Source organism: Tachyglossus aculeatus, chromosome 20 (genome assembly GCF_015852505.1).
Source record: "Tachyglossus aculeatus isolate mTacAcu1 chromosome 20, mTacAcu1.pri, whole genome shotgun sequence".
Taxonomy (NCBI): Eukaryota; Metazoa; Chordata; class Mammalia; order Monotremata; family Tachyglossidae; genus Tachyglossus; species Tachyglossus aculeatus.
Window position 1 is genome coordinate 8111916 of NC_052085.1, and position 244671 is coordinate 8356586.

Below are 244671 nucleotides of genomic sequence, written 5' to 3' on the forward strand. Positions count from 1 at the left end.
AACTGATAAGCAGCATTTCCTTTTATGAGTAATTAAAGGTTATAGTAAAGTGATTCACCTTACAAGATAATCACTTCTGAGTTCCTAAGATGAAGGGCTGAAAGCTAAATTGTTTATCTGAGTGATCAAACTGGATTAATCAGAGTGACCAAATTTACTTTCCATTTCAAAGCGTAGGATGGACTAGTTATCTCCCCTTCCATTAGCTGCCAAAATCAAGGATCCAGAAGCCCAAGGAGGTACTGCCTGATTTACCAACTACCCCTATTTTTTCATTCACCGTTTGCCAGTTAGCAGAGAGGTAACTGGGTGCCGGGAGGAAGAGGAGAGGGAGAGAGTCCAGTGGAAGTAGAATGTACCAGCTGAGTTACCTTAACACTCTCTGCCACCCCTCATCTGGGGTGGGAGTTTGGGGTAAGGTATCAAACAATCAATTTCTATATATAATGAAGGGCATCAATCACATTTATTGAGCAGCTACTGCGTCCTGAGCGCTGTACTAAGCTTTCGGAAAAGTACAACATAACAGAGTTGATAGACACGTTCCCTGCCTACAGAAAACTCAGGTTTTCGAAGGTGAGACCGAAATTAAATAAATAAATGAATCATGGATATATATATATATATATATATATATATATATGTATATTTTATAAATGCTCTGCTTCCTGAGTGCAGAGCACTCTACTCAGCATTTGGAAGAATACAGCAGAAGCAAGTGCTCAAACAGTTGCCAATCTAATGGAGGAATGTACAGTCCTAGGGAAAACTAAGGAGCAGAGGAGGCAGGTGGGGGAAGGAAGATCTTTCCCTACTCAAAGAAGCCCCCAGTGTTCCAGGTTAAGCGAAGAAAGGGTTCAGGTCTGCTCAGGGGTATATTCAGAACCTGAGGAGTCAATCGATCAACCAATCAATCATATTTACTGAGCGCTTGCTGTGTGCAGAGCACTGTACTAAGCACTTGGAAAGTCCCCCTTCCTCCCCTGACCATGAGCAGGCCTAAACCTCTTCATGTCCTTCTTGTTAGGAAGGACCAGGAGCTGGGATGGACTGAAATGAACCCTTCTCTTCCTTGGCTCCCCCAAGAATAACCTCATTCCCTGGAACCCCTCCTGTCTGGACCGTCATTCCCCGGGTCTCTGGCTCAAGCCTCCATCAGAGGCCCAAGCCCAGCATGTATTTTAAGTACATGTTCTACTATGATGTGCATCTTGCTTTATTATGATGCGCATCTAGCTTTATTTCTATTTACTGTGATGACTTGACACCTGTCCACGTGTTTTGTTTTGTTGTCTGTCTCCCCCTTCTAGATTGCAAACCCGTTGTTGGGTAGGGACCGTCTCTATATGTCGCCAACTTGTACTTCCCAAGTGCTTAGTACAGTGCTCTGCACACAGTAAGTGCTCAAGAAATACGATTGAATGAATGAATGGAGAGATCACAGGCCTAGGAGATAGGAGATCGAGGTTCCGGCCCTGGCTTCACCTCTCACCTGCTATGTGACCGTGGACAAGTCGCTTGACTTCTCTGTGTCTTGACTTTCTGGTCTGTAAAATGTGGTATGTAAAATGTGTTCTAAGCCTGGCTCTTCCACTTGTCTGCTGTGTGACCCTGGGTAAATCACTTCACTTCTCTCCACCTTAGATATGTCATCTGAAAAATGGGGATCAAGACTGTGAGCCCCAAGTGGGACAGGGACCGTGTCCAACCTGATTAAACTGTATCTATTCCAGTGCTTAGAACAGTGTCTGGCACATAGTAAGTACTTAGCTAATACCATAAAAAAAAAGGCTCCCTCCATGTTAGGCTGTGAGCCCAATTTAGGGCAGGGACTGTGTCTGATCTACCCCAGTGTTTAGAACAGTATGCGGTAGATAGTATGTGCTTAACAAATGCCATCATTACTAAATGACCTCCTGGGAGAGGTCCCCACATTTCAGATGGAAAAACTCAAAACAAGTAGGCCGGGAGCTTTTTGAAAGCTCTCGTGTGTCGGAACCAAGATCGGAGATCCGAAATTCTCTCCATCTCATACCCAATTCAAATCCATGGTCTTCCCAAAGATTCCAGAGCTGTTCTCATAAATAGGGAACCCCCTCATTCACCACAGAAATTGGCATTTAAGTGCGGTGGGTCAGCAGATCCACGTGCACCACAACCCTAGACATGAGATTCACGATTGGTGGGGAAAAAAAATTCAGCCACAAAGACAAATTTAAGCGAGATCAACGACCCAAAGTTAAAGCCGCCAGGAAAATGAACCAGCTTCTTTCTTATGCCTGTTATCACTCAAGAGAAACCATGAAAGGAGAACGCTGAGAGTTATTTCCTCCTTTCTCCTTACTGTGCGGTTGCTTGGGTTTTAAAGTTCTCGTTTGCCCTTCACGACGTGCTACACCCCTGCCCGCCTCCTGGTTCTTTGCATCCGAGCCCCAGAGGGAACACATCGGGCAGGGACCAGAGAGTCCAAATGGCACTAAGACAACCGTCAGCACAAACATCGACCCCTCCCTGCAGCTTTTCTGCCCCAAAGTCCTCACGACTGGACCGAGGCTCCCTCGTCTTTTCCACCGGGAGACTCCATTTAGGGAGATAAAATTTCCCATGGCACTCGTTGCTGATGGAATCTCAAAGGTAAGATATGCAAGCTCCCTCTCCTGCTATCATTCTCGCTGTTTCCAACGCTCACCAAACTACCGGTTGATGCTTTCAGCGTCTCCAGCCACCTACACACTGCAAAGAGCTCAGCGGCACAGACAACAGCTTAGATAGGCAGTTGAGTGGCAGGCGTGGGGGAACAGAGAGAGGAAAAAAAAAAGAAGAGCTTGCATGTCTTCAACTTAACTTACTTTTAATGAAATGATGCGAGGGAGAAAAAGGGCGTGTGATAAACAGAAACATTGGTTGGGAGGAAAGACACTTCGGTTTAGTCCGTTCCCCAGAGGGAAATCAGCCAGTCCCCAAATTTGGAAAGTTCTCATCTTCTCTATCAATTCTGTTGTACTGTACTATCCCAAATGTTTAGTACAGTGGTCTGCATACAGTGAGCACTCAATAAATACCAGTGATGTGTTGACTGATTCTCTCCACCACCAAGTGCTCTCAGGCTATCTGTATCGCTAGGCTGAAGTAAACCGACCATCTTCCTGACACAAATAGGCTCAGGGTCACCTCCCAAACTCTGTGGCTGAACCCCTCGGCTAAAGTCCGAAACGCTCCGCCACTTTGAGGGGTTAAATCTGGGCCTGTGAACTAGCTGTTCCATTTCCTCATTTCTCCAATCGAGAACTCTCCACAACCGTCCCACTTCCTGTTTTCTCTCCCTTCAAGCGCCACCACAAACACTGATTCCCATCAAAACCTGCCAAAGAGCGAATGGGAAGGAGGGACCGAGAATACACCCAACTCTCAATTACTCCGTTTGAGGGTTCTTCACGCTCTTTACTCCTCCACCTCCAACCAGGTCATTTTGGTTTTCTTTCACCCCTTTGGTAAAAGTGGCTGGCCAAGGGAAGTTGATACTTTTGTCCTTAAGAGGTGGGGTTGGTTTTTATTATTATTATTCTGTTGCCTGCAGATTTCCCTGGCCTGAGTCAGGTGGGTAATAATGAGCCCTTTCACTCGCTGCTTAGCTGTCCAGTGGCTCTAGGGCAGAGCAAATGCCCCGTGGATGATCCCTAGAGTTGTCTAGACCTCAGCCAGAAACTGTAGATCAAAGAGCTGCCCCTGAGCTTCTTATCACCCTCCATGAGGATCTGGGATCCCTCAAAGCCAGGCTGGGCCCTGTGACTCAGAGGACTGAGATAGCAGAGGTGCCAGGCGGGCACTCGGACTGGCTCCGTCCCTCAGGGGCTTTTCCTTTCAGAAAACTGCACTCCACCTGATAGCCAGGATGGTACGGCCTGTATTTTGGTCACTCACCTTTGGGCGAGGCCTTCCCTCCCGGTTTGCGACCTTGCTCTGGTCCATTTCCTTCTGGCCTGATTTCCACTGACTATCCTTGTTTTTCATATGGCCTGGGCACCCTCAGGCTGGGCTCGACTTGCAGGCTGAACTCCCGGCAGTTAAGGCTGCATCCACCCCTCAAGTGGTCTCCCCAGGGGGTTAGACAGCTTCAAATTTCACTTCTCCTATCTGTAAAATAGGAACAGGGGGGGTGCCATACAATTCAAGGACTCAGAGACCCCTCTCCCCACCCCAAGACCTCTTAACAAGTATTAAGGGCCCCCCTCACACCTCTGAGGTGAGAAAAATGGCGCCCTGAGGGAGCCTCCTCTCTTGTTTACCATCTGAAACAGGTTCTGACAATGGGGGAAATGGGGGCTTAAAATGGGGAAGGGATGTGAACCCAGAGGCCAAGAAAACACACTTTGAGAACATTTTTACAAAGGCCAATCTATGGAGGGGAAATGAGGGGACTCTATCACCCCAACATTTGATTTCGGGATGTTTTGTTGAACTGGGCTCTTGAATAATAGGAGTAGTGTTTAATGAGTGCCCCTCCCCATTTTTTTAAAAATGGTACCTGTTAAGTGCTTACTATGTGCCAGGCACTGTTCTAAGCTCGAGTAGATACCACCAAGCTAGCTCTCTTCCTCCCTTCAAAGCCCTACTGAGAGCTCACCTCCTCCAGGAGGCCTTCCCAGACTGAGCCCCCTTTTTCCTCTCCTCCTCCCCATCCCTCCCACCCTACCTCCTTCCCCTCCCCACAGCACCTGTATATATACTTGTACAGATTTCTTACTCTATTTATTTTACTTGTGCATATTTACTATTCTATTTTTGTTAATGATGTGCATATAGCTTTAATTCTATTTGTTCTGACGATTCTGACACCTGTCTAAATGTTTTCTTTTGTCGTCTGTCTCTCCCTTCCAGACCGTGAGCCCGTCGTTGGGTAGGGACTGTCTCTACATGATGCCGACTTGTACTTCCCAAGCGCTTAGTCCAGTGCTCTGCACACAGTAAGGGCTCAATACATACGACAATGAATGAATGAAAGATATTCAGATTGGACACAGTCCCTTTCCCACATGGGGCTCAGAGTGTAAGTCCGAGGGACAAGTCTAATCCCCATTTTACCCATGGAAGGTAAGTGATTTGTCCGAGGCAACACTGCAGACAAGTGGTGGAGCTGAAATTTGAACCCAGGTCCTCTGAATCCCAGGTCTATGCCCTTTTCCACTAGGCCATGCTGCTTCCCTTGGTGCAGTGCACTATACTAGGCCTTTGGAGTGTAGAGAATAAAGAAGAGACAAGTTAATTCCCTGTCCACAAAGAGCTTACACTCTACCAGGGGAGACAAACAAAAAAATATTTTACATCTAAAACGGCCAAAATAAAGTGGGTATATATACAGGAGTGCTAAGGAGAATGTAAATACTAAGAGGCGATCTCTACACTCTGGCCAACAGTCTCCATTAGAGCCAATAATGAAGGATCTCTCATCCACAACATGATAAAGAAGATTTGAATGCAGCTACTGTAAGGCAAACTGTGAAGTATATTAAACTGCACAGGACCAGTGGAAAAATTCACAATAGGTAGGTTTTTTGACTTCAATTATGTAGGTTTTACTGTATTTTGTGAGGAGCCTGAGTGGCCCGCTAGATAGAGCGTGGGCCAGGGGATGAGACGACACAGGTTCTAGTCCTAGTTCTGCTGTGTGACCTTGGACAAGTCACTCTTTCTGGGCCACAGTTTTCTCACCAGTAAACTGGACACAAGATCCCAAGTGCTACTCCAGCACTCAGCACATAGCAAGCAGTTCACAGATACCATAACCGGTACAGATACCTGCCTCAGGATATTATGTGAATCCTGCTTCTCACGTGTTCTGTGATTTCATTTCCTGGGGGAGCATCATGCTCAAACCCTAAGCATATTTTCTGAGCAAACCTTTGAACTAACTCATTCTCCAAACTGCTAAGATGAATTTGTCTTTCCCTGCGGTAGAGTGACACCTACGATTTTCCAGTCACTTAACAGATGTATAATTCCTTTAACATTCCCATTCAGGGCTGGAGTGGTAGACATATTTCATGAGAGAACATTTTTAAACTGAATAGCAATGGTATTTCTTGCCTAAAGGATACCAGGAAAGAGGAACTTAGAAAGCTCTGATTAAAGCTAAGCCTAAATCAAAGTATCCTCACTTCTTCAGAATCACTATTGACTATACGGCCTGATCCCATATTTGCAGAATTCATGATATGTTAAATTTCTTAATTATCAAAGAATAGGCTCCTTCTGAAGAGCTATTTTCATTCCACACATTTTTTTAAATCCCTGAAATGATTGAAATACAGTAGTCTAGAATTCCAATTGAACTTCCATTAATGCTATTCTTCATCCCAAAAATGGTGTGTTTTAAAATTACATGCGGTTTAGGCTTTTATAAAACAATTTGCCTTATTTTTTTCATCCTCTTTCATCTCAATAATGAAAGCATTTCCGATTGTCCCTGAAAAAGAAGTTGCTTCGCTGTACGGAGGAATTTCATCAAGACAAGTAAGCTGAGCCAGCCTCATCCAAACCAGGTTAGCCACGGCCAGAGTCGACATCAGAAGCCCGTGGACGACTTCCAACTCATACGTGGAACTTGCTCCAATTGGACGACGAGTTAACTGGACTTGAGTTCCTCACTGTTGGAGAGCGAATGTACTTTGGAAAGGATGGGGCTTAATTACTGAATATTAAATGCCTCGGGAAATTAAAGGAATGTTTTGCAGCTGACATTTCACCATGGCAATGGGGGGAAGCGGGTGGGGACAGTGTGTCTGAATGAACTAAAAAAGATCTAGGCACTTCTTTTTCTAATGGATTCCACCTTCTGCTCCAAAATTTTTTTCCAAAAGCGAGGAACCGAGCATGAGATTGATGTACTGAGTTCCAGCCCATTTCCATCTCCTTACCATTCTCCCAAAGGAAGCATAAACCCCAATAGGGGAGGCACAAAATGAAGGAGGATGAGCAGAAAAGGAGCCTAGGTAGTTCCCGTGGCAGGAATGTGTCTATTTGTTGTTATAATATACTCTCCCAAGTGTTTAGTACAGTGCTTTGCACAAAGTAAGCACTCAATAAATATGAATGAATGAATGACCCCAGAGAGTTGAGAGTTGGCTGTTAAAACTGAAGCAACGGGACTGAAGTCTGGAAATTATTAGACCTAGTTTTGTTTCCCAACATCCAGCAATCAGTAGTATTTATTTGGGCACCTACTGGGTACAGAGCCTGATATTAAGCACTTGAGAGTACAACTGAATCAGAAGACACAGTCCCTGCCTTCCAGGAGCTTACAATCTATTTGGGGAGACTGACAGAAAATCAATCACAAATAGGAAGAAGAGAATGAAAAGAAGGATATGTGGATGAGTAAGTATAAAAAACTGCTATACATATGTCATCACCGACCCACTTTGAAACTGGGGCAGATCCTAATTGAGGCTAACCTTTCCCATCATTACTAAAACATTTTTTCAACCGTCCACCAAATGTACCATTTGCATGTAATCATCAGGATCGTCTTTGACCTTTCTTTAGATTGTAAGTTTCCTGAGGGTGGGGACCATGTCTCTTACTTTTGAATTCTCCCAAGTGCTCACTCAGTATATTGCTCTGCACAAAAGTGCTCAGTAAATACTATTGTCTGATTACCCTACTAGTAATTTTTCTGCCTGCCTGTCAACCTCTTCAGCAAACCTTCCCCTATTTTATGCCAAAATACTCAGCATTTCTGCCTTTCCACAAGATCTTAATCACTATTATTTCTTTCAGCTGAATGCTCAGTTTGAGGGAGGAGGGGGAAACACGAAACACTTTTATTTATACATCAACATTTCTCATTTCTTGTGGCCGACCTCCTCCCAGCCCATCCAAACCTGTTTACTTCTTACTGTTCTGAAACAGAACGGCCTTGCGTTTCCTTCTCACGTTCTATTTTCCGGACTCTTTTCACTGCCATCACTAGCCCTAAATTTTATTTGAACTTTCCTAAATTTGTTCTCGGCCCCAGTTCCCCAGACAATGCTAATCGTCTTTGTATTTCCCTCCTATTTAAACTTGCAAACATTTCCTTCGGGAAACCCTTCTCCACAAGCTCTTCAACAGGGGCTGCACCCCTGCCTGTTGCCTCTGTGACCATGTGGGAACTTGACTGGCAGGAACTAGGTGCGACCTCTCTTGCCCCTATTTTCTTCTTCCCCTGCAAAAATAATTTGTTCCCTCCCCAAACACTTGTTTTCATTCCCCCCTCTTTATCATCTTCTGAATCTACAATTGGAGAACTTCATCTTTCAATCAATAGCATTTATTGATCTTTTATGGTGGGCAGAGCGCTGCACTAAGCGTTTGGGCGAGTAGAGCATAAAGGAGTTGGTACAAACAATCCCTACAGACTCTTTTGCAGTCTCCCAAGTACTTAATAGTGCTTGGCCCAGAGCGAGCACTCAGTATATAATATTGATTGATTGATTTCATCGATCTCACATGGACATGTTTATCATCGTCCACCAAAGGGTCAGGTCTTTTCCTAACAGTTCACAAAACTTCACCACTACCTCAGCTATCGCAAAACTTTGCCGAGGACGTTTTTTTCCTCTCCTAAATCTCCAAATGGCCCCTGGGTTAAGTGATGTGTTTGGGGCAAGTCCCCCAAGAAAGTTACTTACCATTGCCTAATCCTGGACACACTGGTCAGTCTTTTGAACTCTTTTCTGTAAATTTCTCTTTAGAAAAACCACCGAAATGATACTGACCCACGTTGGGGTCGAGTTGACCTGGTCTGCTATTATTTTCACAAATGGCAAAGGATATTTGCAAAAATGTCATTTAATACAACACAGAGGTACACAGGTTTCACATGGGGGAGAGTAGCTTGTTGTGGCAATACTGAGGTGACTTTCAAGGATCCCATTAATGTTGCAATAATCAGGCCTCAACTGTATGAATTAAAGCAAAAGAAAAATGTAACAGGGTCATTAATATTGAATATTGTTCCTTCAAATATTTATCCCACAGCTAGTGCCTGTACAACTCATTTAACCATATTTATGGTGTTATCCATTCGAGTAGAATAACATTAATGAAGACTCCTACTAGTTAGAAAACTAGGACCAAACCACTGAGCTAAAAGGGATCCTTTTCAGCCTTTGAAAAACAGTGAGGTAATTTCAAATGTCAAAATATGGGTTTCCTTCAGGCCTGAACAAGTGAGAAAAGGACAAGCATTCATAATAATAAAAAATAATAGCGGTATTATCAAGTGCTTGCCACGTGCCAAGCACTGGGCTAGGGGCTGGACTAGATAACAGACAAGCAGCATAGAGTAGCAGATAGAACCCGGTCCTGGGAGTCAGAAGGCCATGGGTTTTAATTCCAGCTCTGCCACTTATCTGCTGAGTGACCTTGGGCAAGTCACTTCACTTTGTGCCTCAGTTACCTCATCTGTAAAATGGGAATTGAGACTGTGAGCCCCAGGTGGGACAGGGACTGTGTCCAACCCAATTTACTGGTATCCACCCCAGCGCTTAGAACAGCGCGTGGCACATAGTAAGTGCTTAATTCCATAATTATTGTTATTATTACAATTAGATCCCACACAGTCCGTTCTACGGGAGCTCTAAAAGTTCACGTTGATTGTTCAAGAGTAGTAACAGCCTTCACTGCCACAGGATGAGCAGACAGACAATGGGAAAGGTGGGTGGCAACTTCGGAAGAAATTTGGGAGGCCTAAGGGTAAAGGAAATCTGTCCCTCCGCTCCGAGGAATGGCTACATAACCAAAGGATGACTGGATTGGACAGTTGAGGGAGGGGAATAATAATAATAATAATAATGATGGCATTTATTAAGTGCTTACTATGTGCAAAGCACTGTTCTAAGTGCTGGGGAGGTTACAAAGTGATCTGGTTGTCCCATGGGGGGCTCACAGTCTTAATCCCCATTTTACAGATGAGGGAACTGAGGCCCAGAGAAGTTAAGTGACTTGCCCAAAGTCACACAGCTGACAATTGGTGGAGCCGGGGTTTGAACACATGACCTCTGACTTCAAAGCCCGCGCTCTTTCCACTGAGCCATGCTGCTTCTCAATATTTCTCCCACTCCTAGAGATGGCACTGCGGCCCCCATAAGCCACTCCCGTGGCCCTCATGCCTGCTGTCTGGGGACCGGATCGAGGGTCAGCGGCAGAGACACACTCAGAGACGTTAATTCAGAGGCTCACTGTGTGCAGGACACTGTTCAAAGCACTTGGGAGAGTGCTTGATCCCCACCCTCGGCAGTTCCGCCATCAGTGTGGCTGGCATTTTACTTCCCCCCCTTTGGGGTGGTGGAAAGAGGAGCAGGACGTAGTGCAGACTCTAAGTAGGTATCTGCTTGAGGGAAGGGATTGGGTCTATTGTACCCTCCCAAATGCCTAGTACAGTGCTCTGTTCACAGTAAGCACTCATTAAGTATTGTTGATTGATTGACTGAATGATTGAGTAGGCTGGGGCAGCACGGGATTGCCTTTGCTCTTTCGTTGTGAGGGAAAGCCATCCCACCCTCAAGAGAAGTGAGAGAAAGGAGCTCATTTTGGTACTCCTCAGCTTGTTTTTAAAAGCGATGTTGACATTAAATTCTCTTCAGCTGTCTCTCTACATTATCATACATTTCAGATAAAAGCACCATGAACTTTCACCTATCAACCATGAAAAACAGCTTATATTTTCAGTCCAGAGCCTGAAGTAAGTCATGCAACAAACCTGAAAGACATCGAATATTTTGTCTTTTTCTTCCATCCTCTTCTTGTGTTGGATTTTTTTTCCTTCATTTGGATTTGGAACTTCTGAGGGGAGGGAAGGGGGGGAAATCTCTGAGTGAAGTAATTTTAGGCAGATCCCTACATTGTCCTAGATTAGTGCTATGGGGAGAAGTCCTGCAGGGGAGGTGGGATCAGGTCTTCTTCCTCTGTAGTGCTCTCAGTCTCAATCCCCTCTGAAACGACGTGAAGGGTCCCAGTTGGCTGACTCCTCCAGCCCCCACCTCCCCTAAAAGTCCTAGCCCTTGTTCCAACCCTCAGTGCTCAAAAATCATGGCCGTTGTTCTGGGGTTCAGGTAAAAAACTTCAGTGATTAATTTTGAGGAGCCCAACGAAATAAAGTAATGGGTTGTTGCCATCATCACTCATGACTCATGCAGTGACTTCTAGCAAGTCCTTTAATCCTTGAGCCTTGGTTTTCCCCCCCTTAAAGCGTTTAATACAATACCCTGTGGGTGTGCAATAAACACCACTACTGCTGCTGCATTAGAAAAGAAGCTAACAGACCACATTAGCGGCCTGTGCCAAATTCCTCCCAAACAGAGATCCTTGCATTTTTGTCTGAGGAAATTTTTTAAATGAAAAAATCTGGCAATGGAAAGAATGACTGACAGAGCCCGCCATCAAGCAGGGCGATTCATATTTTGAAACGAAAGATCTTATGAGGCTGTGAGGGTACACTTACTTCCAATTGTATTGAGTCACTGCTGGAACTATTATTTTCCAGCACTTTTCCCAAGACTTTAGGAAATGTGCCGCTACTTCTGAGGATCAAACGATGTTTGAAACAAGCTGAAAGTGCTCACTAAGCAACAGAATTAGTACAGTCCAAATAGCAGCTGTTCATTCTTCTTTGTAAGAAATATTTTCCCCTCTATCGACATCATCAATATCTTAGTCCAAGGAGATATTTGACAGCTACAATAGATCACTCTGGACTACCTTCAAAACTGCCCTAGTTCCTAGGTGACTCTCCCAGAAAATATTGATTATGTCTGTGGTTGTCTTTGTTTCTTTATGAAAAATAGCTAAAGGAGCCAAGTTATGTACATCTCTAAACGCATACTTTTTTGAGGGGGGACAAACTCAGATCAAGGAAAAAAAGTGCCTCTCCCCAACACTCCCTTAGCAAAGTTAAAACCAATTCCCAGAATAAATTTTCAAGTAGTTCTAAGAGCCACCATGAGACAAAAATCTAAACATAATAGCACTCCTTATAAAACCCCTAAGCTCATCTGATTGACCATTCTTGAAAGTACTTGCTTGACCAAATAGGGTCGTCATACCAAGGGGTTAATGTTGCCAACCCTACCATCTTATTCTGGAAGGTTACTTATCCCACGAACCGTGGCACATAAAATTGTTCCCATAGGTTGGTGAAGGCTGTGAACACCTATAAAGTCTCTGGTTCTGAAAGACTCAAGTTCAACCAGAAGACCTACCCACCACATTTGAAATTTCCCTAACCATCATTGCCTAAACAACTGAGAAAATTCCAATACTCAAATGGCCTTGAATTGCTATTGGCATTCAAGCCTTTCAAAGTTTCTGAACTTTCAGAGTCCTCAGACGGTTAGGAAACGGTAAGTGAAGATGTGAACTGGGGATATGAGGGAGAAGTGGATTCCCTGCACAGTTCACGAACCCACTATTTCCATCATTTCTGAAGATGAGCGACCAACACCATCATCACTACGACAAGATTTCTCCTTTGACTGTCATGGCTCCTTGGACCACAGCTCCTACAGAATAGAATTAGTGCTATCTTTAAATTCTGGGTGGCTGTTCTGCAGTTATTGTGACTCCCAGAGATTTTTTGTCAAGCGCCTCACAACACCAATGACAAAGACACCTTTTACGATCTAATTAAGCACTGAATACCTCACTGGAGCCAGTGTTTCTTTTCTCCTGGATTCGGCCTTTCTTATCATTTCCTCTCCAGATTGAACAAGCATGTTTCAAACCCGAATCATTTCTCAAACGCATCGATCCTGCTCCTGAAGTACAATTTAATGCCTCCTTATATAGTTCCTGAAACACTTGCTGAAACACGGCTTTTGAAAATATGTTTTCCCCTATTGCAAACTCCTTTTAATGGAGAATCTAATGTACCGTGTTCAGGAGCACAATGGCTCATCTGCCTTTTGGACCAGAGATACACTACAATGTTCTATCATTTTGGAATAAAGACCAACAGCAAGAGAGGAACTATTTGAGAGATGGGTTTAACCTTTCTTTTTATTATTACCATTGTAAAATATTAATAAATCTGGCATTTTTTAATGCTTACTATATGCCAAGCATTGTACTACAAGCTGAGTTAGAGAAAATCAAAACAGATACAATTCCTGCCCCTTATTTTATGGGGGTTTGAGGGAAAGAGGACAAAAGTGATGCCTTAGAAAGCCTAGTTTTCTTAGGAGAAAGTTGAAAATTGTTCTACTGTTGCTAAACCTCAAAGTTTAACTCACGGGAAACACAGCCTATTTAAGAGCTGACTGGTTCTCTAAGATGAGGAAGACTCTATATTTAATCGGAAGGTCAGCAGAAGCTCCTTAGAAGTCACAAGTGTACCCTGGAGGGGGAGGGAGGAGAAGTGGTGTCTATGTCCCGAGGTTGGGAACCTGGGATGGTGTTAGGAATTGCAGATCAGCAGAGAATGGGGAAGGGTAGTGCCAGCCTACAGAAACCTGAAGCATTGGTAAGCTGGCAGATAGGCTGCCTGGGCACATAGGAGAACATTTTAGAGTCCCATTTAGGCTCACCTCTCTTGAAGAACAATTAAATGCCACCACTAGAAAGTCCTTCCTCATTAGCATGCAACTGCTTTAACATTTCTTTCCAAAATACAGCAATTTATTTTAACTATCCTTAATCTCATTGACACCATAATGGCTTGACATTACAAAAAGCACACTAAGATCAAAAATTCCTCGAACACTGCAAGAATTTTCCATTTCCGTTCTCGGGTGGGGTCTAATTTAGAGACAAGAGGGAGTGAGTCAGTCAGAGGAGCGGACGATCAGCACAGTCAAAAGCCTGACCGGTGAAAAGGTGGCCTAAAAAGTGGCTTAAAGGCAGTCCATAATAATAATGAAGGCATTTGTTCAGCGCTTACTATGTGCAAAGCACTGTTCTAAGTCCATCTGCCACCACCACTGAATTTACAGCACAGAACCTATCTGCGAGCAGAACAGCGCTCCAGATGTCATCCAAAGGAAGCAAGGAAAGGTATGGAGGTGGTAAGCCTGGCCACCTGTGACTTGGGTGGGGCAGAGAAGAAAGATGGAGAGGATGAGGGGTCGAGGGTGAAGGACAGGCCAGTGGGTCGGTGGGCCTTTGGAGAAGAGTCGCCATTCTACCTAGCCCTCCCAAACCTCAGCGGAAGGGCCACCCAACGTTTCCCATTGCTGACATTGGGAGGACCAGTATATGTGGACATCAATCAATCATATTTATTGAGCACTTACTGTGTGCAGAGCACTAAGCGCTTGGGAAGTACAAGTTGGCAACATACAGAGACGGTCCCTACCCAACAGTGGACTCACAGTCTAGAAGGGGGAGACAGAGAACAAAACATCAATCCATTGCCAGCCGGTAAACATTCACCAGGAACCAAGCTAGAGATCGTCTCCTGTGAGAGCAACTGCTTTCAGAAAATATTCCAAAAAGATCAGCCAATTCCTAGGCCACGATCCTCTCTAGCTATATAGCACCTGTCTCCTAAATCCAATTGCCTTTTTATAAGTAGGCTAAGCCACCATGTCACCTTGTTTTTCATATATACGTGAGGAAGAAGGACGATCGGGCGGTTTAAGCAATCAGTAATTTACTAGGACTTTTTCCTCTGGTATATGCAAGGATATTTTTCAGCTCTCACATTAGATCTTTTATACAATTTAACATCTGTCAGGCAAATCTGGTTCCACAGTTATTCACCACAAATTGCGCCTACGGCGGAAAAAAACACAGAAAAAAGGTTTGGCTTCAAGAATTCCCATCTCTACCATCAGGGTTAAGAGTGCCTCCCATGTTTCTCAATTGAACTGAATGTCATTTTCCTTAAGGATATCTGTTTTTTCATGGAAATAGTTCCGAAACCACTCAATGTGCTCGGCCTTTTGCTTAACACTCAAATAGGGGTTTTTAGACAGCCCACAGGTCACTAGTTCCATGAAGTGGCGAATCGGTCCTTGCTTTGGGAAATCCTCCAGGTATTTATCCAGAAATATATGCTCGTGAAAATCAGCACCGTCGTCATCAAAACCTAGAAGGCGATCCAAAGAGATTATTATGATTTGAAAATAAAATCAAACCCACACCAGAAATACTCCTCCTCCTCCTCCTGATACCTAGAGGATCATCCTCGGTCCCTTTCTCTTCTCTATCTAAACTCGCTTCCTTGAGGAGCTCATCCGCTCCCACGGCTGCAATTGCCACCTCAATGCAGGTGATTTCCAAATCTACCTCGCTAAACCCGACCTCTCAGCTCCTTTGCAATCGGGTACTTCCTCCTGCCTCCTGGACACCTCAACTGCACCTCAAGCTCCGGAAAACCAAACCTGAATTTCTCACTTGTCCTCACAAAGCCCTTCCCACAACCTACATTTCCCTTCACAGTTGACGACACCACTGTCCTCCCTGCCTCTCAATATCTTTGACTGTATACCCTCTTTCAACCCCCAAATCCAGACTGTCACCAAATCCTGTCAGTTCTTCCTCCGTAACATTTCCAGAAGCCGTCTCTTCTTCTAATCGGCCATCTCTTGGGTCCAGGCACTTGTCACATCCCGGCTCGTGCATTGCATCAGCCTCCTCACTGATCTTCCTGCAATCATTTCCCTTCTCCACTCCAAGCGTCACTCTGCAGCCCAGATCGTTTTTCTAAATCACTGTTCTGCACACATCTCCCCACGCTTCAGTAACCTCCAACGGTTGCCCATTCCTCTCTGAGTCAAGCAGAAGCTACTGAGCACTGGCTTTAAGGCACTCAATTACCTATCCACGTTCTCCTCCCGTTACAACTCATCTCACTACTCTTTGTTCCTCTTAAGCTAACCTGCTTACCGTTCCTCACTTTTGACCTCTCTCACTGCTGACCTCTTGCTGGAGCCTTCTCTCCTGCCGGGAAATCCTTCCTCATTCACATCCGGCACAACACTGCTCTCCCCATCTCCACGGTCCTTCTGAAATCACACCTCCTCCACCAGGCCTTCCCCAAATGATTTTTAATCCCTCCACTTTGTATCCCCCAACTTGCAATTCAACACTTCTGAGCCGAGGTCCCTGAAGTCTCAACCCCCACAGCACTTGTGCACGTACCTTTATACTCTAGGTTCCCCTCCTATCTGAAAAGTATTTCCGTGTCTGTTGTCCCACTACATTGTAAGCTCCTCGACGGTACAGATCAGCTCTACCGATTCCATCGTATATTCCCAAGCACCTAGTACAATGCTCTGCACACAGCAGGTGCTCATTAAATACTGATTGACTGCAAAACCTAGACCCTTCCCAGCCCAGTGAATCCCACCCGAGTGGCTCTGCCAGAGCCTGTGAGGGAGGGAGCCAGAATGAAGTACACAAGGCTGAGGTGTCCTGGCAGAGCTTGGTGGCATGCCAGACCCTGCAAAACACCTACATGGGCTGAAGCCAGAGCCGCCGGTTCCGCAAAAACAACTAAACAACCCCAAGCCAGAGACGCTGACTTAGTTTCACCAGAGGGAGTAACTTCATCAAGCTTGCTACTTTCACAGTCTGCAAAGAATAAAGAGAATCTTCCCGCTAATGAATACGCACGGTAGTGGGGAGGCGGGAGCTACAATCCCATTTTCATTCTAATCTATGGGGCCGACATCTGTTCTGCCACTCCACTATAAACATCAAATTTCTATCGCTACAGATTCAGAGGCGGTTTTAAGTGATCAAATGATGGGATTTTTTTTTTCTTCCAAGGAATCTGTGTGTACACTTTTATGGAAGTTGCTGATGACAACTCAGGACAGCGTGACACTGACAACCTTAAAAATCAAACTTAAGGAGCAGAGGAGATAAAGGAAAAATACCTAACAGTGGGAAGTCTTCGGGTCACAATTCAGATTCCGTAAGGTCTGAAATGTGTATGGGTTGCTGGGAAGGGAAGATCCCATTCAAAATCTCCATGGTTTCTTTCCTGTTTTTCCCTCAGTCATTCAAATGCTTGAAGGAGCTGGAAATGAGACACCTCCTTTTCCTAGCCTGCAGTATCAATAATACAAACTGTATATGGATGCCCGGGCACACTTATCTTTCTTGCCTGACAAAAACAGTTGTCTCCCGCCCACCTTCTCAGAGACTAAACATTCTAACCGACTGTATCAACTTTAAGATAAATTTCTGCTAAGCTTGGAAACACACGATTGTTTGGTGAATGTGGGAGTTCTGCGGTTGTCAGGGCGACGTGCCCCTAATTCACCTCCACACCACCGTATTTGGTGGCTACTTGAACCAGGAAATCATCAGTGTTATTGTTAACGTTTCAGAGTTCCAATGTTATTCGGTAATAGAAATGAAAAAGAACAGGCAGCTACTCTGAACCAAGTCCACCATAATGCCAGACCCCATTCGACTGCCACAATTCTCTATTTTTACTAGGGTTTTTTTTAACTAGCCTTTTTTGCTGGCATTAAGTATGTAAAAACATGTACTCTGAAACACAAATCCCACATAACTGGACTAGGTGGGAACCAAGCGGATTCTAGATTACCAGAATGCGTGAAAGGGAACTCATTTCCAGAATAATATTAATGTCTGTCTCCCCCACTAAACTGTAAGTTTGTTGTGGGCAGGGAATGTGTCTATTTATTCTTATATCGCACTCTCCCAAGAGCTCAGGATACTGCTGTGCATACAGTGAGAGCTCAATAAATACAACTGGCTGTCTCACTGCCTATTTGGGAGGAAACAGGAGCCTTCATCCAGCTACTTAAGGGGAGGCCACCCAGAAGAATTTTATGCGACTGTTTATGTGCCTTGTTTTGTTCCTGGGATGAAGAAAACGCAGGCAGGAGAAAATGTCATGGTGGGAGTAACCCTAAGTTAGTTCTCAAGTCCTAGGGAAAACAGGACTTTTTTCTGAGTAGGATATGTGCCCACACTCACACGTGCTCTTACGCAAATACAAAGTTAGCAAAATTGAGCCTGGATTTTAGGTTGTTCAATTCTTCAACGTCTTTTACAGACTCTATCAAGCTCAAGTCAGTTTTGGGGCAAACTTACATTACAGCACAACAATGAGTCAAAAGCTGAGTCCTGAAGTTTTTCTAGGAATACAAATTGCCTGGGACACTTCCAGCCTTCCATTTCCTTTCCACTCTAGTTTTAAAATACGTATGAAATGGTCAAGTTGGAACACTGAGCCTTTTAAGTTTCGGATGCCTCTCAAAGATGTTCCATCGAAAATTTGACCTCCCTTCATTTCCCCCAGACACACACTGCTTTAGGGTCCCATGCGTGAAATTGAATGCCCTGTCATAGTCTCTCACAAGAAAGCCATCACAATGGCAGAGTGGGGGCCTGCACGGCTCTCCCTTTTGTCTAAGGGACTCCATACCAGCGAGACAGGTCAGGTTCCTCCTAGTTCCAGGCAAACTGGATTTTGCTACAACGGCTGTCCGGAGGATTAGAATGGGGAGGTTCTGGCAGCCGGCAAGGGGCTTTACGACTCGTTAACAGGACGAAATCGTGAGGTCACTGTCCGTCTGAAGATTTTCACGTTGCCGAGCCCTACGGAGAACCAGTGAGCTCAAATTGCTACGTTCTGCACGTGGCCTGGGTAATAAAAATAGTAATAACAACTGTGCACTGTGCTAAGCGCTGGGGTGGACACAAGCAAATCAGGTTGGACAAAGCCCCTGTCCCAGGTGGGGCTCACAGTCTTATTATACAGATGAGGTCTCTGAGGCACAGAAGTGAAGTGACTTGTCCAAGGTCACAAAGCAGCTATACGGAGGAACTGGGATTAGAACCCATGACCTTCTGATTCCCAGGCCCGTGCTCAATCCACTACGCCATGCTGCTTCTCTGAGTCACATCACACAATTTTCAGGGGCCGGAGAACTTTCCCCACTCGGTATGTGTTACACGACGACCTTCCTACTGTATGACTTCGTGAAGCAGTCTAGCCAATTAATTCATTTTCCATTTTGGTTAGTAAACCTCAACTATTAGGTGGAATTTGACTACTTTTATCTGAAACCTCATCGGATCCATTTTGGGTGGATGTGTAATAAAAAAAGCTGCCTATTCAAAACCCTTTTGGCCTTCGTTTACATACCAGAGACCTAAACTGAACTGAATTGGAAACTTAACCAGATGTAATCTGGACTCTACTGACAACTGTTGAAGACACAACAGCCTTTCTATGTGTGAAAACTGCAGCTGGGATTGTGGGTCCCACACTGGCTTTTTCAAGCCTCCAAAGGTGAATTTTACCACCGCACGTATCTTCTTCTAGAATGTACGATGGCTATGTTGATTGTCAAACGGTCACTTACCTGCTTCGTTGTTAATGGGAAATTCCCATAATTTTCCCTCTTTTGTCCACTGGATCATCTCCTCAAAACCATTCCGGGGAAGCTGTTCATCTACCGTTGCTAACTGCTTGGCAAATTCCAAGTCCCAAAGAGTGGGGGATGCCACTGTATTGAAAACAAACACTTAAACGTCAGCCTAACCACCAACCATTAAGACTTCTACCAAAAAAATGTTATCCGGTTTGGTTTAATGCTAAATTTTTAGACTCAATGGAAACAATTAGATTGCTTAATTTTCCCAGTTCCAGGCACAGAGAAGTGAAGTGACTTGCCTAAGGTCTCACTGCAGACAAGTGGTGGAGCCCATAACCTTCTGCCACCCAAGCCCGTGAACTATCCACTACACCACGTTCAAAGTCAACTGATGCTCCTGCCACCTTTAAATCTCCTTATGTGGGGAGAAAGGCTTAGTGAGAGTAGCAGCTGTTACTCATTCTTGCTCTTTTCCTCTTCTCTTGTTCCTGTGTGAAAGGTTGTACGGGAGCCATTGCTGAGGTGAGGGTGACCGTACCTTCTCCTTCCGGACGCCCAGCCAGGGCAATCGATCAATCAGTGCTATTTACTGAGTGCTTACTGCGTGCAGATCGCTGTACCAAAATGCTTGGGAGAGTACAAATCAATAGTTGTCAGACATGTTCTCTGCCCACAAGGAGCTCACAGTCTAGAGGGGAAATTGTGTTTGCAACTGACAGAGCAAATGTTGGGAAGGACGTGGAGAAGACAAATGCCCCTTCATCGGTTAATCTACAATCATATTGCTGTCCTTCGAAGTACGACAGTTTAAAAACATTTTCCTTCCATTTTTTTAGATGACTACACCCTGAGGCTTTCATAGCCAAGAATGCAGTTGTTAAAAATTCAATGAATAAAATGCTTTAAAAATCAGCTCTCAAACCTACCATGCCCTGTTTTGAGATAAAATTAGATTTCCTGTCTGAAGAGGCTACAGCCTGACTTCCTGGGTTTATTGTTCTAGGATTCCTCAATCCATCGCAAAGTTGGTAAGTATGAAAACAGACTCCTGAGCCAGGCCGTCTTTCACAACTTTGAAATCGACCTTGCAGACTGGGCTTGCAGTTTTCCTGGTTTGGGGCTTCTCTTTTCTGAAGCTGCAGCAGGGCCAGGTGAGGCACCGCTATAAACAGACCTCAGGACTGGGCAGTCAAATTTAAGGAATGACGTGAGGAGGGCAAGACATCACCCTGTTCCTCTAAGCATCCCAAAGTCCAAGTTAACTTCACTGAAGTCACTGGATTTCTCTGTGCCTCCATTTCCCCAACTGGAAAATGGGGATTCAAGGCCCATCCTCCTCCTCCTCCTCCTCAGACTGTGAGCCACATGTGAAACAGGGACGCGTCCAACCTAATTATCCTGTATCTACCCCAGTGCTTAGTACAGTTCTCGGCGCATATTAAGTGCTTAACAAATGTCATCATTCTTCTTCTTATTAGAACAGTGCTCGGCTGACAAGAGGTGCTCAGTAAATACTATTGATCTGATAATTTGTACTCCCTCTCTTACCTACCCCTGAGTTCGATAAATAACTTCGCAGCAGAACTGGACTGAGATCAGCCAACTGCAAACAACCTAGGCTGGCATCCAAGTTCTGGGGCACTGAGAAGGATGGGCACCTGTCCCTAAGCAACAAAAACACCTGAGATTTTCTACATGAGCCACTCGGCATGGAAATGATCGTGAGGTAACTCACCTGCTTCAGATTCTTCTTTGGGAGTTTCCTCAGGAGTGGGGAAAATATTCAGGCTCTTCCCTTTATATAATCCCTTCCTAAAACCAAGAGGAAATAGAAATATGAGAGTCCTTTCACAATGCTGCTACTTCAAGCTGCTTTCTAGACAGTGTCCTCAAAAAGGGTCCAAGAGTGAGGACTTGAAATACAATTCTGATGACCCAAAAGAACATGGACTAATTCATTAGGTTAAAAACAAAAAACCCACAGTGGCAGTCGAAGCTGAGTTTTTGTTTCAGAATCAACAGGCTCTGCAATTCGATTCTCAACACTTCTAAGCAAAAAGATTAGCATGATTTGCCATTAGTCTTCATTTGATTTATTTCAATTTAAGTATTTAGGAAGGGCAATGGAGCAGAAAGCTATCAAGCCCCCCTAATTCAGCAGCTGTATCATTAACATCTGGAAAACCATTTCTTGCCTTGATTCAATTGCACTAAATGTTGCCTACTGGATTAGAAAGACAATAGCTAAATTAAAATATCCCATCTTATAAAGCAAACAATCTTTCAAGAAATTTAAGATTTCATCTATTTTGCACTGTTTAATTATTACCATTCAAGTACCTCTGCAAATGAACAATGACCAATATGTTAACCAATAAATGGAACTTCCTTGCACTTTTGTGGTTAATTCCTCTTGATCACTGCTTTATATTCCACTGGCTCAAGTCTTTATTTGTGAATGAGAAGGCTTCCTGGAGTTAAAAGTCATTTCTACAGATTAAAAACTAGTCTGGGGATAAGGAAGTTAATTTTTAAACAGCTTCTAATTCTCTCCCTTTCGATCCAAATCTCTTTACATGGGATACAAATTAAATGAGAAAAATGTGAATACTATAATTTTTAATCCGTGGCTTTTAATCACAGAGCCGTTCTTCCTGGCATAATGTACTTTTCCATCGGCTCTGTGGCTCGTTATATCCCATATTCATTGTTGCCAGAGGTCTTTCCTCTTCCATCCTTCACCTTCCCTCATCCTACATATTTCTGAACCCTTCCACTGTTACAAATGAACTCGCTACACCACACTGTACTGATGCAATTACACTGGATCGCTTAATTCAGACTGATTCCACTCAACATTCCTGAGGGGTGTTAATTCTTGTCTTGTCTGCACAACAACAAAAACGTTGAAGACAAGATTAAGTTCCTTTAAATATGCCATTAAATTGAGTTGCCAAAAGCTGCAGTAGCTTTCTCTCAACAGCTGGGGAGAATGAAGCCAATTCAAAATCAGGGACACCAACAAAGTATCAACCATGGAAACAGTGTGAACAGGTGGCTGAATAATGCAAAGTTTCCCAGAAGACGCAGCTGGGATGAAGTTCACAGTCCCTCGGGTCAGAAACCTATGGCCTGATGGTGAAGCCCAGTGAAACGCAATACAGCTAAACGGGGAGGAGAAACAGCAAAATACAGAAACAAAAATTGAGTTACCTTTGCCCACGGGTAGCTGCCATCTCCTTTTGAAGCAAATACCCATGACCTTCGTCAAACTGAATTTGATGATCTGGCCTCATATAATTTCGGGAGCTAGAAGGTTTGGAAATCTTCATGTCGGCAATTATATTACTGGAAGTCAAACAACAAAGACAGCTTACATGAGTAAGGAAAAATCCACTCATGAAAACCAAGCAACAAGTTTACTCACAAGTGAAGACCTGGACTACCAAGTCTGCTTTTTATCTCTAAAGATGGTCTTCAGATGAATTATTCAAATTGGAACCTGCAGCTATCATGAAATTTAGCGCGGTCTCTGGAACCTGGCTGTCATCATCATCATCATCAATCGTATTTATTGAGCATTTGCTGTGTGCAGAGCACTGTACTAGGCGCTTGGGAAGTACAAGTTGGCAACATATAGAGACAGTCCCTACCCAACAGTGGGCTCACAGTCTAAAAGGGGGAGACAGAGAACAAAACCAAACATACTAACAAAATAAAATAAATAGAATAGATATGTACAAGTAAAATAAATAAATAGAGTAACAAATATGTACAAACAGATATACATATAAACAGGTGCTGTGGGGAAGGGAAGGAGGTACATAAGGTACATACGGTACATCCTGTCAATACATAAGGATCTGAATAACGGTAAGATGTTTTCCACATGGTCACACCCCACCCCACCTCGGAAACTGCACCATTGGGTGGATGAGGAAAGGAGAAATTTGGGCACATGGTTCTTCCTTTTCTTCCCACCCACCAGTTTTCTCCTGGGGTTTCTGCACTACCACTGTTCGCTGATGACAGTAGAGAAAGCTAGTGCCCTCTTATCCGTGCCCTCCACTGTACTTACCCCTTTGTGTCCTGGCAGGTGGATTTCCGATTTTCGCCGCGGGCCCTCAGGGCAAAGGTTTCCCAACCTGCTCTCCCTCAATGCCCCACGTGGCTCAATAATTTCCCCGTGGGGTCTAGAACATCACTGTCCCCTCAGCAGCCCTTTGTTCTGGCAGCCCCCTGACCTACCTATCACCCTGCTCTGTCCTCTGCCTGCTCCTCACCACCACCATCAATGGGAATTTGCTGATCACCCCAGGGTGACGAGAAGAAAAGCTTCTAGGCACAAGGGAAAAATGCAAAGGAAAGAGGGATGACCCTTGCTTACAAAGTGTTTACAACCTCAGTGAAGAGAAACCTCACACCCGATAATATTAACACTCCAGATCAGGAATAACCGACTCAGGGTCACAACTGGAGAGTTTCCAGTACACTGCCAGTCTTGACTATGAGCGGGGGAGTCCAGCAGAGGCATATCCATTCCATTTCTAGCTTGGGCAGTGGCTAGGGAGCGGAAGGCAATCCGCTACAAGTCAAAACTCCTCTGTGCTGGGCAGCAGCGACACAGGAGGGAGTCGAGGGCCAAGACTCAAGTTTACTGCGCAGAAGAAGGCAATGGTAAACCCCTTCTGTATTTATACCAAGAAAACTCCACGGATCCACTACCAGAACGATTGCAGATGAAGATGGGGCGTTCTGGGAGTGATGTGTCCATGGCATCGCTATGGGTCGGCGACGTCTCGACAGCATAAGACAAGATCGGGAATACGACTGAAGGAATGAATAAGCTTTCAGCTGCAATGACTACCATCATGGAACTTGAAAAACCATTCAGTCCAGAAAAAATTATTTCCCCCCTCCTTTTTTTATGGTATTGTTAAGTGCTTACTATGTGCCAGGCACTATATGAAGTGCTGGGGGAAAATACTAGTTAATCAGGTTGGACATAGTCCATGTCCTACATGAGGCTCGAAGTCTAATCTCTATTTTACAGATAAGGCAACTGAGGCACAGGGAAGTGTTGTGACTTGCCCTAGGTCACACTGCAGACAGCAATGGAGGTGGGATTAGAACCCAGGTCCTTCTGACTTCCAGGCCTGTGCTTTATCCACTAGGTCATTCTGCTTCTCCAGGCAGAAGTCCCTACTGGATTTCCTCTTCCACTGTCCTCATTCCTGGTCCATTCCTGTCCTCATTCCTTCCGCTTTGCCCCTGGCCCTGAGAAATGCATCCATCACCTTCCTTCATCCTGGACTTGTCCTTACAATTAATAACAAGACCTGGCTCCCTCCTAATGACCATAGTGATAGCTCAGAATCATCAACCCTCTAACCCCTTCATTCCCTGAACCACTGGTTACCAAGACGTGATTTTTCCCATAACACAAGATGTGCTGGACCCTGAACACTGCATTATAGCTGAAATCAACATGGAAACCAAGTTTTTCCCTCTCCGCCTCCAAGTCTCACTTACCTCTGCTGAATCAGAGCAGAACCCTTCTATGATTCAACCTCTCTTACAATGAAGGGAAAACCTTGTCCTTGAAGCCCAAGGTACAGGGTTTTTTTTGTTTTGTTTTGTTTTTACTGAATAAGCATCTATTAAGGATTACAACCTAGGCTGGGCCTAGCCTGAGGTAAATAAAACCAAGATTCAACCCAACCCAAGTCACTGAAAATTAAAACGATTCACAATGTTGGGCAGGTTTCACTCGGTTAATTTAACATTGTGACTTTTTTTTTAAATAACGGACATTTGGGACATTGTGCTACCATGACAAGGGTCCAGAACAGTTTTACAGACCTGGAAGGTTCACATTTGTTTCAAAAAAGAAGGGAACAGAGGCGGGAGAGGCAGGATCGTGGGGTGGGGGCACTCAGAATTATATTTCATTAAATTAAGAAATAGAAGAAAGGCCTTGAACTTAAATTTTACTTGAGAGGTAAGTTTCTTCAAGGGAAACAGATGTTTTTGTTTGTTGTTTTTTTTTCCTATTAAGTTTAAGTCATATAAAAGATCTTGTGATCTGATTCCATTTGCAATGTTAGGAAACATTTTCTAATGAAGTGACTTAATTAAATCAGTGAAATTGACCTAATTGGGCTGAAACGACATTTGTAAACAGCAAAAAGAAAAAAAGGAATCCAACCCCATCCCCGGAACCACGTTTTTACAATGACATCAAAAAGAAAGAGAATTTAGACTTTTGTAAAAACAACCGAAACAGTCATTCTACTCTCCAAAACATGAGATGATGGACTCAAACTCAGAATGCCAGGACCCGGTTGCCACACTCGCAGAGGTTACTAGCTTCAGTCCCCTAAATCCTGGCCTCCGAATCACCTAATGTCCAGTCAGTGAGAGTGTCTTCAGGCATTTCAACTCCATGCAGTTGACCCTTCTTTCTCCGAGACTATCTGGCTCCTCGTACAAACAATCCAAGTTTAGCGCTTCCACAAAATTGCAAACAGCGTGTCAAAAAAGTCACTAAGGTGTGAAAAAGCATTTCTGATGGATTAAGCCCTGAGGAAAATGTGGGGTTATGAGACCTGACAGACACAGAGCCTGTCCCTCCCGGGGCTCAAAAATCTATCTCCTCCCCATTTTCCAGATGTGGAAACTGAAGCCCGAGAGACCAAGGTCAAACAAGTAGGCCGGTGGCAGAACTGGGACTCAAACCTAGGTCTTCTGACTCATAGTCTCGTGCTCTTTCCACTCGGCCACGCTGTACTATGCTTTTAAACACAATAGACTGTGAAGTTGTACCAAAGACATATTAATTGCTGATTTCTCCACTGGGTTTGAACCCCTTAAACAATATTTTTTTTACAGTAGTTCTGTTTCAAAACACAACATTCATGGGGCCAGCGTCAATTTTTGTTTAATACCCAGCTGATGAATAACTTCTTGTCTTGTGATGTCTTAACAAGTGTAAACATTTCCAGACAGCCGTTGCCTTGGCATTCCAAACCACGGCACCACTGAGTTTAGGGAGGATTTTCGATATTTAAAAGGCACTTTTACTACTACTCCACTCTTATCTTTCTTATCCACAGGTTATCTTGTGATGTTGTTTTGCTTGTACCCTACAAAATATTGTTCTGCGGCAAGAAAAAAAAAAATCATTCCTTTCCTTCTTCATGTTAACGTGGGATCTGCTTCTGAACACAACAAACCAAGGTGGAAAAAACGACCACAGTGACATCCATAGGAGAGCTGCCTTATTGCAAAAGAAAAAGTAACTGCTTTGCACAATCAAATTCACAGGTCTTGTTCAAATATAAGCTGTCTGCTCTGTGACCTTGGGCAAGTCACTTAACATCTCCGTGCTCCACTACTTCATCTGCAAAACGGGGATTACAGCTGTGAGCCCCACGGGGGCCATGGACTGGGTTCAACCTACTTAGCCTGTATTGTCCCGTACTCCCAAGCTCTTAATACAGTGCTCTGCACATACTAAGTGCTCAATAAATACCACCTAGCTTGATCGATCTCCCCCAGTGCGTGGTGGAGTACCTGGAACAGTGTAAGTGCTTAAATACTGTTTTAAAAAGAAACTTCATGTCTTGTTTTACAAAACGAGATGTTCTACTAAAATGGGTCTGTTCATTTATTGGGCAGCCTCCACTTTTTAAATCCGAAGAGCGTTCCCTCAAAAGCTGAGCTGCTGAGGACACCCAAATCATCACCGCCACCCAGGAAAAAGGTGAGGAAGCCAACTGGGGTGGCTTTTGGAGTGAGGGCAAAATGGGTAGCCCCCCGCCAGCCCACCACCACCCGGGGGGACTTGAAGGAGGGCAGTGTCCATGGCTATCACGATAGGAATCGCTCTCTCGCTGTCCCTGTGTCTCTTCTCTGCTTGGGGATAAAAAGCACCATGGCAATGTTGGGGAAGGGGTTGGGAGGCCCGGAGAGGCATATAATTGTGCCCAGCTCAGGAAGGGGCGGAGAGGGAACGTCTAGCTTGGGGTGGCCCCTTAGTTTTGGCCACTCTAAGTCCCCCACAACCTCGGTCTTGCCCTCACTGCTCTCGACCACCAGCAAAATCCTGTCCAAAGAGCATTCTGGAACATCCACCAGTCAGCCCAGTCCCCTACTGGGCCTGCAATGGCCTTCGGGCCACAGAGGGACATACTGGACACACTCCAAGCTGATATTCCCTCACTTAATTCCAAAATACCATTTTTCCTTAATCTGTACTAATAAGGCATGACTGTAACATACTGATTGAAATTCAACATTCCTGCTAAACTGCAAGTTCCTTGAGGGCTATGATCATTTCCCTCCACTGTACGCTGTACTCTCCCTAGGGCTTAGTACAGTGCTCTGTACTTGATCTGTGAGCCCCAAAGGGGAGAGTTGACTGTGTCCGACCTAATTACCTTGTATCTACCCCAGCCTTTAGAACAGTGCCTGACACATAGCAAGTGTTTAACAAATATCCTAATCATCATCTGCACACAGTAGGGACTCAAACAGTATCGACTGACTCCTGTGAATTCAGAGACTAGTATTATCTAGCACTGGCATTAATTGAGAGCATTATACACCAGGAAGTTCTTAAACAAGAAAATGTTTTAAGACAGAAATCCAAACTTGCAAATCTATTTGGACACTGAGACACTTGAGCATAACCCAGTCTAAGATCAAACCACTGACCTTATCGAGCTGCTTTCCCCTTGTCTCGCCTGTTCTTTAGACTCTTGCTCGTGCTTCCTCAGTTGCCTGAGTAACTCTGATTTTGTCGTCTGCTTGTCGAAAGGAAGGGAATCAGCAACTGCAGTTGCAGCAACCACTAAATCTGGACTTAGTGGGAGGTCCCTGCAAAGGGGAACACAAAGGAGTGAATACCAAACCATTCATCATCTCTCATTTATTCTTTTCATTTCAAGACCAAGTCACTGATGTCGAAGTAGTAGTAACAGTATGCATTAAGCATTTACTGCGTGCAAAACATTGTACTTGGCACTGGTTAAAAAAAAATACCCAGGGAAGAACTAGATATGGACTCTGGCCCCAGAGGGCTCACATTCTACAATTATGGGGATGGCGGGGATAGGCAACAGATTCCTAAGGCAAAGGTGAAGCAAAAACCCCACAAAAAACACATAAAATGCAATGATAAAAATAATGAAAAAGAATAACTACAAAAAGAGCAATAGGATACTGTGGCTATAGGAGCAGAGATTCAGGCCCCTTAAGGCAAAGCATCTAACAGAGTCCACATGACAGAAAGATAGGTTTTCTTCATTGAAATCTTACTGTAGAGAGTAGCGGAACTCATTTCAAAGGAAAAACTACCAAGGTTTCAGAACATACAAAAAAACTGTTTAGTCGATTGAATTTACCTCTTAAGTGTGGCACCTTCTCTGGCTTTTTTGTACATGCTACTGGCACGCTCCACATTTTGAATCAGTTTCCTGCTTTGTGCACTGGTCAGCTGATTTTTTTCTCTCTGGGATACCACCTTCGAACCTAATTCAACTTTCATGCCTTTTATAATATTTATCAATTTCTCCTTTGGATTCTCCTTTGAGACCTTCTTCAAATTTTCTTGGCTCTCGGAAGCTTTTTCCGTACCGTTGCCCGGAAGAGTGGACGGTTCATCCTTCTTGCTGTAGAACACGCTGTGTGTGCCAAAGTACCTTTGAATTTCATTTTCTGACCTAGGGATAGTATGTTGAGGAGAAAAAAGAAAAAGAGCATGTGTGCTTTACATGATGGCTCACAAGCCTTTCCTGTCCACTGTGCTTAGCATATAAGCGCTGACTACTGCAACTAAATATTTAGCGCTTAGAAGTGCTTTGCACATAGTAAACGCTTAATAAATGCCATCATTATTATTATTGATGGACTGATTTCATTTTCTGACTGACATATTACGTTAAGGGAGGGAAAAAGAAAGTGTGGGTATATACCGTATGAAAGCTCACAAGCCTTTCCTAACCACAGTGCCTAAGCACGCAGTTAAGTGTGAACCACTGCAACTAAATAACACTGACTGATGGACTGATTTGCCATCACTGCTGATGTTTTTATGTAAAACCTGGGCTCCTGGCTTGCTCCTTTCGGATTTTAACTGGGCTGGTTCAGGGATGAATCCCACCACAATCCTCTCCAACAGTCCCATCAGCTGGTGTAGTCTTCAAAATCAATCCTGGCAAAAGGCTTGGAGCCAACATGCCCATCCACCCCAATTCTTGGCTATGTTCACACTTCCAGGATAGACAAAAAGTATCAGGTGGGGGGGGAACCGCGGAGAGAATATGGCCAGTTTTGCCCCTGAATCATTTACCTCAACAGGAAAAACTATTCTTGGTTTTCTATAGGAAAATCTCCCACTTTTAGCATGGATATTCATTCTGCCATAGCTCGTGTTTCTACTACCCGCTTGGGATGGCCGGACTACCGCTATAGAAGTAGGGTACGCTTATCTCGCGGCCCGAGTCTGTCCGGATACCACGGGCCGCGAGGTTGGAAGAGGCGGCTTGTGCATCCGTGTGAGCGTGTGGTGTCGCAGTGGCGGAGGACCACAGCTTGAGCTTTCCTTGACATGAGGTCTTGCAGGGATGCAACTCCTCTGTCAGCGAAAAGAACGTATTACGGCGTTTTAGTGATGCAAAGAACCAACCGTGGGCACTTTGTGGTTGTTTGAATAGGACGGAAAATCTTAATGGGAAGCTGCGTGGTCTAGTGGAAAGAGCACGGGACTAGGGTGGGCAGAGAATACAAGACTAGGCAGGAGATCACGGTTCTAGTCATAACTCTGCCCTTTACCTGCTGTGTGACCTTGAGCAAGTCACTTTGTATTTCCTCTCCATCCCCCCATCTTACCTCCTTCCCTTCCCCACAGCACCTGTATATATGTATATACGCTCGTACATATTTATTACTCTATTTATTTATTTTACTTGTACATATCTATTCTATTTATTTTATTTTGTTAGTATGTTTGGTTTTGTCTCCCCCTTTTAGACTGTGAGCCCACTGTTGGGTAGGGACTGTCTCTATATGTTGCCAATTTGTACTTCCCAAGCGCTTAGTACAGTGCTCTGCACACAGTAAGCGCTCAATAAATACGATTGATGATGATGATATTTCTCTGCCTCAGTTTCCTCATCTATAAATAGGGATTATGTACCCATTTTCCCTCCCCTTCAGGTTGCAGGCTACGACTACCCCTTAGACAGGGGTGGTACCTGATCTGATTGTATCTACATAGCAGAGGGATGGACACATAGTAAGCGCTTAACAAAATTCACAACTACTACCAATATTACCAGTGGGAGATTTGGGGCACAATGCCTGAACTTTCAAATTACGCTATCATTCTATTTACACACATACGCGCACACATACCACATGCATATATGTGGTCTTGGCTGAAGAGAAAAGTGAAATTTGGATTCAATCACTCGGTCGTATTCATTGAGGACTTACTGTGTGCGGACCCCTGTACTAAGTGCTTGGGAGAATACAAGAGTTACTGAACGTGTCCCTGCTCACAAAAAGTTAACAGGTAAAATAAATAGAGTAATAAATCCGTACCAACTTCTATACAGGCGCTGTGGGGAGGGACAGGAAGGATGGGGCTGAATGTGGGAAGGCCTCCTGGAGGAGGTGAGCTCTCAGTATTCATTCAATCGTATTTATTGAGTGCTTACTGTGTGCACAGCACTGTACTAGGCGCTTGGGGAGTCCAAGTTGGCAACATCTAGAGACGGTCCCTACCCAACAGCGGGTTCACTGTCTAGAAGGGGGAGACAGACGACAAAACAACACATATTAACAAAATAAAATAAATAGAATATGTAAATATGTACAGGTAAAATAGAGTAATAAATCTGCACCAACATCCATACAGGCGCTGTGGGGAGGGGAAGGAGGTAGGGTGGGGGGGGTGGGGAGAGGCAGGAGGGGGCTGAGTGTGGGAAGGCCTCCCGGAGGAGGTGAGCTCTCAGTATTCATTCAATCGTATTTATTGAGCGCTTACTGTGTGCAGAGAGCTGTACTAAGCGTTTGGGAAGTCCAAGTTGGCAACATCTAGAGACGGTCCCTACCCAACAGCGGGCTCACAGTCTAGAAGGGGGAGATGGACGACAAAACAACACATATTAACAAAGTAAAATAAATAGAATATGTAAATATGTACAGGTAAAATAAATAGAGTAATAAATTTGTACCAACATCTATACAGGCGCTGTGGGGAGGGGAAGGAGGTAGGGTGGGGACGGGACAGGAAGGATGGGGCTGAATGTGGGAAGGCCTCCTGGAGGAGGTGAGCGCTCAGTTTTCATTCATTCGTATTCATTGAGCGCTTACTGTGTGCAGGGCACTGTACCAGGCGCTTGGGAAATACAAGTTGGCATTCATTCATTCATTCGTATTTATTGACCGCTTACTGTGTGCAGAGCACTGTACTAAGCGCTTGGGAAGTACAAGTTGGCAACAATCATTCATTCATCCAATCGTATTTATTGAGCGCTTATTGTGTGCAGAGCACTATACTAAACGCTTGGGAAGTCCAAGTTGGCAACATTCATTCATTCAATCGTATTTATTGAGCGCTTACTGTATGCAGAGCACTGTACGAAGTCCAAGTTGGCAACATGTAGAGACGGTCCCTACCCAAAGCGGGCTCCCAGTCTAGAAGGGGGAGACGGACAACAAAACAAAGCATATTGACAAGATAAAATAAATGGAATATGTAAATATGTACAGAGTAATAAATCTGTACCAACGTCTATACAGGCGCTGTGGGGAGGGGAAGGAGGGAAGGAGGGGGCTGAGTGTGGGAAGGCCTCCTGGAGGAGGTGAGCTCTCAGTGTTCATTCAATTGTATGTATTGAGCGATTACTGTGTGCAGAGCACTGTACTAGGCGCTTGGGAAGTACAAGTTGGCAATATTCCTTCATTCAATCGTATTTATTGAGCGCTTACTGTGTGCAGAACACTGTACTAAGCGCTTGGGAAGTACAAGTTGGCAACATTCATTCATTCATTCAATCGTATTTGTTGGGCGCTTATTGTGTGCAGAGCACTGTACTAAGCGCTTGGGAAGTCCAAGTTGGCAACATTAATTCATTCAATCGTATTTATTGAGTGTTTACTGTATGCAGAGCACTGTAAGAAGTACAAGCTGGCAACATGTAGAGACGGTCCCTACCCAAAGCGGGCTCCCAGTCTAGAAGGGGGAGACAGGGAACAAAACATATTGACAAAATAAAAGAAATGGAATATGTAAATATGTACAAATAGAGTAATAAATCTGTACCGACGTCTATACAGGCGCTGTGGGGAGGGGAAGGAGGGAGGGTGGGGGGGTGGGGAGAGGCAGGAGGGGGCTGAGTGTGGGAAGGCCTCCTGGAGGAGGTGAGCTCTCAGTGTTCATTCAATTGTATGTATTGAGCGATTACTGTGTGCAGAGCACTGTACTAGGCGCTTGGGAAGTACAAGTTGGCAATATTCCTTCATTCAATCGTATTTATTGAGCGCTTACTGTGTGCAGAACACTGTACTAAGCGCTTGGGAAGTACAAGTTGGCAACATTCATTCATTCATTCAATCGTATTTGTTGGGCGCTTATTGTGTGCAGAGCACTGTACTAAGCGCTTGGGAAGTCCAAGTTGGCAACATTAATTCATTCAATCGTATTTATTGAGTGTTTACTGTATGCAGAGCACTGTACGAAGTACAAGCTGGCAACATGTAGAGACGGTCCCTACCCAAAGCGGGCTCCCAGTCTAGAAGGGGGAGACAGGGAACAAAACAAAGCATATTGACAAAATAAAATCAATCAATCGTATTTATTGAGCGCTTACTATGTGCAGAACACTATACTAAAAGAAATGGAATATGTAAATATGTACAAATAGAGTAATAAATCTGTACCAACGTCTATCCAGGCGCTGTGGGGAGGGGAAGGAGGGGGCTGAGTGTGGGAAGGCCTCCTGGAGGAGGTGAGCTGTCATCATCATCATCATCAATCGTATTTATTGAGCGCTTACTGTGTGCAGAGCACTGTACTAAGCGCTTAGCAACATAGAGAGACAATCCCTACCCCACAGCGGGCTCACAGTCTAAAAGGGGGAGACAGAGAACAAAACAAATCAATCGTATTTATTGAGCGCTTACTATGTGCAGAGCACTGTACTAAAAGAAATGGAATACGTAAATATGTACAAATAGAGTAATAAATCTGTACCAACGTCTATCCAGGCGCTGTGGGGAGGGGAAGGAGGGGGCTGAGTGTGGGAAGGCCTCCTGGAGGAGGTGAGCTGTCATCATCATCATCATCATCAATCGTATTTATTGAGCGCTTACTGTGTGCAGAGCACTGTACTAAGCGCTTGGCAACATAGAGAGACAATCCCTACCCCCACACTGGGCTCACAGTCTAAAAGGGGGAGACAGAGAACAAAACCAAACGTGTTAACAAAATGAAATAAATGGGATATGGACAAGTCAGTTTGGCTTTGAAGGGAGGAAGAGATGGCGGCTATGGGGAGGGCATTTCGGGTCAGAGGAGCAATGGCGTGATGAGGAGGGAGACGAAGCGGTACCTGAGGAGGCCCTGAGGGGCCGAGCGCCCGGCGGCGGCGACGACGACGACGACGAGGCGCAGGCCGCGAGACGCCCCCACGCGGGACAACATGGCCGCCGACCGGAAGTCGCGCGTCCCCCGCCCTAATCCCTCCCCGACGGGCTTCCGGTCGGCGGCCATCTTGCCCTGAGGCGCCCGAGGAGCCGCCTTTGCGCCCCCCTCGGTCCGTCGCCTTATTGCGTCCGCGCCCCGACCGCCCCCGGACACGGGGTTCCGGCCAAATACTGGGGCTCGGGCCCGAGGCCCTCGTCATGACGACGATGACGACATTTATGAAGCGCTTACTATCAATCAATCAATCAATCGTATTTATTGAGCGCTATCTTACCTCCTTCCCTTCCCCACAGCACCTGTATATATGTTTGTACATTTTTTTTTACTCTATTTATTTTATTTGTACATATCTATTCTATTTTACTTTGTTAGTATGTTTGGTTTTGTTCTCTGTCTCCCCCTTTTAGACTGTGAGCCCACTGTTGGGTAGGGACTGTCTCTCTGTGTTGCCAACTTGTACTTCCCAAGCGCTTAGTACAGTGCTCTGCACATAGTAAGCGCTCAATAAATACGATTGATGATGATCATGTGTGCAGAGCACTGTACTAAGCGCTTGGGAAGTCCAAGTTAGTAACTTGGGAAGTCCAAGTTACTCTGTGCCAAGCACTGTTCTAAGCGCTGGGAAGGATACAAGGTGATCAGGTTGGCCCCCGGGGGGCTCACAGTCTTCATCCCCGTTTTACAGGTGAGGGAACTGAGGCACAAAAAAGTTAAGTATGTAGTAAATGCCTAACAAATACGATTCTTTTTATGGTTATTGTTAAATAATAATAATAATGGCATTTATTAAGTGCTTACTATGTACAAAGCACTGTTCTAAGCACTGGGGAAGTTACAAGGTGATCAGGTTGTCCCACGGGGGGCTCACAGTCTTAATCCCCATTTTGCAGATGAGGTAACTGAGGCTCAGAGAAGTTAAGTGACTTAACCCAGGTCACACAGCAGACATGTGGCGGAGCTGGGATTCGAACCCATGACCTCTGTCCTAAGCGCCGGGGTTGATACAAGAGGTTGTCCCACGTGGGGCTCCCAGTCTTCATCCCCATTTGACAGATGAGGGAACTGAGGCCCAGAGAAGTGAAGTGACTGGCCCAAAGTCACCCAGCTGATAAGTGGCGAAGCTGGGATTAGAACCCACGACCTCTGACTCCCAAGCCCACACTCTTTCCACTAAGCCGCACTGCTTCTCTATTTCAGTTTTCACCCTTGAGGGGGCAGAGATTGTCCTCAGCAGTCCATGGACAGGGACTTATTGAGCGCCTTTCCCCGGTCTTGACTAACCCGAAGGACATAGCGACTCTACTGTCCCTCAGTCAGTAGTATTTTTTTTCACTCACTCATTCATTCAATCGTATTTACTGAGCACCTACCGTGTGCAGAGCACTGTACTAAGCGCTTGGGAGGTACAAGTCGGCAACAGATAGAGACGGTCCTTACCCAACAGCGGTCTCACAGTCTAGAAGGGGGAGACAGACGACAAAGCAAAACAAGTTTTTGAACTACTGTGGGCAGAGGACTGTGCTAAGCGCTTGGGAGAGAAGAGTTAGCGGATGAGATCCCTGCAGAAGGGGGCACCTGAATCAGGGTGGTGGTGATGATGGCCACCTCAGGACTTTAGGCCACTTGCCCTAAGGTGGCTCAGGTTGCCAATTTGTACTTCCCAAGCGCTTAGTACAGTGCTCTGCACATAGTAAGCGCTCAATAAATACGATTGATGATGATGATGATGACTTTGGCCCCTTCCTCTCCACTCCAAACCCATCCTGAACCTGATGGGGGTGGCAAAGGATGGCTTCCTGTGTCCCACCCACACCCAAGTTGGCCCTACTAGACGGAAACCCATCCCTTTAGAAACTCTCTATCCTTGGCCAGGCCGTTCAGGAGCCGAAGTTGCCTCTGCTAAAGAAGACTCTTTCTCCTCCTCCTCCTCAACGATGGCAATAACTGTTGGACGCAATACCACCACTGAGGCGTTCCCGGCAACCTAACCTGAAACGGGACCCTTCATTGATCCCCCCGACAGAAGCCCGTGGGATGGTGAGATGGAGCCCAAAAATAGAATAATTGTCCCCCCAGATCCAAACTTCCAGTCACTCCATCAGAGACTCACAGAATAATCTGTGCTTCCACTGAGGACTGGGAACTGCAGGGAATGAGTAGACATCTCTACTCCAAAAACTCCTCCCTCAGACCTGACAATCTGTACAGATTTGTTACTCTATTTATTTTACTTGTACATATTTACTATTTATTTTGTTAATGATATGCATATAGCTTTAGTTCTATTTGTTCTGATGATTTTGACACCTGTCTATGCGTTTCATTTTGTTGCCTGTCTCCCCCTTCTAGACTGCAAGCCCATTGTTGGGTAGGGACTGTCTCTATATGTTGCCGACTTTTACTTCCCAAGCGCTTAGTCCAGTGCTCTGCACACAGTAAGCGCTCAATAAATATGATTGAATGAATCAGGGAACTTGCCTGACCTCCGCCTGCCGTTACAAGGTGGTCTAGCTCCGTCACTAGAAGCACGGCATCCAGTGACGACAACCCAGGTCAGTTGGACATAACTGTGTTCAGTCACTTCCCCTGGAGAAATAAGTTTCTAGGGTGGTGCAGCCCTAAACGGGGTTTCTCTTCCTCTCATGGAGACATTACAAAGTGGGCGAAGAGGCGTGAAGTGTGGTGGGCAGAGTAGCATAGTAGCCTGCGCATTCTTGGACAAAGCTAACATTCGTTCTCCTCTCAGCAGTCACTGGACCTACTACATCTCAGATTTGAGGGAGATCACAGCAGCTCTAACTAATATTGACTTTTAGGTTCACATTCTCCCCCCTGGCTCTCCTGTTCTGTTTGGCTACCTTTCCGTAATTCCCCCGGCACCAATGTTGTCTTATTCTCTCTTCCCGTGATTCCCCGTAACACCTTCTCACTCTCCCTTCCATAATTCCCCCTACACATTCTTACTCTCTCTTCCTAGTATTCTGCACCTGATTTAATAGACTGAAATGATTACAAGAATATATAATCATAAAGAGAACTCTTTTTTAATCTCAGGACTAGCTCTGTTCCCTTAGCACCGTACGTATCTGTCATATTACATAGACGTGCGTACCTTCATATATGCATCGGAGCTATGTTTGCCTAGGAAAAAGCTAAAACTCATTTCCCCCCCAGGCCCCCTGAATCCAAGGGGTTTTTAATGATGCTTACAATTCCAGCCTCCTTTTCAGAGGAAATTTGCAGCAAGTTCTTTGCTCTCTTTTAGTCTGGACCCGGACAAATCCACTTCTCTCAACATGCCCACGTGAAAATTTCTGACCGAGGGATGGCTTGTTCATATTTTTCAGAGAGCCACGGATGTAAGGATGCTTCCTGCGGTTTGTGTGATAAGTAATTTAAGTCTACATAATATTTTGAGCCTAATGAACATCCATCCCTAAGAGGACCTCAATGTTACCTCCCCTGCCGTGTCTTTTTTTCAGCTTCTTGCATTATCCTTCAGACAAGCCTCACTTTATCTTTAGAAAGACAAACATCTTCGTTTTCACTCACTATTCCCTCAAAGAAATATATATGCCACATATATGTTCATAACGGGGAGACAGAAAAAATGATGTGGCCTTTAAAAGATGTTCGGATCTTTGGGGGGTGGATTTGAGGAGATTTGAGGGCTGGATCTCTAGTTGTTTGCCTGGTTGGTCTCAGAAGCAATTGGAAAAAAAAATGTATCATAAAAATTTTTTTAAAATAAGTTAATTCAGTTCATCTGTGCACCCAGCTGGATCTCATTTCCAGCCATCACAAGAGTCAATTTAAAAAAACCTTCCAGCTCCTCCACTGTCATGTTTCCGGTCGGAAGAAGATGGTGACACACTCTGAGGCCAATTAGGCAATAGGCGCCTTCACTGGCATTAAAACAAGGTTGCCAGTTTTTTTGATGGGATTAACTGGGTCTCTAAAATCCGGTTTATACAGATGTTAATAAGTGGAAAGAGCTAAATAAAGAGCAAAGGAAACTTTAGAAATCTGAGGTACTCTTGGCTGAAAAAACTGCCTGGAAATGAGTATGCTGCCTACGCACTGCAGAACCCATTACTTATCCGTCCTAAGGGGAAAAGGGAATGGTAGAGAATAGACCTAAAGATCATTTGGTCCAGTCCCCTGCCTCCTCACGGTTAAATGACAAACCCTCCAGGAGTCAGAATTTAACAGATCTTTTCGTTCAGCTGTCAAGGAATAGAAACTCCACAACATCCCTTTGCAGCCTAAACCAGTCATCCTCAGAGTCAAAGAGTTCATCCTTCTTTCCAACCCCAATCTCCCATGCTTTAATTTCAGCCCGTTTCCTCTTTTCAGGGAACTGGGAAGAACTAATTAGTATCTCCTTAAAAACCCATCATTTGCCTGAAGACAGTTATTAAATCGCCCCTGAGCCGTCCCTTCTCCTAACTAAACAACCCCGTGTCTTTGAAGCTTCCTTCCGAGGATTTATTTTCCATCCCTTTAATCATTTTGGCCGCTCCTTTCCACTGGCCTCAGCTGAACTCCGGGATTGGGCGGCAGGAAGTTCTGGGTCCTTCCCCTGGTCGAGGTACCTACCCGGCTGGAAGGAGCGGGCGATGCGGATGCCCTTCGGGTTTCTGGTGCAGAGTCCGAGGACGTGATGGGCGGAACCCGAGATGCAGAGATGAATGGAGGGGGACCTCTTCCTTTCAGTTTGTAAGGCCTCCTTCACCGGTTTGGCTCACCCCGAGACTGGCACTGCTGCTCTGGGCCTCCTCTACTCTCTTCATCTCAGAGCTCTTTGCATCCCTCTAAAGGTGTGAGGAGCAAAATTTTCCACCAAACGGGGCCTAGAAGTGGGTTTTCACTGTGGCTGGGGAAGTGCCGGCACACTGAGCAACTTTCTTCCGACAGCTGTTTGGACACACAGTGACACGGGGAAGGAGGAAATGGTTAGGTGGGCATACGCAGCGTTGAGACGGATGAGTACTACGTTGCGAGTCTTCTTTAATGCGGCGGGCTTTTATAGGAACGCAACCCCCGAATTAGAGGAGAACTGGGTGTCTACTAATGCTGCTAATAATAACTGTGGCATTTGTTAAGTGCTTACTTTGTGCCGAGCACTGTTCTAAGCACTGGGGTAGATACAGGATAATCCGGTCGGACACCGTCCCTGTTCCACATGGGGTTCACGGTCTAAGTAGGAGGGAGAATGGGTATTGAATCCCCATTTTGCAGATGAGGGAACTGAGGCCCAGAGAAGTGAAGTGACTTGCCCAGGGTCACACAGCACACAGGTGGTGGAGCCAGGATTAGAACTCAGGTCCTCTGCCTCTTAGGCCTGTGTTTTTCCACTAGCCCTCATTGCTTTTCCAACGTAGATTAGAGCAGGTGGATTATGTCCTTGTGTTGGGATAGCAGTATCCTGTTTGCCCACCTGAGGAATAGCGTGTTGACTTTCTTAATAATATGCTGTACGCTGACTCCTTCAACTTGTGGTCCACTAGGACTCCTAGATCTTCTCTTCCGCATCAACCTAGACCATCTTTCTCCTTTCTGTTCACTCCCCAGAAGTACGTACCATCGTGCAAGAGGCCTAATTCAATATCATACCAGTTTTGTAGCATTCTAGGGTATTGGATTTGATTCCTCTCCCCAGATGGTTAGCAATCCTGAAAATTTTGATCCCATCCACACACAAAAAAGGTCTTGGCTGCCTATAGTAATGGAGTCCCCGTCTGTACTAAACACAAACAATAATAATCATTATAGCATTGAATAAGCACTTGCTAGGTAGTGTGTGCCAGGCACTGTGCTAAACAGTGGGGCAGACTCCAGAAAATCAGTTCTGGCACAGTCCTTAACCTAACTGAGACTCACACTCTAAGAGGTTGAGGGAGAAGGTATCTCATTCACAATTTACAGATGAGGAAACTGAGGTCCAGAGAGGTTAAGTTTTTTGCCCAAGGAAACACAGCAGTCCAGTGGCAGAGTTGGGATTCGAACTTGGGCCTCATGCTCCCCATGCCCCTGCTTTTTCCACTAGGCTGTGTAGGGAAGGTTAGGGAAAGGGCTGCATGAATAGTACAGTGCCTGGCACATAGTAAGCGCTTAACAAATATCATTATTACTATTAAACAAAATCCCCAGGAAGTAGGCGAACTGAATAATCCACACCTGGGATAATCAGTCCCAACACAATCGATTTTGACAAGACAACAGAGCAACTGAAAATTTAACTTTTAAGTTGTGTCCCTTGGAAAAAAATGTAAAACGCTTTCCCTCTTTTATCATTTTTAGTTACATCTAGGTGGATGAATAATGTTACTCAGAGCCTTTAGGGAGTAATTCTGTGAAAGGCCAGAGTGTTAAGGATTACTTCATCTTCCAACCCACCTGAAAGTACAAAAAAATATAAACGTAGACCCCTGGACTCTGTCAAAGGGTTTAAGCCGCCACACAGGCAAGGTTTTGCTGGTCATTTGTCGGGGGAGCAGGATCGGAGATGGGTTTCTGAGCCTCAGGCTGGACTTGCTTCTCTACAGGGGAGGTGGCGGGGCTGTGAGAGGGTGTATGATTTGCAGAATCAATCAATCAGTCCTACGTACTGAGCGCTTATTGTGTACAGAGTACTCTACTAAGTGCTTGGGAGGGTACGATGTAACAGTTCCCTGCCCACAACAAGCTTACAGTCTAGAGGAAGGTGGAATGGCGGGGTGGGGTGGCAGGGGGGTTGGGGAAAGTATGCTTCCCACTCCCTGCAAAATCTGCATTGGACCCACTGAGGGCTCAATTCAGCATCATCCATGGTATTTATTGAGTGCTTATTGTGTGCAAAGCACTGTACGCAGCACTTGGCGCGTACACTCCAACATAACATTTACTACTCCCAGGCTCAAATAGGCATCTCGGTATGAGAAGCAGCACGGCGTAGTGGATAGAGCCCAGGCCTGGGAGTTAGAAGGACCTGGGTTCCAATTCTGGCCCAGCCCCATGTCTGCTGTGTGACCTTGGGCGAGTCACTTCACTTCTCTGCTCCCTCATCTGTAAAATGGGGATGGAGACTGTGAGCTCCAAGTGGGACAGGGATTGGGTTCGACCCGATTTGCTTGTATCCACCCCAGCGCTTAGTACAGTGCCTGGCTCACAGCAAGCGCTTAACAAAGACCAAGGTTATTATTATGAAGAGACATCCCTATTTAGGGAGGCGTCGCTATGTCCGACTCACCCCAATTAGACCAGAACCGAAAAGGAACCCTGGTGTCCTGGAAGTAGGAGGGACTGCCATCCTTTGGTCCACACCCACAGGAAGGATCCAGGACTCTCCAACAACAGGGCCGTGTTGGAATGCGAACCCTAATTATATGCAATCGTGCAACTGGTAATGACTGAGGTTACGAAATGTGATATGACGCTAATGGAAAAACAGCCAATGGTTAGCTCTGAATTCCAGAAGCCAGGGGTGGTACTGTGAAATGGCCTCTGGAAATGTGTCAGAGCAGCTCAGCAGGAAACCTCCAGGCAGTGGCAAAAAACTATGGCTGGGCGAGTGCTTGTGGGTAGTGGAGTAATAATAATAATAATAATAATAATAATAATAATGGGATTTATTCAGCACTTATTATGTGCCAACACTGCACTAAGTGATGGGGTAGATAAAGTACAATCAGCTTGGACACACGGGGCTCAGGGAGAGTCTAGGAGGGAGAAAAACCAGGTATTTCAGTCCCCATTTTACAGAAGAGGAAACTGAAGCACAGGGAAGTTAAGTGACTTGCTGAGTGTCACCAAAGCAGATAAGTGGCAGAATGGCCCCCAGTCCCATGCCCATCTATGCCTGTTTCCCCAATTCATGCTGCTTTTCTGGTGGGGGTGGGAGGGAGGAAGGGAGAGAGAGAGAGAGAGACCCTTTCCTTGATTAGCTCCTCATGTTACAGTTCAAAAACCATCTCAGAAGGATATGCAATCCAGAAACATATCACTTTATTTTCAATCAGTGGGCTTTAGTGAGTGCTTACTGTGGGCAGAACACTGTATTAAGCACTTGGGAAAATACAACAGAGTTGGTAAGTGTGATCCCTGCCCACAGCTGCTTACAGTCTACAGTGGGGAGACAGACATTAAAATATATATTAGGGATCTGGGGAATGTTTACGTTAGTGACTATTGAGTAGAATAGCCCTTATTTTCCGTTAGCCGATTCGACCCTAGGACTTTGCAGCACTTGGTAATAAGTGAGCTGTGGGACAACAGTTAAGAAATGGATTTAACCCCATCCAGAAGAAGGTGATGCAAGGTAGATCCATTTCAGCTGGGGCTTGCAAGTGAACTACCGGTGGCCCAGCAGGCTGGCAAGAAAGCATTCTGTTTCAGCTTCCTGTGGGTATATACCAGGCGTGGCCAAGGTATCGCCACGTCCCTTCCAGTCCCCTCATTCCAGCAGTGAATATTTGTGTCGGACAATATTGTGAATTGTCCGACATTGTCCAATATTCACGTGCTTGACCGTGAACATAGAAGGTCTTGTGGGGCCTCCTAGAGGCAGCAAAAAACCCCCAGCATCACGCTGAGCTCCAGTGTATAAACCCATGGTTAGCGTGTCAATAAGCAATCAGTGCTATTTATTGAGCGCTTACCATGTGCCAAGCGCTTAATCTGGTGCTCCGCACATAGGAAGTGTTCAATAAATACCACTGATTGATTAGCAGGGAAAATAAAAGACTTAGGCAGGGCAGCCCTCTTCAGGAGATGTGATTTTAGGAGGGTTTCGAAGATGGAGAGAGAGGTGGACTGTAGAAGAAGAAGAGTGAAGGAGTTCCAGGCCTGAGGGTGAACTGGGCAAAGGGGTCGGTCGTGGGGAACGACAGGATGGAGGTACAGAGCGCAGGTTGGGGTGTAGTAGGGGATCAGTGAGATTAAGGTCGGAGGCAGAGGGAGTGTACAGTGTTCAGCCAGGCAAAACTTCACATATGCAAGGCCTAATCATCAATTCAGATTCCACAAGGGGCTATCACTTAAAGCCTAATGTGAACCCCACGTGGGACAGGGACTGTGACCAACCCGATTAACTCGTGTCTACCGCAGTGCTTAGTACAGCGCCTGGCACAGAGTAAGCACGTAACAGTTGCCACTGAGAAAAAACAGTTAACGATAGTCCAAGTCAACAGTTCATGATATTTTCACATCTGACTTTCTGACGTTTCAACTTTTGGCTTTTAAGACCGAAAAATGAGGAAGCTCCAAATGAAAGCAGTTCAGTCAGTTCTATCCCACACGACAGATGTACTTGTGTAGCTAATCACACCCTACGTGCAATTTCCCTGAAGGTGAGGATAGGCAGGCATCCTATCTGGTGGAATTCCTCCTCTTTGGGGGATTCTTAAACGCTGTCTTGAGAATGTCTTATAAAACAGCAATCTGTTGACTTTTTCGAGAAAAATAAATCAACCTCCTTCCTCTGATCTTAATCAATGGTATTTATTGAGCACCTACTCTGTGCTTGGGACTGACCAGCGTCACATCCGCTACTTAGCACAAAGGTTGCCATCTGTAGTGATGTCTGATGGTTTTGCATTCTGTTTAAGGCAAATGGCTTCTAAGAACAAGCAAAAGAAAAATTGGAACTAGCTTTACTTGTTCATAATCTAAGTCTGAAGCTCCGGCCGGCCAGTAACGCACACAACCACTAGTAACTAATGCTGGCTCTCTCAGTTGATCTCAGATGCGTCATTTGTCTTTTGAGTTTGTCTCCTCATCTGTGAAAGGGTGAGACCACAGGATGGTCCGGCGCTATTGTGCTCAGCTCTTACACATTTTGAAAGAAACTAGGCATTAGTAATATGTTCGTGGGAGACCAAAGGAGAGAGGGAGAGACCTACTGATGAAATTGAATAGATTGCTCCCTGTAATTTGCGGGGAACAGATAATTCACACCCTTGCAAATGGGAGAAAATCAAGCTCAGTAACGGCAGAGGACAGAAAGTCGCCAGGTACTTACGGAATACAATTAGAGCGTGGTGGCCTAGTTTGCTGAAGTACAGAAAAGGCCTCCTGGTGTTTCCATCTCCTTTTAGACTGTGAGCCCACTGTTGGGTAGGGACTGTCTCTATACGTTGCCAACTTGAGAAGCAGCGTGGCTCAGTGGAAAGAGCCCGGGCTTTGGAGTCAGAGGTCATGGGTTCGAATCCCGCCTCCACCACATGTCTGCTGTGTGACCTTGGGCAAGTCACTTCACTTCTCTGAGCCTAAATTACCTCATCTGTAAAATGGGGATTAAGACTGTGAGCCTCACATGGGACAACCTGAATACCTTGTAACCTCCCCAGCGCTTAGAACAGTGCTTTGCACATAGTAAGCGCTTAATAATTGCCATTAAAAAAAAACCTTGTACTTCCCAAGCGCTTAGTACAGTGCTCTGCCCACAGTAAGCTCTCAATAAATACGATTGATTGATTGATTGATTGATCTCACTTTCAGTGAGGAAACAGGGGGTGGGGATTGGGTGGGCGGGGACTAGGGGATCGGGGGCGGGGATTGGGCGGGCCGGGAAGGGGCGTGGCCTGAAGGAGCAGGGGGGCAGCGATTGGGCGGGCCGGGAAGAGGGGCGTGGCCTGGAGGAACAGGGGGCAGGGATTGGGCGGTGAAAGGGGCGGGGTCTGGGGGAACGAGGGGCGTGGCCGGGGTCCGTGAGGGGGCGGGGTCTGGAGGAACGGGGGCAGCGACTGGGCGGGCCGGGAAGAGGGGCGTGGCCTGGAGGAACAGGGACCGGGGATTGGGCGGGCCGGGGAAAGGGGCGTGGCCTGCAGGAACAGGGGCGCGGCCTGGGGCTGTTAGGGGGCGTGGCCTGGAGGAGCAGGGGGCGGTGATTGGGCGGGCCGGGGAAAGGGGCGTGGCCTGGAGGAGCACGGGCCGGGGAAGGGGGCGGGGACTAGAGGATGGGAGGCAGGGATTGGGCGGGCCGGAGAGAGGGGCGGGGCCTGGAGGAACAGGGGGCGTGGTCCGGAGGAACAGGGGACGGGGAAGGGGGCGGGGACTAGAGGGTGGGGGGCAGGAATTGGGCGGGGCAGAGAGAGGGGCGGGGTCTGGAGGGACAGGGGGCGTGGTCTGGAGGGGCCGGGGGCGGGGATTGGGCGGGCCGGTGAAAGGGGCGTGGCCTGGGGGAGCAGGGACGTGGGCTGGGGGCCGGGGGAAAGGGCGGGGTCTGGAGGAACAATCAATCAATCAATCGTATTTATTGAGCGCTTACTGTGTGCAGAGCACTGTACTAAGCGCTTGGGAAGTACAAGTTGGCAACATATAGAGACAGTCCCTACCCAATAGTGGGCTCACAGTCTAGAAGGGGGAGACAGAGAGCAAAACCAAACATACTAACAAAATAAAATAAATTGAATAGATATGTACAAGTAAAATAAATAAATACATAAATAGAGTAATGAATATGTACAAGCATATATACATCAATCAATCAATCGTATTTATTGAGCGCTTACCGTGTGCAGAGCACTGGACTAAGCGCTTGGGAAGTCCAAGTTGGCAACATCTAGAGACAGTCCCTCCCCGACAGTGGGCTCACAGTCTAAAAGGGGGAGACAGAGAACAAAGAGAAGCAGTGTGGCTCAGTGGGAAAGAGCACGGGCTTTGGAGTTAGAGGTCATGGGTTCAAATCCCTGTCCGCCAATTCTCAGCTGTGTGACTTTGGGCAAGTCACTTAACTTCTCAGTGCCTCAGTTACGTCATCTGTCAAATGGGGATGAAGACTGTGAGCCCCCGCGTGGGACAACCTGATCACCTTGTAACCTCTCCAGCGCTTAGAACAGTGCTTTGCACACAGCACCTGTATATATGTTTGTACATATTTATTACTCTATTTGTTTATTTTACTTGTACATAGCTATTCTATTTATTTTATTTTGTTAGTATGTTTGGTTTTGTTCTCCGTCTCCCCCTTTTAGACTGCGAGCCCACTGTTGGGTAGGGACTGTCTCTATATGTTGCCAATTTGTACTTCCCCAGCGCTTAGTACAGTGCTCTGCACACAGTAAGCGCTCAATAAATACGATTGATGATGATGATGATGATGATTGGGCTGGCCGGGGGAGGGGCGTGGCCTGGAGGAACCGGGGGGCGGTGATTGGGCGGGACGGGGAAGGGGCGTGGCCTGGAGGGGCGTGGCCGGGCCAGTGCTGAGCTCGTGCCCGCGCCCGTGCTCGTGCCCGCCGCCCATGTGCGGAGCGGCGGCAGGGTGGCCTTGGGCTCCCCCTAGCGCCCGCTACAGACAGAAGCGGACCAGCGGGGACCTGCCTGCAGGGCAAGTAAGAGCAACAACTGGGCCATTTGCTAAGCGCCTACTACCTACTATGTGCCACCGGGCACTGCACTGAGCGCTGGGGCGGGGCGGGGAGAAGCGAATCAGGGCGGGCACAGCCCCCCCCCCCGTCCCACGTGGGGCTCACAGTCCCCCATCCCCACTTTACAGCCGACTTCACTGAGCCACAGAAGTGAAGTGACTTAACCAAGGTCACACAGCAGACGAGTGGCGGGGCCGGGATTAGAACCCACGACCTCTGACCGCCCCCCCCCCCCCCCCAGGCCCGGCCTTAGCCACTAGGCCACGCTGCCCCCAAGGCCGGCAGGCGCTCACTACAGTGCCCTAAGCGTCCAGTAAATACCACCGCCCTCCAGAACCGTGGAGAAGGCGGGGAAATAATAGGGCCCGCCGTACTTCCAGCGGAGTTGTGGTAGCAGGTGGTTAAGCCGGGAGGCTCAGTGAGTAGTTACTCTATTTATTTTATTTGTACATGTTTATTCTATTTATTTTATTTTGTTAATATATTTTGTTTTGTTCTGTCTCCCCCTTCTAGACTGTGAGCCCGCTGTTGGGTAGGGACCCTCTCTAGATGTTGCCAACTTGGACTTCCCAAGCGCTTAGTCCAGTGCTCTGCACACAGTAAGCGCTCAATAAATACGATTGATTGATTGATTGATTCTGTCTCCCCCTTCTAGACTGTGAGCCCACTGTTGGGTAGGGACCGTCCCTATATGTTGCCAACTTGGACTTCCCAAGCGCTTAGTCCAGTGCTCTGCACACAGTAAGCGCTCAATAAATACGATTGATTGATTGATTGATTCTGTCTCCCCCTTCTAGACTGTGAGCCCACTGTTGGGTAGGGACCGTCCCTATATGTTGCCAACTTGGACTTCCCAAGCGCTTAGTCCAGTGCTCTGCACACAGTAAGCGCTCAATAAATACGATTGAATGAATAATAATAATAATGATAATGGTGGTATTTGTTATGCGCTTACTATGTGCAAAGCACTGTTGAATGACTGGTTTGGGGGCCTTCACTCATTCAATCCTATTTATTGAGCGCTTACTATGTGCAGAGCACTGTACTGAGCACTTGGGCTAAGTACAATTCAGCAACAGAGACCATCCCCGCCCACAATGGGCTCACAGTCCAAAAGGGGGACAAGTTGGACCCCCAGCTTTAGTGACCGCAGGAGTTTTATTTTGATTTGTCGTTGCTTTCGTCTTTATAGTCGTTTAAAGATCGAAGGGTGACCGGAATCGAGTTGTGTGCTGCAGGAGATCAGTAACGACTTAATAGGGCCCAACCCTAAATTACCAGAAATTTATGAAGCTCCGTGGCCTTTGCCAATGGAGTTAGATTCAGCGGAGATAGCCGCAGTGGAGAATGATGAAATTGGTTCTCAATCTGAGAATGAAGTTGAGAAAGCAGCATGGCTTTGTGGAGAGAACAGTTCCCGGGTTCGAATCTTGGCCCTGCCACTTGTCTGCCGTGTGAATTTGGGCGAGTGGTTTAAGTTCCCTTGGCCTCAGTTCTCTCACCTGGAAAATGGAAATTAGATACCTGTTCTCCCTCCTCCGTAGGCTGTGATGCCCAGGTGAGGCAAAGACTGTCCGATCTGATCGTCTTGTAGTAATAATAGTGGTATGTGTTAAGTACTTACTATGTGCCAGGCACTGTACTGAGCGCTGGGGTAGATACAAGCAAATTGGGTTACCGTTTTAGGTAACCTTGTAGATAACCTAGCTTTTTGCAATGCGCTCAGCACAAAGTAAGCACCTTACAGATGCAGTTCTTACAGTTAAGCAGAGCTTTAGCAGAGGAACCGATATTTCTGATTTCTGTCCCTCTCCGTTTCATTTTAAGTAGAGGACAAAAGTGCTACTTTTTTTTTCTCAAAAGTTTTCTTTTATAAATGTACACACCACTAATTGTCGTATTTTTCCTTGTCTTGCACTTTGTAGAAAACTATCCTGACTATTCTTTGCTTTATTTCTTGACAATTAAGTTACTGTAACATTCCTTTGCACTGGAAAATTCTTGATCATTGAATATGGGTTTAATGATTTTAAGTCATTTTGAGGCCTTCTGTCCTGATTCTGATTCACATTTTCATTTAGTCTTTATTTTTTTTTAAATCAAAGCTCTTTATATACATTATTCATTCATCTTGACTTGTGTAATGTTTTTCAGAGCAGCACTTTCTAAAACAGTAGTGAGTCTTGCATTGCATCTGAATTCATGACACAGCTACCTTACCTTCAACTGCTTTTCCCAGAACTCGAAAATCCATCCAAGTAATTAAAATTGGGCGTCTGTTTTTTTTTTTAAACCCTTTCTTTTCTTTCACGAAAGCCCAGGGATGAACAGAAAGGTCATCTTCATCATTATTCTGTGTCGATAAGTCTGTGATTTTATCCATAACTGAGCATCCAGCTCAGGCTATTAATGCTTGCAACTAGCATTGGCTTTGGCAGCTCAGTGCTATTGCCGGCTTTTTAGGTTCTGGTACTTAATCCCCATTTTACAGATGAGGAAGCTGAGGCTTGCCCAAGATCACACAGGAGGCATGTGGCGGGCTCCATGCTCGTGTCCTGGTCCGGATTCAGTGTGGGGGAGGAGAGGATGTGGCCCTAGAAACTTTCACCCCAGTATGACCTTGTGAGCTTTCGGCCAATCTCCTTCTCCGCCACGTCCAGCGCAGAAGCCCGAGGGGAGGGTACGTGGAGACAGGTGGTGGGCCCCTTTAAGGGAACAAATCAAAGAGTGACCGTCACTACCTGTTATGAGCCCAAGTCGCCCCTCTCCCCTACTCTGACCAGCTCCTTCTGCCGCTTGCTAGTCAGCCTTCCGGGGCTCACCGGGTACATCGGCCCTCATCCCAAGCTCGCTCGCAGATCCAGGTCGATCCATCCCTCCGTCTCTCAGATCCAGGTTGGTGCAGCCGTTGGCCATTGGCCCAAGACCAACTGCCGCCGTGAAGGGGAGGTGACCCACGGTGCGGAATCTGGGAGCATTGGCCGTGTCCCCAAGTCGGCCTACTGGGCTTTGGACAGAAGCTCAGAGAGAAAGAAACCCTCTCTCTGCTAGTGGGGAGAGCCAGAGAGAGGTGTCGCCGTGGTGGGTGGGGAATGTGCCTGCTGTGTTGTTATATTGTACTCTCCCAAGCGCTTAGAACGGTGCTCTGCACACGTTAAGTGCTCAAGAAATACGGCTGACTGACAAAGGGGACTGATTGAGGAACCGGGAACAGGCCAAGGTGCCCGCACGAGCGCATGTCTGAGGATTCCTCAGGCATGGAGCTAGATTGGGAGCCGGTGGGGGAGGGAGGCAGGAGATGGAGTTTGTCTCCCTTTACTATCCCCCGCCGACTCGCCACTTTCCGAATCCTCACCTCGGCTCCAGGACCAGATGAACCCAGAACGGACCGTCCGTCTGGCCCTCTTGATTTGGCTGGTAGCCATAGACCCGGAGAAGGCTGAGGCGTCCGTCAAGACTTATCTTTTGTTTGCTTCCAGGGGTCTGCACTGCCGGTTACAAGTTTGATTCAGTAGAGTGCGGTGAGCCAGAGCCAAAACATGAAGAGCAACCCTGCTATCCAAGCCGCCATTGACCTCTCTGCGGGGGCTGCAGGTAATCTCCGAGAATTTCCTATCCCGGCCTTGCTTTCCAGAGATGTTCTGGGGATTAACGGAATAGATGTTTGTAAAGTCCTCTGGCCCATCCAAAGAAGGCGCAGAAGGATGGTTGGGGCCTGGGGAGGAGTGTACCACTCCGCCAACGACTTCCTGCCACAGCAATTTGTTTTGCTGTAATAATAATAATAATAATAATAATAATGGTATTTGTTAAGCGCTTACTATGTGCCAAGCACTGTTCTAAGCACTGGGGTAGATACAAGGTTATCAGGTTATCCCACTTTGGGGGTCACAGTCTTAATCCCCATTTTACAGATGAGGTAACTGAGGCACAGAGAAGTGAAGTGACTTGCCCAGGGTAACTTTGCTATAGAATGGCAAAGAACTGATCCTATTCTGCTTAAGTGGTTTCAGCTCAAGACTCTACCTGGATGACTTTGAGAGGTTGAGATTAGACTGTCCTACTGCCCTCCATCCAGTAATAATAATAATAATGGTGGTATTTCTTAAGCGCTTATTCTGTGCCAGACACCATACTCAACGCCGGGGTGGATGCAAGCAAATCGAGTGGATACAATCCCTGTCCCATGTGGGGCTCATAGTCTCAATCCCCATTTTACAGATGAGGTAACTGAGGCACAGAGAAGTTAAGTGACTTGCCCAGGGTCACTAAGCAGGCAAGTGGCAGAGCCGGGATTAGGACCTATGACCTTCTGATGCCCAGGCCTTTGCTCTATCCAATCCGCCATGCTGCTTCTCTAAAGGAGAACCCCCCAGTGTGGAGCTTTGACTTTTTCACCCTAAAGAGAAGGTGGCTGAAATTAGAATTTTGACATTCCAGTTTTGGAAAACCTGACTCGGGCTGCGGAGCGCTACTGTTTTGAAAGTGGACACTGAGGTGCATTTCTTAAGGTTCGCAACCACTTCCCTGGATCAGAATGAACATTCCGAAGAGAGAGAGTCATCCCCGTGAACATGCCTGCCAACTCCCGTCTTATCCCCAACCCCCATCCCTGCCCTTCCATCATGGGACTCTGCCCGCTGGCTCCCGCCAGCTCCTCGTCTCCTGCCGCGTTCTGCTTCCTCTCACGGTTTTCCGTACCTCAGGGTCGAGCTGCTGCTTCGTAAGAAGTTTGCTTTGTCTTTCTCCTTCCTCCCATTAGCATGAGTAAGTAGGAGTTGAATCCCCAGTGGAGCCCGGCCTTCTCTCTGTCTCCCCCCCCACCCCCCCATACAATCGAGCCACGGGTGTTTGTGATGGCCCCTTTCGCCTGAGCTTTAAGCTTGATGACGGTGGTGATGTCCGTTGACCTCATAGCTCGGGAAACTAAACTCCCTACACGTTGGTTTTATCATCCTCACAACCCCTCTGTTGGAAAGTAACACCCAAGTATTTTCCCCGTGGTACATCCTGGGAAAACGGAGCCAGGCCAAATAAAATCTGCCCGGAAAATAGCCTGCTGTTCCTTGGGACACAACCACTGGGGTTGTCAGGAAAGTAAAACAGAACTCTGGTTTCGTTTGCTTTGCTTTCAGTATCCTTTCACGAGGGAGGGTGGGCTCATCTTCAAAATGGGGTGGGCTAATTGCCGTATACTTCTTATCAGAACGCAGTAAACGCGGTCCAAAACCACACAGTGAACGAGTGGCTGATCCAAGCTCAGAACCCAGACGCCTGACTCTCCGCCCTGTGCTCACTGAACCTCAGAGGGTGCCGCCTCTTGCTGTAACGGGTTCTTTAAACATCATCCCGAAGGACTACATCCCATTGCCTAACAATGGGTTGTATCGGTTTGTACAGAACCCAATATCGCCGGCCTTCCTTAACCTCTTGCATGAAACGACCTGGTTGGCTTTGGTACTTTTTGTTCACACCCTGAGCATTGATTTTTAGAGGCAAGCTTGGGTTTGTTGACCTTGTTACTCCCGTCAGATAATTTGATCAGTTGGGTAACCACACACACCATTTTGTCCCCAGTGTGTCCCCTGGAAGAGTGTGTCCAGAGTCTGGTTTTTCAGCAAGTATTGGGGTTTGCTTTCTTTTTCCTTTTAAGCAGAATTCTGTTTCGGTAGCTTCCCCCCATCCCCAAGTTGGGAATACAGATATAGTGCTCAAGGCTTCAGAAAAAAATCCACATGAGCTTCAGGGCATTCCTGGGCCCGATGTCTTTATCACTTAGAAATCATTATGCCTCAGCATTAGCTTTAAACTCATGATCTTGTCCAAGTTGTAGCTGGAGTTAATTGCTTAGCTTTTCTCTGGTTCTTGATTTGCCTACTAATGTTTTAAAATGCAGCAACCTCTCATATTGAATTTTTCTCTTGAATTCACACCCATCCTCAGCACTTAAGTCAGTATTGATGGTGTATCTGACCAACATAGGCCACTTACTAATCTATTTCATTTCGTATATTTTGCTAGTACCAGTTGTATCCTTGTTCTTCCTCTTGCTTCCACTCCGTAGAGATAATTCTCCTTTAATGTGCATCTTTCACTACACCGTTTGGCTAGAATGCTATTTCTGAATTAGGAAACATTCCTCTTGTCTGGGTAGGACTTGAAACGATGTGGGAAGAAAGTTGTGAGTCGATGACCAGAGCGCGTCAAAGTGCACAGTCTCTAACCCGAGTTTTCCTGAACATAGCGACGGTCAGAGCCCTAATGCTTGGGTCAACAGAGAAATGATCGTAATTTGGGGCTGCCTTTCTCCGCCATTAGTCTGTAATCTCCTCTGGAGGCAGGGAACAAGTCTTTTGCTTTGGTTGGGTTATCCAGTCAGTCAGTCTCTTTCATCCCTGGGGATTTTCATTGCCTGATCTGGGAAGTAGACCGTAGCTTTGTCCTCCGGATCCCAAAGGCAGTAGCTCATTCTGTTTAGATCGGTTGGTTTCTCTGCTGGCGGCTGTAGAGCAGGACTGTGTAGCTTTTCAGGTGCGATCAACTGTAGTCCCGCAGGAGAGAGACAGACAGAGCCAAAGAATGCGGGCAGGAGTTGGACTTGGGTCAGCCAGTGCAGCTATGATTGGGGGGCACAGTTAGGTGCCTGCTTTAACTTGTGTAGAAAATGTTGTTAGCAGTAGATGATTAGCTCCCGAAGACCAACACTGTGGTTTATCCAAACCCCTCGGTTCTCTTCCTTCCGACTTGGGGCCATTAAACTATTCATCGGCGTCTCCACTAAAGAGATGATATGATCCAAATCGGGCATTTTATAGTCCTGGCATTTATTAAATCAATCAATCAGTCAATCGTATTTATTGAGCGCTTATTGTGTGCAGGGCACTGTACTAAGCGCTTGGGAAGTACAAGTTGGCAACATATAGAGACAGTCCCTACCCAACAGTGGGCTCACAGTCTAAAAAGGGGAGACAGAGTACAAAACCAAACATACTAACAAAATAAAATAAATAGAATAGATATGTACAAGTAAAATAAATAAATCGAGTAATAAATATGTACAAACATATATACATATATACAGGTGCTGTGGGGAAGGGAAGGAGGTAAAATGAGGGGATGGAGAGGGGGACAAGGGGGAGATGCTTACTATGTACCAGTTACGCTAGAGAAGCAGCACGGCATAGTGGATAGAGCACGGGCCTGAGAGTCGGCAGGTCTTGGGTTTTAATCCTGGCTCCGCCCCACGTCTGCTGTGTGACCCTGGGCAAGTCACTTCACTTCTCCGGGCCTCAGTTCCCTCATCTGTAAAATGGGGATTGAGACTCTGAGCCCCCTGCGTCCAATCCGATTTGCTTGTATCCACCCCGGTGCTTAGAACGGTGCTTGGCACAGAGTAAATGCTCAACAGATATCGTAATTTTTATAATTATTGTACTAGCGCTGAGGAGGGTGTCGAACGAAAACGTTGGCAGACCCAAGCCCTGCCCAGAAAGAGCGGGATAGTGGTCGTGACGTGTGGCCCTCCCCCGGCTCCGGCGAGAGGTGACGGCGTGTCCCCTGCCCTCCAGGTGGGACCGCGTGCGTGCTGACCGGGCAGCCCTTTGACACCATGAAAGTGAAGATGCAGACGTTCCCCCACCTGTACCGGAGCCTCGTGAACTGCTGCCTGAAGACGTACCAGCAGGTGGGATTCCGGGGCTTCTACAAGGGGACCAGCCCGGCGCTGATCGCCAACATCGCCGAGAACTCGGTCCTCTTCATGTGTTACGGGTTCTGCCAGCAGATTGTCAGGAAGGTTGTCGGGCTGGAGAAGAACACAAAGTTGAGGTGAGTACCTGCCATGGACTCCCACCCCGGTGGTGTTTGCCGGCAGCGGGTGGCAGTTAGCAAAAGTCCCGGAATTGTTCCTGGAGCCCGTGATGCTGACCCTGAGTTCGTCATTTAACCTCTCTGGGCCTCTGTTCCTTCATCTGTGAAATGGGGAGAGGAGCTCTGCTCTCCCTCCCTCTAAGACTGTGAGTCCCCGAGGGACAGAGGCTGTGTCTGATCCGATTATCTTGAATTCACCCCAGCGCTTAGCACATAAGCGCTTAAGGAATACCGTGATTATTCATCTCAAAGAGAGAACCACTGGTGTGTTTAGAAAATGTCTGAATTTTAGCGTATTTCTGGTTTAGAACCAAAGTTGAGGCCCAGCCCACAACAGAGCCGTAGGCTGGCTCTGTGGGAATGGCAGCAGAACGGGAACTGCCTCGGCTGTTGGGCTTTTGCGAGGCCTCAAACCAGCCCCTTAGCCTTCTGCAACCTCCTTTCCTCCCTTTTCTACAAGGAGAATACTAGTGTGGTGAAAAAGAGCTAGTGAGGAGGATTTGGGGAATCTATATATTTGAAAGACTGCTTCACAGACACTGAAGACTAATGTCAGGGCTCTGCTGATGGCCAAAGGCACCAGGTCTTTAGTGCTGCTTTTTGGCCTATGCCGCACTTGGCCGTTCTTCTTGAAACAGTTGGCCAAATACATTCCGTACCCCGGAAATCCGTTTCCCCAGGACGCAGGAATCCATGCGGGAGACTTTGAAGTTGGAAAAGCAACAGTACTTGGGAATGTGGAGAAAGAGAAGTGAATGAGAAGAGGTTGTAACCTAGATCCTTGGATTGAAGTAGATTTCGGATGTCTGCCTTATCTCAGCGATTGTGGACAGAGATCCCAGCGGTTCTGTGTCCAATGGAACTTCTACCCATCCGTCTTTTATACATTATTTTGTTATAAAGAATACTTTAAATTACACTAGAGAAAATAGTAAGTCACAGGCATTTGGGGGGCAGTTAATCTACAAATCATGTTCCTTTGTCCTCCTTTTAATCCCTTAATTGGATACCTCAAAAGTAAACTCTTACTTGTATAATATTTTACTCCCTCAAACTGACCTTCAGACTTCTTCAAGGGTGTTTTCCACAGCTCCACAGTGGAACTATTCTTGTGTGACAGAGGAGGTTGGGAAAGACCTTTTCAATTGGGACAGGGGACTGTTATGTCCTCTTTAGCCAAGGTTGGTTTTGAGTGTGTTTGGTGTTCCTTTTAGTATTTATAGGCTCATACATCCTAGAACTGGTTCTCTTCATAGAACCAGGCAAGACTGCATTTTAATCTTCTGAGATGAACCTGGGTGTTAATTTTATTCTTGAAGCACTGCAGACCAGTAATCTTGTGCTGTGGCTCTAGAAATGCATATGGAGAATTTTCATATACAGTTAACTACTGAACTCTATCTGTGACAACAAAGTAGCTCCTTAATGCCAAACCAAAACCCTTTATGCTACGGTAATAAAATGGGGGCTGGACTCACTCTTTATACAGGAAGATAAAAGCCTTTGTCAGGAAACAAAGTCAGTTGCGAATTTGTGGCGTTTACCTCAGCAATCTGTTCTGATGTGTTTGGAATTCGTTCATTCAGACTCTTTGAGGCACTATACCAAAAGACTCAGTATTTCTCTATAGAACCTTATATTCACTGACCCCCATTACAGTTCAAAACACTTGCCAAGCCCCGACCAGTGACCTTAACCAATCTCTGCCCTGTCAGAGGGCTGCTAGAGGCATGGAGGAAGGCCCTGGTTGGATTTGATAGTAATAGAAAGTAATTCTAGTTTCTGTTGTAGTTATTAGAAAAATAAGCACCTGGAAAATGACATTGTAAATGTCAATGGGAAATCAGAGAGGGAGGAGTACTGAACAGCATGATTTTGCACAATAATAGTTATTATGGTTAAAAACTCACAATGGGCCAAGCACTGTACTGAATGCTGGCGTGGCACGAGATAATCAGATCAGACACAGGCCGTGCCTCATCTGGGCTCACAGACTACGGGGGAAGGAGAACAGGCATTGAATCCCCAGATGAGGAAACTGAGACACAGAGAAGTAATGACTTGCCCAGAGTCACCCAGCAGGGAAATGGCCGAGCCAGGTCCTCTGGCTGCTCTTTCTGCCTAGGTATCCCTCTTAAGCTCTTCTCTAGCTTTGTAACATTCGTAAACCCCATGGTGTCAGGCATGCACAAACAAAAGCAGATATAGACCTCCTATAAAAATTACATGGCAAAAAGCCCAGGTAAGCCCATGTCCTAAGCAAGAGATTCTCCATTTTGGGGCTCATTCTCTCCCAGAGATTGAACCCGCCTGATCTGAGCGAGCCTAAAAGGAAAGATCGGCACAGCTTGGCCAAAATTCTCGCTCTCCTCCAATAGCCCACCACCCATCAGCAGGCCAAAGTCCTCGAGCTGCTGTCTTGAGATTTCTTTCTGTCTGGACCCCCACATGGGCCCTTGAGATTTTTCCGAATACATCCCATCCTGAGCTGGAGAAACGAACACCTCAGTTTTCAGGCCCCAGCTCGCAGTCCACAGCCTAAAAGGAGTTGACTAAGACCTTTTTTTGGCTTGTAGCTACAAAGTGACTTTACCAAAAGCCCCAGGCCAGAAGAACTGTCCAGTAGCTGCACTTGGGTTAAGACATGGGAAAATATTCAGCTAGTCAGAATCTATGCTTCTGATGCGCTTCTAGAGTCACATGTCCTCCCCTGTAATCTGGGTTGTTTATATCCAGCTCTTCGGAAAATCGCCAGAATCACCGAAATGTCATTAAACTTGAACACCCTCATTAGGCCTTACCACTTGCACCAGTGATCACCTCACCTCCTTCAAAACACCCCTGACAGTGGAGAGATCAAGCTCAAGAACCTCCCTGCAGCAACTACAGTAAGGATTCCCCCTCAGTGATGATATTATTAATAGTAATAAAAATAGCAGCTGTGGTATTTGTTAAGTACATAGTAGGTGCCAGTGGTGGGGATGGTAAAATACAGTCATATCCCTGTCCCAGCTGGGGCTCACAGTCCAACGGGGAGGAAGAACATCTGTCTATCCTCATTTTAGCAAAGAAAAAACTGACTCCGCCTGGTATTTCCAGTTGGATTTATGCAATCAAATAGTACAGTGCTCTGCACACAGTAAGCGCTCAATAAATACGATTGATGATCAAATAGCCTTGTCCAGTTCTATTTCATGTTGCCGGGGCAAGCAGACAGGCAGTAAGTGCTACTGAGGGTGATCATCATCATCATCAATCGTATTTATCGAGCGCTTACTATGTGCACAGCACTGTACTAAGCGCTTGGGAAGTACAAATTGGCAACATATAGAGACAGTCCCTACCCAACAGTGGGCTCACAGTCTAAAAGGGGGAGACAGAGAACAAAACCAAACATACTAACAAAATAAAATAAATAGAATAGATATGTACAAGTAAAATAAATAAATAAATAAATAGAGTAATAAATATGTACAAACATTTATACATATATACAGGTGCTGTGGGGAAGGGAAGGAGGTAAGATGTGGGGGATGGACAGGGGCACGAGGGGGAGAGGAAGGAAGGGGCTCAGTCTGGGAAGGCCTCCTGGAGGAGGTGAGCTCTCAGTAGGGCCTTGAAGGGAGGAAGAGAGCTAGCTTGGCGGATGGGCAGAGGGAGGGCATTCCAGGCCAGGGGGATGACGTGGGCCGGGGGTCGATGGCGAGACAGGCGAGAACGAGGTACGGTAAGGAGATTAGTGGCGGAGGAGCGGAGGGTGCGGGCTGGGCTGTAGAAGGAGAGAAGGGAGGTGAGGTAGGAGGGGGCGAGGTGATGGACAGCCTTGAAGCCCAGGGTGAGGAGTTTCTGCCTGATGAGCAGATTGATTGGTAGCCACTGGATGAGAGCAAGTAAAAGGAGGTTGGCCAACATTGTGAGTTGGGCCGTCCGTTTTCTTCTCTCAACAGAGACTCGTAGTAGGCAGTCGGGGAGCTGAATTTCCAATTGGACCGCTGCCCAGAGAGGGTCATCACAGGCTTAAATACCTCTTGGCATTTTTCCCTCCCCCGAGAGCCTCTCTCCAAAGTCACTGAATTGACTGAGATTCCCAGGAGCCAGGCAATGGCTTTGGGGGTTTGTGGACTCGAGACTGTGCGCTTGCAGGAACTGTGTCTGATCATCACAGGCTTAAATACCTCTTGGCATTTTTCCCTCCCCCGAGAGCCTCTCTCCAAGGTCACTGAATTGACTGAGATTCCCAGGAGCCAGGCAATGGCTGTGGGGGTTTGTGGACTCGAAACTGTGCGCTTGCATGAACTGTGTCTGAGCCTGTAGGGCAGTTTAAGACATCTTGCATAATTCCGAGCCTGGTGAGCCCCTGCCAGCTGGAGAGGGGGAGCCTAATGAGCATCAGAGCCATCTGAAAGGTGAATAGGTTGCATTTTGTAAGGTGCCTTTTGCGGGGGGGGGGTTTGTCTCCCAGTTTCTTTGAAAGTCTCAATACACTAAACAGCCTGTAATTATGCTCACTGGTCAAACTCATTCCTTCCCTTCCTCCCCTTTCCCATCCTTCCCACTCCAAGAGTTGCTTTTGAGCCTTGAGAATTTTTTAACTTTGTAAAATGTAGAAGTAGTAATCATGCTATCTCTTCAGCGAACTGTAGAAAGCACTTGGGAGATAGAGACTTAAGTCCTGTTCCCTGCCCACAAGGATCTAACACTCTAGCTGAGGTTGGAGGGCGATAGACAGAAATATTGAATGAGCATATATACTACTACTTAATAATAATAATAATGGCATTTATTAAGCACTTACTATGTGCAAAGCACTGTTCTAAGCGCTGAATCTAACGATACCCCTCTCAGGATCACACCTGGAGACTTTCCAGTATTCCACCAGTCTCGGCTATGGGAGGGAGAGTCAAACAGAGGCATACCCATTCCATTCCTAGCCTGGCTAGCGAGTAGAAGGAAGTCTGCTGCTACAAGTCAAAACTCCCCTGTGCCGGACTGCAGCGGCACGGTGGAGAGTTGACGGCGGAGACTCAAGTTTACGGCGTGGAAGGAGGCAATGGTAAACCACTTCTGTATCTTGACCAAGAAAACTCTATGGATACACTACCGGAACAACTGCGGGTAGAAGTGGGGCTTTCTGGGAGAGATGTGTCCATGGACTCGCTATGGGTCGGAGACGACTCGACAGCGTAAGACGAGTCTTCTAACGATGGTATTTCTTAAGCCCTCACTGTGTGCTAAGGACTGGGAGACGACTCAACAGCGTAAGAGTCTTCTAACGATGGTATTTCTTAAGCCCTAACTATGTGCTAAGGACTGGGGTAGGAACAAGATAATCAGATCAGTCATTGACCGTCCCCGACCCACACGGGAGAGAGCACAGGTGTTTAACCCCCATTTTACCGAGGAGGAGGCCGAGACCCAGAAAAGTTAAGTTGAGAAGCAGTGTGGCCTAATGGAAAGAACATAGGCGTGGGAGTCCGAGGTCCTGGGTCCTCTGTGCCTCAGTTGTCCTCTTCTCCCTCCTACTTAGACTGTGAGCCCCATGAGGGCCGGGGACTAAATTCACCTGTATCTATCCCAGCACGTAGAACAGTGTTTGACACGTAGTAGGCGCTTAAAAAATACCTTAAAAAAAAAAAGTGACCAACCCAGGTCACACAGCAGGCCAGGGGAGGAACCTGGACTAGAAGCAGGGTTTCCTGACTCCCAGTGCTGAGCTTTCCCCACTAGGCCACAGTGCCTTCTTTTTGACACATGTGCTGTGACTGCCCAGTGGGACGTGCACCGGAGAGGAACCCTGAGCCAATTGCCCCCCTCTCAGCCGATGGCAACTGTTCCCCGTGTACCTTCTTGCTGCAGAGTGCAGACGTTCACTCTGGTTTGCCAGAGCATCTCCCGTTACGTTGTGTTGTGTTGCAGCGATCTGCAGAATGCCGCGGCGGGATCTTTCGCCTCTGCGTTTGCGGCCCTGGTTCTCTGTCCCACGGAGCTCGTGAAGTGTCGACTCCAGACCATGTATGAAATGCAAGCATCGGGCAAGATAGTAGAAGGCCAAAAGTAAGTGCAGTTTCTGCAGAGCCCCTGCAGCCTTTCGTTATCTTGGAGCTTTCGGTGCTGAGAACCGGAAACCTCCTTCGTACTGAATCCTTGGTCGCAGAATCATTCTGGAACGGGGTCCTAGGTTGTGGGACTCCCCTGAGTCATTCACTTGGCCTTCCTTCTGAACGGCTGGAGCACTTCCTCCTGCGAATCATCCCTCGGATTTCGCTTCGGATCACCTTAAAGCTCAGCCTCAGAAATTGGCATTCACCTGCCCAGCCGGGGAACTAATAACTAACGAATGCCATTTCCCAGGCTGAGTTGGAGGATTTTCCTGACCTGAAAGGGAGCCTTTTAAAGGGTCAACAAAATGCCGTATTGATAGGGCATGATTAGATTTTTGTGACTTGGCTTGAAATCAGTTTCATTCCTTCTCTCTGGTCCTGCAGCAGTTTGGGCAGAGACCCTTGCCCAAAAATATAAAACCAAACAAAAACCCCTCCTGAGGCCATTTGATTTTGGCGGAGAATATCCTCTCCTCAGGTAACAGCGGCTTTTCAGGAGTAGGGCCACGGAGTCAGAAGAATAGAGTTCTGTTAGCCTCTTCCACTGACTGGAAGAAGGCCTCTTCCAGGCCTTCCCAGATTGAGCCCCCTCCTTCCTCTCCCCCTCGTCCCCCCTCCATCCCCCCATCTTACCTCCTTCCCTTCCCCACAGCACCTGTATATATGTATATATGTAGTACAGTGCTCTGCACATAGTAAGCGCTCAATAAATATGATTGATGATGATGATGATGATATGTTTGTACATATTTATTACTCTATTTATTTATTTATTTTACCTGTACATAGCTATTCTATTTATTTTATTTTGTTAGTATGTTTGGTTTTGTTCTCTGTCTCCCCCTTTTAGACTGTGAGCCCACTGTTGGGTAGGGACTGTCTCTATGTGTTGCTAAATTGTACTTCCCAAGCGCTTAGTACAGTGCTCTGCACACAGTAAGCGCTCAATAAATATGATTGATTGACTGTCAGTTGACCTTAGATGAGTCACTATCTCTCTCCCAAAGTTTCCCTCTCTAAAATGGGAACAAAACTATCTTCATTCGGTCATTTTGGTTGGGAATTAGTTGGGGAGTTGTCGCGGGAGGCGGTGGGAAGGAATGGCGGGCAGAGCCAGAGGCTGGGCTCCCCCCTGGAATTCACTTCTCGTCTTTCACGTGTCCACTCCACCAGCACAGTTTGGTCCGTAGTGAAGAGCATTCTGAGCAAGGATGGGCCCCTGGGCTTCTACCACGGGCTCTCGAGCACTCTGCTCCGAGAAGTTCCAGGCTACTTCTTCTTCTTCGGTGGATATGAGCTGAGCCGGTCGTTTTTTGCATCAGGGAGATCCAAGGAGGAACTAGGTTCGTGTTGGCGCTGCGGGCGGACCAACGGGGAGGTAGAGACCCTCTTGCTAGTGACGTTTACAACCCGACGGAGTCTCCTGTCGCAAAAGACGGACGGGTCTCGGTCTGGTCACGGAGACTTGTCACCCACACCGTTTCCCAACTGTTTCCTTTTCCCAAAGGAAAAGATAAAAAAGAATCAAAAGCCTTTGCTGAAGACCACCTTGGTAGTATTGCGTCGACTTTAAGTCTGGGTCGAAGGGGTTAACTCTCCTTTCTTCGTCCTTCCCTCCAGGCCCTGTCCCGCTGATGTTAAGCGGTGGTGTCGGAGGAAGCTGCCTGTGGCTTGCTGTGTACCCGGTGGACTGCATCAAATCCAGAATCCAAGTCCTATCCATGTCAGGAAAGCAGGCAGGCTTTATGGGAACGTTTGCCAGTGTGGTGAAAAACGAAGGTAGGCCTACCGCGGGGAGAAGCCGGTCTGGAGCGGAGGTTCCCAACCCTTCAGAGCTGGGGCTGAATTAGTGACTGATGGATCGCTTACTGTGTGCAGAGCACAGTACTAAGCGCCTGGGAGAGTACAGTATAACGGAGTCGGTAGACTTGTTCCCTGCCCCACAACGAACTTACGGTCTAGAAGGGGAAGCAGACATTAATGTAAAGAAATTACGGGAAAAGAACAGAAATGCTCATGGGCCCGAGGGGGTGGGGAGCGAATAAAGGGAGCAAATCAGGGCGACACAGAAGATCAGCGCCCACTTGCTCCTAAAGGAACTGGGCCCTCTTGGGTTATTTAGAGGTCTTTCCCGATGAGGATGGTGGTGATACTGCTTTGTTAAATGTTTCTATGGGCTAAGAAATTGCCTCAGAGCAAGAAGTACCCATCCACTATGCAAACCACCACTGGGGAAAGCGACCCTCCCAGAGGAAGGGTGAAATTGATCCAAAGAATAGTGCCTTTATCATTATTATTATTCTCATTACGATGTTGGGCGTAGCCCTCCCTTCCACACCAAACTGATCGTCTAGAAGTAGCCATCGGGCCAGACTGGCTCTGGTGCTGCCTCTCTATCCTGCTCTGAGGGGTCCCTGCTGAATGGGGCCTCCAAACTGGTGGTGATGTCTATTGGGCAATGTGGCTATAACAGCTGGGGCCCCATTTTCTAAGCAGGATTGAGAACTTGTTCAGCACAAATAAACTCTGGACACAGGGTGCAGTGGGCCTAGTGGAAAGAGTCCAGGTCTGGGAGCCACAAGGCCTGGGTTCTAATGCTGGCATTGCCAGGGGCCTGCTGTGTGACCTTGGGCAAGTGACTTAACTCTTCCGGGCCTGTTTCTTCATCTGTAAGGTGGGAATCCATTACCTAGTCTCCCCTCCTCCAAAACCTGGGATCCCCATGTGGTCCTGTGTCTGATCTGATTGTATTATATCGATCTCTTAACTTCTTTAGGCTTCAGTTACCTCATCTGTAAAACAGGGATAAGAGTGTGAACCCCATATGGGACAGGGACTGTGTCTCAACTAATTAACTTGTATCTACCCCAGTGCTTGTCACATAATAAGCACTTTACAAGTACCATAATAATAATTATTATCCTGGGGCTTGGCACATAGTAAATGCTTAACAAATATTCTTATTATAATTAATAATATTGTACTAGTAGCTAGTATGGTCCTGAGGAAATAATGTGCTTTGCTTTCTTCCAACTCTGGATTGAGGAAATCCTGAGAATTAATCATTTGTGCAACTAGTCGGCTAGGCCCCATTTGGGGCGGGGGTCTCCTTGAACATGCTGGGTGACTCTTATTCCCGGGGTCCAGGTATTCTGTGGCAAATACCAACTGGTCTCTGTCTCTATTTTGTAGGGGTAACAGCCTTATATTCTGGACTGAAGCCTACTATGATCCGAGCATTCCCTGCCAATGGGGCCCTGTTCCTGGCCTATGAATACAGCAGGAAGTTGATGATGAGCCAGTTTGAACCATACTGACAACACATCCTTGTAGCAAAGTCTGTTCATTGGAGGCAAGGCTACAGTTCATCTCAGGTTTTAACTGAGGGCATGAGGAAATAATCTGACTTCATGGGTCTCTCTCTGTTGCTCTCTGTTTCTGTTTCCTCAAAAGAACTGACAACTTCAGCATCCACTAAACGCCATTGGTGGAACAGAGAAGAAAAGTCTTACTTGCAGCATGGGGGATGTAAACTCCAGTAGTCTCTTTCTATTTTTTCCCCCACAAATGGCTGCATCCAGAAAAATCTACCCCATCTCCCGTTCTACTCTCTCCGAGGTGGGTGGGACTTGGGGAGTGTTTAATCTCTGAAGTTGTAAATAATTGTTTCCAACAAGCTAACTTCAAACTGCCAGACTCTTTACAAGGGCTGGTAGGTATGAGATCTGGAACGGCTAGTTGTTTTTTGTGAAACCTTCTTCCTTCTCCCATTGTCTTGAGAAGCGCAACTCATCGCTCCTTCAGTCTGCTAGCAGGCTGGGCTTCGGGCCCCAGCCTCACTTCCTCATCTTGTGTTTGTGAGATTCAGAACAAACAGCAAGGTGCTGGCCTAGTGGCTTATCTTGTCTGGAATTCCCAGGATAAGGGGAGCTGGAGTTTATTCAGAAAACCATTTTGTTTTGCAGTAGGCAGCAGTACAGGAGGCTGAATAACCCCCACCACCTACTCCTTCTTTCCCTCCCAGCGACTTGGCTGGGAGGGGCATGGGACCCTGGGTGGAGTTGAGCATGCCCCCTGCCAAAAGCCTTTCCCTTGAGCAGAAGCAGAAGTAACTTCCCTTTCATGCTCCATGGTAGGGAGTGGGGTCAGTAAACAGCCTTCACTTCAGCTTCACATGGGCTGCTTTCAATGTCTTTAATTCTCAAAACCTCCTGAACTGTGGGCCAGAGGACTGGTACAACCTTCTACCTGTGCTCATTGGGCCTCTCTGATGGAGGAAGAGTCACATAGTTCTGGAAAACCACTTACCTTTTCCTTGGATGGTGTCCGGTTCCCCAAACCAGGCTAAGTGATGGGCGAGGTTCGCTTGCAATCACCTGATGGTGAAGTGAGTGGTGCTTGATGGAAAAGCCAGATCCCGGCACCTGCAGCCTGTCCTCTCTTGACGCCTAAGCTATCCTACTGCCCAAGACGGGGGAGACCATTCTGAAACTTTCCAAGTCCTTATTTCCCTGGGCCCTCACTTCTGGGTATTATGCCAAATTTTAATACCAAGGGGCAACTAGCAATTAAGAGAGAAACAGAGGAACGCCACTGCTGAGAGGAGTTTCAGGGCAGAGTTCTAGAATCAGCAACCTCCTTAACCCTTAATAGCCAAAGAGGTAGCATCCCCTCCAGCCCTCCCCATCCATGGCCATAAAATGAGGAGGAAGGAAAAGGAAAATCTAATGCTACTGTTTGATCTGATGATGAAAGGATCCAGAACCAGGCCTAAAGCCTCTGAGAGGGCACAACTCACTTAACTTCCTCTTGAGATGTTCCATAATCCCCGGGGATTTGTCAGGGGGCTTAAGAGGGCCTGACCACTGCCGAATGAAAATGAAAAGGACAAGTAGGGTGGGACCAAGAGAGGGGAGGCAGAGGCTCACCCCGACCCCCTCCGAAAAAAAAAATAAAAATAAATGGAGCCAAGAGGGGACGGCCTCATCCCAACCCCCTGCTCAAATGCCTATTTTAATGGACCTCTGTCAGTCTTACCCAGATGCTTGACAGTACAGTGGAGCCCAAAGACCCACCTCGTCAATATTCTGCCGGCCCCAAGACAACCAAGTCAGAATACATGTCTCTCAGTTCATTTCTTTCCAGTCCAGCTGATGGATGCCCATGCAAAGTTAGAACAACTTTAAATTAAGATTATATTTTAGACAGGAATGGAAGAGACTGTTTAAAAAGGCACACTGGAATTCCTGTCATTAAATTATTTCTCTAATACATGTGTGTGTTTTGTGGTCTCTGTTTTTGAAAGGAATCCCTTACCTCTGTGCCCCTGCAAAATATGTTGATGTAAGATTAGTGCCCCAAACCGGCATTTCAGTATTAACAAGTGTTGTACACCCAATTCCCCTAAAACATGAAGGTTGTGTTTATCCAAAAAGTATATATATATACACACACACACAAAAGTATATATAAACCTAATCAGAAAAAGTAGCATTTTATTATGCCCATCAAGTTGTCATAGTGATACCTTGGTACTGATATAACATTTCTATTTACCCAAAGAACTTTCACATCAATTATCTCATCCTCATATCCCTCTGAGCTAGGGAGAGGCAGAAATCATTAACCCCATTTTACATGAGAAAACAGGCCCAGAGAGGTTAAAGTGACTCCTAAGATCACACAGCAGTTCAGGGGTAGAGCTGTGATTAGAACTCAGATCTGCTACCCATCCCTCACTCTTTCCACTATGCCACCCTGATGCACTGACATGCCCACAAACTCTTTGGATCCAGCATGACACACTGTCAAAAGAAACCGACTCATGTTGTTGACTTTTCCTAATTCTCTAATGTTCTAAACCAGATCACATGGTGAAAACACCCCTTCTAGCTAGAACAGGGTTAAGAAGCTTAAACAGGGCTCTGGCCTCCAAACACTTTCCATTGCATTCAATAACCTGACAAATCTACACACCACAGTTATGAAACTGCTACCAAGAGGATGTTAATGTCACCGTTAATGTCACTGTCCGTCAACTGAAAGGTGGTAAACTTTTGTACTAGAGCGGGATTTGAGTCTGTAACGTTTCCAAATGGGAAAGACCCAAATGATTCCCACCAGGTCATATGGCTCTGCTAATTGCTTGTTAATAATAATGATGGTATTTTTTAAGCGCTTACTATGTGCCGAGCACTGTTCCAGGCGCTGGGTTGTATGACCTTGGGCAAGTCATGACTTCTCTGTGCCTCAGTTTCCTCAACTATAAAATGGGGATTCAAAACCTCTTCTACTAAATCTGTGAGCCCCATGTGGGCCAGGGACTGTGTCTGACCTAATTAGCCTGTACTTACCCCAGTGCTTAGAACAGTGTGTGACCCATAGTAAGTGCTTAACAAATACCATTAAAAGGAAAAAAAAAAACCTTGAGATTGAAGACTTAAAGCCTTGATTGGATTTACCACAGTTGAAGACTTTGCACATTCAGGGAATCCTGACTGAGCTTAAAGACAATGTTTGCCCACTTTTTTTTCCGGCTCAATCAAAATCAGTTTTCATTGCCTAGGGCGTCAGAGAAACCAAACTGACATGAATCAATTTTACACATCAACATGGATTATGTGCACGAAAGGGGAGAAGGGAGGATGGCTTCTGTCCCATCCAGAAGCCTGGTGACAATGAAGATCACATGTCTCTAATCAGAAAGGCAGAAGTGGCAGGAAGCAGCTTGGCCCAGTGGAAAGAGCACAGGCCTGGGAACTGCCATGGGACTGTTGTGTGACCTTAGGCACGTTACTTAACTAATCTGGGCCTCGGTTTCCCCAACTGTAAAATGGGGATTCAATCCTACCCCCTTCATAGATTGTGAGCCTCATGTGGGGCAGGGACTGCGTCCAACCTGAATTAACTCGTATCTACCCCGGCTCTTAGAACAGTGCTTGCTATTTAACAAATGATCAAGGGAAGATTCTTTCCATTTTAACACTGGGCGACCCATTTTGAAACAGCTAAAAGCCAGTCAGACTTCTCTCCTTATCTTTGGCTGTATTTTAAGCAGGCGGAAGAGAGGTTCCTTTAAGTGCTCACTAAATACCATCGATTAGGCAGCCAAAGCCCTCATCTTTATTGATCAAAGTAGGTCAGCTCTGACCCTTCTTTGGCTTTCCTGTCTCCCCCACCCACCCTCCTCAACATCATTTCTGCTCAAACGCTAAGCTCCCTGGCTTGGACTGAGCTGTATTGCTCAGAGGAGGCTTGGACAAGGGCTGTTAGTTCTGGAAGCAGTAGAAAAGGACACTGAGCTTACCTGGCCTGACTTGAGAAGAGACTGCCCCACCGCAGCCCAAAGCCAGCATACTGAACACAAGAAATGTACTTTCACCGAGATATGTAGGAGCTAAAAGTCTGTATTTCTGGTGGGCTGGGCTGCCTGGCCTGAGACCGATTTTTTTCCCCCATGTATGGGAAGATTACGGTCCTAGAAGGGACATTTGGAACCAACCACCGACTAGAATAGCAAAAAACAGCACAGTGTAATAATAATAATAACTGTGGTATTTGTTAAGCATTTACTGTGTGCCAAGCACTGTTCTGAGCGCTAAGCTGGATACAAGCAAATCGGGTTGCACACAGTCCCTGTCCCACTTGGGGCTCACACTCTTAATCCCCATTTTAGAGAGAAGGTAACTGGGGCCCAGAGAAGTGATTTGCCCAAGGTCACACAGCAGACACTTGGTGGAGCCAGGATTAGAACCCAGTCCTATGCTGCCTTTCTAGTGCATGACCTGAGAATGTGCTATGTGCAAAGCACAGCCTGCCCTGCTGACGTATAAAACTCACTGCCAATGTCATCTTCAACTGCAGAAAACAGGGAGTTCACATGGGGCTGGGTATTTTTTTTAATGAATTTTTTTGCCCAAGTTGGCCAAGGGGACAGACTACTTTTAAACACCATCCTAGCAGTGAGGATTTCTTTGTGCAGATAAGAGCAAAGCTTTTGGAACAGAGCACCACTATTTCCATTATGATAACAGTGGTATTGATTAAGCACTTACTACATGCTGAGCACAGGGGGAGATGCAATACCCTCAGCTCCGACACAGTGCTTGTCCTACACAGGGCTCACACACTTTCTGAGGAAGGAGAACAGATAAGAAAACCAAGGCCCTGACTTTTTTAGATACAGTATTTAAGCTGTTACTATGTGCAGGCACTGCACTAAGCACTGGAATATATGCAACATCGCCAGTCCGTGTCCCACGTGGGGCTCTCGGCTTTAATCCCCAATATACAGATGAGGTCACTGAGGCACAGAGAAGTTAAATGACTTACCCAAGGTTACAAAGCAGACCTGTGACTGAGTCAGGTTTAGAACCCAGATCCTCTGACTCCTAGGACTATGCTCTTCCCTCAAGGCCACGCTGTTTCTCCAAGGTCACACAGCAAGCAGGTGCGGAGCCAGAACTACGATCCAGGTCTTCTGATTCCCAGTCCCTTGCTCTTTCTTCAAGGCCACATCTGACCCTGGAAACATGGATATGACCACGTTCCCAGGACTGTGACCTAAGTATGGGCAAGCTGGCTGCAGACTGGGGTGGGAGGGATCCCTACAAGGGCAGCGAAAAATCTTCTGGTGAGGTTTCTGGGAATACTTAAATGCCACACCAAAAAAAATAAAATAAAATAAAAATCACTTTTTCTCCAAGTTGAGTCACTTACATAAATATCTCCCAATTGTTCGTAATTTGCCCACATAATTTCCCAGCCACTGAGAAGAGGCTGCTTGGCACCTGCATATAGGTTTTATGACTAAAGCTCACATCCCTGGTTTGGCCAGTGGTCACTGCATCGACACTCAGCAGAAAGTGCTTTCACTGCTAAGGTTGGGGTAGGGAGGGCTGGTTGGGAGAGGGAGAATAGTAGTAGTAATAATAATAATAATAATAACAATAATAGTAATAGTGTGATGTTTTGGCAAATTCCACTTCCAGGGAAGCAAGTTTGATTTGGAACCCCAACATAGACGGGCTCCACCCCACCACATCCCAAGGGTCTCTGATGCTTTCATCCTCGACAAGATCATATTTACTTGGGGGGGGGGTGGCGAAAAAAGCCCTGATTGCATGACCTCAACTTAAAACTTTTCAGTCCTCCCGGTTCCAACTGCAACATTAACTTCCAGTAGTAAATCCTCACCTAATATTAACTGGCAAAAACAAATTCATTAACAGAAGTGAGACAAACATGGATTATGCAAAAGTGTCCAAACTGATTTTTAGATAGCCTGTTCAGACTTTGTCCTCTGGTCGTATTGCCTAAGAGGGCAACTGTTTGCAAGTGGGTTTTAATAGGCCTGAGCAGGAAGGACAAGTAAGAAGGGCCTTTGAGATGGAGTTGTGAAAATGCATCCAGAGGCAGAAAAGGAGGGAGAAGTCTGTCAGTCACGCTGGGAAAGCCAAGAAAGAAACACTGTTATAGAAAGTCCCCAGCAACAAGTTTTACTAATGATCCTCCTTATCAAAGGATGCTTGATTTGACCTCTGAGCTTGGGAAGGCCATGCCAACTTACTGCAGAGTACACCATCAGTCAAGGGGAAAATATATATATATATATATATATTTGGGCTAGTTCACTTGGGAGTGTTTAATTGAGTTCACGTGCCTGACAGGGGTAACAGACAAGGGCACCAGAAAGAAACAGTGTTCTGTGCAAAGGAGTAGGGTTCTCTGGAGGAGGAGTAATGAAGCTTACGTAGACTTTAGCTATTGGGTTCTGGTTCCTTAAAGAGTAATTCCACTGCAAAGTCTTCTTGGTATATTTTCCACGTTTTGGCCTTATGAGGATTATCCAGCTCGTTTCTTGGCAAATAAAGCCTAAAAAGGACAAAAATAATGCATTAACTTTCAGGCTGAAAGTGGGGAGGCAGGGTAGGAGTGGTGATGGCAATCTGTGGACCTTCTGCTCTGTCACAGGATCACCGGGGCCACAAAGGGAGGATCAGTGGTGGAGAATAATAGAGGGTGGTCAGACTGGCCCCTCTTTCCAACCATACTCACTTGGTGCCACACTAGCTTGACCCTGATCCTGGATACCTTCCTGAGGGACTGTCTTAAATTGTGACCAAGTTTGAGTCCTGAAATAATTTTAAGTGAACCCCCTTCTTGAGGTCAGAATGTTTTAAAAGGCCAGAGATCGGAAGGGGAGTTGATAATAGTAATAGTAGCATTTGTTAGAGAAGCAGTGTGGTCCAGTGGATAGAGCACGGGCCTGCGAGTCAGAAGGACCTGAGTTCCAACCCCATCTCTGCCACTTTTCCGGGCAAGTCACTTCACTTCTCTGTGCCTCAGTTACCTCATATGTAAAATGGGGATCTGTAAAAAGTTTATATGGGGCAGGAACTGCACCCAACTCGATAGGCTTGTATCTACCCCAGCACTTATTACAGTGCCTAGCACACAGTAAGCACTTAGTAAATGCTTAGCAAAAAATAACTGTGGTATTTAGTATGTGCCACACACCGTGCCAAGCACTGTGGTAGATATAACACAGATCAGACGCAACTCATATGAGACTCCCACTCTAAGAGAGAGGGCAAACAGGTATCTAATTGTCATTTTACGGATGAGGAAGCTGAGGCACAGAGAAGTTAAGAGTCTTGCCCAAGGTCACAGAGCAAGCAGGTGGAGGATTGCATATGTGTAGGTCTTAGAGTTCACCGAACAACAACTGCGGTATTTGTTAAGCGCTTACTATGTGTCAAACACTACATAAACCCTGGTATAGATACAAGATAAGCAGGTTGGACAGAGTCCTTGTCCCATGTGGGGTTCACAGTCTAAGCCAGCTTCTGTACACTGTTATTTAGGAGTGAACGGAAGGTGGGAAAATAAGGATACTGTTCTACGGAGCTTTAATATTTTTGTTCACTGAGCTCATCTCCATTGCCTCAGAGTTACCAATAAATGTCAAGATGACCAAGTCACTTCCCCACCCCACCCCAAACTCTGCCACCTCCAGCATACCTCTTGTTTTCCACAAAAGCTGTGTTGAACCAAAAGAAGAATGGGCAGTCATCATAGAACTTGGGAAGCTCCTAAAAAAGAATGATTTGAATGCCGCTTTTAAAAAAGTAAATACAATCAATGCTGTGAATGATTTTGACTTTAGTAAGATTAAAGCTCTCAAACAGACTTTCGATCGGTCTCTTTCATCCTTTGTGACTGTTGCAGGTTAATGCTGAAGAAGCCCAAACACATCAGCTTCCCCACTGGAAGATGCTTATTTCTCACACCAGAATCCTCCGCTCTTAAAGATCAGCAGGACAGTAAATAGTAGCAGTAATTTTTAGATTGGGACTCCCTAGAAGGACAGGGCCCATGTCTAATTTCCACTGTGAACTCTTTCCCAGCACTTTATACAGTCCTCTGCACACAGTAAGTGCATGATAAATCCTCCAAACTCACACGGAGTGGGATGGGAGGAGAGGAAACAGCCAAATGAAGACACCTCATGCCCAGGAGTCTTCCAAGTCGGCTGTAACTCACGCTTGGAGTTTGCACCTATGGATCTATGGGTCACCCCAGTTCCGTAAAGGGTCCGCCTCAGGGGGCTGGGCCTGGCAATAACAATCAAGGGCACTTTGAGTCCTGATCCTGTCTTCCCAGGCAGCCTACATAAACTGTGAGCCCCATGGGTAACAGACTATGTTCGACCTAATTTGTACCTACCCAGCACTAGGAATGGTGCTTGACACACATAATAAGTGCTTAAAAGATATGATAGCAATAACCTGCCATCCATCCACCCTTTGTCCCCACCCCCAAGTAATACTACTAATAATAACGGTACTTTTTGAGTGCCTACTATGTGTCAAGGACTTTTCTAAGCGCTGGGGTAGATACAAGCAAATCAGGGTGGACACAGTCCCTGACCCACGTGGGGCTCACAGTCTTAATCCCCATTTTACAGATGAGGTAGCTGAGGCACAGAGAAGTGAAGTGACTTGCTCAAGGCCACAAAGCAGATAAGTGCCAGAGCCAGGATTAGAACCCATGACCTTCTGATCCCAGGCCTGTGCTCTAGCCACTATGCCATGCTGCTTCTCTCATCGTGCCCTCTCTTCCTTCCCTCTGGAATGGTGGATAAGACTGAAGCACCGCGACTAGCCAAAACGCAGCACCTCACAGGTTATTTCTGGTTGTACTTACTGAACTGGATAGAAATTTTACTTTGACATCCCCACACAGAACCGGGCAGTCTTCCAGACCAATTATGATTGAGTTTGCATCAACATCGTGAAATAGCTGGGAATGACACAGGAAACAGAACCACTTGAAATGATAAGGGCTGGATCAGAAATTCATGAATTTAGCAACAGGGTTAGGGCTGGTTGGGTATACAGTGGGAACAAAGTTAAGGGAGTTTACAGTTTAGCGGGGAAGATGGGTATTAAAATAAATTACAGCCAGGGGAAGCAACAAAGTATACGGATATGTATTGCTGTGGGGGTGTTCTTATTGTTTAAGGGGTGGGGATTTGAGAGCTTAGTTCAGGAAGACTTCCTTGAGGATAAAGGATTCAGCAGGTCTTTGAAGATGGGGAGAGTGCAGGTCTGTGGGATACTGAGAGGGAGGGGCTTTCAGGTAGGAGGGAGGGTATGAGCTAGGAGTTGATTCATTCATTCAATCGTATTTATTGAGCGCTTACTGTGTGCAAAGCACGGTACTAAGTGATGGCACTGAGAAGCTTTCCCTGAGACCTATCAGCATATTTCACACTCAGGAACCTTCCAAACCGTTTTACAAACCGGTAGCAATAGTACTCCTTCCTCTGCCCCACCAAAAAAGACAGGGGATAAAAAAACGTTGACCTAAAATGAATGCATATTTGGTGGGCCATTTAAAAGCCTTATTCCCCAGTTCACTCTGAGGAATTCTGGGGTGGGGACGAGAGGGTGAAGGAATGAAGGGTACTATACAAGCTCTCTAGGCTGAAAAGATATCCTCAGTGAAACCAGTAAGCTTCCCAGAAACACCAGAACGACTAAAACCAACTTCAGCAGCTCCAGGAAACCAGTCGTTGTTTTGATGTTTGCCGGTTGAATCTGCCTCTTGGTCTCAAGACTCACCTTACAGTTTATGGAAGACTGACACTCACAGCGGAAAACAACTTGCTTTCGTAGTAGTATCTGAACTTCCAGATCGCTTCCATTACCCTTTCCCACCCCTGCAAGGAAACAAAGAGTTAAGTTGAAACCTTTCTCAAACCACCACCTTGGCAGGCACCAACCTCTTTGTTGGAAAGAGGAAATAATCCTTACCAACGCAGGCCCCGACTCGATGGAGCGGTGGAGGGGTTCCAGCCCTTCATTTCTCCTCTGCACGGGTCCGTGGTGGTTTTGAGTGGTGCCCATTCCAGCTCTCTGACAAGACTTGCTAGTTTCCAACCAAAGCCCCTCAAATGGTGGCTCTTGGCCTGTCTCTCAAGCCTGGCTGCCCGCAGCCCCTTAATATCTCTGCCCCCTTTTCACCTTCAGCATGAAGAATTCATGCCTGTGCCACTCAATACCATGGAGATATTTGAGGAGTTTTAAAGTGGGGTTTTCTTCACTGGTCAGCTTGAGACTTCTAGCCATCAGCTAGCCATCCTCCTCTTCCAGGCAGCCTCATTGAGACCCTTAGCAAAAAGAAGGTGTCTCCAAGTGAGCAGGGAATGTCTGTTTGTTTTATTGTACTCTCCCAAGCACTGATTTGCACACAATAGGAGCTCAATAAATACGATCTAATGAATCTGAGTCAGATCGTATCTAAATCCCTCCAGCTGTTATTCAAGCCTATTACTTTTCCGACTAGTCTTCAAAAGCCATCCCCAATTTCAGTTGGGGCCCCACTGCAAACAAGTCTGTGGTCCAGCAATCAGGAGAAGGAGAAATTAGTGACACCAAGAGTGAGAAAACAGAGCAGATTGCAAAGGAAACGGCACAATGCCGTGAACGGGCGGTTAAAAGGGCTTTCAGGGAGGAATCTTTTCACCACACCCAACTAAGGGTTAGGTTCATTAACGTTATCTTCAAGCAAACCCCACCCAAGGTCCTTTCCTCAGCAGAAGTGGAAGGCAACTCTGCTTTCCACCAACCAGGCACTATCCCTTAATCTATTTGAAGTTTGTTATGAAATCCTCAATCTCTTTAGCCTTCTCTTCAATCATATAGAGTTTAATCTGAGCCTCTGGTCCCCTTCTTCCACCCCACCCCGAATCTGTAAAATGGGGATAATGGGGATTCCCTATCTTGTGAGGACAAAGTTAATTAGTTGGCAAGAAAACGCTTGGGAAAATGGAAACATGAAAAATTCAAGATATCACTGTTTCTAAACTTCTGGTTTCAAGTTGGTGAGAAGGGATATTTAGAGGTTGCATAAACTCCTCCTCTAGATGGTAAACTCCTTTATTGCACTCTCCCAAAAGCTCAGTATTATGTTCTGCACAGAGTGCTCAATAAATACCATTGATTGATTGAACAGGGGCTTGGAAGTCAAGGGACTTGAGTTCTAAATCCAAGCTCTGCCACTTGCCTGCCATGTGACCTTGGGCAAATTAAGTTCTCTGTGCCTCACTTCCTCTGTAAAATGGGGATTTAATTCCTGTTCTCCCTCCTGTTGAGGCTGAGTCCCTTGTAGTATAGGGACCGTGTCCAACCTGATTATATTGTACCTACCTCAGACCTTGGAACAGTGAAATGCACATAGTAAGTGTTTAATAATACCAAAATTATTATTATTGTTGAGGGTCTCAGACTTTTGAGGAAAAGCACAAGAGAGCGCCCTTTAAATTCTGCACCTCCTCCAGTGCAAAGAAAAAGGAGAATTTGTGATCTCTGATCATACACCCATCTGCCCTTGGCAGAAGTCACTCTCATTGATGGGCATATTAAACATCTGTGCGTGAAAAAGATTTTTAAGTGTCAGGGGTTTCTCAACACTGGAGTCACACACAAGGCACTTACCTTTAATTGAAAAGATTTTGATGGTTTTAATCTTCAGCGGGTTCTTTGCTGGGAGATTCCAGTTGTACTTGTTTTTTATGACTTCAAAATAGCCAACGTATCTATTCTGCAATGCACCGGAAAGGTCAATTTAAGGAAGGCATTAGCAGTTTCTGACTTTTTGGCTCAGGGACTCCACCATTCAACTGGGATAATTGTGTCCAACCCAATTATCTTGTACCAACCCTAGCGCTTAGTGCAGTGCCTAACAAATACCGTAAAATAAAAAGGAACTAAATTTCACCATTCACACACATGCCTCAGACTGGGCATCTTTATACACCCCATCTCAGGTCCTTGTTCTCTCCTATTGGATTCTTCCTTTTTCCATGGTTCAGACCTCCTCCTTGGCCCACTCGCCCATCTTTCCTCCAATTCATTCATATTTATTGAGCACTTTTGTGTGGAGAGCACTGTACTAAGTACTTGGGAAAGTACAATACAACAATAAACAGACATTCCTTGCCACAGGCTTATAGTCTAGATGGGGGCTGGGTGGGTGGAAGGAAGGCAGACATTAAATAAATGATAGATATATACAGAAGTGATATGGGGCTGGGAGGGGGAAAGTACAAAGGAGCAAGTCAGGGTGACGTAGAAGGGAGTGGGAAAAGAGGAAAGTGGGGCTTAGTCAAGAAGGCCTCTTGGAAGAGACGTGCCTTCAATAAAGGCTTTGAAGGAGAGGAGAGTAAGCTCTGGCCCTGAAAACTTCGAAAGGAGTCACTTTTGACCTAACGGGTCTTCAGATCAACTATGGGAAATGCAGCTTTAGGCCACGCAATTTGGGGATGGGATCCATCCAAGGAACAAGCTTGTGCAGAGGTTGGGGGTGGAATTCAATGAAGCATTAATACATTATTTTACTTGCATCTTAAGGGTATTTGTTCTGGTTCTCTGCAAAGGCCCACAGTCCAAAAAAACAACAACAAAATGGAGAACGCAGATGAGCTATGGAAGTTTAAGGAAGCAAATGGGAAGACCCAGCTTTGTTTTCCTTGGCAGATTTGAGGGCTATTATTTTGGCTGCACATCAGCCTGTCTTATAGCACTCTGCAAAGGAAAAGTGGCCAAAGGAAAATGGCAGGGAGGCTCCTCAGGGGAAGAACAATTGGCTTTGAAGTCTCCAAACCTGGAAAGTCTTGGGCAGATTCCCCAAGCCACCAGAGGCTATTTGGAAGGAAACAGGGTCAATGCCTCTAGAGGCCCTAGCCACAGGATAATGAACTCTAAAAGGTGAACTTGAGGAAGAATCTTTCAACAGGCAATTTTTTTTCTGTCCCATGCCACGGAAAAAGAAAGAACATTCACCTGGGAAGGAGTTTCAACTCCCTGATATTTAGAACCACTTTTTTTATCTGTTCGTCTCTCCGCAAAATAGTTCAGGCTTTCCTATAGGAAAAAAAGACAACTCAATCAAGTTGCTGTGGCCAGAACAATTTCTCTGCACAATCTCCTCATAGGGTATTCCCGAACCCTCTTGTGAATGATACCAGTTACCCTTCCCTTCACTGTTCTTTGGAATTAAAACTGTGGCTATCAAAATTCACAATTCAAAAGCTCATGATGTTCGATAAGATGCTCCAAACGATAATAACTGTGATATTTGTTAAGGGCTTACTATGGATCAAGCAGTGTGCTAAGTCCCTGTGTCACCATCTATGGGGGTGGGAGAACAGGTATTGAATCCCCATTTTACAGATACAGAAACTGAGGCACAGAGAAGTAAAGTGACTTGCCCGAGGCAAGAGATGGGCTGGGATTAGAACTCCCAGGGCTCTTTCCACAAGGCAATACTGCTTTTCTTGATTATGACTTCCTCTTTCTCTAGGGCCTTCTTGGGGTCATAACTGGGTTGATTTTAAGACCGCGCTTTCCTCTAGTTTGGTAATGACATTTTCTACTTATTGTAGAGAACTTTGCTCCTTGGGACACTCACCCGCTTTGAGATTTGCTTTCATTAATCGTGCCCCGATCCTTTTGAATGAGCAGCAAGGAGATGAGCTATTATTACCCTGAACTAACAGACAGACCAGCCAATGACTCGAGCCCCAGTGGTATTTACTGAGCACTTCCTATGTGCGGAGCACTGTACTAGATGCTTAGGAAACTACAACAGAGTTGGTAGGCACAGTCCCTGCCCCCCAGGAGCTAATTAAAAGATGTTTTGATGGTAGAAGCCAGCCGGCTAGCCTCCAGATTTCTAATCGATGGTTTTCTACCACTGCCAAGTTCTCTCCTCCATCTCTTGCAATTACGACAGTCCTCGGCAGAGAATTAGTTTGTTTCATACCTTTGCACTTCTAAATTGGTTGCTGGCAATAAGCCAGATACAGATCATCGTTCCAGTCCTACCTGCCAAAGGAGGAAAAAGAAGTTAAGGAAGGAAAGCGTGGCTTGTTGAATGGGATGCTGCCCCAGCACTCTACGGAAGGGATGGTGTCAGAGAAAGTCGCACAGTGCGGCTTCAGTTTTTAAATGGCATTTGTTAAGTGCTATGTGCCAGTCACTGTACTAAGCGCTGGGGTAGATACAAGGTAATCGGGTTAGATCAACCCCATTTTACAGATGAGGTAACAGGCACAGAGAAGTGAAGTGACTTGCCCAAGGACACACGGCAGACAAGTGGAGGAGCCAGGATTAGAACCCAGGTCTTTCTGATTCCCAGGCCCATGATCTATCCACTAGGCCATGCTGCTTCTCATCTCCCACACCCTCAGCTTAACTGCTGGCAGGAAGATGATAGCAAGCAAATTCATATGCATTATAAAAGCGGGAGCGGCAAAGGAAAAGAGTCAGGCCATTTTTCCTTCAAAAGACAGGAAAATGATTTGATTAATTTGGACACTTCAGCTAATCCCGACGAGAGTTTGTCAGAGACACCAGTCAGAAGCAATCTGACATGGCTTTACAGAAAGGTCAGTTTTCACAGCCTTAAGTTTTTACTTTGACTTCAGGGGCATGAGATGGGAATTTTTTTTGTCTTCTACCACTACCTTTAAGCCCACTAGAATGAGCTAGATGTTGCCTTATGCATTCGAGAAATGCAATGGAAGTTTTGGGCTTTTTAAATATTATTTGTTAAGCACTTTCTCTATGCCCAGCACTGTACTAAGCGCTGGGGTAGATACAAGCTAATTAGGTTGGACACAGTCCCTGTCCCACATGGGGCTCACAATCCCCATTTGGCAGATGAGGGAACTGAAACGCAGAGAAGTGACTTGCCCCAAGTCACAAAGCAGACGAGCAGCAGAGGCAGGATTAGAACCCCAGTCCTTCTGATTCCCAGGCCCTTGCTCTATCCACTAGGCTACACTGCTTCTCTCCTGCTCTCAAAAATGGCTACCCCCATGCTCTCAAGAGAAGCAGCGTGGCTTAGTGGGGAAAGCCCAGGCTTGGGAGTCAGAGGTCGTGGGTTCTAATCCCGGCTCTGCCATTTAGCAGTTGGGTGACTTTGGGCAAGTCACTTCTCTGTGCCTCAGTTACCTCATCTGTAAAATGGGGGATTAAGACTCTAAGCCCCACTTGGGACAACCTGATAAACGTGCATCTACCCCAGCGCTTAGACCAGTGCTTGGCACATAGTAAGCGCCTAACAAATACCATCATCATTATTATTAAGAAGCACCAATGGTGGGGGGAGGTGGGGTGGATGAGCTTCCAATATTCAAAAGCTTCTGATGGCGATCGCAGTGGAGTAACGATGAAGACTGAGGTCCTCCCACTCCTGGCTTGCGGTTCAGATGTTTCACAATGGTCCAAAGGCCATCTGGCTCTTACTGCCCGCGAGAGGATGGGTAGTAGGAGGGAGCGAGAAGTCGGTTGGATCACCAGATCACCACTATCTATCTCCCTCTCTCGGGGCTGGGGGGAGCGAGTTGGGCCTCGGGGCTCATGGCCTGTTTGAGCTGAAGTGGTCGAGCCCCACCTCCGCACCCTGCTCTCCAAACAGCGGAGTCGGAAGGAGCCGCTGGCAAAGAGCCGGGGCAAGGCCTAGCCACCTCCCATTTCAACAGACTGGCCGGGATGACGGCGCGTTTGCACTCGCTGCTTACGTGAATGGTGGCGTAGTTAGACATTTGAGGAGGAACCTATAAATATTGTTCCAGAGCTAGAGGAGGAAATGACTTGGAGTTTGTTTTTTGAAAAAAGTCCCTACTCCTCCCCCTACTCCCATAACCCCAGCCACGCCACAGGTACCCCCAAATAGCCTTCGGCCGGTTTGACCGCCAGATAACCCAGACACACGAGAGTGTAATTAAATAACTCATTTCGATGTCCTCGTAGAATCAAGAGGGTCATGAAGGTTTTAATTCACCCAAAGGGCAGTGGAGGGGTTCACATCCAAAGCCACAGTGTCATCATCAGACCTCAGTATAAAATTAAGCTTCATTTTAGATTGTGAGCACCCGAGAGGCAGCGACCATGTCCGATTCCCACTCAAATGCTCTGTTCTGGTGCTTAGCACACAATAAGCTCTTAATACTGTTACTACTACATAGAATGAAAGCATCCTCCCACCAAGATTTTTGACTGCATACACCTGCCCTAAACGTGCATCTTCAACTCAGGAAAGCTTCAAGCCCTAGTGTCAAGGAGTCAGTGGATCTGGGTTTTAATCCTGTTCTGCTACTTGTCTACTGTGTGACTTTGGGCAAGTCACAACTTCTCTGGGCCTCAGTTCCCTCATCTGTAAAATGGGGATTAAGACCGTGAGCCTCACGTGGGATATGAACTGTGTCCAACCTGATTAGCCTGTATCTATCCCAGCGCTTAGTAATAACAATAGCTGTGGTATTTGTTATGCATTTAATATGTGCCAGGCACTGTACTAAGTGCTGAGGTGGTTACAAGTAAATTGGGTTGGACAGTCTATGTCCCAAATGGCGCTCACAGTCTTAATCCCCAGTTTACAGATGAGGGAACTGAGGAAGTGAAGTGACTTACCCAAGGTCTCACAGTAGGCAACTGGCAGGGCTGGGATTTGAACCTAGATCTCCTGACTCACTACTAATTTTTTTTTAATGTATTTGTTAAGTGCTTACTATGTACCAGGCACTGTGCTAAGAGCTGGGGTAGATAGAAGATAATCAAGTTGGATATCGTTCCTGTCCCATACGAGGCTCACAGTTTTAATCTCTATTTTACAGAGGAGGTAACTGAGGTACAGTGAAGTTAACTGACTTGCCCAAGGTCACACAGTGGACAAGTGGTGGAGCCAGGATTAGAATCCAAGTCCTCACTCCCAGGCTCTTGCTCTATCCACTAGGCCATGCCGTTTCTCAAGCAAAAGGGGACACAAAGCTCAAACTATGTGAGACCAACAACACTAGGAGGCTACATTTTCCAGTCGTGGTTCCCACCAACAACGTCGATATGGCCCTTTAGGATTAGAACCCAGGCTGTCTGATTCCAAGCTTCACGCTCCTTCCACTTAGCCACGTTGTATCCCAGTCCCTGCCCCTTGAGTGGGAGAGGGTTTTTCTTCGCCACCCCTTAACATGTTGCTCCGATACCAAGAAAGCCCAGTCCCGAGGCAGAATAGAGGGGAGAAGAGTGCACCTCCTCAATCCTCAGCCAAGAAACCTCTCCGGACGACAACACCAAGCAGAAAAGGTGGCCAAACCCTGATCCAGTGACTCTTCCAGAAAAGTACATGCTTACTACAGGAAGGGGATCGGGAAAGAACAAGAGCTCCCTACCACTGATGCCCAGGAAATGGCAGTCTTCATTTGTGCAGAATAAAATAAATGTGAAGCTTTGCAAGAACCACAACCTCATGACAGGAGGCTTGATAGAGCCAGAAAAACACAGCTCAAAGAAGAGTGTTCTTACCTTTGCCTCCTTTACAGTGGACTACAATAATGTTCTCTTTATCCAGCCGCATCCAGGCACGTACACTGGCCGTGAACTTCAGGATCTCGCTAGTTAAGGATGAATTTTTTTTCTCAGTTTGGCATTAATATCTCTCCCCTCCCCTTATCAGTCATTGGTATTTATTGAGCGCTTATTGTGTGCAGAACACTGAACTAAGCGCTTGGGAGAGGACGATGCAACAGAGTTGATAGACACATTCCCTGCCCATAAAGACCTTGCAGTCTAGAGGGAACTTCCACCTTGACTCACTTTAGAGAGGGGACGTTGTGATCATCAATAAAGATCCTTTCCACTCGGTGATGGAAGTATTTAGGGTCATAGCCTTTTTCACCTATAAAATAAAAGTAAACAATTTCAAACCTGGACAATAATTCAACAAGTAAAGTTTGGGCTTGGTTTTAAATTCCGTTTTTCTACTGAAAAAAAAAAAGTCTCCTAGCAGTTTGCATGTCTTACAGGCTCCGGCTAAGAACTGGGCTTACGACAATTGTGCAGAATTATTTGGAGTGCGGATGAAACAGACTTTCCAAGGGCCACGGAAGCCAGGTAAGCATTTTGTGGGGAGACCACATCCATTTTAGAGAGTTGAGGCTTCCCCCCAAAAGTGTCTAATCAACTTCTAGGGAGTAACCAGGCCCCGGGAGCATCGTCCTCTGGGATATGACGCCACCATCTGAATTTTGGGCTTTTTTCTTCAGAGTTCAAAGAGCTGTGGACATACTAGGATGGACTCTGACCAGTCAAAGTCCCTCTCTAACGCCATGACTCTGTATGCTCCGTAAACAGCCGTTCACTTCAATGTCTGTGGGGCCAAACGGAGACGACTAGGCCAGAATGGGCCCATTGGCTACCACTGCCCCCACTGAAATCCTCAAGAGATAACAGCGACTCCTGCTGCATACCTGACCTTAGGCTGCAACCACTTTAATAATAATAACAATAATAAAAACAATAATAATGATGGTATTTATTAAGTGCTTACTACGTGCAAGGCACTGTTCTAAGCACTGGGGAGGTTACAAGGTGATCAGGTTGTCCCACGGGGGGCTCACAGTCTTAATCCCCATTTTATAGATGAGGTAACTGAGGCCCAGAGAAGTGAACTGACTTGCCCAAAGTCACACAGCTGACAAGTGGCGGAGCCGGGATTTGAACCCATGACCTCTGACTCCAGAACCCGTGCTCTTTAGTAATGGTATTTGTTAAGGGCTCACTATGTCCCAAGCACTATTCTAAGCACTGGGGGAGGATACAAGTTAAATCAGGTTGGACATATGGGCTCCCAGTCTTAATCCCCATTTTACAGATGAGGTAACTGAGGCACAGAGAAGTGACTTGCCCAAGGTCACACAGCAGACATGTGGCGGAGTTGGCTTCAGAACCCAGGCCCTTCTGACCCCCAGGCCCGGGCTCTATCCACTAGGCCACGCAAAAGCGATGTTCGTTAAGAACTTACTACTTGCTGAGCATTAGGCTAAACGTCGGGGAAGATACAGAGATCGGACACAGTCCCTGTCCCACACGGAGCTCGGTCTAAAGGGGAGGGAGAAGGGGTAGCACATCCTCACTGGACAGATGAGGAAACAGAGGCCCAAAGAAGTGAAGGGACTTGCCCAAGGTCACACAGCAGGCAAGTGGCAGAACTGGGACTAGAACCTGAGCCTCCCGACTCTCAGTCCTTTGCTCTTTCCATCAGGTCGTGACCGTATCGGCATGAACCGGATTCAACGCATATACCTACTGCACAAGTTGTAGACTTTATAGTGGTTCCCATGTTTGGTATCCAGAAATCTCACAACTTCCTAGAAAGCAACAACAAAAGACGTTACTGTATGCTTCAGTGCTCTGCACACAGTAAGCGCTCAATAAATACAACTGAAGGAATGAATAAATGAATATTCACTTCCCACTTAAGTTGAAGACCAGAATTTGGGCAGTTACCACAACACCGAGAGGTTCTGAGGGGAATCATCAGCCTTCAGTCCTAGCAAACCCACTAGTAGTCCTGATGGGAAGGTGCATGGTTTGGGGACAAAAGGAAACTCCTTGTTTTTGGAAACCACTTGACCCCTTCATCATCATCAGGGGTATTTATTGAGCACTTACTGCATGCAGAGCACTGTACTAAATTCTTGGGTGAGTACACTGCAACAGAGTTGGGAGGACAGGTTCCCTGCCCTCAGTGAGCTTTAGAGATAGAGGGGGAGACAGATGTTAATAAGTAATTTATATTGTATAATTTATAGTACATTTATATACGGCCCATCATCTCTCCAACATCACCACCAGCAAGTCTCCCCTGCCGGCTGAGCTCTAAGGCTGTGACTTAGTGATGCTGCTGGGTCACCCGTGACAGTCTATTACCAAGCGTGCTTTGAACATAGTAAGTGCTTAATAAATGCCATTAAAAATAAAATAAAAAATAAAAGTACAAAATCCAGAACAGACCCAGAAATGCCTACTGGGTACTCTCTGGGCCTAAGAGTCACCAGTCCCTCTAGCCACCACAATCCCTTTTCACAGAAGAGGATTCTGAGGCGTTTCTACCATCCTGCTTCTATGGCAGGATTCTGGAGAAGAGTGTTTCTTCCATTTCACCTTCATTCCTACAACAGGTTCTATTCCTCCTCTAGAGCCTGAGCTCCCTGTTGGCAGGGAACTGGCCTATCTACTCGGCTACACTGTACTCTCCCAAGCATTTAGTACAGTGTCCTGAACAGAGTAAGCGCTCAATAAATATGATTGAATGAGTGAATGACATGATCATAGGAAGTGGTTTTACCATTAAGTTTTGTCCTTTGTGGGGGTTGAGGTTCTTAGTCCCCTCCTTATGATCATTTCATTCACGCACTGAATCCTATTTATAATAATAATATTAATAATAACAATGGCATTTATTAAGCGCTTACTCTGTGCAAAGCACTGTTCTGAGCACTGTGGAGGTTACAAAGTGATCGGATTGTCCCACGTGGGGCTCACAGTCTTAATCCCCATTTTACAGATGAGAGAACTGAGTCCCAGAGAATAATAATAATAATAGCATTTATTAAGTGCTTACTATGTGCAAAGCACTGTTCTAAGCACTGGGGAGGTTACAAGGTGATCAGGTTGTCCCACGGGGGGCTCACAGTCAACCCCCATTCTACAGATGAGGTAACTGAGGTGCACAGAAGCGAAGTGACTTGCCCAAAGTCACACGCTGACAGTTGGCGGAGCTGGGATTTGAACCCATGACCTCTGACTCCAAAGCCCGGGCTCTTTCCACTGAGCCACGCTGCTTCTATTTAGTGTTTACTGTGTGCAAAGCACTGTACTAAGTGCTTGGCAGAATACAATATAACAAATAGACACATTCCGGCCCATAATGAGTTCACGGTCTAGAGGGGCCTAGTCATTCATTCATTCATTCAATCGTATTTACTGAGCACTTACTATGTGCAGAGCACTGGACTAAGCACTTGGAAAGTACAATACGGCAACACAGTACAATCGTTGCCCACAATGGGCTTACAGACTAGAGGTAGTCAATCATTTTGTGACAGTGATGGCAGTCCCCTCCTCATGAAGGCACAAGATTATTGAGGTGGGGTTTTTTTAAAGAAAGAAAAATGGGGATGGGACCCTATTTGATAAGGAGGAGCTTTCCCTAAACACTGGGCCGTCCCGCCATTAAGGTCAGTCTCAAGTTTTCATCCCCAAGGTTCACTTGAAAGCAAGAACTGCCCCCTTGTGGTTTTCCCTAGAAATGAACACGGGAAAGGCAGAGGTGGATGGGGGGAAAAAATCATAATTGTGGTATTTATAATGGCATTTATTAAGCGCTTACTATGTGCAAAGCACTGTTCTAAGCGCTGGGTATTTGTTAGGTCCTTACTAGGCGCTAAGCTCTTTAATAACAATAATAATAATTTTGATATTTGTTAAGCGCTTACTATCTGCAAAGCACTGTTCTAAGCGCTGGGGTAGATCCAAGGTAATCAGGTTGTCCCGCGAGGGGCTCCCAATCTTCATCCCCATTTGACAGATGAGGGAACTGAGGCCCAGAGAAGTGAAGTGACTTGCCCAAAGTCACACGGCTGACAAGTGGCGGAGCTGGGATTTGAACCCACGGCCTCTGACTCCAAAGCCCGGGCTCTTTCCACTGAGCCACGCTGCTTCTTTACTAGGGTAGATGCAAGATAGTCAAGTAAAACACAGGCTCTGTCAATCACTCAATCAATCAATCGTATTTATTGAGCGCTTACTGTGTGCAAAGCACTGTACTAAGCACTCAGGAAGTACAAGTTGGCGACATATAGAGACAGTCCCTACCCAACAGTGGGCTCACAGTCTAGAAGGGGGAGAAAGACAACAAAACCAAACATATTAACAAAATAAAATAAATAGAATAGATATGTACAAGTAAGAGTAATAAATATGTACAAACATATATACATATATACAGGTGCTGTGGGGAAGGGAAGGAGGTAAGACGACGGGGGGATGGAGAGGGGGATGAGGGGGACAGGAAGGAGGGGGCTCAGTGTGGGAAGGCCTCCTGGAGGAGGTGAGCTCTCAGTAGGGCCGTGAAGGGAGGAAGAGAGCTAGCTTGGTGGATGTGGGGAGGGAGGGCATTCCAAGCCAGGGGAAGGACGTCCTACCTGGGACTAAGGGGAAGGGAACATAGGTATTTAATCCTCATTTTACTGGTAAGGAAACTGAAGCACAGAGAAGTGAGTTGCCTAAGGTCACACAGCAGGCAAGTGGCAGAGCCGGGAGTAGAAGCCAGGGCCCCTGATTACCAGACCTGCGCTCATTCCCGTAGGCCACGCTGCTTCCCTTTCAATAACAAACTGGAAGAAGAATCAAATAAATATAGAGCTGCCAGGGAGCTACAAGAGTGGAAGGACAAGGATAGAGGTCATTAAAAAGCTTTAAGCCAAACCCAGTAATAAAATAAAAATAATGATGGCTAATAATGATGACCTCCTTCCCTTCCCCACAGCACCTGTATATATGTATATATGTTTGTACATATTTATCACTCTAGTTATTTTACTTGTACATATCTATTCTATTTATTTCATTTTGTTAATATGTTTGGTTTTGTTCTCTGTCTCCCCCTTCTAGACTGTGCGCTCACTGTTGGGTAGGGACTGTCTCTATATGTTGCCAACTTGTACTTCACAAGTGCTTAGTACGGTGCTCTGCACACAGTAAGCGCTCAATAAATACGATTGATTGATTTGTTAGGCGCTTACTATGTGTGAAGCACTGTTCTAAGCGCTGGGGGGGGGTTACAAGGTGATCAGGTCTTCCCACATGGGGCTCACGGTCTTAATCCCCATTCTACAGATGAGGTAACTGAGGCCCAGAGAAGTGAAGTAATTTGCCCAAAGTCACACAGTTGACAAGTGGCAGAGCTGGGATTAGAACCCATGACCTCCGACTCCCAAGACTGGGCTCTTTTCACTGAGCCACGCTGCTTCTCAATTCTCTAATTCATTTGAGAAAAAAAAAGGTACAACAGGATGAATGAAATTATGGAAATGGGAAAGAATGCAAACTCTCAGTCCCCCCATCAAGTGAGCACTCAATAAATACTACTGATTGATTGGCCACGGAAGAAAGCAGACCCAGCAAAACAAAATCTATAAGCGTTTATCAAAAATATAATTGGAGATTAATCTCATAGTGGGTCTCAAATTCTTGTTCGTTTTTAGGAATTCAACCTTAATGTCAGATCGATCAACAGAAATAACATCTCCCCCTCTGCACTGTAAGCTTGTTGTGAGCTCGGAATGTATCTGTTACATTGTTAATTGTACTCTTCCAAGTGCTTAGTACCATGCTCTGCACATAGTAAGCACTCAATAAATATGACTAACAATTCTATTTATCAACAGAACTGCAGCTTTATCAACAGTAAATGCAGCACAGGCAGCAGGTATTTTCCTGTGTGTCTCAACCACGATTTAAAGCTGCCATTTAGAGGAGTGAGATGGAAGTAGAATTTCCCCAGTTTATTCCAGTTAAAATGTTTCTACTTTTGAGAAGAATTGGCCATGAATTAAATCAACAACATCTCCTTACCCCAATGGGATTCCTGTAGAAAGACTGCTTTCCTGAAGATGGGAATGACATTGCAATAACACGATCTGGGGGGCAAAAAACACACAAAATGACCAGTACGAATTTAACAACTCCAAAATGATCGGTCAGGTACTAGAATTTACCGAGTGCCTACTATTTTCAGAGAAGAACTGGCAGACATGATCACTGCCCTTCAGGAGCTAATGTTCTAATGGAGAAGAAAGACATTATATGTACATAAGTCCTAAGGGACAGGGCAATGGGTAGCAAGGGGGAAGCACCCAAGTGCTTTGGTGACTGAAAAGTGCTGAACTGCAGTTGATCATTAAAGAAAACCACCTTATTACCTATAAAATTTCAATACCTGTTCCCTCCCCCCTCTGCTTAGATTGTGAGTCCCCAAGGGGACAGGGACTGTGACCTGATTATTTTATATCTACCTCAGGGCTTAGTACGGAAGCCTGGCACGGAATAAGCACTTAAATACCATTATTGTAAATCGGGATTCAGCATCTTTAAAGTGGGATGGTTCTTTCAGGAGGGAGATGTATGTAGGAAAAAGGTGAAGACACAATTACCAGACTGCTCTGCTCAGATTCTCACTACTCACCCACCCTCTTTACCTGGATAGCACCCGACTGGCTGTATCATTTCTAAGATCCACATGTGAAAGAAAGATTTTGGTTTCACAAAAGCTAGCTCACCATTCATCCTTCCAGCCCAGTATCCTGTCTTGACAGTACCACCACAAAATGCTTGCTTGCCATCTTGGACAACCACACAAAACACATTTCTAATTTTTCCCCTTTAATAGACTCATTCAGGGCTTACCCATGAATATATCCAAATCTTTCTGGAACCTGTTGGTATTTATTGAATTCAGGGGCTGCATAATAATGGTATTGAGCACTTACTTTGGGCTAAGGACTGTGCTAAATGCTGAGGTAGATACAGGACAATCATATCAGACACAGTACCTGTCTCACACCATAGGGAAGAAGGTATTTTACTCCTATTTTCTAAATGCTCATCTCCCCATCCGCACTGTGTGAAGTTCCTCTTGTCTTTGTTTTGAACTTTCAAACTTCAAGTTACAGTGAGTGCCTCCCATCAATCATATTTAATTGAGCACAGAGCATTGTACTAAGCACCCGGGAGAGTACAGCTTAACGATCTTGGTAGATACATTGCCTGCCCACGAGTTATGCCCTAATTCTATGGTTGTGGAATCTGATGAACAAGAATTCCATTGTCGGTGTGTCCAATCCCTTCATGATTTTGTAAACCTCAATCACGCTTCCACTTGAAACACTTCCATCTCTGCAGCTCAGACCCTTGATCTTTTCCTCATCTGGAAACTACTTCCTTCCCACTGTGTAGGCAAAGCAGGAGGCTGAAAGTTCTCCTTGCATAGAAAGGCAGGAAAAAATGTGTGGCTGGGGGGAGGTGGGGAGACAAAAGGGAAATAACAGATCCATCCCTAGCTATTATATTCTCGGTGGGCTTCTCCCTTTAGACTGAAAGCTCATTATAGGGAAGCAGTGTGGCCTAGTAGATAGAGCCTGGGCGTCAGGAGGACCTGGGTTCTAATGCTGGCCCTGCCACTTGTCTGCTGTGTGACCATGAGCAAGTCATTTCACTTCTATGTGCCTCAGTTACCTCATCTGTGAAATGGGGACTAAGAATGTGAGCCTGATGAGGGACACGTACCATGTCCAATCTTGTATCTACTCCAGCACTTACTAAAGCGCCTGGCACACACTAAGTGCTTAACGAATACCATACAAAGAAAAGTTATGGGCAGAGAATATATCTTCTAATTCTGTTGCACTGTACTCTCCCAAGCACTTAGTACATTGCTGTGCACCTTGTAAGTGCTCACTGATTAACTGATAGGGGGTGAGAGTAGCTTTCTCGATAGAGTCCATGAGGAAAGCCCTCCTGGTTTCAGCATGCTTTGAAAGAGGAAACTGACTTGGACCGAATAGAAACTTGGGAAGGAAGGAGATAAACACTATTCCTAGCCAAAGGTCAGTTGACAAAGTTAACAAATGCAAGCCCATAAGAACCAATTTCCAGTTGGAAGTTAATTTTTATCATTTTGAACAAACCAGTGATGTAAGTGAGGTCCAGGTCAAATCCATCCATCTGAAAGCGTCTTTTATTTTCAGAAACCTTAAAGTTTAAAATGAAAAAGAGACATGTGGATTAGATCCGCTATTCATCAAAGTGCCTTTCCCCAACTTACCTGTGATAGCAACGAGCTCATCCCTCTCAAACCATCTCTGAGAAATAAGTAGACACCCAGCTTATCATATGCTTACAAAAATATATGGCTTACTCCAGTATTCAAGACAGAACTGCCACTAGAATACACAACTAGACTGTAAATTTATGGCAGGCAGGAAATGTGTCTGTTATATTGTACTCTCTCAAGTGCTCAGTACAGTGCTTTGCACATAATAAGCACTCAATAAATACCATTGATTGCTTGTGAGCAGGGAACATCTCATTATCCTTTTGTATGTTTACAGGTACTTAGTACCTTACAATGCACCCACTAAGTACTTGGGAGAGTACAATATAGAGTTGGTAGACACATTCCCTGTCCACAAGGAGCTTACAGTCCAGAGGGGAAAAAAAAGTTGGTTAGATACCTTAACTCTATGTGTATTGTCAAGGCCAATATCAATCGTATTTTTTGAGCACTTACTGTGCTCAGAGCATTCTTTTAACTGCTTGGGAGAGTACAAAAGAACAGAGTTGGTATACTAGGACCTCTTGCATCCTTCTTTAAGGGGAATGTTAACCTTCCCTCCTTTCCTACAAGAATTTGATGCTCTAATAGCCTTCTCTAGAATGTAAACTTGTTGTGGGCAGGGAATGTGTCTACAAGTCTGTTGTATTGTACTCTCCCAAACACTTCATATAGTGCTCTGCACACAATTTGTGCTTGATAAATACCACTGATGATAATAGGGGAGGGAGACAAAAATATTGCAAATAGGGTAATGAGAATGAATCAGTCGACTGTACAATTGATCATACATAGGTACAAGAGTCCCGAGTTTGTTTACGGTGAGTTTAAACATATATATAAAGGCTAAAGGTGACTAAGGTGTTCACGGGGCTTAGGTTTTTGGAATTAAATTGGGGAAGATTTGTTGGAGGAGCTGGGATTTTAGGAAGGCTTTGAACACAGGGAGAGCTGAGGTCACATACCATCTCAAACTTATTCTTTCCTCGAGAGAGACAGAAATATTTCACATCTACCATCTGAAAAAGTCTTATTAAATTGAGTCACTCTGATATCTCAGGGCTTGTTTTCATTTGCCTGAGAGCCCTATTCTCTGCAGACACAATCTTTTCCTTTCCTTAAGGACATCCCACCTTACTTCCCCAGGTCCCTCTGCATGGAGTTTCTAATTCAAGAACTTTTTTTTTAATGGGGGGTGAGGTTCAGGGGGAAGGATGCTATTGAAACCTGATCTTTAAAACAAAAAACAAAACAAAAAGCAAACAAAAAAATCCAACTGACCTCCCCCCGCCACCGCCTCCACCCAAAAACTGTTTATAAAAATTTGAAAAAGCCATACTCTACAAAGTGAGAGAACTTAGACTCTTCACTTAGTATCAAGGATCCTTTCTTCTATACTCATCTCTCTCATCACGCCCCTCCCCCCAAGACTGTAGTAAGCTCACTGTGGGCAGGGATCGTCTCTATTACTGTATTGTACTTTCCCAAGTGCTTAAAACAGTGCTCTGCACACAGTAAGTGCTCAATAAATACGACAATGAATGAATGAATCTTAGGGTTGCCTGCTCTGTTGTATCCTGACAGCTGCATTCTTTCCTACTGAAAGAGCAGTGAAGGTATAGGGCCATAACACACCTGGATGAACTTTGTTGAACTAGGCAGACTGCCCACAGTTTCTGCCCAACAAAAGCAGAAAATCTTCAGGACAGCTAATCCTCACTGATCCCGAAAGAATACCTTCTGGACTGGAGACCCTCTAAGTGACGTAAGAGCAGGAATTTTGGGGGGCCTTTACCTCCTAGACAACTCTGGAATCTGGCCTGTTTTCCCAGTTCCCACCTCCCCAGTGCTCCCTCGCCCCTCAGTCAACCCCGCCACTCACAATCACCAAGCGGCGCCCACTTACCATCCACCTGGTCACTTTTTCAAGTTGGTTCTTCTGAAGGGCGAGGCGAAAAATTCTGATCAAAATGATAATCCTCAGAGGGCGAAGGAGGATTGCTAACCTAATGAAACAAGACCCAGAAGAGACTAATTTTGCTTCAGAACCAAAGGTGGGAAAGGTGAGGCGGGAAAGGCCTGGGCCAGGCCTTTGCCCCTTCTTTGAAAGTTAGTTATGTCCCCCACGGTATTCCTGGGTACCGGGCTGGGCCGGTGACTCCTGAACAGAATCAGAGGCCCAGGGTAGCAGTGGATCAGTCAGTGGTATTTGTGGAGCATTAACTGTGTTCAGAGCGCTGGGCTAAGTGCTCAGGGGGAGTCCAATACAGTAGTATTGGTAAATATGATGCACAGAGAAGGTGTCTGCTTACCGTTATATTCTACTCTCCCAAGCTCTTAGTACAGCACTCGGCACACAGTAAGCACTCAATACATGACTGAATGAATGAATATAATCCCTATTCTAAAGGAGCTAGGGTCTCCTGCTGTGGGCTAAGAATTAGGAAGGCCCCTCTCACTTGTCTGCCTTTCAAATCTGTTTTACAGGACTAGAAGAACTTTGTTGATCTGAAATCACACTACAACCTTGTGGCTTCCCTTCTTCTCTAAACTGGGGAATATCAGAGTGATCAGAGAGACTTAGCTCTCAGCTCAGCAATTCACTGCTATGAGGAAAACAACTCAGGAGTGAACCCTGCTCATAAGATTTACTATTTCAGTCAGCACTGTCTTCCAATATAAAGAATAGCTGGAGGTTTCCTTGGATTTGCTTTCCCCATCAGAACATATTCCTCAGAGGTTGGTCCATTTTACTGCCTTTTTTAAACAACAACAATTACTGCCTTTTTTAAATAACAACAATTATAATAATAATTGTGGCATTTGTTAAGCATTTACTATGTAATAGGCACTGTACTAAGCGCTGGGGTGGATACAAGCAAATCGCGTTGGACACTGTCCCTGTCCCATGTGGGGCTCATTGTCTCAATCCCTATTTTAAAGATGAGGGAACTGAGGCACAGAGAAGTCAAGTGACTTGCCCAAGATCACATAGCAGACAAGTGGCCGGGCTGGAATTAGAATCCATGACCTTCTTACTTCCAGGCCCGTGCTTTATCCACTAAACTGTGCTGCTTATGGTATTTAAGCACTTACTACGTTCCAGGCACTGTACTAAGCATGGAGTGGGGAGGGAGTGGGTAGATACAAGCTAATCAGATGGGGGACAGTCCATATTCCACATGAAGCTCACAGTCAATCCCCATTTTACAGACGAGGTAACTGAGGGACAGAGAAGTCAAGTGACTCGTCCAAGGTCACAAAGCAGACAAGTGGTGGAGGCAGGGATTAGAACCCAGATCCTTCTGGCTTCCAGGCCCATGCTCTACCCACTAGGCCATGCTGCTTTTACTGCTTACCTGGGGATCTGCTTAACTTCCCCAATGTTAACATAAATGTAAACAATGTCAATCATCAGGGTGCCAACAACAATGAACGCATCCAAAATGTTTAGTTTGAAGGAAAAGTAATTTCGGAATCTGAAATGCAAAGAAAAAAATATTTGGAAATTGGCAGTCCTTAGAAACTCAGGCACTGGTCATTTTCCCACGCTCCAATCTCATAATTAAGTGATTTAAATGAATAGATATTCACAGGCTAAAACTAAAGAAAAAAGAGAAGTTACCAGTGAGTGAAGTTTTCCCAATTTTCTGTATATATAGTAGGCCAAACTTAGTATTCAGTTCATAGAAATTAAAAGTCCAAAAACAACTTTGAACAAATACTAGTTTATTTTTTAAGCCAGGTCAGTGATTAGTTACCCGATAAACTGACTATTGAGAAGTCCCCACTTTAGAATGACTCAGAAACATTACCAAGATAAATACCCATAATCTTAATGCAATCTTACCCTTCTGCAAAGATTCGAAGGAAAACATCAAAAAGGAAAAAAAGAGAGATCACTAGAGTCACGACCGGGTATGCGAAGGGAATCCTTATGCTATTGCTGGTTGTCACGAAGATTACAATCAGCAAAGCAACATCCACAAAGATCAGCGAGACTGCAAATATCCTATAAAAATTAAAATAGTGGTAAGAAAGGCAAAAGTATCAACCTAGGATCTTCAACGAGCACTTTCTGTGGGTAGAGCACCGTACTAAGCGTTTGAGAAAGTTCACTACAGGGAACATATATGATCCCTAATTTCAAGGACCTTACCACCTAACGGGGGAGTTTATGATCTAGAGGACTATGATCTTGGTGTCTGTATTTTCAATAATGGATTTCTATCAATCAAAAGCGGTTATTTAATGCTTACTGTGTGTAGAGTACTGAACTACGTGCTTAGGAAAGTACGATATAACAGAGTTGGTAGACGACGATCCCTACCCTAGAGGAACTTACAATCTACTGGGAGAGATGATCACTAAAATAAGCCTCAGCTAAGGGAAGCCCTGACAACAGGAGGATTCTTGCAAGATGGACCGTTTTTGTCCAAAATACCACATACAGAAACAAGAAATCTCCACCTGGGTCTGAACAATGATCCCTTAGGTAGTTGCTCCAAAGGAGACTTAGGAGGAAGAGCCACAAGAAACTGTGGGTCTGAAACACAATCCAGACAACTAGACCTTTTGAAAAGTAAACTGGGAAGAACAGGCCAGGGTACAAATCTGGTAATGCCTATAAAGTTATCAACCCTAAGTAGAAGAGAATTTGGCAGACTCCCGGAAAGTGGCTAGTTTTGCTTCTGGGAGAGGATTTAGATTCCTATAAGGGCACATGAGACCACAGGACCTCCGTGGGGGCCTATAAGCTACCCTCAACTTCCTGATAGGTAATTCTGTTGTATCAGACTCTTCCAAGTGCTTAGTTACAGTGCTCTATCCGCAGTAAGTGCTTGATAAATATCACTGATTTGATTGATGGTTCAAGTAAAATGGTAATGAAGGCAGGCTGCAGTAACAATGGCCACTCAGGGCTTGGGGAACATACCAAAGTGGCTTACTTTTGCAGAGGCACCAAGTTCCAACTGTTACTAAGACCTACCATCAATATCATTTTACTTTGAATACAGAGCAGGAAGTTGAGGAGAGTTTCCAGGACACACGATGAGATAAGACGGTAGCCATCAGCTGCTTCAAGAAATACAGCTGTGGGTGTGGGCACCTCCTCACCATCACAGTCAAGTGGTGTTGAAAGGGGTTAGTTGGTTGGGCCATAAGGTTTTTACTGTTAGCAATTACCTTTTCAAGTAAACTTTCAACCTATCTTTTATCTTCACACCTAAGTTCCCCAACAAGTGTTCTTTTTCATTATCAATGGTATTTATTGAGCACTTACTATCAGTCAGACAACCCTATCTGAGAGCTTCCTGACTGCAGAGTACTGTACCAAGCAGCTTGGGAGAGTCCAATATAACAGACACATTTCCTGCTCACAACAATCTTACAGTCTAGAGGGGGAGTCTGTACTAAGCACTTGGGAGATTACAGATTTGGTAATTACTTATTACCTAACTTTTTTATAACAATCACATTTATTGAGCATTTACTGTGTGCAGAGCACTGTACTAAGCACTTGGGAGAGTACAATATAACAGAGTTGGTAGACTTGTTCCTAGCCCACAGTGAGCTTACAGTCAGAAAGTTTGACCCAAACAAAATAAAAAAGAGATCATCTTTCATTCACTTAACCAGGGCTCTCTGAGTTCAAGTCTATGATGCAAACCCTCCCAGCTGCAAAGCAAGATGTCTAGTTTCTCCTGAAGTTCTCAGCTCACAACCGGCATCTCTAGTTTTATAAGGGTTTCTGATGGGTGACAGTCAATAGATTATGTATTACAAACCGGGGTTGTTACAAGGGATGAAAGTTGAGAAATGATTTTGTAGTGACCAAATCCTTTTCCATTAAGAGGACCTTGAAATTAATGATCATATCTTACCACATGAATTTATATTTTCACATACCTGTATGGAAAGGACATCACACAAGGTCTAATTCTTCCCTTAAGATTTCTTTGAAAAGAAAAAAAAAAGCTTAATTGCAGATTTCAACATAATTTCTATTGAATTTTTAACCCCCAAAAGGAAGCTCAAAATGCATTTTCTTTAAATAATTTATTAAGCGTGAATGCTAGAATAGCCTCAAAAAACAGGCAATGAAAAGGCCTTGTTGTAGTAAAACTATGTCAAGTACTGGTCAAGAATGCAGACCTGATAGTGGGGCGGTGGTGATGGGGGGGGGGGGAAGAAATCAACCAATCGTATTTATTGAGCACTTACTGACTGCAGAGTATTGTACTAGCACTTGGAAGAGTACACTAAAACAGAGTTGGTAGAAAGTTCTCGGCCACAAGGAGTTTACAGTCTAGAGGGGGAGACAGACATTAAAATAAATTACAGATATGTAGTAAGGGCTCTGGGTCAAATATTAAGTGCTTAAAGGGTACAGATCCAATGGCACAGGTGACACAGAAGGGAGAGGGAGGAGGGGAAAAAAGGGCTTAATTGGAGAAGATGTGATTTTAATAAGGTTTTGAAGGTGGAGGGAATGGTGGTGAATTTTCAGAGAAGTACGAGTCTAATACAGCACAAAAAGTCTGCAAAGTGTAATATAACTATGAAAATTTCCCCTCTTCAGGGTTTATTAAAGTCAGGTATACAGTACAGTAATAGCTCACTAGCTGAACTCTAAAACTTCTTTCTGGTGAGGGGCCTATGGAGACAAAAGGCGTTACTAACATTTATGAGCTGTTCAATAAATTGAGAAGAATGAAAAATGCCACCAAAGAAGGGTCCCTCCACTCTGTTGGGTATGAGATTTAACAATATTTTAATTAAACAGTCTAGACCTAAAGGATGTTACCTAGATTTTATTCAGTTTGCTTTTCTTTTATGTGGCGTCAATTGTTCAATCACAGAAGTAACCATAGACAACATTAGAGCTCAGAGATCACGAAGATTCAATTAAAATATGTTGGACCACAGTGTCTCAATATTAATCCAAGCCTACAAATGAATAGGATATTGACCATCAATCATTTATTGAGCGCTGTGTGCAGAGCACTGTACTAAGTGCTTGGGAGTACACAGTATACCATGAAATCTATTTTTCAAAGATGATAAATCATGGCACCTATAAAAGTCAGATCTTTACCTATATTGCCCCTGAATGAAATAGGAAGTTACAATAATCACCATGCTTCATCAATGCATATTTAGAAATCAATCATTGTGCGAGCACCATGGTTTGTATTAACGGCTCACTGAAATTTCTTGTAACTACACTAGACCACAAAAATCTTATCAAGCTAGCATGGCCTAGTGGAAAAGGCACGGGCCTGGGATTCAGGGGTCCTGGGTTCTAATTCTGGCTTCATCACTTACCTCCTGCGTGAGCTTGGTCAAGTCACCAAACTTCTCTGGGCCTCAATTTCCTCATCTGCAACCTTTTCTCCTTTCCCTTTGTTAGCCTCACAAGAGACAGATACTGATATTTCCTCATCATCCAATGAGGATGTTTATTAAGTCCATTCTTTTTCTACGTGGTAATAATAATAAAAAACCTTGTTAAACACATACTATGAGCCAAGCACTGGGGTATATACAAGATAACCAGTTTGGACACAGGTCCTATACCACATGAGGCTCACAGTTTAAGAGAAAGAGGAGGTATTTAATCACCATTTTATGGATCTAGAAACTGAGGCACAGAGAAGTGACTTGTCCAAGGTCACACAGCAGGAAAATCGCAAAGCTGGAATTAGAGCCCAGGTCTCCGCTATTTCCACTAGGCCAGATTGCTTCCCATGATGAAGGATTGCAAATTTCTGTTACCTCAGCTTTAGGAATTTTTTGCTTTGCATTTTTTTTCATGAAAAAAGAAAAGTCACACATTTGCTACCTCCCTCAGTGAGTTCATTACAGGAAGTCCCCTTGCAAAAACACAAAAAGCCACCAGTGAATTTCATGAAACGTTCAATTGTTGGAAGTGGCCTATTACCAGCAGAGCAGTTCATTTGTGTGTTTTTCTCTGAAATATCACTTATGTTACCCTCGGTCAACAGGGAGGTCAAGTGAAAGAATCAGCGTGCCAACACTAAATGGGGAGATTGAAACCCAAATAGCAGAATCCAGGAGGCCTTCAGGTTAGGAAAGAATTGGTTAAAAATATCAGGGGGTTAAAAAAAAAACACAAATTGATTTGATTTTGACAAACAGACAAGGCAAAGGTTCAAGCTAGTTTTGACTCAGAATACAGACGTTCCGTTAATCAGAAACCCAAAAAAAAGAGTTTGGTTACCCAAACAGAAGAAACTTGCTCCTTCTAGCCAGTTCAGTTTGGTTGGGTAGACAGACCCCTATGTGGGATAACACCTGTGTCCAACCTGATTAACTTGCATACACTTCAGCACTTAGACCAGCGTTTGGCACATAGTAAGAGCTTAACAAATACTAAATTATTATTATTTGTTTACCTAAGCTTTCAATCATCTGAAATACATTTGCTCTAGTTTGATTTATTTTGGATAATCAGCATTCAATTGCCATTGATTCCTTTGTATCCTGGACCTTACTTAAAATAACGATAATAATAGTGATATTGGTAAGGGCTTACAATGTGCCAAACACCGTGCTAAAGATAATCAGATCAGACAGTCTCACTGAGCACTGGGATAGATATAAAATAATCAGGTTGGACTCAATCCCTGTCCCACATGGGGCTCACAGTCTTAATTCCCATTTTACCGATGAAGTAACCGAGGCACAGGGAAGTTAAATGCCTTGCCCAAGGTCACACGGCAGACAAGTGGCAGAGCCCCCGTCTCACATGGGGCTCACAGTCTAATGGTATTAATCCCCAATTTCCAGATGAGGAATCTGAAGCACAGAGAAGCGATTTGCCCAAGGTCATAGAGCAGGCAAGTAGCAAAGTGGCAGCTTTCCATTTCTCCATTCAGAATCTAGGTAATTCTTTCCCTCTTCCACATCTAGGCAGCTTCCCATAATCTTCCACCAACCACTCTCGCAAGAATCCTGGTTCAGGCTCATTCTGAAACGGTTAGGAATTAGGGAAGCAGCATGGCCTAGTGGATAGGACTCAGGCCTGGGAGTCAGAAGGACCTGAGTTCTAATCCTGGCTCTGCCACTTGTCTGCTGTGTGACCTTGAGTAAGTCATTTAACTTCTCTGTGCCTCAGTTACCTCATCTGTAAAATGGGGATTAAAAAATGTGAGCCCCTTGTGAGACAGGGACTGTGTCCAACCTGATTAGCTTCTATCTACCCTAGTGCTTGACACATAATAAGCAGATAAATACCATTATTATTATTAAGTTGAGTCCACCCACTTCCTCAGTTTCCCCCAGCACACTTACTGACACCAGGTGTCCGATTCTTGAGTAACTCCATCATCAATCCTTCCAATGGATGACATTTTCTTCTGAAATCTGCCAATGAATTTCAACATGGAGTCAGGCCTTTACCTCAGGACTTAATGGTCTGGGCTCACACTTGCAGGGCAGAGCGGCTTCAAGGAGGGAACTGCCACCATCAACCCTTCCTTCATACCCGCCCCTTCTCCCAAGGGTCACAACATGCCACAGCTCCAGGTACCCATGTGTAGGCTCAAATCCAGGCATTTAGTGAAAATCACATCGAAGGCATTTTGGAACAAGTTCATGTTTCCAACAACCCTCCAAAATGTCCCAGCTTGTCACAGCAGCCACACTGCCTGGTCTTAAATGGACTCTTTCCTCCACTCAACCGCAATTTGCCTGAGGGAGGCAAATTGCCCTAGTTGTGTTCCCAGAAGTTCCACCCCATGCCTCAGTATTGACTGGCTTAGTGCTCTCAAGTGTGCTCATGTTTGAGAGTGGGGATGCTGAAGGCAGGGGGTGGGGAGGTGGAGGGAGAGAGAGAGAAGGAGGGGGAGAGAGGGTAGGTGGGAGAGAGAGAAGGCGGGAGAGAGAGAAGGTGGGAGAGAGAGAAGGCGGGAGACAGAGAGAAGAGGAGAGAGAGAGAGAAGAGGAGAGAGAGAAGAGGAGAGAGAGAAGAGGAGGGCGAGAGGAGGAGGGCGAGAGGAGGAGGGCGAGAGGAGGAGGGCGAGAGGAGGACTGCGAGAGAAGGAGGGCGAGAGGAGGACGGCGAGAGAAGGAGGGCGAGAGAAGGAGGGCGAGAGAAGGAGGGCGAGAGAAGGGAGAGAAGGAGGGAGAGCAAAGGAGGGAGAGAGAAGGAGGGAGAGCGAGAGAGGAGGAGGGAGAGCGAGAGAGAAGGAGGGAGAGAGAGAGAGAAGGAGGAAGAGAGAGGGAGAAGGAGGGAGAGAGAGAAGGAGGGAGAGAGAGAAGGAGGGAGAGAGAGAAGGAGGGAGAGAGAGAGAAGGAAGGAGAGAGAGAGAAGGAAGGAGAGAGAAGGAGGGAGAGAGAGAAGGAGGGAGAGAGAGAAGGGGGGAGAGAGAGAAGGGGGAGAGAGAGAAGGAGGGAGAGAGAGAAGGAGGGAGAGAGAGAAGGAGGGAGAGAGAGAAGGAGGGAGAGAGAGAAGGAGGGAGAGAGAGAGAGAAGGAGGGAGAGAGAGAAGGAGGGAGAGAGAGAAGGAGGGAGAGAGAAGGAGGGAGAGAGAGAGAGAAGGAGGGAGAGAGAGAGAGAGAAGGATGGAGAGAGAGAGAAGGAGGGAGAGAGAGAGAAGGAGGGAGAGAGAGAGAAGGAGGGAGAGAGAAGGGAGAGAAGGAGGGAGAGAGAGAGAAGGAGGGAGAGAGAGAGAGAAGGAGGGAGAGAGAGAGAGAAGGAGGGAGAGAGAGAGAGAAGGAGGGAGAGAGAGAGAGGGAGGGAGAGAAGGAGGGAGAGAGGAGGGAGAGAGAGAAAGGAGGGGAAAGAGAGAAAGGAGGAAGGGGAGGTAGAGAGAGCAAGCTATTCCCTGCTGTGAACCTGGGCAGGGTGGAGGGCATATACTCCCTCAAAGAGGGTGCAAGCATGGAGGTGGGTGATGTTCTTAAGACCTTTAGACATCCTCACAGCACCACCTCTGGGGTTGATGCCAAAAAAAATGACATCTCTAGCTCAGAACCCTGAGAGGGTTGTACCTTGTACCCAAATAGCCTGGCTTTGGAGCCATCTTGGGCATTCCCCCTCCCCCCCGCCACCTCCCGCACCCCATTCCCATCAGCACCCCAGTCACCAGGTAGAAGTGTCTGTCTTTCCCACTTAGCTCCTTGAGGGAAGGGATTGTTTGTTCCAATTCTACTTTCTTCATAAAGCTTGGAACAGTGTTTCACACACAGTTGGCACTCAACAAGGCCTTGATTTACTGACCCAGGAGAAAGCAGAAGGGGAGATGATAGATCAGAAAGCAGATCAGGAAGAAGTGAAATGGGAAAGCCATAAGAGAGGTTAAGAGGTGGGTGAGGCAACTTTGTGCCTATCTTTCATACACTTCCTTCTCAAGTCTTTCCCTTTCCTGCTTCCCTAAATCTACCCAAAGGGGAACCCCAGTCTGGCAATGGTTCTAAACATAGCCCCAGCAAATTTTTGTTTGAACACCAGTAATCTGTGTTCCTTAAAATTAGGTCAAGAAGAGATCCCATTCTACTTCCTTAAGATCACTGAACAGGAATGGCCTCTTTGTAAAAACTTTCAAAATTCCAAGTCCCACTATGGTCTAATTCATTTAAAGGGTCATCCCAATGTCCACAAGGGCTCAGAGTGTCACATTCCCCCTTCCTCCAAACAAAAAAGTAACTTACTCATGCCAGGTGCCTATTGAAGCTCTAAAATTAACAGAGGACTTGACATCGAAACTGGGTCTCACTTTACTCTGGAAACTGCCAATGAATTTAAAACAGAATCAGATACCTACTATAAGAATTTACTTAAACTCTACTATCTTTAAAAGTATCCAGGAAAATAAGCATTACTCCAAAATTCTAGTACCTTTTCTTAAAAAAAAAAAACTTCAAGTCACTGTTACGGTCAGCTTTCCTGTTCCCATCTCTGCACATTTTACCAATCTGATGCTTGTCTCATCTTCCCGATTCCCACTCCCTTCTCCGACTCTGATCTTTGGGGATTCTAACCTCCTAGTTGAGGATTTCACTTCTCAACTCTGGTGACCACTTCTTTAGCCACCTCAGCCCTTCACCTGCACAGATATCCATTACATCTAATCATCTCAAAATAATGACATTAACCTCAGGAACTCTGACATCACTGTCTGACCTCAACTTTCTGACCCGGCTCACCTCCCGACCAGTGTGACCTAGTGGAAAGACCACAAAACTGGAAGTCAGGAGCCCTGTGTCTAAAACCAGCTCCACTACTTGCCTGGTGTGTGACCTTGGGCAAGTCTCTTACTTATCCATATGGCTCAGTGGAAAGAGCACTGGCTCGGGAGTCAGAGGTCGTGGGTTCTAATCCCGGCTCCACAACTTGTCAGCTGTGTGACTTTGGGCAAGTCACTTAACTTCTCTGTGTCTCAGTTACCTCATCTGTCAAATGGGGATTAAGACTGTGAGCCCCATGTGGGACAAGCTGATTACCTTGTATCCTCCAGCACTTAGAACAGTGCTTGGCACATCGTAAGCGCTTAACAAATGCCATCATCATCATTACCCATCTTTTCTTTTTCCCCTTCCTATCTATAAACTACTTTATGTCTATCTAGCCCCACTAGACTAAATTTCTTGAGGGTGAGGATTGTGTCTACTAACTCTATCGTATTCTCCCAGGTCCCTAGTATAGTGCTCTGCACATAGTAGGTGCTCAGTAAATATTGACTATTAATTATTATTGATCATTGATTAATAATGAGATTTTCGGTGTCTCCCAATCAATCCCTGCCTTATATTCCCTTCCTACATCCCAGACACAGACGACAGAGGTCCCAGATGAAAAAAAAAAAATCAATGGCATTCACTGAGTACTTCCTGCATGCAGAGCACTGTGCTAAGTGTTTGGGAGAGATTAATAGAGTTGGTAGGTAAGATCCTTGCCCTCAAGAAGTTTACAGTCTAGTGGGCACAGTCCGAGGCAGGAAGAAAGGTTACAGCCCAATTTTTAAAATATGTCACTAACAAAGTTTTGGAGGTGATAGCAAATGTTTACCATTGAGAACCAGTGACCTATATTACTTGAAATTACGCAGAGAAGATTTTTTTCTCAACCCTAAATATTCCTGAACGGAGATAGGTAATTTTAGAAAAACTTTCAGAAGTCAGAATCCCATCATCTCTGGGCAGATGCAGATGGTGTCAGGTCAAAGGGGTCTCCCTGATATCTGTCGGAGCTCAGGGCATCTCAATCCCCTTCCTCCAGACAAAAGCAATTGACTCACGCCAGGCACCTAGTGAATCTCTAATCTCTATACAACTTACTTATGCCAGGCAGACAGAGATTGTCTAAAACCAGAAGTAGACCTGATCTTGAGAAAGGACCTCCTTTTACTCTCGGCCCTGTTAACGAATTCAGAACACAAAATCAGATACCAGAGAACTTGTTTCAATTCCATTCAAAAAGCAGCCACAAAAATAAGTACTAATGTATATATCCATAATTTATTATCTAGCTATACGGGTGACAGGTTCAAAGGATACCGATTCTACTCTGACCCTCCTTTCTTTTCCTTGTGTCTTTAGTCATCACGTGAATGTGTGGCAGGACTCCCTTAGAACCAGCATGCTCAGATCAAGACCAGCAGGAAGACTCAATCCCGGTGGGATGAAGCAGGTCACACAGGAGTCAAGCACTGGGAAGTCTCAGAGAGCTGGCCGGGCCTTCAAGCCCTCACAGAGAAAAGGCCCATTGGCACATTTTCTAGAATAAATTCAAGCTCCTTCCCTTCTGGCCTGATTCTCCCCAAACGCAGCCACTAGGTTGACTGTTTGTCCCACTTTCTAACTGGACACCAACCGCTTTGAGGTCTGATGTTTCAGGTTATAATAATAATAATAATAATACTGATGGCATTTATTAAGCACTTACTATGTGCAGAGCACTGTTCTAAGCGCTGGGGAGGTCACAAAGTGATCAGGTTGTCCCACAGGAGGCTCACAGTCTTAATCCCCATTTTGCAGATGAGGCAACTGAGGCACAGAGAAGTTAAGTGACTTGGCCAAAGTCACACAGCTGATAATTGGCGGAGCCGGGATTTGAACCCATGACCTCTGACTCCAAAGCCCGTGCTCTTTCCACTAAGCCACGCTGCTTGCTTTGGCTTTTTTAAAGATTGAAAAGTAATGACAGTCCCTCATCTATGTGAGGTTTTCAAGTGTCACACCATCTCCCCTCTCTCCCCCATCAGCCCCGTGACCACATCGACTTACTCAGTCTTGGTGGTCAACTCCTCTTTGCTCACTGCAATATTCACTACGCGTTCCATTTTCTCCTGGGAGCTGTCAACAGAGACAAAATATGGAATCAGATATTTCCTGCCGGAGAGAGGGAAAGCACGAGTGCTATTTTGCCCTTTCTGGGGGAGGATGTTGATGGGCTTTGTCCTGAGTAGAAGGTAACTGAGGCCTCTGGAAAAAACAGGCTGAATTGTTTATTACTCAGAAACAGGGTTCCCTGCCCATCACCCAAAGCTCTGGCATTCTCTTCCCACTCTGCGAGTCACAAGGTAGTGCAAGTCTCCCTGCTCCTGGCAAGCTCTGAGTCTCTGAACTGTCCCCAAGTGATCTAAGACCCCAGATCATATCTCAGCAGTAGCAGCATTCTTTTATTCATCGTATTTATTGAGTGTTTATTGTATGCAAAGCACTGTACACCAAGCGCTTAGCACTGAACTATGTGCTTGCTGTAGGGAGAAGATAAAGCCTAGATTCATGGGAACCTATTCTTGTTTATAACCACGGAGTTTGAATTCCTTTTCATTTGCATTTGAGGTTGCAAGATGGGAGACAGCCTTAACAAGGTCTTAGGACTAGGCCAAAACCCATAATCTATATTTATCTACTTTTTTAAAATGCTAGAATCAGAAAGGAATGAATGTCTCCTAGATTATTTCTGAATAACAATAATAGGGGTTTTTGTTAAGTGCTTTCTGTAGGACAAGCACTGTACTAAGTGCCGGCGTAGATACAACATAATCAGGTCCCACTTGGGATTCACAGTTCAAGTAGGAGGGAGAAAGTGCATTGAATTCCCATTCTGCAGGAGGGAACTGAGGCCCAGAGAAGTGAAGTGACTTGCTCAAGGTCACACAGCAGACAAGTGGCAGAGCTGAGATTAGAACCAGATCCTCTGACTCCCAAGCCCATGCTCTATTCTCTAAACCAGGCTGCTTCTCCTCCCTTTAAGTCATCAAAAGCAATCGTCTGGGTTGCAATGGGAAGACACGATCTCAGACCTGGACTTGATCCCTGAGGGAGAGCCTCCTTTGCAATCTCTGCCCAAAACAAGGCTGTCAGAGATGAGAGTCAAAGCCCACGGAGACTTAGTGAACCTTTCGAACCTGGAAACACCTCCCACTAAGTCAACAGGGGGGAAATTTGTCCAGCTTTTGCTGTTGTTGCTGCTCAGCAAAAAAAAAATACAAATAAATAAAAAATGCTACTCACCAAGCTAACGAGAGATAAATTGTTTTTAAAAGAAAAAAAGAATTGAGAGAGACAGCAAGGTCGAGTGGAAATGGCACACGGGAGTCAGGAGGCCCAGGCCCCCTTCCCAGCTATGCCACTGGCCTGCTGGGAGACCTCAGTCAAGCCACAACCTCACTGGGCCTCAGCTTCCTCTTCTGTAAAATGGGGATAAGAACCCTGCTCTCTCTCTCTCTTAGGTTATGAGTCACATGTGGGATGGGAACTCCACCTTTCGTGATCATCTTGTGTAGAACCCCAGCGCTTAATACCTTATGTTGGCTCTAGAAGATCAAAATTCTCATTTCCACACATCTAATTGAAACTATGTAAGAAATGGCCAGTATTTGCAGAAGTACCCAAAAAGCATAAGGTCACTTCAGAAGTTAGATTCTTCAAGGGCAGGAATCATGTACGTTTACTCTACTGTACTCTCCCACTGGTGCTTAGTATGGTGTTCTGCACACAGTAAGGGCTCAGTAAATACTACTGACTGATAAGCAGTTTTGGTCCCTCTGCACTGTAAGCCCACTGCAAGCAGGGAACATGTCTACCAACTCTGTTATACTGTAGTTTGCCAAATGCTCAATACAGTGCTCTTCACACAGTAAAGGCTCAATACCACAGATTGATTAATACTGGAAAACACAGGACCAGTAACACAAACTGTACCATTCATTGTACAGTCTCAGATGTTTAGTATCTTAAAAAAAGGCAGAATTATGGCAGGCAGCAATTAATAACTGAGTCCAAATCCTTTCTCACAGCTCAAAGTACAGACAGTTGGAGAAAGGAAGTTTAATGTTTAAACTAAGTTCTGTATGGACCTAAGGAAGTCAAATTCTGATGATAGCTAAACTCAACTTGTGTAACCCATTTTATATAGGTCTAAATCAACTGTGGAATTTTTTTTAAATGGTATTTGTTAAGCATTTACTATGCACCAGGCATTGTACTAGTGTTGGATAGATGCAAGCTCAACAGACTGAACACAGTTCATGTTCCACATGGGGCTCACAGCCTTAATCCTCATTTTATAGATGAGCTAACAGGCACAGAGAAGTTAAATGACTTAGACAAGGTCACACAGCAGACAAGTAGTGGATCTAGGCCCAGGTTCTATTCTGCTCCTCTCAAAGACCATTTCAAAATGGTTTCCTTCATGAAATGTTAATAGTAAGCCACACCTAATAGTGAAGTAGACCAAGAAATCAATCAATCAATCAATCATATTTATTGAGCGCTTACTGTGTGCAGAGCACTGTACTAAGCGTACTAAGTTGTACTCAGTTGTACTAAGAAACTGTTGCGAGGGGCCTAATTATGTTAAAGAACCTGCTCCAGAGACTCATCCTGAAGAACAATTCCACCCCATGATGCCCACCATTTGGAGATTTCAGAAAGGGGCATTTTTAGTCTCAGCCTTTACTAATTTGTGATTGGTTTGGGAGAAGCAGTGTGCCCTAGTGAAAGGATTATGGGCCTGAGAGGCAGAGGACCTGCGTTCTTATCTGCTAAAATGAGGTTTCAACGCCTGTTCTCCCTCCTACTTAGACTGTGAGCCCCATTTGGGACCTGATGGTCTTGTATCTACCTAAGCACTTAGTACAGTGCTTGGTCCATAAGCACTTAAATATCACAAACATAAAGCATAAAAGGGACAGAGAGTCTCAGCAGCCTGATGAGTGTTGAACATTTCTTTCCACCATAGAGTTTAGAGTGGACATTGTACTAGGTACTTTGGAACCCGCACTAAAAATAAAAGAGGTAGCCCCTGCCCTCCTGGAGTTGCCAGGGTAGGGAGTGAGACATGCAAACATACAGCAGGTAAAAGGGTCAGGGCAGCGCTGCCTATAGAAAAAATCGAAGTCATTAAGCAGATACATATATGAGGGTTAAGGTGACTGATGGAATGAGACGTCCATGGAATATAAGAAAGGACGTGGCTATTTGGGAAATTTTGAAGGTGAGGAGGGATGTGGGACTGTGACTGTGAGTCTTTTAAGACTGTGAGCCCACTGTTGGGTAGGGACCGTCTCTATATGTTGCCAACTTGTACTTCCCAAGCGCTTAGTACAGTGCTCTGCACACAGTAAGCGCTCAATAAATACGATTGATGATGATGATGATAATGACACTAAGCCTTCTCCTATTTTCTGTTAAATAGGCTTGAAAGTCCTGCATGATTCGTTATCAACACAAATGGTGATCAACTGTATAACCTTGAGAAGACCATCTTTGTACAGAATCTAAAGTTAAAATATGCTTGTCTGAGGACTATTTTTTCTTTGTTAGAAGCAAATGTTGACTTTTTAAAAAAGTGGCCACATTTATAGCCCATCAATTGCTAGGCTAGAGTTCATTTAAGTGCTTTTTTAAAAGTATATTATATCACACCCTTTTAAAAAGGATAATTTATGAGAACTTGGACCACATATTGCTATAAGTCAATGGACACATATTCCGTGCATCGGCAAAATAATTTAAGTTTAGGGACCTGAAATGTTGGTTTACTTCTTAAATACCTAACATGCCCTTAATTTTTAAAGTACTCTCTCTTGTGGTATTAAAAGCTTTCTATGTCCCAAGTACTGTGCTAGGGGCTGGGGAGAAGGCAAATAAGAAAAAGACAAATATTTGAGACACGTGAGCAAGACGGTTGTTAGAGGTCACTCAGCAAGGCAATAATGAAGCCACAATAAATGGTGGATTTCTATGTTCCTCCCAAATATGTGTTCTGCACTGAAAAAAATTAATCTGATGCTTTCTGTACCAAGTAGGATGGCCACATAAATGCATAGGACAATTTTGGGTACAAAAATCACAATCACACTTCTACATACTATAAAAATTTTTTCAATACAATTAAGCACAAAGTATCAAACCACACTTGCTCATTTTTAAAGAAATGATCTTTTCTAACCTAAGTCGGTCAAAATCGCCATCTCGCTATCATTTTTGAACACTAGCCTTGTCATCTGAAAGACTGTTTTCCTCATTCCAGATCCAATTAAACAAAGAGGAAGGAAAAACCTAAGTCGTCAGATAACATCCTTCACTGAATAGTTAAGAATTCAATTCTTGGGATCTAAAGAGAGGCTAAATAATAATACTGATGACATTTATTAAGCACTTACTATGTACAAAGCACTGTTCTAAGCGCTGGATGGGTTCTGCTTACACTTGGATCTGTGACCTTTGGGCATTTGATATTTGCCCCACCCTCAACCCCACACCGCTTATGTACATATCTTTAAATTATATGTTATAGACTACTTATTTATATTAATGTCAGTCTCCCTCTCTAGACTGCAAGCTCCCAAATGGCAGGGGACATGTCTGCTAACTTTGTTGTATTAAACAGTACATTGCATTCAGTACACGCTCAATACTTTACAAGTACTTACTCAGTATCTTCAGGCTTGTTGGCTGGTTTTTGATATTCCACCACCGACATGTTGTCTTTCTTCCGAGTACCACCTTATCTATAGAGCATTTAAGACACAGATACACAGCACTGCCTAAAACAAGAGGAAAATGGGGAAAAAGCATTCAAGAAATTAGGCAACCATGGGTATCTGGGGACTACTTACTTTATAAACTCATCAAGGCAAGTAAATTTACCCAGTTTTCTACTTTCCCTCAGCATTCTAGCAGATAGCCAAAGTTGTTGAAAGACTTGTCATAGATGTAAGTCTAAACGAGCAAAAAACATTTTAAAGCTTATCCCCTATTTCTTTTAATATCAATGTTCAGAAAGGGACCGGATAAAGAGTTGGTATCCAATTTCACTTGCAAACACAATCCTTAACCATGAAATCCTCAAATTGGAACAAAATTGAATGCACAGGTGCCTGCATTCCTCCAAAATGCAGGGAAGAATACTTGCTCTCTCTTCACTTGGAAGTTAAAAGCAAGAGCTGGCTACTGTCAGGTGAAAAATGCCAATGATGGAGTGAAACAGCTTCAGCTGCATGAAGGTACAAGCCGCCTGCCGCCCTGTTCACAGTTTAGAGCAGTAGAAAATAAAGCCTTTTAAAAGCAACTGGCTGAACTTGAAGCTGGCAGCCAAGTCTGAGCTCTGGAGTGGGTTTCTGGGTGGGCAAGCCCACCCAGGAGCCGCTGGCCTAATTATCTCAAGCCACTGCACGGTCGGATGCAGTACAATGGAAGGAGCCGAGGCTTGTGAACGGGGTGGGCCCGATTGTTCATGCAATTGTATTTATTAAGCGCTTGGCATGTGTAGAACACTGTACTAAGCGCTTGGGAAAGTACAATATACGAATAAAGAGTGACAATCCCTTCCCACAACGAGCTCACAGTCTGGGGTATCTAAAAACAATGATAATAATAATAATAAATTATGGTATTTAAGCATTTACTAAGCACCAAGCACTGTTCTAAGCACTGGGGTAGATACAAGGTAATCAGGTTGTCCCACGTGGAGTTCACAGTCTTAATCCCCATTTTACAGATGAGGTAACTGACGCACAGAGAAGGGAAGTGACTTGCCCAAAGTCACACAGCAGACAAGGGGAAGCAGAGAGGCTCACTGGAAAGAGCCCGGGCTTTGGAGTCAGAGGTCATGGGTTCAAATTCCGGCTCCACCACTTCCCAGCTGTGTGGCTTTGAGCAAGTCACTTCTCTGTACCTCAGTTACCTCATCTGTAAAATGGGGATGAAGACTGTGAGCCCCCCGTGGGACAAGCTGATCACCTTGTAACCTCCCCAGCGCTTAGAACAGTGCTTTGCACATAATAAGCGCTTAATAAATGCCATTAAAAAAAGTGCGGAGGTGGGATTAGAACCCACGACCTCTGACTTCCAAGCCCGTGGTCTTGCCATGCTTCTTCTCTATATAATCTAGAGGCGAAATCTGGACGGAAGGAGCCGGGATTTACCCCACGCCCCCTCCCTCCCCCGACTCCCACCCCCTTTTCAGACCTAGGATGGGGACAGGCAGGCTTGTCAGTGGTTCAGTGGAAAATGCCCGGGCTGGGGAGTCAGAGGACATGGGTTCTAATCCCACCTCCGCACTTGTCTGCTGTGGGACCTTGGGTAAGCCACTGAACTTCTCCGTGCCTCAGCGACCTCATCTGTAAAATAGGGATTAAGACCGTGAGCCCCACGTGGGAAACCCTGAGCCCCACGTGGGAAACCCTGATGACCTGGTAACTACCCCAGGGCTTAGAACAGTGTTTGGCACGTAGTAAGAGCTTAACAAATACCATCATTTTTATTATTTTTCAAGAAAGTTCGGTGCCTGGCTTTACTACATACAGACCTTTCACCTGGTCCCCCTCAACCCTATTCCTGCTCCACACGTACTCTAATCACCCCCTCCCACATACACACACCCACAACCTGCCCTCCCCCCTGCCCCAGGCCTCCCCCTCTCTGTCCCTGCCCTCCTCCCTGGCCCTGGTCTCCCCCTCTCTGTCCCTGCCCTCTCCTCTGCCCCAGGCCTACCCCTCTCTGTCTCTGCCCTCCCCTCTGCCCCTGGCCTGCCCCAGGACTACCCCTATCTGTCCCTGCCCTCCTCCCTGCCCTCTCCTCTGCCCCAGGCCTCCCCGTCTCTGTCTCTGCCCTCTCCTCTGCCCCAGGACTACCCCTCTCTGTCCCTGCCCTCGGCCTCCCCCTCTCTGTCTCTGCCCTCTCCTCTGCCCCCAGGCCTCCCCGTCTCTGTCTCTGCCCTCTCCTCTGCCCCAGGACTACCCCTCTCTGTCCCTGCCCTCTCCTCTGCCCCCAGGCCTCCCCGTCTCTGTCTCTGCCCTCTCCTCTGCCCCAGGACTACCCCTCTCTGTTCCTGCCCTCGGCCTCCCCCTCTCTGTCTCTGCCCTCTCCTCTGCCTCCAGGCCTCCCCCTCTCTGTCCATGCCCTCTCCTCTGCCCCCAGGCCTCCCCCTCTCTGTCCATGCCCTCTCCTCTGCCCCAGACCTCCCCCTCTCTATCCCTGCCCTCTCCTCTGCCCCAGGCCTCCTCCTCTCTGTCCCTGCCCTCTCCTCTGCCCCCAGGCCTCCCCCTCTCTGTCCCTGCCCTCCTCCCTGCCCCTGGCCCTGGCCTCCCCATCTCTGTCCCTGCCCTCCCCTCTGCCCCAGGCCTCCCCCTCTCTGTCCCTGCCCTCTGCCCCCAGGCCTCCCCCTCTCTGTCCCTACCCTCCTCCCTGCCCCTACCCCAGCCCTCCCTCTCATCCTCTCCCTAGTCCAGCCCTCCTGGTTGATGCCCTTGGGCTAATCCCACTCCTGCGTGGCCCCGGGGTTGGTACCTTCAGCGGGGGGCAGCTGCAGCGGTCGGAGGCTGGTGTGGGGACTGAGGCAGGGGGCTGCCGGGGGGACGGAGGCGGGGCCGGCTGGGCCTCGTGACTTGGGTTAAACTTTCCCGGGGGCCCCAGGAGGGGAGGGAGGGCCAGGGGGAGACCCCACCTCCTCCTCCATCCCCCCCATCCCTTCCTCTCCTCTCCCCCCCTTTTTTCCCCTCCCCCTCCCCCGCCCGGGGGGCTTCACCTGGGCTCGGAAGAGGCCGGGCCTGTAACAGAACCCGTGTCCATGGCAACGCCCAGGCCCCACTCCCTCGCCGGACCCCATCCCGGGCCCGGAGGGGTTCAAGTCCCATCCCGAGGGGACCAGGAGGCGACATTCCCAACGGCCGAAACATTATCGCCTCTCTCCCTTTTCATGGTTACCCAGAGGCGGGATTTGGTGAGCGTTTTGAGCCCCAAAACACTTGGATCCCACCGTGGTGTAATAATGATGGCATTTGTTAAGCGCTTCCTAGGTGCCAAGCACTGTTCTAAGCGCTGGGGACATACAAGGTCATCAGGTTGTCCCACGTGGGGCTCACAGTCTCCATCCCCATTTTACAGACGAGGTCACTGAGGCCCAGAGAAGTGAAGTGACTTGCCCAAAGTGGTAATACTATTTATTGGGCGCTTACTCTGCGTCAAACAGTGTTCTAAACTCCGAGGTGTCCACGTGGGACGGGGACTGTGTCTGATGTATTTAACTCGAGTCTACCCCAGCACCTATCACAGGGCTTAAACACTTAGTAAGTACCATCATCATCGTTTCCCTACAAGACCTCTGATTCGGGGTATTGTGCTTAAGAAAATTCCAAGTAATAGCTGACTCCATTTCAACCATGGTTCTACGAACTTGGACCGGAGCATGCTAGCACTAATCAATCGTCTTTATTGAACACTTCTTCCCCTTTCTAGACTGCGAGTTTGTTGTGGGCAGGGATTGTCTCTCATTATTGCTGCATTGTACTTTCCAAGCGCTTAGTACAGTGCTGTGCACACAGTAAGCGCTCAAATACAATTGAATGAATAATAATAATGAATACTGTGTTTAGAGCACTTGAGTACAATATAATAGAGTTGGTAGACTCATTCCCTGCAAGCTTACAGTTTAGAGTGGGGGAAAGATATTAAATAAATTATGAGTAAGAATAATAACAGCGGCATTTGTTATGTGCTTACTATGTGCCAAGCTCTGTTCTAAAGGCTGTGGGAGTACAAGGTAATCGGGTTGTCCCACGTGGGGCTCAAACTTTTAATCCCCATTTTACAGATGAGGTAACTGAGGCTCAGAGAAGTGAAGTAATAATAATAATGGCATTTATTAAGCGCTTACTATGTGTAAAGCACTGTTCTAAGCGCTGGGGATGTTACAAGGTGATCAGGTTGTTCCTCGTGGGGCTCACAGTCTTAATCCCCATTTTTCAGATGAGGTAACAGGCTCAGAGAAGTGAAGTGACTTGCCCAAAGTCACACAGCTGACAAGTGGCAGAGCTGGGTTTAGAACCCACGACCTCTGACTCCCAAGCCCGGGCTATTAGACGAGGGCTGAGGGAAAGGTGATTAAAGGGAGCAAATCCAAGTGTACGGGCGAAATGTGGAACAGACCAGAGGCCTCTTGTTTAGCCCAACTATGGAAAAGTATGTTGACTCGGGAAGAAAGCAAGAAAACAGCAGGCAGGGGAATGGCATTATAAGGAATTGGGATTTAAAGACAGACGAGACCAAAGGAAAGGCTTCTGTATGTGGAAGACTTGTTTGAAGGTGACAGAAGAGCTGGGAGAGACGGAATCAGAAGAAAGGTAAGATTAAGACCCTACCCAAGTGCATAACAGTGGGAGGAAGATAGCCCCTGCAGAGACTTGGCTTGGATGTATTGTTAAACTCTCTGAGGATTAGAGTACTTTAACCTGAGTACAGCTATCAGGGATACTATACTATGGGGCCTGGAACCCTCTCTATTTAAAGTCCTGGGATCGTATGCCCTCCCCTCAGGGGGTAGATGGACACAGCATGGTATGGAGGGAAGGGGAAATTCATGACTTTCTGAAGCAGTAGGGTTTTTTTTTGCCACCCAATGGTTGAAGTGAGCTTAACCACTCAAAAGCACTTACTGAAGTATTATGAACTCAAACGGCAATTTGTCAAACAAGATTGTCAACCCAAAAAGCAACTGAAATTCATGACTTTCTGAAGCAGTAAGGTTTTTTTTTTTGCCACCCAATGGTTGAAGTGAGCTTAACCACTCAAAAGCACTTACTGAAGTATTATGAACTCAAACAGCAATTTGTCAAACAAGATTGTCAGCCCAAAAAGCAACTGACTTAAGTCCTTTGAATTCTGATTACCGAGTTTAAGCAGAGCAAATCGATCAAAAATCGATTAGACTTCCAAAATTATTTTACAAATTTATGGGAGTTGCAATTTGCCATATAGTTTTTTAAAAAATATCTGTCTGTCCTAATGCTTTTCAGGACATTATGGTTATATTGTGTTGCTACAGTTTAATTTGGGTGAATTATGGTAGCTAAATTTTGAAATAGCTCTATTTGTTGGGCAGGGATCATGTCTAGGTACTCTATTATGTTGTTTTCTCCCAAGGGCTTAGAACGGTGCCCTGTGTAAAGGAAGTGCCCAGTAGATATCATCAACTGGTATTTCACTGTCAACTGAAGTAGGAATAGTCATCTCTTTGTGATGTCCAAAATACAGGGCATCATCAGGAAGAGCAAATAGCCTGGCCTTGTTTGGCTACTATGTAAAACCAACTTTTGACCACCCTAGGAATACTGCATTCAGTTCTACCAAAGAATCTTTTAATAATATTGAGACAGTGAAGCAAAATGGTCACAGGAATAGTCTAGAGGGCAGACTAAAAATATTAGGACTCCATCTGGAAAGTCAAAGTCTGAGGCATATTATGATTGAAGTCAACAAAATCATGAAAGGTGTGGACTTGGCCAACATAGAATTGTTCACCAAATTCCACAAGACCGAAAAAAGGAAACACCAATTGAAGTTCAAAAGCTGTAGACTTCACACAGCAAGTGATAAGCATAAGCAATTCGATAGCATAGGAAATTATAGGTGGAAAATAGCAATATGTTCAAGGAGTTAGATTAATTCATGAACGGGAGGGCAATAATCAATTATTGAAAAGTATGTTGGGGATGTTGCATGGTACATTCATAAGTCTTACTTTAGACCATAAAGCTCTTTGTGGGCAGGAACAGTGTCTACCAACTCTAATGTATTGTACTCTCCCAAGGGCTTAGTACAGTGCTCTGCACACAGTAAGTCCTCAATAAATACAACTGACTGATTGCTATATACTACAGGGAGGACAGCCATCCCTTTTTATGTGGAAAACAGGGATGAATGGACCAAATGCTGACATGAATGGAATTTCTTATGGTCCTGTGTTTTCAAATCTCCTGGAACTCAGTTTGGTCTGTTCCAAAATTTATAAATCTAGGTAAGATAAATAGAGTTGTCTTCATCCTTAACTGATAACTAATGCAGTTTCAAATGGAATTTATATTGCAGTCAAATATGAAGTCTTGTTCCCAGAAGAGATTGCTGCAGTGGTGATGGGGGTTGCTCAGCTCTATTGGCATATAGCACCTAAATCTGAAGCTGAAATTGTTTCCAGATCTTTAGTGCATTTACTTCGCAGCAATAGGTGAGTCTGGACTTTTTGTTTTCTCCTTCTCTTCAGAACTGATCATATTTAACAGAGAGGCATCCTTTGTCTTTGTCAGACACTATATGTGAATTTGCATATTTACAAAGAAATCTTTAAAGTCCAACTAATACTCATGAAAGCCTGTACTGATTTCTCCTGATTTATACCAAAAAGCCTGAAAATGTTTTGAAGCCCAGTTCATGATCTACACCCTAACCATTGGCCTACTCCTACTTGGAGTGGCCACTGACAGCCCTCAATAATTCAGGATCCTCCTTTGCCAAATTCCCTCTCTCCCTCTTTATTTCTCTCCACACGCATTAAAAAAAATAATTACTGAGGAAAAATACTAAAAAGAAACCCCCAAAATGGTGTGTACTGCCCTTGAGGAAACAACTAGTGTTTATATTTGTGACCATGCCAGCTGACATTCATAAATCTCTTTTTATTGATAAAGCAACTTGTTAGTAATATCATGGTATTAAGCACTTACCACGTGTCAAGCCCTGGGGCAGGTCAAGAGCATCAAGTTGAACACCCTCTCTGTCCTACACAGGACTCCCATTCTAAGGCAGAGGGAGAACAGGTATAAAAAACCCATTTTCCAGATGAGGAAACAAGCACTGAGATGGTGACTTACCCAAGGTCACAAACAAGCAAGTGGGAGAACAGGGATTAGAACCCAGGTCCTCTGACTCCTGGGCCTTCGCACTTTCCACTATGTCATGCTGCTTCTTATGTTAACTGCTAAATATATTGTTTAGCAATATAAACATATTGTTTATATTGTTAAAGCAACATAAATTCTCTGGTGTAAGTAAAAGCATCATAAGGTACAAACAAGACAGTTCTTTTTGGAAATTCCTAGAACTTATGTGGTTGCCGGACATTTAAAAATAAAAAATACTGGATGTGAAATTGACTGGAGCTATATTAGTACCAGAGAGGGTCAGGGCCCTCCTGTTTTTTTGTCGGAAACCAAGGCGTAGGTAAGGATGATTATTTGGGTGAAACAGTGCAAAAGAGGTAGGTTTGTGGCCTCGAAAACGTCGAACTGTATTTTTTGGTTTACATTTAATTCTTAAAAATAACATGAAAAATTAGACAAATTGCAAAACCTATTAAAATTTCTTTAAGGTGAACTTTTCCTAACAAAACCTTTATATTAGCAGGTTTTTGTTTGGCTCTGGCAACCTACGGGATATGTAAAATTCCATTTAAAAACCTCTATAAAGTCCCCTCATTGTTTAATTCCTTTGTAAAGCTTGCTCTCGGAAGGGAAACTTGGAGAGGGGAGAAAAATGATCCTGGCAGCCGAATGAAGGATGGACTGGAGTAGGGAGAAATGGGAGGCAGAGAAGTCAGTTAGGAGGCTGATGCGGAAGAGGATAAGTGCCTGGATCAGTTTGGTTGCTGTTTGGATGGAGAGGAAGAGGCCAATTTTAGTTCTGTTGTGAAAGGAGAACTGAAAGGGTTTAGTGACAGGTTGAGTGTGTGAGATGAACCCGAGAGATGAGTTGATAATGCCGAAGTTACGGGCCTGGAAGACAGGGAGGATGGTGGTGATGTCATAATAGGAACTGCAGGATTTGTCAAGTTCTAACTATATGCTGTGCACGTGATAGCGGCGTGCTGAGAGTGTGATCATCACGTGATCACACCGTGCCACACACATGATAGGCCCGTGTTGTGTGCATGACCATCAGGCAGGGTGCACCTGACAGCCCCACGCAATAGTCCCGTGCCGCTCACGTGTGATCATGGCATGCTGAGCGCGTGACGATCAGGTGGCAGCCCCCACGTCGTGCCCATGGCCGTGTTGGGGGTAGCCCTGCCCATGAGCACCGGACCCCCCATCCTTCCCGTCTCCCGATCCTGTAACCTCGGCCTCATCCTTCACTTCGCCCTCTCATTCAACCCACATATTCAGTCCATCACCAAATCCTGTCGGTCCCACCCTCACAACACCACTAAATGCCAGCCTTTCCTCTCCATCCAAACCACTGCCATGTTACTATAATCACTCCTCCTCTCCCCCCTTGGTGACTGGATCAGCCTCCCAACCTCCTGTCTCCCCCAACTTCAGTCCATACTTCACTCTGCTGCTCGGATTGTCTTTCTCCAGAGACATTCAGGACATGTTACATTCAGGACATTCAGGACACGGAGAAGCAGTGTGGCACAGAGGAAAGAGCACGGGCTGGGGAGTCAGAGGTCATGGGTTCTAATCCCGGCTCCACCACTTGTCAGCTCGGTGACTTTGGGAAAGTCACTTCACTTCTCTGGGCTTCAGTTCCCTCATCTGGAAAATGGGGATGAAGACTGTGAGCCCCATTTGGGACTACCTGAGCACCTTGTATCCCCACCAGCGCTTAGAACAGTGCTTGGCATATAGTAAGCGCTTAACAAATGCCATCATTATTATTATTATGTTACCCCACTCCTCAAAACTCTCCAGTAGTTACCTATCCACCTCTATAACAAACACAAACTTCTCACCATTGGCCTTAAAGCACTTCATCACCTTGCCCCCTCTTACCTCATCTTGTTTCCTTCTACAACCCAGCCCACACATTTCCCTCCTCTGGTGCTTACTCTGCAGAGCACTGTATTGAGTGCTTCAGAGTACAATGTTGTGAGGATTAATAATACAAAATGCCTGTGCTTCTCAGTTGAAGTTTACTCCCTCCTTTGACTGCAAGCTCACTGTGGACAGAGAATGTGTCTGTTTATTCTTGTATTGTACTTTCCCAAGTGCTTAGTATAATGTGCCGCACACAGTCATCACTCAATAAATACTGAGCAATACTATTGAGCTCTGAACACAGTAAGCGCTCAATAAATACAACTGAATGAATAAATACAATTCAAAGAATTAATTAATTAATGCATCACAGTAATGAAAGTGGGGGGATTCCGTGTATCACCTTATCAATCTGAAAGTGAGCTGACCCAGGCAATGAGACTTATTTGTCATAACGTATGTCAGAAGAGAAAGGCTAAGAAGCTCAGTTTGAAAAACCAGCTTGTAAAAAATTGCCAAGTAGAAGATCAGTGATAATTATATCAATCTATTTGCTGAAAGGAAGGTAAGGCTCTGTGCTGTGGAATTTTAAGGTAAACTGAGAAGCAACATGGCCTGGAAACTAAAGAGTACCAGCCTGGAAGTCAGAGGACCTGAGTTCTAATCTCAAGCTCTGCCACTTGCCTGCTGTGTGACCTCAGGCCCTAGAAATGAAAAAAAAAAATGCTCCTTCCCAAATGCCCAACTTAAAACGCTACAAACAATTTAGTGGTCCATAAAATCTGGGTCCTTATGAGTCAGGAGTCAGAAGAACTCTTGACTATTGGGGAAGCAGTATCAAAATGAGAAAACTTGGAAATTTTCTGGATCCTGTTTGCAGACATTACCACATTCCTAGTTGCTGTGTATTCTACTTCTAGCTAGGAAGAGATGTTTTTCCCTCTGCTTGTTGAGTGTCAGCCATGCATTTTTCTGGGAATAAGAGTAGTTTTAGAAGACACTGTCAAGGGGATTTACTAGATATGAGAAAGCACTGCTGAGAAATATGTATATGTTTTTTAAGATTGGTTTTGGAGGAAAAGAAGGTTGAACTGGAGTTTGTAAATGGAGAGAAGATGTTGGAATGATTTGGCAGCAGGTGGGAGACTTTCACCTTAGCAATGTTGATGTCTCTGTTTCCAATAATAATAATAGTTTTTGTTCAGTGCCTATTAGATGCCAAGCACTTGGAAAGATGCAAAATAATCATATCAAAGTTCCTGACCCACCCTGCCTCTGCTGGACCTCGTAGTCTAAGGCAGGCAAAACAGGTGTTTTATCTGCATTTTACAGAAGAAACAGAGGCACAGAGAGGTTAAATGAGTTGCCTGTGGTCACACAGCAGGCCAGTGGTAGAGGTGAGTTTAAAAGCTAGGTCTCTTGACTGCCCACTGAACACCACTACTACTTCTACTATTAGTAGTATTTTCCCACATCTACTCTGAGGAAAGCTTTGATTTCTTCTCAAGGCGGATGAGCCCAGCCCACAGCTCCCTCGTAACTGGATACCACACCCGGCCTCAGACTTCCTTCAGAAGATTGCTATGGTCTGGCCGGAAGAGGTGGGGACAAATATCTCCATTCCCAATGATTTCCGTTCATTTTTCCAAGGTGGATCTGTTTCCAACAGGAAGGGAGATCAAAGCCGCTGACATTCCTTTAAAGGTACTCCCCCACTCCCAAGCTGGACTTTGGAACTTTCCCCACCTCGAGAGATGAAGCTCTTTCCACGATGGCTTTTTTTATTGAACTAACGTTAATAGACTGACAATAGAAATGAGCTCAGTAGAAAAAACTCCTTCCTTCTGAGTGTTTAAAAAAAATGGCATTAGAAAGAGCCTGTCCTGTGAGTTTCTTCGTCTTTCTCAGGCAGGGTCCAGCAGGACGCCTGATAAGGAAACCTTTCGCCTAACAGTCAGGGCTGAGGGCCGGAAGGGAGTTCAAAGAGTTCCGGAGGCTCTCCCGGCATCGCTCAAAACACCAGCTTCTCCATGCTTAGGGTGCTGGTGGTTTCGTCGTCTTCTTCGTTGGACCCAAAATAACCAGGCAGGTCGAGCATCTTCGGCTGCAACTCAGAGAGACCGAAGGAAGTGTTGTCGTAGAATGCGTAGCCTGGGTGCGAGGTGAAGCCCTGGGGCTTGTCTCTCCTGGCCTCGGAGGGGCTCAGGGGGCTAGGTCGCTGAGAGGTCCCCTTGGGGGCGGTGACGGTGAGGAGGGGCTCTTTCCTCAAGGCACTCCTAGCATTCGGCGAAGGGCCCCTTCTAGTTCTGGGGGGGTCGGCCCACTCTATCTCGGCCGCCAGCCCGGTCGGGCGCTCGCCCATCAGGTTGGGTTTTCTCGCCGGAAGTCCTGCGGGGCGCGATTTGGAGGAAGCGCTGAGGGGCTCACCACCTGGCTCTCCCCCCTGGCCGCCTTCGGGCTTCCCCGGGCCCTGCCGGGGCCCTCGAGACCGGGGCCGGAACCGGCCTTCGACCTGGGGCCCGCAGCCGTAGGCGGGAGCCTGGCGAGGCGTCAGCGTGGACAGGCTCCTCTCCCGGAAAGGCCGGGCCTGTCTGCCCTCGTGGAAGCTGGCCGCCCTTCGGAAGTGGGAGTTGCGTGGGTAGCCCTTTTCCGACCGGCCCCAGCGGCCGCTGGCCGCTTTTGCTTGGGGCCAGCGGAGGAGGGTCTGGCTGCCAGGGGTCACCGGGGGCCGGACCTGAGGCAGGGCCAGATCCAGCCTGGAGACCGGCCTCTCTCCCGAGGGCCCCGTCGGCCGGTCTGGAAACGGCGGCCGGATCCTGAACTTGGTGGCCGCTGCGGCTTCCTCCGGGCCGTCCGGATCCAAGGGGGCCTCTGCCGTGGCCCCGACGGCGGTGTCCGTCAGGGGGCTCTGGGACACATGGTACACCTTGGTGGTCTCCGACAGGCCCTGCTTCTTCATCTCCTTCAGCTGCTGCTGGGCGAGGCGGTAGCTGAACAGCGGGGGGATGATCTTCTGGGCATTGGACTGGAAGCTCTCGCTGCCAGAGGCATCCTCCTCGGAGGCCAACTGGAGGCTCCTCCGGTAGGTCAGGGGGATGCCGAGCTCTCCGGGATTCCCCGGGGGCCCCTCGCCCCCGTCGGAGAAACTCTCCCGCCGCTCTCCCGGCGGACAGATGTCCTCTTCGTCTGAGTTCTTCCGGAAGCCGGGAGAGTGGATGGAGTTGTGGCGGGAGGGGGGGCTGCACTTGGAAGTCCGCCCAAACTTCCTCCACAGGGTAACAAGGACAGTGACGACGATGATGAACAGGCAAAGGGAGATGCCGGTGACCGTCACCATGTTATTAGCCTTCTGGGGGCCTCCAGGCTGGAGGGGTGGCGAGCCAGAAGGTTTCACAGCTGCAACAACAATCAAAAGGCATAATTAGTGTGGTATCTGCTAAGCGCTTACTATGTGCCAAGTGCTGTGATGAATACAACACAATCAGATGCTTGTGAGCAGGGAATACATCTGTCAATTCTTGTTGGGTTTTTTGGAGGTGGGGGGGTGTCAAATGGTATTTGTTAAATGCCTACTAGGTGCCAAGCATTCTAAGTACTGGGGCAGATACAAGCTAATCAGGTTGGACACAGTCTCTGTCTCAAATTGGGCTCACAGTCTTAATCCCCATTTTACAGATGAGGTAACTGAGGCCTTCAAAATACCTTCCAGTTTTGCCTTCTCTGTGAATCACTGGCTTTGGGTCCCCTTTTTATTTCTTGTTACTCCAGGACTGTTGCCTCCACTTAGCTTGATCAGAGTGGTCTTTTCAGATAGCAATGAAATAATCACTGTTCCACTAGATGAAGCCCAGAGGCAGGGGCAATTGGGCTGTCAGCCTCCTATGGAGCAAGATAAACTCACAGAATAGAGCTAGATCACAGAACATTAAATGTCCTCTAAAAAGCCAGCAGGCCAAATGGCAAACTCACCCAATGGGGATGGGGAACACACAGCCAAACCTCCCGACCCACAGAGTCCCTTTATCGGCTGGCAGGTTCTGGGGCGTGGGTTCTGATTTATTGAGACCGAGAACACTGTCCAAAAAACCACTGACTACAATCCCCCTTTACCCGATTTCTAAGTAATAGTTGGACAAAATCGAAACCTGAGAAACAGCATGGGCTAGTGGAAAGAGTATGGGCCTGAGAATCAGAGGACCTGGGTTCTAATCCCAGCTCTGCTCCTTGTCTGCTGTGTGACCTTGGGAAAGTTGTGTCATTTCTCTGTGCCTCAGTTTTCTCATCTGTAAAATGGGGATTAAGTCTGTGAGCCTCATGTGGAACAGGGACTGTGTCCAACCTGATTATCTTGTATATACCCCAGTGCTTAGTGTAGCACCTGGCACACAGTAAGTGCTTAATAAATACCACAGTTACTATTAAAACCCTGAAAGGTGTGAAAAGGGTGAATGCCCAACTGATGGTGACCCCTTCTCTCATTTCTGGGATGAGGGGGCATTTGTAGGTGGGAAACATGTCTACCAACTCTGCTATATTGTACTCTCCCAAGGGCTTAGTACAGTACTCTGCACACAGTAAGCGCTAAATAAACACCATGGCTTGATAACAATCGAAGAAAGAAATATCTCTTCACTGGAGTTCCAGAGAGCAGTCCAGGCTAAAAATGGCAGTGGGTTCAAGAGGAGTGTGGATAAACTGATGGATGAGGGATCAATTGTGAGTCAGAGGAAAAGGACGATCGATATAGAGGGAAAAATTAAGCAAGTTAGATTTTCTTATTGTTGTTGCCCCCTCTAGACTGCAAGCTCTGCGTGGGCAGGCAGTGTGGCTACCAACTCTTGTATTGTACTTGCTCAAGTGCTTAGTTCGGTGCTCTGCACAAGGTAAGAACTCAATAAATACCACTGACTGATTAGGATGGATATCAAGGAGAGCAACTATCACATCTGGGCATCCTGGTCCAATATAGAATCCTGGGCTAGTGGACTGACCGTTCAGTCAATAGCAGGTGTGCAGAGCACTATACTAATCTCTTTGGACAGTACAATAGAGGTAGAAGACACAATCCATAGCCAACCAGGATTTATGTGACCCAGAAATGGCACTGCTTTTATAGTCTTATATGTTCCATCCTTTAGCCACTTACCTGAACTTCAACTATTTCCACCTATTCTTCTTCCTCTGCCTCTAGTTGCGGAGATTTTGGGAGGTTCAGTAATTTCCAACAGCTTAGATGATGGCATTTGCTAAGCGCTTACTATGTGCTAAGCTCTGGGGTAGATCCAAGATAATCTGATCTCTATTTGTAGGTGAAGACTAAGTAGGGCAGAAAGGAGAAGGGACAAACTGAAAAGAATTGGGTTTTCCCCACATCAGGACCCAGTTAAGGTTTAAGGCCAGTGATAGATTGTGAGCCCATTGTTGGATAGGGACCGTCTCTATATGTTGCCGACTTGCACTTCCCAAGCGCTTAGTACAGTGCTCTGCACACAGTAAGCGCTCAATACGATTGAATGAATGTGATATTTACTGCCCAGGCTCGATTGTGCTGGGTTCACATGCAGGGACCAGTCTCTGCTTTAAAGCAGAGTGGTCTAGAAAGAGCACAGGCCTGGGACTCAGTGGACCTGAGTTCTAATACTGGCTTTGGCAAATGACTTAACTTCTCTGGGCCTCAGTTTCCTAATCTGTAAAACGGGGATTCAATGCCTGTTTTCCCTCCCCATTAGACCAGGTGGGGCAGGGACTGTGTCCGACCTGATTATCTTATCTCTACCCCGGTGTTTACTACAGTGCCTTGGCACATAGTAAGCGCCTAACACATACCATCGTTATTATTATCACTGTTATTTAAAGCTGAAGTGGAGATGACACATACTAGAGCACTCTTCTAGGGAACACAGGGACGCTTCCATTGTGATTCCAACGCAGCCTGGCTTAGCCGGGGTGGAAGTGAGGCATATCCTGTGCCGCTCACGGATTCCTTCGCCACACGTCACACTACAAGGGGTCCAGGACTGCCACAGGCTCCAGGTTTCTGTGGAGACACAAGGTCATGGGATGCTAAGTCTGGTTGCTTTTCTCTGAGGGAAGCCATTGAACTGCCTGTAAATGGTAAACTCCTTGTGGGCAGGGATCACATTTGCCAACTCTGTTGTACTGTACTCTCCCAAGTGCTCAGTACAGTGCTCTGCCCATGGTAAGAGCTCGATAAATACTACTGATGGATCTGCCCTATGTCAGGGAGAGAAAATATCCTATCATCCTTTTCCCAAATTGGGAAATGGGAAAGACAATTAAGGAAGACCCTTTAGGAATATTTCCCCTCCATGGAGAAGACTGCAAAACCCCAGTTTTGCAGTAAAATCCCCTTAGACCAAGACAGAAGAATTCCACAGAAAACAATTGCATTTACAAGCTCACCCAGGATGTGGTCTGTAGCTCCTCAAGACACAGAGATGCTGCCCTTACCAGGACCACTCTAATGACAATGAAGGGGCATGAAGACCAAATAACATTGAAAACATTCCCTTCAGAAGCCTTTAGGGTGAATGCATGCACAGACAATAATGCTACCATTAAAAAATGTAGGTTAAATGAATCCTCGAGTTACCCTGGAGCTTGATCCCTTGCAATCACAGGCACTTAGTACAGTGCACTGAGTTTAGTAGATTATCAATAAATGCCATTACCACTACTACTGGAAGATAACATTAGAGAAGCAGTGTGGCTCAGTGGAAAGAGCATGGGCTTTGGAGTCAGAGGTCATGGGTTCAAATCCTGGCTCCACTAATTGTCAGCTGTGTGACTTTGGGCAAATCATTTAACTTCTCTGGGCCAATAGAATTACATTGGCCACTTCAATGGGCTAACAGTGCACAAAGACAGTGGCGATATTTTAGTGATGAATATTATCAACGTTTATTTCTCATCCAGAGGGGGATAAGCACTCTAAGTAAACTAAAAAAAAACCCCACCACCTCTGTTCTTGATAAGTGAATTCTTAAGTGCTCAAAGCACAGACCAAACAGAATCCTCAAGAGCAAACATTAGTTACAAAGTCCTTGTTCCATTCCAAAAGAAAGAAAACAAAAATGCCTAGAAGAGTTACAGTTTGAGTCAGGGTCGTACATATTTACAGACTCAATAACTTTACACGGCACCTTCCAGTGACCCGGTAAAAGGGGCTTCATTAACCATGATATGCCACCTATTTCCAGCCCAGGGCATCAGTTCAACTTCAAACCAAATCAAAAGAAAAACTCACCTCAACCCACTTCCTTTTTCAGCCAATTCTGAAAGTTTTCTCTGGGAGAGGGATGGCTAAAGAACTTCTTCACTAAAATCATGGCTAGACACCAGGTTCTTGCCAGTGCAGGAACAAAGATTTGTTCTCCAGCCAAAGAAACTTAAACCTGAATGAAATGAATTTATGAGGGCAGGGACTTTGTGGTCTATAAAACCTCATTCTTTGCCTCATTCCACTCCCTCTTTCACCTCCTTAAAGCCATCACCTAGCAATTCATTAAGGCTGTGTATCTCCAGCCAAAGCTGGTAGGCTTTCAATGGATTCCGAGTCTCAGAGGATTAATCCAGATTGGGAATTCAGATGTTCTGAGTTCTAATCTAATCTGCCCTAAATACATTCACTTTTCTTCTCTTCAAAAATGGGAAAAAGTACAAGAGTTTCAGAGTGTTGGGAGGAATAACTAATAAGAGTTGGGCATCTTGTTGCCAAATGGAAAGGATCACCTAGATGCTAACAGGTTCAATCAATTTGATTGATTGACTGGTTCTAATTCAAGAGTGTTCTCCCAAGCATGTAATACAGTGCTCTGCACAGAGTACATGCTCACTACATACCATGGATTGATTGAGTTCAAGAACTGGAGAAGCAGTGTGGTCTGGCCAATAGGGGATGGGTCTGAGAGTAAGAAGGACCTGGGTTCTACTCCTGGCTCCTCCACTTGCCTGCTGGGCGACCTTGGGCAAGTTGTTGCTCTTCTCTGGACCTCAGTTACCTCATCTGTAAAATGGGGATTGAGACTGTGAGCCCTACGTGGGACAAAGACTGTGACCAGCGTAATTTGCTTGTATCAACCCAAGTGCTTAGTACAGTGCCTGGCACATAGTAAGCACTAAACAAATACCATAATTTTATTATTATTACCCAGGGCTGCCTGTCTGTGTTTTGTGATTTCAGGCAGCAAAAGCATGAATAAAAATGATACAAAATAGTATTTTCTAGAGTCAGTCGCTGGGGGAATCTCGGCCCAATCCACAGCACTAATAAATGCGGAAAGCGCCCTTCACAAGTTCCCGGCACATAGTAAGGGCTTAACAAATACTGTATTAAAAAATAAAATAAGCAAGCACTCAACACAAACCTATGTTTCTCTGGATCACCATGCATTCCTTCTCCCTGGAAGAAATCGGGCTTTTGTTGGCCAAGTCCAACTCAAAACAGTACGTGTTTTTCCCCACGTCGAACAACGTGCAGTTAAACATGGTTCTGCGGTCCCGCGGCTGCAGGTGGGCTTCCGCTAGCCAGGCGGCTTTCTCCCCAGTCCGCCTGGGAGCCTCCTTGTACACGGCAATCTTCCCCGGGGCCTGAGTACACGGCGGCCGCACAACCACCACCTCCACCGCCGACTCACATGTCAGTTCTGGCACCACCACCAGTTTGTATCCAAATCTGCTCACGAGGTCTATGGGCCCCGACGACGTAATGACCGAGTCGGGGTCTTGCAGTCTCAGTGCCACGGTCACGTAGACGCCCCGATCCCCTGAAGCACAGTCAAACTCCACCCACTGCGCCGGAGACAGGACAATCCGTCTGCTGGCTCTTGTTCCAAATGGCTGGAGGTCTGGGTTGTTTCTTGGTTCAGGGGGGCTACTGGAAAAGGCAACGTCCAGGGAAATGTCAGGTCTGCCCACAGCGAACGGGCACAGAGGCTGATGGGTAAAAACCCCCACCTCTAGGGCATTCTCCCCTGCCCCCGATGTCCTGTTCAAGTCGATGTGAAAGACGGGCCACTCTGCCCTCAGGTGGGCACTACTCTCCCTCCGGGGCACACTGGTGTCATTATCCACGATGTCGGAGGCCATGGCGAACCGATAGTCTCCGGCGTGTCTAAAATGGAAACACTCAAACTCTACAGTGCCCCGGGATTGGTTCATCGGGAGGCGTTTGGTACCGAGCGTCCGGTTGGTGCTGGCCTCTAGCAGCAGGACCGACACATTCCTCACAGTTCCGTTGCCACCATCAGACAGCCGGAAAGTTACCGACACCGTGTCGTTGCTTAAAGCTACATGTCCCGCTTGCCCGAGGAGGAGATGCTCCACTTCGCCGAGAACTGAAAGAAAACGCCAAAGAAGGTGTTACTCGTCCATCTGAGAACTGGCCTTGGGATCTGGAGCTGGTGGGAATCTGGGCTAGGTGATCTCTCCAAAGTTAGGGCGGTTCTGGACCCCACAAGATGGTTGCCCCATTTGCCCCACTTCCTCCAGCTTCTCATCTTTCTCTCCTCCCTCCCAGCCCTTTGACATATTTGTCCCATTGTCCCCTTTCCCACTGGTTCTCACTCCTCATGCCTTCGGCCTCCTCTCTACTCCTAGGCCTTCATTCCAAGTTCACTTTTGAGCTACCTGAGTCTAATTAGCCTTCATCTCAATCAATCAACTGTATTTATTGAGTGCTTACTGTATGCTCAGCACTGTACTAAGCACTTCCTTCCCCACATCCCTACTAGTCTCCTTCTAAAGGCTTTGGGTAACGAGGGGACGCTTCAGGAAACTCAGACACAATTCCTATAATTTTTAGTAATAAGCCTAATCTTGGGTATTTTTGGTTTGTTTTTTAATGGTATTTGTTAAGTGCTTTTATTGTACTTATTGCACTTGAATTAAGCACTGGGGATAATCAGGTTGCGCACAGTTCCTGTCCCATATGTGTCTCACAGTCTTAACCATTACACAGCAGACAGATGGCAGAACAGGATTAGAACCCAGGTCCTCTGACTCCTGGATGTTCCTGTTCCATGTTTTTGGAGATATTGAAGGTGACAGAGTAACTGGCCCCATTCTAGACGTGGCAACCAATATTTGTCTTTCAAACTTCACCCACTCAAGATCACATCATTTTTAATCTGGACCCGCCCCAATGGCTACGACAGGAGAGGTGCAGAAGGATAGCCATACATATCCTCATCTCTCTCAGCTGAACCTTCTCCAAATATTTATTGCAGGAGACAGGATTCAGCAATACAATTATCAACTATCACCCCTTGAGGAATATTTCTGGGTTGGAAGAGTATTATTTGTCAAATAGACAGATAATGGCTTGGCTATTTGGCTGTTGAAATGCACACAAGTATTATTGATGTTGATTTTAAATTCAACATTATCATTTTTGATTCTTGTGTGGTGATGAATATTAGTTAACATTTAGGTTGCAATTGCTTTTGTTGGCCTTTCACAAAACAACCCTATTGTGCCAGCTGGTGATGTTATCTCAATTTTAGAGAGAACAATGAGGTATAGAGAGCTTAAGTGAGCTGCTCAAAAATCACACAGGAAATTAACAGCAGAAGAAGGCTATCAATTAACAGGCCTGAGTTTTGACTGGTTCCTTTAATTCACTGGGGCTCTCTGAAAGAAGAAAACAGCCACATTTTCTATTTTCAGGTCAGTTGTCTCCCAGCCTTTAACATTTAGCAACCACCTAGCCCCATTTTATCCCACAGAACAGTAAAATGGGACCCTGAAATGGGACCTTCAAGCTTTCCAGCAGTGGTGGAAATTCAGCTGGCTAACAATCTCCAAATTTTATTTGAAACATTTGAATCCATCTTCATCCACCTCTCAAAAAAACAAAACAAAAAAAACCAACTCAGTGTCCAAGAGTCAAAGCTACAGATTTCACCAAAAGGAGTCAGAAGGTCCTTTCTCATTTAGGTTAAAAGTTTGTACTAAATGAATTTTTGAGTCAGAGTGTTTTTCACTTGAAACTCATGATGGAATGAATCTTCATTGTTCCTTCTTTTTGACAGAGTAACAATTGAGGGAAATCCTCTCTGTGACTGAAAGGCGAGGCAGACTGTAACTGGAGTTTGGTCTAACAGTCAGAGGTGAGACCGGAATCCTGAGTTTTGCCTCAAGCATATCCTGAGCTACTAGAAGGAGTCGAGGTCTCTACTTTTCTGAGCCTCAATGCTTCATTCTTAAAATCGGAGTGATAATAATTTTCTACCTTCTGAGGCCTGTGAGGAAGATTTCTCTAAAATCAGTAGGACACTGAAATAATCTGAATAGAGTAAGTGGGCTGCAAAGAATAGATGTTACATTGCCTGTCACAACAAAATTGCATGGTAGAGTTCAGTTCATTCTTAAAACAGATTTTGAAAACAGATAAAGAGATCATCCACTGATAGCACTTCCCACATACAATTCACATTGAAAGTATGTTCTCAATTAGCTTTAGGTTTTTGTACAACTCCAGCGCTTAGAAAAGTGCTTTGCACATAGTAAGCACTTAACAAATACCATCATCATTATTATTACTGCTTATTATATAAACAGTACTCACCATAGTCACAGAGCATCACTAACAATAGATTTGAAAAGTCTTTCAACATTTGTTTCATTCTGACGGGCAGAACTCCAACTTGCTGGAATCCTCATGTCCTTTCTCACGCTTAAATCATATGACTTTTTTCAAGAACACTGGAAACGTCACCTGCAGAAATAAGACAAGACCTGTTCAATGTAATTCATAAAACACTGGTCAGGGGATAAAATAAAAAGTCAACTCAAGCTTCATATGGTGTGAACCAAGGAAATACATCTTCTCCAAGTAAATGCAATTTCATCTTATCCTTTTTGTTTATTAAATTAATTTTGCTTTAAAACAGCACCCTGATAGATCTGACTCCAGGAAAAAGCTCCTTTTAAAACATCTAGAACTGCTTTCCTGCTTTGCCCTATAAATGTTCTCTTTTCTCCAAAGAGTGGTGCATCATCTCCATATGGTTGTTACATATCTCTGAGAGGAAGACAGCTAAATCAAATAAATTCATATGGCTTTGCAACTAAATAGGTGCTCCACTGGACTTCTGTTTTAAGGTAATGATTGTCTTTATTGAAAGAATAAATAACTATTATAATATTTGACAAGGTTTTTTGTCAGTTTTCCTCCCCCAAACGGTTCCCTTAACACTAACCTAATACAAATTCACGACTTATTTTACCTGGGGTTATCAGATTTGAAGAGATGCCTGCTAAAGTTGGCACATCAACCAATCAGTCAATCCCACTGTACTAAGCATATGGGAGAATACAATACAACAATATTGACATGTTGATAGAACATCATCATCATCAATCGTATTTATTGAGCGCTTACTGTGGGCAGAGCACTGTACTAAGCGCATGGGAAGTCCAAGTTGGCAACATATAGAGACAGTCCCTACCCAACAGTGGGCTCACAGTCTAAAAGGGGGAGACAGAGAACAAAACCAAACATATTAACAAAATAAAATAAATAGAATAGATATGTACACGTAAAATAAATAAATAGAGTAACAAATATGTACAAACATACATACATATATACAGGTGCTGTGGGGAAGGGAAGGAGGTAAGATGGGGGATAGAGAGGGGGATGAGGGGGAGAGGAAGGAAGGGGCTCAGTCTGGGAAGGCCTCCTGGAGGAGGTGAGCTCTCAGTAGGGCCTTGAAGGCCCTACCCAACAGTGGACTCACAGTCTAAAAGGGCAAATGGCAGCAAACCTTGTGACTCCCAGGCCCGTGCCCTAACCCCATGCAGCAAATGGCATCATTATCAATCATATTTATTGAGCGCTTACTGTGTGCAGAGCACTGTACTAAGCGCTTGGGAAGTACAAGTTGGCAACATATAGAGACAGTCCCTACCCAACAGTGGGCTCACAGTCTAAAAGGGAAAATGGCAGCAAACCTTGTGACTCCCAGGCCCCTGCCCTAACCCTATGCAGCAGACAAACGGCAGCAAACCTTGTGACTCCCAGGCCCGTGCCCTAACCCTATGCAGCAGACAAATGGCATCATTATCAATCATATTTATTGAGTGCTTACTGTGTGCAGAGCACTGTACTAAGCGCTTGGGAAGTACAAGTTGGCAACATAGAGAGACAGTCCCTACCCAACAGTGGGCTCACAGTCTAAACGGGGAAATGGCAGCAAACCTTGTGACTCCCAGGCCCATGCCCTAACCCCATGCAGCAGACAAATGGCATGATTATCAATCATATTTATTGAGGGCTTACTGTGTGCAGACCACTGTACTAAGCCCTTGGGAAGTACAAGTTGGCAACATAGAGAGACAGTCCCTACTCAACAGTGGGCTCACAGTCTAAAAGGGGAAATGGCAGCAACCTTGTGACTCCCAGGCCCATGCCCTAACCCCATGCAGCAGACAAATGGCAGCAAACCTTGTGACTCCCAGGCCCATGCCCTAACCCTATGCAGCAGACAAATGGCATCATTATCAATTGTATTTACTGAGCGCTTACTGTGTGCAGAGCACTGTACTAAGCGCTTGAGAAGTACAAGTTGGCAACATAGAGAGACAGTCCCTACCCAACAGTGGGCTCACAGTCTAAAAGGGGAAATGGCAGCAAACCTTGTGACTCCCAGGCCCGTGCCCTAACCCTATGCAGCAGACAAACGGCAGCAAACCTTGTGACTCCCAGGCCCGTGCCCTAACCCCATGCAGCAGACAAATGGCATCATTATCAATCGTATTTATTGAGCGCTTACTGTGTGCAGAGCACTGTACTAAGCCCTTGGGAAGTACAAGTTGGCAACATAGAGAGACAGTCCCTACCCAACAGTGGGCTCACAGTCTAAAATGGGAAATGGCAGCAAACCTTGTGACTCCCAGGCCCGTGCCCTAACCCCATGCAGCAGACCAATGGCATCATTATCAATTGTATTTACTGAGCGCTTACTGTGTGCAGAGCACTGTACTAAGCGCTTGAGAAGTACAAGTTGGCAACATAGAGAGACAGTCCCTACCCAACAGTGGGCTCACAGTCTAAACGGGGAAATGGCAGCAAACCTTGTGACTCCCAGGCCCGTGCCCTAACCCTATGCAGCAGACGAACGGCAGCAAACCTTGTGACTCCCAGGTCCGTGCCCTAACCCCATGCAGCAGACAAATGGCATCATTATCAATCGTATTTATTGAGCGCTTACTGTGTGCAGAGCATTGTACTAAGCGCTTGGGAAGTACAAGTTGGCAACATAGAGAGACAGTCCCTACCCAACAGTGGGCTCACAGTCTAAAAGGGGAAATGGCAGCAAACCTTGTGACTCCCAGGCCCGTGCCCTAACCCTATGCTGCAGACAAATGGCATCATTATCAATTGTATTTATTGAGCGCTTACTGTGTGCAGAGCACTGTACTAAGCGCTTGGGAAGTACAAGTTGGCAACATATACAGTCGCTACCCAACAGTGGGCTCACAGTCTAAAAGGGGAAATGGCAGCAAACCTTGTGACTCCCAGGCCCATGCCCTAACCCTATGCAGCAGACAAAGGGCAGCAAACCTTGTGACTCCCAGGCCCATTCCCTAACCCCATGCAGCAGACAAATGGCATCATTATCAATCGTATTTATTGAGCGTGTACTGTGTGCAGAGCACTGTACTAAGCGCTTGGGAAGTACAAGTTGGCAACATAGAGAGACAGTCCCTACCCAACAGTGGGCTCACAGTCTAAAAGGGGAAATGGCAGCAAACCTTGTGACTCCCAGGCCCATGCCCTAACCCTATGCAGCTGACAAATGGCATCATTATCAATCGTATTTATTGAGCGCTTACTGTGTGCAGAGCACTGTACTAAGCGCTTGGGAAGTACAGGTTGGCAACATATAGAGACAGTCCCTACCCAACAGTGGGCTCACAGTCTAAAAGGGGAAATGGCAGCAAACCTTGTGACTCCCAGGTCCATGCCCTAACCCCATGCAGCAGACAAATGGCATAATTATCAATCGTATTTATTGAGCGCTTATTGTGTGCAGAGCACTGTACTAAGCGCTTGGGAAGTACAAGTTGGCAACATAGAGAGACAGTCCCGACCCAACAGTGGGCTCACAGTCTAAAAGGGGAAATGGCAGCAAACCTTGTGACTCCCAGGCCCATGCCCTAACCCCATGCAGCAGACAAATGGCAGCAAACCTTGTGACTCCCAGGCCTGTGCCCTAACCCCATGCAGCAGACAAATGGCATCATTATCAATCGTATTTATTGAGTGCTTATTGTGTGCAGAGCACTGTACTAAGCACTTGGGAAGTACAAGTTGGCAACATATAGAGACAGTCCTTACCCAACAATGGGCTCACAATCTACAAGGGGAAATGGCAGCAAACCTTGTGATTCCCAGGCCCATGCCCTAACCCCATGAAGCAGACAAATGGCATGATTATCAATCATATTTATTAAGCGCTTACTGTGTGCAGAGCACTGTACTAAGCACTTGGGAAGTACAAGTTGGCAACATAGAGAGACAGTCCCTACCCAACAGTGGGCTCACAATCTAGAAAGGGAAATGGCAGCAAACCTTGTGACTCCCAGGCCCATGCCCTAACCCTATGCGGCAGACAAATGGCAGCAAACCCTGTGACTCCAAGGCCCGTGCCCTAACCCCATGCAGCAGACAAATGGCATCATTATCTATCGTATTTATTGAGCGCTTACCGTGTGCAGAGCACTGTACTAAGCGCTTGGGAAGTACAAGTTGGCAACATAGAGAGACAGTCCCTACCCAACAGTGGGCTCACAGTCTAAAAGGGGAAATAGCAGCAAACCTTGTGACTCCCAGGCCTGTGCCCTACCCTATGCAGCAAACAAATGGCATCATTATCAATCGTATTTATTGAGCGCTTACTGTGTGCAGAGCACTGTACTATGCGCTTCGGAAGTACAAGTTGGCAACATAGAGAGACAGTCCCTACCCAACAGTGGGCTCACAGTCTAAACGGGGAAATGGCAGCAAACTCTGTGACTCCCAGGCCCGTTCCCTAACCCCATGCAGCAGACAAATGGCATCATTATCAATCGTATTTACTGAGCGCTTACTGTGTGCAGAGCACTGTACTAAGCGCTTGGGAAGTACAAGTTGGCAACATATAGAGACAGTCCCTACCCAACAGTGGGCTCACAGTCTAAACGGGGAAATGGCAGCAAACCTTGTGACTCCCGGGCCCGTGCCCCAACCCCAAGTAGCAGACAAATGGCATCATTATCAATCGTATTTATTGAGCGCTTACTGTGTGCAGAGCACTGTACTAAGTGCTTGGGAAGTACAAGTTGGAAACATAGAGAGACAGTCCCTACCCAACAGTGGGCTCACAGTCTAAACGGGGAAATGGCAGCAAACCTTGTGACTCCCAGGCCCATGCCCTAACCCCATGCAGCAGACAAATGGCAGCAAACCTTGTGACTCCCAGGCCCGTGCCCTAACCCTATGCAGCAGACAAATCGCATCATTATCAATCGTATTTATTGAGCGCTTACTGTGTGCAGAGCACTGTACTAAGCGCTTGGGAAGTAGAAGTTGGCAACATAGAGAGACAGTCCCTACCCAACAGTGGGCTCACAGTCTAAAAGGAGAAATGGCAGCAAACCTTGTGACTCCCAGGCCCGTGCCCTAACCCCATGCAGCAGACAAATGGCATCATTATCAATCGTATTTATTGAGCGCTTACTGTGTGCAGAGCACTGTACTAAGCGCTTGGGAAGTACAAGTTGGCAACATAGAGAGATAGTCCCTACCCAACAGTGGGCTCACAGTCTAGAAAGGGAAATGGCAGCAAACCTTGTGACTCCCAGGCCCATGCCCTAACCCCATGCAGCAGACAAATGGCAGCAAACCTTGTGACTCCCAGGCCCATGCTCTAACCCTATGCAGCAGACAAATGGCATCATTATCAATTGTATTTACTGAGCGCTTACTGTGTGCAGAGCACTGTACTAAGCACTTGGGAAGTACAAGTTGGCAACATAGAGAGACAGTCCCTACCCAACAGTGGGCTCACAGTCTAAAAGGGCAAATGGCAGCAAACGTTGTGACTCCCAGGCCCGTGCCCTAACCCTATGCAGCAGACAAACGGCAGCAAACCTTGTGACTCCCAGGCCCGTTCCCTAACTCCATGCAGCAGACAAATGGCATCATTATCAATCGTATTTATTGAGCACTTACTGTGTGCAGAGCACTGTACTAAGCCCTTGGGAAGTACAAGTTGGCAACATAGAGAGACAGTCCCTACCCAACAGTGGGCTCACAGTCTAAAAGGAGAAATGGCAGCAAACCTTGTGACTCCCAGGCCCGTGCCCTAACCCCATGCAGCAGACAAATGGCATCATTATCAATCGTATTTATTGAGCGCTTACTGTGTGCAGAGCCCTGTACTAAGCGCTTGGGAAGTACAAGTTGGCAACATAGAGAGACAGTCCCTACCCAACAGTGGGCTCACAGTCTAAACGGGGAAATGGCAGCAAACCTTGTGACTCCCAGGCCCGTGCCCTAACCCTATGCAGCAGACAAAGTGCAGCAAACCTTGTGACTCCCAGGCCCGTTCCCTAATCCCATGCAGCAGACAAATGGCATCATTATCAATCGTATTTATTGAGCGCTTACTGTGTGCAGAGCACTGTACTAAGCACTTGGGAAGTACAAGTTGGCAACATAGTGAGACAGTCCCTACCCAACAGTGGGCTCACAGTCTAAACGGGGAAATGGCAGCAAACCTTGTGACTCCCAGGCCCGTGCCCTAACCCCATGCAGCAGACAAATGGCATCATTATTAATCGTATTTATTGAGCACTTACTGTGTGCAGAGCACTGTACTAAGCGCTTGGGAAGTACAAGTTGGCAACATAGAGAGACAGTCCCTACCCAACAGTGGGCTCACAGTCTAAAAGGGGAAATGGCAGCAAACCTTGTGACTCCCAGGCCCATGCCCTATCCCTATGCAGCAGACAAATGGCATCATTATCAATCGTATTTATTGAGCGCTTACTGTGTGCAGAGCACTGTGCTAAGCACTTGGGAAGTACAAGTTGGCAACACAGAGAGACAGTCCCTACCCAACAGTGGGCTCACAGTCTAAAAGGGGAAATGGCAGCAAACCTTGTGACTCCCAGGCCCATGCCCTAACCCTATGCAGCTGACAAATGGCATCATTATCAATCGTATTTATTGAGCGCTTACTGTCGGCAGAGCACTGTACTAAGCGCTTGGCAAGTACAAGTTGGGGACATATAGAGACAGTCCCTACCCAACAGTGGGCTCACAATCTACAAGGGGAAATGGCAGCAAACCTTGTGATTCCCAGGCCCATGCCCTAACCCCATGCAGCAGACAAATGGCATCATTATCAATCGTATTTATTGAGCGCTTACTGTGTGCAGAGCACTGTACTAAGCGCTTGGGAAGTACAAGTTGGCAACATAGAGAGACAGTCCCTACCCAACAGTGGGCTCACAGTCTAAAAGGTGAAATGGCAGCAAACCTTGTGACTCCCAGGCACCTGCCCTAACCCTATGCAGAAGACAAACGGCAGCAAACCTTGTGACTCCCAGGCCCCTGCCCTAACCCTATGCAGAAGACAAACGGCAGCAAACCTTGTGACTCCCAGGCCCGTGCCCTAACCCCATGCAGCAGACAAATGGCATCATTATCAATCATATGTATTGAGCGCTTACTGTGTGCAGAGCACTGTACTAAGCGCTTGGGAAGTACAAGTTGGCAACATAGAGAGACAGTCCCTACCCAACAGTGGGCTCACAGTCTAGAAAGGGAAATGGCAGCAAACTTTGTGACTCCCAGGCCCATGCCCTAACCCTATGCAGCAGACAAATGGCAGCAAACCCTGTGACTCCCAGGCCCGTGCCCTAACCCCATACAGCAGACAAATGGCATCATTATCTATCGTATTTATTGAGCGCTTACTGTGTGCAGAGCATTGTACTAAGCGCTTGGGAAGTACAAGTTCGCAACATAGAGAGACAGTCCCTACCCAACAGTGGGCTCACAGTCTAAAAGGGGAAATAGCAGCAAACCTTGTGACTCCCAGGCCTGTGCCCTAACCCTATGCAGCAGACAAATGGCATCATTATCAATCGTATTTATTGAGCGCTTACTGTGTGCAGAGCACTGTACTATGCGCTTGGGAAGTACAAGTTGGCAACATAGAGAGACAGTCCCTACCCAACAGTGGGCTCACAGTCTAAATGGGGAAATGGCAGCAAACCTTGTGACTCCCAGGCCCGTGCCCTAACCCTATGCAGCAGACAAACGGCAGCAAACCTTGTGACTCCCAGGCCCGTGCCCTAACCCTATGCAGCAGACAAATGGCATCATTATCAATCGTATTTATTGAGCGCTTACTGTGTGCAGAGCACTGTACTAAGCGCTTGGGAAGTACAAGTTGGCAACATAGAGAGACAGTCCCTACCCAACAGTGGGCTCACAGTGTAAACAGGGAAATGGCAGCAAACCTTGTGACTCCCAGGCCCGTGCCCTAACCCCATGCAGCAGACAAATGGCATCATTATCAATCGTATTTATTGAGCGCTTACTGTGTGCAGAGCACTGTACTAAGCACTTGGGAAGTGCAAGTTGGCAACATAGAGAGACAGTCCCTACCCAACAGTGGGCTCACAGTCTAAAAGGGGAAATGGCAGCAAACCTTGTGACTCCCAGGCCCATGCCCTAACCCTATGCAGCAGACAAATGGCATCATTATCAATCGTATTTATTGAGCACTTACTGTGTGCAGAGGACTGTACTAAGCGCTTGGGAAGTACAAGTTGGCAACATAGAGAGACAGTCCCTACCCAACAGTGGGCTCACAGTCTAAAAGGGGAAATGGCAGCAAACCTTGTGACTCCCAGGCCCGTTCCCTAACCCCATGCAGCAGACAAATGGCATCATTATCAATCGTATTTATTGAGCGCTTACTGTGTGCAGAGCACTGTACTAAGCACTTTGGAAGTACAAGTTGGCAACACAGAGAGACAGTCCCTACCCAACAGTGGGCTCACAGTCTAGAAAGGGAAATGGCAGCAAACCTTGTGACTCCCAGGCCCATGCCCTAACCCTATGCGGCAGACAAATGGCAGCAAACCTTGTGACTCCCAGGCCCGTGCCCTAACCCCATGCAGCAGACAAATGGCATCATTATCAATCGTATTTATTGAGCGCTTACTGTGTGCAGAGCACTGTACTAAGCGCTTGGGAAGTACAAGTTGGAAACATAGAGAGACAGTCCCTACCCAACAGTGGGCTCACAGTCTAAAAGGGGAAATGGCAGCAAACCTTGTGACTCCCAGGCCCATGCCCTAACCCTATGCAGCTGACAAATGGCATCATTATCAATCGTATTTATTGAGCGCTTACTGTGTGCAGAGCACTGTACTAAGCGCTTGGGAAGTACAAGTTGGCAACATATAGAGACAGTCCCTACCCAACGGTGGGCTCACAGTCTAAAAGGGGAAATGGCAGCAAACCTTGTGATTCCCAGGCCCATGCCCTAACCCCATGCAGCAGACAAATGGCATCATTATCAATCGTATTTATTGAGCGCTTACTGTGTGCAGAGCACTGTACTAAGCGCTTGGGAAGTACAAGTTGGCAACATAGAGAGACAGTCCCTACCCAACAGTGGGCTCACAGTCTAAAAGGGGAAATGGCAGCAAACCTTGTGACTCCCAGGCCCCTGCCCTAACCCTATGCAGAAGACAAACGGCAGCAAACTTTGTGACTCCCAGGCCCGTGCCCTAACCCTATGCAGCAGACAAATGGCATCATTATCAATCGTATTTATTGAGCGCTTACTGTGTGCAGAGCACTGTACTAAGCGCTTGGGAAGTACAAGTTGGCAACATAGAGAGACAGTCCCTACCCAACCGTGGGCTCACAGTCTAAAAGGGGAAATGGCAGCAAACCTTGTGACTCCCAGGCCCGTGCCCTAACCCTATGCAGCAGACAAACGGCAGCAAACCTTGTGACTCCCAGGCCCCGATAGATTTGTTCCCTGCCCACAGAAAGCTTACAGTCTAGAGGGACATCTAAAAGTTGCTCTAGTAGATGAACTTCAGAAGCTCATTTTTGCAGAGCCTTATCCTTTCAAGGTCTTTTATTTGTATACTGTGCATATATTTTGATTTTTTCCCTTTATTCACACAACATTTTTAACGCTTACATGTATTTTTCATGCTCCCTCCATGCATGGATTGAAATATTCAAAAATTCAACTTTTTAGAAATTTGACAAAAGGATCATCCCAGACTTCTCCTGAATTAAGAAACTGGTACATTAAATGCATCACCATCTCATCTTACTTGATGATTAAATTAAATAGGGAGAGCTATATGGGTGGAGAAGTTGAGGGAATGAAAACATTGTCTTTACTCTAATTCTCCTTTTTATTTTAGTGGGAAAGACCTGGATGATGATGATGACTCTAATAATAATAATAATAATAATAATAATAATAAAATAATAATGCATTTACTAAAGGATTAAGGTTGTTTCAGAAATTGCAGTTACCCATCAAATATTTTCAATAACCAGATCCTCATGCATCTTTGATGTTCGTGCCAATTCAAGTGCCCCTATTAAAAGCAGATATTCCACAAACCAGGAAAGAGGCCACATGGTAAATTCTTGGGCAGCTTTGCTTAAATTGCTTGCTGTTTCTCTCAAGTTGCTTGCTTATTCTCAACAACTTCATTTTTCCTTACAAGAACGCCTAGAACCTGGCTTATTATCTCAGAGTTGGATGGGTGTGCAAGAGAGAAAGAGAGACAAAGAAATACATCAATCAATAGCTTTTATTGGGCACTAACTGTGTGGAGTGCACTCTACCAGGTGTTTAGGTAAGTACAATAGATTTGGCAGACAGGATCTCTGCCTGAGGGAAAAAGAGAAAGGGAGTGATAGAATGTATATAAATGAGGCTTTAAAAAAGAGTATTGCTGAGTTCCTCTTTTAAAACTAAACATTTTTAGAAAGGGAATGAGATACAATATATATATATGAAGGAGGCATTAAAAAAGAACATTGCTAAGAGTTCTCCTTTTAAAACTAATCTTTTTTTACAATATTTTCCTTTCATTATTCCCCTTTACAGCCCCCAGGATGTTAAGGCTTGATTTTAAAAAAAGAAAGTGGGGTACTTAGGGGCTAGAGAGCCATATCTTCAAGCTGCTGGTTTCCTAAAATTAGAGATGGGGCAAGGGTCAGTGGATAGAGCACGGACTTGGGAGTCAAAAGGTCATGAGTTCTAATCCCGCTCTGCCACTAGTCTGCTGTGTTTTAGGCAAGTCACTTCACTTCTCTGTGCCTCAGTGACCTCATCTGTAAAATGGGGATTGAGACTGTTAGCCCCCCCTAGGACGGGGACTGTGTCCAACTCAATTTGCTGGTATCCACCCCAGCTCTTAGCACAGTGCACGGCACATAGTAAGAATTTAACAAATAACCATCATTATTATTATTAAAATTAGGAAAGCCGAGCCCCTCTTCTGCTCAGTTTCCTACAGCAGAAGACACACTATCACAATGAAATCCGGTATATTTTACTTTTGCTGTTCCTTGACTTCAACTCCAATCTCCAATGCGATTTTCTCTTTGATAAGGGAGTGCTTGGATTATTTATGACGCAGTAAGAGTTTAACAAATAACCATCATTATTATTATTAAAATTAGGCAAGCCGAGCCCCTCTTCTGCTCAGTTTCCTACAGCAGAAGACACACTATCACAATGAAATCCGGTATATTTTACTTTTGCTGTTCCTTGACTTCAACTCCAATCTCCAATGCGATTTTCTCTTTGATAAGGGAGTGCTTGGATTATTTATGACGCAGTAAGAGTTTAACAAATAACCATCATTATTATTATTAAAATTAGGCAAGCCGAGCCCCTCTTCTGCTCTGTTTCCTACAGCAGAAGACACACTATCACAATGAAATCCGCTATATTTTACTTTTGCGGTTCCTTGACTTCATCTCCAATCTCCAATGAGATTTTCACTTTGATAAGGGAGTGCTTGGATTATTTATGACGCACCGAGCGGACAATCAATCCCCTAATTTTCGGTGCAAAGACTAATTTAAAGTCCCCCCCAAATAGCCAGGGTCCCAAGGTTGGAGGGCCGTTCTCTCCGGCTGGCGAGCGGAGAGAAAGTGGAGAGGCCCATCGTGGGCAGCGATTGTTTCTATCTGTTGCCGAACTTTGCTTTCCAAGCGCTTAGTCCAGTGCTGTGCACACTGTGAGCGCTCAGTAAGTACGAATGAAGGGATGATGAATGAGGGAAAGCCCGAGTCAGCAAAGGCTCGTCCCTAGGTTGGCTTTAGCCGGGGCTGGGGAATGGGCACAGGGGGCTCGGCGTTTGCAGTTTAAAAGTGAATTTTAATAATCATTCATTCATTCAATCGTATTTATTGAGCAATTACTGTGTGCAGGGCACTATACTAAGCGCTTGGGAAGTACAAGTTGGCAACATATACAGACGGTCCCTACCCAACAACGGGCTCACAGTCTAGAAGGGGGAGACAGACAACAAAACAAAACATGTGGTCAGGTGTCAAGTCATCAGAATAAATAGAAGTAAAGCTAGATGCACATCGACAAAACAGAATAGTAAATATGTTCAAGTAAATTAAGTAGAGTAATAAATCTGTACAAACATATATACAGGTACTGTGGGGAGGGGAAGGAGATAGGGCGGGGGGGATGGGGAGGGGGAGAGGAAAAAGTTACACAGACAAGAGGATTTAGATAGGAATATGAGGATAATAATAATAATGTTGGTAGTTAGTGAGAAGCAGCGTGGCTTAGTGGAAAGATCCCGGGCTTGGGAGTCAGAGGTTGTGGGTTCTAATCCCGACTTTGCCACTTGTCTGCTGGGTGGCTTTGGGCAAGTCGCTTCACTTCTCTGGGCCTCAGTTCCCTCAACTGTAAAATGGGGAGGAAGAGTGTGAGCCCCACGTGGGACAACCCGATCACCTTGTATCTTCCCCAGCGCTTAGAACAGCCTTGGCACTAGAAAGCGTTTAACAAATACCATTATTGTTATTGAGAGCTCACCTCCTCCAGGAGGCCTTCCCAGACTGAGCCCCCTCCTTCCTCTCCCCCTCCTCATCCCCCCCGCCTTACCTCCTTCCCCTCCCCACAGCACCTGTATATAGGTATATACACGTATATATGTACGTATGCACATACATGTACGTATGTAAATATGTACGTATTTATTACTCTATTTTATTTGTACGTATTTATTCTATTTATTTTATTTTGTTAATATGTTTGGTTTTGTTCTCTGTCTCCCCCTAGTAGACTGTGAGCCCGCTGTTGGGTAGGGACCGTCTCTAGATGTTGCCAACTTGTACTTCCCAAGCGTTTAGTACATTGCTCTGCACACAGTAAGCGCTCAATAAATACGATTGAATGAATGAATGAATGAATGGAATTGGACCCAATCCATCGCCCACCTGAGGCTCACAGTCTTAATCTCCATTTTACAGATGAGGAACCGAGGCCCAGAGAAGTGAAGTGACTTGCCCAAAGTCACCCAGCTGACTTCTAGACCGTGGGCCCGCTGTTGGGTAGGGACCGTCTCTATATGTTGCCAACTTGTACTTCCCAAGCGCTTAGCACAGTGCTCTGCACACAGTAAGCGCTCAATAAATACGATTGAATGAATGATTGTTAAGCGCTTACCAGGTGCCAAGCGCCGTTCTAAGCGCAGGGGGAGATCCAAGGTGATTAGGCTGTCTCCCCCGTGGGGCTCACAGTCTTCATCCCCATTTTGGAGATGAAGCCCGGAGAAGTGAAGTGACTGTCCCAAAGTCACCCAGCTGACAGGTGGCGGGATTAGAACCCGCGCCCTCGGACTCCCCAGCCCGGGCGGGACAGAGAGAGAGAGAGAGAGAGAGAGAGAGAGAGAGAGAGAGAGAGAGAGAGAGAGAGAGGAGGGCGTGGGGGCATCGGGCAGGGGGCCGGGGGCGCGGGGCAGGGCTTCTCACCTCTCCGGCCCCGCTGCAGCTCCGGGGGCGCAGCCCTGTCCTCGGTCCGCCGGGCCGTCCGTGTGTGTCCGTGTCCGTGTCCGTGTCCGTGCCCGGGGCGGCCCCCAAGGAGCATCTCCGCCCGGCGGGGCCGGGGCCGGGGCTGGGGCCGGGGCCGGTCCCTCCCTCCGCCCGTCCCTCCGTCCGTCCGTCCGTCCGTCCGCCCGTCGGTCCCGCACGGGCTCGGAGGCGGAGGCTGCGGGGCGGCCCAGCAGTTCGCTCCCTTCTTTTGGCGGCGGGCCATCGCCCCTCCCCTCCTCTTCCTTCCTCTCCTTTTCCCTCCCTCCCTTCTTCCTCCCTTCCCTCTCTTTCCCTCCCTTTCTCTCCTCCCTCCCCTCTCCCCTTCCCCTCCTCTTCTCCCTCTCCTTCCCCTCCCTCTTCTCTCCCTTCCCCGTCTCCCTTCCTCTTCTCTCCCTCCCTTCATCTCCCTCCCCTTCCCTCTCTTTCCCTCCCTCATCTCCCTCATCCCCCTCCCCTTCCCTCTTTCCCTCCCTTGCTCATCTCCCTCCCTTCCCTCTTTTTCTCCCTTCCTCATCTCCCTCCCTTCCCTCTTTCTCTCCCTTGCTCATCTCCCTCCCCTTCCCTTTCTCTCCCTTCCTCATCTCCCTCCCCTTCCCTCTTTCCTTCCCTTCCTCATCTCCCTCCCCTTCCCTCTTTCTCTCCCTTCCTCATCTCCCTCCCCTTCCCTTTCCTTCCCTTCTTCATCTCCCTCCCCTTCCCTTTCCCTCCCTCCCCTTCCCTCTCTTTCCCTCCCTTCATCTCCCTCGCCTTCCCTCTTTCCCTCCCTTCATCTCCCTCCCCTTCCCTCTCCCTCTTTCCCTCATCTCCCTCCCCTTCCCTCTCCCTCTTTCCCTCATCTCCCTCCCCTTCCCTCTCCCTTTCCCTCATCTCCCTCCCCTTCCCTCTCCCTCTTTCCCTCATCTCCCTCCCCTTCCCTCTTTCCCTCCCTTCCTCATCTCCCTCCTTACCTCTTTCCCTCCCTCCCTTCATCTCCCTCCCCTTCCCTTTCTCTCCCTTCATCTCCCTCTCCTTCCCTCCCTTCCTCATCTCCCTCCCTTCCTCATCTCCCTCCCTTCCTCATCTCCCTACCCTTCCCTTGCCTCCTCTCCCCCCCCCCACCCCCCGGGGCTCACCGTCTAAGTAGGAGGGAGATTTTACCATTGAGGAAACTGAGGCACAGAGAAGTGACTTCCTTAAAGTCACCCTGCAGGCCAAAGGCAATCAATACTGGCATTAGAACTCGGGTCCTCTGAGTCTCAGGCCCCTTGCTCTTTCCACTAGGTCACACTGCTTAAGCCAAGTTAGTTGTTAAGGCCCCTGCCCTTTAGTCTGTAAAAATGTTAGTCCATTCCGATACCCAGTTTCCCCAGCGTTCAGCAAAGTGTTCTGCACACAGTAAGTACTCAATAACACCTTTAATTGATTACCTGATTGAAGGGCTTTCCAATCTAGCAGGGGAGTCAGACAAATTTTACAGCTAAAAAAGAAACATGAATAGAGGGTATTTTAATGAAATATGAACTGAAGTGCTGTGGATGGGGGTATCCAAGTGGCAATTGGCGGGTGAGAGAAGGGTATGACTTTGGGAAGAAAAATTAATCAGGGAAAGCCCATCAGTTGCATTGCTGGCCAAGGGCTTGCATATCCACAGCCTCAGCTCGATTACCCCACTAAAAACCTCAGGGCCTGTGATATGTAGCTCTCGAGTATTTTTTTTTTTTTCCTGATCATCAGAGACCTGTGGAGGTGGGGAGTCTGTCCAGCAGCAAAGTGTAGAATGTATATATTTAGGGTACATTTTGGGGCCTATGCAGTTTACAGTTTTATTTTTATTTCAATTAACTTGACAACTGAACAAAACTATTTTTTCTATTTCTGGGCTTCTGTTCGATTTAATCAGTCCTGCTGAAATGCATAGATAAAATTGTCAAAAGTCTCTGCCCATTTTTACTCCCTAGAGAGCTTTATCTCATTGGGTAAATCTCCAGTTTCAGTTTTGTAATTAATTCAGGCTCTCTCTTTTCCATAGGAATTCTTTTTCCATGAGCCAGGGTCTTTTAAGCTTTAAAAAGATTAGTTGCTATTCTGGACTGTATCAAAACATTTCAGAACACTGAAATGGTCAATCTTTCTGGGGAATAAAATTCTGACAAGTATCAAACAACATCCAAAGTCACAAGGACTCAAGATTCGTATTTTATTAATGATGACATTTCTTAAGCGCTTACTGTGTGCAAAGCACTGTTCTAAGCGCTGGGGAGGTTACAAGGTGTTCAGGTTGTCCCACGGAGGGTGAGCTCACAGTCTTAATCCCCATTTTACAGATGAGGTAACTGAGGCCTCATATATATGTATATATAACTGTATATATATTTGTACATATTTATTACTCTATTTATCTATTTTACTTGTACATATCTATTCTATTTATTTTATTTTGTTAGTATGTTTGGTTTTGTTCTCCGTCTCCCCCTTTTAGACTGTGAGCCCACTGTTGGGTAGGGACTGTCTCTATATGTTGCCAACTTGTACTTCCCAAGCGCTTAGTACGGTGCTCTGCACACAGTAAGTGCTCAAATACGATTGATTGATCGAGGCCCAGATAAGTTAAGTGACTTGCCCAAAGTCACACAGCTGACAATTGGCAATTATTTTTATCTCAGCTGTTCACACATCCCAACATGGAGTCCATTACTTAAATTCTATTCATTTTTACAGGCTATTTTACCAAATAGTTTTAATTTTGATGGTGGGCCCTTCATATGCACAAAATGCATCTTTTGCTTCTGTTGTAGTTTCCCCAAGCTCTCAGTACAGTGTGTTGCATTCATCAGCATTTGATAAATCTGACTACTGCTACAATTGTCAATATTCCTTAAAAGCAAAAGATTTTTCCAACAATAGCAATGGTATTATTATCAGGCATCTTGGCATTGGCCTCCATCAATGGAAGCCAAGTGGCAACTTCCTGAAGTGTTCCTTAAGGCGCTGTCACCGCTGTATTAACCTTTGATTCCTCTGGTGTTGGGAGATAAGATGGTGGGACCTAGTACTTTGAGAGATTCCAGAGCATACTTTTGGATTCCAGTTTCTTTGGAAAAAAAACTTTGATCAACTCTGTCTCCCATTAGGTGTGGTTTTTTTTGAAAGGATAACAAAGAAAAAAAATCAATTTCTTTTATTATTTTGTGACAGTAATTTACTAATGTGTACATTATGCTGCCATCATTTAATTTAACCCTTAAAATAAAAACTATTATCTTGACAATAAATGACCAGAGAAGTACCATTATCATAAACCTAAGGAAAAGGGCTCTTGTCTTTATTGCTCCCAAGAGGCAGGTTATGAAGCACTTAACAATAAATAGATCAACAAATGCTCTGAGGCAAGACTTTTTGCACTTAGGGTCTAATGGTTCTAACAAATATATCCTACCAGTTTTAAGTCATGAATAATTCCCTGCAAGAGACAAGCAGGGGCGGAAGGTCACAAATAATGATTACCTGATATATGATGGTCTGGAAATATGTTCACTATCAAATAAAATAAATCAAGAAATCCCAACCCCTAACTACTGTTTTTCAAACCACTGCCGAATCAACTTTCAGACATGATATTTTTGTCTTCTTACCCTCCATTCAACTTTTGGTTATCTCTTTAATAGTATACAGGAGAGAGGTGTTCTCAACAGACTTGGAAAAAAAAATTCCTGAATCCTCTAACTTCTCAAATTTGGAGTGTTTTTCTCTGGGCATGTCTGAACAACCCTTTCAATCCAGTGAAAAAAATCCACTGCAATTCAGAAGTCAGATGAATTTGCTGCAATCTTCAAATTCACTGGTTGAAACAACAACAGTGAATAAACGTATCGAGTGGGTAAAACACCAGCCAAATGAAAGTTCTATTTCCAAGAGAGAATTGTATTTGGCCAGACGATATAACCTGGGACTCCTTCAAAAGAGCCCTTGGGGGAGAAAATAAAGCACCTCATTTTATTCATGATCATCTATCTTGTCCAAAATGGAGTCACATCCCTTATTCCTACAGATATGGCATGTTCCCAGAAATCGCATCTGACATGGATAGATTTTAATCCATTTAAATCACGCTTTCAGCGCCAGCATAATTCAAACTCTACTTTACGTTTTTATTTCACACAAAATTACCTCCCTTTTCACAAAATGGTTGGCCAGGAGTATCAAATTCAACTGTGAAGATTAAATAATCATGTCTCAGACTTACGTGATATTTACTTTGTTTTCTTTGACCTATAGGCCCTTCCCACTTTCATTCCAATAAGCATCCTGAGACACCTTATTTTGGAAGAAATGAGAAGCATTTTACTATATCAGAATGTTCAAAATGGTTGATGTATAGCAAGGAGAAGACTTAAAATTCCCAGTGGGGCCAAAGTTTTGTCTCTCAGCTGACATATTCCCTTTGCATGATAAGATAGAACACACAAAAGCAATTATATGTACAAAATCCTTAGCTCTGTGTCATGAACAAATTTGGATAGAATCGCAAGCCTTCCACTGAGTCATCTCTGCAGAGATGGCCCATCTTTTCAGCAAGAAGCAGCCTGAGGATAAAAACAAAAAGAAAAAAACAGTTGATTAGTGCTTACGGTAAACCAGAAAGACACAAGCACCACAAGAAATAACAACAATAGAAAAATGAATGGTCTTATTTACCTTTCTTTGGCTAAGAGAACAGACATTCCGACAAGCTTGGCAAACTCTTCTGATGTGAGGGATCCCTTTTCTGATACCTATCAGAAAGAAGAAAAATATTTGGATGTACAAGCACGACTGTTAGCATTTGAAAAATAACAGGTAAAAATGAACACTGTTCACCACTAGTGAGTTTACCTAGGTTTTAAAGGTTCAGAAAAATACTTTAAATGAATACCCCAAATAAGTTATATTGCCTTGGAAATGTTATCGTGGTACTGTATTATCCTATCATTACACTGGAGTCAGGAAAACTGGGTTCTAATTACACTCCCTAACTTGCCTGCTTACTAACTTTGCCTGCTTATGTGACCTTGTGCGAGTGCCTCAGTTTGCTCATCTGTAAAATGGGGATTAAATATCTATTCTCCCTCCCCTTGAGGCTGTGAGTCCCATTTGGGAAAGGACTGTGTCCCATCTCCTGATATTGTCTCTATCCTAATGCTCAGTACAGTGCTTGACACACAGTAAGCGCTTAACAAAATACCACCATTATTATCGTAAGCTCCTTGAGGGCGGGGACTTTTACCATTTCTCTCCATTGTACGTTCCCCAATAGTCAGAATAGTGCTCTGCACAGAGTAAGCATTCAATTAAACACTACAGACTGATAACATCAAAAGAAAGATTCCATTCCCAAAAGGAAGAGGGAAAGGTGTCTTTTGAATGACTGTATTTTAGTTTTTTCATTTGGGTTGGGTCTTATTATTCATGCTAGGTGTTGGAAACGAATCCAAATTCTTGAGATTTCCACATCATAATTTTCCTTAGAAGTCACCCAACATGATTTGTTCAAGATTATACCAACTCACCTCCGGGCTTATAAAAGCAGTAGACACAAAGTACGTGTAATTCGTTGGTGAGCAACACTGGCAGGCCAGTTAAGCCATTCTTAACTACACTCTCCTCACTGTGAGAGGCAGGAACCTGGCAGTAACAGCACAAACATAGGAGTGCCAATGCGGACAGAGACAGAAAGTCAATCATGTAAATCAAATTAAAAATTGGATCCCAGGGCTAGGCTTTTTGCTATATTATTCTGTTTTATCTTCCCAATGGGATTATTGGAATAATGTGATGTTTTAGGAGAGGTCTTAAGGAAAGCATACCTTATTCCTCCATAAATAACCTGATGCTAAAAATCACGGATCTGATCAATTGTTCTTTAATGCAAGTAAGCTCAAACGAAAATCCTGTTCCTCAGGTTTTCCAGCTAACGTGCCTAAGTTTTCTCAGCAGACTCATTACTGATGGAAATTAAGTTCACATACTGTCTCTAAAGCTGAGGCAACCATTTCCTCTTCATTGTGGGTCTGAAGCTCGATTACCATGACACCGCTGTCAAAAATCCGGAGCCTGAAAACAAGACCGACAAGGATGGGTCAGCTGGAATCCAGAGCCACAGTGAGAATTCAAATTAAAAGAGCATATCCACGAGGGATGGTTCTGACAAAGAAATGACAGTCATCGTTCACAGAAGACCAAAGCATACCATAACCAGGAATCTCAGGACAAATGTGTAGCCTAAAACAACATTAAAAATTTTTAAAAATCCAGTGCTAACAAGATAATAACGTTAAATACACTGCCGAATCAACACAATTTTTTTTTGGTTGAAAGTCATTAACACTAATCCTTTTTTTCCAGGAAACATGAGTGTTCATTCATTCATTCAATCGTATTTATTGAGCACTTACTGTGTGCAGAGCACTGTACTAAGCGCTTGAGAAGTACAAGTTGGCAACAAATAGAGACGATCCCTACCCAACAACGGGCTCACAGTCTAGAAGACGGAGACAGACAACAAAACAAAATGTGGTCAGGTGTCAAGTCATCAGAATAAATAGAAGTAAAGCTAGATGCACATCATTGACAAAATAAATAGAATAGTAAATATGTACAGGTAGAGTAAATAGAGTAAAAAATTTGTACAAACGTATATGCAGGTGCTGTGGGGAGGGGAAGGAGGTAGGGCGGGGGGGGATAGGAGGGGGAGAGGAAAAAGGGGGCTCAGTCTGGGAAGGTGTTTAGAATCTTAGAGAAATCACACCTAGTATATAGTTCAGGCCTGACTATTAAGCCTACAATTTTTGTTTTTTCTCCTCAAGCATAAGAATCAAAGGGAAGGATGATTTACCAGAACTCGAGTAAAAAACCTGGGAAAGACACATCAGAAAAATATGACCTATACAATATCCTCAGTTTTCCAACCTCATAAATCCTTGCCAAACTTTCCAAGGAAAAGAGGCATTTGCCTGTCGACCGTGGAAAGCCCCGGGGGAGCAGACGGAGTAAATTTGGAAACTGACAGGAAACCCGGGTACGCTGGTCTCGTGGCTTTTCTATGAATTTGCCGAGGGCCCGCTGACACTTTGGGAGCCTCACTCCACCATCACCTCACCCCACCTCTTTCATGAGGAGATTTTGGCCACCCTAACCCTGGCTTTGGTGAAGGTAGCTGATAGGATGGGGAGTAAGAAGGAGGGAGTGTATATTTATGCCCAACACCTACCATTTTGATCACGGAAAGGGATGAGCATTTAACACGGGGGCCTTTAAGGGGCAGGAAAAACACCGACTCCTTCTGGACAGGACTCTGGTTCCCCTCAATGGGATCTGTTCTGGCCTTTAAGAGTTCATTGGGGAAATGCAGAAGCCAGCAAGGAAACCCATTAAGTGACTTTTTCAAGGTCTAAAGGAGGTCAACAGGGAAAGAATAAACAGAACCCACGGCTCTTGACTCCTACTCTGGCCTCAAAACCTCCGAGAGGCCTTCCCTGACCAAGCCCTCATTTCTTCTTCTCCCACTCCCTTCTGCGTCACCCTCACACTTGGAATTTCTCCCTTTGTTCAACCCTCCCTCAGCCCCACACCACTGTAGGTACATTTCTGTAATTTATTTAAATTAATGTCTGTCTCCCCCTCGAGACTGTAAGCTCTTTGTGGACAGGGAACGTGTCTCCCAACTCTGTTATACTTTACTCTTCCAAGGGTTTAGTACAGTGCTCTGGACACAATAAGCCTTCAATAAATACGACCGATTGATAGAAAACCAAAAGCTAGTAAAGTACCCTCCTCAGAATTGGCAAGGAAGCCGCAGGAAGAAACGTGACTCCATAAAAGGGACGGAGGATTTCATGGGTTGCTAGAATACTACCACTCCATCAGATCCTCACCTCAAAACCGGTGTGGCTAGGAAACATGGGGTCCACCCCTGGCTTTCCCAGTGTGGCTGTGAGCAAGTGATTTCACCTCTCTGGTTTACTCATCCACAGACCAGGGACAGTAATACCTGCTCTTCCCTTCCTCACAGAGTTCTTGTGAGGACAAAGAGGGATAAGAGACTTGAAAATAGTTGGATTTTTATGGGAGAAATGAACCATTTGAATTCAATGCACTATCTGTTTTCATAAGACTGACTCCTGCAGGGAACAAAACTGGAGTCCTTGAGGAGGAGGGTTTTCCTCTCTACCAACATACCACACCCCTCTCATAGGCAGGAATGATTCAGGAGACCTGGACATCAAGTGCTGGCATGCCAGAGCTCGGTTTCTCCTCTCTACTCGGTCTTATTACACTCCCATACACACCTCTTTATCCTGTCTTATTATACTTACACACACCTCTTTATCCAGTCTTTTTACACTTCCATACACACCTCTTTACTCAGTCTTACTACACTTAACACACACAACTCTTTACCCAGTCTTATTACATTTTCACACATCCAAACAATCATACACACGCACTGTATCTGTAGAAATCTGCAGAGAAAGTCCTTACCTTAGAGGTAATTTCAGGGCTTCCAACATCTTACAAGCGTTCACTAAATCCTCTGGGGAGAGTAACTGTTTTCAGAAAAGAGCACATTACCCATTTTGCAAATGAATAACTCAGTTCAACTTAATAAACGGACAGGAAGATGATAACAGATATAAGTGGACTTTTGGGGTTCTGGTTGACACACCCAGCCGAATGGGAAGAGGTGACCTGAGAAGGAGTGAAAATCTGAGCATCTGGAGATGCTGTCCAGCTGAATGCACTCCCCCTCACTCAATTCTGCGCTGGCCTCCGGGGTGACCATCCAGTCCACAGAACCCCCAGGAGGGTTAAGGCAGGCCTTAACAAATGCTGGAACCAAAATGAAACTGTTCCCAACTCCTTAGGACAGTCCCAGAACCCCCCAGCCTCCCAGTGAGCTGAGACTGAATCACACAGGATCACTTTGCATTGCAGCAGAACTCCAGGGGAGAAGCAGGGCAGTCTAGTGAATAGGATAGAAGCTGGGGAGTCAGAAGGACCTTGATTCTAATCTCAGCTGTGCCAGTTGCCTGCTGTGTGACCTCGGGCAAGTCGCTTCACTTCCCTGTGCCTCAGTTCCCTCATCTGTAAAATGGGGATTACGACTGAGTCCCATTTGGGACAGGGACTTATCTGACCTAATTAGCTTGTATCTACCCCAGTGCTCAGTACAGCGACTGGCACCTAATAAACACTTCAATGCCATTAAAAAAAAGAAAAAAAAAACCCTTTCAGTCTCACAGACCTATGGGTAGAGAAGTGAGGCATTTATCTGACTCATTCTCTTCTCTATCAGAGTTCCAGAGAGGGCAAGAGAAGGTGTGAGGGGCTGCAGCCAGACCATGACAACTTCCACTTCCCATTAGACATTCTTAGGGGGGCCTGGGGTCAGAGGCTTGAGGGTCAAAAGAATGAAAATATAACTGCTGCTTGATGGCTCTCACTCCTGTGGGTGGGGACAGGGCTTCTGTTAGATTGTAAGCTCCTTGAGGGCAAGGATCACGTCTTCTAACTCTACTGTATTCTTTCAATCGATTAACATAGTGCCTTTGCACAGAATAAGTGCTCAATTAATACTCCTGATTAACTTCAAGTGCTTAGAACAGAACATTTACATATGGGGGGGGGGGGGTGCTCAAAAATCACCATTAAAATTACTCCAGCCTGCTTTGTGATGGGCTGCAGTATTTCAAGGTCTGGATTCTCTTAAAGAATGTCAGAAGAGTAAATCACTTAAACTTCTCCGTGCCTCATTGACCTCATCTGTAAAATGGGGATAAAATGCCTGCTCTCTGAGTTCGAGCCCGATGTGGTTCATCGTCTGTGTCTAATCTCCTTATACTGTATTAACCCCAAGTTTTGGCACAGTGCTCGGCACACAGTAGGAACATAAACACCATAATTACGATGATGATGCGTTCTCTCACCTCCATTCCTCGAGCCCGATTTACCAAACAGTACACCTCTGTAAGTGAAATTATTCCTCCTCGTTCCTAAGTATTAAAGAAGAAAATTCAGTGCCACATATTCAGTACAAAAAATACTTTTTTTTAATCAGAGCTGTGATATTTCAGAAAAAATATGTTTATTGGAAAATGAGAAACCAGTCATATCAAACTCCAAATAAAATCCTCGAAATTATTACTGCAAAGCGTTATACGAAACACTTCTAAGGATCTGATTCATTTTAAAAGTTGCCTTTTTAAGTCTTGGCCAGAGGGTCTAAATAGTATGGAATTACTGTACAACTTCTGTTTTAAATCAGTCTTACCATACTGTTTTCAGGAGAGCATATAACAACAATTAAAGATATGCTGGATACATACGGAAACATCTCATAATGTACACAGGGGAATGTAATCACCCTGCTTGAATCAGGTGATTGAAGAGCTAATTATAATCTTTGAAGAAATATCCAGAACAGAGGCTGCACATGAAAAACTAAGAGAAGATTCTTAGTAATGAAATTCTCATTCAGGCCAGTTAATAATTCTAGATAGAAAGAAAATAGGTGTACTATGTTATTTAAGTTGGCTGCTTTAGAAAAGGGAATCTCTTGTCACGGTTCTTGACTGCTGAATAAATACATTGTTAAAGAAGGTCAATGTGGATATTGTTGGATTTTTGTGGGGTTTTTTTTTTACCTCTAAGGGCACCTGCAGTATTCCAACCAGTTGTTTTGCCAGCTGCATGTGATAGTGGGTGCCTGAACCATATGTTTCCCTGGTAACTGGGTTGGCTATACCCATGCTTAACAGATAGGACTTAAACCTGATGGTCTAAAGAGGAAAGCAGAAGAGAGAAAAAAAATGAATGATCAAAGCACTCACTTCCATTTTAAACCTCTAATTTCTACACCAGTCCCTAATTCCTTTAGGATAATTGGCAAGTCACTTCACTTCTCTGTGCCTCAGTTACCTCATCCGTAAAATGGGGATTAAGACTGTGAGCCCTGTGTGGGACAGGGACTGTGTCCAACCCAATTACCCTGTACCTATCCTAGCGCTTAGTATAGTGCCTGGCATGTAGAAAGTGCTTTAACAAATACTACAATTATTACTATTATTATTATTATTATTAATTGCAGGTCTAATCCACGTGAATTGGGGCAATTAGCCCTGGCCTCAACCCCAAGGCACAGGACAAAAAGGATCTCCCCAGAATGAACAGTTCCCCGTGAAGCCCCGGAAGATGTACAGGAGGCAGTTGAAGGGGAGGACCTATTGACCCAGCAGGCAGTCCGGCCCCTTAGCCTTCTTCCCACCCCAAATTAGGCCTGAGGAGACAGTCCTGTGCTAGGGATTTTGCTCCAGACCCGACACCAAGGAAGGATGAGGAGGGAAGGTCCGTGGTCCAACACTCAGATGCTTGGGAGGTGACTGCACTGTCTCGCTTTTGAAATGGTTTTCTCCATTTCAATAGAGTGGATTTCCAACCGTGCTGAAGATCAGACTAAGATTTTTCTCCTCTCCCTTGCCAATTTCTTCTCTCCCTGTCACATATGCCTTGCCATCCAGAGAGGATAAATACAACAAATATATGGAACTTAAGGCCAAATATTACATAGACCACATGGCATCATAAAAGATGGATTGAAATCTAAAGTCTAGATTTCTGGCACCCTTTTAGCTAAAGACGTGACTCCCTGCCACATTTATGTAAAGCCAATTCTTTCAATTCTCCAGGGAAATGAATTAGCCACTTACAGCTTGCAGTATAGGAAAAAGTTTTACCTAATTGATAACCTTGTTAGACCTAAATTAAGACCCTCATTTTCCCAGTAACTTTCATTCTACCCTAGGTCATTAAATTCTGCATAAATAAGGAAAACTGCTAGACCACAAAAACATTTATTTACTTATACTATGTAGAATGTCAAAGACACCTGAGATTTGGCTTTTAAAACTTAGAAAATGTAAAGGTATCTTACCTCATCTTCTGTGATGTCACCTTGTTTATCTTTAATTTTATTAGCTATTGACTTTGATAATTCCACCATTTCCTTAGCCTAGGAAAAACGCACAGAAAATTTACTGATACAATCTTATAACATTTGTTTAGAAACAAGATAATTGATATGTATTAACATATGCAAGCATATGCAAATTATATACCTTGACCATTAGTTTGCTGAGATCTTCAAAAGCCTGAAATGAGAAATAAACATTTATAAGGAATCTACCAAAAACTGCAATACTTTAAATGGTCAAGTAATGCTTCCCTCAATTTATCTTCTTAAGTACAAATTTGGGAGAATTTAAGTTAAAAAAAAGAATATATTGTTTTCTGCAAAGAAAAGTTAACTATATTTGTAGCTGATGCTATAATTATGAAATCAAATATTAAACTGAAAAAGAATGATTCAAATTTAGAGCAAAATATTAACATACCTGTGAAAGAAAGAGAAAATATAACACCTCTCCTGTCCATGACAGTTCAACTGCATCGAGGGAATAAAACATGGCTATACACATTTCTATAAAATAAACACTAATAGAATATAATGATTTAGTTTTTCCCACACAAAAGAGTTATTGCTGACACTATTTCTTGAGAGGAATACAAGAATCAAATGTACTCAATTCATTGCCAGAACTGTAGAAACACTTATTTAGGCATCACCTTTTTCTCATAAAGAGCAGGTGTGTTTATAAAGATCTTTGGCTTTGGTCTTTGACTACAGGATGGCCAAGTCATCCAGCGGGATTATGCTGGAATTAAAATTTTTTTTAAAAAACCCTAGAATAAAGATATTAATTAGTAAACCTGCTATGGACAGTCCTGTAGGAGTCTTAATTTTTAATTTTATTGGGGCATTTCTTGAACAAGGAAATGATTTTGCAATTTCTATAGTACTACACTTAGGGAAATAGTAAAATGAAATCTCAGTCGGAAAAAAGAGAGATTCTGATCTGATTCAGTCATCTTGTTCTCAATGAAAACAATTCCCAGTACTTAATGTCAAAAATGTAAGTTTTGGTCTGTCAGCTCATATCCATCTCAAATGCACAGGGTGCCTTGAGTTCCCCATCTGTAAAAAGTTTTTGTTGTATGGATAATGCATCGGGTATAACTCTGATAACTGATTCACTAAGGGCAGGCCTGGAAACAAAGCGGAATGTGCACACACCTAACAGGAATTTCCTCAGATAAACAAAAGGCTAAAACACTGGATTCTTATCAGCAACAAACAGCAGTTGCAGGAAACCTATTGTGGGAAAACCAGGGCACCCGCTCTGAAATTAAGTCATTTGTAACATTTAAAGCAGGGGGGAAAACCACCAACCAGAATTTCCTTTGAATACTGCATACAACAAATGCACATACACGCCAACTCTAAGACACTAAACACACCATATGTATTTCCTCTAACCATACAAAAATATACGGAAGTTCATTTTACTTTTAATAAATGATAATTAACAAGACAATCCTTTTTGCTTTATTTTTACTTCTAAATACTCCAAAACTTCACTGGCAAAATATTATCAAAGGTGAGAAAAAAAGTTAACCCACAGGCATATTACACTTGGAAAGCTTCTCAACATGGTTGGTGATTCAATCACTGCAGAGGAACTGGGTGTAGTTTTTTAATTTTCACTTTAGAGATCCTACAGAGAGGTAACTATACGTGTGTACTTGCAAGAAGAGCTGTTTCTAGTCACAGTCCGTGCAGGCATGTACTGAAAAGTTCTGTATTTCACTAGTGCCACATTCTTTCCACTAGCTTAAGGTCAACTAGCGAGGATTAAAGAAACGGAATATGCTGTTGTGGTATCCCGGCAATAATTGCCGTGTGCTGCTATCTGCATTACGTTTGACCTGGCAGGGACTCTTGGCCCTTGGCATTGGTCTGTGAGCCACCCCCACCCCCACAAATACCAATCACCATCCCTAGCGTGACTGAACATGAAGTAGAGCTCTCTATAAAACATGCAGGCACCCAGATACACGCACATCTGCCCCGCCCCCGGCACCAGAATGATGATTCTTTCTATCTTTCCTTTAACCACCTGGACAACTGCAGTTCCCAGTGAAATCCTGGAAGAGGTGACTACTCAAATACTTCTTAAGAGCCAAGAATATTTTAAAAGAAGATGTTCAAGTAGTTTCCTTGACACTGGAACACTTATTGTCCCTCTCTGGGCTAACTTATTTTAATACCATGACTATTATTGTTATTACTCTCCAGAGATTTGCAATTATTAGATTCTCGCTGTAAGCTCCTGTGGGCAGGGATCATGTCTATCGACTCTGAAACACTGTGCTTTCCTGAGTGCTTGGTACAGTGCTCTGTACACAGTAAGCTCTGCCACTTGTCGGCTATGCGACCTTGGGCAAGTCACTTAACCTGAACAAGTCACTTAGAAAGGAAAACAGATACTGAATCGCCTTTTACAGATGAGGGAACTGAGACATAAATAAATTAAGATACTTGCCCAAAGTCACACAGCAGGCAGATGGCGGAGCCGGAATTAGAACTCAGGTCTTTGGACTTCCAGGCCTGTCCTTTCCACTAGGTTGCACTACTTGCTTGTTAACAATGTGCACTTAGTTTTGCCAGAATATGTGTTTTCAGTACGCATTTTGGCTAGAACGTTTGGAGAATGAGGAAATGCTCATTTGACTCTGAATCCGTTCACCTCACGCTTTTGTATCGGAAGAAACTGCATGCGTGTAAGCAGCACTGAGTATGGTAGGGAATAATAATAATGGCATTTGTTAAGCGCTTACTACATGCCAGGCACTGTACTAAATGCTGGGGGGGATACAAGCAAATCGGGTCAGACACTGCCTCTGTGCCACATAGGGCTCAGAGTCTCACATTTTACAGATGAGGTAACAGACACAGAGAAGTGAAGTGACTTGACCAAGGTCACACAGCAGACAAGTGGCAGAATACACCCCTTCCTGCCTACTAGTATCCGTTGTGCTCCTTGCCTCAGCAGGAACACAGTGGGCATTCATTCATTCAATCATATTTATTGAGCACTTACTGTGTGCAGAGCACTCTATCCCTCTATTAAGCTCTTGGAAGAGTACAATATAACAGTAAACAGACACATTCCCTTCCCACAATGAGCTTACAGTCTAGAGGGGGAGACAGACATTAATATAAATAAATAAATTGCAAATATGGACATAAGCGTTGTGGGCCTGGGTGGGGGATGAATAAAGGGGGTAAGTCAGGGTAACGCAGAAGGGAGTGGAGTAGAGGAAAGGAAGGCGTAGTCAGGGAAGGCCTCTTGGAGGAGATGGGCCTTCAATAAGGCTTTGAATGGGGGGGAAAGAGTCATGATCTGTCGAATATGGGCAGGACTGAGGGAGTGGGAGGGAACGCCGCACAAATCACTAGCACTAGAATTCTTTCACACACATTCTTGATCCTAAAATCTCAGGCCCAGGCTCACCTATCATTCTTAATGGAAGACTCCATCCATCCACCGCAACATGAGTTTTCCTAAATGTGGGTTTTGCAAGAGTGCAACACTGCGTTTATGAGAGAACTCGGTGAAATGCATACTCTGTCTTGCCAGAAAGGCCTTTTTTGGAACATTTATTTATAACACCATGCAACTTCAGGGAATACGTATTTGTTCCCATTCAGGTCCTTCTAGAAGAGGGACTGCTCAGGTTAAACTGCTCATTAATACCGAGGCTAGCCTTGTTTGAGAGACTACATGGTCTCCTGAAGCTGATTTGAGTTACCAAATTAGTCCCAGCTCTGCCTAAATGAAGGCATGGATACAGAAGCAGGGAAGCAGCATGGCCTAGTGGATAGAGCCCGGGCCTAGGAGTCAGAAGGACTTGGGTTCTAATCCCAGCTCTGCCCCTTGTCTTTGTGTGACCATGGGCAAGTCACGTAACGTCTCCGTGTCTCCGTTACCTCATTTGTAAAATAGGGATTAATACTGTGAGCCCTGTGGGGACGGGGACTGTGTCCAACCTGATTAACTTGTGAGCCCCACGTGGGACAACCTGATCACCTTGTATCCGCCCCCAAGGGCTTAGTACAGTGCTTCGCACATAGTAAGTGCTTAACAAATGCCATCATTATTATTATTACCACAGCACATAGTATAGTTCCTGGCACCTACATACCATTAAAAAAAAAAAAAAAAGCCAAGTTCTGGCTTCCAGTTTCCTGATTTCCTCTTACTTTCTGCTACTACAACCAGCCTTCACTCTTAGCTCAGCAGAATGAGGCTGGGCCAGAGCTCACTTCCTTCCATGACTGGCTGACTCCCAGTCTCACTTCCCTCTATGACTGGCTGACCTCCACCTGTTTATATGTATATATGTTTGTACATATTTATTATGCTATTTATTTATTTATTTTACTTGTACATATCTATTCTATTTATTTTATTTTGTTAGTATGTTTGGTTTTGTTCTCTGTCTCCCCCTTTTAGACTTGAGCCCACTGTTGGGTAGGGACTGTCTCTATATGTTGCCAACTTGTAATTCCCAAGCGCTTAGTACAGTGCTGTGCACACAGTAAGCGCTCAATAAATATGATTGATTAATTGATTGATTGAAGGCTTACTTCCCTCCACGACTGGTTGACCCCTTGGGGTCATTCATTCATTCAATCATAATTACTGAGCGCTTGCTATGTGCAGAGCACTGCATTAAGTGCTTGGAAAATACAATACAGCAATAAAGAGAGACAATCCCTGCCCACAATGAGCTTTACTGTCTACTTATAGGCCTGAGTGGAGGCTGTTGATTACACCCCAGTCTGCTTACCACAACCCTAATACACTGTTCCTTCACTCTGATGCCTGGGAATGCCCTCAGCTTAATTGGGCAAGTGGTTAATTATGCTCACAGGTGGCCCATCCTGGAGCTTGGTTAGAATCCCTCCCCACTACGCCTCAATCTGGGAAGAGATTTCTTGCCCACAGATGTATTTTTTTAAATCCATCTATCTGCATCTTCAATTACTAGTCCAGCTATTTCATCCAGATGGATTTCATTCATTCAATCATATTTATTGAGCACTTACTGTGTGCAGAGCACTGTACTAAGCGCTTGGGAAGTACAAGTTGGCAACATACAGAGACGGTCCCTACCCAACAACGGGCTCACAGTCTAGATTTGTACTAGTTCTGGCATTATTCTAGTTCTTTCAGTTTTGACTCTCTGTAAATAATATTTTTCTGTCTCCTCCATTAATTGGAAGCTCCCCTGGGGCAGAAAATATGTGCTTTGCTACTGCTGTACTCTCTCTCCCAAGTGCCTAGTTCAGTGCCCAGCAATTAGTAGGTGCTCAATAACTAACACTGATTGGTTGAATAATAAATGCACATGAAGGTCAAATAGAGGGTCAAGGTGGAAATCTAGAAATAGTTACCTCCGAAATGTTTTTGTCAGTCTCTTTTCTCTTTTCCTCCAGTTTCCTCTCAATCCCTACAATGCCTACTGCCCTTATTCTTCCCGGCTGAAAAACAAAAATATAGAATGAAAATAAAAAGAGTTCAGGAAGGAAATTTCACAGCTTTTCACCCAATACACTGTGTTTTCAGTAAGGGAGAAAAGACCCACAAAGAACAAAGTACAATGGGAAGGCTGTAATAAAGCGTACCATTTAACCTAACTTCCTTTCCAAACCCTTGCTTCATCTATTTTTTGCCTCCTTGCACCTTGAAGTCAACAGATAAACTATTCATGATATTCTGAGAACGTAAATTTATCATATACTTTAAGGAACGAGATTAAATCCTCCAATTTATTACTTTTACTGGAACTCTCAGTGGAGAGGTAACATCGGATTTATAAGGGGCTACAGGGTGTATAAGCCCTAATTTAGGCACTTATAAGCAATTGCATGAGCTATTTGAGACTGCACAAACACCCATTTACAAGGATTAATTTGGACCAAACTGCATGAAATCTCTCTGATCATATATCCTTTTTCATTTTCATTTTTAACTCCAAGGACAGTGGAAGAATCAGCCAATGCAACAAGGAGAGCCGGGGCTGGGTGGGGTGGGGGAGGGGGCTGGTTACATCATCTCCATTTATATTGGCTACCAAGTGGGATTTTATTTAAATCTATAAAAAAATTTTCCCAGAGCTATAAAATCCATAGCTGCCAGTGCCAGTCCATTATCACAGCCAACTATAAATCTGCCACAGTCTGAGTCTATTGGAGAAGAAGAAAGGATGCAGCGTTTAGACCATTTATGCTTCTGAGGGGCGTGGCTCATAACCATGTTCTTTATTAGTGAATATAAGGGAAAATAGAAGTTCAGAAATAGCACACGGATTTCAGAAATACCTGTGATCCTCTACTGATTTGGACAGATTGGGCAGTTGGCATGGTCTCCCATCGCTTTTGGGTCATTTCTTCTGATAAACGCCTATAAAACTATAAACATACATGTTAAATAAGTTTGCTTATGCCTCGCTTTCATTCTTTTGTTTTATCCACTAATCCAAATCTAAGACTGATTGATCTGAGACTTAGAAAAATGATCAGAGTTCTAAAATTACAAGTTATAGCATAGACTTCTCACTGACCCTAAACAGAGTTCCTTCCTTGGATCAACCACATAAGATAATGAGCAGTAAAAGGAATTGTCCTGTATCCAAGGTGGTCTCTTCACACCAAGGAGGCTGTTTCAAACAAGCACTCTTCCACTCAGCGGTCACTCAAGCTGGCCTGAAACAAATCTCGTGCCAGCAACAGGAGACAACCATTTTTCAAAAATGAAGTAGAGAAAACTTTTCTAGTTGAAATTTGAGGTCAGAAGAATGCAATTAAAAGCACCCAGTTGACATCTGGCCAGGACTCTGGGATTAGCATTCCTACTGCAAAAAGTAATGTCTTCCTCTCACCTAGACTTCAAATCACATCTTTATGTCCATATTTGAGAAGGTTCACCAACAATCCCTAAACAGACAGTTGTTCTTCAGTTTCAAAAATGATATCACTTGAAGAGAGAGAGAGAGAGAGAGAGAGAGAGAGAGAGAGAGAGAGGGAGAGAATATGTGTATGTGTGTGCGAGTGAGAGCGGCAGGAAAGTGCCCTGGTCTTAAATTCTGGTGTTGCCTCCTGAGCTTCTCCAGTACCAGTTTCTCTCTCGGTGATTTTAGATGGGCTCCATTCAGGGTTTAAATAGTCACTGAAGTACAGCCATGGGCAACCTGGGTAAATTTTATGACCACTGAATATGTATGTTTGCGCTCTAAAAACATTTAATTGTGACCCTCAATTTCCATTAGGTGAAGGATACTGGAAATAAAATATATATATATATATATATATAGTGCTAAACAGACAGTATACCCCTAATACAACTGCTGAGCTGTTGGCTCAGTGAAAAAAGCACGGCTCTGGGAAACAGGAAACCTGGGTTCTAGTCCCGGGGGCCATGTCCTGAAGCTGGCTCACAGGGACAAAAACTGCACGTGCACTTTGCAATGTGTTGCACCTGTCTGCCTCCTCACTTGGTGTCCCGACAGCAACACGATGGTCAGGGAAGAGAGACTGTCGGTAGTGCTAGGCAAGTCACTAGCACTAGAATCAACTCCTCTGCTCGGGTCCCTAATCCTGAAGCCTGAGGCTCATACGCTGTGACTCACAGGAGCCATCATGATCAGGGTAACACGGTGAAACAGTGTGGCCTAATGGATACAGCACAGGCCTAGGAGTCAGAAGGACCTAGGTTCTAGTTCCAGCTCTGTCTGCTCTGTGACCTTGGGCAAGTCACCTAAGTTTTCTGGCCTCAGTTACCTCATCTGTAAAATGGGGATTAAGACTGTGAGCCCCATGTGGGACACGGACCGTGTTCAACCTGAATTGCTTGTATCTACCCCAGCACTTGGAACAGTGTCTAGCACATAGAAAGTGCGTAACAGATCTCATTAAAAAGCTGGCCTCTACAGCAGCTTACCTCAATCTGGCCGTGTTCTCTGAATGAAAGCTTAATGTAGGAGTTCTTGCTACTCTGGAATGGTCCTGGATCTTTGTTGGATGAAGCTGGATGGAGATGAACCACTATTTTGGCGCTAAGAAAAGAACACACATTCATTACTTCATTCTCTACGACAATATCCACTTTTCAGTGAGCTTCAGCTCATGTTACAATTGTGATAAAAGACCGAAAAAAAAATCAAAGACACCCATCACACAGGTTCATTTCGTCAGCTGGGGCAGTATCTGAGGCTAAATCTTACTGCTTTACACAAATAAATATCCTTTAACTTCAAGAAACTACTAAACTACAAGAAATGGATTCTTCTCTCCAAGATGATTTTACTCTTATTTTAATGGTGTTTGTTAAGTACTTACTATGTGCCAGGCATTGTACTGAGCGCTGGGGTAGATACGAGCTAATCAGGTTGGACACTGTACATGTCCTACATGGGGCTTACACTTTTAATCCCCACTAGCAGGTGAGGTAACTGAGGCACAGAGAAGTGAAGTGACTTGCCCATGGTCACAAAGCAGTAAAAGTGGCAGAGCCAGGATCAGAACCCAGGTCTGATTCCCAGGCCCATGTTCTATCCAGGAGGCCACACTCCTCTTAGTCCAGATGCACAATTTTGGGTGTTGGAACTTGATTAAGCCGTTTCCTGCAAAGCCATTCCCAAGGGTGCCTAGTGGCTTAAAACCATGGCCAAAACACGTGACCTTGGCCACATGAAAACAAAATAGCCTCATTAATAGGACATCAACTTATCGCTTCCCCATTAGCCAGATGACATTTATAAGAACTCATCCAAAACTAATGTTTTGCACTGACTTCAATGGGAATGCAACAGTCTACTCCATCAACAACGTGGTTTAGAAAGGTACCAAATATCAAAAACAACATCTGCAATGTTGCAGCCTTAGCAACTAGACTATGCCAATCTTTTCTGTTATTTGAGAAAAAGATACCACTTATTGGCTCTGCTTTACAAATCAAGTGTTCCACCCATTCCTTCCACCATCTCTCCACACCCCAACCATTTCCTCATACGATATGGATGCTGAAACCCAGAATTCAAAATGTTCCCATAAGATAAACTAATATATATATACATACACACACACACACACACACCCAGAGCACATAGACCAGAGTACAAAACCCAGGGTGGTCATGTCATGATGTGGCTTGACAATGTTATGATATCGTATGTGCCCTGGAGTGGGGTGTCTACCAGGGACACTGCTGCTGTTTCAACTTGGATTTGGGGGATACAGAGGGCTTGCTAGGTTCACTGATGGCTCCTGACCACTTCCTCCAGCCCAGGTCAGCATGGTGTGGTCATCCTAGGGCTCCGTCCCCTTCCCCTTCTTCCCTCTCCTGGGGAAAGGCAATGGATCAGACACAATTGGGAGTCTGGTGAATTGAGCCAAAGTCACAGTTGAACCTGTTTTTTGATATGGAATGCTTTGGTTATGTCATTGAAGAAGCAGTTTAGCCCAGGTGGAAAGAGAGTAGGCTGAGAATCAGACCACCAGGGCTCTAATCTTGGCTCTGTCACTTGCCTGTTGTGTGACCTGGGCAAGTTACTTAACTTCTGTTTTCTCCTCTGTAAAATGTAGATGAACTTCCTGTTCTCTCTCCCCCTTTGACTGAGAACTCCCCATGAGGAACTGTCTGATCTGTTTGTAATGTATCTAAACATAGGAAGCGCTTAACAAATACCACGGGCCAGGTACCACCAGGAGTCCAGAACCTGGTTAGTAGAGGCACAGGTGTGTCTTGTTTAGTGCAACTGCAGCTCCAATATACCCGGGCAACTGAAACCTCATTATCACCTGGAGTCGGCTCTTCAATTCTGTGAATTTATCATTATTACTATTTCTGTAAATACCAGTAATATACGTCAAGCTCTTGCTTTGTGCCAAGCGCTGGGACAGATACAAGATAATCAGGCTGCAGCTCCAATATACCTGGGCAACTGAAACCTCATTATCACCTGGAGTCGCCTCTTCAATTCTGTGAATTTATCATTATTACAATTTCTGTTACTACCAGTAATATACGTCAAGCTCTTGCTTTGTGCCAAGCGCTGAGATAGATACAAGATAATCAGGTTGGACACAATTCCTGCCCCACCTGGGGCTCCCAGTATAAAAGGGAGAGAGAACAGATATTCGATTGCCATTTTACAGGTGAACTTCCACTACATTTTTAATGTTGCCTCCCAAGGACCCCAAAAGTTGAGCAGCGGGGAGCTGATTGCAGAAATTCAATTTCCTGGAAGAGCACAGCTTCTGAAGTGGCTTTGGACCCTTTAATGGTCAGATAATTTGAGTTTTTACAGAAACTTTATACTGAAATGAACTTGCCGGGGGGAGGGGGCGTGCGCGTATTGCAAACAGATTGGTAAAATAAATGTTATATGGACTCCGAAATCAAGACTGAGCAAGGCAACCAAGTCAATGGCTAAACCCATCAAAACGGGGATGGTGTTTTTCGAGGAAAGGTAAAATGTAATCCATGATATGAAAAAATTACAAAAAGTAGTAGGCAATGAAAAGAATGAGCACTGTGGACCTGCCAAAAACAGCTATAATGTGGAGCAGATTATTTAGAATAATAGAATAAAAATAGAAAACAGCCTTTGAGGGCCTAACAGAAGCATTGCAGTTTCTCTCACTTTAAGGTAAACAATAAATTAGCTAATAATTTGAGGCTGTAAATAGGTGTTTATGTTACATGATTTGAGGTACAAGGCAGCAGACAGATGGATGCTCTCTGGATGGTGCTCTACTTTTGCTAAGATTTCAGGAAATGGAGATAGAAGCTATAAGTGGGATACAGTTAACCCCTCAAATTTGGACACCACTAATTCTGAATCTGAAGTAATTCAGACTAAAGTTTCCCTGTAATGGAAAAGTTACAGCCGTAATATGGATTAAAACACCATTACTTTACAGCCTCTCCCAAATACTGAGCCATTTCTATTACATCTACATTTTTTTTGTAATTCTGTTGGAATAAAACGGGCCACTCCCTCCGAAGTGCATATTTTGTGTGTCTTTTGAAGATTCCTGTAGAGAAGGCCACTTCTTTTCAACCTAATGAAGACTTGTTGGGAAATAAAATCCATATGAAAAATGCATAAAATTCATCTGCCCAAAGAACCCGTCAGGCCTCCCCCAAAATTGTTTCCACATCTGGATAACTCAAGCCATTTGAATTTATTATTTAAAACATTGTCTATGAATCTCTTTGTATTGGTAGACTGTATTAAATAGAAGAAAATATAAATTAAGAAGTAAATTTTATGATTGACTGCAAATGAATAACCATTTTATTTATAGCTTACTGGTAATGACTAGTTACGTATATTTATGAGAATAATTCCGGGAAACTGCTTGATCCAGTGAAAAAATCATGGGCCCGGAAGTCAGAGGACCTGGGTTCTAATCTCAGCTCTGCCACTTGCTTGTTATGTGACCTTGGGCAAATCACTTAACTCCTTTATACTCGAAGCTTGTTTTGGGCAAGGAACGTTTCTACCAACTCTATTATACTCTCCCAAGTGCTTAGCACAGTGTTCTGTACGCAGTAAGCACCCAATAAATACGACTGGTTGATTCTCTGTGCCTCAGTTCCCTCAAGTGTAAAATGGAGATTCAATACCTGTTCCCCCTCCTATTTGGACTATGAGCCCCATGTGAGACCGGAACCGTGTCCAACCTCTTGAACTTGTGTCTACCCCAGTGCTTAAAACAGTGCTCAACACTGAACAAACTCCAAAATTAATGATAAATAAAATAAATAATTGTTTGATAAATGCCATAATTATTTATTATGTGCTTTTTGAAGGGACCTGAAAGGTCTCCCTTACTTTATAGAAAGGTAGGTTTGCTTTTCGCTGCCTTTTTTCAAAATGCAAAGGCAGTTACATGTGAGGGATACCTGTAATACCACCATCGTACCTTTTTCCAATGCCAGCTGCCTGTTCTTCAATGAATACGATCTGAGAAAGAGGAATAGCAATGCAGCATTCCTGAGAAATAATTGATATTAAAAAAAAAGACATAAGTGAGATTGTTTGGTTGCTTCCTGGTAGTACTACATTGCCATGCATGCAGGAGGTGCTCAAAATATTTGTTGATGGGTATGAATAAGTATTAAAACACATTTTCTTGGTCAATTGGTAATAAGACTATCAAATGCAAATACAAAATTTGATAATGCTTGGTCTCTGAATTGACATCTGCAAGATTTTCATGATGTCTAGAAGTAATACTTCAATGATGATTGGATCAAACCAGCTTTGTTTTTACAGGGTTCAATTGTCATATTAATATTTCTATAAAATGATCTACAGTACACTGCTGTGAAAAAAGATAAGATTCCTGAAAAAAATTAAAAAACAATAAAAAGTAGTGTGAAAATAAACGTGTTTTTTTCTACACTGGCATACCTAATAAAAATATTTATTTCCTAAGAATTTTAGAGGAGAATTAAAATAGTTGTTTTGGGGGTTCAGAATGATCCAAAATAATACCTTCAGGGAAATCCTAGAAATGATCATTACAGTATATTTATTTGCATATATATTTTAAAGCCAGAAACATCTTAATTCCTTAAGAATATTTAATTACTAAATACATACTGACAAACATTAAGAACAACAGTAGGTTATCTGTTTTATGCTTTCAGGCAACAACTCAAAATATTAAAAAAAAACCCACCCCTGCTAATTATTTTTGAAATAAAAACAATGATAAGAAAACATTAACAACAGAAGAAACAACTAGACCCAGATGAAGATGACAAGAAATTGGAAGAACTCAGGTTCCATTTTTGGCTTTTCTACGAGACGATTAAAGTCATTAGAGCGGAAGCTCCATGTGGGACAGAAACCGCGTCCAACCTAATTATCTTGTAACTACCCTAGTGCTTAGTTCAGTGTGTGGCACACAGTAAGCATTTTAACAAATATCATCGTCGTCATAAGACCGTTCAACTTCACCAACCATGAATTAAGCGCTGTTTTGGTGCGGGAATGTGAGAGGAATATACATAAGCTCCCTTCCCAAGGCAGGCTAATACACTGGCCTAACCATCACTCAGTCATCCACTACACTGAAATACCAAGGGGGGATTTTTCTATTTACCCTCCATCTGGACTGGTTTCTGGTTTACTACAGTCCTCTAGACTGTAAGATCGTTGTGGTCAGGGAATGTGTCTGTTACATTGTACTCTCACAAGCCCTTAGTACAGTGCTCTGCACACGGAAAGCGCTCAATAAATATGACTGACAAATAAGTCTCCAGAGCTGGCATTTCTGGGCCCATGGGGCCTGTGGGTTGGACTGGGCATGGGACTTCCTACCACATTCCCAATCCTCTTGAGACTTTCATGGTTTCAAGGCCTTCCTAAACTTCAAGTTTGTCCTCTGGACTGCTGGAATTGAAAGTCCCAGTGGGCCCTGGGAATAACAGCACATGCGTGTGGCATTTATGCCCCCCCTACCCCCCACAACTAAAGTGACCCTCGTTTGGCTCTGGTTCCTTTTGTTCCAACTGAACTCAATTTGGACTTTCCATCTTGGGTTCACCTCCGGCCGAAGATCTGTGGCAGGTACAGACACGAGTTGGCTTCGTTTGCCAGGAAGAGGGGTTGGTTCCAGGGATTTCCTGGCACCTCCTAATAACGTGAATCTTTGGAAGCTCTGGCTTCACCCTCCCTTCTTGGGGAGAGTCTCGGTTTGCTAGGCCTCTAAGCTTACCTAACCTCTGCCCGTGTCCCAACCCCGACAGAGAGAGAATACACCACAATGTGGAAAATTTATAAATGGATCAAGAACTGATTTGATTTAGCCACTGAAAGAAAAAAAAAAAACAAGCTTCAAATAGGGAAAGTATATGTGAAATATGAGAAAGAAATATGTACTTACATGGTTTTTCTGATCTCTCCAAATCAATCGATGAGTACTGAGTAGAAGGGCACCAGCATCAAACTTTACCTAGAGGACAAGAGGACACAATAGTAACCTTTAACGTCCCCAAAACTATCTTTGTTAATTCCACAATGAACCAGATTCTCCCTAGCGCCTAAATCAATCAAATTTATTGAATCCTGACTGCCTGCAGAGCACTGTACTGGGTGTTTGTGAGACTATGTTATAACAGAGTTGGTAGATACGCTCTCTGCCCACATGGAACTTACAGTCTAGAAGGGGTGAGAGATGTTAAGTCTCTCCTTGGCTGCATTTTAAGAACGTATGGAGGTTCATTACTTTCAAGCCTTCATGATACCATTTTCAAACACTTCAGGAGTGGCAGGAGGGTAAGGGGTGGTGGTGATGGGGTGTGTGTGTGGTTTTTTTTCATCAAATTGAGTCTGGTGTGCCAGTGGCTTTTCAAAGACGTTTCCATTATGTAATTACCTAAAGTAATGGAAGCAGCAGGTACTGGAGTGCAGGCCTGAATGTCGGAGAACCTGGGTTCTAATTCCGGCTCCGCCACTTGTCTGCTGTTTGTCCTCGGGCAAGTCACTCTGTTATATGGGGATGAAAGCAGTGAGCCCTATGTGGGACATGCACTGTGTCCAATTGTCTCCACTGATTGTCTTGTATCTAACCCAGTGCTTAGAACAGTGCCTGGCATAGGGTAAGTGGCTAACAAATACCATTAAAAAAAAAGTAAATAGTCCTTTGCTTGACCATGTAAACATGTAAAATATTTGAGTTTCTATCTGCCTCACAGTCAGATCTTCCCAGACACACCATTCCATTAGTCACATTAGTATTCATTAATTTACCTATTGATTTAATATATAATTTATTTATTTAAGCTGTAAGCTCATTGTGGGCAGGTAAGTTATCAACCACCACTTTTGTATTGTACTCTCCCAAGGGTTTGGTAATAAAAACCACTTATCAATTAATCTGTAACTGATTTATGCAGTTTTCTACTTATCTCATTTTCTCCCTGTTAATTCCTCCCAGAAGGCAGGATTGTATCTTTCATTTATCCTAAAAGCTCCTAGAACAGTGCTCTGCTTGCAATAAGTGCTCGATAAACATCGTTGAGGGATAAGAGGATGAGGATGAAGAGGAAAAGAAAGAGATCCTACCATTTCTACTAAGTAGATACCTTAGACTATGGAGAGAGAAACAAGAACCTGCAGCAAAATGAATTCACATAGTATTTTCTAAGAGTTCATTTTCTCTATATTTTATTTTTAAATAGGACTGCCACCAGGCAAAAGTTTTTATAATTCAACCCTGCCAGTCCTGGTTAAAGTTATCACTGATTTAGATTATCCCATTTTCCATAGCCCTTCACAAGAAAAAAAAAATGATGGAAATTGGCAAATCTTGCTATTACTCTGTAACATAGCAGGGGCTTGTGAATAAAGCCAAAGAAAATGGTCACCTTTACCATGACCTCCCAGTGTGAAAAAATAATACTTGCAATTACTGTATCGTACACAACAAGCCGTGCTGCCGTAACTGTTATTTCAGTAAGGTGGACGGGAAGCCGAAAATAATCAGTGCATGTTGGAAACAATGCTGTACAGGACAAAAAATACGGTTTATTATTTAAACCCAATTGGGTGTGGAGGGAGGACAGGGTGTAGTGCTCGAAGGTACGGTGGTCAACAAATAAAATTTTTAAAAATGCAAAGAGCCAACTCAACCAAGCAGTCTACAGTTGCTTAGGTTCCTCTGGCAAAGAATAAAGAATAAACTCAAGGATTGAAAAAACGAAGATTTGGGGGTAGAGGGGCAGAGATAAGAGAAACTCAATCTGCATGAAGAGGGGAAGAAGTGAAGAGGAGGGAGAAGAGAAGAAAGGCAGGAGGGGAGAAAAATAAAAGAGGAGGAGGAAAGAGAGAGAGAGAGCCACAAGAAGCAGTGTAATTTAGTGGACAGAGACTAGGCCTAAGAAATCAGAGGACCTGGCTTCGAATCCCAACTCCACTCTCCTGCTGTGTGACCTTGGGAAAGTCATTTATCTTCTTTATCTCAGTTTCCTCATGTGTAAAATGGGGATTCAAAACCCATTCTCCCTCCTACTTAGACCGTGGGCCTCACGTGGGTTTGGCTGCATCCACCACCCTCCCCATCTTCAAAACCCTAGAAGAAATGATATCTCTTCCCAAGAGGCCTTCCCCAAACCCTCATTTCCCCTGTGCACTTGGCTCTGTACCCCTTAAGCACACGATAGACACTTACCCTTGGCCCCACAGCATTTAGGTACACATCCCTACACTCTCCCATTTCCCCTATCTGTAATTTACTTTAATGTTTGTCTCCCCTTTTAGACTGTAAGCTCCTTGTGGGCAGGGGACGGATCTACCAACTTTATTGTTTTGTACTCTGCCAAGAGTTTAATGAGTGCTTCCATGTTTTGGTATCTCGCCGCCCACCCTTTGCCCACTTCCTGCTTCTGGCCTCGAACTCCCTCCCGCTTCATCTCCTTCAAGAGGCCTTCCCCATTTAAGCCCTCATTTCCTCTTCTCCCACTCCCTTCTGCTTCACCCTGGCCTTTAGATTTGCTCAGAGGGGGGCTGACAGTTTAAGTAGGAAGGAGAACGGGTTCTGAATCCCCATTTTACAGATGAGGAAACAGACAGAGAAGCTGAATGGCTTTCCCAAGGTCACACAGCAGGAAAGTGGAGTTGAGATTCGAAGCCAGGTCCTCTGATTTCTGAGGCCTAGGCTCTGCCCTTTATTCACCACTTCCCTCAGCCCCATAGCACTGATCTACATATCCAAAATGTATTTATTTATATAAATATCTGTTTCTCCCTCTAGACTGTAAGCTCATCGTGGGCAGGGGACGTGTCTACCAACTCCGTAATAGTGTACTCTTCCAAATGTTTAGAACTTCCCTGCACACAGGAAGCGCTCAGTAAATACCACCGCAAATGAATAAATAAATCTGCAAACCGATTGATGGATTATCTCATATTTACCCCAGCATTTGGTACAGCGCTTGGCACTCAGTAAGCGCATTTTACTAGGACGATGCTGATGATGATTAAGGATCGTGGGGGGAGTCAAAGGGGAAGGAGGAAGCAGTGTGGCCTAGTGGATAGAGCCCAGGCTGGGAGTCAGAAGGACCCAAGTTCTACTCCCATCTCCACCTCTTGCCTGCTGTGGGACCTTGGGCAAACCCCTACATTTCCCTGGGCCTCATTTGTAAAATGGGATTTAAGCCTGGGCCCTCATTGTTACAGTGTACTCTCCCAGGCGCTTAGTATGGTGTTCTGCACACAGTAAGTGCTCAATAAAAACGACTGACTCCATCCTATTGTTTGAGCGCTTACTGTCATGTTTAGGGAGGTCTTATGGTGTGCGGAGCACGTACTAAGCGCTTGGGAGGGTCCGATACAACCTCAACACAGCAAGCTTACACGAGCTGACAGCGTGTTTACAGCTGTAGTATACTCTCCCAGGTGCTCAGTACACAGTAAGCGCTCAATTAAAACGACTGAATCCATTGTATTTTTTGAGCTCTTACTATCATTTTTATGGAGGACTAACTGTGCGGAGCATGGTACTAAGCGCGTGGGAGGGTCCAATACAACCCTCAACACAGCGAGCTTACCCGAGCTCACAGCGTGTGTACAGTTTGGCTGTAGTATACTCTCCCAAGGGCTTAGTGCATTCATTCATTCAATCGCATTTATTGAGCACTTCCTTTGTGCGGAGCACTGTACTAAGAGCTTGGGAAGTACAAGTTGGCAACATATAGAGACAGTCCCTACCCAACAGCGGGCTCCCAGTCTAGAAGGGGGAGACAGACAACAAAACAACACATATTAACAAAATAAAATAAACAGAATATGTAAATATGTACAAGTAAAAAAAATAGAGTAATAAATCTGTACCAACATCTATACAGGCGCTGTGGGGAGGGGAAGGAGGGGGCTGAGTGTGGGAATGCCTCCTGGAGGAGGTGAGTTCTCAGTATTCATTCATTCAATCGCATTTATTGAGCACTTCCTTTGTGCGGAGCACTGTACTAAGAGCTTGGGAAGTACAAGTTGGCAACATATAGAGACAGTCCCTACCCAACAGCGGGATTCCAGTCTAGAAGGGGGAGACAGACAACAAAACAACACATATTAACAAAATAAAATAAACAGAATATGTAAATATGTACAAGTAAAATAAATAGAGTAATAAATCTGTACCAACATCTATACAGGCTGTGGGGAGGGGAAGGAGGGGGCTGAGTGTGGGAATGCCTCCTGGAGGAGGTGAGTTCTCAGTATTCATTTATTCAATCGCATTTATTGAGCGCTTACTGTGTGCAGAGCACTGCACTAAGAGCTTGGGAAGTACAAGCTGGCAACATATAGAGACAGTCCCTACCCAACAGCGGGCTCACAGTCTAGAAGGGGGAGGCGGACAACAAGACAGGACTTATTAACAAAATAAAATTCATTCAATCGTATTTATTGAGTGCTTACTGTGTGCACAGCACTGTACTAAGCACTTGGGAAGTGCAAGTTGGCAACACACAGAGCCGGTCCCTACCCAACAGCGGGCTCCCAGTCTAGAAGGGGGAGACAAACAACAAAACAACACATACTAACAAAATAAAATGAATAGAATATGTAAATATGTACAAGTAAAATAAATAGAGTAATAAATCTGTACCAACATCTTCCCAGACTGAACCCCCTCCTTCCTCTCCCCCTCCTCCCCCGCCTTACCTCCTTCCCCTCCCCACAGCACCTGCATAGATGTATATATGTTTGTACGTATTTATTACTCTATTTATTTATTTTATTTGTACACATTTATTCTATTTATTTTATTTTGTTAATATGTTTTGTTTTGTTGTCTGTCTCCCCCTTCTAGACTGTGAGCCCGCTGTTGGGTAGGGACCATCTCTACATGTTGCCGATTTGTACTTCCCAAGCGCTTAATACAGTGCTCTGCACACAGTAAGCGCTCAATAAATACGATTGAATGAAGGAATGAATATTAAAAAATAAAAGAAATAGAATATGTAAATATGTACAAGTAAAATAAATAGAGTAATAAATCTGTACCGACATCTATCCAGGCACTGTGGGGAGGGGAAGGAGGGAGGGCGGGGGGGATGGGGAGAGGCAGGAGGGGGCTGAGTGTGGGAAGGCCTCCTGGAGGAGGTGAGCTCTCAGTATTCATTTATTCAATCGTATTTATTGAGCGCTTACTGTGTGCAGAGCACTGTACTAAGAGCTTGGGAAGTACAAGCTGGCAACATACAGAGATGGTCCCTACCCAACAACGGGCTCACAGTCTAGAACGGGGAGACGGACGACAAAAGAAAACATATTAACAAAATAAAAGAAATAGAATATGTAAATATGTACAAGTAAAATAAATAGGGTAATAAATCTGTACCAACGTCTATACAGGCACTGCGGGGAGGGGAAGGGGGAAGGGCGGGGGGGATGGGGAGAGGAAGGAGGGGGCTGAGTGTGGGAAGGCCTCCTGGAGGAGGTGAGCTCTCAGTGTTCATTCAATCGTATTTATTGAGCGCTTACTGTGCGCAGAGAGCTGTACTAAGCGTTTGGGAAGTCCAAGTCGGCAACATCTAGAGACGGTCCCTACCCAACAGCGGGCTCCCAGTCTAGAAGGGGCAGACGGACGACAAAACGACACATATTAACAAAATAGAAGAAATAGAATATGTAAATATGTGCAACTAAAATAAATGGAGTGATAAATCTGTACCGACGTCTATCCAGGCGCTGTGGGGAGGGGAAGGAGGGAGGGCGGGGGGGAGGGGGAGAGGCAGGAGGGGGCTGAGTGTGGGAAGGCCTCCTGGGGGAGGTGAGCTCTCAGTGTTCATTCAATCGTATTTATTGAGCGCTTACTGTGCGCAGAGCACTGTACTAAGCGCTTGGGAAGTACAAGCTGGCAACATACAGAGACGGTCCCTACCCAACAGCGGGCTCACAGTCTAGAAGGGGGTGACAGACAACAAAACATACTAACAAAATAAAATGAATAGAATGGTAAATATGTGCAAGTAAAATAGAGTAATAAATCTGTACCGACATCTATCCAGGCGGTGTGGGGAGGGGAAGGAGGGAGGGCGAGAGGCAGGAGGGGGCTGAGTGTGGGAAGGCCTCCCGGAGGAGGTGAGCTCCCAGGAGGGCTTTGAAGGGAGGAAGAGGGCTAGTTTGGCGGCTGTGGGGAGGGAGGGAGGGATGGAGGGCCTGTCGGGCCGGCCGTACCTGGTCTTCGCCGTCGTAGAGTCGGACCCCGCGCTGCTGCAGCACCAGGGCCTCGTGAAGCTCCAGGAGCCCGCTGGTCCAGGAGAAGCGGTCCATGGCCCCCGGCAGGCCCAGGCCCGGGCCCTCCTCCGCCGCCGGGACCCGCCCCCCGACCTCTAACCCTCTGCTTACTTCTAGAAGCAGCCCGGCCTTGGGACTCAAGAGGCCCTGGGTTCCAATCCCAGCCCCGCCACTTGTCAGCTGGGTCACTCGGGCCAAGTCACTTCCCTTCTCTGGGCCTCGGTGACCTCATCTGTCAAATGGGGATGAAGATTGTGAGCCCCCCGGGGGACAGCCTCATCACCTTGTATCCTCCCCAGCGCTTAGAACAGTGCTTTGCACAGAGTAAGCGCTAAACAAATACCATCAATCAATATCAATCGTATTTATTGAGCGCTTACTGTGTGCAGAGCACCGTACTAAGCGCTTGGGAAGTACAAATTGGCAACATAGAGAGACGGTCCCTACCCAACAGTGGGTTCACAGTCTAGAAGGGGGAGACAGAGAAAAAAACCAAACCATCATCACCTTGTATCCTCCCCAGCGCTTAGAACTTGTCAGCTGGGTGACTCTGGGCAAGTCACTTCCCTTCTCTGGGCCCCGGTTCCCTCATCTGTCAAGTGAGGATGAAGATTGTGAGCCCCCCGGGGGCCAGCCTCATCACCCTGTATCCCCCCAGCGCTTAGAACAGTGCTTTGCACATAGTTAGAGCTTAACAAATACCATCATCATCACCTTGTATCCTCCCCAGCACTTAGAACTTGTCAGCCGGGTGACTTTGGGCAAGTCACTTCACTTCTCTGGGTCTCAATTCCCTCATCTGTCAAATGGGGATGAAGACTGTGAGCCCCACGTGGGACAATCATCATCATCAATCGTATTTATTGAGCGCTTACTGTGTGCAGAGCACTGTACTAAGCGCTTGGGAAGTACAAGTTGGCAACATATAGAGACAGTCCCTACCCAACAGTGGGCTCACAGTCTAAAAGGGGGAGACAGAGAACAAAACCAAACATACTAACAAAATAAAATAAACAGAATAGACATTTACAAGTAAAATAAATAGAGTAATGAATATGTACAGGTATATATACATACATACAGGTGCTGTGGGGAAGGGAAGGAGGTAAGATGGGGGGATGGAGAGGGGGACAAGGGGGAGAGGAAGGAAGGGGCTCAGTCTGGGAAGGCCTCCTGGAGGAGGTGAGCTCTCAGTAGGGCCTTGAAGGGAAGGCACTTAGAACTTGTCAGCTGGCTGACTTTGGGCAAGTCACTTCACTTCTCCGGGCCTCGGTGACCTCATCTGTCAAATGGGGATGAAGATTGTGAGCCCCCCGGGGGACAGCCTCATCACCTTGTATGGGAACAAGTGCTTTGCACATAGTAAGCGCTTAATAAATACCATTATTATTATTATTATTAAAATGGGGGTGAAGACTGTGAGCCCCCTGTGGAACAAACTGATCACCTTGTATTCCCCTCCAGCGTTTAGAACAGTGCCTCGCACACAGTAAACGCCTAACAAATGCCATCATTATTATTATTATAAAGGTTTAGCAGAACCCACCATCAGGTTGATCAGAGAATTGTGAACTCCCTGCACACCACTGAGCAACTTAAGTTTGAAACACAGACTCTCATTCTCGCGAGATTGGAGGCGAAACCACGCCCACCAGCCTCCGGCCGCCCACCCCATTGGTCCCTTCGTGTCCCCGCGAGATTAGAGGAGAAGCCACGCCCACCAGCCTCCAGCCGCCCACCCCATTGGTCCATTCGTGTCCCCGGCTAGGCTAGAGGCGGAGCCACGCCCACCAGCCTCCGGCCGCCCACCCCATTGGTCCATTCGTGTCCCCCGTATGTATATATGTTTGTACATACTTATTACTCTATTCATTCATTTATTTTACTTGTACATATCTATTCTATTTATTTTATTTTGTTAATGTGCTTGGTTTTGTTCTCTGTCTCCCCCTTCTAGACTTTGAGCCCACTGTTGGGTAGGGACTGTCTCTATATCAATCAATCAATCAATCAATCGTATTTATTGAGCGCTTACTATGTGCAGAGCACTGTACTAAGCGCTTGGGAAGTACAAATTGGCATCACATAGAGACAGTCCCTACCCAACAGTGGGCTGCCAACTTGTGCTTCCCAAGCGCTTAGTACAGTACTCTGCACACAGTACGCGCTCAATAAATACGATCGATTGATTGACTGTCTCTAGATGTTGCCAGCTTGTACTTCCCAAGCTCTTAGTGCAGTGCTCTGCACACACTAAGCGCTCAATAAATACGATCGATTGACTGTCTCTATATGTTGCCAACTTGTACTTCCCAAGCGCTTAGTACAGTGCTCAGCACACAGTAAGCGCTCAATAAATACGATCCATTGACTCTCTGTGTTGCCAACTTGTACTTCCCAAGCGCTTAGTACAGTACTCTGCACACAGTAAGCGCTCAATAAATACGATCGATTGACTGTCTCTATATGTTGCCAACTTGTACTTCCCAAGCGCTTAGTACGGTACTCTGCGCACAGTAAGCGCTCAATAAATATGATCGATTGATTGTCTCTATATGTTGCCAACTTGTTCTTCCCAAGCGCTTAGTAAAATGCTCTGCACGCAGTAAGCGCTCAATAAATACGATTGATTGATTGATTGATTGATAGAAGCGAAGCCACGCCCACCCGTCCGCCGTCCGGCCACCCCATTGGTCCATTCGTGTTCCCTCGAGATTAGAGGAGAGGCCACGCCCACCAGCCTCCGGCCGCCCACCCCATTGGTCCATTCGTGTCCCCGCGAGATTAGAGGAGAAGCCACGCCCACCCGGCGCAGCCCGCCCACCCCATTGGTCCATTCGTGTCCCCGCGACATTGGAGGCGAAGCCACGCCCACCCGTCCGCCGTCCGCCCACCCCATTGGTCCATTCGTGTCCCCGCGACACTGGAGGCGAAGCCACGCCCACCCGTCCGCCGTCCGCCCACCCCATTGGTCCATTCGTGTTGCCGTGGAGCCAATGGGCGGGAGGCTGGCGCCCGCTCGCTTCAAACGGCAGAGCGGGGGATGGTGGGCGTACTGAGCGCCGAGCCGCGGGGGCCATGAGCGTACTGGACGCCCTGCAGCTGCCCGCCAGTCAGAGGGCTCAGCCCTTCTTCAGAGGTGGGTCAGGGGGCGAGGGGGATGTCAACCAGGGACGGGGGGCACGTGTTTCCCTCCAGGTTTGTGCCTCAGTTCAGTTGTATTTATTCATTCATCATCATCATCAATCGTATTTATTGAGCGCTTACTGTGTGCAGAGCACTGTACTAAGCGCTTGGGAAGTACAAGTTGGCACCATATAGAGGCAGTCCCTACCCAACAGTGGGCTCACAGTCTAAAAGAGGGAGACAGAGAACAAAACCAAACATACTAACAAAATAAAATAAATAGAATAGATATGTACAAGTAAAATAAATAAATAAATAGAGTAACAAATGTGTACAAACATATATACAGGTGCTGTGGGGAAGGGAAGGAGGTAAGATGGGGGTGGAGGGGGGAGAGGAAGGAAGGGGCTCAGTGTGGGAAGGCCTCCTGGAGGAGGTGAGCTCTCAGTAGGGCCTTGAAGGGAGGAAGAGAGCGAGCTTGGCGGATGGGCAGAGGGATTGGGGGCATTCCAGGCCCGGGGGAGGACGTGGGCCGGGGGTCGACGGTGGGACAGGCGAGAACGAGGCACGGTGAGGAGATTCGTTCATTCAATCGTATTTACTGATCGCTTACTGTGTGCAGAGCACTGGACTAAGCGCTTGGGAAGTCTAAGTTGGCAACATCTAGAAACGGTCCCTACCCAACAGCGGCCTCACAGTCTAGAAGGGGGAGACAGACAACAAAACATATAAACCACATTTAATAAATAGGATAAATATGTACAAGTAAAATAAAGTAATAAATATGTACAAACATATATACAGGTGATATACATATGTACAGGTGAGCGCTTTATTTATATTTATTGAGCGCTTACTGTGGGCAAAGCACTGTAGCGTGGCTCAGTGGAAAAAGCCCGGGCTTTGGAGTCAGAGATCATGGGTTCAAATCCTGTCTCTGCCAACTGTCAGCTGTGTGACTTTGGGCAAGTCAGTTCACTTCTCTGGGCCTCAGTTCCCTCATCTGTGAAACGGGGATTAAAACTGTGAGCCCCCTGTGGGGCAAATTGATCACCTTGTAACCTTCCCCAGCGCTTAGAACAGTGCTTTGCACATAGTAAGCGCTTAACAAATGCCATCATCATCATCACTGTACTGAGCGCTTGCGGGAATCATTCATTCTATAGTATTCCATTCATTCAATAGCATGTCATTCATTCAGTCGTATTTACTGAGTGCTTACTGTGTATTTCATTCATTCATTCAATCATATTTATTGAGTGCTTACTGTGTGCAGAGCATTGCACTAAGCGCCTGGGAAGTCCAAGTCGGCAACATATTGAGACAGTCCCTACCCAACCATGGGCTCACAGTCTAGAAGGGGGAGACAGGCGACCAAACATGTAGACAGGTGTCAAAGCCGTCAGAATAAATAGAATTATAGCTATATGCATATCATTAATAAAATAGAGTAGGAAATATGTACAAGTAAAATAAATAGGGTAATAAATATGTGCAAATATATACAAGTGCTGTGGGGATGGGGAGGAGGAGAGAAAAAAGGGGGCTCAGTCTGGGAAGGCCTCCTGGAGGAGGTGAGCTCTCAGTAGGGCTTTGAAGGGAGGAAGAGAGCTAGTTTGGTGGATGTGTTTATGGAGCACTTACTGTGTGCTGAGCACTGTACTAAGCGTTTGGGGAAGTACAATACAGCAATAAAAAGAGACTCTCCTTGCACACAACGAGCTCACAGTCTAGTGGGGGGGGGGGGTAGGGGAGAGAGACATTCATTTAATCGTGTTTATTGAGCACTTACTATGTGCAGAGCACTGTACTAAGCGCTTGGGAAAGTACACTGCAGCAATAGAGACAGTCCCTGCCCACAACGAGCTTACAGTCTTGGGTGGGGGGAGACAGACATCAATACAAACAGACGTCAATATAAATAAGTAAAATGACAGATGTAGACATAAGGGCTGCGGGGTGGGGACGGGGAGGAAAAGCAATGGGAGGGAATCAGATGTCAATACAAATAAACAGACATCAATATATTGTTTAGGTAATACTCTTGTGAGCCATCTCCAATGGCTAGTAACGGTAATAATTGTGTCATTTGTTGAGCAGCGGCATTGTGTAGGGGTTAGAGCACTTGGCTTCTGTGTGGCCTTGGACGAGTCACTTCACTTCTCTGGGCCTCAGCTGTCTCATCTGTAAATTGGGGATAAAGACTGTGAGCCGTGCACGGGGCAGGATTTGCGTCCAACTCGATCTGCTTGTATTCACCTTCAAAGCCCATCGGATAGAGTTCGGCCCTGGGTTCTAATCCCAGCTCTGCCACTTGTCTGCTGCGTGACCTTGGGCAAGTCACTTCGCTTCTGGACCTCAGTTACCTCATTCTGTAAAATGGGGTTTCAATGCCTATTCTCCTTGTGAGCCCTGTGTGGGACCTGGACTTTGTCCTACCAGTATCTGTCCCAGCGCTTTGTACAGTGTCTGGCACATAGTGAGTGCTTAACCGATATCATTAAAAAAGTTTCTAGTATCGGTGAATTATCCTGTAATCATGGTTATTATGAGACCCTAACTTTTATCCTACAGTGAGCCTTGACAACCTGACTTCAGAGGTACTGTATTTGATGGAAGTGTCCTATTTTGTTGTCTTTTAGTTGTGCTGAGGTACTTGAGGTAAATATAATTTGTACATGTTTCTTTTTTTCAATTAGAGCAAAGAAAACAAAAAATTGAAGAATATCTATCACGAAGGAAGACCTTCTCTGGCTTAAATAGGCAGGAAAAGCCGATAAAAGTCAGGTGAGGTGAAACATAATTATTTTAATTCAATTGGTTTGTGCAACTAGTTGGACAAAATGTATCTTGAAAAACCGTTATGTTGATAGTATTCCTAATGGATGTTGAGCCCTAAGTATGGATTTTGAGGGTTTTATTTTTTGACTGAGTCGCTGGTGAATCAATAGCGTCACCTTGATCTAGGACTGGATCAGTATCAGCCCTTCAACAGCACCTAAGCACTTGAGTACTCCCAACCCCTGTATAACTTCCTTATGTGTCTTTAAATTCTGTTACTTCCTCTGGTCTATCATGTAATTGAATGCCTGCCCTCCTCCCCGGCACCCCCAAACTGCAAACTCTTTGAGGATCATTCTACTGTGGTCTCCCAAGGACTTAGTACAGTTCTCCGCACAGAAAAGGCACTCAGTAAATACTGTTCATTAATCGAGTAGAGAGATTAATATTCTGATTTGGCATTCATATTGCAGGAGTTATGACTCGCTATAGAGGTTTATCAAAATAAGGTTAACCGTTTTGTGTATTTTTAAGGTTTTTTTTTTTTAAGTCTAAGGTTTCTACAAAGGAATTACGGGAAATGTACAAGTACTGCAACCAGTAACTCCTGGGTAATTCTCTCAGGATGTTCAGTGATACTTGTAGTCTATTTGTGAATCATTCAGTTACTAAATGCATGTCATATATGGAGTACTTAATACGACGCTGAGAAAATTACAGCAGTAATGCTATCTGAGTGCCTACTGAGTGCAGTACAATGTACTGTGTATACCTCCACAAAGACTGAGAAATTAGTGAAAACATAATTCCTGCTGTCAAGGAGTTTATCACCTAAAGTAAGAAAGAGAACACTATTAGCTGGAATGTCAAAATTTTTCAAATTTATCTTTTCAGTTTCACAAAGTAACCTAATATAATTTGATACAGGGGTGTTTTTGTTTTGTTGTTATTTTGCCACCTTGTTCAAACCAAAACATATGAAAATGCGTGTTCTAGCTGAATGGTGTATCCCTAATTCCATATATTTTTATAGGTATCTTAGTTAGATACAGAAAAGCAGCGTGGCCTAGTGGATAGAGCACGGGCCTCGAAGTCGGAAGGAACTGGATTCTAATCCCAGCTCTGCCACTTGTCTGCCGAGTGACTTTAGGCAAGCTAATGAACTTCTCTGTGCCTCAGTTACCTCGTCTATGGACTGTGTCCAACCTAATTAGCTTGTATCCACTCTTGCGCTTAGAACCGTGCCTAGCACAGAGTAAGTGCTTAACAAATACCATTAAAAACAACAACCAAAAAAATACAAGTCTCATTTGAGCAATTTTGCCCAGACAGAAGGTCTAAACAAATGCGCCTCAGCCCGGATATAGTCGTGGTCCGGAAGGTAAGGGACCACAGTCTCTAATCAGCAGGCCCTATTCCGGTTGGCACTTATAATTATGGGAACGGGTGGAATGTGGTCATTAAAGGACAAGGAGTGGGGAAGTTGGAGTGCAGTTTATGAAAAGGCTCAGAACCTGGGAGTCGTTTCTCTATTGAAGGTTTGTCGGTCGTTAATTGGAAGCTGTGCTGCACACTAATTCCTGATCTGCTCCATACCGTATCCAGACAGTGGCGTGTTATTTTGCCGCCTTGTTCAAACCAAAACATGTGAAAATGCGTGTTCTAGCCGAACGGTGTATCCCTAATTCCATATATTTTTAGAGGTATCTTAGTTAGACCTGTATACTTCCTCCAGGGAAACAAAAAAAGTGAAATCCCTTTTCCTCTTTTAAAGCAACAATAATTGGAAGGAAAAAACAAGCGAGGACAAAAACCAAGTGACAACGAAGGCTTTGAAACTTAAAACCAAAATGGTAAGGTGCAAAGTTTGTACCAAAATCTCTCCTTTTATCCACTTTGTTCTTTACCTTGCTCCTATCTTAATCTGGGCCTTTTTTTAATGGAAGTGAGGAAATCTGAGGAACTAATATGTCTCTCAAATTACTCATTTCAGGAAGATAAAGAAAATACTAAGCTGGACAAAAACAGCCAAACCACGGAAAGAAGTGGTGCTCCTTTAAAAGCCACTACTGTTTTGACCAACTCGTCTGTAGCTCTAAGCTCACAAAATATTGGGGATTCCAGTCAGATTGCTCAGGTGTCCCCGACTGAGGAGAACGACCCCAAAGTTCAACGCATGTCCTTTAGCCAGGCCTTTCTGATTAAAAGAAATCGGAAAGAGGAACAGCTGATTGCGGAAAAGCTGAAATCTGATGTTAACTTGCCAAAGAAACCGGTGCTTGGCTCCTATCGCGGCAAGGTGGTTCAATCTAAAATAAATTCCTTTCGAAAGCCGCCGCCAGGCAAGGATGATCATTCTCTGACAGGAGCGACGCCTTCAGCCACTGTTTCTAAACCAGCGGTGAGACCTCCCTCCGTCAGCGGGGGTGTCGTCAAAGGTGGAAGAATCTCAAATGAGGTTATTTCCACTCAATCTGGGAGCACTGCCTCCTTCCAGATCAGATCTCTCGTGAGACCTCCTCTTAGAAGCCACCCTGACCCGATCCCGAAACAAACCGTCCGTAGGGCCTCTGTCCAGGTCACTGACTCCAAAGAGCCTCATAAAAAAGGGCCTCTCCTGTCAAATCCAGTTTCATCTACTGTGAAGAAAGGGCCACCTCCATCCCAGGTGAAACCAACTCTGTCTAATGTCAAGAAGCGGCTGCCACCAGGAAAGCCGGCCCTGACGAATGCCAAGGCCGACTCCTCAGATGGGCTGGAAAAAAAGGAAGCAGCATCTGTTGCATCCGGAGCTCCAGCCCAGCCTGCTCCTTCAACGTTGCGGGCAAAATCGATGGGCATTCGAAGGTCTACTTTCTTGAAAGAATCAGCAGAAGAGAGGAGGTAAAAGTGACTGGGTCTTTTTTTTTTTTTAATGATTTGTTGGATGATGCCATATTCAGTTTTAATAATAATAATGGTATTTGTTAAGCGCTTACTATGTGCAAAGCACTTTTCTAAGCGCTTTTAACAGAGAACCATGTATTGGTATAGGACAAATCTGAAAGCCGTCTTTGAGGCGTATGCATTTTACGACTGGTTTGCAGTGTAAGGTTGCAGTCAAATTAAAAAGTGATCTGTATGGAAAGACAGACCTAAATCCTAAAAACTAAAACACTGTTGTTTGTGCGGTATAAACTGGAATTCTCTAATAACAATAATGATGGTAATCGTAGCATTTAAGCGCTTACTATGTGCCAAGAGTAAACACTTGGCACATAGACCAAGTGCTTACTAATGCTTGCAAGTGCTTTTTCCCTTTGGGAATTCCTGGGGTCTCTTGAAATAGGTTTAATTTTGATACTAGTCTAAAGACCCCGGGCAGGGCAGACCACAGAGCTCTGGGGAGAAGAAGCTGGAGTTCCGGGGAGAAAGCGGGTGGGACATCATGGAAAGCCAGAGGTCAACGAGGCCTCTGCTCCTGGAGCAGCTTTTTCTTAGTCCTTTTGCTGTTCCTCTGGGTCAGTGACATGATGAATTTTAACGTGATCACAAATTCCTGATGGGTAAGCAGGAGTGTTCAGTAACCCATTAAAGATTTTAGATGTTTGACATCATTATTAGTATTAGTATTGTGGCATTTAGTAAGCACAGACTTTGTGCTAAGGGCTGGGGTTGATTTGGGCTCACGATAGCTGATAATCTTGAAATGTACAGCTTGGACGAGCTAGTTTTCTAAGGGCCTAAGGGCCTGCCCTCTGAGCGGGTAATGAACCCTCGGAAATCAGCCCATTGAAGACTTGGCCAAAAGATTAAGGAAAACCAAATTGAGTCCTGGAGCTATTGAGGTAATATTCTTCTAATTGTAGAGCTCGCCTGGCTGAATGGAAAGCTTCCAAGGGAAAAGTGTTAAAAAGACCTCCTATTTCTATGCCGCCGGCTCAATCTGAGCCAAAAGAACAACAGGTGGAGTCATTCTGGACCACCATTGTGGAAGAAGAGGAGCAAAAGTTATTTACTGAAAAAGTTAACAATTCTTTTGCTGAATGCCTGAAGTTAATTAATGAGGTAACAAGATTTTTTTCAATATTTACTGTGTAACACAATCGGTACTACAGTTGATTTAACCTGCCAAGCAACTGGGAGATCATCTTTTGCTTTTGAATATTTTCAGGGGTTCTCACTTTATTTTGGTGGCCCTAAATCTATCTTTTTCCTCACAAAGTTTTACCAGCTTGGAGTTTAGTCAGTCAGTGGTATTTGAGCACTTATTTTGTTCAGAGCACTGTACTCGGTACTTACTCTGTGCAGAACACTGGGGAAAGTACAATACAATGGTTGTCAGACACATTCCCTGCCCAAAAGGAGCATACAGTTCAGAGGGAGAGAATTTAGAGTTAACACAGTCTAAAAGCACTGAGGATGCTTTATAAATTTCCATCTTTAAAATTGGTTTAAAATGTAGCTCATTGTGCCTCTACTAACACTCATAGTTGGTAATTCTTGGAAGGATTCAAGAAATGTTGTAAATTACAAACCACAGGCTGAAAAAACTCTGTCCCACGCAATAATAATTGATAATTATGGTACTTGTTAAGAGCTTGCTATGTGCCAAGCACTGTCCTAAACTCTGGGGTAAATACATACAAGTTAATCAGGTTGGACACGGTCCCTGTCCCACTTAGTCCTCAAAGTCCAAGTAGGAGGGGAAACAGGTACTGGAAACCCCATTTTAAAGATGAGGTAACTGAAGCCCAGAGAAGTGAAGTGACTTGCCCAGAGTCACACAGCAGACCAGTGGCAGAGTGGGATTAGAATCCAGTTCCACTGACTCCAAAGGGGCTTGAATGATCAACTTTTGTGCTCCGCTTTACTCCCTGAAGCAGGGGAAGTGGTTGCTTCCGAAGCTGAAAAAGCCATCAGTGTGATTGGACTTTAAAAAGCCGACCTATTATTCTTGGCACTTGTGCTATGTCATCCAGGAGGCTGTCGTACTCAGTTCTTATTAGAGGACCCAGAGAAGTGAAAAAAAAATGGTATAATAGATTAGACCACCTAAAGAAAAGTTCAACGAGCCAGAGTCATTTAGCCTTGAGAAGAGAAGGCTAAGGAGGGCCTCTGTTTTGTATCTGCTGAACTCCCCTTCTTCCTTCCAAGTGCTCAAAACTGTGCTCTGTGCTCTAATGGTCCATGTGTCTAAACAGACCAGAACGTAAGAAGGTGGAAAGAGAAAATCAAACTTAAATCTGTTAATTTTTTAGCTATTCTGAGAGTAGTTTTGAGAGGGGAGAAAAGGGAATCACCAGGGCCCTTCACTTATGTTCTGCATTGCTTATACCAGTTGTAGTGTAGTATATGGCCGGTTGGAAACAAGTTATGGAGGCAGATTTATCTTACTGCATTTCCCCAACTTCAGGGATGTCCAAGAGAAGAAGTACTCGACATACTGGACAAGGTTATTCAAAATATTCCTGATGCCAGAAAACTGGTCAAGTATTGGGTATGTCTCGCACGACTTGAACCGACCACAAATCCTATTGAAGATATCATTGCCATTTATGAGAAGGCCATGCTGGCAGGGGCTCAGGTGAGAATTGGAATAGATCGAATTATATCACAAAGTCAGGGTCTACAACCAATTCTTCCTTACTGGAGGATAAATTTATTAATCTTTTTTTCTTTTAAAAAATAAAGTAGGTGATGAGCAATTAAGTGACGCAAATATTTGAGCAACGTGTCCTTGGGATGCAACAAAATGTTATGCAGTGGGTCCCAATCTTTAGGATATGAATATTTTTTTTTTTAGTTTATGAAGATCCTGTCTATCCTGATTTGCCTCACTTAATGGCCCTGTTTACCTTGTGTGTGTGTGTGTGTGTGTGTGTGTGTGTGCGCGCGTCTTTGTGTGATTGAGTAATGCAGATTTCTGGTCATCTTTTAAGTGTATCTCTGGAGACAAAGACCAAATCAATTCGTCTTTCCACTCTATGAGAACACTTAAAAGAGTTGTTGTAGCCAATTTAAAAAATGGAGGAATCCAGAGAACATGGGAGTCAGTAATAGAGGGAACATGAGGGAGAAAAAAAAAGACCTATCAAGAAGTGACCATCTTGAAGGTAGCAGTAAATATTAGCTTGAGATTTACCAGACATTAAATGACACAATCTGCTACTCTACACCCAAATCATTTAAATGCCCTTCTATTTCATATGGTTGGAGGTGGCCCTAGGAAACCCATTGATCTGAAAGAATATTTTTATGCGATTGAATGCTTTAGTCATTATTTGGTAGCTGCAATTCTATACGTGCCAGCCCGAATCAAGAAAAAATTCACCCCGTGAGTAGTCCTTGTCTTCGAAATTGAGTTGGTGTGCCTTAGGTTTCAAAATTTGAAATCTCAGCTAGAATAGTGTTTATGTTCACAAGTTGAGCGGCTCAGTTACTGTTTGAAAATTTGATTTTGGGTTGCATTATAAAAAGTAATTATCTTTGTATTAAGCCTATTGAAGAGCTGCGGCACACAGTTATCGACGTTATAAAGAAGAAGAACTTTCCGCAGACTGACGTTGGTAAGCTAGAGCCTTTTGTTTTTCACCTTGAAAAATAACCCTGAGGCTAGTTCTTTATTAAAACTTCCTTCCATTTAGATTTTTAGCAGATTATACCCATGAATAGACACAGATTGGCAAAATCCAAAACCTCACAGTAAAGTCAAGAAGGAATGCATTCACAGTGTGTACAAGTGGTCAAACTCTCTAAACTATAATCTCATTATGGGCAGGGATCCAACTCTATTGTACTTTCCCAAGCGCATAGTACAGTGCTCTGCACATAGTAAGCGCTCAATAAATATCACTGATTGATTGACTGAGGTCTGGGGAAATTCGAGACATTATTTTTCCTAATGGAAACTGGTTATGACCTAGCAAAAACTAGTGTGGGTGTTTGATCTGTTCAGCCACTGTAAGGGGCTTCATTCCAGTTATTGACAACCTGCTAAAGCAATTGATATCCTTTGTTGTCACTCAGAATTCTGGCTGCTGCTTGCAGCCAAAAGCCCGCCTTGGCTACTGCTTGGAATATACTTGACTAAAGTGTTTCTGGATTTTAGGTAGGAGAAGGGCTATGAAGCTGTCAACTTGCGGACAACATAAATGGAATGAGGCCCAGGGCAGAGAAAATGGGTAGAACAGGCTTTGAACCTCAGGTTTTGTTTATGTCCCTGCACTCTCCTGTCTCCCCCTTCTCAATGGGAGTAAGAACCATGTTTTCTTGATGACTTTCCTCTTTTTGAGACTCAAAAAGACTCCTGTGCTGGGGAGCAGGGCATGAGAGAGTCAAAGATGGATGATCAAGTGATTAAATTGTTGATCAAAGATGACAGAGACTCAAGTTTTTACTGCGCAGAAGGCAATGGTAAACCACTTTTAGTATTTTTGACCAAGAACACTCTGTGGACTACAAGCCAGAACAACTATGGGTGAAGATAGAACATTCTGGAAATGTGTCCTTGGAATCGCCATGGGTCGGAAACGACTCGACGACATTTGACAATAACAACAACAACAGCAACCAGATTAGATTGTATCTACCCCAGTACTTAGTATAGTGCCTGGCACATAATAGGCACTTAATAAATATGATTTTTTAAACCTTATTTGGGTGGAGCTAAGTGAATGGATGGAGCATATGCGTTTGAGTCAGTAGCTATGTATTTCAGGAGGCACAGTGAAGAGCTTTGGGCTGATTCTGGGGTTCCTCTTTGTCCTTTTTGGAAATCTGGTCTGCCCTTGTATGACTTTGCCTGGGAATATTTTAATGTTTTAACTTCGGCTTGTGGCATCATCTGTAAACCTGTTCTCTCTAGGGGAGAATATTAGTGCGATTAATACAACTGAAGAAGGAATTAAGGAAGTCGGTGAAGTAGCAAACCAAGGAGACACTGATGCAAATCTGAAGTCGGAGGGGGAAGACTTGAAAATGAAAAATAAGGGTTCCAGAAAGAGAGTGAGCGTGAAATGTGAGGAGCAGCAGGATGATGATACTCGAGAAGATTCCAGTGACGGTTTGAAGACTCCCGAAAAAGCAGCTGACGGAGCTTTCTTAGTTAAATACAATGTGTCAACCACACCATACTTGCAGAGGTAAGACCAGTTAGGAGGTAAATTTAAGGCACTTCCAAAATGCCTCATACAGAAGTGAACTTCCAACATTTATGGGCTTATTCTACAGTTGACAGTTGTTCATTCCCTATCTTTGTGGTTTAGCTCGAAGCTAGTTCTACAATGAGAACTGGTTATTTTGAGAGACGTTAGGAGCTCCATTTTTTTAAGGACTTACTCTGTGCCAGGCACTGTATTAAGCACTGGGTAGATACAAGCTAATTAGGTTGGACACAGTCCATATCCTAATGGTTGTACATATTTGGTTGTACATATCCTATGGTTGTACATATTTATTATGGTTGTACATATTTATTACTCTATTTATTTATTTACTTTACTTGTACATTTCTATCCTATTTATTTTATTTTGTTGGTATGTTTGGTTCTGTTCTCTGTCTCCCCCTTTTAGACTGTGAGCCCACTGTTGGGTAGGGACTGTCTCTATGTGTTGCCAATTTGTACTTCCCAAGCGCTTAGTACAGTGCTCTGCACATAGTAAGCGCTCAATAAATACGATTGATTGATTGATTGATTGATATCCCACATGGGGTTAAGTCTTAATCTCCATTTCACAGATGAGGACTTGAAACTTTAAACTCAGTAAGAGTATCTTTTTGTGATCTTCCCCTGACTTTTTCCAAGTGGAAGGCAATGGATTCAGGAACGAAAAGCAGCAGAAGGGAGGCACATGTTTGAGAATCAGACTGGAAGTAGAATGAAGCCTATATGATGTGGCATAGCATAAAGAAGCAGCGTTGGCCTAGTGGAAAGAGGATGGGCTCGGGACAGATTGGGTGGAATGGCAGGTTGCAGGGGAACCAGAAACTGGCAGGGAAATACAATAGCAACTGGTTAGGAGGGAAAGGGCTCTAGTTGTGGTTGTGGTGGTGGCAGTTCTTCGAGACGATGGGAGCTAGCGTCAGATTTGTGGCTTTGGAGTTGCTGACTGTGAGGGAGACAGCGTTAGTGCTTCCTCAGCACATTCATTCATTCAGTCGTATTTATTGAGCACTTACTGTTGCAGAACACTACTAAGCACTTGGGAAGTACAAGTTGGCAACATATAGAGACGGTCCCTACCCAACAGCGGGCTCGCAGTCTAGAAGATGGAAGGATAATCAATCAATCAATCGTATTTATTGAGCGCTTACTGTGTGCAGAGCACTGTACTAAGCACTTGGGAAGTACAAGTTGGCAACATATAGAGACAGTCCCTACCCAACAGTGGGCTCACAGTCTAGAAGATAATAATAATGGTGCTTATTATGTGCCAAGCACTGTTGTGAGCACTGGGGTAGATACAAGTTAATCAGACTGGATATAGTCCCTTTCCCACACGAGGCTCACAGTCTGAATCCCCATGAGGGAACTGAGGCACGGAGAAGTTAAGTGACTTGCCCAAGGTCACACAGCAGAGGAGTGGCAGAGCCAGGATGAGAAACCAGGTCCTTCTGACTCCTAGGCCGTGCTGTGTCTACTGTGCCGTGCTGGTGCTAAGATTGTGCATGAAATACACCTGGCACGGGGGTAAACGCTAATGTGTGTGTTCCCTTCAAGCGTGAAGAAGAAGATGCAGTTGGAAGAAACGGATTCCGCAGTGAAAGATTTGAAGTTCCTCACCCCCGTGAGGCGGTCTCGCCGTCTTCAGGACAAGACCTGTAAACTACCAACCATGTTAAAGGATCACTACCCGTGCGTTTCTTCTTTGGAACAACTGGCAGAATTGGGAGGTGAAACCAATTGTTTTATATACCGGCAAAATGTCGCGCTGCCCGGAACTGGCACGGAAGCTGAGGAGCCACAGAAAGAATGAAAGTTTGGCAAGGAACATCGTTTTTAAGAAAGAAAAAAAAATCTTGGGAGGTCTGTTGGATATGTATTTTTCAGAAGTATGTAGAATTGGCTTAAGTGCTAATATCTAGACATTTTAGGTATCTGCTTCCAAGTATGAGACTAGGTGATTGCATGGTCACTAAGCAAAACAGCGGCCCTATTATGACTTACAACTCCCCTTTCATTTCAGATGGACGGGGACTTTGTAGTGCCCAAGGTGTGTGGACAGACTGATAGTAGTTTGCTGTTTTGCTCAGTTTTCTTTGCAACAAGTGTTGTGGTGAAATAGTTTAAGCAAGAAGCATCCTCATTCATTAATTTGGGAATGGTTTGCTTGAACAGACAGAATTTCTAAAATGCAAAACTCAAGTTGGGGGGAATGAGGCAGATTAATCAAAAAGGACAGGGCTAAAGCGTATAGCATTTTTAGGACTGGGTTGTTCATAAAGGAGACTTTTCTCCTAGCCTAATCTAGCAGCTTTGAGCAGTAACAAGTTCTTTCAGGTAATAACCTAGGGGATGTTTCAGTATACTTGGAATTTATTTAAAAAAAAAAAAAAAAAATCCTAGCATAACACTACTCTTTATGCTAATTTTAACACTATCGTTTGTACTAGTGAGCCTGTTCCAGCACTTAATATTCCCCAAGTTAATATGCCGAGATTTTAAAAATATAAAATTACATAAAGATATTGTAGTACCGTGTTTTTTTTTTTAAGCAGATGGTCTGTTGTGTTCAGTAAAATCACTTTCTGATTAAAATATTGATGACGCCACAACTTCTCAATTCAAGGAGTTCTATTTTAGCTCAGACCCAACTATCCAGCAGGGTTTTTTTCTGAGCATCCACTTGATTTTGCATAGGTTGATTTCATATCCAGAAAGATTAGTACATTTGGATCTGAAGTCTCTGATGCTGTAGTTTCTTGTGAATTTCCTAGCCGGTTTTGCAAATGGGCTGGGCCCATAATTTGCAGTCAGGGTGGAATGTAGTCAAAAACATTTGAAAGTATTCAATGAATTGTTCAGGTTAGAAGCTATTATTTCTACCAGGTTGACTTTCTGTAGGTACAGTTTTTAATATATTGCCACTAGATGTGCTATCTTTATTTTTTTCATAATTATTATCTTTAGAAAGGCATGTTTTTTCAGGCCCAAAAGAAAGAGGTGTAGGAACCTCATTCTCAAATGGCTTTTCACGTTGGACATGTGTGAATTATCTAGTAGTTTGCCTGATATTGGTAGTGATGATGATGATTATGGAATCTCCCATCGAGAACAACAGTTGAGCCTCGGGCCTGAGAATCCAGGAACCTGTGCCGTGCAATTGATAATCCTGCTAATGGCTTGTGCAGAACCACCTGCTCTATCTTTCTCTCTTCCCTGCCAGTCATGTTTCCACTAGGGCACAGAGCGCAGCAGGATTAATAAGCGACATGCAACAGAAATAACTTCTCAGCCTTCAATTCTTAGTTCAGCAGTAACCTTTTCTGGCCCTGCAGCTTCTATGTGAACTAAGAAGCTGTCCTTCTTCAACTCCCCACTGTATATTTTGGGGAACTGTAAGTAGAACAATTTTAAAATAATGAAATCCCTATAGGCTCTGTACTGCATTTGCTTTAGAAATCTTCACTGGGCTACTTCAGGATCATAAATCCTTTGGGCATACAAGTATTGACTAGTGAAATTGTAGAAAAGAAACACACTATTTGGCAATAGGAAGAAAGTAGAAAATGCTAGTGAGAGAAGCCAGTAAATGCCACCTGGCCCAGTTGAGTTTGGGAGTTTGATTCATCTTAGAGTCTTTTGTAACCATCAGCCCAATTTGGCTGTAAAGCAAGGTGCCCAAATTTCATTTTGAGTCACCAGGGATGGGTTGTCCACTTAGAGGAGGAGCTCTGAGGGAATGAGGGCAAGATGGAGGAGATAAAGAGGGAAACAGGAGGAGGAAATGGATTTGATAGTTCATAGCGTGTAAAGTCTGTTACGATATTATAATTGTAGCTGTAAACCATTAATCCTCATTCAGGCGGTTGCTTTTTCAAATAAACATATTATAATTGATAAGTCTTGTAATTTTGTCACTGAATTTGTTTGTAGTGATTACAAATTTAAAATGGAAAATTACACCATTGCTCTCGTTGCCCGTTAAGTATTCCTATTTCTTTTTGTTCCCATTGGGAGCGGAACTGAAGGTTGGTAAGTTGGAGATGTGCAGATGGGGCAGCTGGGGTGTTTGTTGATTGCCTCCTAATGGGTTCGGGAGTTTGCCCTTCTGTTGTGGAGCCCTGAGGACCGCCTCCTTCCCCCAGCAAACCCCTCTCACCCTGCCACCATCCTTTTTGAATGGTGATAGACTCTTTTTCTGCCCACAAGGAGTTTACAGTTAGTCTTTCAATCAAGCAGTGAAGGGCTTGGAGGCTGGACTAGTTGTTTCTATAGGGATATGCAAAATCTCATGTAGAATCTTTTATTATTGGTACAAACTATCAGTGTGTTTATCCCAACTCAAATATTGCATTGGTCTATTTTGGATTTTGAAAAAAAATTCTCATCTCCCATAATATGGCATTGTACTATTTAGCTCACTTGAAAGCTTACCTCCTGCTATTGACATCAACTGACAAGCACTTAATTTGGTGGACTAAAGTCCTTTCATTAGGGTCTATATTTAAAATCCAAACCACAAGAAAATTGAATTTTCAATGAGCTCTGAATTCAAACTGAAAGAAAGGAAAAATGGTAGAATGACCTTTACTTTTCCAAAGGAATTTGCCTTCCCACCTGCAACTCCAAGAAGGGATTTGGAAAATTTTGAAAACGTGTATTCCTTTTTAAGCCCCATGTAAGAATGAGCTTTTCTGATAGCTTCATTAGGCAAGGCGCTTAACATCTCTGAGCCTGTTATCTGTAAAATGGGGATTAAAACTCTGAGCCTCACGTGGGATAACCTGACCACCTTGTAAACTTCCCAGAGCTTAGAACAGTGCATTGCACATAGTAAGTGCTTAACAAATGCTATCATTATTATTAATCTCCATTTTACAGAGGAGGTTACTGAGGCACAGAAGCGGTCATCAAATACCACTGACTGATTACGGGCAGGGAACGAGCCTACAAACTCTTGTATGAGTGAACTCTGTTATAGAGTACTCTCTCAAGCGTTTAGTCATTCATTCATTCAATCGTATTTATTGAGTGCTTACTGTGTGCAGAGCACTGTACTAAGCGCTTGGGAAGTACAAGTTGGCAACACAGAGACAGTCCCTACCAAACAGCGGGCTCACAGTCTAGAAGGGGGAGACAGACAACAAAACATATTAACAAAATAAAATAGAGTAATAATCAATCAATTGAATTTATTGAGTGCTTACTGTGTGCAGAGCACTGTACTAAGTGCTAGGGAAGTACAAGTTGGCAACATATAGAGACAGTCCCTACCCAACAGTGGGCTCACAGTCTAAAAGGGGGAGACAGAGAACAAAACCAAACATACTAACAAAATAATATAAATAGAATAGATATGTACAAGTAAAATAAATAGAGAAATATGTACAAACATATACACATAGATACAGGTGCTGTGGGGAAGGGAAGGAGGTAAGATGGGGGGATGGAGAGGGGGAAGAGGGGGAGAGGAAGGAAGGGGCTCAGTCTGGGAAGGCCTCCTGGAGGAGGTGAGCTCTCAGTAATAAATACATACAAACATATATACATATATACAGGTGCTGTGGGGAGGGGAAGGATGGAGTGGGGGAGAGGAAGGAGGGGGCTCAGTCTGGGAAGGCCTCTTTGGACTTGCCCAAGGTCACACCCAGTTGACAAGTGTGCTCTGCACACAGTAGGTGCTCAATAAATACGAATGAATGAAGCGGCGGAGGTGGGATTAGAACCCAGGCCCTGTGCCTCCCAAGGCCGGGCTGTTGGCAGGGAGCCCTGGCTAAGGCTGCGAAGGACTGGGGTAGCTGCAATCCTCGCGCCCTCCCGCGAGGCGGCGCAGTTCTGGCGGGGGCCGCGAACCATAGAGACGATGGGGCAGGGCTCGCGCTCGCTGGCTTCCGGTCTCGGAGGGAGGGGGCGGGCTCCATCTAGCCACGCCCACTTCTCGCGAGGTCGCGCCCGTATCCATGGAGACCACTGCCTTCCTGTAGGCACGCCCCTTCCTGCCGAGGCCCCGCCCCTGTATCCATGGAAACGGCGGGCGGGCGGGAGTCTGCCCGCACTCCGGCCTGCTGCAGCGCCCCGCCTTGCACCAGGTACTTAAGAATAATAATAAATGATGGCATTTATTAAGAGCTTATTATATGCCAAGCACTGTTCTAAGCGCTGGGATGGGGGGGATACAAGGTGATCCTCTCCCCTTCGTCCCCCTCTCCATCCCCCTCATCTTACCTCCTCCCCTTCCCCACGGCACCTGTATATATGTTTGTACATATTTATTACTCTATGTATTTATTTTACTTGTACATATCTATTCTATTTATTTTATTTTGTTAGTATGTTTGGTTTTGTTCTCTGTCTCCCCCTTTTAGACTGTGAGCCCACTGTTGGGTAGGGACTGTCTCTATATGTTGCCAATTTGTACTTCCCAAGCGCTTAGTACAGTGCTCTGCACATAGTAAGCGCTCAATAAATACGATTGATGATGATGATGATGGTGACTGTCACTATATGTTGCCAACTTGTACTTCCCAAGCGCTTAGTACAGTGCTCTGCACACAGTAAGCGCTCAATAAATACGATTGATTGATCAGGTTGTCCCAAGGAGGGCTCACAGTCTTAATCCCCATTTTCCAGATGAGGTAACTGAGGCCCAGAGAAGTGAAGTGACTTGCCTGAAGTCACACAGCTGACAGTTGGTGGAGTCGGGATTTGAACCCGTGACCTCTGACTCCAAAGCCCGGGCTCTTTACACTGAGCCATGCAGCTTTCATTCATTCATTCATTGTCCTATTTATTGAGCGCTTACTGTGTGCAGAGCACTGTACCAAGCGCTTGGGAAGTCCAAGTTGGCAACATCTAGAGACGGTCCCTACCCAACAGTGGGCTCACAGTCTAGAAGGGGGAGACAGAGAACAAAACAAAACGTATTAACAAAATAAAATAAATAGAATAAATATGCACAAATTAAATAAATAATAAATAAATAGAATAATAAACACATACAATCATATATACATACATACAGGTGCTTTGGGGAGGGGAAGGAGGTAAGGCGGGGGGGATGGAGAGGGGAAGGAGGGGGCTCAGTCTGGGAAGGCCTCTCAGGGGGGTCGCGAGGGAACTGAAGCCCAGAGAAGTGAAGTGGCTTGCCCAAGGGCACCCAGCAGAAAAGGGGCGGAGGCGGGATTAGAACCCATGACCTTCTGAACCCAGGCCCGGGCTCTAGCCGCCACTACAACCTGCTGCTTTCATACCAGTCCCTCTACACTGTAAGCTTGGTGTGGGCAAGTAACGGTTCTGCCAACTCTGTTGTATTGCACTCTCCCAAGCGCTTACTACAGCGCTTCTGATTATTAATCGTAATGAGCACTTCCTGTGTACAAAGCACTGCACTAAGCGCTTAGAGAGGGCAGCATGGCCTAATGGATAGAGCACACAGGCCTAGGAGTCAGAAGGATTTGGGTTCTAATGTCAACTCCGCCACTTTTTTTTTAATGACATTTATTAAGCGCTTACTATGTGCAAAGCACTGTTCTAAGCGCTGAAGCAGTGTCCTAAGCGCTGTCTGCCGTGTGACCCTGGGCAAGTCACTTCGTTTCTCTGGGCCTCAGTTACCCCATCTGGAAAATTTCATCAATCGTATTTATTGAGCGCTTACTGTGTGCAGAGCACTGTACTAGGCGCTTGGGAAGTACAAGTTGGCAACATATAGAGACGGTCCCTACCCAACAGTGGGCTCACAGTCTAAAAAATGGGGATCGAGACTGTGAACCCCACGTGGGCCAGGGACTGTGTCTAACCCGACTTGCCTGTATCCACCCCAGTGCTTAATACGGTGCCAGGCACATAGTAAGCGCTTAATAAATATCATAATAATCATCCGGGTTTTGGCGGGAGGGGTACCGCAAATTAGCTTCCATCTAACTCCCCTTTCTTTCGGCCTTGTAGACATTCCCCTTACCCCGGCAACTTCTAAATGTCACCCACCTTTACTGGACTTGGTGTTGAAGCTTCACAGCATCTGCTTCTCACCCTGTTTGGGTGAGCGGATTTGCATTTTTAATCTTTATTTGCCGGCTAATTAAAATGAAAACCCGGAGAAATCAAAGCTTCCCAATCCAGCCGCTTTGTTGACTGTCCCCGTGCACTTTGGAGTGAAGGGATCTTTAGATAATGAAATGGCTTTTTCTATAGATTGGGTGGGGCATCCCGTGGTCTTGGATTAAATTGTTTTTACACCTTTTTACTGCTGCTTAAAAAAATCAATATTTTTGAATACCTAACTTGCTGTGCTTCCTGTTGTGATCAGTAAATGAATGTCTACGGTTGAAAAAAAATATGGATTCCCCTGCCTTAGTTTCCCAGGGTTGGTTTAGTGAAATATGAAATTCTTCTGGAAGGTGCATGAAGGGAATGAAACCTGGTCCTAAAATGTTGGGTGAATAGGTATGGCATAGTGGGGTTCTTTTTCAAGAAACTCACCTCAGGTTTTGTCTAATAATAGGTCAATTCTTAGAGCAGCCCAGAAAGAGGAGGAAAACATTATTGGACATTTTCAGGCTCAGAAAAATTCTGGAATCACAATCTTCTATTAATTTATGCTCCAGATTTTTTTTTATAATGATGTGCTGCAACAAATGCCCATATAGTTTAGCGTGTCCCAAGTTGAAAATATTCTTGATGATGACTTAACTAAGAAAGCATTAAAGAAAATTAGTTGGAATGTGGAATTGTATAGCAACTGTCTTTCCAGAGAGCTCCAAACACTGTTATCCTGTGCAATACCCACATTTAACTTTTGTGATGCAGTGGTGCAAAACTGGACATTTTTCCCATGGAATGTAAAGGACCAAACCTGAAGAACTGCCATTCCACCATGGAAGACTTTGCCATCCTCAAAGTGATTGGTGAGGGCTCCTTTGGTAGGGCTCTTTTAGTTCGGCAAGAAAGCAGCAACCAGACATATGCCATGAAGGAAATAAGACTTCCCAAGGTAATTCTGAAAGCTTTTCCTCCTAAAATGTAAGCAACTGATTAATCACAATGAGCTCGATATTTTTCCTCCTACAGGGAAAGCCAGGTAAGTTAAATTGCTTGGGATTGTGTTGAACAAAAGCATCATAAATTAGAGCCTGATGATTTGTGTTTGTTTATGGCACCTTAACCCCCTGCATTCCCACAGGACTGAATGTACCTGCTTGTCATAATAATCGAAGGCTCAAGCTCAGTGTGTTACCTGGTTTGGAAGTAAGGAACAATCAGGTTTTATGGCAAAATAAATACAGTAAATATAACAGGAGCATTAGACTCATGGACACAATTGATTAGCCTAACCTGGAGAAACTGAAATTTTATTAAGTTCAGCGTTCTCTTTTTTAACTCCATCACGGAGGACAGTAGCGGAGCATTAGATGGTAATGCCAGTTATGATGAATACACAAGCGAGCTAATTATCTGAACTAATTGGGACTACAGTGCATTAGGATAATTAACTTAAGATTCGGCTGTCTTGGAAAGGCCCACGGCCGTTTGAGCATTTTAGTTCCATTAGTCTAACAGATTTTTTTTCCCCATTGATACAAACTAACCCTGATTCAGGTCATTGGAGTTTGGACAGTTTATCTTTTACTGTAAAAAGAATTAATAATGTCTGTCCTTGGGCTCGTGGTGAAGAGTGGGTTGTGTAAATGTGCAGAAAAAAGTCCTCACGCTTACACAGCAGGGGAGGAGGCTGGCTCAGGCTATATTTACTCTCGGGTTCTGGGGTGGCATACCCAGCCTGAAAGAGAAAGAGGGCACACAGCCTTCTGACTTGGCTTGTGGAAGGAGTGATGGAGGTGGGGCCAGCGACAAAGGCTAAAGAATGTAGCCACACGACATGACCTCTGCCTGGCCCCTATGACAAGCCAAGGCCTGGATGTCTGGGGCAACTAGCTTATTCTCCCGGCACGGGATGGTCCATAGGTGGTCTCTAAGGGCCAGCTCTTCATTTTGAATTTAGGAGCAAACAAAGGGTGTGACCTCCAGAGGGGGAAAGGACAGAGATTCTGATAGAACAGGGATGCAGGGAGATAGAGGCGAGAGAGCTGAAACTGCAAAGATGATAGGGTCAGAGGATCATGTTTTGTCATGGGTTAAGTGGGAACCTCCACCTGTGATCCCCATCTGGCGCTGCCCGGGTGCTACCCGGACTCATCTGTGGATGGAAACATGAGCGCAACCTCTCCGGCCCCTGGGTAGGGATGAAGGAGGTCTGAAGTGGGGTGGAGGGCATGGAAAAAGCTTCTGGCTGGCCCTGGGAAAGGGCACCGAGCCCTGCAGTGGTCAGGAGAGGGCCCTGTCTCGGAGAAATCCCGGTGAGTCTTCCCTGACTGCGGCAGGAACCGGGAAAGACCCCCAAACCAGAAAGAGGGTGTCCAAGGAATGGAGTCACCATGAGGGGAACCATTCCTCGTTGTCCCCCACTGGGGCAGGATAAATGCTTCATCACTGCCCCCAAGAGCTGTAGAGATGAAGCTAATTGCTCTGCCCCCAACATCTCAGGTCTGGAGAGAACTCAGGGGTGTGGAATTTTTCTCTCTACCCCCTGAAGGGAGCCTATACTTGCCTCACCTGAAAGGAAAGGGAGACGCAAGATAAAAAAGTTCTAAAATTTCTGAATCTGAAGGCTTCCAAGGGCTTTGGTCAATTCAGCCAATTAAAGCACAGCTGTCGCCAAGGAAGAAAACTTCTAAAAGAAAAATGAGCAGTGAAGTCATATGATTTGATTTTTAAAACATTCTTTTATTAAGTATTTTAAATTTGAGGTTGATGTTTCAGAGCAGCAATTTATTTTTCGTTATGTTCTGAACTGAATTTGTGTCAGTACATAATCAAGTGCCCATTTGTCAATGGTCACTGCAATCCTAATGCAAATTTTATCTTCATTCTGTAAAGCACAGGCACAGTCTGGGAAAATCAACTTTGCGAATTGATTTGGTTATTATCTTTGCCTCTCTTTGTTTCGGTAGTTCAGGTTGTACCGGCAGCTGTCTCTAGTCAACTCAAAGAAAACAAAGGAGACATTTGGTTTTAAGGCCGTTGAATTCAGTGGTTCAAAATTTTCCAGTACCCAAAATATGATCTCTGTCGTTTGGTTGCTCCTTTTTTTAATTCACTTGCAGAACTATAGCTACTAAACATTTTCTTCCAGTCTCTCTCTGATATACAGAACTCTAGGAAAGAAGCAATTCTGTTGGCTAAGATGAAACACCCCAATATTGTTACCTTTAAAGAATCTTTTGAGGGTAAATAAGCCCATTTATTACTTACTAAAAAGTCTATCTGAATTTTGCTATTTACAGTTGTATCATAAATGTAATCACCTTTACTTCCATTTAAGCTGATGGGCACTTGTATATCGTGATGGAATATTGTGATGAAGGTGACTTAATGCAGAAGATCAAACAACAAAAAGGAAAGTTATTTCCTGAAGACACAGTAAGAAGACCAACTTTTTATTTTAACGGTATCTCTTAAGCGCTTCCTTTGTGTCGGACACTGTACTAAGCACTGAGGTAAATTCAAGATAATCCGTCCATGTCCCATGTGGGGCTCACAGTCTTAATCCCCATTTTATAGATGAGGTAATTGAGGCCCAGAGAAGATATGTGACTTGTTGAGCAGTGGTGGGGAGGAAGTAATTCTCTTCCTTTTTCCCAGCCCATTCTGCCCATCCAGCTATCCACGGCCAGTGCGATGCTGTTTCACATGGTCAAGCCTCCTGTACTCTGGGGATCACGTTCTTGAAGAACCACTCGCATTATATTACCTGCATTTTGACCTATATCATGTGACTGCCCACATCTGTGGCATCAGGTTCTATCCAGAGAGATGATGTCCACTGTGGGAAAAACTCATGCTAGTTCTTTAACAGTGTTAGGAACTCATATGTTGTGGAAGAAGTGAAGGGCTCGCAAATCCTTGAATGTGGTAAATACTTTTCCAGAATCATGGCTTTATTAATGTTACTTCCTTAAGAAAACGTGACATATGGGCTTTGTTTTTTCTCCTCCTAGATACTTCACTGGTTTGCACAAATGTGTTTGGGTGTGAATCATATTCATAACAAGCGTGTGTTGCACAGAGATATCAAATCTAAGGTGAGGGGAATACATTTACCACTTTTTAAAAGATTCTTGCCCTGTTTCATGTGGGATCAACCTGAGACTCATTCATTCATTCAGTCGTATTTATTGAGCGCTTACGGTGTGCAGAGCACTGTACTAAGCGCTTGGGAAGTACAAGTTTGCAATATATAGAGACGGTCCCTACCCAACAGCAGGCTCACAGTCTAGAAGGGGGAGACAGACAACAAAACAAAACATATAAACCAAATAAAATAAATAGAATAAATATGTACAAGTAAAATAAATAGAGTAATAAATATGTACAAACATATACATATATAAACTCATTTAAGTTTATAAGTTTTTGCAAAAAGCTGTGTTTATAGTAAACCAGAGTAATTTTATTTCAGAACAAAAGGCAATAAGGATGTCTAAAAGTCTTAATCTATGTGACTGATTATTTTTTAAAAAATTAAAATGATGTAGATGGCTTACCATTGTCATTTGCCATTGATTTTATTTTTTAAAGTAGGTGGAAAATAGACATAGGCTTGGGCCCAGATGGAGCTAATGTTTGCTCTTTGCCCCTTAACAGTTAAGATTGTAAAATCAGGTGTGCATCTGACGTCCATCTGGTTACCTGTCCTTTATTCTTCTTTGAATTTTAATACCCACTTTCTGCCTCCAAAAGAAAAAAATAAGGACAGCTGTGAAAATAATTATAACACTGATTAAGCACTTAGTATATCCTAAGTACTGATGTCATATTAGACACAGTCCCTGTCCCTCACGGGATTCACAATCTATCTTCTCTCCATTTTCAGATGAGGAAACAGAGGCCCATAGAGGTTCACTGACTTGCCTAAGCTCATAGAGCAGGCCAGTGCCAGAGCTAGGACTAGAACTCTTTCCATTAGGTCATGTCAGAAGGATCCCTGTTTCCACTGTTTTCCATCCATTTCCTCTGTTCATTTTCAGGCTGAGAAAAGTCTAGCATCTCTCATATTGAACACTAGAGTATTTGACCAAAGTAAAACTCTGAATTATTCTCCTTTTTTGTAATGCAGAATGTCTTCCTCACTCAAAAGGGAAAAGTGAAATTAGGAGATTTTGGATCTGCCCGGCTTCTCTCCAGGTAAGCAGCCCTCTTCTCTGGCAGACTCGATTCAAAACAAACCTCAGTCAATGCGCCTCGGTAACAGTCGTTTTATCACTGTTTTGGTTAGTCCTATGGCGTTTGCTTGTACCTACGTGGGAACGCCTTATTATGTGCCTCCGGAAGTATGGGAGAATATGCCCTACAACAATAAAAGGTATGTGCTGAACTCTTCTCTCCTCAAAGACGCTTATTAGCTTGGTATCTTGCAATAGTTGGATTGTGGGCCACCTTTAAGACATCATCTGTGTGGCAGTAGAAAGCACTGGTTTTGAAGCCCATAGAAGTGGCCCTCTGAGAGCACGGGGAATGGGTTTTCTGTATGAAAGGTACTTCAGCTGTGATGGGAGGGCTTCGATGGGGCTTAAATGTGGTGTTAGGATAAAAAGATTTGAGGTGGCAGGGAATGCACAGTACTTTGTAAGCACCCTGCAGAAACTTCAGAGAACCCTTGGCGATCTCCCCTTCGCTTATGTACTCATAAGGAAAGGAAGAACCATTAAGAGCTCTCGGAACTATTGTTTGAATTAACAAAGACAATTTTTTTTTAAATTAAATAAATGACCTCTGCCATTTATGTATTGGAAGACACATTTTGCATTTCATTTCTAACCTCAGTTAACGCAAAGTCACCACTTTTGGTAATTCATTCCTCATTCCATTTTTTTATACCTCCAGTGATATATGGTCCCTGGGATGCATTTTGTATGAGCTCTGTACCCTTAAACATCCAGTAAGTATTCCACTCGCCAAAGCAAACACTTGTTAATTGTATTTCCTGCTCCCCAGTCCTAAGGAATAACTAAATTGATGTGGGCTTTTTGACTCCTTAGAACAGACCAATCAGAACTTTGAAATAGGGTTTTCAAGATGTTTAAGCAGAAGGAACAAATTGGAAGTTCCAGGTTTAAAAATTACTTCACTGCCCAGCCACACAAGAGTTCTCATTTCACACTGTTCACCTCTTATCATAACGAGCTACTCATGAAGGTTAAGGAAGACTCCCATGCAGATTATCTCTGAATGGAGGGAACAGTATTCACTCAATCAGTGGTATATTGAGCACTTACCACGTGCAGAGCACTGTGCTAAGCACTTGGGAAAGTACAATGGACTAGGATGAAACAATCCCCACTGACAAGCTTATAATTCAACCTACCATTCCCTGAAAATCCTGTCAGTTATTCTGGGCCAACTTTACACCTCTATCAAAATGATAGGAGGGGAAGGGAATGTGGTAATACAAATTTATGTATCATCTCTCCCCATCCTTTTGACTCTTACAAAGAATCCCAAAATTTGTGTGAGAGAGGCTATTGTGAGAGGACAGTCTACTGGTCAGAAAATGGAGGTTGATTCCCATTCTCGCTTTTCCGGATTCCCATTCTCGCTTTTCTGCTGCTTAGAGCCGGGCAGAACAAAGGGTCGGCACCAGTTTTTGTTTGGGAATCCCCTTGAGAAAAAGGAAGAGCCAAGAGTGGATTGAATGACAAACCACTCTAAGGCATAGTGATCCATCTGTGCTTGTCTGTTCCCTGGGGGTGGGTTTTTTTTTCTCCTTCGTTCTGCTTTCAAATTTGTTTTTTTATCATTTAGTTTCAGGCCAATAGTTGGAAAACTCTCATCCTCAAGATATGCAAAGGATCCTACAGTCCTCTTCCAACTCATTACTCTTATGAGCTTCACTATTTAATAAAGCAGATGTTTAAGAGAAATCCCACATACCGCCCTTCAGTCACCTCAATTCTCTCCAGAGGCTCTTTAACAAAGCTTATCCAGAAGTGTTTACCACCAGAGGTAGAGTATGAACCGATTTTTTTTGATATTTCATGAAATGATGTTGACATTTTTAGATTCTAGCTTTCCACGGAGTTTAGCGTACAGCAGAAAAGTGATGTCCTTCTGACTGACTGTTGGGTGGATTCATTTAGACTCCTTCTGAAGAAACTCTGTTCTTAATTTATAGATAATTGCCGAGTATGGTGAACAGGTGATAGAGGAAACCCGGAACCCTAAAGCCGATACGCCAAGAAAAAAGGGTGAAATTTCTCAAAAGCACGTTTTCATAAACAGTTCCTTAGCTTCACGGACTAGCATGAAATGCCCTGTTAGAGACACTCCAGTTTTGCAACTCCAGGAAAAAAATCAACTGGGAAAATTACACCTAGCTATAATCAGAATAGCTGTTTAACTCTCAAAAGCTCTGGCCTGACTATGCCCTCAGAACTTAAAAGAAAAAGAAAAATTAGTAACCGCAAAATTATTTTTGCTTCTCCCCTGCTAAATTGCAAACTCTTTGAGGGCATGGATCATATCTACAAACTGTATTTTACTCTTTCAAATGCACAGTAAGCTCTCAGTAAGTACTGTTGATTGTAAGTTTTTCTTCTTTTTTTAAGCCGGTCCTGTCCGAACAGGTGTGCTTCCTGGAAATGAAGCCAGCAGTATGGTGAGCTCTCCTTGAGAAAGGAATAAATCTTCCCTGTTTTCAAACCATGTAGAGAGAAATGGCAAATAAATGGCTATTTTCTCACAAAGAGTATTGGTGATGTTTGTGAACATCTCATGCTTGTTAGCTAGAAAAACTGGAACTGTTATTCAGCAGTGTCCTCAGTGTCTAGTTAGTGTGGTCAGTGCACTTGATGGTGAAACTGAAGGTCTGTTGTATATTGAATCACCGATACATGTAGTCTGTAAAAGCGGATAACTGTACATACAAGTTTTGGCTATGAATCAATGTGCTCTCATTTCATCTAGCCAGTTCCTGTTGATATTCACTAGTATTTATTGAGCACTTACCGGGCAAAGTACTGTCTTTGGCATGTGGTAGAGTACATTAAACAAAAACAATAATAATAACAATAATGGTATTTAAGTGCTTACTATGTGCCAAGCACTGTTCTAAGCACTGGGATAGATACAAGGTTATTAGGTTGTCCCATTTGGGGCTCACAGTCTTGATCCCCATTTTACAGATGAGGTGACTGAGGCACAGAGAAGTTAAGTGACTTGCCCAGAGTCACACAGCTGACAAGTGGCGGATCAGGGATTAGAACCCACGACCTCTATGTTTGTACATATTTATTACTCTGTTTATTTATTTTACTTGTACATATCTATTCTATTTATTTTATTTTGTTAGTATGTTTGGTTTTGTTCTCTGTCTCCCCCTTTTAGACTGTGAGCCCACTGTTGGGTAGGGACTGTCTCTATTTGTTGCCAATTTGTACTTCCCAAGCGCTTAGTACAGTGCTCTGCACATAGTAAGCGCTCAATAAATACGATTGTTGATGATGATGATGATGAAGTCCGTGCTTTTTCCACTAAGCCACGCTGCTTCTAGTTGATAGTATTTATTGAGCATCTACTGTATGCAGAGTACTGAACTAAGTGCCTGGGAGAGTACAATAGAGTAAGCAGACAGGATCCCTGCCCTCAAGGAGTTTACAATATAGTACATGAATAGCTATGTCCATGGAGAGCTTACAATATAATGGGAAAGGCAGGAAAGGATGCAAGCCTTCTATACAATGGGAGTGGGGGCAGACAGATTTAGGAAGGCGGCTTGTATTCCCAGTAATAGGTGATAGGTGTTATTGAATTTTCCATTTTAAACTTAATTTGAATTTCTTGTCCTCTGAATTTAATTTGGCTTTTTAATACTTTCAAGACAGGGGAAGAACAAGGAAGAAAGTGCAGCCGTACAGATTTAGAAAACATTAACAAGAATTTGACTGAAAATGCTCTGAAACGAATAACTGGTGCAGAAAAAGGTAAACAGTGGGGGTTTTTTCTGGTTCATTTTACAGCGACATCAGAAGACCAAATTGTGATGTGATTATTTTAGCTGGCAAAGCTAACTGAAACAGATGCTTTTTTAAAACAGTATTTGTTAAGTGCTTACTATGTTCCAGGCACCATTCTAAGCACTGAAATAGATACAAGGTAATCAGGTTGGATGCAAGTTGGAGCTCACAGTCTTAATCCCCGTTTTACATACGAGGTAACTGAGGCACAGAGAAGTGAAGTGATTTACCCAAGGTCACACTGCAGACTGGAGGCAGAGCTGGGACTGGAACCCAGGTCCTTCTGATTTCCAGGCCTGTGCTCTATCCACTAGGCCATGCTGCTTCTCCGTGCTTTTGAAGCTAGTGCTTATTACAGTGCTCTGCACACAGTAAACACTCAATAAATGCCATTGATTGAGTTGCAGATTGTGCCATCCCGGGGAGTTGGGGTGATAGTGATAGTTCTCATGGAATTGGGACAAGCAAGTGAAAACATCATTTCTGCACCCCTAGTTTTGGGGGCATTAGCAGCCCTTACTTGACTGGTGGTACTTATTGAGTTGAACTCTGTACTAAACCTGCCTGGGTTTCTGAAACACTGAAATATTTGTCCAAAAGATGCATAAAGCACATCACACACACACACACCCCCCCACCCCCCCCCCAATAACTGACAGCTGTATCTTAAACCAGTGAATTTAATGCTTGGTTTCAGCTCTATGCTTTCACTTTTTCTTATCTATTTTGCATTCTTTTGTTTTTGAATTTTCGTGAATATAGGAAGAACCACTGCTAGGGACAAAGGTTTGAGAACCCGAAAGAGAGAAACAAAAATAAGCAGGGTTCTTTTAATGATGGTAACAAATGACAAGAAAATATTAACAAATTCTTTCTTTCTCTGTCTCATTTTGTTTATTCAGAAAATAGGATAGGCCATCCGAAGAGAGAGAATTCATCCAGTCCTCACAGGCGACAGTGGGAGAAGGGAATTTCCAATACAGCAGTAAATGCCTTGGAAAATGCTTCCATTCTTTCCTCCAGTGTAGCTGGGGAGGAAGAAAGAGGTAGGGAAAGAGAAGATGGACTGTTAGTATACATTTAGTATGCCACAATTCTGCATGTCTTTGTGATCTGTTATTCATTTATTCAATCTGTGGTATTTATTGAGTACTTATTGTGTAGAGCACTGTATTAAGCGCTTGGGAAAGTACAACAGAGTTGATATATTTCCTGCTCATGACAAGCTTACAGCCTAGATTAGGAGACAGATATTAATATAAATAAATTATGGATCTGTGCATGTGTTGTGGGGCTGAGCGAGGAGTGAACACTCCGTTCCCAAAGGATACAGTTCCAAGCGGACACAGTAAGCGCTCAATAAATACCATTAATCCCCACCCCACATCCACTTCAGCATTCACAGCCCACCACGTACACAAGCGCTTAACAAATACCATCATTATTATTATATTACAAACTAATTATAGTTTGTATTTTCCATAGGGTTTATTTGAAGTTGTTTTCATTGACGTGCGCGTCCACTTATCCAATTGTACATTCTCTTGTCTCCCCGCGACGTTACAAACTCAACGAATCCTTCCCCTTTACCCTTCTGTAAATTCTCTCAGCGCCTCATACAGAGATGCGCAAGTAATAATAATAATGATGATGATGGCATTTATTAAGCACTTACTATGTGCAAAGCACTGTTCAAAGTAGGCATTTAGTGACCGCTCTTGATGGGATTGATGAGGAAGCATGCTTTGAACGTTTTGCCTGTGTTCCAGCATAAGTAGAGCGAGGTAGATTTCTTGCAGGCGTCTCATCGTCATATTTTGGCACTAATCATTTGACGTCCTATCTAGGTGGCTCTGTAATAAAGTACAGTGAGAATAATGCACGGAAGCAGTGGCTGAAAGAATCTCCAGAAACCTTGCTGAACGTTCTCAAGAATGCCGATCTTAGCTTGGCATTTCAAACCTATACAATATACAAATCAGGTAAATGATGGCTTTTCCTGTTTTATGAAAAACACAGCCCACAGCACTTGTGTACATAGCTGTGTTTTAAAAATTCATTTCAATGTCTGTCATTCCCTCTAGACTATAAGATTTCTGTGGGCAGGGAAAAATTCTGTTATATTGTACTCTCCCAAGCGTTTAGTCCGGGGCTCTGCACACAATAAGCACTCAGTAAATATGACTGAATAAGAGCTTGGCTGTAGCATATTTTTTCAGTTTTCCAGCAGGGCATCTTAAAGGGTATTCTTGGGTATTATGTAGGCTGATGTTAGACAGGACTTGAGCCCAGTGCTTAGACAAGAGTGGATCCGGTCCTGAATCAATCAATTGTATTTATTGAGCGCTTACTGTGTGCAGAGCACTGTACTTAAGCGCTTGGGAAGTACAAGTTGGCAGCATATAGAGACAGTCCCTACCGACGGTGACCTCCCTCTTCTTCCTTCCCACCCCACCAATTCTGTCCCTGAACCAGACAGATGCTTGCGTCAGCCAACTATCCCAAGAGAAATAGCCATCCCTGGTACCTTGGGCTGTAAAATCTTCTAAAACTTGGGGTGCCCGTGAGGGACTCCACTGGCAATATCACTGTCATTTTTAGAATTGTTTTCTAATTGGAATAATCTTAGGAAAGTGCAAAATGATGTTAGTGGTGAGTGGGGTACTATAATGGAAATGTGCTCAAGTGTGCTAGGGAAGAAAAATATTCCTTAATAACCACATTGATATTGTGTCTTTTCACATCTCAAAGACTCTGAAGCCTTCTTGAGAGGACCCCTTTCTGAAGGCGCTGAAGCCTCCGACTGTGTAGATGGAGATCATGAGGAAGTTGCCTTAGATCCCGAGAGACTTGAACCTAGATTGGATGAAGAGGACACGTATGTTCAAGCACAAAAAAACTTTGTCCTTTACTGTGTGTATGTGTGTCTGAATGTAGGCATTATTCCACGATTTCAATTTCTTGTTTAAAAGGGGAAATTTTATATCATTTTCATGCATTTTTTTGTTCTCACCAGTTTAAAATTGTAGTTTCTGTGTGGCTTTCCATTGTTAATTGGGGGCTTTTCCTGACTTTTCACCTTTAGAATCACAATATAAAAAAAATTCTAGAATTTAGGAATAGAAATTGTGAAATTAATAAAGTAAGTAAGGGGGAAGGAGCATGGCTTAGTGGAAAGATGACAGAAGTAAGAGTCATGAGACCTGGGGCTTTAATCCTGGCTCCAGAACTTGCCTGCTGTGTGACCTTGGGCAAGTCACTTAACTTCTCTGAGCCTCAGTTTCCTCATCTGTAAAGTGGGGATTAAATACCCGTCCTCTCTCCTTTTAACTGTGAGCCCTATATCTGCACGTGTCTGTTGGGCTGGTTGAGAGAAAAGACAAGATGTTTCACGGTGCATCCCTAAACACGAGATGGATGTCAAAGAGGACACCCATTACACTGTTCCTCCCAGAATCATGATTTCAGGCCACTACGGGAGATGGAATATGGGTTGGATGAATTATTGATCTCACCCATCATGGCATTTCTTAGCTATTTATGTTCTCAGTGTTCTGTAAGTGCTTTACTTGTAGTGCTTGACTTTCTGTTGTCTCTGAAGTATAAAGGGAACGTATACTGTCTGATGATTGTGCAGCGCTGGCTTAGAAGTGCCATTAATTGAATTTCTCATGTCATAGGGACTTTGAAGAAGAAGATGATGATCCAGATTGGGTGTCAGAACTCAAGAGGAGAGCCAACCTGCAGTCTGAAATAAATTACTCCTAATCGTATTAGGCAGAATTGTCAAGTTAAGTAATCAGGCCTGAGAAAATGATTAGTTCTCATTGTGTATGTTCACTTTGTCAAACGGACAAGAGAGGAAAAGCTGTGAAGGTTACGGAGTCCCATCCAGATAAGTATTGCTTGAAAAATAAATCTAAAACCTCACTGGGCTTTGGGACTTGAATGTTGGTGCTTTATAATCTAGTAGCACAATTTAAATGATTATCTTTTTGGCCCGCAAAAGGAGTTGATATAACCACAGGGGATGAAACATCCCAGATTTCTTCCATTCTGAGTGAAAAGAATCACCCTAAAATATGTTTTAAAGGTTTTGAATATTTATTGCATATTTGTGTCTTTGCATAATTTAGGATGATTTAGATATTTCTAAATCACACTTTTGGGTTGTGCTTATTTCCCTGTAGGCTGTAAGCTTGTTGTAGGCAGGGATTGTGTCTACCAACTCTAGTATTGTAGTCTTCCAAGTGCTTAGTGCAGTGCTCTGCACACTGTAAGGACTTCATTGCTGTTGGTTGATTTGAATCTAAAACAGTAATATTCTGCTTGCTGGCCATTTCTTCATTAGTAGGTGAAGAAACTCTTTCAAAGTAGAGACAAAATGAACCCATCATTATGACCTTATTTCTCTTGGGCATTTGCAGGATAAGTGCTCAATAAATACAATTGAATGAATCCTTCAGAGAATTGCTAGAATATAACTCTGGACAAAGGAAACCACTTTATTGTTTTTCTTTAGCAGTTCACTGTTGAGAGTGCCTGAGAGGAGAATTGTTAGCAGAAGATGGGTCCCTTATGTCTCATGTGATTATTACCACACGCTTGCTTTGAGATTGGCCTTGGCGTTAGTTCCACCTAGCTTTCAGAAAACAGTCAAAAAGAAAAACGTCTTCATACTTGGCCGAGTTTCCATTACGTTCACAAAGTTCAGAAAGAAGCGTTGACTCTCCAAAGGTATTGGAAAACAGTTAAAATGTATAGTTTGTGTTTTTTGGATGGGAAGTTTGCTGTTGTATTCGAGATACTTGGACCCCCTGTCATCTAAACCTTATTTTTCGTTAATAGAATGCAGGGTATCCAGGGGTCATGGAGCAAGGCTGGTGGGAGTGAAGGATGCCAGGACCAAAAATTAGAGAGGGAAGAAGGTTAAGGTGATGCTAGCTGGGGCTAGTAAGAGAGAGTATCGTACTCTCTCAAGCGTTTAGTACAGTGCCTGACACAGTGAGCACACAGTAAATATGATTGATTGATAAGTACAGTGGGCCAAGTTGTGGATCGATCAGTGGTATAGATTCAGCACTTACTGTGTGTAGAGCACTATACTAAGCGCTTTGGAGAGTACAGCTCTCTTTTGGGATTTGGTAGATATGTTATTTGCCCACAACAAGCTTATAGTACTTTGATCACCTTGTAACCTCCCCAGCGCTTAGAACAATGCTTTACACATAACAAGCACTTAATAAATGCCATCATTATTATTTGGTTCAAAGCTATAGTACTTTGAACCAAGCAATAGGTTGAGTGGAGGCAGAGTGAGTCTGGTTTGGGATCTGGGAGTAGAATGGACAAAGGTCACAAGCAAGCCTGGGCCCCCTGGACAAGAACTTCCCTCTGTTTCCTTATCTGTAAAATGGAGACTGAGACTGTGAGCCCCATGTGGGACAGCCCCTCTCCAAACTGATTAGCTTGTATTTACCCCAGTGCTTAGAGAGTGCTCAACAAATACCATCATCATTATTTTTGTTATTATTATTAATAGTAAAAGGAAATTTTCCGTTGGTAATTGTACTCCTTGGTTGTGTGGAGCGGGTGACTTCAGGGAAGAATCAACCCGTTTATAAAGCGGCTTGGAGAGGGTTTGTCACAGGGTGATAAGGGGGCCCAAGGTGTAGGGTGCTTGCCTTGGCCATTCTCTGGGCCTCTGTTAAACTCCTCTGTAAAATGGGGCTTAAGACTGTGTCTCTCTTGTACTTTCATTTATTCAATCGTATTTATTGAGTGCTTACCGTGTGCAGAGCACTGTACTAAGTGCTCGGGAAGGACAGATCGGCAACATATAGAGACGGTCCCTACCCAACAACAGGCTCACAGTCTAGAAGGGGGAGACAGACAACGAAACAAGCACTTAGTACAGTGCTCTGGCACAAATAATAATAATGATGGCATTTATTAAGTGCTTGCTATGTGCAAAGCATTGTTCTAAGCACTGGAGAGGTTACAAGGTGATCATGTTGTCCCACGGGGGGCTCACAGTCTTCATCCCCATTTTACAGATGAGGTAACTGAGGCCCAGAGAAGTGAAGTGACTTGCCCGAAGTCACACAGCTGACACGCGCTCAATAAATACGATTGAATGAATGAACGAATGAGCCCCATGTGAGCCCCATGGACCGTGTCCAACCTGATTAGCTCGTGTCTACCCCAGGACTTAGTATGCTGCCTAGCAGCAAGAAGGCACCCTCACAAACTCCCATTAAAAACAAGTGAATCAAGCAAACACTCCTCACTCGCAGCTTCAAGACTCTCCATCACCTCGCCCCCTCCTACCTCACCTCTCTTCTGCCCTTCTCCAGCCTAGCCCACACCCTCCACTCCTCTGCTGCTAACCTCTTCATTGGGCCTGGATCTCGCCTGTCCCGCCATCGACCCCCGGACCAGATCCTCCCCCTGGCCTGAAATGCCCTCCCTCTGCCCATCCACCAAGCTAGCTCTCTTCCTCCCTTCAAAGCCCTACTGAGAGCTCACCTCCTCCAGGAGGCCTTCCCACACTGAGCCCCCTCCTTCCTCTCCCCCTCCCACTCCCCATCCCCTCCGCCCTACCTCCTTCCCCTCCCCACGACACTTGTGTATATGTTTGTACAGATTTATTACCCTATTTTACTTGTACATATTTACTATTCTATTTATTTTGTTAATGCTGTGCATAGAGCTTTAATTCTATTTGCTCTGACGATTTGGACACCTGTCTACATGTTTTGTTTTGTCATCTGTCTCCCCCTTCTAGACTGTGAGCCCGTTGTTGGGTAGGGACCGTCTGTAGATGTTGCCAACTTGTACTTCCCAAGCGCTTAGTCCAGTGTTCTGCACACAGTAAGCGCTCAATAAGTACGATTGATTGATTGATTGATTGATTGATTGATTGAATGAATGAATGAATGAATGAATGAATGCAAGTGAGGAGAGGCTGACCCGGAAGCAGAAAGTCCCGGCCGGGGCTGGCCGAGGCCCCGCCCTTGGGCCTGAGGCGCGGCGGACTACATTTCCCATGATCCTCTGGGCGGCCGGCCGGCTTCTTCCCGGAAGTCCGGCAGCGAAGGCCCGCCGTCCCCATAGCAACCGCGACGAGATACGGCCTAGGCGCCGGAAGCGCGTGCGCGCGCACCGCCTGCTATCTCCATGGCAACAGAAAGTCCCCATAGCGGGGCGAAAGCCCCAAGAGCGGGCCCCCGTTTCCATGGCGATCCCTTCTCCACGGCAACCAGGATGCCCTGAGTGGGCCGGGGGCTCGACATTGAACGGCTGGGCTGGATTGGGCCGCTAAGTGGCATTTCTTTTCTTCCAATGGTATTTGTTAAGCACTTACTATGTGCCAAGCACTGTTCTCATTGGTAGTAGGGTGGTCTCAGGTGGGGCGCACTGTCTTAATCCCCATTTTACAGACGAGGTAACTGAGGCCCAGAGAAGTTAAGTGACTTGCCCAAAGTCACACAGCTGACAAGTGGCGGAGCCGGGATTAGAACCCGGTATTTGTTAAGCACTGACTATGTGCCAAGCACTGTTCTCAGCTCTGGGGTAGATACAAGGTAGTCGAGTTGTCGCACGTGGGGGCTCGTAGTCTTAATCCCCATTTTACAGATGAGGGAACTGAGGCCCAGAGAAGTTTAGTGGCTTACCCAAGGTCACACAGGAGACAAGGGGCAGAGGGGGGATTAGAGCCCACGTCCTCTGACTCCCAAGCCCGGGCTCTTTCCACTAGGCCATGCGGCTTATCTGTAATATTCATTGTGGTATTTATTGAGCATATACCATGTGGTAAGCGCTTGGGAATGTACAGTGCAATAGAGTTGGTGGACACGATCCCTGCCTGACAGTCCTTTACAATATATTGGGGGAGACGTGAAAATAAATGACAGAGAGGGGAAGTGGCAGAGTTAAAGGAGGGAAGTTTTCTTGCTCCTCACAGTTCTGGCTGAGCCATCTCTAATCCAGCAACTACAACCTCCCCAGCAGTTGGGGTATCGTGGTACCCCAGAATTCTTGCACATGCTGCCTCCCTTTTTACATCTACAGAAATGGGGAGAAACGTGTGGTGGACCCAGCTAATGTAGATTGGGTGGTCATTTAAGGTTAAAGGCCATTTTGGAAGGAAATGAGCTCAACTGTTTGAGTCCCATGAAGGACAGGGCTTGGGTCTGGTTTGATTGTATTGGCTGTACCCCAGCACTTAGCACAGAACTTAACAAATAATATTATTATTACTAGCAATAATAATAATAAGGGCTTTTATCAAGCAGGTCCTTGGGAATGGGGAGATTTGAGGCGGAGTGCACTATACACAACAGTTACAGCCAGATTTAATGTTTCTCATGGTGATGATGATGGCATTTGTTAAGCGCTTACTATGTGCAAAGCACTGTTCTAAGCGCTGGGGGGGATACAAGGTGATCAGGTTGTCCCACGTGGGGCTCACAGTCTTAATCCCCATTTTACAGATGAGGGAACTGAGGCTCAGAGAAGTTAAGTGACTTGCCCAAGGTCACACAGCAGGCATGTGGCAGAGCCGGGATTTGAACCCATGACCTCTGACTCCAAAGCCCGTGCTCTTTCCACTGAGCCACGCTGCTTCTTGTGGTGACTGATTATCATTGCATGAATCTCTTAATTTTGTTAATGTGCCAAATAAAGTATAAACCATTCTCTATTTCCTAATTGTAGATATAGTAACCAGCAATAAGTAAATCATGGATAAATATGACATAGTTAAAATGATTGGCGAAGGAGCATTTGGAAAAGCATTCTTGGCAAAAGGAAAAGCAGATAACCAGCAGTGTGTTATCAAAGAAATCAATTTAACAAAGGTTAGTTTGAAATAAAAATGACTCCAATTTGTGCATTCTGGCATTGTGTGTTTGAATGGTATCAAAGGGGATAATTCTTTTTATTGTAACTATATTCCTGAGACCTGAATTGAGAAAAGCAAGCACCTGCTTTTTATATTTAAATGAATTAATTTAAAGCATAATTTCATGGAAATTTTTAACATCGTTTTCAGTAAAATCATTTTTATAATCATTTAGTCCAGCTCATACGTATTTTTCAGCATCGTACTACGGTACAAGACAATTTTTTTTATTTACAACTGCGGTTATATTTGTAAAGGTACTTGTTATTAATTTTTCTCCATTTTTAAATGTATTTCTCACACTTCCCTCTACCCCCATTACCAACAACCCAAACATACTATGTCTGATCTGCTTACCAGTACCTGCCCCAGTGTTTTAACCAGCACTTGGCACATAGTAAGTGCTTAATGAACACCACAATAATTATTATATTGGAATAGAACTCTCTTTCCCTGTCACCACATTTATATAGTACCACTTTTACCAAGCTACAGAAGGGATCGTGAAAAAGATAGTAAGAAATGATGGAGTAGAGGATAGTCCAAAACAGCTCTGTAAAGACAGTATTAAGGTAATCTTGTGTCCACAGTTTTCTCACAAATATTGGTCTGGGGCATCATTGATTCTCCTAAACACTAAACAGCAGTTGCTGCTTGTCCTCAGACCTGTTTCGTTTTTTTCCCCCCATGGTATTTGTTAAGCGTTTACTATGTGCCTGGGACTGTACCAAGTGCTGGGGTAGACAAAATAATGGGGTTGGGCACAGGTCCCTCTCCTACACGGGTTTCACAGTCTTAATCCCCATTTTACAAAAATGTAACAGGAGGCACGGAGAAGTTAAATGACTTGCCCAAGGGCACACAGGCAAATGGCAGAAGTGGAATTAAAACCCAGGAACCATGAATTCCAGGCCCATCCTGTTTCCAGTAGGCCATGCTGCTTCTCATAGTCCAGTGGTCCATCTGGACTGCTGTATTCAAATGTTCAAGAAGTCCTGAAGCTTGCACCTCATTTTCAGGAAATGTAAAGGACAAGCTGAAATAAGTAGTGTTAACGTTATAAAGGTTTTACCTTTAGCATGCATCTTGTATGGCTCTGACTTCTTGAAGTGATAGTTAAAACACAATGAAGTAATAAAATTTTACAGACAAAGGCCAGTGATTATATTACTTCCTTTTCAGATGCCAGTTCAAGAAAAAGAAGCTTCTCAGAAGGAAGTCATCCTTTTGGCCAAGATGAAGCATCCTAATATTGTAGCATTCTTTAGTTCTCTGCAAGGTTTGTTTTTATTTCCTATTTCCTTATTTTAAAATTGAAGTGTTGGTGAAGCCTTTCAGTTTACTCTGGAATAAACCAGGAATGTGGTAGCTCATATAGGCTACTCATCTCTGTGATACCAGGCAGTTGGCCAATACAAATGAAACTGCTGGATCTGAGTTTGGACTTCAGGAAAATGGTAAGAGGAAACAGATGAAACAAGTTCTTTATCCTGAAGCTCAAATTGCAGAAGTGGAGTGCATAGTGCAATTATTCAGCTGATTATTGGCTTGTATTTTGAAAATTCATGAATAGGACTCAGAGTTCTGTTTGTTTCATGGTTTTTGTTAAGTGCTTAGTATGTGCCAGGCACTGTGGTAAATACAGTCTAATCAGGGGGTACACAGTCCCTATTCCACATGGGGTTCACAGTGTTAGTCCCCGTTTTATAGATGAGGTAACAGAGGTACAGAGAAGTAAAGTGACTTGCCCAAGACCACATGCCAGGCAAATGGAAGAGCTTGGTTTAGAACCCAGGTCCTTCTGATTGCCAGGCCCATTTTCTATCCATTAGGCTGTGCTGCTTCACTTTGTAAACAGACTGTAAACTTCTTGAGGGCAGTAATGGTGTCTGCTAACTCGATTGTGCTCTCTCAAGCTCTTAGCACAGTACCCTGAGCAGAGTAAGTGCTCAGTCAGTCAATGGTCAAGCGCTTAGTACAGTGCTCTGCACACAGTGAGCGCTCAATAAATATGATTGAATGAATGATTGGTAATTATTGAGTGTTTGCAGGCAGATCGAACAGTCCCCACCCCACAGGGGGTTCACAGATTAAGAGGGAAGGAGAACAGGTATGTTCAATCCTTATTTCACAGATGACAAAACTGAAGAGTGCAGAATTTAAAGTGACCAGCCCAAAGTCACCCAACAGGCAAGCGGCAGACCTGGGATTAGAACAAGTTTGGGTTGTTTTTCTTTCTTTCCAATACTTTACAAGCCGGATAGTAAGTCTGGATAAGTAACTGAAGCCGTTCTTTTTCCAAATCGTGTCTTTTCTTATAGAGAAGAACAAGCTGTATATTGTAATGGAATACTGTGATGGGGGTGACCTAATGAGAAGAATCAATAACCAAAGAGGAGTACTGTTTTCTGAAGAGCAGGTAAAAGGTCTCCAATTAATACTGCCACATGTGAGCTGGGAATATCCAGCTTTGGGAGAGAAAAGAGTGGAATAACTATTACATTGCCAGTGTCAGGGCTTATCTTTTTCATTATCAGTAGTTTAAAGAAACTCATATTAGAATGTCTTAGAATCAATTTCTTGAGTAGATTCAGGGAAATTGAGCTGGCAGTAAAGATATTAGAGTGAATCTCCCACTGAGAGTGAAGCTGTTCTATAAAAGAAAAGGATTTTTTACAGGTGCCTCTGTATGTTTGAAGATAGTCTTTGCACTTCTGTGAGAATCTAAAGGCTTTTTAAATCATGTACATGGGATACTAGTAAGTTCCCTTGGTTTTATTAATAATAAGAATAAGAATAATAATAATAAGTAGTGTTTATTAAGCGCATACAATGTGTGAAGTACTGTTCTAAGCGCTGAGGCCGGGGGTGATACAAGGTGGTCAGGTTATCCCATGTGGGGCTCACAGTCTTAATCCCCATTTTTCAGATGAGGGAACTGAGGCCCAGAGAAACTAAGTGACTTGCCCAAAGTCACACAGCTGACAAGTGGCGGAGCTGGGATTAGAACCCATGACCTCTGACTCCCAAGTCTGCACTCTTTCCACTGAGCCACGCTGTTTCTCAAAGATTTAGATCCAGGTGAGAACCACAGATTGAAGTAACCATTCTCATTTGGGAAACTGCCTTATATACTTCGAGTGCTTAGGCTTCCTAGGAAGAAAAATAATTCTCTTATGGGTCGAGTAAATGACAATCACGGTGACAGAAAATAAAGGATCCCAACTCCACCATCCTGTTTGCACTGAGTGCTGAATAATTCACATCCATTCACCCTATCTCTACCTCAGTTTCCCCATTTGAAAATGAGCATAATTATAGCTGAAGGTTAATGCCCGTCTGAAAATATATTATTTACTCCCGAACATATCTGATTTACTACTTGTTTTTGTGGGGTTTTTCCATTCTCATTCTGTGAAATGGCAATCGACTGACCTAATTTCTTTGTTTTCTCCATAGATTCTGGGTTGGTTCGTGCAGATCTCTCTAGGACTGAAACATATTCACGACAGGAAGATCTTACACAGAGACATAAAATCCCAGGTAGAAATAGCCCAGGGAGGTATCCCTCCTTTTATAAAAAATAATCTGCACACTCTTGTCCCCTAAATCTGAACTTTTCCCCCTAACAGAAATCCACATAATAGTTTCTTTATTCACAGAACATTTTTCTCAGCCATAATGGCATGGTGGCAAAACTTGGGGACTTCGGCATAGCAAGAGTACTGAACAAGTAAGCATCCTTTTATTTGCTCTTCCCACTGGTCTTCAGATTTTCAATCCCAAGTAAATGAAAAAGAATTGAAGGGTTTGTTAAGGCAAATCTATACTTTAAAAAAATAATAATTCCCAGGACAGGAAAATACCTAGAGGTCATTTATTTGTTGATCTCCCCATTTAGGACCGTAAGCTTGCTGTGGGCTGGGAATGTGTTTACCAACTCTGTTATATTGTATTTTCCGAAGGGCTTAGTATATTGCTCTGCACACAGTGAGCACTCAATAAATACCATTGATTGATGAATTGGTTGACCTAGGCCAAAGAGGTAGCTGATATCAGAAGCTGAGGTAAAGGGCTGAGTCTGGTGTATTGGAAAGGGATTGGTAATGGATATCTCTGTTTATTTTTGGAGGCCTGGGAAGGTGATCTTTATTGTACAGGAAGAGAGATTGAAATTAGAAGCACTTTTCTCCTTCACTGTTGTGTGTTACCCTTAGCTCACCCTGCATTTCAGCTCCCTCTGCTTGCAAATCTGACAGACCACAGCTCTCCACATCTTCGAAGCCCTTCTAAAATCATATCTCCTCCAAGAAGCCTTCCCTAGCCAACCTCTTATTTACCTACCGTATTCGCCCTCCCTTCTGCGTTGCCTGTGCACTTGGGTCTGTAACCAGTCAATGATATGTACTGAGTGCTTACCATGGTCAGAGTACTGTACTAAGCACTTGGGAGAATATAGTACAAAAGAGCAGACATATTCCCTGCCCACAAGAAGTTTTTGAGCACTTTAGTAATCTCCCCACACCACTTACAAATAAACCCTTGTTATATGCAACCATTTCCCCTACCTGTAATTTAATGTGCAGTTTCCCCCATTCGATTGTAAGCCCCTGAAGGGCAGGAACCATGTCTACCAATTCTAACGTAGTGTATGCTCCCAAGCACTGTAGTACGGTGCTGTGCACACAGGAAGGGCTCATTAAATCCCCCTCTCCATCCCCCCCATCTTACCTCCTTCCCTTCCCCACAGCACCTGTATATATGTGTATATGTTTGTACATATTTATTACTCTATTTATTTATTTTATTTGTACATATCTATTCTATTTATTTTATTTTGTTAGTATGTTTGGTTTTGTTCTCTGTCTCCCCCTTTTAGACTGTGAGCCCACTGTTGGGTAGGGACTGTCTCTATATGTTGCCAATTTGTACTTCCCAAGCGCTTAGTACAGTGCTGTGCACATAGTAAGCGCTCAATAAATACGATTGATGATGATGATTAAATACGATTGATTGATTAAATACCATTGATTGACTCAATTTCACACCCAGTGCTTAAACACTTTCTTACCCCTGTGAGATTCAGCGTCCCTCTCTTCCATGTTATCTTGCTCACCTGTTTGTTCAGCACCATGGAGCTCGCTCGGACTTGTGTGGGAACGCCATACTATCTGTCTCCAGAGATCTGTCAGAATAAACCCTACAACAATAAAACGTGAGTCTTGGCGGACCGGTATTCGTGGGCAGCCCTCGGAATCAGAAGTCGGGAGACATGGGCACTGACCTCTGCCCAGTCACTGCTTAAGTTTTTTACTCTGTGTCTCAGTTTCTCCATTTCTAATGCGACAATATCTGCCCTTCGCTATCTCACAGTGACGTTGGGAGAATATATGAGAGTGCATAGAGTTCTTTTGGAGGGAAAAAACCTCATGCAAATAGAGAATTCAATTACTGCAGGATGGGTAGTTTTTTAAGGATAGAAAATTGTGGCCTTCGTGATGAAGATCTGAAACTCAATTTCTGCAGTTAAATGGGTGCAGATTCCCGGATTGCTGTGTGACTGTGGGCAAGTCATTTCTCCATGCATCAGTTTCCTCATCTGGAAAATGGGGATTCAGTATCTGTTCTCTGCCCTTACTAGGCTGTGAGCGCCAGGTGGGACAGGGATTGGGTCCAACCTGATTATCTTGTATCATTCCCAGTGTTGGGCATTTAGTATGTGCTTAGCAAACACCATAATTATTATTATCTAACTCTATGGACATCGTAGAAATGTTTATTCTGTTTTCTCGGTTCTTAAGCTGTTGTCTCCCACAGGGATATTTGGTCTCTTGGCTGTGTCTTGTATGAGCTGTGCACATTAAGGCATCCTGTAAGTATTGGCAATCAGAATGAATATAGACTATTGAAGGCCTGTAAAAAAATAACTTCTCTGAAGGCAGAGTTGGGTTTTGGTTTGAGGGATGCCTGAAACAGAAGTACATTTCAGTATTTTAATAGTCGTCACATTTCTCTCCGCGTCTGGGTGTAGAGGAAGCTTGTCTTTTTAACTGTGTTTGTGTCTGTGCCGTGCGCTGTACTAAGCGGTGGTTGGACGCAGTCCATGTCCCACATGGGGCTCACGGTTTGAATCCCCATTTTACAGATGAGGTAACTGAGGCCCAGAGAAGCCAAGTGACGTACCCAAGATTACAAAGCAGACAAGTGGCGGATCTGGGTTTAGAACCCAGGTTCTTCTGGACTTCCAGGCTCGTGCTCCATCCACCAGGCCAAGCAGGTCCCCTAACTGCAGTCAAGGGGCCTGCGGATGCCTTGGGCATCTTGAGCATTTTTGCATGCAGGAAGGGAAACTCATTGGCTTCAGGCACAGGCCAGTGGGGACTAGCCCTGCGAAGCCTCCAGTTGGACCAGGGCACTTCAGTATGGATGTAGTTGTTTCTCTTCTTCTGCTAACTGCCCGGCCAGCTTGGGACTGCCAGTGGTGACCACTTGGGTCTGCCTGGAGGAGAGAATTCAGGGGATAAATGCCATAATTTTTTATCTTCCTTTCAAAAGGCAGAAGGACAGCAAGGTAGAACCCTGCAGAAAGATGCCACCTATTTTAACATTCGTGATATACAAATTAGTGGGGTCGGGGGACTCAAAGCAAATAAAAAATGAGCCTTTGGAGACACCAGAAGCAGATTTTGAAATAAAATTAATCATTAGCATGTAACCAAATGATGGAGAGGTGACTGATAAATTATTTTAAAATGTAGTGTTCTATTTATGAAATCTCACAAGCCGAAGCCTTCGAGTCCCAAGCAGAAAATCACATCCCTTAGACGCCTTTAAAATATGGTCCATAGTTTGTGGGTGTCTGCTAGTCACCCATGCTAATTGTCGTCAACAAGAGCATTATCGAGAACCTACTGTGTTCAGACCACTGTTCTAAGTGACAGATCCAAAATCCAATGTATAGAATGTCGTCACTTTCCAGTTCTCTCACTATTCATTGAGAGCTACTTCGAAAATGTTGCTGGTTTTAATGAAAATGACCTAGTACTTGATGTGGGGCACTCAGTTGCCATAACACTTAATGGGGGGTACTCAGCTGCTGTAGTTCTCAATTCAGGGTACTTAGTTGCTAATAACATTGGGTGAATTGAGGACACCAGTAGCTGAAAAGTTAGAATTTTGCTCAGGCTCTAGATATTTTTTCGTCAATTTTAAATGGGATAGTGTTCTTCCAATTTTGTGACTTGATTTACTCCCTCCTTTGTGTGTGTGTGTGTGTGTGTGTGTGTGTGTGTGTGTGTGTGTGTGTGTGTACTCTGTTATTTCTTTGGAAAATTTCAGCTGTAAATATTTTTTGTGTTTGTTGCCCGATTAGATTGCAAGGTCCCTGAGGGCAGGGATCGCTTCACTTGGTTATTCTTTACCTCTCAAATGCCTAGTAGAGTGCACTGCACCAAGTAGTAGTAGTTGTTTTAAGTACTTACAGGGCACTGTACTAAGTGCTGGGAAAGATCATACTGTTGAGAATAGGACACAGATACTGTCCTCGAGGGGCTCAGAGTCTGTAAATATAGGTCGGGGAGAGGACTGGACAATGACTTATTCCGAAACCTTTCAGTTCGAAGGCAACAGTTTACACCAGCTGGTTTTGAAGATTTGCCAAGCACGCTTCAATCCAATCTCCTCGAAGTTTTCTTCCGACCTCCGGCTCTTAATTTCCCAGCTCTTCAAAGTAACCCCGCGAGATCGGCCGTCTGTTAATTCCATCCTGAAGAAACCCTTTCTGGAGAAGCTAATTGCCCAGTTCTTGACCCCCGAGGTGAGTTGTTCTTGCCCCACGCCTGCACTCCAAGAAGGATTTATCACTCTGGATGCATCCCTGACCATGTGTGTTTGACTTTTAGATGATGCAGGAGGAATTCAGCCATACACTTCTGCATAGAAAAAGGCCTTCAGCAAGTCATCATGCAAATAAGCCGGTTCAGGGTAAGACTTATTTAGTGACAGTGAGAAAAAGTGCTTTAAAATAATATTGCAACTCCAATTATCTGAGTTTAAGTTAACCGAAGCTCTGCCAACAGCACGTGAATCAAGTTTTGCCATAATTACAGTGGCCTGGAAGAAACCTAACGATAGTTGATAAAATGTCGTAAAATTCTTGTTCCCTAATGCTATTTCTTAAATTTGCATGTTAAAGAGAGGAAGATTTGATCCTAGTGTTTTAATCAGTCAATTGGTGGTACTTAGTGAGCGTCTACTGAGCATGCAGCACTGTACCAAATGCGTGGCCCCTTCTCCGCCTTCCACCTCAGGGACAGGGACCATATCTAATTAATAATAATAATAAAATGGCATTTATTAAGCACTTTTCCCCATCTGTGCTTTCTTTCTCAGCATTTAGTACAGTGCTCTGCACACAGTAAGCATTTAATAAATTCTGTTACTACCTCAAAAGAAGAAAGACAAGTGCTCCTTGTTTTCAAGGAATTCACAGTCTACTAGGGAAGACAGACCAACTGAAATTAAATATAAATAGTATGCGTAGGAGGTAGCCCAGACTGAAGCTTCTCCACCTCGAGTACACGGATCGTAACTTCTAACACTTTTGAACTCTCCCAAGTATTTAGTACAGTGCTGTGCACACAATAAGTGCTCAATAAATTATTTTGATAATGATGATGACCATCAGTGCACTTGGACTCAAAAGCTGAGTTGGTGCAAGTTGGGTATTTGCAGGGAGATTGTCATTTACGTGTAGGGAAAGTGCTAATTCTGGTTGATTATACTCTCCCAAGCCCTTAGTATAGTGCTGTGCACATAGTAAGAGCTCAATAATTGTGATCGATTGATTAATAAACAAAGAGTTCTTGCAGCCTCCTAGCAGTGGAGCATGCAGAGAGCCATGTTGAGGCTCAGCTCGATTACTTTGCATGATCCACTTTCATCTCCAGGGATTCCGGGTAGTCGAAGTTGAGGCCATCTGATCATTTGGATGTTGGCCGGATGAAGCTAGATAGGGTCATGGCTTCCAGAGGGTCATCCCAATATGAGGAGATGGACAGGATGCTCGTGGCCTGAGCTAAGGTGGTTAAAATAGTAATCATAATGGAAACGGTAGCCACACAGATTCAGATTCATTCTGTCAGTACTACTTTCACATACCTTCTAGACTGTGAGCCCGTTGTTGGGTAGGGACCGTCTCTATATGTTGCCAACTTGTACTTCCCAAGCACTTAGTAAAGTGCTCTGCACACAGTAAGTGCTCAATAAATACGATTGAATAAATGAATGAATGAATGCATTTTGACGCCAGGAAAAACTGAAGCAAGTACATCTCTCACATGCAATAAAGACCCTTTCCCGTTATGGTGGCAGTGGGGAACTTCAGGAAATCAGTGGTACTTGCTGAGCGCTCACTGTGAGCCGACCGCTGTACTGGGCACTTGGGAATGACCGATGAACCGGAGGTGAGAGAGGGGAGCTATTTTACAGACGACGCAATGTATTCTGCCTGGCTAGTGATTTCCTCTTTGCCAATATTTTTAGGAGAATACACTTATACTGTGGATTGCAATGAATCATCTGACAGAAGAGCGGAGCTTGGGAAATCCAGCCCGTGGTCTGTTTTCTTTGTATTCATCAGATCCTAATAAACAGAGAGTGAAATGCCAAGGGCGGTTTCTTCCAGCACCAAGGATTTTGATCCCTGCTGCCAAGAGAGAGGAGTTAAGACCCAGAAAGGTGCGGAACGCTCCTGATGGAGCCCAACAACCCGAATCTGTGAGTGTGATAAAGCTCCCCTCGGGGCCCATAGGCCTTAAACAGATGTTCGGGTCCAAACTGACTCACCTGCACAATTCTTGTTCCGGTTGTTCAGAAAAGCCGAGGTAAGACACCAGTTAACCAAATATGGCCCCAAGTCAAAGGAAACTGTTGTAGTTTTTAAGCACTTAACCTATGCAGAGCACTGTACTAAGCACTTGGGCGAGTACAGTAGAATTAGGAGTCACGATTCCCGTCCTCAGGGGGTTTACAGTCTAGAAGCCGAAACAGGTACTAATACATTACAGCTATGGGGAAGCAACATAGTTTAAAGATATGTAAGTAAGTCCACTTTATTATTATATGATAGTAATAGTAGTATTTAAGTGCTTACTGTGTGCTGTGCACCGTACTAAGCGTTGGGGTAGCTAGAACGAGAGCAGATGGGATACAGTCCCTGCCCTATGCAGGGCTCTCAGTCTAAGGGGGTGGAAGGGATCATGATACAGTAAGCACTTTTTTTTTTTTAATTTTGAAACTCTTGTTCCACTAAAGTCACAAAGGGAGGGGTTACGGAACTTCCCAGAGTCATAGGGTCACAGGATAAATGACAGAGCGACAATAGGCATGTTAGTCACACATCAGCTTGGCTCCTCCAGTCGAATTTACTAGATTGGACTTGGAAAACAGTTTAGCTTTTAAAATGTGACTCAGCCATTAACGAATGAAATAGCCTCCTGCTTTGGATCTTTTGTATACAATGAACAAATACTTGTCCCTTCCCTTTGCTGTACTTGGTTTCAGCATCAAAGAGCCCAAGACAGAGTGGTAGAAAGAGCAGAAGCCGCTCGAATGGGTGGACCTTATGACCATTATCATGCCCAACTGGACATCTTACAGAAGAGGCTTGATGAGCTGGACTGTCAGGATGGTTCCCAGATCGACAGAAGAATGGAGGAATATTATAAACACAAAGAAAGATGGGTCCCACCTCCAGCTCAGCGGTAAGCACAGAAGGAATGAAGAACATTAACACAAGAACACAAACACAACATAAACACAAGGGATCTTAGGTCACACCAGTGGTCCAGCGCCCACAGGTTTGATCCTCAAAAGAAAAATAAAAGATACTCAGTTTTGTTTTGTTTGTAAATAGTATTTTTTAAGCACTTACTATGTGCCAGACACTGTACACTGTACACTGGGGTAGATACAAGCTGATCAGGTTGGACACAGTCCATGTCCCACATGGGATTTACAGTCTTAATCCCCATACAGATGAGGTAACTGAGGCCCAGAGAAAAATGACTTGCCCAAGGTCACACAGACAAGTGGCGGAGTCGGGAGTAGAACTGAGGGAGCTCTGACCCCCAGGCCTGTTCCCCATCGACTAGGCCATGCTGCCTGTCAGTTCTCCCAAAACGTGGGAGTTATGTTCCTGACAGTCCCCATTTTTTGGAAAAATTTGGGGTTTAGTAACCACTCTTCCGACATCAATCAATCAATCGTATTTATTGAGCGCTTACTGTGTGCAGAGCACTGTACTAAGCGCTTGGGAAGTACAAGCTGGCAACATATAGAGACAGTCCCTACCCAACAGTGGGCTCACAGTCTAGACATCACACCAACACAGGGACTTGGACTGAAACAATGGAATATTATCTTTCCTGTAGGCCTGCTGATTATCTTCAAAGGAAATTTGAAGCCCAGCAGTATAAACTGAAAGTGGAAAAGCAGTTGGTAAGGAAAAATACATAATTCACAGAGCTAATTGTTGAAAAGAAAGCCACGAAGGATTTTTCTGAGGGGAGAAGGTTGCTCCGTACAGGTGAAAAAGAAAGCATCTTCGGATGCCGAATTTGTGGCGAAAGATCCTGTAGGAAAAAGATTGACAGAAGTCACAATCTAAAGGAAGGAATTTTGAGATCTTCAGAGTCTGCCGAAATATGAATAGCCTACAGGAAATTTTTTTTTCCATAGGATTTCTGACTTAACAAGCATTCTTTGAGGTTCTTAAAGTCATCTGTGTGAGAGATGATCTTTTTTATGTGGTGATTATAAAAGGAGAGCTTGTTTTTTAACCTTTAAAAGAACTCTATTTTGTTGATGTGTGAGCAGAAGGACTTTTGAATGTTTGACTTTTCTGTCTTTTTCTCTTAGGTTGTTCGCAGAGAGATTGAAAGAGGGTTGGAAAATGGGACTGGTTTCATTGATTAAAATAAGCATAGGGAAGAGAAAAAGGGCAAGCCATTGAACTCCTCTATGCCTCAGTAAAATCGGAATTAAATACCCATTTTCCCTTCTTCATAGATTACGAGCCCCATGTGGGACAGGGACAGTATCTGACCTGATTGTCATGTATCTACCCCAGCACTTAGTATTGTGCTTGGCACAAAGTAAGCCCTTAAATACCACAATTATTATTACAGTATTTAAGCATCTGCTGCATACAGAATACCATACTAAGCGCTTGGGTGAGTACAATGGATTTACTAGGCATGATCCCTGTCCTCAAGGAGCTTACAATCTAGAATTGAGTCAACTGCAATAGAGTCTGATTTAATACCGAGATCTCAGTGACTGTGAAATGCACAACTTCTCTGCTGTGATTGAGATTTGGGATGCGATTGACTGTGAGCAGGAAGAAGGTAAGGGGAAACGCTTAAGAGGATATTTTCAAAGTGGAACTTCCTCTGTTTGACAAAAGATCTCCTCTGTTATTAGGGTCTTCGTCCATCCTCTGCTGAGCCGACACCCAACCAGAGACTCAACCAAGACAGAAAGGGAGACCAGCCCAAATCTCAGAAGCCACAATCCAGAAAGAATGCAATTAAGGAAGAGGTAAAAGAACCACTTACCCTTGAAGCCTGTAGTCATGTTATAAATGATGTGTGTAGTGTCACTAGGTGGTTTATCGATATGTGGGCAGGGAATGTGTCCGTTTATTGTTATATCGTAATCAATCGTATTTATTGAGCACTTACTGTGTGCAGAGCACTGTACTAAGCACTTGGGAAGTACAAGATGGCAACATATAAAGTTCCTACCCAACAGTGGACTCACAGTCTAAAAGGGGGAGACAGAGAACAAAACTAAACATACTAACAAAATAAATAGAATAGATATGTACAAGTAAAATAAATAAGTAAATAGAGTAATAAATATGTACAGGCATATATACATATATACAGGTGCTGTGGGGAAGGGAAGGAGGTAAGATGGGGAATGGAGAGGGGGGCGAGGGGGAGAGGAAGGAAGGGGCTCAATCTGGGAAGGCCTCCTGGAGGAGGTGAGCTCTCAGTAGGGCCTTGAAGGGAGGAAGAGACTCTCCCAAGTGCTTAGTACAGTGCTCTGCACACAGTAATTGCTCAGTTAATGCGATTGACTGACTGACCAACCAAATCCAGTGGGGCGATGGAAGAAGCATCACGCCTTTCTGGGATTTAGGACCTGGGAAGCAGAGCCACTAACTTGGTCCAAAAGCAATGTGGGAAGGGCAGAGAGATGCAGATGTCCTGACCCATCTTTGGAGCTGGATGAGGGCCGACCAGAAGTGGAGTCTTAAAATGGCAGCTCCATGGCTGGAAGCGCTCAATTTTCCTGCTTCCTGTGAGGGTCAAGCCCTTGGGCCGGGCTCTGTGTCAGGGGTCAACTTGTTTGGCCTTTGCCAAAGCTCTGGAGCTGGGGTGGGGCCTTTCTTTGCCCCACCAGGCCCCCCTCCATCCTGTCCCCCTGTCCTGTGGCTTCAGGGGAATGTGAGGGAAAGTTGAGCTAATCATAGTGGAGAACAGGAAAGCCACCAGGCATAGAACTACAACCAGCAAATGAATAGGTGTTTGAGAAATAACCAGAATCTAAGCAGAAGACACCAAGAGCTCACAATGGAAGGGCAACCCAGAAACAAGGAACAATGAAACATCCAAGCGTACCTTGTCACCTTTTAAACAGACTGTTTAGAGCTGAAGTAGCATGGTCCAGTGGAAAGAGCCTAGGCTTGGGAGTCCGAGGGCTTTGATTCTAATCCCGACTTTGCCACTTGTCTGCTGGGTGACCTTGGGCAAGTCACTTCACTTCTCTGGGTCTCAGTTACCTCACCTGTAAAATGGGGATTAAGACTGTGAGCCCCGTGTGGGACATGATCTGTGTTTAGCCTGATTACCTTGTATCTACCCCAGAACCTAGTACAGTGCCTGGCACATAATAAGCACTGAACAAATACTGTTTTGTTTTTTTTTAAAACTGAACAGTGATTCTTCATTTTCTCGTCTCCTTCCCCAGTCTAAGAAAAGGGATGTTCTCTAATATTTGAACGTTTCTGAAGGCAGCACACATGCCGTGATCATCGGCGCTTAGTACAATGCCCGGCACATAGTAAGCGCTTAACAAATACCCTAATTATTATCCCCATGTGTTCTGAGGGCTGGAGCCTGGGCTGTGCAGTGGTCAGAGGCTCTCGGGTGAGGGACCCGGGTCTCAAAGCCCTTAGGCAGCCCGGCTCAGTTGGCTTAGAAACAATGAATCCCCCTCCCAAAGCCTCGTTGTTCAGTGCTGCTAGTTCTGCGTGCAAACATTTAAAATATTGAATTCCTTAATAGGACTACAGGAAACAGTTGGAGGAGATCCGCCAACAGTATCACAGTGATGTGAAAGAGATTAGAAGGAAAGTTGGAAGAGGATTAGAGGTAAAAAAACAAACAAACAAAACTTTAACCATTTAAAGCTATGTGCTAGGTGGACTAGCTAGAGAAATGAAGGCTTTCCTGGCATGAAATGGGCATAGCAGTAATAGTATTTGTGAAGTGTTTACTGGGTGGACAGCTCTGTTCCAAGGGCAGGGAAACAGTATGCAGGTGGACATTAGACCACAATACCCTGGCCCTCAAGATGCAAAGCAGGAAAACAAATTCTAACTGTCCCTCTGGAGCAATAATGAAATGAAACCAAAACGAAATGTCCTAAGAGGGTGCAAAGTAGTTTCTTTATCGTTACCACCTACTTTTCAACAGTAGAACTGGAGGGAGGTGGGGCGGTCTGGCCTAATGGAGAGAGCAAGGGCCTGGGAATCAAGAGACTTCTGTTCTAATACCAGCTCTGCCACTGGCATTTTTTAAAAATAATTTTTTTATGGTATTAAAATTATTTATGGTATTAAAATTATTATGGTACCAAGCATTGTACCAGGCTCTGGGGTAGATAAAAGCTAATCAGGTTGGATTCAGTCCCTGTTCCACGTGGGGTTCACAGTATTAAACCCCATTTTACAAGTGAGAAGAGAAGCAGCGTGGCTCAGTGGAAAGAGCCCGGGCTTTGGAGTCAGAGGTCATGGGTTCAAATCCCAGCTCCGCCAATTGTCAGTTTTGTGACTTTGGGCAAGTCACTTCACTTCTCTGTGCCTCAGTTCCCTCATCTGTAAAATGGGGATTAAGACTGTGAGCCCCCCGTGGGATAACCTGATCACCTTGTAACCTCCCCAGCGCTTAGAACAGTGCTTTGCACATAGTAAGCGCTTAATAAATGCCGTCATTATTATTATAAGTGAGGTAACGGAGGCACAGAGACGTGAAGTGACTTGTCCAAGGTCACACAGCAGACAGGTGGCGGAGCCAGGATTAGAACCCAGGTCCTTCTGATTCCCAGACCCGGGCTCTTTCCACTAGGCCACACTGCTTCTCTGACTTCTGGCAAGTCACTTAACCTCTGTGAACCTCAGTTTCCTATTATATGAAATGGGGATAAGATACTTGCCCTCCCTACCTCCCAGATTATGGGACAGGGACTGTACCCAGTCATATCCTACATCTACTCCATTCCTTAGCAAAACCAGTCAATCCATGGTATTTATTGAGCACTTACTGTGTGTACAAAATACTGTTCTAAATCCTTGGGAAAGTTCAATACAGCAGAGCCTTTAGACATTTTCCCTTCCCACAAGGAGCTTGCAATCTGGGGGGGAGAAAGACGTTAAAATACATTTTGGATATATACAAAGTTGTGCAGCTGAGGGTGGGGTAAAAATCAAGTGTTTAGAGGATATAGATCCAAATGCAAGGGTAACCTAGAAGGGAGCAGGGGAAATGAGAGTTTAGTCGGGGAATAGTTCTTGGAGGATATGATGGGAATAAGGCTTGACGCAGAGCAAGCACTGAATAAATACCAAAATGAAAGTTGTCAACTTTTCACTGTGAGAGCAGAGACAAGAAGTGACTCTACCAGCTGGAGGCAGACGCATCCACAGACCTCGCTCCAGGATTGCTCCGGAGTGAATCGCCTCACTGACCCACTTTGTTTGATCTTAAAGGAGGCTTCCAGGGTGACTCACAGGACCTACTTGGTCAAGCAGAGGAACCAACCTGCTCCCAGCGATGCTCCTCAAGGGGAAGACGCGGTCCAGGTACCCCCTGGGTCCTAATCCCGGCTTTGCCACTTGTCTGCTGGGCGACCTTGCGCAAGTCACTTCGCTTCTCTCGTCCTCAATTACCTCATCTGTAAAATGGGGATTAAGACTGTGAGCCCTGTGTTGGACAAGTTGACTAACTTGTATCTACCCCAGCACTTAGTCCAGAGCCTGGTACATAGTAAGCGCTTAACAAATACCACTAGGAAAAAAAAAAAAAAACTGGGACGAGTGCCACCTCAGTGTCCCCTGATGGCCCTTTGATATTTGCTCAGGGCTGTGAAGGTAGACTTTGAGTCATTTGTAAGTGCCCAGATAAGACCCCTGAGTTATAGTGATATAGTGATATAAAATATAGTGATATAAAAAATCCCCTCAATTGTACAGTGCCAAAGCTCTCAGTTGTCCCCAGACGGGATTGTTTTGGAGAAAGGAGTCCAAAGTTCATCATATTCAAAAACATCACTCATCACTTCATAGACTCATGCAGCTACTGTATCAGTCACTGGGCCTCAGCTTCCTCAACTATAAAATGGGGATTCATTGCCTGTTCTCCTTCTGTCGCCACTTAGACCGTGAACCCCAAGTGAGACAGCTACCCTGTCCACACTGATTATCTTGTAGCTACCTCATTATTGAGTACAATACGTGGCACGTAATAAGTGCTTAAGAAATGCCACAATTATTATGTTATACTTCAGATTTTAGTCAGCCAGTTCCAGGGTTTGTTCAGTTTTGAATTGAAGGAGTTGCAGAATGCCAAGTTGGACTTGGGAAAACTGTATGTCAGAATTTGATTTTCTGTCATTCTAGGTGATTGAAAGGAACTTGGAACAAATCAAGCTGCCGAACAGGGAGGAAAGAAAAGTACTGGAAAAAAAACACAAAGCTAAAGTAAGGGTACAGTTACTGCATTGTCTTTTGGGTTAAAAAAAATCACAAGATGGAACTGCCGTCTTGCCTGACGGAAAGCTATCAACATAGTAAAGGTTATCCTGGAGGGAATTGCAAGGCGTTCCATAACAAAGGGCCATTTTTTTCTCATTATCCTTTAGGGAGGGGTCAAGTTTGAAATCAATCTACATTCCGCTCATGAAAACGCCCCTGGGGAGGAGATGGTAAGGTTACTGGGACTGGGAGCCATGTTTGATTTGGGCAGAGAGAGACGCTTGGAGGTGCAAACCAGACTCTGCAACTGGATGAAGCGTCTCCCAGCTTCTTGCCCGAAAGTGGGGGTGGTGGTGGGAAGGGACAGCGGGGTGGCACTTGGAGGAGAGGAAGCCTCACTGTTTCCAACACTGCAACCTGGGAGAATCTCCAAGCTGCGGGGCTGGACCACCGTTTGCCCCCCACATCTTCGAGGAATGGTGGTCCTGCCCTGAGGTCCCAAACTGATTATCTTGTCTCTACCCTAGGGCTTAATGTAGTGCTTGGCACTTAGTAAGTGCAAAATGAGTACCCTCATTATTATTATGGTTATTATTCGAAGTAATGGTTTATATTGAGTGCTTCAAGTGCAGCATACTTACTAATGCCTTGGGAAGGATGGCAGAAGCACAAGACAGTATTCTCCCTCCCCCCTCAGACTGTGAACCCAATGTGAGACAGGGGTTGTGTCCAATTTGCTTATCTTGTACATACCCCAGCACTTAGTAAGCTTTTGGCCCTAGTAAGTGCTTAACAAATGCCATTATTATCATGATTATTAATGACAAGTCCCTGCCAACAAGGAGCGTATGCTCAAGCATCTGGTTGATGACAAGTGTCCTTGTCCAGCTGTTGGTGTATTCCTCGTGAAAAGCTGTGGTGGTATTGCAGGAAAACGACCCACTGAACGAAACTCTGACTTTCGTGAGTGGCAAGAAGCTCAAAGAGGAGCTCAGGAAGATGCATGCTGACTGTCCAGAAAAAGCTTCTGTAGGACTACTTTCTTCCAAAGCAGGTATTTGTTAGAGAAACAGCTGTGACCCCTTTGGGCAAGTCACTTAACTTCTCAGAGCCTCAGTTTCCTCATTTGTAAAGTGGAGATTAAATACTTATTCTCCCTCCCTCATAGATTGGAAGTCCCCTGTTGTACATGGACTTTGTCCAGACTGCCTATACTGTACCCATATCAGCTCGGAGTGCAGTACTTGTAGCACATAGTAAACACTTAACAAATACCACAATTACTACTATCATTATGAGGTATAATGCCTCCTTAGGATTCAGCCTTTTGATATATATCACCATATATAATATATATTATATATAGCATATAATATATCATATATAATTATAATATATACACATTATATATAAACATATATTGTATTAAATATTATATAATGAGATGGAGTGTGTGTGTGTGTGTGTCCTGACTAGAGGAAGAGTTCATGGGAGCAATGCAATTTAGAGTTCTAAGCAAGAGGAATAAAACAGAGGGGAAAACGTGTTTTAAAAACTGAACAGTGTGGAAGTTTGAACAGAGAATAAAAGAAGGCTGACGGGCTGAATGTATTGGATAGTTATTAATGCTATGCTTGTTCTCCAGATGGTCAGGTTTCTGTGGCTGAGGAAGTTTCAGAAAACAGGAAACAATGGAATAAAGAAGCCCCAGAGACACTGATGAACATCCTAGCGGCTGCAGATCTGACTAGTGATTCCTTCTCTGTGAGCGAAGGACAGTTTGGTAAGGGGTGAATGGCATAAAATGGGGCACACCCCCCCTGCCCCCCCGCAGAAATTTCACATTTAAGGTCAAAGGGGCTTAACGATATATATGAAGCATAGTGTCTAATAGGCTTCCAGTATTTCCAAAAAGATATTTGCTTGGCTGGCTTCTGGTATTATAGTCTTCCCATCCAGTCATAGAGACTTACGGGCCAAGAACCTGTGTGAAGCAGCAGTCGTGGGAATAATAGTATTTATTAAGCGCTTACTGCTTGCAGACCACTGGGTTAGAATGTACAGTGGGAATGAGGCGCAGACCCTGGTGGCCTCTGAGGGGCTCAGCAGGAATTGATTTCAGCTCTGGTGCCTGCACATTGCCACTTGCGCTCCCTGGTCCCTGCCCATCGTGTTCCTGCTAGATGGTATTTATGAGCTTACTGTGTTCCAGGCACTGTACTAAGCTCTGGGGTGGACACAAGAAAATTGGGTTGGACAGAGTCCCTGTCCCACGTGGGGCTCACAGCCTCAATCCCCATTTTACGGAGGAAGGAACTGAGGCACAGAGGAGTGAAGCGACGTGCCCTAAGACACACAGCAGACAAGTGGCAGATGCAGTGAGTGAGGAACTAGGCCCGGGGGGCACCATAAGGCAACATGCCTGCCAGATTTTTTCCATGGAAAACACATGTAAAATGACTGCAGCATAGTGCCAGTTCTCTGACAAAATGCCGCGGGCCGGCAAGGTAGCTGCCATGCAAGGTAGCCAGCTATTTGCAGGATTCCTGCTGGTGCTGTCTAGCCCACCAAACGCCCGTGGTTGTTTGGTCAGAAAGCATCACCACCAAAGGCATAGCCCACTAGTCACACACCTACTTCTGGAAGTCTCACCCCGTAATTAACCGATCGATAGTATTTATTGAACACTTACTCTGGGCAGGGCACTGTACTAAGCGCCTGGGAGAGTATGGTAGTAGATGTCAGTCAGCCGTATTTATTGAGCGCTTACTGTGTGCAGAGCACTGTATGAAGCACTTGGGAGAGCACAGTACAACACTGTAATGGACACATTCCCTGCCCACGATGAGTTTACGGTCCAGAGGGGGACAAGGTCCCTGACCTCGATCTCAGAACCTAGCAGGGAGGCACCATGGTGAGGTGTGGGTTGGGCTTTGAGGGAGAACCTGCCCCTAAATATCCTCATTAGTACGAGCTGCCAGGCCTCCAGAAGCAGTGTGGTCTAGTGTTTTAGAATCAGAAGGTCCTGGGTTCTAATCTCCACTGCTGTATGACCTTGGGTAAGTCACTTCACTTCTCTTTACCTCATTTCCCTTATCTGTAAAATGGGAATTAAGACTGTGAGCTCCATGTGGGACAGGGACTATGTCCAACCTTATTAGCTCGTGTCTACCCCAGCACTTAGTACAGTGTCAGGGACATAGTAAGTGCTTAACAAATACCATTTAAAACAAAACAAAAAAAAGTGAAGTGGACAATTGCCTTCTTTTAAATTGTAATGATAGTTGCTAAAGAGACCAAGCGGGTCGTCGGCATCATCAAGTAATACCCATTTCAGAGATGGGAACTCAGTGACGTTGGATTTGGGTTCCTGATCTCAGAGTAACCCAGTGGACGATAGAAATCCACCCCACTCCACCATTTTTATTCTAAACTTCTTGGCCACAGTGTGTCTCATGTCACAATTCAGCCACTCTGGTTTGTTTAGAGAGTGCAAGTCTTCTGGGGAAGCCTCCTTGTAGAGCTTTTTCTCAAGATTTTTGGGGCATCCTCCACTATTCTGAGCTCTGCGAGGTAAAGCCAGTTTAAATGAAGCAGTTCCAGGGATGTTGTCCTTCTGGGACGGATACTCTTTTAAGGGATCCCCACTTCCAGGCTAAGGTTAAAAGTTGAATCAGTAGTTTGAGCAAGGCTATTAGCATTTAAAATGACCCATGTTAAAAAATAAATCTGCATTGAAATTAGATAGACTCTTTGTGGGTGAGAATTGGAAGCTGGCAGGTCCAGGAAAAATAGTCCACCTTCTGATCCCATCCTCGGGGGATGACTCAAGTCCAAGCGGGAGAGAACAGAACCAACGTACCACTGAAATTCCTGGAAATTGGTTGCCACATGCTGGTTCTCTCTGCATTATGTTGTTAAAATACACGTTTCTGGACAGAAGTGGAACTAATATTTGCACTTATGTGCAGATCTTTAAACACTGTGACTTCCCGCTACCTGTTGTTTATTTTAACGTCTGTCTCCCCCACTAGATTGTAAGTTCCTCCAGGGCAGGAATCAGGCCTGCTAACGCCTGTATTTATTCTCTCCCGAGTGCTTAGCTTACTGCACGTAGTAGAGTGATTCGTTATGGGCAGGGAACCTGTCTGCGAATTCTGTTGTACATTCCCAAGCACTTAGTTCGTGGTAACCGTTCAGTAAATACCATCGATTGATTGATTGAGAATTTTCCTGGATCCTGATGCAGGATGGATAGCGGGTAGCGCAGGCAACCCACTGTACTCCTTTCAAACTTCTACCCAACCCGGTATCCTCTGCTTCCTAGAATGACTTGAAAGTGCCCCTGGGGTCATAGTTCTGAGGCTACACTAGGCAGCAGGAATGTAAACACTGTCTTTGATACAACCCTTGTGGGCCTGGGGAAGCTGCACTGGTATCCTTTCACGCTCACCTCCTCTTCTTAGGACCGTTTTTATTCATCACAGCCAGAGGCAGGAAATTTGTTTACTTCTTTTAAAGGAGCCGCAGGGTACCGTTTTGATCCAGCTGGGGAAATCTAAGGAATCCTATTTTAACGCAAGACGAAAAATGTTTTGAAACAGAGGCAACGTTAAGACGCTGGCTTCCCAAAGAAGTTGAGGGGAAGGCAGAAGCTGCCGCTGACATCGAGGTGGATGAAGATCGACTTGAGCCCAGATCTGATGATGATGACACGTAAGTCAGTTCCAAAATGAAGGGCCGGATGGAGAAAACCAATTTACCACAGAAATGCTCCCAACCAGGGCAGGGCTAGAGATTTCTTTTGGTGGAAGATTGTATGGGTGCTTCAGAGGCCCAAGAAGAATAAATATGAGAGAACCCTTCAAACTTAATTTGCAGTTTAATCAGCAGTTTCCTTCAAACCATCTAACTCATACTTTGCAAATGCTGTTGTAACTGAGCTTTTGTCATCGAGTAAGTTATAAAGGACTGAGTTCCATTTTGTGGCTTCTTCATTCCTGGATAAAATAAGAGCTCAGAGCTTTCTGACTAGCCGATTTTGGTTATAGGATTCATGCAGCGTGGCTCAGTGGAAAGAGCATGGGCTTGGGAGTCAGAGGTCATGGGTTCTAATCCCGGATCCCCCACATGTCTGCTGTGTGACCTTGGGCAATTCACTTAACTTCTCTGAGCCTCAGTTACCTCATCTGTAAAATGAGGATTAAGACTGTGAGCCCCACTTGGGACATCGTGATCACCTTGTATCCCCCCCAGCGCTTAGAACAGTGCTTTGCACATAGTAAGCGCTTAACAAATGCCGTCATTATTATTATTATTATGTGATGCCATGCTATGTACAGATCATATAGTTTAATGCCGGGCACACTGTTATTTGCTATAGTAGCAATTCTCTTTAATAAATGACTAGAATGTCCCTTGTACAATTAAAACTCCGTATAATGGGTCAGATTCACCTAGAGCAGAGACTCTGAGGAACATGTTGGAGGTAAGTTGTGTAACCTCCAGCAAGTCTTTTGACTCCTCTATGCCTCAGTTACCTCCTCTGTAAAATGGGAATTAAGACTGTGAGCCCCATATGGAATATGGACTGTATCCAACTTTGTATCTACCCCAGCACTTAAGACAGTGCTTGGCAGAGAGTAAGCACTTAACAAATACCATAAAAAACAAAAACAAAACCTCTAGCCTCTAAGGAACCACATGATACACTTATGTCATCATCTCTTCTATCAGGATCATTATCACCCTCCCATATTAGCTTACCAAACAGTACCCTCCAAGCTGAAAAAGCACACCACGCAGCTTCCAGATGTGCCCAGTGCTACTCTGTAGCGTTTGGCTAGGCTGAAACTTATTCTTGATTCCTTCAGAAACTTATTCTTGATTCCCTCAGTAACTTTGAAGAATCTGAAGATGAGCTGAGAGATGAGGTGGTTGACTCCCTAGAGAAACTTTTAAGTTCCACAGAGGAGGAGAGGAGAGAAGAGCTGCCAGCCATCGCCCAAGGTGGCGAACAGCCTGAAGCTGAAGAACATTTGAGAAAGCAAACCTCTGAGAACTCACCTGAGGGTAGAGAACTCAACTCCGTGCCACCCATCACAGAAAACGTGATTTCCGAGGAGGGACAAGGAAGAGGGCATGCCCAAAAGATGCACGTATGAGGAGTAAGTATATAGTCTTCTAGGTAAGAGCAGTTGAGCCTCTGTGCCACTGTCACTGAGCATATGTGGGCAGTGGGAGGGAAGAAGATTGGTCCAAGAGGTTGGAAAGACAGTTGACTCAGAACGAGGAGTGGCAGGGAATGGGGATGGCTTAGAGGCATGGGGGCTGGGGGTCCTGGGGATTGGACTAGGGTATTCCAAGGGTGGGAAGAGAGGCCAAGGTGCTGGTCCAATTGGATGGGCAACCTAGGTGGCGAACAGGAAGATAATTGGGGGGAGGATGTGGGGGGAGGAGCCGGGAAGGTGGCAGTGAGACAGGTACGGAGAGGGCTGAGAAACAGATTTTGCTCCTTGTGGGCAGGGATCATGTCTTACAACTCGACTGTACTGGACTTTCATAAGCGCTTAGTACAATGCCCTGCACACAGGAAGCGTTCAGTAAATACTGTTGATCAGCTGATGGCCACGCATATGGAGAGAAAGGACAGTTAGAAAGAGAGAAGAAAAAGAGGGGAGAAAAGGAAGATAAAATGGAGACAGACAGTAGGAAGAGATGAGAGATGGGGGTGTAAGAGGAGGAAAGACAGGACCTAAAAAAAGGGGTGGTATGATAAATCCGGCTGATATATCCTAGGAAAGATGTGCTAGGGCTGAAGAAATACCTAGGAAGGCTATCGAGATGATTAAGGAGATGGAGATATTCCCCTTGGGGATAAACTGAAAAATTAGTTTGAAAAGACAGTGCTTAATACAGTGCCTGGCACATAGTAAGTGCTTAACAAATACCATTAAAAAAAAGAACGGTGGAGGCGGCCCACGATGGAGGTACACAGTGGGAGGGAACGGGATTGAGGTGAGAAATGGCTAAAGCAGCGGGGACCACGGCAGAGAAAGGTCGGAGAGTCACTGGAGCCTGCAGTGACCATCCAAGCCATGCATTCGAGTGCAGCAGGGCCACTTAATGAAGGAATGGGGAAGTAACCAGGCCCCATTTGCTAATCCTTCTAGCCCACCTCAATCCCAGGTCCCAGTTCTCCTAATCCCACTCCCTCAGTGAACTCTCAGTTCACACCAGCCAATCACCAAGTGTGTGCCCCACCCCCTGAGTCCCACTCTGTGTTTCTGTTCTGTCCCGCTCCTCTGACGGTGAGACTGCTATTCCAGTACTTGTAAGGCGGAACCTATAAGATGTTTGAAAAGTGTACTTTGATAGTGTTCTGAAACGTAACCAGGGACTAGACCTGAAATCAAGAATACTGTAGTTCCCCCAACTGGTTTAGAAAAAGGCTCAAGGGATATTCAAATGGGGGTCTGATGTTTAACAACGGTTGGGGAGGCGCTTTCGTAAATAAATCTGTAAATGGCTCATACTGTATTTTGACTTTTATTTTGATATTGGATCAGAAGAGTCTTTAGTAGAAGCTCTGAACATCAATTATCATCAGGTTTATTAAGTATCCTCTGCACAGCACACTTTGAGAGTTACAGTATCACAGAGATTTAACGGTAGTTTTGGTGTTCTGTATTGATAGTACATTAAAAGGAAGTGATAATCAAATAGATAAAGTGAGCTGATCTCCCTCATCTGGTCTTCCTATAAGGTAGGAGGAAGAGGAAAGTCTTTCCAAAAATCTAAACCCAACTAACGCCCCTTCGCCTAAAGGGGTCGGGGTGAAGGGGCTTAAACCTAGTTTATCAACCCCTTGCCCTATATCCTTTCAGCCCCTGGACCCTGAAATTGTTCTCCCAGAAAATTTGAGTCCCAGCCAGAGACAGGAGGGAATTAAGTAAAATCTTCAGGAAGTGTGGAGTCTGATAAGGTACTTGTTAAGCACATACTCTGTGTCAAACACTGTTCTAAGCACTGGGGTAGATTCAAGGTACTCTGGTTGGACACAGTCCTGTCCCACACAGGGCTCACACTCTCAATCCCCATTTTACAGAAGAGGTAACTGAGGCCCAGAGAAGTGAAGTGACTTGCCCAAGGTCCCACATCAGACATGTGGCAGAACCGGCATTATAATCCATGACCGTCCGGGCTCTATCCACTAAGCCACGCTGCTTCTGCCACTGGGTCCGTGTCCAGACCTTGATGTCGGCAGGAACCAGCCTAATACCTAGTCTTTGCTTGATTTTGTGAGTGGGTATTTGCACAGGTCACGTCCGCTCTAGCCGAAGTCGGGACCCGATTCACAAATCGTCACTACTGCACAAAATAGGAAACAGTACCTAAAATTTGCCTTGGTGGGTTGATGTAATTTAAACAGTGCCTCAGTTGAAATGCCAGTGTTTGAATAGCGTACATTAGATTAAGATTAAGTCCCCTTCAAACTGCTGCCGCTTCCCCGACTGGACGTTTCGTCTGGGGCACGAACCCATACCAGGCGACTTCCCTTCCCAACACCTGATGGTCCTGCTTCCCTGCATTGACACACAAAGACAGGCTGAGCCCAGGAACACTGGCATGATGAATTATTTATTCCATTTTTAAAACCTAGCCCTACGCCCCAGGGCTTACTTACATAATCAAGCACACAGATATTCTGAAAAGAACGGCCTTCGCGTCACAACATTATCTTTTGGGATGTGCCCAAAAGTGGTTGTAGTGGTCCCTGAAGAATAAGAAAGCTTTAAGCCTGGAAGGGTGGGAGATGCCCAAGGCGGGGAGCCTTCTCAGAAAGCACCCTCCTTCTGTTTCTGGGAAACGTGGTGCTTGGAAGGCTTAGAGGAGAACCGGAATATTTTAACTCTGCTGAGGGATCAGAGGAAAGGGAGCGGAGTATCCTTAAAAATCACAGTCCAAACAGATCCTGCTGTAGGCTAACTGAAAGCTTGAAGTGTTCTCAGGAGCAGCTATAAAGTACGACGCAGGGGGGCTGCACGTGAAAGCTGTTAGCGCATAACTTAAGACCATGGGATGGATTTTGGAGAAACAGGTTATTACAGGAATTCTGAGAAATGACACCAGCGCCTGCCTCATTATTATACAAATGTAACTGCTTCCAGTTTCATTATTGCTTAAAAAATAAACCCTTTATGGAAGTTTGTTGTTACTTCAACAGGAAAGGTAGGATGGGACAGTCTCAAACACTGAATAGGATGTAGAATTTAAATATGAATGAATTTTCTGGAAATGAACCTAAAGTCAATTACTATTGGGCACTGGTCAAATAAGAGGCATCCAACCCCTTTCCCTCACTTTATTAAAAATAAATAAATAAATAAATCGGGGCTGATTTGTTCTTAGCACGCCTGAACATTTCTCAGTCTCAAAATATGTACTCTTACAGACTAGTTTCTATCTCAGCTGTGGTTTTTCAAAGCAGCTGTAAAATTCCGAATCAAACACCAAGCTAGAAAACTTAGTCTTCCAATTCCAGGTGATTTGATAGAGAACACAACAGGTTTTCATGCAGTGATTCTTCCTTCTTCCAGTCATCAAAATAAATACCCTTGCCAATGTTCACAGAAAGAAAGGGTGAATTTATTATACCAAGGGAATCCCTGTTTAGAAAAAATATTCACAGGTGAAGAGATCTGACCAAATCTGTAAAATACTACTGACTTCCTGAGACCCAAAGCATTCACTTAAATAACGGCTCCATGCATAAGAGGAACGTCACTTCGAATTCCTGATCGGAGAACCTGCTCACAGACTGGCGGGCGTTTCTTCTGATCTGCAGCCTTTCATCTGGGGACAGGGAAAGGATATGGGCGATTGTCTCGGCGTAGCTCTCCTCGCTTTCTGCCAGAAATCCAGTGATGTTTCCTTCGTGAGGCACTACGATGTCCAGCTTCGGGCCGCCGGAATCGTGGGCCAGGATGACTGTGCCAGCCGCCATACACTCCACAACCCCTGGAGGGGAAGAGAACCCAGAGAGTCTTCACAAAGGCATTCCCACACTGGGCTCCCGAGAGCCCCGGTAAATTCAACCCTCCCAGTTAAACACATGCCCCAAAATGACATTTTGAAAACACTGATCAGGTCACTTGCCCAATTAAAAGAGTACAATTAAGGGCAAATAACGTGTGGAACCACTGGGAAACCAGCTTCCCGGTAGAACGCTTTCTGGTGGGTAGCAGACGATTCAGTAGATTGTGAACTGGGTCAACCACGGGCCATGCTGCTGAAAGGATGTGCTCATTTAGTCTCCAATAGCCACAGCGGTCCCTGTGTCAGGTATGTGGGTGAGAAGGAGGCCGGAATGGGCCAGGATCCCTGGGTGGGAGCCAAGACTGCAATGTAGCTGCCTCAGTTCTCCCTGCTGTCTTGGGACGGCCACTACCACCCTTCTGCCGGTCTCCCGCGAGCAAAGGAGCGACCCAGGACTACTGTGGGTTGCCAAAGTGGCAACCTGAAGCCCAGAAGTAGCAACAGAAGCGACTTCTTCACCCATGAATCAGTGCGGTCCGCTGGGGTTGCGGGCCAGTGTAGGCTCCCCGTCCCCCTCCCGGCTCCCGGGACGAGGGTCGCTAGGCCCATGCTCGGAGCACAACGGGGGCCACAAAAATAGACATCGAGTCGGCCGTCCTTAGGAAAATGGCTACCGAGAACAACCCAGTGCGGATAAGCCACCGAGAGCAAGAGGGGCAACAGTGAAGCGAGTGAAATAATGACAAGTGCAGGAACGAGCTGCCTGCAAATGACTACGGGCACAAGAGTACATGGTTTTTAGGCAAGAGTTACGACCGAAATCTCGAATCCCGGAACAGGACATAAGAATCGCTCCAACTGCTCGCCAAGCGACCCGGCCCCAAGATGCCAGGGGAGGGAAGAAACACTCACCGATCCCAAAATGCTCATTCCACATGGTGTGGAGCCCAACGGTTGCCTCTGCCAGGTAGCGCTTGAGCTCCTCGAATGGGATGTTGATTTTGAATTCCACGCTCTCCCCGACGCCCAGGTCACGGCAGAGCTCCCGGAGCCGGCTGACCCGCTGCTCGTCCTCTTGGTTTCGGCACCCGCCGATCAGGACCAGTTTAAGCGAAGGGAGGATCTTGGCCGCCTCCTTTCTCAGCAGTCTGGCGAAGGCTCGGATCTGCAGAGGGTGGTTCTTTTCCGGCCGGAACTGCCCGACGGAGACCAGCAGGTCCCCCGGGGCCGCCGTCGGCGGCTTCTTCTCGTGCAGCGGGATGTCTAGGAAGGCCCGCACGTCGCAGGGCGGGTAGACCACGCTCGTGCGCGGGCCGGCCTTCCAGAGGGCCAGGATGTGACTCAGCGTCCAGGAGGAGTTGACCATCACCAAGTCCGCACAGGCGCCCACCAGCCCGTAGGCCAGGGCGAACGTGTAGTAGTAGAGGAGCTTGACTTTGCTGAGGACGGGGTTCTTGGTGATGAAGCCGGCATTGTTGAAGGCGGCGGTCTGCTCCCTGACCACGGTCAGCATGTCCGTGCTGATGGTGGGGTAGTGGACGTAGCAGCCCACCCTGCAGCCGCCTAGGTACTTGAAGAGCGGGAGCGTGAAGGCGTAGCCCATGGAGTCGACGTACACGTCGGGGACGCAGGCCACGAGGGCTTCCAAGCCCAGGAAGACGGACCCCAGGCTCTGGCCCAGCAGGGTGAAGTGAGGGTACAGGGAGGCCTCCACCAGGTAACGCTTCCGCAGGAACACAAATTTCACCGGCAGGGCTAATCTCACGTTGAATCTCCTGAGGGCACCTTCCACGATCTGCTCTCCGGTCACGTCATTATCCCCTGTGTAAATGACGTAAAGTGCTTCCGGATACCTTGAGGGGATAGTGGGGAGAAATGGGTCATTTTTTAAAAATTTCACTGGTCTGCTTTAGAATCCATTTTTTTTTTTTATGGTGCTCGTTAAGCCCTTGCTATGTGCCAGGCACTGTTTTCAGCACTTGGGGAGATACAAGGTAATCGATCAGGTGGGACACAGTCCATGTCCCACACGGAGCTCATAGTCTTCATTCCCATTTTACACAGGAGGTAACTGAGGTACAGAAAATTGAGGTGACTTGCCCAGGGTCACACACCAGCAGGGCGGCTAACATCTACATCATCATCATCATCATCATCAATCGTATTTATTGAGCGCTTACTGTGTGCAGAGCACTGTACTAAGCGCTTGGGAAGTCCAAGTTGGCAACATATAGAGACAGTCCCTACCCAGCAGTGGGCTCACAGTCTAAAAGGGGGAGACAGAGAACAAAACCAAACATACTAACAAAGTAAAATAAATAGAATAGCTATGTACAAGTAAAATAAATAAATAAATAAATAGAGTAATAAATATGTACAAACATATATACATATATACAGGTGCTGATGTGAAGGGCCTTTACTGAGTCGGATAATCCGCGGATAGGTTTGGTCCCAAAGCATCTTACGATACGGGGTCAATGTATTCATTTTTAACAAATCACAAAAGTGTTTATTTTACATTTAAAATTCCTTAGCTTGTGATAGAAATAAGCTACCGGAGGTGGGATATTA

General features: G+C 45.0%; 8 protein-coding genes and 1 pseudogene across 16 annotated transcripts; 4 read left to right on the forward strand and 5 right to left on the reverse strand.

Annotated features, from left to right (window-relative positions):
• Nucleotides 1-14609: 14609 nt before the first annotated feature.
• On the reverse strand, nt 14610-37900 carry MRPS31 (mitochondrial ribosomal protein S31). Its single transcript, XM_038761639.1, has 8 exons — nt 37831-37900; nt 33962-34226; nt 28748-29065; nt 28059-28220; nt 22554-22688; nt 21076-21152; nt 19329-19472; nt 14610-15064 (listed from the first exon to the last, which is right to left on the reverse strand). Exons 1-8 carry the CDS (start codon nt 37898-37900, stop codon nt 14835-14837), a joined length of 1401 nt encoding a protein of 466 aa, XP_038617567.1. The 3' UTR covers nt 14610-14834.
• An 8422-nt stretch (nt 37901-46322) lies between these two features.
• Nucleotides 46323-65649, forward strand: SLC25A15 (solute carrier family 25 member 15). 4 transcript variants are annotated; one of them, XM_038761564.1, is made up of 7 exons: nt 46323-46370; nt 49886-50000; nt 53975-54233; nt 60192-60329; nt 61550-61719; nt 61997-62155; nt 63569-65649. In XM_038761564.1, the coding sequence occupies exons 2-7, from the start codon at nt 49946-49948 to the stop codon at nt 63691-63693; spliced, it is 906 nt and encodes a 301-aa protein (XP_038617492.1). In that variant the 5' UTR covers nt 46323-46370; nt 49886-49945; the 3' UTR covers nt 63694-65649. The 4 variants fall into 4 exon arrangements, with proteins under 4 accessions (XP_038617492.1, XP_038617491.1, XP_038617493.1 ...); XM_038761563.1 differs by lacking the exon at nt 46323-46370 and adding an exon at nt 46674-46824; XM_038761565.1 differs by lacking the exon at nt 46323-46370 and adding an exon at nt 47860-47964.
• Nucleotides 65650-69984: 4335 nt separating this feature from the next.
• Nucleotides 69985-111524, reverse strand: LOC119941219 (phosphatidylinositol 3,4,5-trisphosphate 3-phosphatase TPTE2-like). 2 transcript variants are annotated; one of them, XM_038761561.1, is made up of 22 exons: nt 111391-111524; nt 108534-108647; nt 103873-103941; nt 102925-103002; nt 101299-101376; nt 98939-99010; nt 95531-95578; nt 93471-93632; nt 92980-93099; nt 91527-91626; nt 89475-89538; nt 87364-87428; nt 83033-83093; nt 81541-81622; nt 81250-81338; nt 77708-77769; nt 76726-76806; nt 75379-75484; nt 73504-73601; nt 72584-72679; nt 71399-71469; nt 69985-70249 (listed from the first exon to the last, which is right to left on the reverse strand). In XM_038761561.1, exons 2-22 carry the CDS (start codon nt 108581-108583, stop codon nt 70135-70137), a joined length of 1767 nt encoding a protein of 588 aa, XP_038617489.1. In that variant the 5' UTR covers nt 108584-108647; nt 111391-111524; the 3' UTR covers nt 69985-70134. The 2 variants fall into 2 exon arrangements, with proteins under 2 accessions (XP_038617489.1, XP_038617488.1); XM_038761560.1 differs by lacking the exons at nt 69985-70249; nt 71399-71469; nt 101299-101376; nt 102925-103002 and having other exon boundaries at nt 72520-72679.
• LOC119941687 lies at nt 90001-90195 on the reverse strand (annotated as a pseudogene).
• A 7985-nt stretch (nt 111525-119509) lies between the features above and the next one.
• THSD1 (thrombospondin type 1 domain containing 1) lies at nt 119510-142754 on the reverse strand. Its single transcript, XM_038761559.1, has 5 exons — nt 142702-142754; nt 129217-129366; nt 126017-126985; nt 123508-123666; nt 119510-121025 (listed from the first exon to the last, which is right to left on the reverse strand). Exons 2-5 carry the CDS (start codon nt 129272-129274, stop codon nt 119641-119643), a joined length of 2571 nt encoding a protein of 856 aa, XP_038617487.1. The 5' UTR covers nt 129275-129366; nt 142702-142754; the 3' UTR covers nt 119510-119640.
• Nucleotides 142755-145903: 3149 nt separating this feature from the next.
• VPS36 (vacuolar protein sorting 36 homolog) lies at nt 145904-175035 on the reverse strand. Its single transcript, XM_038761992.1, has 14 exons — nt 174937-175035; nt 168641-168709; nt 166670-166740; nt 162678-162792; nt 161060-161149; nt 160133-160219; nt 154890-154922; nt 154706-154783; nt 153420-153554; nt 152703-152768; nt 151258-151322; nt 148746-148830; nt 147436-147512; nt 145904-147323 (listed from the first exon to the last, which is right to left on the reverse strand). The coding sequence occupies exons 1-14, from the start codon at nt 175030-175032 to the stop codon at nt 147230-147232; spliced, it is 1161 nt and encodes a 386-aa protein (XP_038617920.1). The 5' UTR covers nt 175033-175035; the 3' UTR covers nt 145904-147229.
• Nucleotides 175036-178043: 3008 nt separating this feature from the next.
• On the forward strand, nt 178044-192935 carry CKAP2 (cytoskeleton associated protein 2). Its single transcript, XM_038761843.1, has 9 exons — nt 178044-178135; nt 180822-180909; nt 182678-182756; nt 182897-183786; nt 184752-184950; nt 186299-186469; nt 187382-187451; nt 188750-189026; nt 190605-192935. Exons 1-9 carry the CDS (start codon nt 178075-178077, stop codon nt 190858-190860), a joined length of 2091 nt encoding a protein of 696 aa, XP_038617771.1. The 5' UTR covers nt 178044-178074; the 3' UTR covers nt 190861-192935.
• Nucleotides 192936-195082: 2147 nt separating this feature from the next.
• NEK3 (NIMA related kinase 3) lies at nt 195083-210048 on the forward strand. 2 transcript variants are annotated; one of them, XM_038761719.1, is made up of 17 exons: nt 195089-195136; nt 196992-197084; nt 197853-198036; nt 200236-200329; nt 200425-200522; nt 201101-201184; nt 202219-202286; nt 202378-202464; nt 202986-203040; nt 203904-204104; nt 204274-204346; nt 204707-204756; nt 205978-206080; nt 207016-207159; nt 207961-208095; nt 208865-208991; nt 209794-210048. In XM_038761719.1, exons 2-17 carry the CDS (start codon nt 197020-197022, stop codon nt 209879-209881), a joined length of 1656 nt encoding a protein of 551 aa, XP_038617647.1. In that variant the 5' UTR covers nt 195089-195136; nt 196992-197019; the 3' UTR covers nt 209882-210048. The 2 variants fall into 2 exon arrangements, with proteins under 2 accessions (XP_038617648.1, XP_038617647.1); XM_038761720.1 differs by lacking the exon at nt 196992-197084 and having other exon boundaries at nt 195083-195136.
• A 90-nt stretch (nt 210049-210138) lies between these two features.
• Nucleotides 210139-239589, forward strand: NEK5 (NIMA related kinase 5). Of its 4 annotated transcripts, none has more exons than XM_038761716.1 (22): nt 210139-210850; nt 214832-214974; nt 216201-216297; nt 217340-217437; nt 218478-218561; nt 218681-218751; nt 220147-220233; nt 220836-220890; nt 222634-222834; nt 222920-223001; nt 224659-224795; nt 225582-225781; nt 226451-226517; nt 227502-227618; nt 229373-229459; nt 231076-231168; nt 231985-232065; nt 232227-232289; nt 232990-233113; nt 233705-233842; nt 236664-236775; nt 237956-239589. In XM_038761716.1, exons 2-22 carry the CDS (start codon nt 214858-214860, stop codon nt 238221-238223), a joined length of 2379 nt encoding a protein of 792 aa, XP_038617644.1. In that variant the 5' UTR covers nt 210139-210850; nt 214832-214857; the 3' UTR covers nt 238224-239589. The 4 variants fall into 4 exon arrangements, with proteins under 4 accessions (XP_038617644.1, XP_038617643.1, XP_038617645.1 ...); XM_038761715.1 differs by lacking the exon at nt 210139-210850 and adding an exon at nt 213321-213460; XM_038761717.1 differs by lacking the exon at nt 210139-210850 and adding an exon at nt 213321-213460 and having other exon boundaries at nt 224659-224756.
• Nucleotides 239590-244671: the final 5082 nt, after the last annotated feature.

Bases quoted from the DNA above. Each gene is read 5' to 3' on its own strand.
- THSD1 (XM_038761559.1), bottom strand. From the start codon at position 129,274: ATGAAACAAATGTTGAAAGACTTTTCAAATCTATTGTTAGTGATGCTC. The intron at 126,986-129,216 runs GTGAGTACTGTT...GTTTTCTTTCAG, and splicing joins AGTGATGCTCTGTGACTATG to TTCTCGGCGAAGTGGAGCAT. The intron at 121,026-123,507 runs GTATGTGTCATC...TTGTTGTTGCAG, and splicing joins TTCCCTAGAAGAGTGCTCTA to CTGTGAAACCTTCTGGCTCG.
- SLC25A15 (XM_038761564.1), top strand. From the start codon at position 49,946: ATGAAGAGCAACCCTGCTATCCAAGCCGCCATTGACCTCTCTGCGGGG. The intron at 61,720-61,996 runs GTTCGTGTTGGC...CCTTCCCTCCAG, and splicing joins GAGATCCAAGGAGGAACTAG to GCCCTGTCCCGCTGATGTTA. The intron at 62,156-63,568 runs GTAGGCCTACCG...TCTATTTTGTAG, and splicing joins CAGTGTGGTGAAAAACGAAG to GGGTAACAGCCTTATATTCT.
- NEK3 (XM_038761719.1), top strand. From the start codon at position 197,020: ATGTCACCCACCTTTACTGGACTTGGTGTTGAAGCTTCACAGCATCTG. The intron at 200,330-200,424 runs GTAAATAAGCCC...CTTCCATTTAAG, and splicing joins CTTTAAAGAATCTTTTGAGG to CTGATGGGCACTTGTATATC. The intron at 206,081-207,015 runs GTAAACAGTGGG...TTGTTTATTCAG, and splicing joins AATAACTGGTGCAGAAAAAG to AAAATAGGATAGGCCATCCG.
- LOC119941219 (XM_038761561.1), bottom strand. From the start codon at position 108,583: ATGTCGGTGGTGGAATATCAAAAACCAGCCAACAAGCCTGAAGATACT. The intron at 103,942-108,533 runs GTAAGTACTTGT...CTCTGTTGACAG, and splicing joins AACAAGCCTGAAGATACTGA to CTCCCAGGAGAAAATGGAAC. The intron at 101,377-102,924 runs GTAAGTTGTATA...ATTCATTGGCAG, and splicing joins TCTCTGTCTGCCTGGCATAA to TTTCCAGAGTAAAGTGAGAC.
- CKAP2 (XM_038761843.1), top strand. From the start codon at position 178,075: ATGAGCGTACTGGACGCCCTGCAGCTGCCCGCCAGTCAGAGGGCTCAG. The intron at 178,136-180,821 runs GTGGGTCAGGGG...TTTTTCAATTAG, and splicing joins GGCTCAGCCCTTCTTCAGAG to AGCAAAGAAAACAAAAAATT. The intron at 182,757-182,896 runs GTAAGGTGCAAA...TACTCATTTCAG, and splicing joins TGAAACTTAAAACCAAAATG to GAAGATAAAGAAAATACTAA.
- NEK5 (XM_038761716.1), top strand. From the start codon at position 214,858: ATGGATAAATATGACATAGTTAAAATGATTGGCGAAGGAGCATTTGGA. The intron at 233,114-233,704 runs GTATTTGTTAGA...CTTGTTCTCCAG, and splicing joins ACTACTTTCTTCCAAAGCAG to ATGGTCAGGTTTCTGTGGCT. The intron at 236,776-237,955 runs GTAAGTCAGTTC...TGATTCCCTCAG, and splicing joins AGATCTGATGATGATGACAC to TAACTTTGAAGAATCTGAAG.
- VPS36 (XM_038761992.1), bottom strand. From the start codon at position 175,032: ATGGACCGCTTCTCCTGGACCAGCGGGCTCCTGGAGCTTCACGAGGCC. The intron at 160,220-161,059 runs GTATTTCTGAAA...TTTGTTTTTCAG, and splicing joins AAATCAGTAGAGGATCACAG to CCGGGAAGAATAAGGGCAGT. The intron at 151,323-152,702 runs GTGAGAGAACGC...TTCTGAAAACAG, and splicing joins ATCGGGCTCGAGGAATGGAG to TTACTCTCCCCAGAGGATTT.
- MRPS31 (XM_038761639.1), bottom strand. From the start codon at position 37,900: ATGACAGTGGAGGAGCTGGAAGGTTTTTTTAAATTGACTCTTGTGATG. The intron at 34,227-37,830 runs GTGCACAGATGA...CCCGAGCCCCAG, and splicing joins TGGAAATGAGATCCAGCTGG to TATTTGGCCGGAACCCCGTG. The intron at 29,066-33,961 runs GTACCGCTTCGT...TACTATCCCTAG, and splicing joins GCCCCTCAGGGCCTCCTCAG to GTCAGAAAATGAAATTCAAA.